The 277,943-nt window shown below is 51.2% G+C and overlaps 9 protein-coding genes, 3 long non-coding RNA genes and 2 other non-coding genes across 30 annotated transcripts in view; 8 read left to right on the top strand and 6 right to left on the bottom strand.

Annotated features, from left to right (window-relative positions):
* Nucleotides 1–26,490, top strand: part of AKAP8L (A-kinase anchoring protein 8 like) — a 27,008-nt gene extending 518 nt beyond the window's left edge. The window contains exons 2-16 of one of the 6 annotated variants that reach the window (XM_042978447.1): nucleotides 5,247–5,321; nucleotides 9,795–9,827; nucleotides 10,126–10,183; nucleotides 10,286–10,366; nucleotides 12,214–12,667; nucleotides 12,763–12,859; nucleotides 12,942–13,012; nucleotides 13,363–13,426; nucleotides 14,356–14,464; nucleotides 15,915–16,056; nucleotides 16,154–16,259; nucleotides 16,491–16,621; nucleotides 23,899–23,910; nucleotides 25,907–26,002; nucleotides 26,088–26,490. In XM_042978447.1, coding sequence (XP_042834381.1) covers nucleotides 5,247–5,321; nucleotides 9,795–9,827; nucleotides 10,126–10,183; nucleotides 10,286–10,366; nucleotides 12,214–12,667; nucleotides 12,763–12,859; nucleotides 12,942–13,012; nucleotides 13,363–13,426; nucleotides 14,356–14,464; nucleotides 15,915–16,056; nucleotides 16,154–16,259; nucleotides 16,491–16,621; nucleotides 23,899–23,910; nucleotides 25,907–26,002; nucleotides 26,088–26,417 — 1,859 coding nt within the window. In that variant the 3' untranslated portion in view covers nucleotides 26,418–26,490. Of the gene's footprint in view, nucleotides 1–5,246; nucleotides 5,322–9,794; nucleotides 9,828–10,125; nucleotides 10,367–12,213; nucleotides 12,668–12,762; nucleotides 12,860–12,941; nucleotides 13,013–13,362; nucleotides 13,427–14,355; nucleotides 14,465–15,914; nucleotides 16,057–16,153; nucleotides 16,260–16,352; nucleotides 16,402–16,490; nucleotides 16,622–23,898; nucleotides 23,911–25,906; nucleotides 26,003–26,087 lie in introns of those variants that run through there. The other 5 variants (XM_042978448.1, XM_042978445.1, XR_006214696.1 and 2 more) reach the window with 5 other exon arrangements.
* Nucleotides 26,491–26,604: 114 nt separating this feature from the next.
* AKAP8 (A-kinase anchoring protein 8) lies at nucleotides 26,605–45,414 on the top strand. The gene is made up of 14 exons (XM_007088321.3): nucleotides 26,605–26,882; nucleotides 29,398–29,436; nucleotides 30,913–30,945; nucleotides 31,449–31,725; nucleotides 32,172–32,664; nucleotides 33,168–33,297; nucleotides 33,549–33,595; nucleotides 34,956–34,989; nucleotides 36,954–37,041; nucleotides 39,427–39,568; nucleotides 39,899–39,992; nucleotides 40,415–40,545; nucleotides 41,664–41,759; nucleotides 43,622–45,414. The coding sequence occupies exons 1-14, from the start codon at nucleotides 26,864–26,866 to the stop codon at nucleotides 44,144–44,146; spliced, it is 2,148 nt and encodes a 715-aa protein (XP_007088383.2). The 5' UTR covers nucleotides 26,605–26,863; the 3' UTR covers nucleotides 44,147–45,414.
* A 6,775-nt stretch (nucleotides 45,415–52,189) lies between these two features.
* Nucleotides 52,190–52,262, bottom strand: TRNAR-CCU. The gene has a single exon. It is a non-coding gene; the product is annotated as a tRNA-Arg (tRNA).
* A 4,171-nt stretch (nucleotides 52,263–56,433) lies between these two features.
* On the top strand, nucleotides 56,434–143,198 carry BRD4 (bromodomain containing 4). 7 transcript variants are annotated; one of them, XM_042978440.1, is made up of 20 exons: nucleotides 57,052–57,143; nucleotides 107,241–107,559; nucleotides 111,209–111,346; nucleotides 112,668–112,803; nucleotides 114,326–114,615; nucleotides 115,315–115,677; nucleotides 116,591–116,719; nucleotides 123,161–123,370; nucleotides 124,209–124,408; nucleotides 124,734–125,029; nucleotides 126,057–126,167; nucleotides 135,637–135,689; nucleotides 135,805–136,174; nucleotides 136,804–137,391; nucleotides 139,969–140,081; nucleotides 140,181–140,343; nucleotides 140,475–140,605; nucleotides 140,730–140,935; nucleotides 141,037–141,274; nucleotides 141,622–143,198. In XM_042978440.1, the coding sequence occupies exons 2-20, from the start codon at nucleotides 107,275–107,277 to the stop codon at nucleotides 141,688–141,690; spliced, it is 4,089 nt and encodes a 1,362-aa protein (XP_042834374.1). In that variant the 5' UTR covers nucleotides 57,052–57,143; nucleotides 107,241–107,274; the 3' UTR covers nucleotides 141,691–143,198. The 7 variants fall into 7 exon arrangements, with proteins under 7 accessions (XP_042834372.1, XP_042834374.1, XP_042834371.1 ...); XM_042978438.1 differs by lacking the exon at nucleotides 57,052–57,143 and adding an exon at nucleotides 56,434–56,664 and having other exon boundaries at nucleotides 139,969–140,343; XM_042978437.1 differs by having other exon boundaries at nucleotides 139,969–140,343.
* Nucleotides 143,199–144,814: 1,616 nt separating this feature from the next.
* LOC122236609 lies at nucleotides 144,815–146,549 on the bottom strand. Its single transcript, XR_006214695.1, has 2 exons — nucleotides 146,473–146,549; nucleotides 144,815–145,274 (listed from the first exon to the last, which is right to left on the bottom strand). It is a non-coding gene; the product is annotated as an uncharacterized LOC122236609 (long non-coding RNA).
* On the top strand, nucleotides 145,597–150,322 carry EPHX3 (epoxide hydrolase 3). Of its 2 annotated transcripts, XM_042978428.1 has the most exons (9): nucleotides 145,597–145,729; nucleotides 146,047–146,128; nucleotides 146,550–146,925; nucleotides 147,161–147,246; nucleotides 147,590–147,747; nucleotides 147,841–147,969; nucleotides 148,793–148,896; nucleotides 148,991–149,127; nucleotides 149,215–150,322. In XM_042978428.1, exons 3-9 carry the CDS (start codon nucleotides 146,683–146,685, stop codon nucleotides 149,438–149,440), a joined length of 1,083 nt encoding a protein of 360 aa, XP_042834362.1. In that variant the 5' UTR covers nucleotides 145,597–145,729; nucleotides 146,047–146,128; nucleotides 146,550–146,682; the 3' UTR covers nucleotides 149,441–150,322. The 2 variants fall into 2 exon arrangements, with proteins under 2 accessions (XP_042834362.1, XP_042834363.1); XM_042978429.1 differs by lacking the exon at nucleotides 146,047–146,128.
* An 88-nt stretch (nucleotides 150,323–150,410) lies between these two features.
* Nucleotides 150,411–153,083, top strand: LOC122236390. Of its 2 annotated transcripts, XR_006214447.1 has the most exons (4): nucleotides 150,411–150,724; nucleotides 152,441–152,507; nucleotides 152,638–152,695; nucleotides 152,844–153,083. It is a non-coding gene; the product is annotated as an uncharacterized LOC122236390 (long non-coding RNA). The 2 variants fall into 2 exon arrangements; XR_006214446.1 differs by having other exon boundaries at nucleotides 152,638–153,083.
* Nucleotides 153,084–159,360: 6,277 nt separating this feature from the next.
* On the top strand, nucleotides 159,361–194,688 carry NOTCH3 (notch receptor 3). Its single transcript, XM_042978427.1, has 33 exons — nucleotides 159,361–159,478; nucleotides 162,034–162,112; nucleotides 165,954–166,096; nucleotides 166,179–166,517; nucleotides 166,611–166,733; nucleotides 166,822–167,055; nucleotides 167,661–167,816; nucleotides 167,907–168,092; nucleotides 168,767–168,880; nucleotides 169,379–169,492; nucleotides 170,102–170,335; nucleotides 170,448–170,558; nucleotides 171,303–171,495; nucleotides 171,572–171,723; nucleotides 171,948–172,061; nucleotides 172,539–172,694; nucleotides 173,872–174,097; nucleotides 174,524–174,725; nucleotides 174,873–175,026; nucleotides 175,458–175,642; nucleotides 176,212–176,344; nucleotides 176,433–176,690; nucleotides 176,771–176,889; nucleotides 177,233–177,798; nucleotides 179,385–179,717; nucleotides 181,729–181,883; nucleotides 181,973–182,195; nucleotides 183,215–183,299; nucleotides 185,697–185,859; nucleotides 187,467–187,771; nucleotides 188,048–188,195; nucleotides 191,424–191,521; nucleotides 192,576–194,688. The coding sequence occupies exons 1-33, from the start codon at nucleotides 159,361–159,363 to the stop codon at nucleotides 193,626–193,628; spliced, it is 6,972 nt and encodes a 2,323-aa protein (XP_042834361.1). The 3' UTR covers nucleotides 193,629–194,688.
* Nucleotides 194,689–219,940: 25,252 nt separating this feature from the next.
* Nucleotides 219,941–220,128, bottom strand: LOC122236840. The gene has a single exon (XR_006215087.1). It is a non-coding gene; the product is annotated as a U2 spliceosomal RNA (small nuclear RNA).
* Nucleotides 220,129–220,796: 668 nt separating this feature from the next.
* ILVBL (ilvB acetolactate synthase like) lies at nucleotides 220,797–230,815 on the top strand. Of its 3 annotated transcripts, none has more exons than XM_042978424.1 (16): nucleotides 220,797–220,922; nucleotides 221,458–221,602; nucleotides 222,743–222,944; nucleotides 223,067–223,194; nucleotides 223,283–223,421; nucleotides 223,515–223,626; nucleotides 226,275–226,374; nucleotides 226,516–226,613; nucleotides 226,731–226,867; nucleotides 228,109–228,243; nucleotides 229,277–229,391; nucleotides 229,487–229,656; nucleotides 229,733–229,803; nucleotides 229,883–229,954; nucleotides 230,118–230,223; nucleotides 230,354–230,815. In XM_042978424.1, exons 1-16 carry the CDS (start codon nucleotides 220,882–220,884, stop codon nucleotides 230,527–230,529), a joined length of 1,947 nt encoding a protein of 648 aa, XP_042834358.1. In that variant the 5' UTR covers nucleotides 220,797–220,881; the 3' UTR covers nucleotides 230,530–230,815. The 3 variants fall into 3 exon arrangements, with proteins under 3 accessions (XP_042834358.1, XP_042834360.1, XP_042834359.1); XM_042978426.1 differs by having other exon boundaries at nucleotides 220,825–220,926; XM_042978425.1 differs by having other exon boundaries at nucleotides 220,836–221,189.
* A 13-nt stretch (nucleotides 230,816–230,828) lies between these two features.
* SYDE1 (synapse defective Rho GTPase homolog 1) lies at nucleotides 230,829–237,771 on the bottom strand. Of its 2 annotated transcripts, XM_042978421.1 has the most exons (9): nucleotides 237,638–237,771; nucleotides 235,660–236,001; nucleotides 234,915–235,559; nucleotides 234,545–234,759; nucleotides 233,820–233,946; nucleotides 233,448–233,608; nucleotides 232,639–232,864; nucleotides 231,865–232,256; nucleotides 230,829–231,245 (listed from the first exon to the last, which is right to left on the bottom strand). In XM_042978421.1, exons 1-9 carry the CDS (start codon nucleotides 237,723–237,725, stop codon nucleotides 231,159–231,161), a joined length of 2,283 nt encoding a protein of 760 aa, XP_042834355.1. In that variant the 5' UTR covers nucleotides 237,726–237,771; the 3' UTR covers nucleotides 230,829–231,158. The 2 variants fall into 2 exon arrangements, with proteins under 2 accessions (XP_042834355.1, XP_042834356.1); XM_042978422.1 differs by lacking the exon at nucleotides 230,829–231,245 and having other exon boundaries at nucleotides 231,853–232,256.
* On the top strand, nucleotides 232,791–238,896 carry LOC122236608. Its single transcript, XR_006214694.1, has 3 exons — nucleotides 232,791–232,877; nucleotides 238,530–238,695; nucleotides 238,788–238,896. It is a non-coding gene; the product is annotated as an uncharacterized LOC122236608 (long non-coding RNA).
* Nucleotides 238,897–246,632: 7,736 nt separating this feature from the next.
* On the bottom strand, nucleotides 246,633–247,568 carry LOC102953431 (olfactory receptor 1I1). The gene is given in 5 exon segments (XM_015540309.2): nucleotides 246,633–246,797; nucleotides 246,799–246,922; nucleotides 246,924–247,332; nucleotides 247,335–247,445; nucleotides 247,448–247,568. Coding segments are annotated over 5 exon segments (930 nt in total).
* Nucleotides 247,569–270,959: 23,391 nt separating this feature from the next.
* CASP14 (caspase 14) lies at nucleotides 270,960–273,626 on the bottom strand. The gene is made up of 6 exons (XM_007088319.2): nucleotides 273,600–273,626; nucleotides 272,425–272,574; nucleotides 272,109–272,334; nucleotides 271,851–271,967; nucleotides 271,563–271,666; nucleotides 270,960–271,064 (listed from the first exon to the last, which is right to left on the bottom strand). The coding sequence occupies exons 1-6, from the start codon at nucleotides 273,624–273,626 to the stop codon at nucleotides 270,960–270,962; spliced, it is 729 nt and encodes a 242-aa protein (XP_007088381.1).
* Between the last annotated feature and the right edge of the window lie 4,317 nt (nucleotides 273,627–277,943).

The following is a 277,943-nucleotide window of genomic DNA, read 5'->3' as shown; positions in this document are numbered from 1 at the left end:
CCCCCGCGCAGTTTCCCTGCAAAACGCCGCAGCCACCCACCCCTCCCAGCCCCTTTGCGTGCTCCGGGCTAGGAAAGGCTCCTGGCCCCAGGCGATCAGTACATTTTTGCAGGGTTCGGGCCGAGCGGGGAGCCTCGGGGCCAAAGGGCTAAGCCTGAACCTTGCGAGGAGTGACCGGCTTCTGTGTCAATTCATTCACCATCTGTCAGATTCATCGTGTCAGGTGCTGAACAGGCGCTGGAATATTGGCAGGAAATCCTCAAGCAGCTAACGGGCAGATCTTAGCAGGAAAACAAATGAATATAGGACGTATTCCCCGGCGGTCAGTACTCCGCGGGGGCTGCTCTGTTGCGGGGGGTCAGGGGGAGGGGGGTGGGCTCGCTGTGAAGAGGCGACGTTTGGGCAGAGACCTGAATGGAGTGAGGGGGAGTTCAGGGTGTCTGGTCAGGGGTGCCGTTGGCATAAAGGCCCAGGAGCAGAAACGGCCTGGCTTGTTAGATGAGCAGCTAGGGAGGCCGGTGGGATTTGAGCAGAGGGGAGGGTGGCTGATGAGATCGAGAGAGAGGGGGCCCTGGGAGATGCTTGGGCGAGTGTAAATTATCCCTGGAGGACTTTGAAAGGCCGCCTGGGTTTGCCTTTGGCAGTAACAGATGAGGCCTCTCAGCTCGGAGCCATAGACGAGGCCCCCCCGTTTAATGGGGGTACCCGGCTGGTGAAAGTGTGGTTGCCAGGTAACCTACCTTCTGCTTAGAATGTTCGGGGGCTGACGATGGAACCGGAGCCTCTGGGGCCGCTCTGTAGGCTGTTTTATGTTGGTTTCCGCAGGGAAGTGGTGCCAGGCCTCCCTCTTCCGGCCCCCAGGCCAGGAGCTTGGTGAGAACCCTAGCTTTTCGAGTAACCATCCCTTTGCCCGGTGGTGGTTCTCAACCAGGGGCGATTCTGCCTTCCCACCCCGCCCCCGGTCCGTTTGGCGGTGTTTGGAGGTGTTCTGGGTTGTCACATCCGGGGGTGGGGTTGCTTCCCTCATCTGGGGGGTAGAGGCCGGGAATGCTGCTGACCATCCTGTGCCGTGCCAGATGGACCCCGCCACGGTGGATTATCAGTAGTGCCGAGGTTGGGCAGCCCTGCCCTAGCCTTTCCGTAGCTTTCCTGGTTCAGGAAGAAAGTCAGTCGGGTCGCGGCTGACAACTCCGGAATTGAGATGCAATCGTTTTCTCCAAGTCTTACCAGGAGGTGGAAGACAGGTCTTTGGTTTTTAGGGGCGAGACTGCTGAGGAAACCAGAAGGTGGATGGTCGGGTGCTGTGGAGTAGCTTAATGAGGGAGCATTTTACGTTTATAGACAAGGAGACCGAGTTAGGCCACTAATGGCCAGGTCTCAAGTTCAACTCCAGATCTGGTAGGCTTTAATTCCTGGCTCACTGAGGGAGTCAGGCTAATGGGGCGATGATTACTTTTTCCTTGGTCTTGATCAACTGAAAACCACAGCAGCTTGATAATGTGAGTCTTTCCCTTTAAAGAAGTAGACCACTAAAGTCAAAAGCTTTTTAAGTCACATTTCAGACAACTCTTTGCCTTTAAGGAGGAATTCTGGAGGACTTGACGCAAATGTTACCATGATTATTACGCATAGAAAATGATTACAGTAGCTTTTTTTTTTTTTTTTTTGATAATCTGTCCAGCTTTTGAATCTAGTCTCTCTCTCTCTTTTTTTTTTTTTTTTAACTTTTTTATGTTTGTTTTTATTTTTGAGAGACCGTGCGCAAGCGGGGGAGGGGCAATGAGAGAGGGAGACACCGAGTCTGTAGCAGGTTCCAGGCTCTGTAATGTCAGCACAGAGCCGGTCGTGGGGCTTGAACTCACTAGCCGTGAGATCATGACTTGAGCTGAAATCGGACGCTTAACGGACTGAGCCTCCCAGGCGCCACTGAATTCAGTCTCTTTGTGTGTACTTGGGAAAGGAGGCCCTGTCTGTGGCACTGAGGGGAAGGATGAGAGCAGTGGAAAAACAGGAGAGAAAAATGCAGAATCAGGCCTTCAGAGGAAGGTCTGAAACACTACTACCAGTCCTTTTATAAGAACATTCATCTCACACAGTGTTTGGTGGTGTTAGGAATGCACAAGTGGTTCAGCTCAATGGTTCTGGCTTGGGATCTCTCATGAGGTTACGTTTTAGGTGTCGTTGGGACTGTACTCATCTGAAAGCTTGCCCGGGGCCAAAGGATCCTCCTCTGAGGTGACTCAGACTCGCACAGCTGGCAGGTTGATGCTAGCTGTTGGTTCCCCACCGAGTGGGCCTGTCCACAAGCCTGCCTGCGTCTCCTCACAACGTGCTGGGCTGTTGTTCCCAGAGTGAATGATCTAAGAGAGCAAGGCAGAGCCTGGGAAGTCATGCTCCGAGGTTTCTGCGGTCTTACTGGTTACGCGGGCTACCTCTATTAGTTTGGGAAGGGACAGCGGAATGTCAGGAGGCAAGAATCCGAAGAGGCCATCTTGGAGGCTGGTTACCGTCAGGCTGGAGGCAACCTAACTTCATTCCAGTTGTCTTCTAGTTCTTAGAATTTTTTAAATGTTTGTTTATTTTGAGAGGGGGAGAGGGAGCGCGCCAGAGTGGGCGCGCATGAGCAGGGGAGTGGCAGAGAAAGAGAGGCGAGAGAGAATCCTAGGCAGGCTCCGCACTGTCAGCACAGGGCCTGGCGCGGGGCTCAAACTCACTCACCAACCAGGAGATCATGACCTGAGCAGAAATCAAGAGTCTGACACTTAACCCAGGGAGCCACCTAGGTGCCCTGACCTCTGGTGTTTATCACTTTTTGTCATGTCTTCAAAGAATCTCCTTCCAAAAAAAGAATAAAACTTGGGGAATAAAAAAAGAAGCTTGGGGAGCCTGGGTGACTCAGCGCAGAGCCTGCGTGGGATTCTCTCTCCCTCTCTCTCTGCCCTTCCCCCGCTTACATTCTCTCTCCCCCTCTCAAAATAAATATAAACTTAAAAAAAAAAAACAACAAAAAAAACCCCTGAGAAGCTTTGTGTATTTTTGAGTAAAAAAGATGTCAGTCTGACCAAGAAGGAGGAGTTATGATACATAATTATAAATCCATGCCTGAGCCTTAGGTTTGTAGGGTCAAACCCTTGCTTATTTTATTTTCTCATCTAGAGCTGATCAGGCTGGTAAACCAAGCCAAGGAGAGAAGGTTGGAACGGACAAAAATTTATTCATACTTGGAGCTTAATTTGCTCTAGAGACAGTATCGTGGAACAAAACGTTAACATGGGGAGGACCAAACTAGAGCAGAGGTTGCCATTGACCTCTGCAGGTTTGGTGGATTGTCTTTCCTTTTTCCCAGGGAAGAACTAGGGCGCCTCTCCTTTGAATAGACATAGATCTTTTGCTCTGCAGCTTTCGTACTGCGTTCCAGTTAGTAATCCTGTCAGGGTGTGGTAGGTTCCAGCTGCGGCTGCACTGTGTACAAACCACAGTAGCTGAAGTCTGGAGCCATTTTGCGGGGGGCCATATTGCTGAACAAACAGGTTTCAGAAAGCTAGTTGAGCAAACAACGGAGAAGGTAAACGCAGGCTGCTTATGTGTACACTGTGGGGCTTCCCCCCGGGTGAACCGTACAGAGCACGCTTCCAGTGTTTCTTGTGGACAGTGCTTATGTCGTAGGCGTGTTGGGATGGCCCCTGGAGGGAATCCATTCCAATGTCCCCTCTTTCATTAGGAAAGGTGAAGAGGTTTGGGTGGATACTTGGGACTCTCTCCTTCACCACTGCCCAGTCTCAATTCCCTCCTCTGGGAAGTAAGGCTAAAGTGTGGGTCCACCGATCTTTATTTGAAACCCTTGGAGCTGGGTATATTTTGGAGTTCTAGCTTGAGAGAAGGACATTCCACAGCACTTGGGGTCTGGGGTAGCACCCTGTAACTAAACGCATTATTTCTGTACCAAATTGGGTAAAGAAAAATCGTAATTATCCTCACAGGTCAGTTTTGCCCCACAATGAGTGTTGGCACCACATTTGAGGAGAACACTTGGTTTTCAGACCTTTTTGGACTTGGAATTGCAGGGTAAGGGATGTTGGCCCTGTCCCCTTTGTTGGCTGTGGTGAGGATGAAATAAAATAAAAAGGCTCTTAGCGCCCTGCGGGGGAGACACTTGTTCAGTGTTGGCTGATGTTGGCGGCCATCTTTGTTGCTTTGGTCTTAAAAGATGAGCTAGAGAGACTGTCAACATGTGAATGCCCACCCCGAGGGGAGGCACTTGGTGTATGCTTTTGCTGTAAAAAAGCTGTCAAAGTCATTGGCTTTAATTTGTCAGGAGTTGGCTCTGCTGAGAAAAGGCAAATATTGCCTCTTATGGTATCCTTCATAGTTTCAGTGCTAAGGGTAAATTACTTAAAAATAATATTTTATTATCATTTTTTAAATGTTTGTTTATTTTGAGGCAGAGAGAGAAGAGAGAGAATCCCGAGCAGGCTCTGCACTGATAGTGCAGAGCCTGATGAGGGGCTTAAAACTCACAAACCCTGAGATCATGACCTGAGCCAAAACCCAGGAGTTGACGCTTAACCAACTGACCCACTGGGCGCCCCTAAAAATAATATTTTTAAATGTAATTTTAACAATACTCTCAGGGTTCATCATTTAAGAGTAGTTTCTGGTAGAGGTTTAAGTTTTCTTTAGTTGGTACTAATTCATTTTAAGCTAAGAAATCGTTTGAGAGTTGAGAAAACAGGAATACACATGCCATGTATAATATTTACCCAATATAAACGTGCTCACCCCAAGTAATTGCATTGAGGAGGTAATGTACACGTTTTTTTAATGAGAAAAAATACAAAGCAGTTTTGGTGTCAGATTTGGGGGAAGGGGAGGGGTGTTATTTGCCTTAGTATTGTTCAGAACCAAGTCCCATCCTTGTTTGAATTGGCTCATGTTTCAGTCATTTGATGTAAGTATTTTTCTCATTTAACTGAATGGTTTGGGTACTGATTTATCAAAACGAAGTTTTGGTTTACAGTGTTTAAACTTTTGTTTGTCCAGTTCTTCTGGTGTAGCAAGTTAAATATAGCCCATCTTTTCATTGGCTAATATGTTCTGGAGGTATAATTAAAGTGTTCAGAAGCTAGGATTTTTGGAGGCTTTCCATTGAGGAGAGGGCCTGCCAGCCAGTCTACACCAAAGGGTAATCTTAGGTCATCTCCACATGGCTGGTTTGGGGAAATTAACCACACTGTGCATATATTTAGGCTTTGTCCAAGGATCTGAAACCACTTTGCAGTCGACATACTCAGACACGAGCGCTCAGCCTACCTGTGACTATGGTAAGTGTGGGCCCCTGGGAACCAGAGGGTGCGTGCTCTGGTGTCTTCTCAGTTGCCTTTGACTTTGCCCTGCCTTGCTTTTCCAAATGCAAACTTGTATAAAATGGTGTGGTGGGCTGTTAGAATAGCCGGTGCTTCCCTTGGAGACAATTATGGGAAAGATGGCTGCTGACTGAGCAGGCTAGAGTTCTTGGAGCTGTAAATGATTGGTTCCTTTGACCCCGTAACATTTTCTTAGAAGCACATACGGTCTGTGACAAAAGTCTGGCTTCAGAAAATTCCCTTGAGGGTCTGGGAAGGAGAGTGGCCAAAGTCCAAAGGATGGTCTGAGCTAGAGACCAAACCATCAGTTTAGCTTCAATGTAGTGTGTGGGACCTCTGTACGAGAGAAGCTGCCTGTCTGAATCTAGCAGGGTTTTTAGAGACAGTCAGACCGTCCCAAGCCAGCGGGTTCCTCACATAGGGTTGAGGGACAATGTCCGATTGATTTCTCAGTTGTGATCAGACACGCTAATTCTCTAATTCAGAAATAGCCACTCAACAGAATCCACAGATGTTCTCTGGGTATGCTCTGGCAACCCTGACTGCCAATAAAACCAGTCTTTCTGTGGTCTGTGACTGTTGGTGTCTGTGAGAAGGAGCCCTCTTTGAAATTAATAAGGATAATGCCTTGATTGCTGAGATGGGTAATTTGTTTTACTACTAAGGTCTGGGGAAAGACCAAGCCTACACCCTGACATTACCTCAAGAGTCACTGAATCAGTGGACATAAGTAAGCTCCCTGAAGTATTAGCATCTGGTCCCGGGGGAGAGGGAGACTTAGAGAATGTTTTGAAATTGAGTATGGAGGTATCTGGTATTTCATAAATGAGAAGCGACTTGGTTTGTATGGCTTCCCTATCCTGCCTTGTCTGCCTCACCCCTTTTAATCAAACAACAGTCCAGATTGCACATCTTTTTTGAATTATTTTCCTTCTGGTTTATAAATTCTGGGCACAAGCATTTTAACAGATGTGCCATTTGCAAATCTTTTCTCCCAGCCTGAGGATCATCTCTACTCTTGTCAAGTGAATTTCGAAGAACAAAAGTTCTTCATTTTGATGAAGTCCAATTTATCACGCCTGTGTGTTTTCTCTCTCTCTCTCTCTCTCTCTCTCTCTCTCTCTCTCTCTCTCTTTCTCTAAATAAGTAAACTTAAAAAAATAAAAATAAAAAAGATGGGCATCTGGGTGGCTCAGTCATTTGAGCATCTGACTCTTGGTTTCCACTCAGGTCATGATCTCCTAGTTCGTGGGTTTGAGCCCCGTGTCAGGCTCTGCGCTGACAGTGTGGAGCTTGCTTGGGACTGTCTCCCTCTCTCTCTGCCCCTCCCCTACTCTCTCTCTCTCAAAAATAAACAAACATTAAACAAAATAAATTTTAAAAAGATTTTGTTTTTTAAGTGATCTCTACACCCAGCATGGGACTTGAGCTCACAACCCAGGAATCAAGAGTTGCATGCTCTACAGACTGAGCCAGCCTGATTTCTTTCATTAGAGTTTTGTAGTTCTCAAAACACAGATCCTGCACGTAGTTTGTTATATCTACACCCAAATATTTCCTACTGTCAGTGCCAAGGTAAATGGTACGTTTTAAAGCTTCAGTTTTCAATCAGTCATTGATAATTTGAAGAAATTGGGTTGATTTTTATTTATTGACCTTGTAATAAACCTTGCTAAGCTCACTTATTCTTATAATCTGTATGGATTTTTTTTGAGGTTTATGTAGGCAGTCGTGTGAAAGAATAAAGGCCATTTTATATTTCCTTCTGGCTTAAATTACAAGAGCAATGGAGCAACTTTAAATAACATTTTGAAAAACAGTCACTCGAGACCCCACCATTTTATTTTATTCTATTATTTTTATCATTTATTTATTTATTTTTGAGAAAGAGAGAGAGGGTTGAGGAGGGGCAGAGAGAGGAGACAGAATCAATCCCAAACAGGCTTTGCATAGTCAGCACAGAGCTTGATGCGGAGCTCGAACTCCCCACCGTGAACTCATGACCTCAGCTGAAACCAAGAGTCAGTTACTCAACTGACAGAGCCACCCAGGTGCCCCACCATTTTAATACTTTTGTCAGCATTCCTAATTTAGGTAGTTGAATAATTTATGGGTGGATAGAATTGTCTGTCTTCCTTTATTTGCTTACTGTTAGAAGCATTTCCTCGTACTATGTAAGGCTTAACAGATTCTTTTTTTTTTAATGTTTATTCATTTTTGAGAGAGAGAGAGACAGAGTGGGGGGGGGGGCGGCGGGGGGGAGGGGCAGAGAGAGAGGGAGACACAGAATCCGAAACTGGCTCCAGGCTCTGAGCTGTCAGCACCGAGCCTGATGCGGGGCTCGAACCCACGAGTGGTGAGATCATGACCTGAGCCGAAGTTGGATGCTTAACCGACTGAGCCACCCAGGCACCCCAGTGGATTCTTTTTTGATGCCTATGTGAGCTTTGTCACCGAGAAGGTAGGCTGTAATCTGGATAACTATTTCCTTGAAGTTGAACATTTCCATTGTTTTATGTTTCTGTTCTATAAGTTTTGCTTATGGTGACCATCTGCTTTTATTTTTCTCTTATTAAAAAAATTACGTCCCTAAAATTCCCTATGTCAGCACTGGTCTCATCCCCTCTGGGGGTGGAAGTGAGCTGTGATGTTCTTTTGGAAGGGACAGGTCTTGGGGACTCCCCAGGCCTCATAGTGTAGACAATGGTTTCTCTTTGAAGGCACCTTGTGGGGAAGCCCTTCAGAGAGTCTGAGTTGCCCTGGACATAGCAAGTAGTACCTGGAGAGTGCTTGCTGAGGCCTGTCATTGGGCCATCACCTACTTGTCTACCCACCTGTCCTTGTGTTTACAGAGTTAGTGCCCATTCCTGCTTCCTTTCCTTGTGCTTCCCTGCTCTGTGCTGGCAGATTTTCGGTGGCTAAAGCTCTGGGGGACCATATACAGGCCTCACAAGCAGAGCCCCAGTGGGTCTGCCTGTGCTTCCCAGTCCTTTCTCCTTTTGAATAGCTGGTGTCCACTGTTCCTGGTGCAAACATCCACACGACTGGGCTCTGTTAGCTGCTTCAGCGAAGTGTGTATTATTCCTTGTGTGCTTCTGCCAGCCTCTTTTCTTGCCTGTCAGAACTCTCCGTTGCCACTCCACTCGTCTCTCGCCTGATTTCCTGCTCTGGGCTGTCCCTTTGCTGCTTTCTAGTTAGAAGTGGCTCCTTTAGTGAGCAGTGCTCTCGGCCTGAGCCGTGCCCAGCACTGCCAGCCTGTGCTTTTGCGTTCTCCGATTGATAGTTGAAAAACTGAATGAAGGAGAAGCCTCTGCTTTGGTTTTCCCAACTGAAAGGATTTTTGCTTTGTGAGCTCTGGCACTCGAGGTGCATTAGATTTAATGGTCACCTAGGGTTCTTTGCTGGTTTCTGACACCTACCCATTCTGTTTATGTGCTGGATTGAGGAGGAACCTGAGTGTAGGACCTCGGGTCTACGCCTGGCCTGCGCTTTTCCATCTTTTCAAGTTAATACACTCTTGCTCTCTTGTGGCTGGACTCTTGCCATCCATCATGCTGCCATCTCACTGAGCTTTGGTCCCTGCCTTGGGATGAACATGTCTTGTCTATCTGCAGGGTAGAGACAATAGGGAGTAGGAGGCAAGTCTGGAGTCTCCCCAGAGACATGGGGAAAGTGGTCACCTGTTCTGGTAGACTCCTCTGGGGAGAGGAACCGTGTTTGCTTGACTTGGAATTCCCACTTGGCTTTGCACTTTGTCAGTTCTCACTGGCTTTATGTTCCTGAAGGAATTGACTTTTCTCATGTGCTGTGATAAAATCCAGAGCATATTTGGTTTATAATCCAGATCGTCCTCTCAATAGCTTTTGAAAGGTAGGAGTTGTGCCTTGTCCTTACCTCTGCTAACGTGTTTTAGCATTGCACACACATGCAATTCAAGGATATGGTGGCCTTCCTTGTTAAGGCATATGCTTGGAAGAGTAGGATGGTCAGTTTCTCTGTTCCAGATGGCTTTTTTGGGTGATTTGAGTGATGTGATTTTCAGAGTGGATGTGGGCTCTGTGCCGAACTTCTTGTACAGCACTGTCGGTGAGGCACCGGCATCCAGTCTCCTCTTCTGATTGGTGCTTAGCAGGAAGTTGGGGTAATCTAATTCTGGCTCCTCGGGGAGGAGTGTAAAGAGCCAATTCCTTAGCTGACAGTGTTGGCAAGGAGGGGGCCCTTAAGAGCTGGTCAGAGCCACAGAAGTTTGGGCACCAGGGTTAGGGAGTGACCTGGGTCGTTTATGTAGTGCTCTGAAGCTCAGGGCTTCCCGGGGGAGATTCAGTCTTCTGTAATCAGTCAGATACTGGGAATCATCATCTTTGTGTCTGAAGTAAGCTCTTGTTGTATTGTCATCAATTGTAGATGTAATTACGCTTTTACTGTTTGTAGGATATGGAACTTGGAACTCTGGGACAAACAGAGGCAAGTATTCCCATGATGGCTCTCCTGTCCCTTGGGATTAAACTGGTTGTGTTTCTACCACTGCCCAGCTTGCCCAAAGTGTATCGGGAGGTACCTTCGGGGGGCCCGGGGACTCTGGGGCCAGCTGCTCTTTCACAGGAGGTCCTGTGGTTAGGGCCCACCCAGCCTGAGGTGGCTAGGGTCCCCATTTTGTCTCTGTGACAGATGTCCTTGTCTCTGTGTTTGTCTTGCCGTGTCTGTGTGCGTCTCCTCTCCCTATCCCTGCCATCTCTGTCTGTCTCTGTCTTCCTCATTGCAGGCTACGAGAACTATGGCTATGGCTATGGCTATGGCCAGGATAACACCACCAACTATGGGTATGGTATGGCCACTTCAAACTCTTGGGAAATGCCTAGCTCTGACACAAATACAAACCCTAGTGCTGCGGGTAGCGCCAGTGCCGATTCCGTTTTGTCCAGAATTAACCAGCGCTTAGATATGGTGCCACACTTGGAGACAGACATGATACAAGGAGGCATGTACGGCTCAGGTGGAGAAAGGTGAGTGGGTGTCTGCCCAGGGGTGAGACTCTGCAGGGGCGCCTGCTGCCTACTGGCGTCTCCCTCTTTGAACCGCCTCCTGTGTCTGCTTCCTTTCTTCTTGCTTTGCAGCTGGGGCTCCCAGAGACTGCTTGGGGTCCAGTGCACTTCCCTTCTCTGGCCTGAGCCCCCTCCCTGCCCCTTGCAATTGCCTGGTGGCCAGCCCCTCCCCCAGCTTGTAGGGTGAGGAACAAGCCCTAACAGGGCTGGTTTTGCTATCCTCCAAATGGCTCTTCTCAGGACCAGAGTGTTAAGTGACCCCTCCTTCTGGAGACGGCCATTTGGAGGAGTTCTCCTGAGGCTTTGTATCCTCAGATAGGGCTGGTGGGGGGGATGAGTCCTTGGGGCGGACCACAGCGAGCTGGGCCATCCCCACCTAAGAGACAGAGCAGATGTGGACACTTCCTGTCTGCTCTTCTGAGCCTGACCCACGTGTGCCTCTTGGGCCTCAAAAGCACCTTTGTGAGGCACTGTTGTTGTCCTCATGCTCAAAGCACAAGAGGTCACATCCCTTGCCCAAAGGGACCTAGGAGCAGGTGGTAGAGCTGGGCCTGCCACCTAGACCTGCCTGATTCCACAGCATCAGGTGGTGGGCGTCTGTTACTGTCTAAACTGGTGCCGGCGTAGAAGGCCTTGTGCCCTAGTGAGAGGCTTCAGTGAGGAGGGCATGTGATGGTGTGGGGCAGCCTCGTGGCTCCAGCTGACAGATGGGAGGAGAACAGAGAGTAAGGAGGGGTCCAGCTGGGCACTGGTGGGTTCAGGTGAGGCCCCGGGGCCACTGGGGAGCAGAGGCTGCCAGAGGGACTTTCATGCTCTGGCTCTGTCGCAAGCAAAAAGGGTGGGGGGAGCCCCAGACATGCCCCCTGTCCTCCTGCTTGGCAGCCGCTGTGCTTGCAGCTGAGGGGCTTGGCTGTTTGCTCAGTGGCCAGGTGGACCCCTTCTCTGCAGGTGCCGGCTGCTTGTGCCCCTTCTTTCTGCAGTCTGGGACTGGGGGGCAGGACAGGGGAGGGAGTGACCAGGTGGTGCCGGCTGCTTCTCCCGCAGCTGCTGCTGCTGCTGCTTGGCTGCCCAGCTTTGCATGGAGGGGCCCCCAGGCCTGCTTCACGTGTGGGGCCAGGGCTGGGGGTATGTGGGCTGTTCCCACTGTTAGAATAGCTTTGTGTGGCGCTCTCTTTCTCCCAGGAGGGAGGTTTGGCCTGCCTTCCCAGTTGCTATGGAGGGTTCCATCCCACAAGGTTGATGCGATAGGGCTCTTTTTCTAGGCCCTGGGCAAACTCACAGCATCTTTCCTGGGAAACCCTCTCCACTTTGTCTCCCTTGTCCTTCTGGGTGGTGAGGACCTTTGGAGTGCTGGAAGTTCCCTCAGCCAAGGGAGATGAGACCGGCACAGGGTTTCTCATGGACGTTATCAGCCCTTTTGGACAAGCATTCGTGTGCTGGACTGCCCACATACCACAGGGTGCTGGGCTGCCTGGCTCTGTACCCTGAGGTACAGCCTTGGGCATTGTGGTTACCACATACATACGTACATGCTTCGTAAGGGCTGTGGGGTATCTCTGCCCCTATTTGAGATCCTCTCCACCCTATTGTCCGTTTTTCTTAGGGTCCCCAGGCTGGTGCACGGGCTCCCAAGAAACCTTTTTATTGGCATTTTTAAACACTGTGCCTCTCTGACAGGGTGGGGTGGGTTAGAGTGGGATTTCCCATCTCCAGGACAGGGAGCTACTGGGAAAGGCAGGAACAGTAGGCTACACCCAAGGGAAATGAGACCTGAGGGCCTCCCTGATGCTTTCCACCTGCTTCTGCAGATACGATTCCTATGAGGCCTGTGACTCGAGGGCCATTCTGAGTGAGCGCGACCTATACCGGTCAGGCTACGACTATGGCGAACTTGACCCTGAGATGGAAATGGCCTACGAGGGCCAGTACGATGCCTACCGTGACCAGTTCCGCATGCGTGGCGGCGACACCTTTGGCCCACGGGCTCAGGGCTGGGCCCGGGACTCCAGGAGTGGCCGGCCGATGGCCTCGGGCTATGGGCGCATGTGGGAAGACCCTATGGGGGCCCGGGGCCAGTGCATGCCTGGTGCCTCCCGGCTGCCCTCCCTCTTCTCCCAGAACATCATCCCCGAGTACAGCATGTTCCAGGGCATGCGTGGCGGGGGCACCTTCCCAGGTGGCTCCCGCTTTGGCTTCGGGTTTGGCAATGGCATGAAGCAGATGAGGCGGACCTGGAAGACTTGGACCACAGCCGACTTCCGGGTGAGTGGAGGAGGCCGTCCCTCTGGGCCCCTGACTGGGTGGAGCGAGGGTCCTAGAGCCACCCGCCCTGACGCAGCTCCCTCTCTCTGATCCAGACCAAGAAGAAGAAGAGAAAGCAGTGCGGCAGTCCTGATGAGCCAGACAGCAAAGCCACCCGGACGGACTGCTCGGATAATAGTGATTCAGATAATGGTGAGCTAGGGCACTGGGCTGCTGCCCCTGTCCCCTGCCCCATGGAGCTCCTGGACTGAACTCGTGTTGTTTTGCCTTTCAGATGAGGGCACTGAGGGGGAGGCCGCAGAGGGCACTGAAGGCGCTGAGGCTGTGGAGAAGGGCTCCAGAGCAGTAAGTGGCCGGGCCCTGTGTGCTGTCAGCAGGTGGGGCCTGTGAAGAGCGGGCTGGCTGAGCCCCTGTGCTGCAGAGCAGGGCCTTCCACGGAGGCCACGGGCCATCCTGGTCATGCACGTGTGACCAACACGAGAGAGGTGGAGATCTGATAGAGCATGGGCTGCGAGCAGGCCACACAGCCAGAGCCCAGGTTTCTTTATCAGGAGACGGTGGAATGAGCCCCCTGCGCAAGGGCTGCTGGGAGGATGTGAGGCTCCGTGCTTGGTACATAGCAGGGCCTTGTCATTTAGAGCCTTTGTAAATGACTGTACAAGCTTTAACGTGGGGCGTTTGAAATGGTGTTCTAGGAAGGAGAAGATGAAGAGGGAAAAGAAGAAGGCAAAGAAGAAAGCAAAGAGGATGCAGAAAAGGGTGAGTCTTCTGAGCGGCCCGGGTGCTGGGGCGGCGCTTCCAGGCATTCACAGTTGGAGGGATCCAGCTGAGGGCAGGGCTGTGACAGATGTGCGGCCAGCTGGGGCCCTCCCTCGTGGGGCTGGCATGCGCTGGCGGGGGGCTCCTCTTCCTCTGTTCCCTTCTCACTCTGCCCCACCCCCCCCATTCTTCCCAGACAGAGGCTGTGGGTGGCAGTGGTCCCTGTCTGCCTAGCGCATTGGCTTTACCTTTCGGTGGGGGCAGCAAGCAAGAGAGTTGGGGGGAACCCCAGGCATACGCCCTACCCTCCAGTAGTGCACAGCTCCGAGTCCTCAGTGGCTGGTGTCTGAGCTGGGACCCTCGGTGGAGTTTTTACGGCTCTGGTTTGCGTGTCCTCTCCCTTAGCGCCTCTCCAGCCCCTGTTGGGAGTCCGTGTCCCCCTACCTGAGTGATGAGCGCCAGCAGGTACCTAACAGTAAATCCAGCCTCAGCCCAGTGTTGCCGCGGTGCACCGTGGGGGGTGGGCCGAGCCCTGTGAGCTTTGGGGTCTTTACCTCTGGGGGCTGCACTTAGGCCTCAGCCATGGCCTCCCTGCATCCCGCCACCTGGCCCCTCTGAACTTGTGCCAGCGTCCCCACCGAGATGGCTTCTGTTTGCCTTCCAGCCTCCCTGGGGCCCACTCTGTGGAATGTGGGTGTTCTGGAGAGCGGTGGGGTCAGCCTGTGTCCTCCCCTCTTCAGGACCTAGGCCAGAATGGTTCCCTGCCCAGCCCAGGGTACCCAGCCCTGCTCGTGGCCGGAGTCCTTGTTCGGACAGCTGCTTTCAGGATGGACTATCTGGAGTAGAAGGCGGGTGATCCAGCCAGAGGCCCCAGGGCCTGCCCTGACCTGGTGGAGCCAGGCTAGTGACTGTGCCCTCTGTTTCCACAGGGGCCCTCAGCACCCAGGACGATAGTGGCCAGATCAAGCGCAAGTTGCAGGCAGGCAAGAAGAGCCAGGATAAGCAGAAAAAGCGGCAGCGAGACCGCATGGTGGAAAGGTAACCAGCTGCCCTCCATTCCTTTGCCTCTGCCTCGCTCGGGGGCTGCCGCCTGAAGAGCAGGGCCGTAGCTCTGCCGCCTCGCCGCCCTCTGGCCTCCCTTGGGAGCTGCCACCTGCTCGGCCGTGCATGGACCCTGCTTCCCGCCAGGCCCAGCTCCCAAGGCCTGACTCCATCCCTGCCCCACTGCGGCCGCCTGGCGACCGCTAGCGTCTTTGACCTGAGACCCGACACTGCTCGGCACCGTTGCCCAGAAGCTCCAGCGCTAGGTCACTCGGCGCACGAGCCCCGAGGTGCACTGGGGGCCCGCTGCCCCTGCGGGAGGGGGCCAGCTCATCAGAGACTCAAGGTCCAAGGCGCCTGTGCCACCCCAGCTAGCTGCCAAGAGGCCGTCGCCGCGCCCAGGAGAGATGGCAGCACCTGTGGGCTGTGGCAGCCTTGGGCCTGCCCTCTGCCCTGCCCGCCGGCCCTGTCAGGCCGGGCCTGTCTGCGGCTGAGCCCTTCACGCCCCTTGGTCGGGTCTGTCTGCCCTCAGGGCTCCCGCACTGGCGCTTGCCTCCTCCTCCTCCGCCTCAGACTCTTGCTCTTGCTGGACCTTCCTCAGCCTCGCCGGCGCCCGGCCCCTGGGCTCTCCAGACAAAGCTGACCCCGTGGCCCAGATAAGGACGTCCGGCAGAGGTAGGGACCCGCCCCGAGGCCTCGGTGGCGGCTGGCCTCCTCCGCCCCTTGCCACGGCGGCCTGCTCCAGCTCAGGCCCCAGACCCCGGGCTTCTGCTGTGGACACCAGGCCCAGACAGAGCACCTCGCTCAGGTGACTCCAGGCTGCCCTCTGGCAGGCCAGGCGGGCGCCCTCCTTCCAGCTCAGACTGGTCTCTTCTTGGAAGAGGAAGATGAGGCAGCAGGAGCCCAGGCCTGCTTGCCTCCCATCCCTCCCGACACCACCCCCAAGCATTCTGAGCAGAGGATGGGCTGGGCCTTTCAGTCCCCCAGACCCAGAAGGAAGATGCAGCACCTTTTCGGGCCCTGCCTCGGGACTGCGTACTCCACTCTGCACCTCAGGGCCACCTGGCTCACGCCAGGGCATCCTTCCTTCCGGTCCCCAGCTGGGCCAAGTGCACAAGCTCCTGCCCAGCCTTGGTAGAGAGGCCCACCGGCAGCCTTCCAGCGACTCCTTGCCTGTTGCAGCAGCTGCTGCCTCAGGGTTCAGCCTCCTGTCTGGGAAGGAAGAGCTCCTCCCCTGTCCCCCACGTTGCAGTAACTGCAGCCTGCAGACTTTCTGTCCCTCTCTACTCCCAACCCCACTGGTCCCAGCCTGTCCCCCTGCCGGGACCGAACGACAGAGGCCCGTGAGCAAGGCCTGTTTCAGGGCTCGCAACTGGGTTGGGTGAGGCAGCAGCGCTGTACCGTGGGACCCTCGAGGCCTCAGCCCTTCGTTTCTTTCCTGTGGCAGGATCCAATTTGTGTGTTCTCTCTGCAAATACCGGACCTTCTACGAGGAGGAGATGGCCAGCCATCTCGATAGCAAGTTCCACAAGGAGCACTTTAAATACGTAGGCACCAAGCTCCCCAAGCAGACAGCCGATTTCCTGCAGGTGAGCCTTGGAGCGGCACAGCTGCTCTTAGCTTCTCGGACTCCTTGGAACATAGAGCAGCCACACAATCCTTGGATCTCCTCGGTGTCTTTGGCAGGAATATGTCGCCAACAAGACCAAGAAGACAGAGGAACTCCGGAAAACCGTGGAGGATCTTGATGGTCTGATTCAGCAGATCTACAGAGACCAAGATCTTACCCAAGGTAAGGAGGTTCCATCTCACTCCAACTAGGCAGGGATTCAGCCTGCCCTCCTCTGGTTCTGAGTGGGGTCACGACACCCCTCTGTTCCCCCAGGGAGGGTCAGCGAGAACAGCCTCAGGCCCACGTGGAAATGCAGGGTGAGGTGAGGAGCTGGTCTGGTGTTTTTCCCAAACTGCTGGGTCTGTCTTAGGCACCTGGAACCAGTGGTGACTCTCCTTCTCCGCCCTACAGAAATTGCCATGGAGCATTTTGTGAAGAAGGTAGAGGCAGCTCACTGTGCAGCCTGTGACCTCTTCATCCCCATGCAGTTTGGGATCATCCAGAAGCACCTCAAGACCATGGATCACAACCGGAACCGCAGGGTGAGTGGCCACGGGTGCTCTCCTGCCATCCTGTGGGTTGACTTGGTGAGGCGTCTGGGAAGGTCCTGGGGTTATAACCTCTGGCTGCCCATGAGGAACTGTAGGAAGTGTGGCAGGGCAGGCAGATAGAGACATTTCTGGCCCAGTGCAGTCAGTACAGCTACAGGGAGAGGCGAGGGAAATGGGGAGAAGGTGTGGGAGAAGGTGTCATCAGAGCTGGACTGTAACACTATGGGATATGGGGGCCTCTGTGTGCATAGGGGCCACCAGCCAGAATAGGTTCAGAAACCAAACAAAAAGTGTGCAGTGCAAGTGCTGCTGGAGGAGGGGTCGGGGCTTCAGAGGTTCACGAGGGTTGGGATGACGGTCTGGGCTCACTCCTGTAGGCAGCAGAGTTTTTAGGTCAGGCGCTGTGACGGGGTTAGAGTTGGTGTTGCACCTGGTGTGGAGGGAGACGGTGCGGAGCGGGGAGTGGAGGAACTGCCGTAGTACCGAGACAGAGGGGGGCCTCCGCTTTTCGAGTGAGGAGAAAGGAAATGACCGGGAGTCTGGGATGTCTCAGGTTTCTGGCTTGGGTAACTGGGTGGCCAGAGCTGCTGCTAAGGTGGGGGGGTAGGTATATGGTACAGGGAAAGGAGCGAGTCCGGCAAGAAGGTGAACAAATTCAGTCTCGTTTTCCGGTGTATCCCCAGTGCCTAGCATAGAAGTCAGGGTGGGTGTTTTGTGATTGAGGTGGTGGTGGCTGTTAGAGATCCGGTCTGGATGGAGGGGCCGTGCAGTAGGGAGAGAGCTGAGAAGTCTAGGACCGGGTCTGGGCCAGAGTGAGGCTTGACTGCCATCACCTGGAGGAAGGCGAAGGGGATTTATGGGCAGATGATGACAACCAGGGGAAGTGTAGGAAGTAGCATTTCTCAACTTTTTTCCACGGCCATCAGATTCATCTCTGGTCTTTCTTGGTGCACTAATTCTCAACAGTGGGATGCGGTTAGGTGGTTGAGGAGATCTTGTAGGGGTCTTGCCATGACTGGATTTTGAACTGGGAGCTGATAAGGGGTAGGCAGAGAGCAGATGACAGAGGATGGATCGTGCATAATATTAAAATGTGGAAAATCTAGGTGATATGAGGATAGCTAGTAAAACATAAACTCCAAATTGATCCTAAAAGAAGTTTACAGAACAGAAGAGGGGCACCTGGGTGGCTCAGCTGATCAGGCATTCTACTCTGGATTTCGACTCAGGTTGTGATCTTGTGGTTCGTGAGATTGAACCCCATGTGGGCTCTGCACTGACAGCTTGGAGCCTACCTGGGATATTCTCTCTCTCTCTCTCTCTCTCTCTCTCTCTTCTTCCCTGCTCTCTCCCTCTCTTTCTCAAGTAAATATACTTAAAAAAAGAAAAAACCATAACTACTAATGGAGGGATTTGGAAGGGTGAGGAAAGACAGAGATACTTAGAAAGCACCAGAAATCATTGATATGTGAAGATTTGAGTATAATTTCAATGTCGTATTTTTTAGAGATTCCAACTATGGAAATGAATGGAAACCTTATAATTATTATTTTTGGTAACAGCTTTATTGAGATATAAATTGTATATCATACAATTTACCCATAAAAGCTGTACGATGCAGTAGTTTTTAATATATTACAGTTGTGTAGCCATCACCATAATCAATTATAGAACACTTTCATCACCTCAGAAAGAAACCCTTTAGCTGTCATTCCTCTCCCCCCACTCCCCACCCCTCCTGTCCCATGCTTCATGCTTCCTTAGTCTTAGGCAACCACTAATATACTCTTTGTCTCTGTATACTGTCTCTGGGTATTTCATGTAAATGGGATCACAAAATACATGGTCTTCGGTGATCAGCTTCTTCCACTTAGCATAACGTTTTCAGGGTTCATCCAGGTAGCATGTGTCAGATTTTCATTCCTTTGTATGGCCTAATAATACTCTCTTGCATGCATAGACCACATTTTGGTCTACCCATTCATTAATTTGGGCATTTGGATTGTTTTCACTTTTTGGCTGTTATAAATTATGCTGTTACAAATATTTGAGCATTTGTGTACAAGCTTTTGTGTGGGTATATGTTTTTATTTCTCTTGTGTATGTGTCTAGGAGTGGAATGTCTGGGTCGGAATGTCTGTTTAACTTCTTGAGGAATAGCCAGATGTTTTCCAGAGTGGCTGCACCATTTCTATTCCCTATCAGCAACTGTGTGAGAGTTCCAATTTTTTCATACTCTCCAGCACTGGTTATTCTCTTTCTGATTCTAGCCATCCTAGTGGGTTTGAAATGGTATCCACGGTTTATTTTTCATTTGGATTTCTCTAATGACGATGATGTTGAGCATCTTTTTTTTTTCCCTTAAGTTTATTTATTTATTTTGGAAGAGAGCGCGCATGCACGCGTGTGCAGGAAGAGGGAGCAAGGGAATCCCAAGCAGGCTCCGCGCTGTCAGCGCAGAGCCTGATGTGGGGTTTGATCTCACAAATCTCGGGATTATGCAAAATCCAGAGTCGGATGCTTAACCAACTGAGCCACCCAGGAACCCTCCCCTCCGGTTTGATGATCTTTTGAATGGTTCGTTTAATCCATTCACATTTAATATTATTGTTGAGATTATTAGATTTGCATTTCTTGTTCTGTTCCCCCTGTATTGCTTTTTTGTTGTTTGTTTTGGTTTGGTTTTGGTTTTAATTAATTTTTAATTTCCTTAATGATATTTTTTGTGCTACATTTTTAGGCATTATTTTTTGAGTAGTTTCTCTAGGCCTTATCTTACACATATTAACTTCTCAAAATCTGTCAGGTACAATAACCTAATTTCAGTGGGATTAAGTTACTCACATATAGCTCTCTCTACATGGGAGATTTTTGTGTTATTACCATTATACATAGTATTTTATCTAAATGTGTTGTAGTTCCAATAACATAAAGCCAATGATAAAATAACAGTGTGATTACTGCTTTACATAATATTATGTCTTTTAAAAAGGAAGCTGACAGGGGCGCCTGGGTGGCGCAGTCGGTTAAGCGTCCGACTTCGGCCAGGTCACGATCTCGCGGTCCGTGAGTTCGAGCCCCGCGTCAGGCTCTGGGCTGACGGCTCGGAGCCTGGAGCCTGTTTCTGATTCTGTGTCTCCCTCTCTCTCTGCCCCTCCCCCGTTCATGCTCTGTCTCTCTCTGTCCCAAAAATAAATAAAAAAACGTTGGAAAAAAAAAAAAAAAAGGAAGCTGACAGGAAGAGAGGCATCTGGGTGGCTCAGTTGGGTAAGCATCCAGTTCTTGATCTCAGCTCATCAGGGCTTGATCTCAAGGTCGTGAGTTCGAAGCCCCACATTGGGCTCCATGCTGGGCATGAAGCTGACTATTTTATTTTATTTTATTTTATTTTATTATTTTTTTATCTAAAATGTTTACTTATTTTTGAGGGAGAAAGAGTGCACTCATGAGTGGAGGAGGAGCACAGAAGATCCCAAGCGGGCTCTGTGCTGACAGCAGAGAGCCCGATACACAGCTCGAACTCACGAACCTTGAGATCATAACCTGAGCTTAATTCGACACTCAACTGACTGAGCCACCCAGACACCCCAAGCCTACTTAAAAATAAATAAGTAAATAAAATAAGGAAGCTGACAGGACAGCAATTATATGTTTGTAGCTTTTGTTACATTAGCCTTCTTATTTTTTATTTTTGGTTCTCTTCATTTGTGTTCTTCCTGTGGATTCAAGTTCCCACTTCCTTGTTAGTTCAGTACAACTTTAGTCCCCCCACCTTCTTTGTGCTGTTATTGGCAAAGAGATTTCTCTATGTTACAGGCCAAACAGTACTGTGTGTGTGTGTGTGTGTGTGTGTGTGTGTGTGTGTGTGTGTTTTATACAACTTCTTTTCAGTCAGTTGAGAAGACAGGCAAAGAATTATACATTCATAGTTAGTGTCTTTTATAATTACCTTTATTATTTTTTCACATGGATCTGAATAACTGGGGCCGCTTGCTTTCAGCCTGAAGAGCTTTGGTGCTTCTTACAAGGTCTGCTGGCAGCGGACTCTCTCAGGTACTCGTTTTGGGGAATGTCTCTATTTCACCTTAACCTCTGAAAGGTAGCTCTGTTGGGTGCTGGAATCTTGGTTGACACTTTTTATCTTTGAGCATTTTCAGTGTCATTTCACTGCCCCCTGGCCTCGTTTCTCGTGACAAACCAACTTTTAACCTATTGAGGTTCCCTTTTAAGTGATGATTCATTTTTCTTTTTCTGCTTCAAGCATTTTCCCTTGTCTTTGACTCAGCATTTTTATTACGAGGAGTCTTTTATGGATCTCTTTGTATTTATCCTACTTGGAGTTTGTCGGATCTCTACATTCAAATCTTTCATCAGATTTGGCAAGTTTGCCTACATTTTTCTTCATGTATTTTTTTCTGCCTCTTTCTCCTCTTCTTTTGGTGTTTCCATTATGCATATGTTGGGTCACCTAATGGTGTTCCAAGGTTGTCTGAGACTGTTTTTCTTCATTCTTCTCTGTTTTTCAGATCGTATCTACCAATCTATAGATTCTCTAAGTCTTCTGCTAGTTCAAATCTACTGTTGAGCCCATCTAGTGAATTTTTCATTTCAGTTATTATGCTTTCCAGCTCCCAAGATTTTAGTTTTGTTTTTTTTATAATTTGTCTCTTTACTGATATTCTCTATTTGATGAGACCGTGTGATTATGCTTTTCTCTTCTTCCCACCCCCACCACAGTCTTGCTACTATATTTGCTTATCTGTTTGTTTAGTCAAATTATTTTTTAAGTCTCTGCCAGAGTGAAACCTTTGCTAGGGTGCCTTGAATGAGGAAGCTGTGAGCAAGGGCCTAGCCACCCTGGGATAACAATGGTTTTGACAGGGTTTTTTTTTTTCTTGCCTAGACTACCCTTAGCTGTTACAAACTATACAAATTGTTGACTGATGGCTGTGTTGTTTTCAGCAATGCCTTGAGGCATTAAATTGCTCTTCAATCTGATCCAATTAAATAAATCCACACTCTTCTATAGGAATCATCTTTGAGGTCATGGTTTGAGAGTTCTGAGCCCTGTAGGCTCTTCTTAACTGTCCTACTGGTTCTGGTAACCAGGGAAGCTGATGGTTTAGTTTATATTGTTATCACATCTACTAGTGTCCCTGTTTTTCTGCATATCCTCCTGTCTTGAACTTCTTCACAGTCTTGTGAATAAAGTAAGTTCCTTTGGGAAGAGATTTGGGAGCTCATTGTTTTAAGGCCTACCCCTGGGTAAAACCTGCACCTAGACTCTGGAGCTGGGTGGGGGGATTATGCAGTGTTGCTTTCTCAGTGCCTGCTGTTTTAAGAGAGACTGGGGAGAGAAGGTGACAGCTGTAGCCTCTGGTCTTGGTTTGGTTTGCCTCTCCAAGGCACAGGACCTCTGCTTTATAAACAAGCCAGAGCTAGGGCAGCGTGAAACCTATTCTCAGCATACTGTGCCCTAGGTCAAGCCTCTATTCCATGAATGGGGGGCTGGAGAGAAGAAGGGCACCACCATCTCTCAGATGAGCTTGTCTAGAACTTAGCTTCCACAGCAGGTAGCTCAGAATGAGAATTGATGACTTTCCGTGCCTCCTGAGAAGATGCGGCCTTCCAACTGTGATGAGCTGGGTAGAGTCCGAGGCCTGTGTTCTTGGGCTGCAGCATCTGGAGTGGGTTTTCCCATCACTCTGAACTGGGAAAGGCAAGAAAGCAACAGGTCATGTTTAAACCACCACAACTCACAATCTTTACTGAGTTTTAGTAGCTTTTCCTTAGTGTTTCTTCATTCACTGTATGTCCTTAGGACCATTTCCCTTGACTTGAAAGGATTGTGGTGTTTTATCGTCTTCATCAGTTTCACCAGGGAGCAGGTCCACATAGCTTGTCAGGTTTCCATGCTGAAAGTCCATCCCCCATTGCATTTTTAGGAAGACTTTTTAACCTTAATTCCAAAACTCTGATAAGGATAATGCCAAAATGAAACTGTAGATCAGTTTAGTGTTAAAGAATGAAAGTGCTAATAAGTAGGGGTACCTGGCTGGCTTGGTCAAATAGAGTATGCGACTCTTGATCTTGGGGTTGTGAGTTCAAGCCCCACGTTGGGTGCAGAGAGTACTTAAAGATAAATAGTAAAAATAAATAAAAAAGAATAAAAGTGCTAAGTAGAAATTACTAATTACCAATCCAGTGTATTCAATTCAATTCAAGCATGTAATACACTATATAAGTATAATTCGTTTCTGGAATATAAGGATGGCTTGATAAGAAATTAGCAACTATCAAGGGTGCCTGGGTGGCTCAGTTGGTTAGGTGTCCGACTTCAGCTCAGGTCATGATCTCGCACTCCGTGAGTTCAAGCCCCACGTCGTGCTCTGTGCTGACAGCTCAGAGCCTGGAGCCTGTTTGAATTCTGTGTCCCCCCTCTCTCTCTGCCCCTTCTCCACTCATGCTCTGTCTTACTCTGTCTCTCAAAAATAAATGTTAAAAAAAACCACACACATAAAGAAAAAGAAATGAGCAACTGTCAGTGAGTGTGAAATACTGGAAATGAAAACTTTATATGCAAATAATCTGACTATATTCTTAGCAAGGCTGAATGATTACAGCAAAATGGCCTTAGAATTAATAGAATTTCACAAAGAAGGGGAATTTAAGATAACATACAGAAAGTAATAGCTTTTCTCCATTGTAGTAATACCCAGTTAGAAATGTAAATGGGGAAAAAACTACTCATAGCAATGACAAAATCCACAAAATAACTAGGAATATAGATTTAAGAAGAAAGGTATGGGATCTTAAACTCGATATGAAATAAGACTTCAGTGAATAGAGAAATATACAGTGTTCTTCTTCGGAGATTTAATAGCAGAACAAAACAAAACTACATCTCCCCACATATTAATGTGGACAGTTAATGGGATTCCATTCATACTCTGGGGAGGGAGATGGAATGAAATTGTTTGAAAGTTTTATGTTGTAGAATTAAGTCTAACAGTCAAGAAAATTATACAAAGGGCAGTAGTTGAGTTCAGGGACTTGGTTTTTCAGGTAATAACCTTTTACAAAGCCACTGCAATTAAAAACAAGTGATATTGGCATAGTAATAAAATGGTGGAACCAGATTAGAGAGTCTAATGAAAGATCCCAGTATGTTTTGGAACTTAGTAACTGTTAAAGTCAGTACAGGTTCCTTATCTGAAATCCTGGGGCCAGATGTTTTCAAATCAGGTGTTTTTTTTTTTTGGTTTCAGAACATCTACACGGTAATGATCGCCAACATCCCTAGCAGGATCTGGGAAAGTGACTTGTAGTTGAACCATAAGTAATTCTTCAAGTGACTTACAGAAGTGGGATAAATAAAGACGGTATAAAAATATAATGGAGTTTTAGGGGAAAACTTTTCCTTCTGGGTTTCAGATTTGTGGAGAAGGGATTATAGACCTATATGTCCATTCAACGGAGAGACAATGGTTTATCTCATAAATTTCTGGAGAAGAAAATTGGACCCCTAACCTCATACCATATATTCAATTCCAGAAATAATACACGTGAAAAATAAAAGAGCAAAATTTAGAAGATCGTTTGTTTACCTTGAGGTTACAGAAAGCCTTCCTGAGAGCAAGCCAGGAAACCCAGAGGTTGTGGAGAAGATGACCTCATAGAAACGCTGGGCAGGTGGCCCAGCATGCGTATCAGATCACTCAGATTTTGCTGTTGGGCAGGGCAATGCCCTGAGAGGCAGCACACATTCTTTTCTCTTTCATTGGACCACAAAAGTATCCAACAGTGATAACATCTGATGCTGCTGAGGAGGCCAAAGGATAAGTACATTGTTTTAATAAAGGTGGAGGAAGCTCCACCTACTACAACTTACAACTTACAACTTTTTTTGCAGAGTACTGGGGCACCCGTCACTTTGGGGAACCTGTTTGGTAAAATTAAAAGCACCAACATGGAAGTATTTAAGGTTATTTTGGTGGTGTTTGGTTATTGTAGCAAAAATCTGGAAACAATGTAAATGGGCTTCAGCTGGGAATTGTGTGTACCTGTCTGGTGCCTCCAGGGAGGAGGATAATGTGTTGGCAAGTGAGGAATTGGGGAGGAAGTGGGCTGACCTAGTATCCTAATTGTGCATCTTTAATTTGTTTCATTTTGAGCAACAGACCTTGAAGTCTGTCGGTATTTTCCCCAAGCAGTAGAGAAAATAAGAAGTGAAGGTTGGGAAAGGGAGTAGAAACAGTAAGGGAGATGAGGACGTATAGAGTTGGCTGGGGTGCCACAGTAGGGTTTTTGGAGGTGGGCCCCTCCTTCCCAGGCCAACAAAAATAGCTTTTATCCTTGTCTTTCGGCTTACAGCTTTCTGCATTATCTTTATAATGATGAAAGTCAGAGTTGCCTGTACTCCGACCATTGAGGGAACCGCTTACCATTTCAGACAGAAAGGCTCTGGCATGCTGTGTGCACACTGGCCCATCACACACCTTTCTTCTCACACAGGGGGAGAGATGAGCCCTATTTATGGACTGCACGGTCATCTTTTTGAATGTATGATTTATTTAACATAAGAACATTTAGGTGCTTTCCAGTTTTTCAGTACTGCAGCCACGTGCATGAATGTTTCCAAGTCCTAGTATAGATTCCTGTAAAGAATTACTGAGACATTTTTATTTTTAATACATTTTATTTAAACTGCTTTCCAGAAAGGAAGTAAACAGTTGGCCCTCTCACCATCAGGGGTAGAACTGTCTCTCTTCACTGAACCTTGACATTTGGGGTATAATTCTTCATCTTGGGGATTCTGTGGGTTAAAAGGAGGTATATCCCTTAAATGTGCTGTTTGACATTTGTGTTCCTACTTTTATATTCTCCCTGTTGATCCTAACGAGTCCCTTGCATATGGGCGGTTGGCTTCTTGCTGGGGGTTGCACCTTCAGCATTTAGTAGGTTTCTTAATTTGTTCACTGTCTGTAGTTTTTATGTAAGCACATTAGATTTCTGCTGTACAGCTGTAAAGACTTGTTTTTAACCAATACAGTAAGTATGGTGTAGAAGAATGGAGCATCTGAACAAAGATTAGGTCTGGGTCCGTGCTTGTACCCACGGTACACTTGTCCACCTATAGCACGTGGTTAGAGTCCTCAGCTGTGCTAAGCTAAGGGTAGAGGGGTTTGGGAGGGCTCCGCAGATCTGGAGAGGTGGGGGAGGGGGGCTTTCCGGCGCCAAGAGCAGCCTCTCCAGCCCTGCCTGCCTTGCTTGCAGCTCATGATGGAGCAGTCCAAGAAGTCCTCGCTCATGGTGGCCCGCAGCATCCTCAACAACAAAATCATCAGCAAGAAGCTGGAGCGCTACCTGAAGGTGAGGCGCGCCACCCCGGGGTCCCCCCCCCCCTCCCCCGGACCCCGCGGGTCCTCCCTTCAGTGTCTGTGTCCCTTCCCCACAGGGTGAGAACCCGTTCACGGATAGCCCCGAAGAAGAGAAGGAACAGGAGGAGGCCGAGGGCGGTGCCCTGGACGAGGGGACGCTAGTAGAAGCGGCAGGGGGCGCGGAGGGTGCCGAGGGCGCGCCGGCGCAACCCCCAGTGCCCCCGGAGCCCGCCCCTGGGGCCACGTCCCCACCACCGCCGCCGCCCCCTGAGGAGGAGGAGGAGGAGGAGGAGGAGGAGGAGGCCTTGCCCCTACTGGGCGGCGCGCTTCAGCGCCAGATCCGCGGTATCCCGGGCCTCGACGTGGAGGCCGACGACGACGAGGAGGGTGGTGGGGGCGCACCGTGACCTGGGCCCGCGGCGGGCGGGACCCGCGTGGCCAAGGCTGGAAGCCGAGCCCAATAAAGTTCTTTCTACCCCACTTTTCTTGTTCGTTTGTTGGTGTGCGGCACGGTCGGCGTAGTGGGAAGCGGGCTGCGCCTGCGCGCGGGACCCGGGAAAGGGTGGGGGTGCGACTGCGCACTGGCGGCGGGGAGCTAGAGGGAAGCGCCTGCGCAGAGTAAGACTCCGTGTCCGGACCAAAACTCCCAAGATGCCGTGAAAGCCGATTCCAAGCAACCGGAAGGCCGACTGGGGCGACGGGCGGGTGCGCCGCGAAAGCCAGCCAGTGGTGGTGTGCGGAAGGAGTGACGTATGCGCCTGGTCTTCCAGTAGCGGACGTCGGAAAGTGTGTTGAGCGCATGCGTCCTGTGGCACCCTAGAAAAAGGGGCTGCTGGCGGGCCGAGCTGAAGACATGGAGCAGGGCTACGGAGGTTCGTTTGGGCGGCTCATTTCGAGGTGGGGTGGCCAGGCGCTGCTCCGGCGACGCAGCCGCCGCTGCGTAGAGGGCCGCGGGGACAGGGCCTACGCCCGAGCACGGTTACTCCAGCCCGACCCAGCGGAGAGGAGGCCGGGGCGCGCGCGCGCTGCTCATTGGACCTCGGAGTCGTCGCTCCCAGGGCGCTGCGTGGGGATTGGCCGACGAGGCCTGAGGAGGCGGGCGGGGTTCGGCGGGCCGAAGCTGCGGCGGGCTTCGGGGGGCGCCTTGGGCTGTCCTAGCCGTTTCTACCCCTCAGACCCGGCGGGACTGGCCCGGTCGACCCCGCCGCTCGGAGGTCCGCCTTCCCGCTTCGGAAGACCACAAAATGGCGGCTCCCGGGGGCGGAGCCACGGCACGAGCTTGTGGGGCGCGGGGCCCGCGGTTGGAGGCCGAGGGAGTTCGGCTGCCTATCTCGGGGATGTGAGGCTTGGCCGGGGCCTGCACGCTGTGCACGTGCTCCGTCGCGCCCGTCCCGGAAGCCGTCCGGGCGGCGCTGGTCGGGCCTTGCCCCACCAGTGCGAGGTCTCCGCGGGGGCTAGTGTCGGCGGGCGCCTGCCGCGTACGCGACTCGTGCTGGCCTGGGACAGGACTTCGAGGGTCGGGTGTTGGGTCTCGTGCAGAATTGCAAACCTGATGTGCCCTGGGGTGGTGGCAGATTCTTGGCCTTCCTTCAGGCAGCCCCTCGTTGTGGCCTGGAGGTGTCTGGGGGCTGTGTAAGAGGGGACGTGCCTTTTCCCCACTTGGGCCTCAGGGTCTGCGGCAGGACGGATTTTCTCGAGCGACTAGCTCTCAGTGTCCAGAATCCGAGATTTCTAGGATGCTTTTGCTGTGCGCTGGAAGCCAGGTTTGTCCGTGGGTAACAGTTGATGTTGGAATACGTGGGGTGGGGGGCTTAACCGGGTGCCGTCCCTATGCAAGTATGTATCCGAGGCTGGGGAAGCAAGCAGTCTGGTCTTCGTTACAACAGCTAAAGAAAGGCACTGATCTCGAAAGGTGGCAGTGTTAGGATCCAGCAGCAGGAATTGCAAGAGAGCTGTTGAGGTGCCTGGTGTGCTTGGGTGTCTCCAGTGTTCTGGGGTGGCTCACCCTGGCTTTCCCCGTCTTTTCTGCAGTCTACCTGGGTCTCGCAATTCCTTGCCTGCTTCCCACCAGATCTTTCAGCCAGTAACCCTGCCCTATGCACGTCCTGAGCACGAAGAGGTTTTATGCTCCTGACTTCCTACCTGCCAGAACCCTTCAGGTTCCGGTTGGATGCTGGGGCCTCCTTGAGTCCCTCTGTGGCTTTTCCACCTCGAGTTATTTCTCAGGACTCGCTGAGCCTCGACAGTTGGTTCCTGACCATAGGAGGCACCTACATCTGAGTTCATGTCTCAGTTCTTCCATTCTCCAGCTCCATGATCATGGGCAAGTGCCAGCCTCTTGAGCCTCTGGGACAATAGGGTAAATATTATCTATCTGAAGGGGTGTTATGAGGTTATGTGATTAGTATATGGTATTTAGACTAGTGTTCTGTAGTTGGTCACTTGCCGTTGGGATCGCTACTCTGTTTTTCTACCGCACAGGTGTAGAAAAGGCTGTGTGGCAAGGGAGACCGTAGCCTGCAAAGGGCAAACTTCAGCAACGTGCCTCTGAATCTCCAAGGCTTAGCTCTGTCATCTCTAAATGGCATTCGGGGACACCAACCAACATGTGCCCATTGCCTGTCATGTGTGGGCACACACTAGGCACTTGGCTAGTGGCTTGGGTTGTTCTGGAAAGAGAGACAGGGTATATTCCTGTTTTGTAAAGGTGAGGATCATTGACAGGTGTGGATGGCTGCCTGTGCCCAGCTCCGTTTGAGGCTCCAGGGACACAGAAATGAAGAGGGCCCAGACAGATGCTGTCATGGGAGTCTGCAGGGGCAAGGAGCCACCACAGAGAGACTGCAGCCCGGATGCCTTAGGCCAGGCTGCAGCCCTGGGACATGAAGGCCCAGGGGAGCATGGGAGGGAGGGTCCGTGGTCACAAAGAAGTGAGGCCTGGAGAGGCACAGTCGTCTCCAAATTCTGAACTTTGTGCTCAGTTATGGGGGACTTGGGACTGCTTGGTGGGTGGGCCAAACTGGGAATGCGGACACAACTGTATCCTAGTACTGGGTTAGCTGGCACCTTGTCCTGTGTCATCCCGACTTGTGAATGGAGGCTCAGGCCAAGCTTCCTCCACAGGCTACTGGCAGAGCTGGCCCCGGAGTCTATCCCCCCCACTCTTTTCTGCTTTGACCTCAAGCCTGTGTGTGGAGTGTGGTAATGGCAATCAGCCCACTCAGGACTTTTAGAGGGACAGTGAGTGTTGTGGTTATGCTGCCTTCTTGGGAGGCTGGCACTGAACTGTCCTTGAAGGCGACCACTCTAGGTGCCTCAGAGCGCCTCAGAAGCACCCGTTCTCCGTGTGACAAATAGGATCCTAACTCACAGGTCTTCTCTTCGCAGGCTATGGGGCATGGAGTGCTGGACCCACCAACACCCAAGGTAAGACTTCACGGGGAGGCGTGGATTCCACCCCACACACACCTGAGGCGCTAGCCTGCCAGAGCCCGGGACGGTGACCGTAACCTGGAGAGCGTGACAGGCACACTAGGGCTAGCCCAAGGATCTGGAGGAGACCTTTTCTGTAAAGGACTGCATTGTAAACTTTTGGCTTTGGGGCTATACGGTCTCTGCCATGCAAAAGTCCCAGAGATGTTTATAAACAAACAGACGTGGTTGTGTGCCAGTAATATTTAAAGATACTGAAATTTGCATACCGTATAGTTTTCATACGTGGTGAAAGAGCCTTTATTTTAGGGATTTATTATTCAGAGCAAATAGCTGAGGGTATGATAAGAGATTTTTATGATTAACAGACTTTATTTTTTAGTAGTTTTAGACTTAACGGGGTTGAGCAGATAGTCTCCTTTCACCCCAGCAGTTTTCTTTATTATTAATATTTTGCATTAGTGCAGTATGTTTATTATCAGTAACAAGTCAATGTCAATACATTGTCGTTAATTACAATCCACAGTTTAAATTAATAGTCGCTGTGGTTGCACAGTTCTGTGAGTTTTGACAAATATATAAATGGTGCATTTCATGTCAAAATTCACGTCATGAAATACTCTTTTTTTTTTTCTTTTTTTTTCCCCTTCCCGTCTCCAACCATTTACAAAGCTAACACCCATCCTTAGCTTGCGGGCTGTACAAAAACAGGCAATGGGCTAGATTTGGCCTGGGGCCCTGTTTGCTGGCCCTGCTCTGGAATCTAGATCATAATGCTGGATGCTCAGGATGTTTAAAGGACCAGAATGTCCTCCCTGGTGGCGAGGTTGTCTGCTTTTTGCCAGCATTTGTTCCAGGGGATGGGATGAGGGCTTTCTTTGTTCTCTGACCCTGGAATTTGCCCCCAGCACCACTGAGGGTGGTGGGGTCACTTTTTCTCCCATCACCAAGTTTCCCAGGAGGAGGCTTTTTCCATGTCGCTTGGGTACATAATGTCCCCTTGCTTAGTTGAGTTGGGGACACAATCTTCCACTGATGTACTCACTGTGTTAGCGGTGCCTGAGCTCTGGCAAGTGGTGAGAACTGGCACTTTCAAAGGGTTCTGCCAGAGGATGTAGCCTTGTCCGCCTCTTGGCTGGTGGCCCACACTGGACACTTCCTGGGAAGGCTGCACTTGTCCTTTCTCATTGTCCTGATGGGAGAGATCAGGCTTGCCTACAAGAGAAGTCTGGATCATGCTTAGCTGAGTAGAGCTGTAGGAAATGAGTTTTACAGCTAGTGGGCCCCAGCCATTCCTGGCCTCAATGGCCAACCAGGGGTGCCCCTCCCACAGCACTGCCACAGCTGCCCGCAGCCCTAGACCTGCGGTTGGTGGAGTAAGGTGACAGTTGGGGCTGGGGTGGGGGGGGGGGGTGTCTCAGGCACTTTCATTCTGTAAACAAAGCTCTTGTCTATTTTTGTTTCTCTCAGGTGCATACGGAACCGGTGTGGCCAGCTGGCAAGGTAGGCCCTCTGGGGATCTGTGGGTGCGCAAGAAGGCTTCTGATCGGCCACCCGATCCCAGAGGGGCTGGGATACAGAGACCTAACCCCTCCCCATGCCCCCCTACCCCCCCACGTCCTATTGTGGCTGTGCCCACAGCTCTCCTGAAGGCTTGGCAGGCCCAGGCAGTGTCAGGAACTTGCTGGCAGCTGGGGATCGTGACTGTGTTATGGGAGCAGCAGCCCCAACTGCCATTCACGGGCTCTCAGCCACCTCTGGCTTTGAGTGGGGAGCAAGTGTTCAGATCTGGTGCGGAAAGCCAACCACTCGTGGCTGAGGCTCAGCCTCTGTCCTTCTCTTGCCGCCCCTTGGCGGGTGATATTCACAGCGTGGGGTGATGCCAGCGCCACTTGGTTCCTTGACAGTCTTCCTTCTCTGTGGGCAGCGAGTGCCTCTCTCCAGACGTGGCTGCTGTAGACCTTGGGGCCGCTGAGGTCTGATTTGGCTCTTCCTCCCCATGGCAGGTTATGAAAACTACAATTATTATGGTGCCCAGAACACCAGCGTCACCACAGGAGCGACCTACAGCTATGGCCCAGCCTCGTGGGAGGCCACCAAGGCCAGCGACAGCCTGGGAGCTGGGGGCCCTGCCATGCACATGGCTTCTTATGGTCCAGAGCCGTGCACTGACAATTCCGACTCTCTCATCGCCAAGATCAATCAACGTTTGGACATGATGTCCAAGGAAGGAGGCAGGGGCGGGAGCAGCAGCGGTGGGGAGGGCATGCAGGACCGGGACAGGTGATTATGGACCTGAGCCCTTCCCTGGGGATCCCACACCCCAGCTTTGTGCAGATGGCAGTGGGCACCCCCTCTTCCAGGGAGGGTTTTCCTCAGCTCCTTCCTGAACATGGAGTAGATGAGTTGGGCGTTATCGGGGCAGAGGCATTGTAATAGGACTTTCTGGTTTCCTGAGTGGTGGGGCTTAGGGTATGACTGTTAGCTAAATGACACCAGACTCCTTGTGTCTGCGTCAGGTACCAGTAGACCCTCTTGTTCTCACAGCCAAGGGCTCCATGCACCTCGTTCAACAACGTTCAAGGGGGATCGTTGGTGCGCTTTGCCTTCTGAGCTTTCAGGAGGGCTGCGTGGTGGTGCAGTGTGCTGTTCTGAATGTCGGGAAGCCAGCTTTGCGGGAGACTTGCGCTTGGGCCCAGAGTGAAGTGATGGTTATGCTTCCTTTGCAGCTCCTTCCGCTTCCAGTCGTTTGAGTCCTATGACTCCAGGTCTTGTCTGCCTGAGCACCATCCGTACCGCCCCAGCTACAGCTACGATTATGATTTTGACCTGGGGCCTGACCGAAATGGGGGCTTTAACAGTCAGTACAGTGACTGCCGGGACCCAGCCCGTGAGCGGGGCTCCCTTGATGGCTTCATGCGGGGCCGGGGCCAGGGCCAGGGCCGCTTCCAGGACCGGAGCACCCCCAGCACCTTCATGCGCAGCGACCCTTTCTTGCCGCCTCCGGCAGCCTCCTCCGAGCCCCTGTCCGCTCCCTGGACGGAGATGAACTATGTGGGTGGGCGGGGCCTGGGAGGCCCCTCCCCCAGCAGGCCACCGCCTTCCCTCTTCTCCCAGTCCATGGCCCCAGACTTCAGTGTAATGGGCATGCAGGGGGCCGGCGGCTATGACAACTCTGCGCCCTACGGATGCGGCCGGTCACAGACCCGGATGAGGGATCGGGTAAGCCCTTGGGAAGTTCTCTAATCTGCCGACTTCTCAAACAGCTTTATTGGGGAAAATTTGGGTACTGTAAAAATCACTCATTTTTTAAGTGTACAATTGAGTGTTAGTAAAAACGTACAGAATTGCACAACCTTCACCACCGTCTAATTTTACAGCATTTCCATCAATCCAGAAAGAAGCCAACCTCTGCCATTAGCAGTCACTCCCTGCTCTCTACTCCAGCCTTGACAACTGTTAATCTTTCTGTCTTTGTAGATTTACCTCTCTTAGACCTTTCACGGGAACGTGATCACATAATATGTGGCTTTTTGTGTCCAACATCTTAGCATAAAATTGTGGGGGGGGGGGGGTCAACTACAGTCATCTTTGTTTGTTTTGTGACAAGATCAAAGATCTTTCCTGCCTTTGTTCTCTGATCTTACAACTTCTCCGATCTTCGTTTCTCTGGGGTTTCTTAATGGTCGGGGTAAGCGGTACATCGGATGTGCTTGTGTCTGTAGCCCAGACGGAGAGGGTTTGACCGCTGTGGCCCAGACAGCATGGGCAGGAAACGGAAGCAGTTGCACATCTACGATGAGCCTGACACCAAACTGGCCCGGGCTGACAGCGAAGGAGATTTTTCTGAAAATGGTATGCCCTGGGGGCCAGCAGGCCCGGGTGGGTGTGAGATGTGTCCGTTTTTGTGCTTGGCGCTCCTCCTGCCCGTCCATACAGTGGACGTGTGTTGAACTCCAGGGTGGCGCGTATCACCCGCACTCCCATGGCCCCCACTGTAGTCAGGACAAGTGCTGGCTGCTCTGGGTGGTGAGCTTGGGAGGGTGAAAGGAGGGAGTGGGCTAACTACGGAGGGGCTGATTTTCCCTCTTCTTTGTGTCCGGTAGATGATGGAGCTGTTGACTTCCGGTCAGGAGATGAAGAATTCAGGGGTGTAAGTCCAACTTCACTGGTCAGCCTCCTTTGTTTCTGGTGTGGGATTTCTTCTTTACATTATTACCCTCTCTCTCCCAAAGAGGCAGGAACAGCTTCTGTGGTAGACTTGACTGCTGTGTGAGTGGATTTAAGAGTCTGACTTGCAGCTCAAGATTTGTACTTCTAACAGTACTTCCCTTCCTGGGGCTCAGTTGGTTGAGTGTCCGACTCTTGATTTCTGCTCAGGTCATGATCCCAGGGTCGTGGGATCGAGCCCTGCGTCTGGCTCTACACGCTGACAGCTCAGAACCTGTTTGGGATTCTCTCTCTCCCTCTGCCCCTTTCCCCCGCTTGTGCGCACGCTCTCTCTCACTCTCTCTCTCTCTAAAACAAAAACCAACGATGCTTCTCTTCCTGAAAACACTCCTAGCCCTTCCCCCACAGACACTCTTGTGTCCTCAGTGATGTTCCTAGCTCCGCACATGGTAAGTGCAGTGGGCTGTGTGCGCTGAGGCTTTCAAACTGGCACGGAAGCCTTACTTACTGCCCGCTTTGTGCTGGTGCTCAGCTGCCTCCATGTTTTTCCGCCTTCAAAACCAATCATGAGAGATAGGCATTTAAGGCCAACTCTTAGCCAGGACCATGCACAAGCACCTAGGTAGTCAGCCTTGGCCTACCCGCCCCACTCCCGGCAAATTCTGATCCATGTCTGGGGCAGGGCCTGGAGATCTGAGTATATGAAGGTCTCAACCAAGTCCTTCTGATGCTCACGTGGGTGGGGGGTCGGGGAGGCAGAATACAGTGAATTTTCGGGTTTTTCTGGGCGAATCTTACTTGCTCTGTATCTAGCTTCCCTAGATCTCGAGTCTGGGATCTAGATATTCTGTGTATCTGCTGCTGAATAATTTAACCTTGAGCTTGATGGCTAAGAAATGGGCAGTATTGTGCTTTTCAGTTAGGTGCATTTGTTATTACCTTGATAAATGTAAACAGGTGGCCTGGAAATTTGGTAAAGCTCCTTTTCAGTAAAGAGTGCTGGAACTAGCATCCCACAAATCAGGGTTTCTTGATATAGAGCTGATGGATGGGCTGTTGGCATTCCCATGTGCAGAACTGTGCGAGTGTGTTGGCCAGAGGGAATTCTTCAGCTTTAGAAAGAACTGAAAGAGGGCCACTGACTTTAATAAAACAGCACGTTAGTCGTTACAGAATCTCAGAAGGCAACCAGGAACAGTGATAGGACACACACAGCCTCTGTCCCACTGCCCTGAGACTTGTCCTGACACATTGTGACCAGGTGGTGGCAGGGTGCTAGGTTGGTTGTGGAGAGTTCTGGAAACTCCACCTCACCGTCCAACTTTGTGTGTGCCCTTTTTCAGGAGGACGAGTTCTTTGACTCCGGGAGGCAGAGAGGTAGGCATCGCTCCATGTCCCTCTGAGCTTTGCTGTGACTGCCCGGCTCCCGGCCAGGCTGGACTTCTGAGCAAGCCCAGGGCCTGGATGGAGGGCCTGGCGGCTCAGGGCAGAAGAGGGGCCGTGGCCACCGGGTGGGCCTTGGCCGTGGTGCTCACCCCCAGGCTTTGCTCCAGTGCTTAGAGCAGCACTTGCTGGAAACAGGTCTGTCTGCCTCACTTGATACAGGCTGTCACGAGAGGGGGCAAACCTCATCTCTGAGTATGTGCAGCAGCTTGCAGTGGCAGGGAAGGGAGAGTCTCAGAAACGCAAGAAAGAAAAGAAAAGGTGCTCTCCAGCCTGTCCACTCTGTTCCCTATCGGCCTGTTGCAGGTCCCTGTACTGTTTTTTCCGGGGCTTCTTTCTTTTCACACTTCCCTGCGTTGCCAGCCCAACGTTGTGCTCTCAGCCTCTGTGGTGGGCATGCTGGCGGCAGCAGCACACATGGCTGTGTGGGACTGAGTTCAGACACCTTCCTGGGGTGGGAGCTGGGGGTGGGGGGTGGGGAAGGGGGGGCCTGTCACGTGCACCCAAGCCCGGGTCCTCCAGAGATACTCCCTGCTCAGCAGGTCTCATCAGTGCCATTGTGGGAGACCGAAGAGTCTCAAGTAACCGGCAAGAGCAGAGCAAGGTTCAACCCTTTCGGGGGGGGGGTGTGGAGAAGCAGCCCGAGACACCGTGGCCTTGAGCTTGCCATTTGTTTCTTTTCCTGTTCCCATTGGTCTGTCCATAGCTGGTTTTCCCCAAGAATCACAGGCTGGCTCCTTTGTGGCTCTGCTGCCATAAATCTGCAGGCCCCTGGCTTAGATGCTCCTTGTATGTGTTTAGACTTGGCCAACCCTCTGAGGCCCTCCCACATTGTTTATTGAAGTGATTACTCCTATGGCTTGGGACCACACAGCAGTACACAGCTCATGCAGCAGGGTAAATGCTAAAGCAAAGGTGACATGTTTATTGCGCGCAGGTCCTGCTACCTACCCGGGATGACTTTGCTATTAAACAACAGTAATAGTTTCAGGCAGTGACCTCTTGCCAAAAATCCCACACGCCCTTTTGAGAGGCTTCTGAGCAGCGCACGCCGGTCGCCATCTTCGTGGGACAGTCTCGTGACTGGCATCAGGGGTAGGGGTTACAGTTCAGATGCTTATCCAACCTTTTTTCAGTGTCTGGCCCTGGCCCTGAGCCGTGGTGACCTGGCCTGGCCTCGCTTCACATCGGGACGCTGGGCTGCACAGCGCTCAGAGGAGCCTCTGCGCTGGCCCCAGGGGACGGACGGAGGACCAATTGGTCTCTTCCCACTTTTGTTTCTAGGACTGCTTCCCTCGTAGCCCTGGGAAAGCCCTAGATGGACGGTTTTTGTGAGTGGAAGATAGAGTTCGGGCCAGCAAGGACTGTCAGACCTGCTGAGGCCCTAGGTCAGAGGAGGCTGATGGGACAGTCGTCATGGTCCACCTAGAGGTGGGACGGAGGGCGGTAGAGCGGCTTGCTCTATTTTCTGAGGCCTTCCTGCTGCTGCCTCTTATCTGGGAAGAATCGCTTCTCTCTCTCCTTAAGTGATTTTGGGAGAAGACCGATGGCAGGGCACTGGATCAGAAAAGCAGGACAGGGAAGGACAGAGAGAGCAGGTGGCCGTGGTGTGAGTGGGATGGGCAGGCCGGGTCCCTGGCCCATCCCAGCCTCGTCACACCATGGGGGCATGTGAGCTGACTCCCTGAGAACTCCCAAGGGTTCTCATCAAAGGCCTATCCCTGTTGGGAGCCTTTGACAGACTATTGGTGCCTCAGGGTGTCCTGACCCTGCTGTGTTGGAGGTGGCGGCAGGCACGGGGTGCCTGGTGGTGACCGAGCCGTGGTCCCCATCAAGCCCTGGTGCTCAGCATCTCTGCAGGCTCCTCAGGGCGTCTCGAAGGGACTTCTCTGTTACAGGAGAGAAGGACGATGAGGATGATGAAGTAAAGAAGAGAAAGGAAAAGCAAAGGAGGAGAGACCGCATGCGAGACCGAGCGGCAGACAGGTGAGGAGGCAGGCCCAGGGGGAGGTTGGCAGGAACCCGGGCACTGGTGAGGTTCTCCTGAGCTCATCTGTCTTCAGTGCACAACGCAGGAGCGGTCTGGTTTGATCTGACTGTGGTGTCTGTCAGGAAATCCAAGTGAGGTCGAGAGGAGACAAAACTTGGGAGATGCCGATGGCACTACGTTCTTGCCAGTGAGTCGCTGGCCCGCATGTGTCCAGCAGGGGGCACTGTTGCTCTCCTGCCGACCCGTAGGGGGTTTCCCAGTCCTTGGCTTATTATCTGTCACCCCAGACAGGTGAACTTCAGCAGAGCTGCTAAGAAGGTGCTTTGGGTGTCTTGACCAAATCCGGACCGCCTCTGGAGTACGGCATGGCAATTGTATACGTTTAGGTGCTACTTTACAAATTTAGTCTCTAGGTATAAAAAGAATTGCAAAAGTGCGAAGGGTGTTGGTGTGACCACACCATGTGCCTCTCTGCCTTTTCAGTGATCAGGTGGCTGCTGACTAGAAATGGAAACCACTGGTGGCCTTGTGAGCGCTTGGTTGCTCGGGCCTTGACTGCTCGCGGCTGTTTCTCTACACACAGGCTCTCTGTATGACCTGATGGGGAATCCTTTATGGCTCAGATGGGGTGGTGCTTTTCCTGTGCAGAGAAGTGCAAAACAGATGTTAGCAAAAGAGCTAACTGTAGAGGCAGGAAAGGCAGGAACTGGAAAGTAGGCACTTCCAAGTGTTAAACAGAAATTCATCGAAACATTTGTTTTTATTTTTAGTTTTTTAAGTTTATTTATTTATTTTGGGAGTGAGCAAGCAGGGAAGGGGCAGAGAGAGGGAGAGAGAGAATCCCAGACAGGCTCTGCACCATTAGCACGGAGCCCGATGTGGGGCTCAAACTCATGAACCAGGAGATCGCGACCTGAGCCGAAATCAGGAGTCGGGCAATTAACCAACTGAGCCACCCAGGCGTCCCTGAAATGCTTGTCTGTAAATGAATAAGTAATGAACGGTGGCTAGATCAGGTCTATTTCCATGCTGTATGAGAACGGAGATGACATTTTCTTCAGAAGGAATCTTTAGACTCCACCCTAGTGACAGAGGGTCCTCAAAGAGACTTGGAGAAATAGTCACAAGGAAGCGTGAACCCTGAGAGTTGTACGCATTCGTACACATAGGGCCCCAGAACTTTTTCTGTGCACTCCTCCAATGAGAGTATGTGCAAAAGTAAGTGTCGTATCTTGTCCAGAGAGGAGAAGCCTGCCATCGGGGGCCGGCAGCAGTCTGAGTTGGTAGATGAGGACTCCTGAGTGCCACCAGGTCCATGCCATTACCCCATGTGCGCCAGGGCCTCCTGGGCAGAGCCGAGGGAAGCAGCGCCCCGCTCTGGGGGCATAGGGCTCTGCAAGCTGCGCTCCTCTTGCCCTACAGCATGACTGCATTTGTGAGATTTTGGAAGCAGGCAACAAAGAAATGTGGTTTTAGCTGTAAAATTTGGTATGACAGGTCTTTGCATTGAGTCCCATGGGAAAACTTATCTTGGGTTTTATAGGTCTTAAATTGTGTAAGGTCTTCCAGGAATACCCCCTCACGGAGGTTACCTCAGGGGCGCCTGGGTGGCTCGGTCCATTGGGCATCCGACTTCAGCTCAGGTCATGATCTCGAGGTTCGTGGGTTGGAGCCCCACTTCGGGCTCTGTGCTGACAGCTCAGAGCCTGGAGCCTTCTTTGGATTCTGCGTCTCCCTCTGTCTCCCTGCCCCTCCCCTGCTCATGTCCATTCTCTCGAAAATAAACATTAAAAAGTATACAGCGGTGCCTGGGTGGCTCAGCGGTTGGGCATCTGACTTTGGCTTAGGTCATAATCTCGCAGTTCATGGGTTCAAGCCCCGCGTTGGGTTCTGTGCTGACAGCTCAGAGACTGGAGCCTGCTTCGGATTCTGTGTCTCCCTCTCTCTGCCCCTCCCCCAATCAATGAGCTTGCTTGCGTGCTCTCTGTCTCAAAGATAAACATGTAAAAACAATGTTTTTAAATGAGGTTATCTCATGTTATTCTGGTGGCTGCAGAAAGAAGTTATGGAATTACTATGCCCCCCCAGAGCAGTGGTCTGGAGGCTTTTAGAGAGTCCACAGTTTTGGAAAATCTCCACCTTAGGGTGCTCTCTTAGGGGCCTTTGGGCCCAGCAGACTGGAATGGCGCATGAATCACCTCCCTGAACTACTCGCAAGGTTTTACTCCCATTCTTGAGATGGGGAAACCTGGGTAATGGCTACTCTGATGCCCTGTGTGAAGTCAGAAGTCTTGGTACAGAAATTGCTTTCCCATTTCCATTGCAGTTCTGACTGGAGGTGAACTGATTGCATCATTGCTCTTTTCATCTTCCCTCTCCAGGATTCAGTTCGCCTGTTCTGTGTGCAAGTTTCGTAGCTTTGAAGAAGATGAAATCCAGAAGCATCTACAAAGCAAATTTCACAAAGAGACACTGAGGTTTATAAGTACCAAACTCCCTGACAAGACCGTGCAGTTCCTCCAGGTAAAGCACACTTGGTGTCCATCACAGTGTTTCCTGATGGGCCTGCCGGAGTCAGATCCCTCACGGAGAAGGGACGGGGAAGGGAAGTAGGAGGCCTGGGCTTTCCAGAATAACAGCGTACGAGTCCCAGGTCCGAGGGAGAGCCGAGCGCTCTGGCCACTGTCGTTCCCGCGAGCTGCTCGGAGAGCCATCTCCCCGTCCTGGGGCGGCTGAGACAGGGCTGTCCTCCCCCAGGGGCTTGGCAGCCGCCCTCGGTGAGCCGCCTCTGGTGCGGCCGGGAGACAGGCAGACACAGCGCCCTGCCATTTCATTCGGTGCCATCTTCTCTAGGAGTACATCGTAAACAGGAATAAGAAAATTGAGAAGCGGCGTCAGGAGCTGATGGAGAAGGAAAGCACAAAACCCAAACCAGACCCTTTCAAAGGTGAGTCGTGGTCTTGGGGCGCGCGGCTGGGTGCAAAGCCAGCCCGTTGTAGGGTTGCTGAGCATGTGACCTGAGGACCCTCGGGTGGGACACCTAGCAATGGAAAGAAGCCCTCGAGTGTGTCTAATGAAGGTCGCTTTACTGGTGGCTTTTCGGAGTGATCCTACGCCCCCTGATGTTTCTTCGTCCTTTGTATGAAATGACCAGACGGATGAAAAAAGTTGAGTAAAATTGCCCAGTGCAGATGTGCTTCCGTCTGCACCCTTCTGCTAGAGGGCGGGTGTTGCCTGTCACAGGTTCTGTCCTAACCCGATCCTTGGGGACGAACTCACCAGGACAAAACGTGGGCCCTGTTGGGGAGCAGGAGGACAGCATCACCTGATGCTGTCCCAAATCGCGCCAGACTTGGGTTGTACCCGTAGGGATCGGCCAGGAGCACTTTTTCAAGAAGATCGAGGCGGCTCACTGCCTGGCTTGTGACATGCTGATCCCCGCGCAGCATCAGCTCCTCCAGCGGCACCTGCACTCGGTCGACCACAATCACAACCGCAGGGTGAGTCCCCTCCTCGTGCCGAGCCAGCTGAGCCTTTCCAGGCTGCCACCGGTGGGACGCGGGGCCTTCTGTGTCTTGTGGGGAATGCGAGCGTCTTGAGGAGCTTTTTAACATACTCTGTTGAGTCTGTCATTTCGTCAGTGGGTTGTAAGACACGTCCGAATTTCTGTTAAAATGTGAGAAAATGTGTTACTTAACAACGGACTTCAGTAGAGGAGGTGAAATTCTCCTGGTTGAGAATGTTCCCTGTAAGCCACGCAGGTAAATTTCCCAGTTGTTGACAGACCAGATTTCCTATAAGCTGAGGCTGAGGGCCATTCAGAGCACAGTGGCCTGGGGGACCCAGAGTTAAGAAACGGATTGGGGCTTAACTAGCTGGTGGGGACTGAGGCTATAAACGTGTAGACTCAGGGTGTTGGCAGGTTTTTTATAAAGGGTCATGTGGCAGATACTTCCATGGGGTCTCTTGACATGTCAAGTCTGCTGCTGATGGGCACCAGCAGCCAGAGTACAGAAGTAGCGGGTGTGGCCGCATGTGGCCCCTTAGCTCACTTGCCGAGCCCTGGTTTTTGTCTCTGTCCTTCGTTCACCCGACTATCAAACGGAGATGTCAGTACCTGCCTGTGCATCTCCTAGTTGATTAAAGATCATCCAGGAAACACAACACAAATAAGCAGTGTCGTTTCAATGGGCCAAGATCAAAAATGTCCAGGTGGTGGCAGAATCCCTACTTCTGCCGTTGAATTTACTCATAAAGTCACCTTAACTCAAGAAACTGAAAAGAAAAAACGTGTCCTTTTCCCATGCTGAGTCCGCATAGCATCTGACGTGTAAATATTCTCGTTTCGTGCTTGTTCGTGCACACGGTACCTGGCAGGCCGTGGTTTGTCAGTGGTGATCAGACTTTTCTACACTGCCCCAGTTCCAGTGTCTCTCCAGGGTCTTCTTTCCTTATGGGAGTCTGGCATTTTGGGACTTGCCACTTGCCACAGTGAAGAAAGATACTGGTCTTTTTCTTGTTTAGGGCTGATCCCAGGGCAACTCAGGGTAGCCTGGCTAGTTTTCTTGCTCCTTGCTGCACACCAGGTCTGAAAGTCCACGTTTGGTTCCCTTTGCAGTTGGCTGCTGAACAGTTCAAGAAAACCAGTCTCCATGTGGCTAAGAGTGTTTTGAACAACAGACACATAGTGAAGATGCTGGAAAAATACCTCAAGGTTTGTGCTTAGGGGTCCAGTGTACGGGAGAAGCTTTTGGAATGGAGGATGAACTCTACAAGTGCAGAATTGCACCCAGAGTACAGTATTTAGCATTTCTAAGTCTTTTGAAGAATCAAGGGACGCCGGAAGGTGTCAGGTTTGGCAGTTCCACGGCGGTGGGTTTCCTGCGACCCCCCCCCTGCTTGCGTGGGGTCTGGGACACGGTCCTGCTTGATTTGCGCCTGCAGTGGTGCTGGCTCACCATGGGAAAGCTTGAATATCCATGAAATCCTGAGCAAGTGATTGTGAGATGCTTAAAGAAAAATGCAAGTTAGATGCTAACTATCCAGGAAAGAAGCCAAAAAGAGACTTGCTGGCAGAGACAACCAACAAGAGGGAGGGGGAGGAAAGAGCTGGTGGTGCCACGACTACTGTGCCTTAGTGACCCGAGCAGAGTAATAAAAAGTCCCAGAGAGGGTGCCCCAGAGAGAGGTCCGGCTGGAAGAGCCCCCGGTTCCTCCTTGGGAAGCCCATCTGTTAAATGCTCAGCCCCAGACCTCACTGTTTGGGGCTGGCGGTTAGGCTCCAGCACAGCCTGACTAGAAGGATCTGTTTGCCCACCTCTCATTTATTGAATCTGCCAGTATTGGATGCTTCATGCTACCCGGTAAAAAGGCATCACAGAATCTAATTTTTTTATTGCATTTATTTTTTTAATCAAAGAGCACACACGTGTGCGAAGGTTGGGGAGGGAGAGGGGGACTCTCAAGTAGGCTCCATGCACAACACAGAGCCCGACGCTGGGCTCGATCCCACAACTCTGGGATCATGACCTGAGCCGAAATCAATAGTCAACTGGACGTTCAACTGACTGAGCCACCCAGGCGCCCCAAGGCATCATAGGATCTAAATAAATAACCATGACTGGTCAGTGTTTTGTGTCATGGCTCAAACAGATTTAAAGTTTCTTGAGTCAGGTGTAGACGCAAGCTTCAAACACCATATTTTATGTATTCGTATATTTAAAAGATTTTTTTAAGTCACCTCTGTGCCTACTGTGGGGCTCGAACTCACAACCCTGAGACCAAAAGTCGCACGCTCCACTGACTGAGCCAGCCAGGCATCCCCTAAACACTGTATTTTAAAACCTATTTCCTAATCTGCCGGTGGCGACGTTTACTTTTTCTAAACTAGAGGCAGTTGTAGCATACGCTGAAAGAAGTTTGGCTTCTGAGAGTCTGACTTGGGTTCAATCCTGATTGATGCTTAATAGTCGTGTGGCCTTTGACAAGTTGCTGAGACTCATTTCCTTGTCTGCAAAATGGGGCAACTCTTCTATAACCAGGGCTGTGTGCTTAAACTAAAATTTGAAACTCAGCTTCCTGTTATGAGGGTTTTTTTGCTTTAATTGGGTTAAGAAATCCTAGGTCTTTTTGAACTTCACTATTAATTATATGCTTGGATTAAAAAGTGCAAAACAGGGGCGGGGGAGCAGTTATCGTGTTAAATATTTGTAAATACTCTCCTCTAAATTTTACAAAGCCTTTGAAGAAGGGGGAAAAGTATCTTTCAAAAACCCATTGCAGAGATTGAAATTACTAATATTAAAACCAAGAATACCCCCTTATTCTGCTTATACCATACGCCCTAGCTAACTAAATAAGAAAATTAAAGTTAAAAGGCAAAACAGTTGTGGCGAAGCTTTTCTGGATCCATAGGCCCTGAGCACCTGTAGGATTAACTCCCCTGCTGTAGTTGAAGGCATTTCTGTTGTTGAAGGGGCATCATAAGAACCCGGACTCCTGGCCGCCTGGGCCACCTTCAGCCTCTCATCTGGACAGCTCTGTAGGCCGCATTGACCTTTCCCTCTTCTTGGCCAGGGTGAAGACCCTTTCACCAACGAAGCCGTTGATCCAGAAGTCGAAGGAGATGACAATTTAGGAGGTGAGGATAAGGAAGAGACACCTGAAGAGGTGGCTGCGGAGGTCTTAGCTGAGGTTATTACGGCAGCAGTGAGAGCCGTAGACGGGGCGGGAGCGCCTGCTCCGGAACGCGGTGAAATGCTGGCCGAAGGGGAAGGCCCCGTGGACTCGGCGGAGGCCGCTCGTGGCCCCCACTCTGAACAGCCGGGAGAAGTGGAGACACCGTGTGGCACAGCATCTGAGAAGGGCAGCGCCGAAGCAGAGGCTGGGGGTGAGGCCGCCCAGGCCGGCAACGAGGCTGCTGAGGCAGGAGGCGAAGTGGCAGCAGAGGCGGAGGGCGCCGAGGTAGTCCCTGCCCCTGCCCCTGCCCCTGCCCCTGCCCCTGCCCCTGCCCCTGCTCCTGCCCCGGCTGCTGCGGGAGCCAAAGAGAAGCAGACGGAGCAGACGGATGCAGAGCCCGCAGGTGACGTTCCCACAGACTGAGCCTCCTCCCCGTTTCAGGGGATGTGTTTCAGAAATGCGTTGCTCTCTCTCCTTTTGCATCGCTCTCTCTCACTGTTTGTAAGCAGTGCTAGGTGTGTTACTGGAATATGCTGGAAACTTTGGTGAAGAGAGCCAGCCGTTTCCTTGCAAAAAGTGTACCTCACGGGCTTGTGTCGCAGAGTCATCTGGCTTTCCGCCTTGGTTTAAAGGCTGCAGAAGTTGTACATTCCCCCAAGTGGCTGTGAAATCTCTCTACGCTGCAGTTGGAGTAATAAAAGTTGGGTAATTAGATTTTGATGATATTTTGCTTGTTAAATACAGCAACTGGCTGAATGCCCTTTTTATTATTATTATTATTTTTTTTTTTTCTGAGAGCAGCTTAATACTAGGGTATATCTTGTTTTAGAAAGGGTTTTTTGGTTTTTTTTAAGTTTCAAGAATTTGCTTTGGCTTCAGTTTTTGACCTGCTTCGGGAGCACACCGTGTGTGGTGTGTGATCCTCACAAGATGTAGCAGAATCTTGTTAACTTGATGTTGGTTCTGTCACGTCAGTGACCTCTTCTCAAAGGCCTCATGAATCTGACAGACCGGCACCCTTGGACGCCCTCCCGCTTGCCCCTCAAGAATGAGGACATTTTGCCTAGGGCATTATTTTCCCAATCTTTAGTCTTTGGTGTATCACCTTTATAGTTTTTGTTTTGTTTTTACCTCATTTGTGTTCCACCTTTGTTACTTCAGGGTTGGGTTTTTTTTTTTCTTCCTTTGAAGTGAGTTGCTTCTACTTCAGTATATTTAGAAAGAAAACTTGGTGTCACTCCCATGAGTGGAAAACAAATATAAACTGCCATAGATAGATGCTATCTGTAAGAAACGAATACAGTGAAATACACACATTTCAAATACTACCCCTTTGGAGGTTTAGGGATCTGGGAAAGTTAGCCTGTGTAAAAGGGTAGCAAGCGAGTTATACTTTGATATAATCAAGAGAATTGAAAGACGCTTCCCTTTTGAAATGATACTGCTGGGCCTGTTTCCCTGCAAAGCTTTGAACTGTCTCACTCGGGGAAGCATCGGCGGGGGGGGGGGGCGGGGAATTTACTAGATGGTAAAAGACTTGAGGAGCATCTCTTGTGCACAAGGTGCTAATCCCTGATAAAAGTTAAGATATGGGCCCTGCTCTCAAGGAGCTTTATTGGAGACGAGATGAACATTTATGAAAGGTCAATATAAGAACTAGAAACAAATAAATTGCTCAGTAAGCAAGAAAATGGTGTCTGAATTGTGTCTGTCATCACCACTACACAGATGTGCCTTAGTTTGTGTGTGCCCTTTGAAGTGTCTTCTCTCGAGGCAAAAAGGTTGGTGGCATTGCACATCAGTAGTCCGAAAAAGGATGACAGAACGATGAAACTGTTCTGTTCTGCTTCTCTTGTAAGATGCACTCCACGGCCTGTCATTAAACCTGTCTAAATTTCAGTGTGGTCCTTCCACGCCCACCCAGTCGTGAAGTGACATGAATCGTTTTATTCCTCAATTACACTTAAACCAGGCCCTGGTTCCCCGAGATGGGAGTAACCACTTGGATTGCAGAGAGGGATGCCCTTCTGCCCCAAGAGGACAGGAATACACTGCAGGCTTCCTCCTTTCAGCGACTTCCCACGTGCAGAGGAGAAACTGCAGGGGGAGGTTAAGTAACTTTTAGGGTCACCTACCAAACATGAAGGTACCCAAATTATGCACGGATCTGTGGGACACCACGGGCCATAAACTTGACCGAGAGAACCTTCATTAAAAAGGGTTTGGAGAATTTGGTCAACCCTGCTATTCCCAGACAGAAAGATCTTAGAAACAGCCTGATTTCAACTTCACGTCACCCCTGTTGTGGGCTTGTGTGGTTTCACTGAGTTTTTATGAAATTATTTAATACAGTTGCTAATGGGTAAACAATACAGCGTGAAGAGCGAAGTGCTCATTCAGGAGTACATCGGGGGAGGCTGGCTGGCTGTTGGAAGAGCACGTGGCTCAAACCCTGGGTGCTAAGTTCGAGCCCCACCTTAGGTGTAGAGATTTCTAAAGGGTGCATAGTCACTAGTGTTACTAAGTCCCCTCCAATTAAATTTGGGACCATAAAAAAGCCATTTCTACTGCCTGACAACCTGGCTGAAAGTGGGCCTTGCTCACACAAGTGTGGCCAGTAGTGATTAGACAGGCACAGGAAAGTTCAGGAACTAAAGAACAAACAGAAGAGCCTTATAGCAATTGTTTGGTAGTAGCCTCCTTGGAGCACTTAGTAAACACATGGGCATGGGAAAAACCCATGGTGTGGCTTTACACTTCATAGTGGTGGCTCCTGGATCATTGAGAAAGTATGGGGCCACTTCCTTTACCTTCCACAAGGACACTGAGGCCAATGAGATTGGTTTTCCACAAGCAGACTTAGTCTACATACCTCCTCTCAAAACTATCAGGTGCAGGTATACTTTATATAGATAAATTAGAATTCAGTTTGGGGGACAATATGGTTTGGTAGGGGACAATCCACTCATGGGCGTGGGTGTCAGTTGAATGAGATAAACATTTGGCTCTATTGAAAAAGTGGTTTGAGCTCAACGTTTTTCTTTTTTAGAGGTAAAAGTCACAACAAAATGAGCCATTCACCATTTAAAAATTTTTTTAAGATTTTACTTTTACTTCATTAAAATTTTTAATGTTTATTTTTGAAGGAGAAAGAGCACGAGCAGGGGAGGGGCAGAGAGAGGGAGACACGGAATCTGAAATGGGCTCCAGGCTCAGTTGTCAGCAGAGCCTGATGCGGGGCTTGAACCCACAAACCATGAGATCAAGACCTAAGCCGAAGTGGGATGCCTGACCGACTGAACCACCCAGGCACCCCAAATGATTTTATTTTTATAGAGCACACACATGAATGGGGGAGAGAGAATCCTAAGCAGGCTCCACGCTCTGTGCCGAGCCCCACGTGGAGCTCAATCCCACGACCCTGGGATCGTGACCTAAGTGGAAATCAAGAGTCGGACACTTAACCCACTGAGCCACCCAGGCACCCCTAAGAGATTTTATTTTTTAAAAAAGACTATTTTGAGAGCGTGTGTGCGTGCATGAGCAAGGCAGGGGCAGAGATAATGGGAGAGAGAGAATCCCAAGCAGGCTCCAGCACTGTCACCATAGAGCCCAACAAGAGGCTCAAATTCATGAACCAGATCATGACCTGAACCGAAACCAAGAGTCAGATGCTTAACTGACTGAGCCACCCAGGCACCTCTAAAATATTTTAAAGTAATCTCTACACCCATCGTGAGGATGGAACTTAGATCCATGAAATCAAGAGTTGCATGCTCCACTAAGCCAGCCAGGTGCTCCTCCATTAGCCATTTTAAAGTGGACAATGTACTCCCTCTCTCAAAAAAAAAAAAAAAAAAAAAAAAAAAAGTGCCTGCCCGGGTGGCTCAGTTGTTAAGATGGACGGTGCAGTGGCATCTGGGATACTCGCAATGTTGGGCAGCCATCACCTATAACTGGTTCCAAGACATTCTCCTCACCCTAAAAGGAAACTGTATCCCCATTCTCAATAACCCCATTCCTCCCCCTATCCCTTGACAGCCACCAATATGCTGTCTCTGGATTTATGTGGTCGGGCTATTTCACATAGAGGGAACCATACATCACCTTTTCAGTATGACTTCTTTCACGAAGCACGTTTTTGAGGTTCCTCCATGCTGTAGCTGGTGTCAGTACATCATTCATTTTTATGGCTGAATAATATCCAGTCATCCAATAATGGACATCTAAGTTGTTTCCACATTTTGACTATTGTGAATAGTGCTGCTAGAAACTTTTTCTTTTTTTTTAAAGTAGGCTCCACGCTAGGTGTGGAGCCCAATACGGGGCTTGAACTCATGACCTTGAGATCAAAACCTGGGCTGAGATCAAGCGTCGAATGCTTAGCAGAGTCCTTAGTTGGAATTAGACCTGCAAATTATAGTTGGCCAAGGCTGTGGTCTCATGTGAAGGCTTGACCATGGAAGGTTATCCCTTCAGTGTTGACAGTGTGGTGGTTAGCAGAACTAAGTTCCTTGCAGCTGCTGGACCGAGGGAAGGCTTTGGCTCCTTGCTGGCTATTGGCGACAAGCCACCCTCAGCCTCTTGCCATATGGGCCTCTCCTATACAGCAGCTTGCTTCATCAAAATGTGCAAGCTGAGAAAGCAAAAGAGATGAACCAGATGAAAGCCAGTCTTCTGTAACCTGATCGTGAAAGTGACATCCCATCACTTTTCAGAGAATCTCTTTACTACCAGCAAATCACTAGGTCCAGCCCACACTCAAGGGGAGATTACACAAGGATGTGAACACCAGAAGGTGGGGATTCACTGGGGGCCATCTTTGAAAGTTGCCTATCACAGAATTCTATCTAAATCCAGATATAGATGCTTTTCTTATGCACATATTAAGAACGACCCATGTTCCTTGAGGAGAGGAACAGGAGATGTAGGCTTTCGGTCTTGACATGTACTTACACTGATGACAGCAGGTGGTTCCCACCAAGCTTTAAAGCAGGCCTACTCAGGGAGTCCCTGCTAAAATATGTTCCACCAGGCGTCCTTCCCCAGAATAGCCTGGCTTCAACCCTGGGGAAAATCGGTCAAACAAGAAACCTTCCCTTGCTCAGCCAATGCCAAAGAATTTTTTTTTAGCAGCTGGAACAGCCTCACTTGGTTCAATGTCACTCATTCTGATGCCATGATGATTCCACAGGGCCTTGAACTCATGGGACTGTCAGTGGCTCGTGACTGAAATTCTACCAGCAACGCTTTTAGCTGCCTCTATGCTTTGGCATCACCAGCCTTCTGTGTGGGCCTTAAACTAGAAGGTGTCTTATGATGTTGCTCGTTTCCCGGTCATACATTCAAAAGTTTGTACGTTTCAACTTCATCATCTGCCTTTTCTATTTACTTCTCTTGCTCAGGCATGGTTTCTTTACATATGTATCATCCATTCTTTACTTAAAAAAGTTGAAGTACACATTGTACATTGAACACAAAATGTGCATAAAACACAGGTACAGTTGAATGACTAACTATAAAGTTAATGCACAGTGAAGAGGAACACTTTTCCTTCCGGTAAGATGAAAAAGCTCTAGAGACCTCCTATGCAATAGTGTGCTTGTAGTTAGCAATACCATATGCTTAAAAATGTAATAGGGCGCCTGGCTGGCAGTCAGTAGAGCATGTGACTCTTGATCTTGGAGTCGTGAATTGGGGCCCCACATTGGGCCTAGTTTACTAAAAAAAAAAAAAAAAAAAAAAAAAAAAAAGTAACAGAGTAGATCTTGTGGAGGTGAATCAGCAGGACCAGGCCAGGTCATTGATTTGGAAAATATATTAAAAAAAAAAAAAACAAAAAACAAACAGGGGCGCCTGGGTGGCTCAGTCGGTTAAGCGTCCGACTCCGGCTCAGGTCATGATCTCGCGGTCCATAAGTTCGAGCCCCGCGTCGGGCTCTGTGCTGACGGCTCGGAGCCTGGAGCCCATTTCAGATTCTGTGTCTCCCTCTCTCTCTGACCCTCCCCTGTTCACACTCTGTCTCTCCCTGTCTCAAAAATAAATAAATGTTAAAATAAAAAAACAACAACAACAAAAAAGAGAATATTGCCACACATTAGATATTGGCTGTACCCACCCACTCCCTCAGCCCTTCTGGGTGATCCTTTTGGGCAATCACTGGTGATTACTTGCTTTTCTTTATAGATTTCCCCAAAATCTTTAGTCTATTCTTGTTTTAAAACTCAACATAGTGGGGTGCCTGGGTGGCTCAGTCGTTAGGCGTCTGATTTCGGCTCAGGTCATGATCTCTTGGTTCACAAGTTCAAGACCCTCGTTGGGGCCTGGAGCCTGGAGGCCTGGAGCCAGAGCCTGGAGCCTGCTTTAGATTCTGTTATCTCCCTCTGTCTCTCTCAAAAATAAACATTAAAAAAAAAAAAAAAAAAATCAGCATAGCAACAGAACCATCACATAAGCACAGAGGCCTTGCTTCTTTGATTTCCTGTTATGTTTGCAAGATTTATCCCTGTTGTCGCGTGTGGCTGTGATTTGTTCATTTTCATTACATTACAATCTATGCATCCTGCCATGGGTGAACACCGGGCTTACCTTCAGAGTGGTGTCTTCAGAACAAACCCGTTCTGAACCTTCTTCAGTGTACCAGCAAGTTTCCTAGGGACTGGAATCGACCATGATGTTCAACGCAGAGCCTCAACTTCGCCCGATAAGGCCATACTGTTTTCTAAAATGACTGAACTACAGGATGGGTGGTATATGAGCACTCCCGCTAGGCTTTTCTTTCACCTCTGTATTTCTTCTTCTTGAGCAGTTTTATCCCATATACCACATCTGCATTTTCTTTCCACTTTCAAACTTTTTATCACTTAAAAAAAAAATTTTTTTTTAATGTGTATTTATTTTTGAGAGAGAGACAGACACAATGTGAGCAGGGTTGGAGCAGAAAGAGAGGGAGACAGAGAATCCCAAGCAGGCTCCAGGCTCTGAGCTGTCAGCACAGAGCCTGACGTGGGGCTCGAACTCACCAACCGCAAGATCATAACCTGAGCTGAAGTCAGGTGCTTAACCGACTGAGCCACCCAGGCGCCCATCACTTACCATTTGCTCTTCATACCTGCCAGTATTTTTCCAGATTAAAAGAGTAGGGGCACTGGGACACTGGGGCACAATTTTAATTGCAATTATATGGCTCTTCACACTAGATCTTTCAGCATCTCATTATTTTGAGTGGGACAGTGAATGATGTTTGTCAAACACTTCAAAACTAAGCAAACACGCAGCAAAATACAAATTAATGATGTACAGAAACTAAAGATTACCCTTAGGGCTATCATGCACCTGTCTGTGGCTGAAAGAACTGCAGTGCTCTATTCTGAAGCTTATTTTGTTCCTAATTTAGGAGTTAAACGTTGGCAAGCAAACTGCTGGACACATGTCATTCCATATTTGTCAAAACTCACAGAATATACAACACGAAGAGTGAGCCCTAATGTAAACTATGGACTTTAGTTAATAATCACGTATCCATATTGGCTCATCAACTGTAACAAATGTACCACACTATTCATATTAATAATGGAGGAAGTTGAGAGGGGAAGTAAAGCAGTACATGGGAACTCTGTACTTTCCACTCAATTTTAACGTAAACCTAAAACTGCTAAAAAAAAAAAAAAAAAAGAATTAACAAAAAAAATGCAAGTAGAATACCTTCTATATAAGGGTAAATACATTTCCTAGACTCTCAAGTCTAGAGCAGGGATCAGCAGACTACTGCCTTGGGACAAATCTGGACTGCTGTCTCTTTGTACAGCCTTCCAGCAAAGAGTGGTTTTTATATTTTTAAAAGGCTGAAAAAAAAAAATCCGGGGCGCCTGGCTGGCTCAGTCAGTACAGCATGAGACTCTTGACCTCAGGGTTGTAAGTTTGAGCCCCCGGGTGGGTGTAGAGATTACTTAAAAAAAATAAAATCGTAAAAAAAAAAAAAAAAGAAAAAAATCTAAATAATATTTTGCGATTCCTGAAATCTGCATGAAAATCTAATTTTATTATCCATAACATTTTATTGGGACAAAGCCACACCCATTTGCTTATATATTAACTACAGCTACTTTTTATGCTATAATGGCAGAGTTCCAAAGATTGGCAATGGCCCACAAAGCATAGATATTGACTATTGTCAACTCTGGAGCTAGAGAAAAGATACGGGCAGTCTTCATGGAGTCAGGAGATCTGAGTTCTAAACTGTGTAAATGTGTGATCTTGAGTCATTCACCATCTCTAGGCCCTAACTATAAATTCCAGAATCTAACTTCACAGGCAAGTTCACATTTGAAAATGGGCATGGATTCAGGCCATAACAAATTGAACACCTCCAGTTTTTCCAAAGCTGATTTGGTTTATAAATCTGTCCTTGCCTTTAAGAAAACACTCTATAGCTTATTATTATTTTTTATTTTTAAGCAATCTGTACACCCAACATGGGGCTTGAACCCACAACACTGAGATCAGGAGTCACATGCTCCACCGACTGAGCCAGCCAGGCACCCCTATTCTTTTTTTCTTAAATGTTTATTTATTTCAAGATCGAACGAGCATGAGCAGGGGAGGGGAAGAGAGAGAGGGAGAGAGACAAAATTCCAAGCAGGCCTCCAAGTTATCAGCACAGAGCCCAAAGTGGGGCTTGATCCCACAGTGAGATCATGACCTGAGTGAAAATCTAGAGTCGGACGCTTAACCGACTGAGTTACCCATGTGCCCCAGTGCCCCTACTCTTTTAATCTGGAAAAATACTGGCAGGTATGAAAAGCAAATGGTAAATGCATAGGATCTTCACTATAATACTATTATGATGAAAACTAGAAATGAATTAAATGTTAATAGGAGAATGGCTAAATAAATTATGATCAATCCATACCAGATCAGCCATCAGATAGGTTTATCATCTTGGAGTTATCTCCTAATTAGGTAGATCTCAGAGTATTCATGTGGAATGGCTTCTAAGATGTATTAAATGAGAAAAAGCACATTACAAATTAACAAATACGGAATGATCTCTTTTATTTTATAACAACACAACTATTTCTACATGTTGATACATATTGATGCATAAAAAGGTCTAGATGGTGTATAAAGTTGTGGAATCACTATGTTGTACACCTGAAACTAATATAACATTGTATGTCAACTATGTGGGAAAAAAAATGCCTAACAAACAGAAAAACAAGGGGCAACTGGCTGGCTCAGTTGGTAGAGCATGTGACTCTTGATCTTGAGGTTGTGAGTTCAAGCCCCCTACATTGAGGGGTAGAGCTTACTTTAAAAAAATATATAAAATGTTGTCTCACACATACAAAAAGACCAAAAAAAGCCCCTCTAGAACAGTGCTGTCCAACAGAAATATGTTGCAAGTTACATGTGTAATTGTTTTCTCGTAACCACATTAAAAAAGGTAATAGAGAGGCACCTGGGTGGCTCAGTCAGTTAAGCATCCAACTCCTGGTTTCAGCTCAGGTCATGATCTCATGAGTGGTGAATTCAACTCCAACATCGGGCTCTGTGCTGGCAGCGAGAAGCCTGCTTGGGATTCTCTGTCTCCCCCCTTTCTGCCCCTCCCCTGCTCACTCTCTTTCTGTTTCTCTCAAAAATAAATGAATATTTAAAAAAAGTAAAAAGATGGGGCGCCTGGGTGGCGCAGTCAGTTGGGCATCCAACTTTGGCTCAGGTCATGACCTCGTGGTTCGTGAGTTTGAGCCCCGCGTCGGGCTCTGTGCTGACAGCTCAGAGCCTGGAGCCTGCTTCAGATTCTGTGTCTCCCTCTCTCTGTGTCCCTCCCCCACTCACACTCTGTCTCTCTCTCTCTCTCTCAAAAATAAAGATTAAAAAAAATTTAAAAAAAAAGTAAAAAGAAACTGGTAAAATTAAATTTAATATATTTATCCCAACATATAAAGTATTATTTCAACAGGTAATCAAATATAAAAAATTAAGAAAATATATTTTACAAGTTTTTTTCACATTCTTTAAAAAAAATTTTTTTTTAATGTTTTTGAGATAGAGACAGAGCATGAGCGGGGGAGGGGCAGAGAGTGAGGGAGACCTAGAATCTGAAGCAGGCTCCAGGCTCTGAGCTATCAGCAGAGCCCGATGCTGGGCTCGAACTCACGGGCCATGAGATCATAACCAGAGCCGAAGTCGGACGCTCAACCCACTGAGCCACCCAGGCGCCCCTCACATTAAATCTTTGAAATGCAATGTGTATTTTACACTTACAATGCATCTCAATTTGGGCCAGCTACATTTCAAGCTCTCAATAGCCTTGTGTGGTCCTATCAGACAGCACAGGTCTAATACACCTCGAAGAGATAACAGTGGTTATGCTGGTGAGGGAGGGGAAGAGATAAGAGGGATACTTAATTTTTCCTCTATATTCTTTTGTATTTTTCAGGTAAAATGGTTAAATGTGTTATTTTACTTAAAACGAGTAATACAGGGGCACTGGGGTGGCTCAGTTGGTTAAGCGCCTGACTTCTGCTCAAGTCATGTTCTCATGGTTCCTGGGTTCCAGCCCCGCGTCAGGCTCTGTGCCGACAGCTCAGAGCCCGGAGCCTGCTTCGGATTCTGTGTCTCCCCCTCTCTCTGACCCTCCCCTGTTCTTGCTCGGTCTGTCAAAAATAGATGAACATTAAAAAAAGGTTTTTTTTATGAATATATAAAGCCATGCAGAATTATAGTATGTACTTCACGGCTCATTCCTTAATATTTTTATTAATCTCTTCTGGTTTTTGATATTGCAAACACAGGAATAACAAGAGAAAAAAATAAGAACTTATTCAAAATGTGAACTATTAAAAACAGAATTTGTTATTAACCCAACTTAACTGGATAAGTATTTTCTGAGTTTAAGATCCCTGTGAGGAGTTAGGCTCTGCACTATGGAAGACAAAAAGAATAGGACATTGTTGTTGTTTTTTTAATTTTTTTTTTCAACGTTTTTTATTTTTTTATTTTTGGGACAGAGAGAGACAGAGCATGAACGGGGGAGGGGCAGAGAGAGAGGGAGACACAGAATCGGAAACAGGCTCCAGGCTCCGAGCCATCAGCCCAGAGCCCGACGCGGGGCTCGAACTCACGGACCGCGAGATCGTGACCTGAGCTGAAGTCGGACGCTTAACCGACTGCGCCACCCAGGCGCCCCGACATTGTTGTTTTAAAAGCTTTTGGAATTGCCTTTGTAGTTTGTATATTCTGTCTAAAATGACGTGTGATTGTAGAGTAAAACAAAAAATTTTATGTGACTGGCAGCTCCAAATTACTTCCAAAAACATCATCAGAAACAAAAATAGTGCAAGAAGACAACGATGGGAAGGGCAGCTTAAAATGGATATATTCTAGTCTTCTTTAAAAAAAAAAAAAGTGGTTATTCCATATTCACATAGCCCTGCACACCTTCTTATTCTTTTTCCCTTTCTGATTCTCTTCCACAAATTGTCGAGTGGGCAAAATAAGGAGCCAGAAGTTATTCACAAACTTCGATATTCTGTAATACATAATTAGAAGGAAGCTAACTAATAAATCAGTTGCAGTCACTTCCTTTATTTCTTGCACTTAATTATTCGTTATCTTATGCTTTGCTAAAATAACGGATGCAATTAAGTCCTTACTTTGCCCGGGACCCAACAGTGATTTATGAATGACCTTGAAGAGTGAGCAAACACTACGACGGAGACAAAACTACTTGCTATTCTGTATTAATATGTTCTGAAGGAAGGGGCTGTCGGGGAATTTTTAGACTTTTTTACAGAACAGCATTTGCGATTTCTAAAAGAGGAGAATAAAAACGCTGAAAGAGTGACGCTAAGGGCAAAAGGGAAAGGTTTTGCTTTCCCGTTTGAAAAATTTCACAGGATCATCATTTTATTTATTTTTTAATTAATTAATTTTTTTCAGTAAGCTCTCCGCCCAACGTGGGGCTCGAACTCACGACCCCCCGACCGAGAGTCCCACGCTCCACCGACTGTGCCGGCAAGGCATCCCCAGAATCCTCTTTTAAGCGCAAGCGACCTAACCCTTATCCCCCCACCCCACCCCCTGCCCCGGCCCTGTGGAGTGGACTTGCTCTGCGAGTCTCCAGGCCCGGGTGGGGAGGAGGGAGGCGGCTGGAGGGACAGCGCTCCCGGCCCCTCGGACGCCAGCAGCGGCGGGCGGGGGCACACGCAGCCGCGGCCCCGCGCACCGTCGCCTCCGCCCTCTCCCTCCGACCGGCGCCCGCACCCCCGCCGCGGCTCGCGGACCGAAGGGTCCCAACCTCGCTCAACACACTGCCCCCTTCCCACCCGGGGAAGGGGGCCCTACTCGGCCTCTGCCACGAGTCTCTGGGGTCTTTCCACACCTTCCTCCCTCTCGCCGAGGGTCGCATCAGCAGACCTTTCTTAAATTTTGTTCGTCTCTCTGCCTTCAGATCTTCTCAGACCCAGGCTTCAGCCTGAGGGGTCTCCCCTCGGTCCTCTCCCTCGGTCGGCCGAATCCCTGCACCCTCCCCCCCGAGGGGTTCCCCCCCTACCCCGGGCGCCCCCCCACCTCCACTCACCTCGCGCCCGCCAGCTCTCCCGAGCTCGCTGGCGCCGGGCGCGGTCGCGGGACGCGCACGCCGGGCGGCGGCGGGGGGCCGCGCGCGCAGCGTACGCGGTGACGTCAGTGCGCTGGCGGCGGCGGCGGCGGCGGCGGCGGCGGCAGGGCTGTTTGTTCTGCTCTCCCGCAGCCGAGGAGCCGAAGCGGTGGCTGCGGCGGCAGCGGCTGCCGGCAGTGCCCGCAGGCGAGCGGGGCCTGTGAGCGCGGCGGAGCGGCGGGCGCGGCGGGCGGGCCCCGGCGCCGCGCAGGCAGCCCGAAGAGGAGGGGGCGGCGGCAGCGGGCGGCCGGCGGGGGCGGCGTGCGGCCTAGCGTCTCAGGTGAGGACCGGTGCCCTTCGGGGCGGCGGGCGGCGCGGGGAGGCCGGCGGGGACCCGCGGCGCGGCCCGCGTAACCTGCATTGCGTAATGGGGCCGGTGCGCCAGCACCTACGCCATCGGCGCGGCGCGGGGGCGGGGAGGCCGGGGCGACGCGGGCTCGGGCCTGCGGGCCTCCCGCGTCCGCGCGCCGTGCCGCTTGCGCCCGGCCGGGGCCGCCTGCGCCGTTGGCGTCGGAGTGGCCGGGTCGCTCGCGGGTGCTCGGTCGTTGGCGCCGCCGCCCCCCGGCTTGGGCCGGCCGGCGGGGCGGGGGCGCGGGTGGGGGGCGCGGGCGCCGCGGCGGGGCGGGTGGCCGGGGGCGGGCGGGGGGCGGGCCGAGGCGCCCGGCACTTCCTGCCGCCGCCATTTTGTCAAGTGAGGAGGAGGAGGAGGAGGAGGAGGAGGAAGCGGCCGCCGCGGGCTCCGCGGCGCGCCCGGCCCCGGTAAGTCCGGGCCCGGCGTGGTGGCCACGGGCGCCGTTGTCCCCATCCGCGGTCCCCCGGGGCTGGCTCGGCCGCTGCCCGGGCGCTCACGTGGGCCGGGCTCAGCGCGCGCTCCCCTGTCGCCTGGGTCCTCCTGCCCGAGCTGGGGCAGCGCGCCCCCGCCCCCATTTCCTCGCCTTCCCGGCGGTCCCCGGAGCTCTGCGGAGAATGGGTCTGGTCCCCAGGGGGAGGGAGGAGGCTGCCGCGGCACGCCTGCCGGGAGACACCCCCGGGGGTGGGAGCGGTGCTGTGTGGGGCGAGCCTGACCCCCTTTACCTACCCACTCCCAGCCTGGCAGCCGTGCGCTGGGCGCTTTGTTTTGCTCGGTCGATGCTCGCTGGCGTCCTTGCCACGGCCTCTTCTGTTCGCTGTGTTGTGTGGGGTGGTGGTTTGGGGTGGGGATGTGGGGGAGTTGTGATTCAGCGAAATAAAATGACACAGCCCCCCCCCCCCAAAAAAAAAAAAAGAAAAAGAAAAACGGAAACAGCACAACTTCGCCCGGCTGCCCCCCAAGGCCCGGCCTTGGATGAAAATGGGAAATCCCAGTTTGGTATAGTGGACAGTGTAAATACTTGCATTCAGGCCCGTGGATGAGTCATGTGCTTTTGCTAAGTGGCTGACCTCCCATTTACTCAGGACCACAGCATTGTTTTTTGAAATGTTATTTTTATTTTTCACTCCGTGTTTTCTGCAACCTGGTGAGGTGTATGGTCTTGGTCTTTGGGTTGAATTTGGTGTGTGTGTTTTGGATGCAAGAAGTGACCTCTTGGAGTCTGTGCTTTCTGAGAATTGAAGTGTCTTTGCTTCCCTTTGGGAGGGCTCTACCTGTCCGTGTTTACAAAAACCAAGTCTGTGTGCCTGTAAGCCAGTGGCTCTTTGGTGGTGTAATAATGGTTGGGAGATTTTTATGAATGGGGCTGTCAAGTTCCCTAAGTTGTTAGTCCTTAGAGTTTGTAGTCTGTTAGTGGTAAAGCTATACTCAACAGGATTTATGAATGTTTTCAGTCCCAAGTGGGTTTTGGGTGGTGGTACAGTCTGTTTTATGATCTCGCCAGCAACTTAATAAAGCATTCCTCCTCTCAGTTTAATTTGGGTGGGGATTATCTTTCCTTCAAGGTATTACAGATAACCAAGCTCTTCTCCCCCAAAACTTCAACCTGAGGAAGATAAACCTCTCAGATGGTTCCCATTGACTAAGTCCAGAAGGAAAAGCGTGATCTGAAACAAAATGCATTGCTCCCCTGTTATCCACCATACCTCTTTCCTTGGTAGGAAACGTAGTATCCAAGAGGTCAAGCTGTGGAGAAAAGCTCTTAAGTTCATTTTAGTTGGTTTTAACTGAAAGGAGATGATTGCACCTCTGTGTATCTAGCTAGAATTCAGCACAGCCAATTTGCTGAAGAGGAGGAGCTCTGCCTACAGATGAACGTTCGAACTTGAAAGGGGCTACATATTAAGGACAGGTTGGCTGTTCTGGGGTGCTAGTATGGCTAGCTTCTCTAGCTTGGATGGGGATAAGGAGAAAAGAAAAACTGCCGAAGAATTGCAAGAGAATTGACGGCTGCTTTGTAAAATTTCCACTGAATTATTGAATTGTTCAAAGGAATTTAGACTTTGTTTCCAAAAGTTACTCTTTTGAGCCAGTTGTTGTGATCTTTGTACTAAATTGCACTTTTGTTTTTGAAGGTTGGGGGGGATGCAATATTTTTCTGTTACACAATTCAGGTTATTGAATGACTTGAGATTTACAGACCTAGAAGATTGGAGTCCTTGTTCTTAATTTAAAGTAAAAACCGTTTGGTACATCAATGATTTGTAGACTCTGGGCTGTTAAATCCTTTGACAACCCGCTGTCATGTGTCAATTGTAAAGTGTTTCAATTTCCGATTTTGAATGAACTTACAAAGTAGATGTTTGTCTTTATGTTGCTGGCAAATGTATAAGAAGGAAAGAAAAGCTTGACATTGGAAAGTGCTACTAATATTTCATACATCTTTGTGAGTTTTGCTGTTTCGCAAAGACTGCGCGTTTGCAAGGTGAGAATTGTGGGGATTCTTTGCAGATGCTGACAGTTCGTTTATGATTCATTAGACATGAGTTTGTAAAAATAAAATTTTAAGTTATTTTAATTTTTTACTGGAATGTGAGTTCCATGCGGGCAGGGTTTTGTTTGCTTGGTTTTACCTATTTTAAGTCCCTATTGTATCCTCAGCGCCTAGAAGAGGACCTAAAATAAAATATTCTTAGAGTGAACAAACTGGAAAGATAAGTGAGCAAGAATTTGGCATGTCCAGGGGCTCCTCAGTAGCTCACTCAATTAAGTGTCTGACTTCAGCTCAGGTCATGATCTCACGGTTTGTGGGTTCGAGCCCTCCGTCAGGCTATGTGATGACATCTCAGGGCCTGGAGCCTGCTTGGGATTCTGTGTCTTCCTCTCTCTCTGCCCCTCCCCTGCTTGCACTCTGTCTCTCTCACTCTGTTTTTCTCAAAAATAAACTTTTTTAAAAAAATTAAAAAAAAAGAATTTGGCATGTCCTTAATACCAAATGCAAGTAATTCCTCTTAATATCGTTAGGAGGGGATATAGTTGGTCAGTAGTGATTTGCAAAGAATGTGAATTTTAACTGTGATGTTAAGGTCCAGAAATTGCAGTAAACTTGCTTATGGTCCAAGCCGTGTGGCATGCAGTTGCTTCTGTGCACTGTCTACTGTACATTTCCCACTTAGTTTGAAATGTGGTGAGTGGGTTTGGGCTGTGGTTCAGCATTGGCCTGGGAAAAGTATTTTTAAGAGGGAGATGAAGTGGGTAATAAACATGTATGGGCAGCATTTCTTAATGTGAATCTCATGTTTTTAATAAAAACTTGATTTGCGTGTGTGTTGTTAAACATTGAGTCTTTTTTTGTTGTTTTTGTTTTGTTTTTGTGATATTCGTGTTTCATGTGTATATAATCGCCCAATCAGTTTCAAGTGATTAGTTCCTGAGCTCATACTATATTCACGGGGAGACAAAAAGTGAGTTTTCTTTGGTAGGTTCATTTTTTATTGATATATTCATTCCCCAACATTTTATTGAGTATAAATTGTATATAACTTGAGCATTACACTATTATTGTAAAATCCCACCAATCTCTCTCTTTTTTTTTTTTTTAAGTTTATTTATTTATTTTGAAAGAGAGAGAACATGAACGGAAGAGGGGCAGAGAGAGAGAGAATCCCAGCAGGCTCTGTGCTGTCGGCACAGAGCCCAACGCAGAGCTGGAACTCACAAACTGTGAGATCATGACCTGAGCCGAAATCAAGAGTTGGATGCTTAACCTACTAAGCCACCCAGGTGCCCCTTTAAAGAAAGAACCGCTTTGTTGAGATACAATTCACACACGTTACAGTTCCCTGGTTTAAAGTGCACATTTCAGTAGTTCCTAGTATATTCAGAGGTGTGCACCGATCACCACAACCAATGTTAGAACATTTGCATCCGTCCCAAAAGAAACCCCTATACATTAGCAGTCACTCTCCATCCATCCCTCCCCCCCCCCCCCCCCCCGCAACACATGGCAACCACTAATACATTTTCTGTTTCTATGAATTTGTGTATCCTGGATATTTCAAAAATCATAGCCTTTCATGTCTGACCTCTGAGTATAACATTTTCGTGCTTTGTGCTACAGCACGAATCACTGTTTCATTCCTTTTATTACTGAATGATATTCCATTATGTGAATACATGCCACGTTTTGTTTATCCATTCAGTAGTTGGTGGATATTTGGGTTGTTTCCACTTTGGCTGTTGTGAATGGTGCTGCTGTGAACATTCACGCACAAGATTCTGTGCGGACATGTGTATTTTCTCTGGGGTAGCTACGTAACGAGTGTAATTGCTGGTCATGGTAACTGAGGGTGTGCAATGACTTTTTAACTGCCTTGATTTTCTAGTGCTTTCACAAGGGGTTAAAAGAAAAGCTTAATGGGTTAAGGGTGTACCCATTATAAAAAAATGAGGGAATGGAAGTGCAAGGATGTCTGCGTGTTGCATGTAGTACAGCCTGCCTCGTTTGATCCCAACTTAGTTTTTAAAAATTGTACATTCTTCGAGAACAGTTTAAAATGCTGGTAAGGCACAGAAAACCATTTGGAAGATGAACCCCAAACTTGTGTTGAAAAGGGTAACTGTTAAAACTCTTAAAATTTCTTTTTCAGCCTAAATAGGCTACAATTTCTCAAACTGCATGCGTACATCTAGCTTAAATCATGGGATATATTCTCTTCTAAAGAAATAGATGAAGTCCATTGTCACAGTTAGGGCAAACAGCCATCTGTCCAATTCTTGACTGAACCCTGAAAGGGAATAGCGGTGATTGGTTTATGTCATTTGAAAATGAGATTGTGAGATTTGTTTTTTCTTTAAGCAAAAGTAGTTCATGGTCATTTGAAATAATTTGAAAAATAACAATGTTAACGTTAGATGTCAAAAACTGTCCTTTACCCTCATTTTTATTTCAATTTTTCATGTTAGTAACAAAATTGATTATACTCTTAAGTTTTCAAAAAATATTACGTTGTGAACATTTCCAGAATGCTCTATTTAAATAGTTGCCTAAATTTTATCATATGAATGAATGTACCATAATTCTATTTTTGGACCTTGTTTTCAGGTTTCCTCCTTTTTCATGTCTAGAGAGGGGATCACTGGATCAGAGGGTGTGTATTCTTTCAAACTTGATACAAATCAGTTTTCCAGAAAAGTTCCATGAATCTCCCATTTCTCCAATCACAGCTTGACACAGGGTCTTGTTTGTTTATTTTATTTTTTAAGTTTATTTTTGAAAGAAAGAGCAGGGAAGGGGCAGAGAGAGAGGGAGACAATCCCAAGCAGGCTCCACACTGTCAGCACGGAGCCTGATGTGGGGCTCGAACTCACAGAATTATGAGATCATAACCTGGGCTGAAGTCAAGAGTTGGACGCTTAACCAACTGTGCCACCCAGGTGCCCCAACAGAGTCTTGTTTATAAGGCTGAGTTTTGGTTTTTTGTTTTTTAACGTCCCCCCCCCCCGAAAAAAAAGCAATTGGGCAAAAACAGGGTGTCCTCTTTGGTGTGTTCTGAAGGCATCTGAGAAGCAGATGTGTCTTGACATCTTGCTCTTTGACCTTTCTACTCTCTCCTGTTAGACTTGGACTTTGTTGCCTGAAATCAGGCCTCAGAATTCCTAATCCTGTGATAGGAGCCTAGTGTTATCTGAATACTCTGGGGAAGGGTGACTGGAAAGGGCTTAAGCAGCCTGTTGGCATCCAGTCCTGTCTCATTTTTGCTGGCCCACTCCAAAGACTGATACCACAGGCGTGTCACAGACCCCAGTTTGAATCCTGGCCCTGCTGCCAGGATTTCAACCTGTCTCAGCCTCCTGCAAATTTCACCTGCCCATTTTTCGGTTTAGAGTAAAATGAGGCCGTGCCCTCTCGCAGGTAGCTACTACGCACTTGCTGTCATTGCCCAGGGGGAAGAACAGAAGAGGCAGCCAGGTCTGAGAGTAGAATGCCAGAGGGCCGCGAAGGTGTAGCAGCTGGCACTTCCGGATATTGTGCCGCCAGGTGCCTTCTAGACGTGCCCCCTCTCCCCCCAGCCTTGTTGTGTCTCCCGAATTGAACTATGAGTGGGGATCATTTGGAGAAGGTGATTTCAAGTGAGGGTTAGATTTTTTGTTTTGGTTGGTTTTCTTTGTTTGTTGTTTTTTTTGTTTTTTTTTAAGTGAGGATTTGTTTTTATCTGATACTGAGATTAAAAGTGGTGGTAATGGGATTAGGGGAAGTTCAACTCTGAGGGCGTTCACTCTGTGGTGTTGGCTGCAGCGTTTGGGGAAATGATCCAGCAGGGAAAGGTAATGTGTATTCTTGGGCCTAAAATGTAACTTTTCTATTTCATTAAAAATGGGTTATGTGAGTAAAGGCAATGGCCAGGGAGCCAGAAGTCGCTGGTGGACTAAAGTTTTTCTAGAGCATAAGCACAACATCTATCCCTACCTTCTTTGCCCCCTTTGGCCCTAATTTGAATTATGTTGACATCTGAGCTTGAAAAAAGGATTCTGGTCTCCAGGAAGGTTTGTGTCACAAGTCGGGATCTCCCTGGAAGAGAGGCAGGCAGCTGGATGGACCAGGCAAGTGGAGTTCTGACTGGAAAGTTACGGTTCTGCTACTTTGGGCCTTGTTGACCACAAGAACTAGTTGATGTCAGTCACCCTTCCTGGGGACCATCAGGATCCATTATCACATGGGGTGTTTTTTGTTTGTGTTAAACCCACCTGGAGAATATCTTTCAGAAATCAGCCAAATCTCAGCATTTGACTGCAAATTAAGGGTACTTGGATGAATATGTCATTTCTCTCTCTTTTTAAATTTTATTTCTTTTGAGAAAGAGAACACAAGCAGGGGAGGGGCAGAGAGAGAGAGAGGAGAGAGAGAGAGAGAATCCCAAGCAGGCTCCTCACTGTGAGTGCAGAGCCCCCCATGTGGGGCTCAGTGTCAGGAACTGTGAGATCATGACCTGAGCCGAAACCCAAGTAGATGCTTAATTGACTGAGCCCCCCAGGCGCCCTCCCCCCCATTTTTTCCTTTTGAACTGTGACATAATCACAAAGACTTTTTATAGTTCATTCTAGGTATAGGCTGTTCTGTGATCTTTTTCTTGGAGAAGTATTGGCCTGTTTTGCCTAATACAGGAAGTTGCAGGTCTTTGGGCTATGGAGAGCAGACTTGGTTGGAGCTGTGTCACTGGAGAGGAATAACTGTGGAGTGGAGTCCACTGTCAGAGTTCAGTCCCAGCCCTGACCCCCCCTTCTGGTCTTGACCTCAGGCAAGTTACCTAATGGTTCTAGACCTCAGTTTCCTTATTGGTAAAGTGGGGTCTGTATACCTGAGCATTGGCAGGTAGACAGAAGTGGGGGGGGGGGTGGTTAACATCTGTATTGTATTTAGATTGAGTGGGGTCTGAAGGGAGTGCTTGCTTTGCTCTGCCTGAAAGGCTTTGAGAAAAGCTGTCCAGGCTCTACTTTGCATGTGGTCACCTTCCTTGTCTTGGTGTCCACTTAAGGCTGAAACTCCTTGTTTGTTCCTTGTTGCTGTCAGGTCAAGAGGCACTGGCACACTGTGGAAGCAGTACCAGGGGAGAGGTGTTGGGCTTGGTATTATGCAATTTCCAGAAACAGGAATTAGTAATTCCCACGTCCTCATGTGTGACTAATGTCCCCACTTGTCCTACCCCAGGCAATAACACATAACACACCTGTGGGCAAATTGGCCTTTGAGACTGTTTTGTGTTCAAAGGGTGGGGGTGAGATAAATTTGGGGATTTTACATCTGAAACATTTTCATTGTTTTTTGAGGAAACATATTTGGTGGGAGCAGATTGTTACTGTGAGGGGTGAAACCGGAGAACTGAAGAACTGCAAGGAGGGTGGAACCTGCCAGTGGTGGGGGGGTGGGGGGGGACGCAGGTGCGCGCACGTGCATGCACAAGAACTGGGTGCAGGGGCACACTGTACTCACATTGGACTAGTCATGTATCCTCTCAAGACTCAATTTTTCATATGTAAAATGGGATAACAGGTTTGGGCTCCAGAGAACTTTGACCAGAATCTAGATTTTAAGAGAAAGTCACTCGTTTTATATCTGTCTTTTTCAAACTGTGGGTAATGATGTGAACTGAAAAGGTTGCAATCATTGTTTAAGGGGGGAAAAAAAAGAAATGTTGGAAAGTGTCTCACACATTCAAGAGGATTTTATAAAACCTTTTCTTTGATTTTATGTATTGTGATGGACATGATAAAATGTGTATGTTACTGTGGGTCGTGTCAGAACAGTGTGAAATAATATTTTAGATAATATCCAATTGTAACTGTCGGTACCTTGATGGTATTTTTTTTTTAACCTTTTTGCAGTTTGTTTCTTCATCACTTGTCCAAGGGTGACCCCTGTATATGCTTTCCAGTAGCAGGTGAATTGCATTGATCTTTAGTTTCTTTTCTTCCTTGTACCACTGTTTGCTAAACGCTCTGTAGGGGGTGGAGCGGCTCTGAGAGTTGAGGAAGCATGTAGTGCTGAAGGTTGTCAGCAGACTGCAATAGGCAAAACAAGAAGTATATAGTGTTTTGTGTGTGTTGTTAAAATTCAGCTGAGTAAATTTTAAAGATCTTAGTTGGCTTTATTCAGTGATTCATTAATCGGGCGACACCTCATCCAGTAAATAGAAAGGCGCTCCAAAGAGCTGTATAAAATGGAAGGTTTTTATAAGTAGAAGGGGGTGGGATGAAGTTAGAAATGCAAAGAAACAGGCTGTTTTAGGCAGGGTCACCTTCCTTTAGGGGCTGGGGTCTGTTGGGCAGATGAGCTCACTAGTGCTGGGCAGGTCATTCCAGATTGACTGGTTAAAAATTCCACCTCTCGGAGAAGTTGAAACCATGATTAGGTATTAAGTCTCAGTTTGGTGACTGTGGGGCTTAGCACAAGTGACTCCATTTAGAGCCTTTTGTCTCTTTAAGTGTAAGGCAAGCTACCTGTCCTTTATTCTCTGATACGTCCTCCCGATTTTTAAATTAAGAGGCTTCTCTCTCTGTCTGTTTTTTAAGGAAATAGTTGTATTGGTTAGGTCTTTCTGGTATAAGTAACAAACATAAAATTACTTAAAAGGAAAGTCTGTTGGGTGATGTGAACATAAGTCTGGAGTGGGTAGGGCTCAGGCACGGTCGAATCTAGGGGCTCAAACAGGGATATCAGAGCTTGTTACCTATTTCTAGTATAGTGACCTCAAGGTCAAGATTGAATCTTCTCTTGTAATGCTGTCTGATGGCAGAAGACTCTGCCTTGGATCATTTCCCGTCATTGACCATGTGCAGAATGGGAATGCCAGGCAACCTTGCCTCACACGCAGCACCTGTAGCCCATCTCTGCCCTCCATTTGCTCACCCCAAACGGTAGCTCCAGCAGCATCTTGCTCATCATTATGAGATATGCTGGATGGAATACTTTGGTTGAGCAAGACGTCTGTCTTTTACACTAGAAGTAGTGTGCTCCCTAACTGCAAACAAGAAATTTTGGATGGCTGAGAGGGAAGTTAATTTCCATACGAAGTCCTAAACTGGAATCCAAGAGTGAGTTATCAGGAAAAGGGTAAAGTGAAGATGGTATTAGGGATTACGTATTCTAAATCCTTTGGTAGAGGGTAAAATGAAAGCTAGGATTTATCTTGCCAGGTCCTGGGTGCAGAGGGGCTGCTGTGGGGCTGAGAGAGGAGTCAAGCCAAGTCTCAAAGTCTCTTTCGGGTGGGTGAGATGATGTGGGTTCCCAGTGGTGACTGGAGCCAGTTTGGCAGAAAAATAGCCCTCAGGAAGCACAGGGGTGAGCTGGGCTTATACCCTCGAGGAAGCACAGGGCAAGACTTGGAAAAGAGACCCGGTAGATAAATTTCAGTAAGTGCTTCCATGAATGAAATTGTAATGGAGAACATTTCAGTAGACTGGGTTCATCTTTCATCCATGCCTGTGAAAGCTACAGTTGTAATTTTGCCATTTGCTAAGCTGTTTCTGTACTTAAGTTCGTTCTTGTAAAGTCTGCTGCTTGACATTCCTCTGGTATTACAAAAAGCCTGCTCAGATTTCCATAATCAAAAACAAGTGTTAAGCACTGTTAGGGTCATCGTTTTCCTGCAGTTCTTACTGTTGGATTTGTGCAGTCCTTTAAGGAGCTCAGAATAATTGAGGATCCAGTGGCCAAGGATGAGACCAGCCCTGCCTCTCACTAGCACTTCAATTCTTAGCTTGAGGGAAGGTCAGAGGTCATCTTGAGACTGTGCCAGATGCTGTGGGTCCTTTCTCCAGGAAAAATGCACATGCATGAACATTGAACCGTTGAGGGAGACAGTTTTCAGAACCCTGAAGTCCATCCGAGGAGTATGTACTAAAGTGAATTTCCTGGATTTTACTTTGAGAATGAAAAATTTATTATTACGTTAATTGAAAGACTCTTGGTAGTTTTGAAGACTTTTGTTTTCGCACTAGCTTGCTTTCGCAGACATTTATAAATTTATGACTTGGAAACAACGTGGAACGCCCATTTTGGTTTGTTCTTGAAAAATCTTCCAGAGGGTTTTATAGAGCTGTCAACCTGGAGTGTCAACAGTGTTGCAAATTTCCTCGATACCCCTGTGCATCCCTCTTTTCCAGCTTGTTTTCTTTCCTAGGGATGAGGAATGTCAGAATGGGCCTATCTGTGTCTGCAGAAGAAGGGAGGTTTTTGTTCACTGAAGCTGCCGCTGTTTGTAAAACTGTCTCCAGGATTTGGTGTTGGCCTGGAGCCTTTGCTGCAGAAGGTAGCCCAGTGGGCCACTAGCCAGCCTGTCATTTGGTGGTGTTGGGTGTGGGTATACTTGGAATTATGGCTGTGGGTCCCTATTGTGGTTTAGTGCCTCCTTTCTGCTGTGGGACATGTGTTCATGCGTACACCAGAACTACATGCTGAGGGATGGCAAGGGGTCATTCTTCACCATAATATGTTCATGCTTAGGAATATGAACATGCTACTCCAGGTGGTGTGCGTGATGCCACTCTGCTGTCTCCCCAAATTCCTGCGTGGTAGAAGGAATAGGAAATACAGTACCTCATAAACTTGAATAATTCATACTTTCGTAATTGGGGCAGGGTTGTCAGAGGTTGCAAAAGAACTATTACTTCTAAGAATAGTGCATATTAACACCTCCTTTGCTCCTTAATCTCTAAAGTTTGAAGATTAATCTTGTTATGTGTTGATGGATATTTAAGCATTTACTGTTGGTGTTGGCTTTAATTAATCCCATTGCTCTTCTCACTTGTATTACAGTCTTATTGTACAGGCATGATTTTTGTTACTTGAGCAGTTTCCCCTTTCTATTCTGTAATTAAGAGAAACAAGATAGGGTACATGGAAGTTTTGTAAAAGATGGTGCCATCCACGTGTAGGTTGTTTTAATTTACAAGCTTCACTGAAAATTATTTGGCTCTCAAGTGCTTTCAGTTATTAAAAACCTGCTAAGTAATAAAGTCGTGTATGTGTGTTCATTTGTTTTCCTTTTGACACTAGGAAACAATTGAGCTGACAGATTAGCTGTCTGGAAATAACACCACCTTTGTGTTCATCTATTTCAGAATCATAACACACATCTTTGTAATCCCAGGAATGCAGTTTTGAGTTACTAGTGTTGGAGCCCTCTTGAGTTGCAGCACATACAGCCTGTAGTTTAGTTTGCCCGTCCTCAGGGTCCTCTCCCAGGACATCTCTGGGCCTCTTTGCTGTGGGAACCCTGTGTGAACATCCTTCCCTTGTACGTGTGAAAACTGAATGCCCACCCTGGCCTATGGCTCTTTCCGCTTGCCTTCCCGACCCCCACATTCCCTTTGTTCACCTTGAGGCAGTGCTTTTCTTTTATCCATGACTCTTTGTGAAAAGGTTCCCTGTGACGGATAGAACTATCTTTTCTGAATGTATGTGGGTTTTTTGTTTTTTTCTTTTACCGGCTTGCCTGTTCTGAAATGGTGAAGTCAAACACGAGTCCCCTGGCTGTCTTTGTCAGCCTCAGTATATGGAGCTGCAATGTGGGTCTCTTTCCCACTATTTCCCCAGACTGGGAGCTTGAGCATACACGTTTATGAGCACTCTGTTTTGGTGGGTATTTGAGTGGATACTATGGCCTAGGAGCTAGATTTCTAAGAAAAGCTCTATGTTTTCCTTAAGTCTTAAGAAAACAACTTTACTAATGGGGTACTGGTATCATCTTGGTTTTGTAAAAGGTAGCTGGTGCCCAGAGAGCTCAGTCACTTGAGCAGGAGTGCAAGGGCATGGAGCTGGTAAGTGGTACGCCTGGCTCTAGAGCCCACGTGTGCACACGTGCGTGCGCGCTCTCTCTCTCTCTCTCTCTCTCTCTCTCTCTCTCTTTTTGTTTTTAAGATTTAACTAATCTCTACACCCATCGTGAGGGTCGAATTTACAGCCCTGAGATCAAGAATTGCATGCTCCACCATCTGAGCCAGCCAGGCACTCCCACATGCTCCTGACTTCGTTCTACAAGCTGTGGAAGGAGGGAATCGGCCACGTTCAGATGGATGGAGTGGTAACTGACGTGCACAAGATAGATCATGGGAGTGCTCGTGAGAGGTACAGGCCAGCCACTCTGAGAAGAGAGTCCTTCCAGCTGTGAGCATAGGAAAGGAGCTGGCATTTAGGCTGGTCCATCTGTGAGACAGCTGAGGCCTGGACAGAGATTTGGACTGTTCTGCAAGCAAGCACCTGCCCCTCGGAAGCACTCACGGAGGAGGGTCATTACTCTGGCTGCAGACCTCTTTTTCATCTGGGTATCTGGTCATTAAATGCAGTGCCACCCTCCAGAGGAGTCTCATGAAGACATTCACATGAGTGGAATTAAACTTCACCTGCCTTGATTTGGTTTCACCTCCAGTTTTTCCTTGTTACTCTAGTGAAAGTCTGTGAATTCAGACAAAGGAGTTGGGGGAGTCAGTAAGCTGGAGTAAACTTCGTCTTTAGCCCATGTGCCCTGGGCTTGCTATATCAGGGTGTGAACTGGATGATCTCCTAGGATTATGGTGAGTCTCTATCTCAAGGTGCTGCTTATTGTAGGGTGCGATTGCGTTCCAGCTCATGGGTGTTTATTTCCCACTTAGGGACTGTTGTTTAAAGGGAATTTCCTGCCTGAAGCAAACAGGCCCAATTCTGCCAGGGTGTGTGTGGGACTTACTAGATAATGGGGCACTGTGCTGTATCTTGTGTGTGCAGTGAGAATTCAGTGATGAATAAAAGTGTTTCCCATGTCTGTATGCTGAGTACAATTAAATCATAACTGGGGGCAGAGTGAGGCAAGTGTTTCAGGGGGTCCTAATATGTCCAGTGGTGGGCAGTGGCCCAGTGCTAGAAAGGTGGTAATTCATTTAATAAGAGTGCCCTGAAGAAACATCATTTTACTTTTAAAACCTTTCTTTGACTTTATAAGATCACAAATGATTTCGTTGAGTAAGAGTTTGGCTCTGAGTACTGTGAGAAAAATCTAGTAAGAGAAAATGGTAGAAGTGGTTAAACAGACTTCATGCAAAACTGAAAACTAGACCAGTAAGTAAGCTAGTTGGAATATGATCAGAAGGTAATAGATCTATTGGAGCAAAATTCTCCTGCTGCTTTAAAACCCCACTGTATATATATAGGCTAAAACCCAAACCCCGATCCTGTGGTACTCTGGGCCCTACCTAGCTTCTATGACAGACTGCTGTCCCATGTCTTTGTTTTTTTTTTCTAGGACCCCCCCCCCATCTTTCAGGGTCCAGTTTTGATCTTATTTTACAGTGACCTACCCCCCCCCCCCCCCCGCCATGCACAGTGTGGGGCGTGAAGTACCCTGAGATCAATTCGCATGCTCTACTGACTGAGCCTGGCAGGTGCCCCATGACCTTACCCAAGTTTTAAAGCAGTGCTGTCCTGTGGAACTTCCTGCAATAATGGCAAATCTTTAGTTTTTGAGTTACCCAGCATGGTAGGCACTACCCCACATGATGAATATGCCTGCTTTGACAGGTTTTAGAGAGGATAGGCTCATTTTAGTCTCTTGGTGCTTGTGGTTGACACTGCCTTGTAGCAAGGCAGGTGGATATGTAGTGCTGGAATGCAGGGGCACGTCTAGGCTCGAAGTGGGGCTTTAGGCATTGCCAGGAGGGTGGATGAGGTCTCCTGGAGCTCTGTGGAGAGAGAACGGGGTGGGGGTGGGGGGCGGCTGGGCCCGCATTTAGAGTGAGAGGGCAGTCAGGAACAGAATCCTGATTTGTGGGGACGGACAAGCACCCTGCTCCCCTCCTACAGGAGGCTGGAAGCAGAGTCCCAGCAAAGTCCCAGGCTAGAGGAAGCTAATAAGCCTGCATAGCCTAAGAACTCAGGTGGAGAATTAGCCTTCTTCATCAGATCAGGGAAAGGGGTTTTCCTTTGAAAACTGTCCGCCATGGAGTGAACTCCAGTTACCTACGTAAGTATGGTATTCTTAATCTCTGCCCTTCTGTTTTTATAGCCTAGAAAATTCCCCACCCCTCCTTGGAATTTGCTTTATCTGGTATCTTTCATTTCATTCATTCCATACATCCCCATTTTGTGAGCAGAGCTTTTGGGGGAAGGGCTGGTGCATTTGGCCCATTATCTTTGGGTGTGGAGAATATGACCAAAGGCTCAAGCAGGGACTGAGGGCCAAGTTGTGCTTCTAGAAAGTGCCAGCGGTGGGTCTACCTGGAGTGAGTCAACTGAACGAGGTGGATGAAGCCTGCCCACAGAGTTTGTGCTAGTGCGCTGCAGACCAGACCTGAAGGCCCATTGGGTTTCATTCTGTGATTACATTATGAAATGTGCAAAGCTAATATTAAATCATGGCATTTGCTTTTATTGATACTATGATTAATAGTGTTAATTGAGCGCTTAGTTTCTCTTGCATCCCATTTGACGCTTACACCAGCCCTGTGAGGGTCTTCTCTCCAGAGTTGAAGAATCTGTGGTGAAGCCATCTGCTTTTTTTCCCCCTGTTCAAAAACATAAAACTTTGCCATCTTAATATTTTTAAGTATACAGTAATGTTAAGTCTGTGCATGTTGTGTAGCAGATCTCTAGAACTTTTCCATCTTGCAAAGTTGAAACTATGTCCATTTAACAACTCTCACTTTTCCCGCCCCTCCCTCCAGCCCCTTGGCAACCGCATACTACTTTCTGTTTCTAAGAGTTTGACTGTTTTAGATAGCTCACATTAAGTGGAATCATGCAGTGTTTGTCTGTCACAAGCCTATTTCACTTAGCACATGTCCTCCAGGTTCATCCATGTTGTCACATGTGAGAGGATTTACTTTTTTAAGGCAGAAAATACCCGACTGTACATAACCATATTTTCTCTCTCCATTTATCTGTTGATGGACATTTGGATTGCTTCCCCTTCTTGGCTATTGTGAATAGTGCTGCCATGAAATGAACATGGATGTGCAGGTAGCCACTTGTCTACTTTTTGAACACAATTTAGAACTTAAATAGGGAAGTCTGCTACGAAATTCCCTTGTCCTGTTTGCATGCTGCAACTGATTTGGGATTGGAGGGTTTTTATTAGGCAGATGTGAAAAGTGGGCACAAGGGTACAGGAAGGAGATGATTCAGCCGGTGGTCCCTTGTCCTGCTAGGTGTCTTTCAAGGCAGCCTAGAAGAAAGTAGGGGCTGGTTACAAATGGATTGGACCCTACCCCTTTCTGGCTTTCCAGGATCTTATCCTGTCAGCCACAGTCTTGGCTTCTCAACCCAACCCACTCACATTTCCATGACAGGTAGCTTGACTTGTGTTCTCATTTCAGCCAGTGTAATCCTGAAAAGGCTCACAGAATTCCTGTAACCTAACATTTCTCTGTGAATTGCCTCAAAATGTGACCAAGGCAGCTTAATTTTTGAACTCCTGTAAATGGGGTGGCCCTTAATAACACACGATCAGATGTAGCAGAGGTGAGAGGTGTCTCCAGCATCAGTTTTGGCAGTGTCTGCCTTTGCCTGCACTCAGTGTCCTGTGACTTATGCCTGGACATCTTGGATTGCTTCATACTCCCTCCTGCCCAGTGCAAGAAGCACCAAATGCTGTCCTTGGAGGCAAGCACAGAGCTCAAGGATAAATAGACTAGACAGCTTGCTCCCTCAAAAGGAAGCAGCTTAGATTTTGACTTTTCCTTTTTCAGAAAATCTGGTCATATCCTTGTAAATGGGACCACCCATTCACGGACATCTCAATTTCTACTTTTTGGTTCTTTTTTATTATAATTTTTTTAAATGTTTGTTTATTTTTGAGACAGAGGGAGACAGAACGCGAGTGGGGGAGGGGCATAGAGAGAGGGAGACACCGAATCTGAAACAGGCTCCAGGCTCTGAGCTGTTAGCACAGAGCCCGATGCGGGGCTCGAACCCATGAACCGTGAGATCATGACCTGAGCCGAAGTCGGATGCTTAACGGACTGAGCCACCCAGGTGCCCCTCTACTTTTTGGTTCTTAACGAATCATGAACTACTATGAACTTCCACATGCAAGTTTTTGTGTAGACATGTTTTTCTTTCCTTTGTTTATATAGCTAGGGGCAAAACTTCCTCCTTACATGGTAACTATGTTTAACCTTTCCAGAAACTGCTGGACTGCTTTCGAAAGTTGCTACCCCATTTTACATTCCTGTCAGCAGTGCATAAAGGTTCCAGTTTCCCCACATCCTTGCCAGCACTTGTTATCTTTCTGATTGTAACACAAATTCCTTTTAAGCCTAGCAGAATTTAAGTAGTTTTAGTTTTGACTTCTTACTCTCTCCCTTTTGAGCAGCAGTTGCAAGATACGGGGTTGTGTTCTCAGTGTTCTTGGAGAATACGTCTGCCCAAATGAGTCTTGTCATGTGATGTGCCAGTTACGAGACACTGGGTGCAGATCTGGATGCACAGTATTGTCAAGAGGTTGGGTTTTAAGTCGTTATCGTGAGTCCTGTTTCTTTGAACTTTTGTTCTAGTGATGCATTAATTGATCTTTTTAGGTAGTACAGTGTTGAGGTCTTTGGGTGAGGGTTCCAATCCACTTTCTTCCTTCTGGTTTTTTACTCACAGGGATGCATGTGTACCTGAGGCTATAGATTTATTTCAGAACCCATCTTACTCTCTATGCTTGTTGCTGAAACAGCTTCTGGTCCAGGACAGAGGATGAGAACTAGATTCATCAAGGATCTTATGCTGACTGTGCCTCCCAAGATTTGAAACCAGCCATAACTTTGAAGTCACTCTTTTTTACTGCTAAAACTGCCATTGGCATTCTCTTGTCCTGGGACTAGAATGAGCTAGTCACTCAGTGTTTTCCTGTTGAGCTGACCTTCTTTTTACCTCTGGTGTGTTCTACACTGGCCATTAGAGCATGCTGAAAATGGAATGAACCACCTGAGGAGGTAAACAGATGAACTGTGACTAGTGGTATTGAAGCCGAACATGGACACTCACTGGCATTTGGAAGAATGGGCAGTGATCTGGGATGGGCTCCTTAACCTCTGAGGCTGTTTCCTATCAGTAAAACGGGATAACAAAAGCACCCCACCTACCTGAAGGTTGTGAAGATCCTGTCTTGGATCAAGTAGCTCTGAGTGTTAGTAACAAACTCCGGCTGTCGGGCACAGCAGAGGGGAGCTCCTCTGATTTCACGGAAGATGCCGTGGATTCGGTCATACGGGGTTAAAGGTGAAGTGGTTTGCAGTTCACATTTGAGTGATTCTAATTTCTGTCTTCCAGCTTGAGGATACTTGGGATGACCAGCTCAGTCGTCTATGCTTCCTTCCCTACCTCATTTTCTTGCCATCCTGAAGTTTACTTGTCTCAGTTGCATATAACTCGCAACGATATGTTGCTTGGTCTTACTGTTTTTCATCTTTATTACCAGCGCAGCACATTATTTGCAGACTTTTGCCACTTCCTCACTTAAGTTCATCCATGTCATGGTAGCTATAGCTCATTCATTTTCACCAAAGTGTGAATGTATCACAATTGATTCATTCTCATGTTGGTGGACATTTGGGTCCTTAGATTGATTATTTATTTTAAGGTTTTATTTTTTAAGCATTCTGTACACCCATCGTGGAGCTCGAACTCACAACCCTGAGATCAGGAGTTGCATGCTCCACCGACTGAGCCAGCCAGGTGCCCCCTTTAGATTTATTTTTATTGGAGAGGTAGGGAGGGTGGAATAGGTATCACAACATTATTGCTGTGAGCATTCTGCTTGTATATGTGCATCGGAGGCATGTGTACAGGTGTGTCAGTAGGTGTTTGGGAGTGGAATTACTGGGTAATTGGGGATGTCTTAATACCAAATTATTTTCAGAAACAGTCCCATCAGTTTACCTGCCCACATCCCAGAATGTTGGACCACATTTTCACAAATGTTGGCATTAATGTGCTTGTATTTTACCAATCTTGGCGGACATAAAGTGTCATTGTAGCTTCAGTTGTCAGGGAAGTGGAGATGAATGAGGCTGAGCATCTTCTTGGGTTTATTCATTGTCCTTGTTGAAATGCCTGTTTCTGGCTTCTGCTCATTTTCCTTTAATTTATCTTTTTTAATTGATTTGCAGAAGTTGTTTATAGAGCATGCGTACCAGATCTTTGTGGATAATACATTTTGCAAATATTTTTCCCTAGTGTGATGTCTCCCCACCTCCAGAGTGTCTTTTGATCAACAGGAGATGTTAATATTCATGTAGGTGAATTTATGAATCTTTGTTTTACAGTTGGTGGGAAGAGCATTACCTGAAGTCAGGTAATCTATTTTTTTAACATTCTGTGGATTTTTTTCTCTTTTCTTTTTCTTTTTTTATTTAAATTCAAGTTAACATGCAGTGTAGTCTTGGCTTCAGGAGTAGAACCCAGTGATTCATCTCTTACGTATGACACTCAGTGCTCATTCCAAAAAATGTCCTCCTTAATGCTCATCACCCATTTAACCCATCCCCCATCCACCTCCTCTCCAGCAACCTTCAGTTTGTTCTCTGTATCTGAGTCGCTTATGGTTTGCCTCCCTCTCTGTTTTCATCTTATTTTTCCTTCCCTTCCCTGTGTTCATCTGTTGTGTTTCTTAAACTCCACATGTGAGTGAAATCATAAGATTGCTGTCTTTCTCTATTTCACTTAGCATAATACCCTCTAGTTCCATCCACCTTGGAACTGGCAAGGTTTCATTCCTTTTTGTTGCTGAGTAGTACTCCGTTATACATGTATATACCATATATATATATATATATATATATATATATATATATACACACACACACACACACTATATAGTGTGTATGTGTGTGTGTATATGTATATATATATGTGTGTGTGTGTGTGTGTATATATACATATGTATATATATATATAATTATGGAAAGAGCCCAAATGTCCAGCAACTGATGAATGGATAAAGAAGATGTGGGGTGTGTATGTGTATGGGGGTTATATACACACCTCATGTCTTCTGTATCCATTCATCAGTCAATAAACATTTGGGCTCTTTCCATAATTGGGCTATTGTTGATAGTGCTGCTATAAACACTGGGGTGCATGTGCCCCTTCGAATCCGCATTTTTGTATCCTTTGGATAAATACCGAGTAGTGCAATTGCTGGGTCACAGGGTAGTTCTATTTTTGAACTTTTTTGAAGAACCGCCATACTGTTGCTTGCATTCCCGCCAACAGTACAAAAGGGTTTCCCCTTTCTCCACATCCTCGCCAACATCTGTTGTTGTTTTCTAAAAGTTGTGAGGTTTTGCCTTTCAAATATATGCCCTTTGGGGCGCCTGGGTGGCTCAGTCGGTTGAGCGTCCGACTTCGGCTCAGGTCACGATCTCGCGGTCCGTGAGTTCGAGCCCCGGGTCAGGCTCTGGGCTGATGGCTCAGAGCCCAGAGCCTGCTTCCGATTCTGTGTCTCCTTCTCTCTCTGCCCCTCCCCCGTTCATGCTCTGTCTCTCTCTGTCTCAAAAATAAATAAATGTTAAAAAAAAAAAATTCAAATATATGCCCTTAGTTCATCAGGAAATGATTTTGGGGTACGGGGTGAAGAGTCGTGCAGGCTTCGTGACCTCAGTTGAATGACTGATGGGTAGCGTCAGCATCCCTGGCTGTGAAACTGAGATCTTAGTCCTTACCTGTGCAAGGTTCTCATGGAGTGCGGAATACAGCAGCCTAGCCTGAGCCTCAGTGAGCATTCAGTAATTGCTCCTTGGTCTGAGTCCAGTTGCTTTCCCTAAGCATGTGGACACTCAGGGAAAGTTGGCGCTTAACTGGGAGAGTTGTTGCTTATACATTGCCTGCCAACCACTACAGGCATCGTGGCCAGGCTGGGTTTGGCTGCTCAACGAATCCTCTGGCAAAGGCACTGGTTAGCTTGGAAAATGTTCAGCTGCATGCAAAGCTTGCCTGATTCAGGCAGGTGCTCAGTCAGTACCAGAGCTAATTGGTGTGCCATCCGATGCATTCTAGAAGTGACTCTTTCCTAGGTCCCTAGTGCAGTAATGAGCCTGGGTCGAAGATACTTTCCTAACCAGGAGCTTCAGGCCTTGAATGGAGCTTGTTTCCTGACGCTGACATTGAGTACGTGTCAGACGTGGATATATCTTCGTATGCTCTGGGAGGTCCGGTTTCAGAATGAGGGCTTTGGGAGACCCAAGGGCATTGATGCCAACCCTTGCTCATGGAGTTGGTTATGGTAGATGGTGTCCTGTCTGTGAGCCTTTTCCAGTTAGGCTCTCCCAGTGTTCTTCACTGGCATTTTGACCAGGGGCTTTGTCATACACCTTTTACAGAGGGGACCACTGAGCTGGGAGTGTATTAATAAGTCATCAATAATAAGCCACGAAATGTTTCTTGATTCCTCTCAACCCTGTAGTGTCCACATTACTGGAAATAATCTCAGCATTAAACAGCTGGGGTGTGGTTTGTGAGCTTTGGCGTTTCTTCCTGATGGGTAGCAGTGGCTGTCCCATCACTGTTAAAGGTGACAGGAGGGTCTACACACATCCCATCAATACTAGAACACAGAATGTAGGGAGAATATTGTTTGTGGGTAGCCCTGTGAGCTTGTACACACAAAAATAGGTGTTATGATGCAGGGTGACCTTTTCCCTACTTGTGGCTTTGTTGTATTTTATTGGAATGACAGTGAAATGTTTTAATCAGAAGACCTCATTCCACACGCAGAGTTGTCCTGATGCTTGTTGCCTCTGACCTGGAAGGTGTTCTGCTGTTGGCCAGGAGGGAATCGTTTGCTTCTCTGGCACTTGGCTGTCTAGGAGCCTTCCCCACCCCAGCGCAAATATCTTCACTAGCTTGGAGACTCAATCAAAACTTTAAAATTGGGCCAAGGCCCTCTAGGAAGCATTTAGTTTGAAAAATTGTTCTACACAGTAGCTTTGCTGTATCACGATAAGTTACTTTTCCCAGAAGATTAATAAACTGTACTTTAATCACTCTGGAAAAGCTGAGTATCAGTGTTCCCCCTGCTCTGAGTTAGTAGTAATCTTCTTCCTCAGTTGATATGAGTGCAGGAAGTGCTCTGGTCGTAGAGCCCACAAGGATTTTTTATGACTCCTTGAAGATTGTTAGTCTTGCTGCTTTGCTGTGTTAAGTGCAAAACCGCAAGTCACAGAACCCATTGTTTACCTTCATCTAGAGTTTTCCTTTCAGAAAAGCACTTTTTAACACTTACTGTTCACCAGTATTCCAGTAGTTCCCATCATGTAGGAGCTCCCAGTCTACGCAGGTGGATTTCTGTTCCAGAAAATAGAATATTTGGTTTCCCTCCCCTAATTACTGTGACTGAACAACATTGAGCGCTTGCTAATCCTTGGCACAGCCCCGAGGGTAGGCCCTGTGAACCAATGTTTCACAGATGAGGAGTCAGGAGCCTAACGATGATGTCTGCCTCCCAGCTCAGCTCTAGAGCATGGGGTTCAGACCAAGCTGTTTGGGTTTTTGTTCTGCACTTGCAGGTCTGTGTCTGCCCTCGCAAAGCAGCACGTCTGAAGTGGGTGGGGCCCTGTCATGGTTTATTTGTTCATTTTCTTAAGTTTGTATGCTATAAAACTCACTCTGACAAATGCACTACCACAATCAGAAACAGAGTATTTCCAGCAGCCCCCCAAATTCTCTTTGTAGTCAGCTCCTCCTCCCACTCCCAGCTCCATACATGGGGTTTTATTTTTTTTTAACATATAAAAATTTTTTTAAGTTTATTTATTTTGAGACAGAGAGAGAGAGAGCACGGGGGAGGGGCAGAAAGAGGGGGAGAGCGAATCCCAAGCAGGCTCCACACAGGCAGAGCCTGATGTCGGGCTCAAACTCAACAAACTGCGAAATCATGACCTGAGCTGAAATCAAGAGTCAGACACTTAACCAGCTGAGCCACCCAGGTGCCCCTGATTTTTATTTTTATTTTTTTATGTTTATTTTTGAGAGAGAGTGTGCACACATGAGTGGGGGAGAGGCAGAGAGAGAGGGAGACACAGAATTCCAAGCAGGCTCCAGGCTCTGAGCTGTCAGCACAGAGCCCGACGCGGGGCTCGAACTTGTGACCCATGAGATCATGGCCTGAGCCCAAGTCGGATGCTTAACTGACTGAGTCACCCAGGTGCCCCCACACATGGGTTTCTAAAACAAGCTCCTCAAGCAGTTCTCTTTGCAGAGATGAGAGCTACCACTTTACCAGCTGTTTGCAGAGCAGCAATTAAGTCATTTTTTGCTTATGCTCTTTGGTAGGATGAGGTGGGGAAGTGGGTGGCCATTTTCTCGTAAGGACAGATAGCACCAGAATGTTGGGCCCTGCTCCTGAGGGGTGCCTGTGTCAGCCTGTTGCTGCAGCCTTACTCGGGGTAGGGGGGGCATTGGTGGCATGCCACAGAATGCATTCATGTGGGGCCACCAGAGGAGCTCTGGAAACGTGTCCCTCTTCCGTTGCTTCTCTACATCTGTCCACATTGGGAATTCTTACTGAGGTTACGGCATCTATTTCAGGGAGTCCTCAAAATAAACTGCTTTTTAAGCTGGGATTGGCCAAACCTGGATGTCCCAGGCCCTACCCCCAGGTCCCATCACCATCCTGCCAAGCTCCCACTTCTACCAAGGGTCTCTTGAGTTGATTACTCTGCTGACTGAACACATATATCACTGCAAAAGAATTGTGTGACTTTGTGAAAGTTGCAGAACTCTCTAAAGAGGAGAGCCTTTTCAGAATGCGGGCCGGGGAGGGACACTCTGCCCATTTATGCATAATGCTCACCTTCTAATAAAATGCTGGGACCTTCTGCAAGACAGGCACATGGGTTGCAAGTAAGCAGTGTCAGGCTAGAGCCTTGGGTATTCATGTAGGCAGCTGTGGTAGCTGAGCTTGTTTGCTCCTCAGATATCTGTGTCTGCTAGTGTTTGTTATGCCCTGTGACCAAGGAACAGCTCTGTGCCAGCAGAAGAGGGCTGCTGTTGCAGTGCTCAGGGCACGACCCATAAAGGTGACATCAAGGGGCGCCTGGGTGGCTCAGTCGGTTAAGCGTCCGACTTCGGCTCAGGTCATGATCTCACGGTTCATGAGTTCGAGCCCCGCGTCGGGCTCTGTGCTGACAGCTCGGAGCCTGGAGCCTGCTTTGGATTCTGTGTCTCCCTCTCTCTCTCTGACCCTCCCCCATTCACGCTGTCTGTCTGTCTCTGTCTCAAAAGTAAATAAACGTTAAAAAAAAAAAAGGTGACATCAAGACATGCCACCAGTTACCCAAGTGCTGGAACCCTAGGACTTCAGCCTGAACTGCTTAGGGATCTCTTAGCAGCATGAGACCTATTTTCTTTGTTAAGGCCTCTGGTGGGGTTGGATTGTATATTCAACTAGGGATGAATGATTTGGCGTACTTTCTGTTAAGCCGATTTTCTGGTTGTAGGAAGCAGATTGTTGCAATTTTGGTTTAGTTCACAAGTGTTAGGGAAGCTGTATAGAAGTGCATTTTCATCCCTTTTTCTGGGGGTGAGGAGTGGGGAGAGAAGTGATGTGACCGCAGGCTTTTACATGAAGAATGCCAGAAAAGCATTCTGTAGTTCTTTTCTTGACAGCCATTTGAGTTAACCACAGTCTTATTATAGACTTAGCTAAGGTTCAGGCAAAAACGAACCAAATATTCCAGCAGTGCTTACAGTGAGTATTTGTTTGCGGACTTCTGCCGATGCCCCATGTTTGTGTGTTTTGCAGAGCCCACCGAGAAACCAGTGCTTAATAATGGAATCTGAATTGGGTCGTGAATGTATGGGCCTGCCTGACGTACCTGTGCCGTTGCCTGCGTAGAGCAGGCGTAGAGGAGCCTTTACCACAGTTGTTGGCTGCTGGGTAACCAAGTGTCTGGCCACCTGTCCTGTTGTGGTTCACAGTGGTTATCCCAGCTGGCGACACTGGTTGTAACAGAGCTTCCTGTTATGCTTCGCCTTCATCTTAAAGATGAGATTGCAGAAATGACTGATTAGGATTGGGGACGCGGGGACATGCAGACAGCACCCCTTTCCTCCCTGCCGCTGGTCCCTTGGGAGTCTAAGGTGTTTGAGCCAGGCCTTTGTATTCTGCTGTTACCATTTTCCGTCTTCGCTTTCCAACTGAAACTGTTGCTTTCTGCCTCTTACATCATCCCCTGTGATGAGGGTAAGCCTCAGATAGAGGAAATGAGAACACTCCTAGTTGGAGCCCATATCTGTATTCCCTTTGTCAGCAGGTGGAGCATTTCCTGCTAAACCTGAGCCACGTGCAAAGGCAGAGATCAAAAAGCAGATGAAATGTCAACATGCTCTGAAAGAGATCTACTGACTGTACAAATAGAAAGTTTCTGATATTTGTCCTGTAGACAAAACAAAGGAAGGTGTGGGAGTGTGTCAGGTTTTGATGAATAAAAAACTTAAAGCCCCCCGTAAGGCTATTTACAAACTTCGTGAAGGCATAGTTGAGGGGCTCTAAATGCTTCTGTGTTTTGTTTGAACATGACGATGCGGGAGTAATATATTCCCCCTGATGTATGCTTAGCAGCAGAAAAGGGAAGTGCCCTCCATAGATTTAGAACTGCCTGAGGAGCAACTTGAGAAGTCCTCATGGCTTGTGCAGCCTGGTTACAGGAGGGCGGCAGGTTTTCCTGCTCTGACATTAGAAAGTGCCATAGCTGGTTGCCATTCTGTGGTCTTTTGTCAAGGTTATGAGAACGTAACCAAGGGCTGTTACTGTTTTAAATCTTGCCATTACCTATTTGTGTGTGGGAGGGGAAAGAGCTAGTTTTTATTATTATCATCATCATCATTATCATTATCATTATCATTATTATTATTATTATTTTATCATTTTCTAGAAGCTGTGCCAACTGCTTATTTCTTTAGTCCTTGCAAAAACAGAAGGTAGATATTTAAAAAATCCTAAAAGAAGGGCCTTGGGCTGACGTACCACCCCAGTGTCCTATGGTCTTGCTGGATCTAAAGTATGTGTTTCATGGGGTGAAGGGGGAGTGTCCCCACCATCAAAGACCACACTCCCCATGAGAGGCAAAAGGGGTTATGTGCTTAGAGAATCCGAGAGAAATGAATTGTTGTTTAGATTAGAGAAGACTCTGTCAATACACCTTCTTTGTTAAGTGGATTTTCAGAGAATTTGAGAATAAGTTAGTCTTGCTTTAGTCCCTTGGATTTTCATATCTTAAGTTTAAAGCTTGAGGTTGGGCAGAGGGCTGCTTCAGGAGCCAGAGCTCAGTGCAGTTGAGAGGTCAGGAGACTGTATCTGAGTGCCCCCTCCTATGCTGAGCCCCTGGACTCCCTATTCACTTCAGCAGCCATGATATACTCTGCATTACTGCTGTCTGAAGACACACTGGCACATCTACAGGCTTCCTGCCCTCTTTCTGGGGTAAAGGGGTCTCTGTCCTAGGCTTTGAGCTTGGTGTTCCTGGCATTTGTTATTGGTTTCTGGTTTTTGTTTTTTAATGTTTATTTTTGAGAGAGAGAGAGAGAGAGAGAGAGAGCGCATGCACGCGAGCTGGGGAGGAGCAGAGAGAGGGAGACCCAGAATCCGAAGCAGCCTCCAGGCTCTGAGCTGTCAGCATAGAGCCCGACGAGGGGCTCGATCCCACGAACTGTGAGATCATGACCTGAGCCGAAGTTGGACGCTTAATCAACTGAGCCACCCAGGTGCCCCAGTTTCTGGTTTTCTTTAAACATTTATTGGGATCTTTCAACGTGACAGGTGCTGATTTGATGCTATTCATAGCAATATGAACTTTGAAGGAGAGGAGCAGACATAATCCTAGTTTGTTGGATGCCGTGGTTGCTTGTAATTTCAAATTCTAATTTTTCATTGCTGGTGTATAGGAAAGTTACCTTTTGTGTATTAACCTTGTATCCTGCATCCTTGCTGTAATTGCTTTATAGTTCCAGGGAGTTTTGAGTCTTTGGGATTTTCTACATAGGCAGTCCTGTCTTGTGCAAATAAAATTGGTTTTATTTCTTCCTTTCTAGTCTGTATCCCTTTCAGTTGCTTTTCGTTTTTCTTTTTCTCTTTTTAGAAGGAGAGGGAGAGAGAACGAGTGGGGGAGGGGGGAAGAGAGACTACCTTAAGCAGACACCACACTCAGCATGGAGCCCAACACGGGGTTTGATGCCACGACCCTGGGATCATGACCTGAGCCTAAGTAAAGAGTTGGGCACTTAACCTACTGAGCTACCGAGGTGCCCCTTCATTTCCTTTTCTTAATGCATTAGGACTTCTAGGACAAAGTTGGAAAGGAGTGGTAAGAAAGGACACTCTTGCCTTGGTCCAGATCTTAGGGGAAAAGCATCGAGTTTTCTCAGCATTCAGTAGATTCTGTGATTGTGATGAGACCAAATCTGGCCACGGGAATCCTTGAGAAGACCACTTAAGGCAGACTTGGGTTGGGAAGGGGTAGAGACTCAGGGAAGGCTTCTTGAAGGATAAGGGTTTGCCAGGATGGGGTGCTGTGAAGGGCAGGGTATTCCAGACAGGGAGGGCCTACTATATCTCAAAGTAAGTAATCAAGAGTGTCAGAATGGTACACATGCTAAGCAACAACAGTGAGGATATCTGTGTGAGAGAAGGGGAACCTGATGAGAATCCTTGAGTGCCCTGGTGCCCTGAGGTGCTGGGGACACGTTTTGCATAGATACCAGACCATAGCATCTGCGTGCTGCAAGAGGAGTTCAGATATGGCATAGCTTCCTTTAGCAAGCTGGTTGTCTGGGGTGGGCGGGCTCTACCAAGGTTCCGCTCCAACTGTATCACCTGTTCCTTGGGCCAGTGTCCCCCTTCATGGTCCCTGTAATCAGTCAGTGGCTGACGTGGAGAGTCAACACAGCACAAGTAGTGTTATGGTGTGGAGTGTTGAGGCAGCTAGGGAAATAATCATAGCTAAAGAACAGTTTTTTCTCTTCCCTTTTTTGAAGGCAGACGTGTTCATTCTTTGTTCTCGGAATGGCCTTCTGGGGTCTAGGATAACCTACCCCACACCATTCATTATCCTTGACTGCCATGTCGTTTTACCACACAGGGCCCCAAACTCCGGGCCTCGCCCCCACACTGGCTCTCTATATCCTAGGAATTTTGGATGTCAGCCAGGCCCTAGAGCCCCAGGCTCCGAGGAGATCAGCGATTCTGTTCATTTTGGATTAGCCCTGGCACCCAGCCATCATTTACAACATTCTTCCCTGGGAACCCAGCAGAGAAAAGTCCCAGGAACTGGCCTGATGTACCTTTGCATCATGAGCTTGCCCTGGGTTGCTGGTTGCCCATGGTATGTTGAGAAGACTTTCCTACAAGCACAGTGGGAAAGGGGAAATTTCCACACCCAGAATATAACCTCTTGGTCGTATTCAGTGCTGGCGACAGAATCCTATCCCACCATTCCTCTTTCCATCCCTTGGCTTCTTGACTGAAGAGGAAATGAACGGACCCCAGAAATCTCTACATGAGGGTGTGTTGCATCTGAGCTAGTGGAGATCACAGTGGGGTGCCTGGTGCCTGTCCTCTAAATGGGTACATAGAGGTCAGGGTGTCTCCTCCACTGTGAACTGCATATCCAGACCATTATCAGTTACAGCTGCAGAAATGCAAGCGAAGGAGAACATTCCTCTTTGGTGTTTTCATTTATGTTTTACTCAACACAGAAATGTTTAGCTTTAGATTATGAGAAAATTGCTGTGAATTACATTTGTGAAAACTCACAGACTCCTGGTATGTCCTGGCGTGGTGCCCCATTTCTTGATTGTTCTGGATTGTGCAGTGGTTCACAATCTTGGCTTGGATTTTAGAATCACCTGGGGAGCTTTTGCAAATCCTAATACTTGGCCCCCACCCAGCATCCTTTTCGTTGGAATCTCTGGGAAGGGGCCCAGGAATCGATATTTCTTACGGTTTCCTGAAAGCTGCCAACTGTACACTTCTGTAAACTGCTGTTTGAACCTCATTTCACCCGGGGCAGGTGTTGAATGTAGAGCATACAGAAGCTTCACGGCGTCATGAGGAAAGACATACATTGGGCAAGTTGTAGGCTTTTTTGGGAATGCTTGGCTAAAGGTTTTTATTTACTTCCTTTGCTATCTTCATTGCCGAGCACCACCACCTTAGTCTGAGGAATGGTGGTCTGGTTTATTAAATTAAGATCCAGTTGACTGTTTTGGCTACATTTGAGCCCTGCTGAAATCAGGGAACTGGGGCGTTGACTTAAGTCCTGAAGCTATTTCTGCTAGTCATTTGAGATGGAAGACCTTCCCGAAATGAATTACCAGAATCTTTGCCCTCGGGTAAACAGGCGTGTGCCTTTAGCAATGTTCTTAATAGCACTATTGACAAAACCCAAAAGGTAGAAGCAACCCAAATGTCGGCTGACAGACGAATTGATAAAGTATGACACAGCCATATAATGGGATATTACTCACTTGAGAAAGGAAGGAAATTCTGGTACAGCCTACAACATGGATGAACCTTGAAGACATCATGCTGAGTGAAGTAAATCAGATACAACAGGGCAAGTGCTGTATGATCCTCCTTGCATGAGATCATGACCTTATGAAATAGTCAAATTCCTAGGGACAGAAAATGGAATAGTGGGAGCCAGGGATGGGGGAGGAAGTGGGCTGGGAGTTACTGTTTAGTGGGCAGAGGTTTGGTTTAGGAAGGTGGAGAAGTTCTGAAGGATGTTGGTGATGGCTGCACAGTGGTGAGAATGTACTTATTAATGCCACTGAATTTTACACTTAAAAATGGTTAAAATGGTAAACTTTATGTTGTGTATATTTTACAACAGTAAAAACATTTTTTCTGATGAGTGTGTCCTGCCTCTTCTGGGTAGACAGCTGGGGCCCCCCTCGCTGAATTTTGGTCGCGTTCACCGCAGAATAATGGGTGGTACCTGCACAGGTTGCCTGAGGCTGTTGTCCTCTGCTGTGGCAGTTAAATTGTTGGCTGTTTTTTCTTCTGGTAAAACGGCACAGTTGTCTCCTTGCTTGCTATCAAATTGCCAGCTGTTGCTTCCTCCTCCTGTGCCTTCAACTGCTCCACTCCCCTTTCAGTGGGCTGCTTCTAATCTGCTGTTCTGGGAACAGAGATAAGCCTGCCTTCCTGGTGGTGCGGGGCTTTGTGGTGGCCCTACCCAGTGCCACCCTCCCAGGACTTCCAAGGCCAGGAACCCCTCATCAGCCGCTCTGGTGGAACTAAACTGTTGAGTTTCAGGTTTATTTTGTGGCTTCAGTTTTTACATTGGTAGCCAAGGTTTAGCTAACTTGTTTTGAGTTAAAGAGGAGTTTGTTACTCATTGATTTTTCTGTCTGGATGTCACCATTTTGAATGGTGCTTCCATTGGCCCCCTTGAGCTGTTGGCTTCAACTGCAGGTGCCTGTTGTGAGGACGCCTGGGTGCGTGCTCGGTGTGGCAGTCTGACAGGAGCCAGCCTCTCCCTGGGCACTGGCTTCCAAGACGAGGTGCCCGTCCTTCTGCCTGCCTGGTGCTGAGCAGAGAGCTCCTCTCCTTCCTGTGCCGGAATCTGCTTGGGCCTGAAATTGTGAAACCCAGGACTTAGGATGCTTTCAGTTTGGGAAACATCTGTAGATGTTTTGTTCTGTGCTCACAGTGCCTTATTAAGGCAGACCACTTTCTTCACAGTCCATCGTGTAATCCAAGTAATGCTGGGGGCTCTGGGGCCAGGGTTTCCAGCAGCAAAGAGGAATCCTTGGGGTGTAGATGAGTCCCCAGAGTCCGAGTTGAAGGGTGGGGGTCATGACGGCATCTCCCCAGAGGACTGTGACCTGAAGCTCTTTTGCCTTTGGCACATGAGAGCTGTGGCGCTCCTGAGAATTCCGGGACAGAGAGACCACTGGGCAGGGCCGTGGAGTCTAGCGGCTTCTTGTCATAACTGGAGGACTCTCTTTGGCCTGCTTTCCTAAAGTAAAGGTGGAGCATGTTTGTGGAATGAAAAATCCGGCTTTGATCAGTTGAATAGCCGTCCTTCAGCTTACAACTGTGGCATTTATTTGTTTCGGGAATCATATAGTGACTGCCCACAAAACAGCTGGTGTACTGAGGAGTTTGCATCTTCCTGGCTGCAGCCTGCCTGAGGGGTACAGTCGGAGGACCGCTGAACTGACACTTGACTCTGGAACAGAAGGTGGCTGTCTATACTGGTTATAATCAGTGTCTGCGCTGAAAGTAAAGTTGTGGTGCAGAGCGGGCTTATAATGAGCTGTGTTGTCTTGTATGTAAATCATTGAAGGTGAATATATTCAGCCCTTTTTTATTGTCTTTAAAGGTGACTGTGTAAAGATGCTGTCTGAGTGGAAGCTGCAGTTTGAAGTAAGCCACAAGCCCCTGTGTACAGAGCAGATACATGTATCTGGGAAACAGGCTTTAGAGTAATTTACACATGAAAGATGTTTCCGTGGAGAAAGCTTGTTTTCTGCGTGGACTGTTATCCCATTTAGTGCATAATACAGAGGAAATGAGAAGAAGAGATCAGGAACCACAGAGCCTCACTTGTGAGAGTCCCAAGGGATTCCTTTAAAAAACTTACAAATTTTTAAAAAGCCCCAATCTCATGTGCACCCTTGCTCTTTTTTTTTTTTTTTTCCTCTCTCTCCGTAGAACACTACATAATTTTCGTTGTCATTTTCATTCTTGCTTGTCCCCACACCCCCACCTATGGGCTGAAATGGGAACCCATGAGGACAGGTGTCTTTGTGCCGAATCCCAAGAGCCTGCAGTGTTGTAAGGTTGTTGATGGCTGGATCCGAAATCCAAAGTTTTTACCCAAACCAACAAATGGTGGAGTATGCCCACTCATTCCCAGGGTCCTGCTTCTTGGCCAGCCTGGACCAGGAGTTGGTTTTCAGCCTGTTCTTCACCTCAGCACCATTTCCTCATAGACCCGTGCCAAACATACATATTAGATCTATTAGCACATATCAGCGAAACAGGGCGACAAAAGTCAGAAGCAGAGCAGGCCAAATAGATACTGTTTGGTGAGGGGAGGAAGGACATTCAGATCACAGGAGTAAAGCTAACAGAAGGAAGGAACTCTTACCAGAACCCCTTGATTTGGGGTTTTGCAGGATCCAAAGCACCATCCTGCCTACCACTCTCCGTCTAGGTCCTGCTGTGGGACCATTACTTCTGTGATGCAGTAAGACTTTTTTTTTTTTTTTTTTCCGTTTATAAAGAACACTTTTTAAAACCTCTCATACCTTGGATTGAAATCAAATCTGTAGTGGCCTGTGTCTCTTGTCTACTCACTAGAGGTGGTGAACTTAACCCATGAGGAAACTTGTCTGTTGAGGGGACACGGGAGCTTACTTTTTCATAAATATGGTTCAGTATGAAAATGGAACAAATCAGAAACATGGCAACTATAGACTTGGTGACAGAAGGAGGTGTGGGTGCTGGGAACTTGATCACCTGTGGGGTGCGCTCAGGGCAGGAGCAGAGTTAACGGTGGGTCCCAGCCGTGAGGATAGCCTGGCTGGGTCAGTTGTGTTTGCCTCAAGGATCTTCCATAGGACTGATGTTCTGTATGTTGGTGTTGTGTGAATGAGTGAGCTTCCTTTTTCTCCTGGGCCTGGAGCACATCTGTTTGGGTGGTGGTCTAAGGATACTTGATGTGCTTGCATCCATTTATTATGAAAGGGATTTGAGTTTGAACTGGATTTGATGGGGATTTTTCTTCAGCACCCATGGTGCATTTCTTCACCCGAAAGTATAATGCATTTTGATGCCATTTCTATGGCAACTGGTGAACTCCAAGGGAACAAATTCTATTTTTGTGCTCTAACATGGTAACAGGATTAGTGAAGGCACATCGAAAATTCCATTATAAGGCAGTGCTGCATTTTGAAGAGAATTGAAATGGTCCAGTACTAAATTTTTAACATGGACTCCATTTGAATACACTTCTAATAATCTGCATGGCGTTCAACCTAGTCTCTGTTTTAAATGTCATTAGGTTTTGTGGGGTTGGGAGGGGATTGATGGGGGCTTATTTTTAATCCCAAATGGGTCCTCAGTAAAGTCTTAAAGGAGCTCCATTCTCTGGATTTCAAAAGCCACCTTGTTCATGCACCTCTGTTATTAGAGATATTATTAGAGATTATTAGAGATTCTTACCTTCCAAGTGTGTGACACCCTCCCCACACCTGAGCCTGCAGGTCAGGTATTTTTTACTTTTCTGTCCTGCCTTTGAACCAGACCTCTCCGAGAGACCAAAAACAAACAAACGAATGAACTCCTCGGCCGTGGCAGCCCACTTAGGACTCCTCCCCTGACCTGAGCCCCTTGCTGAGGTGGTGGTGTTCGGCCGGGCGGTAGTACCCCTTGCCTTGTCTGTGAGGGCAAGGAGCTGGCTGGAGGTGGTCGGGGTGGTGGGGGCGGGGTGTCGGGCCAGTGCCCCAACAAGCACCCTTTGCTCCCATCGCTCGTGAGCCACACCGTCCTCAGCTTTGGAGCTCCCCTGATAGCGGTTTGGGTTTGGGGAAACGCTACCCAGTTTTTTTCTGATTTTAACTCAGAAGCCTAAGCTTTCCACTAGGGTAGTTTGGAGACGTCTGGGTGAAGCATCTCAAGCCTCCCTTGCTCCAGGCACTTGTATCTGAACCTGGAAGCATGGGGGGCTGGGTGGGAATGTGGGGGAGCTGAACAAGGGCAGCCAGAGGTAGAAGAAAGACATAAAGAAGTTCCAGGGTCGTTCTGCACTTTGGTTTCCTCCAGTTGTTATGGACGGAGAGACTGTAGCTTCTGTTGTTGAGCTCCTCGTGTTCAGGCCTTGTCTCGAGTTTAGGCCGTGCCACCTTGACACAGTAGGGACCTGGGCAGTTGTTTTCGTCAGTGGAGAGCTGAGGACTCGTGCCCGTTCCTCTGACCTTTCTCTCCCCTCAGCAGATGGTACTGTTGCGTGTTCTCCTTCACCAATGAAAGAGCTCATTCATGCCATTCACTGAGGGTGGACTCAGAGCTCTGCCTTCCTCCATCTGCTGGGGACAGGGCCCACCACCCAGCTCGGAGGCCGCCCTCAGGCGTTGACTTCCTCACGTTGGCCTGGTGCCGTGCACTGTCCTGGGTAGCACCAGCTGCTCGGCGGCCAAATCGGAACAAGGGAAATGCAGAGTCTCTGTGCTTGTGGGAGGTGCTCAGGGTTTGTCAGTAGTCCTGGCTGAATTCTGCGTTTGTCTCACGAAACAAGTACGGAACAGCTACAGTTTATGGCTGGCCCCTGCATTCCAGTCCCTCCTAGTTATGACGAACCTGGGGGCCCAGCAGAACCTTTTTGCCCAGGCTCTGAAACCTTTACGTGTTATTTTCACATCTCACCTCGCCCTTTTAGTTGTGTTTACTTTGGTCTAACACTCTCCTTCAGTATCGAGTGCACTTTTTTCCTAGGATGGTTTCTGCTTCCTCCCCTTTCGTATTACTATTCAACACTCGTAGGACAAACTTCGATTTTCCTCGGTCCTCTGATTAAGTTGCCAACAGCCTGATTGAAAATGCCGGGAGCAGCCGTGGTGCCTGGGACCACATGGCCTACACCTTGTCTCTCTCTAACTTGCCTTGCAGTGTCTGCATCCAAGAGGATGCAGAGTCCCACGTTTCTTTCTACTTCCCCAGCAGGGACTTTGGTTGACATTCTTCTGGGTACTCTCCTCTCTGGACACAGAATTTCCTGAGTGGTCTCACTCAGCCCTGTTACTCAGCTGCTACTCTGCTCAGTCTGCTCCTATCCGCTGGTAATCAGCTTTTTACCAGGGACAGAGTTTGTCTTGCGATGGTTCACCAGTTGAGGTTAATCCTGGGCTCCCCTTTGACCTCAACAATTGGGATTCAGCCTCTAAAATTATCTGAGTCTGACCCCCATCTTCTGCCTTTTTTGTTGTTGTTCTTGTTTTGCTCCTGCAATAGCCTCAGTGCTGAACTTGATTTCCACCCACCCACCCCCAATAATGTTCGTAAATTGTGGGAGCCTCAGTAAGGTGGCTCACCTCAGTAAGGTGACTCTAACTATTCCAGGGACTAGCATTTCCCCATGGGAGAATTTGCAAATTGAGCGTAGCTCAGACTCTGGCCAGCAGCCACGCCAATGATGTTGTTTTCATTGTACTTATTTTTACACTGGCTTTGTCTTCATAGCAGCTGATGCTGGTTGTTAAGTTAATGGCTTTTTTCTTCTTTTTCTTTTAGTTACATATAATTATCAGTGCACAGGTTTTTGTTTTTTTCTAATCCTTTGAAAGTAAGTTGCAGATGTGATTTTACCTCATGTACTTTGGCAAACATCCCTTTAAGAATAAGGGCATTTTGTTGAAAGCAGGGACTGTAACAGATACTTGTACGTCCGTGTTCATAGCAGCATTGGTCAAAATGGCCAAAAGGGAGAAGCAACCCAGGTGTACGTGGATGGATGAACAGATAAACAAATGTCATCTGTCCATACAATGAAATATTTATTCAGCCTTAAAAAGGAAGGAAATTCTCATACAGGTTACAACATGGATGAGCCTTGAGGACATTTTACAGAGTGAACGAAGCCAGTTAAAAAAAGGACAAATACAGGGAATGCCTGGGTGGTTCAGTTGGTTTTAAGCGTGAGACTTCGCCTCACGTCACGATCTCACAGTTCATGAGTTCGAGCCCCATGTCGGGCTCCGTGCTGATAGCTTAGAGCCTGGAGCTTGCTTCAGATTCTGTCTCTCCCCCTCTCTCTGCCCTTCCCCTGCTCACGCTCTGTCTATCTCTCAAAAATAAATAAACATTAAAAATTAAAAAAAAAAGACAAATACTGAATGATTCCACTTACGTGAGGTACTTTTGAGTAGTCAGATTCGTTGCAGCCCATGTTAAGATTTCTTCTGTTGTCTCCCATAAGGTCTGTCTCATTCAAACAGGTTCACACACATCACATGGGATATGTTAATGTTTTCTTTTAAGTAAATACATTTAAGTTTGTAAAAAGCAAGTTGATTTAAAGCATACGTGGATTTTGGGGTGGTGAAGGTGGTAGGTGTGAACTGACTAGGGTCAAACCAACCCTGAATGTGTACTGGATCTGGGTCCCTGTGGCCCTGGAGTCAAGTCCCTAAAATGTGTGCCCTGGCTTCCTTTCTAGACGAGGAATCTTCTGGATGTTTATGATAAGATCAGTGCTAACGTCTCAGGCCTCTTGAGCATCAAAATGTGGCTTGTGTGACTGGGGAACTGAATTTTAAAATTTTACTGATGCTTAATTTAGTTATTGGAGAAGTTTTAGTATGTTTGGAACACCTTGGGTATGTGACTCTACTTTTCATCCATAAGTTTTATAGAATCTAAATGCAGATACAATGTTTTATGAAATACTTCATGAAAATTTAGTTCCTGCATTGAGATGTACTGTAAGCATGGAGTGCTCACTCGAATCTCACACAGTTAGTATGAGAAGAAATTAAAATGTCCCAGCTTTTTATAGTGCTTATAAGTTGAGATGGTACTTTGGTTATATTGGGTTCAGTGGAATAGAACTATTGAGTATTCAGTGAAATATGCTGTTAACTTCACCTTTTTACATTACTGCGACTAGTAGAAAATATCAAATTGTTGGAGGTGGCCATGTTATATTTGTATGAGGCACAGGTGGATACGGTATAAATACAAAATATCACTTTCTTTGTGTAGCAGCTCCTGGCCTTCCTCCTTCAGGTCTTCCTATTATTTCCCTCTCTGGGCTACTGAGGTTTTTAGGCCATGTTGGTTTTTGGTGAATTTTCACTGGAGTTGCGTTTGCTTGTTCTTTCCCTCTGTCCTAACGAGGCCTAAGGCCTGGGAGTATCTGAGCTGTAGGCACACCTCTGCTCCTCCACTAACTGGAAGAGGCTCTCTGCCCCATCTGTCACCTGCGCGAGGTTTGCTGAGGGGCAGGAGGAACATGAGTTCTGATCTGTGTTTCTGCATACATGGGAGAAGGCCCGCCCCTGTTCCTCTTGGGTCTAGCTCTTGGCCCCAGGTCCTCAGCAGAGGTGTGGGAATCTTCGGTGGGAGGGCATTGGGACCCCAAAGAGTATAGAGGGGACACTAGCTCAGATGAGCTCTGCTCCCTCCCAGGCAACACATGCCTGGCATGGAGAGCTGGGAAAGGCCTGGACCTCAAGCCGCCCGATATTTAGGTCTCCAGCTTTCCCTGGGCACAGTTTGAAAACCACTTACTAAACCCGGTGCGGGGCCGTTTTCACTGAGGACCATGCATGTGTGTGCACATTTCTGTTTATTCCGTCATCGTGTGTGCCAGGCCCTGGTGTGAAGCTTCCTATGTGATGAATGTTAGTTCCTCTTCCTTCAGTATTTCTCACAGTTTTCACACAAAGGCCGCGAGGAGTTGTGGGGAGTGCTGCAGGTTCACTGAGTGAGCCATAGTCTGTTCAGTGGGCAGGTGTTTTGGCTTTTGACGATTTGAAAGCTCCACACTAGCAAGCAGCTCTTACTCCTAGGTGGACACTAACTAGGGACGAGCTGACTGTGTCTGCCAGGGAGTAAACTTGGGCCATGCCATAGAATCTGAGTCTGAGATGCTGGCTTGGCTCCAGCCAAGGCTCTCCTGGGACAGTGACCACTGCCTGCCAGCAAGGCCCATGCTGCCCAGGGGAGAGCAGGCTGGAGACGGGAGGAGGGGGATGGCAGGTGGTCTTGCAAGGAGATCAGATGTGCTTTGTGTCATTTGTCCTTTTCTCTCTGGTATCTGCGTTCCCCGCCTTGTCAGCGTCGGGAGTTGGGGCACTTGACTTGGTGGCTCATTTACTGCAGTGGACGTTGGGTGGAACTAATGGCAACAAGAACATTAGTTCTCACAGAACAACAGATCTCTCCAGTTCTTAACTTCCTTTGCTCTTCTCTCCTGAAGTGGTTTGAGTTTTGTCCTTGCTCTGTAACTTTGCTCTCTGGAAATTACTGAGATCTAGAGGAGGTTGTTTTATTGACATCCAAGCATCCATCTCAAAATGACAGGGTCAGATTGTCAGGGCAAAAGTAGACACTGAATATTTGCTGAGGGCTGAGGCCTCCCAGCAGACAAAGGAGTGGTAAGCTTACCCCTTACCTGAGAGAAGAGGTGCCTGACAGGAAGTCAAGGCCGTGTGGAAGGTGAGCCCCTTGGCCCGTTTCCCTCTCAGAGGACCAGCCTATTGCTGTATACTCTTGGAATAGACATCCAGTTTTGACATTGTCCACTCTCATGACTGGTTGTCTTTAGGCCTTGGGTCAGTCTTTCAGTTCCTGCTTTGGAAACTGAGCACTTGGGGTCTTTCCAGTTGTGACATTAACTTTGTCACTTTCTGTGTTCCCTTTCCTTTGGGAAAAGTGATGTTGTCCCCCACTCCCACCCGTATTATCTGGGTTCTGTACCTGATGGAACTGAGGCATGGCGAGAAGAAAGGTCATCTTTGCTAGAATCACTTCCTGAGATTACCTGCTGACAGATGTAACCTTTTTCACAGGTTTTTCTTGTAAAATTCAACTTCGGAGTGAGGGTCAGAGGGTAAGATCGTTGAGGAAGAGGTCACCCCATACGCATTAGCTCTTCATCAAGGTAACCAGGCTTCTGCGTCTCTAAACCCAGAGTCGATGTGTGCCTTGTCCTTCATGCATGCTGCTATTCCTGGCACCTTGGAACGTCCTCCTGTTTCCATGTGTCCTCTCGGCCGTTGAAGGCCTGGTTTGACCTTTCCTCTCAGTGAGGCCTCTCCGTGGTCATGTGGTCCCTGGAAACTCTTTTTGTGGCCCTGTTTCCTGATCCCCTTTTGTCCCCAGTGAACATAGGTGGGCCCCAGGGATGCCTTGAGTCTTGTTCTCAGCCACCATTCTACTGTTTTGAAGAGCTCAGAGGCATGATGTGTTCTTGTTGGGGATATCACCCCTCCCTGTTACCCCTGCTTCCCAGGGTATCAAATTGTAGAAGGGTTGATTGAAGTGTTGCCTTTCCCACTCATGGGTCTGTTCACACGTTGTTTCCATTTACACATAACAGGCCAGTGTGCTGAGCTGGCACGTTGTGGAACATTCCAGCCACAGGCATGAACCACCTTCCCCTGTGTGGTGCTAGCCACTGGCTGTGCAGGCTGTTCGTCACCTGCCCTTCACTCACCTCCTTCTTGGCCTCCCGAACTCCCAGACAGCTTGCCTTCGATCACTTGCTTGGAGGTCAGCGCTGACATGTTTCCCTGGTGTTTGACGCGCTGCAAACACCGTAGTTAGCTGTCTTTTATAATTTCAAGTTTTGTTCATGAGGATCATGAACTTGATTTTTATCCTTTCCTTGGAAATGAGAGGGTTCCAGAGGACAGTGTGATATCACCCTCAGAAGCTTTCTGGTCTACAGCCGGGCAGCCCAAGACTGACTGTCGGCCTAGTTGGAACTAATCCTGGTTTCTCACTCTTAGACTTTCCCCTCATTACAGTAGTTTTCACTGTCAAGAGGTGAATGTTCTCTCTCACCCTTGGTGCCCTGCGGATTCTTCTGTTTTCCAGTGTCTTTGTCCTTCCAAAAACACTTCCAAAAACACTGTCTTTGTCTTTTGTCCTTCCAAAAAACCCTCATCTGAGTGGAAGAAGTGCCCAGCCTCACTGTCTACTTCAGCTTTGCCTTCTGCATGGCCGTGCACTCTGTGGCCATCTTGGAGTTCACTTCTCAAAGCAGGATTTTTTCTACGTGAATGAACAGTCCTTTCGCGTTCTATATTACAGTGTAGGTTCGCCTCAGTGCCGCATACACTGCACCAGCTCTTTTAGAAAAGCAAATAGCTGAAAATAAAAGGTATAAAAATGAAGACCGTTAAAAGAGTCGGAGTGATAGCTTTAAAAGAGGCAACCGGGGGGGCGCCTGGGTGGCTCAGTCGGTTGAGCGTCCGACTTCGGCTCAGGTCACGATCTCGCGGTCCGTGAGTTCGAGCCCCGCGTCGGGCTCTGTGCTGACGGCTCGGAGCCTGGAGCCTGCTTCCGGTTCTGTGTCTCCCTCTCTCTCTGCCCCTCCCCCGTTCATGCTCTGTCTCTCTCTGTCTCAAAAATAAATAAAACGTTAAAAAAAAAAATTTAAAAGAGGCAACCGGAAGAAATTGTCACTTAACCTTTCCTATGAAGGGCACAACCCTAGACCCAGGTCAGTGGGAATCCAGTGTTTGTATTAATGACATTGCACTTCTGTCATAATCTTTCAGCTTGTAATTTGGAGTCTTGGCCCAGGTCAAGGCTGCTTTGAGTAGCAGTGGAGGCCTGCTCGCCAGGCAGAGAGACGGAACACAGCAAGAGAGGTCAGTCAGTGGGGGTTTGTGAAAGGTGTCTGATTGCAGAGAAGCTGCGCTGTTTTTACGTACGTACTGGTAGGTTGGTTGGGTTTTAGAGTCCTCCACACACCCACCACCCCTGGCCCACTTCATTGTATAGTTCCGTGTACCCGCTCATTTGCACACCATTACCTAATTTAACCTGTAATTTTGTATTCTCTTATTCTTTTTTTGTTTTACTTTTTTTAAGTTTATTTCTTTTGAGAGAGACTGTGCATGTGAGCGGGGGAGGGCCAGAGAGAGAATCCCAACACTGGGCTCAGTCTCACGAAGGGATCACGACTTGAGCCAAAATTGAGAGTCGGAGGCCTTAAAGACTGAGCCATCCAGGCACCCCTTGTATTCTGCTTTTCTAACGTAACATTTTGTCGCAAACGTTTCCCTCGCCCTGACACAAAGTCTAGAAATCTTTGGAACGGGACTTGCAAACTCGGGCTCACGGGCCAGTCTGAGTGTTATTGGCATATAGCCACGTTCGTTTGTCTAAGGCTTGTGGGTGGGCTGCTTTCCCAGTGCAGCAGAGGCAGGATGGAGTATTGCTATAGACTGTATGTCTTGTACAGCTGGCTGTATTTCTTCCCTGGCCCTTTATAGGAAAAATCAGCCTGCCCCTGCTGGAATATGTTTTAGCCTCACAGTTTTGATCTTGTCCACATCAAAGTTTTGCTTTTACTGCATACCCATCACAGGAACGTTTTAAATTAACAAATCTGTCCACCCAGATCTAACCATCAAGCACAGTGATGTAAACCATATGTAACAACGGAACCTTTTACTGCACCTGAGCTGGTCAACCCTCCAGCTTCTAGCAGCTTTTACAGAGAAAAGATGGCGCAGAAATCTCAGTGCCCCTAATTTAATGGGCCTGCTGATTGGTTTCTAAAGCAAAAGGACAGGAATTCTGAATTGGCAGTGTTGTGATCTGCTGGGCCTTCCTCGCGGTCCCCCTGACCACCACGTCCATGTGGGCCTGGTGCCCCCCTACTGGGGAACAGAGAGCTTGAGTGTGTCTCTGCTCCCTTAGCAGGTAGGTGGCTCATCTCTGCCTTGGGTCACCTGGCTCAAGGCAGGCAGCAGGGCTGAGTCTGAGGTAATGGCCCTGGTTTGGCATGTCTGAGGGGAGGCAGTCAGGGCTTGTACAAGCTGCATGAAGGAGGATTAAGGTTTTTGAGAGCTGCCTCAGCGCACAGCCACTGGCCAAGCTCCAGACGGCGCGGTCTGGCTGATGACACGAGCGATGTTCTCACCAGCTGCCTGAGCCGGTCAGATGGAAAAGTAATCCTGTCTGTGCTTCCCCACTGACACAGATGCACAATGAAATGGGCTGTGGCCGTGAATGGAAATAGCTTCTGCTCTGGGACCAGAAGGAAATGGACCTTCTGATATTAGTGTTCCATAACCAGTGTAACCAACATTTCAAGGAAGATGTCCCTAGGACAGGATAAGTATTTGCTGCAAATTGACCGGTACTGAGAAATGACCAGATCCTCCAACCCCTTCTTTTTATTGCTGGGTAGGATCTTGCACTTCCCCCAAATAATTCTTTATAGGAGGTTCTTGCAGTGGTGGGGAGGTGACTTCCTCTGAAGGATGTGCTCCACTGTGAACTTGTAATTGCATGAGGGGTAGGGGTCAGCTGGCATTGGCTGACATTTTGCTTGGCATGAAACAAGTTCAGAGCACAGCTCCTTGTAGCCCTGTGTGGGAACCATAAGTAACAGCTTGGACTCCGTTCCCCTTCACTCTCTCCCCATGGCATCAACAGGGAAGTATGCTTCAGATTTCACCTAGTATGTGAGACGAGTCACACTGCAGACAGACAGACAGATGGCCAGGTGCTATGAGAGCTGTCTGGGCTCCGATTTGTTTCTGGGGGTGAAATTTGGAAACACCACTTCTGGAAATCCGACTGGAGACCTAGCTCAAGGGTCACATGGCATTCAGCTGCTTCTGCAGAGAAAGCAGGCTTGCTGATTAATACATGCCAGGATGTGGAAGGCCGAGGTGGGGGGGGGGGGGAGGGGGCCTTGGGCAAACCAGCCCTGTCGGGCCCAGCAGTGCTGGTCAACTAGGCCTCTGCCCCTGTATTCGGTGAGCAGAGACAACTGTGGAGCAGAGTACTTGAAATACATACAGCCCTGGGTGACCTCCCGCTGACCAGGCTACCACCCACTCTCTTGTGTTGCCACGGGCATGAAGATGATGATGTTGCCCTTGACCTTGTAGTGTTGCTGTGAGGATTAAGCAGGTATAGCTCAAGTGCTCAGAGAGCACTGGCCCAGGAAGTAGCAGGTATGTGCTGGCAAGCTTGTCTCGGCCCTAGCGCAGGCGTATGTGGTGATGGCTTGCATAAAGCTCTGCTGAGTGTGGCGACGGTATTTCACAGGAGAATTCGTAAAGGTTTCCAGGTAGCCTGCACTGTTCCTGTTTTCCCTGGTGTTTTGCTGCCTCGGTGTTGTGTCACTTAAGGATGAGAGTGAGTAAATGAACATGACAAAGTGGAGGTGGGCCCCTTGGCTTTGTGGGCCCTCTGGCAGTCCAGGACTTCAGATGGGCCTACAAGTTCAAAATTCAGTTGGCCACAACCCACCAAGTTTACCCAACCTCTTGGGATGGACAGAACTAGGGCCAGATATCCAGAAATCAGCCGATTTCTGGGCAGCTATATATGGCCTTTTCTTTTCTCTCCTCAGAGTCCCAGAACCAAGCCTGTCCATGTCTGTCTTGCCTCCTGGTCTCCAGGAAATAAAACTTTCTGTTGAAATTTGAAAAATATCACATGTGTGTTGTCTGCTAAATTCTGTCCTTAAGTTTTTCTGAGATCATTTCTAAAAAAAATTTTTTTTACATTGATTTATTTTTGAGAGAGACAGAGCACAAGCGGGGAAGAAGGGGCAGAGAGAGAGGGAGACACAGAATCTGAAGCAAGCTCCAGGCTCTGAGCTGTCAGCACGGAGCCTGACGTGGGGCTCAAACTCACACACCGTGTGAGATCATGACATGAGCCGAAGTCAGACACTTAACCGAGGGAGCCACCCAGGTGCCCCTCTCAGATCATTTAGATGAGTTGGGATGTTAGCAGACAGTATCCCTGAAAGCAGGAGTGCTTCATCAGGGGTCTCTAAACTTAGGAAGAGAATCCTCTTAGGAAGAGAATCATGGTTCCTCCTTAATGGAATGTGTGTGCCTATTAGGCGCTGCTTAACTAACTCCTCAGGCCTTAGAGCCAGATGGGATGCCTGCCACCTGCATTTCTGGTTCCACATTGGGTCTTATGTGGTATCTGCTTTTTGTTACAGCATTCGCTGAACACCAAGCTTTGCAAGATGGGACATTGTCCAAAGGGATATAGTGCAGTCTGGCCTTGAAATTGAAATTGTGCAGTCTGGCCTTGAAATTGCCTTATACTGATCGTTCCCACAGTGCCCCTCTAAGGTACCATGACACTCTTGGTACTCAGTTTGGGGACCAGGGCACTAACTGTCTAATCTCTCTTCATCTTTTCCTTACTCCTTTAAATTGGGACTTTGTTGTAAGGTATCTGTTGGGGATAGATTCAGGACTAGGACACTCATTTGAATCATGCAGCCTTCTTTGGGTTGGAAACAGTAGGTGAAATTTTCTTCCTCTCTCTTGTCCTTCAACTAACTCAACAAAGTGAATGGTGGCTCCTGCCTCTTGGCCACAGGTCAGTATGAAAACAGAATAGCATTTTAGGATCTTTTCGACTTAAAACTTTGCCTGAATTGGTTGAAGACGATGTCTACTGTATCACGGGAATCCTACATCCTTATATATGCGGGTAGATTTAGGAGTTTCTGAGTTTTCAGCTTGTCTCTCCCCATAAGCCCTGCTGCTGAGCCATTGACTCACCCTGTCCACGTGCATCCGCTCTTGGGTTCTCTCTCTTTTGCATCTGTGAACTCCACAGGTGCAGGTATAGTTGAAAATGAACCATGAGGCAAGAATGGACTTCTATTGTATCTGCGTTCTGAATGACCCTGGAGTCTCTCCCCCAGGCCCCCTCCAAGCATGCCCCCCCCCCCTTCTCCTGCCACTATATTCTCTGCCCTGAGTCAAGAACCTGTGAGGGACAAAAGCCGGTGTGGTCACCTGGCCCCTGTGCTGTGCCATCCCTCCCTTCCCACTTCAAATGGTCCTCAGATGCACTGGTATCTCCCCTGCCTCCAGACCCATGCCTGTGTCCCTGCATCGGTCCCTCCTTCTCCTGTCACAAGCCTTGACCCTCTCTGTCCTTCTCTGTCCCTCTCTGCCTCACCCACCACAGGAGTGTGCACACCCTCCCTGTCCTTGGCCAGAGCAGCCTGGCCCTTCTCCTTTACAGTACTTGCCCAAGTATTGCTTAATCACTGGAAGAATGTCACGTTGACCACAGAGTCCTGGGCCTGGCACATGGCACACACGGGATGCGTTGGCTGAGCCAGTGAATCTGGCAGTCACCACATTTTTCTGTGTGCGAGCACGAGCTGCTTTCCTTTCCAAAGCTTTGAGATCTAGAATCCCCAGGGTGACGTTAGTGTAGGGTGCCTTCCGTACCCGAGAGCACTCGCTGTGTACTGGGAGGACAAGAATGAAGTAAGGTGGCTCTGGCCCCGGGCTCCCAGGTGTGTGTGCACTGGCCAGACTGTTCAGGGAAGCACCAGGTACAGCAAATGAAAGGCCTGAAGGTGACAGGGAAGGGGGCCCACCGTGGCCACTGTGTTTAGTGTTGATGCTAGGGTCTGGGGCAGTGCGGGGTGGGGTGGTGGTGACCACTGTGGGAAGAATGTACCTAAGGCAGGAACCTAGTCAGATCTGTTGTGTCAGAGAAGTCACCCTGGCTCTCACATAGAGCCGCTTGCTAGTGCCTGTCTTTCTTGACCCACAACAGGCGAGAGAGTCTTGTTGGTTTCCTTTGTGTTCTTTGCCACGGTGCGAATGAGTGGCTTCTGGAAGTTTCGTGAGGATTTTAGTTTCCCGCAGTCCTGGGAGGGCTGAGCTGCAGGTTTTCAGGCCATGGCCTCTTAAGCTGTGAGTGTGGAGCAGGACATGCTGGTCATCTCGTGGCGATCCCTCACGTAGATGGATGTCACCTGTCACTGGTTGTGTTGATTGAGAGGCACCTGAAAGAAACTTTGAGGTGCTTGTGTCTCTGAGGTCCATCGGATCTGTTAAACTGCACATGTCTTCGCATTTGAACTGACAGCCTGTAGCAGTTTCTTTCCTGATTGACCTCAGTCTTCACAAGTGTATGGGTCTTGTGCTTAGTTTTTCATGTTACTTAAGATGCGCCAGCTTGTCCCGATCATTTGCATGATCCTTTCTGGATCTCCTTTCTGGAGTTGCATGTTCATCTGCTAAATGGGGGCTTCCTTGATTCCAAGTCCAGCTGAAACTTCCCAGGAGTCATGTTAGAGTCTGGGTCACCCTGGCTGCTTAGGTCTGATCTTTCTACTTCCTGGGTAAGTTACTTTTCTGTGCCTCCATTTCTTCATCTTTAAAATGGGGATAAGACCAGAAGCAATCTCAGAGTTGTTTTGAGGATTTAAATGTTACTATGTGTCAAATGTGAGAGGGCCGACTAGGGAAGGGTGTTTGGCTTTTGTGGTGGAAATAGTGGTTTAAAAGCGTAGAGATGAGGCAAAGTTGGAGGATCAGGCTATCTGTAGAGAAAGCTCCGTTCATTTTGTGAACAAAAAAAATGCAGCTTTCTTGACTCAACAGCCCATCAGGGCTCGCTTGAAGGTGAAGAAGAGTGGTTATGTCCAGAGCCTTCCATCCCTTAGCTTCCCTGAGAGTCCATCTGGAGAGAAAAAAAGGTACAGCCCAGCCCACAGGTTCCAGAAGTCAGTTGCCTTGACTTCATCTTGCCCTGTGGACACTGTTTAGAGATTTCCAGAATGTCATTGCTTAATGGAAAACATATGGGACTGCATCCTCCTGGTGGGGCGTGCTTGGCCCCCTGGCATTTTGTGTGCTTGTGGCTGACTGGGCTCCACTGCCCTGGGGCCAGAACATCTCCAGGATGGGGCCACCCCTGCCCCTTGCGGTGGCAGCTTACCTGCCATGTGCTTGGCTGTGAAATTCTCAGGCTGTTTTCTTGGAGAAACTGAATCGTGGAAGCAGAACTGCAAATCATTCTTTATCCTCACTTAGTGCCACCCTCCTTTCCAGCTTTCCAGGCTCACTTCAGCGTATCCCAGTCTCCCTTTATGATGGTGCCACATTTACACTTGTTTCCTTTTATTCCTTTGGACCAGCATTCTGTCCTGCTGCGTGGAACCTTCTCCCAGCTGACTCCAAGGAGTTCTTTTTAAGAACTTTTAAGAATCCTACTGACCTATTTCCTTCTCTGTGATGTTGCCCTTCTGTTGAGACTTGTATCCAGACACTCAGCATGTCCTGTATCTCTGTGTGCCTGGTCCATGGCCACCATACGAACGGATCCTGGCCAGCTGGCACACTGTCCATGTCATTCTTCCCTCTGTCTCCCCCTCCTGCCTCACTAGCCCCACCCCAGTTTCTGTAGTTGCCCAATAAACGATTACCCACATCCACTTACCTGTGGAGGATTTTCCAGGGAGTGCTCCAAAGCTTCTGCAGTCCTGTACATGGCTCTCTGCCCTCCGCCCCACTTCCCACAGTTCCTGCAAACTCTCCTGACCCACTGGCTTCTCCCACCTGGAACCCGCAGTTGGTCTTGGCTGGCTCCCCTCCAGAGACATGGTGTTGGGTTTTGTTTTTGTTTTTAAACAGTTTACTGTTGTGTTTGTAGTGCCTTTATTTTGAAAGTAAACTAAATAAAAAACCACACATGGATATCAGTAAAATTCAATACAATGAGAACAGAACAACAGCATTGTTAAATTCTACACAGATGGTCATATTCTCTGCTGACACCTCTCTCCACAGCCTTTCACACTGGCACCAATCAGGGACTTTCCTTGTGAATACTGGAATGTGTAAAATGAAAATAGAGGATGCATACCAGGTGATTAAACGCCATCCACCTAAACTTGTCCTTTGAACCCTCCTACAGCCGCACCTGAGCCCTGGCATATCACTCTGCAGGTGGCTGTAGACCTTGCTTCTCTGAGGTTGAGGTCCCCTCTTTACTGATTAAACCTCAGTTGGAGAAACCCTTTTCTGTCTTCCTTGCTGCCCACCTCAGGAATGAAGGCACACTTTTTTGAAGGCTCCACGCATGACTGAATGCAGCTTCTGGGGTGCTTCCTCCCTTCCCATGTCCTACTCAGTGGTGTGTGATTCAGCCTGGCCCCTTGATCTCTCTTCCTTCCCTCTGTTCTCTCCTCTGAGCAATCTCCTGCTGATGGTTCCACACCTTACCCCACCCTTTGGGTGCTTCCCCTCCTTCCTGCTCTTATTGGGATGCATTTTACTCAAGTCATTGGGCTCCTTTCTTACCTCCCAGCTGGGCTTTCCTCATGCATACCTCCTGTGCTTACCTCCCACCAGTAATGCCTCCGTGCCTACTGCCCTGCCTTGATTTGTGCCCCAGGCACTTCCTTCCAGGACCACGTGGCCATTAGTTCTGGACAGACTTGTACCACAAGTAACCCTGATGGGAGAGGGGATGTGTCTTGTGTCTCCAGAGCCTGGAACAGGCCTACCCGGTCACAGCTGCCTTTGGAAAGTATTGTAGTCCAGGATATTCTCACTGTTCCCACCTTCAGATGAAGTTGATGTAGGGAAATGCCCCTCCATGGGCCTGAACTCCTGGAACACTGCTCTTGTCTTGGGAGATGCTCTCCAGGCTGCTGCCCACTTCCCCACCTGCAGGCCCCCTCAAGCTCTGATGCCAGATGCCTGTCTGGTTTCAGCCCTGCGTGCTCCTTCCCCATCTTTGGCACCATTTTGTGGGGGCGGGTACCCGGAAATCGCTTCACACCTTCAAAGCCCCCCTATTCCCATTCCTGTAAGTGTTCCCAGCCTGTTGTTCTGGGAGAGCACACCCATCTTAGAGTCTGCCCTAGGAGCTGCCCCCACCTCTACCCCCTTCTCAGATCTCCAGAGGACCCTGACAAGGGCACAGATTATAAATACTCACCTGGTGTCTTGGACACAGTTGGGCCTCATTAAATACTTAAGTTCAGCATTCGATGCAAGACCACATCTAGACCTAAGTTGGGACTGCTGCAACATACCCACCCTCTGGTGTGTTGGATGGTAGCACTAGTATTTCTCTCCACAGTGTTGTCCTCTCTAATGAACTAAATGACTAATGAATTACTTGGTTTGAGGTTTGTTTGGTTCTTTGTTTCTTGTTTTTAAGTGGCTATCCCATCTGGGAAAGGGGGAAAGGCACTTGGCAGATTTCTTACCTGTTCGGTGAAAAAGGATAAAGAACAGTCTTAACCTTTTTTTTTAAATAAGTCTGGTCAATTTTACTTATTTATTTAAAGGTTTTTCTTTTTTTTTTTTTTTTTTTAAACATTCAATTTTGAGAGAGCATGAGGGGGGGAGGGGCAGAGAGCGAGAGAGACACACAATCCCCGAAGCAGGCTCCAGGCTCTGAGCTGACCGCACAGAGCCCGACATGGGGCTCAAACTCACGGACCGCGAGATCATGACCTGAGCCGAAGTCGGACACTTAACCGACGGAGACACCCAGGTGTCCCAGTCTTAACCTCTTAAAGCAAGCCTGGATTCAGTTCCAGACTGAATCTGTAAGATTCAGCCTCTTGCACGTGTTGGCTTTGGGCTCCTCCCACTTGGGTCCCCTCCCTGCAGCCGCCTCTCCCATGTGTGCACTAGCCAGGTGACACCTAGACCTGCAGTCAGCCAGAGCACCCTGGAAGGAATGCCGTCTCCTTGACCAGGTCCGTTTTGTCAGCTCATGGGCTTCCCCTGCAAATAGGACCCATGTGTGGGGCTGGCCGTGGGGGCAGAGGGTGGGGAGGTGGACGCCTCAGACCAGGAGGGCCAGCTCTCCACAGCCCCCTGTGACCGACTTGCTTTTACGTAGCAAGCTTTCCCCTGGTGCTTTTAAAACTTGATAATTTGCCAGAACTGCATCTACCAAAACCTTTGTGGGGCTCTTGGTTTAAATCACACTTGGATTGAATTATAAAGTAATTCTTCAGCAGCCAGAGTGCCTAGTTTGTGCTAAGTGTGTTCCAGAAAGAAAGCCATGACAGAGCCAGTGAACTTGCTCTGTCTTTTTTGGTCCCCTCTGCCTACCAGTCGTGTGATTGTAAAATCTGCCCTTTTTTCCTAAGCCTTTGCCTGACTCCCTCAGCCGGAGAGGTTTTCTTACCCCGCACTGAACTCCTAGGGTTATTACTGGCGATATTCATTAGCTGCAGGCAGCTCCTAGATTACAAAGTCTTTCTTATTCTGGGCACTGGGCTTAAAGCTGATACTTCCTTTTTCTTGCCAGTAGAAAAGTGCACACCGAAAGAATGCCAAACAGTCAGTACACATTTGAGCAGATGTTTCTTCTCATTAACAGAGTGTGGGAACTCTCGGCACTGCAAGTAAGGGGTGAATTACTGTGTTTCTGGAGGGCATTTTGGCAGTAAAAACATGTACCCCATATCTGTGGTTTTGTTAGAATAACTGGACAGGTACACAAAGTTGCCATCGTGAGGATGCTCGTGGCGGGATTTGCATTCTTGGCATGGTCCGAAGCAGGGGTCGTTCAGGTGAGGAGAGTGCCTCGGAAGGGGTGCTCATACAGGCATTGAACTGGGGGTCTCACACCCCCTGTGCAGTTCGCGAGAGGTAACCTTCTGTATCTCTGTGAATAAGCTTTGAAAACCTGGTTAATAAAGTGATAACTTTTAGGTTATCAACACTTACTTTGTGGGATTTCTTTAATCAGCAAACATGCATTATTTTAGTCACCAAGGACGTGTTCTCAGTGAGTGTGAGCATTTGCCCTGAGCACTCGGCAGTGGACTCCGTGGGCCACACTCTTCTGGCCCTGATCGCCAAACAGAATTACTGACTTGGCTCGATGTTTCATGAGCCACAAGTACAAAGAATTTTAATGTAAAGGACATATTTGGGGGCTTGCAAATCATCTTGCCTCCCACACAGGCAGTGTCCCTTAAAAACTCTCAGATGGGGGTTGCCTGGGTGGCTCTGTGTGTCAAGCGTCCGACTCTGGTTCATGTCATGATCTCCTGGTTCATGGGATCGAGCCCCACGTCGGGCTGTGCACCTATACTGCCAGAGCCTGCTTGGGGATGCGGTTTCTGTCCCCCCACCCCAACTAAATGAGTAAAAACTTTTTTTGTTGTTTTTTTAATAACCGTTACATGATGTGAGAACCTGGTTTGTTGCTTATTCTGCCTCTTTCTGCATGGGATCAGTAGTCCTCACAGCCCTTGCAGGCTCCTGGTCAGCTCTTCTCTCTGAGCCCCGTCTCTCCTGACGCTCGCCATTGGTGCTTGCTCTCTCTTCCGTTCTGTAGGATGCGTCGTCTGCTCTCTGCCGAGGAGAGCAGACACAGGGGGCCTTTTATTTTAGCGCGAGAAGCGGCTCTCTGGTCAGCCTGACCAGTTTCCACCAGAGGAGCTCGGCCCTTGGAAGCCACACTCGTGGCACAGTGAGTGGTGCCCATCTGCTGCCTGGTTTCTGATTATGGCTTTTTTTCTCCTTGTAGAGTGCCCAGTGAAGAATGTGATGGGATCAGTAGCATGTCTGCGGAGAGCGGCCCTGGGACGAGATTGAGAAATCTGCCAGTGATGGGGGATGGACTAGAAACCACCCAAATGTCTACAACGCAGGCCCAGGCCCAACCCCAGCAAGCCAACACAGCCAGCACCAACCCCCCGCCCCCGGAGACCTCCAACCCCAACAAGCCCAAGAGGCAGACGAATCAATTGCAATATCTGCTCAAAGTGGTGCTCAAGACACTATGGAAACACCAGTTTGCGTGGCCTTTCCAGCAGCCTGTGGACGCCGTCAAGCTAAACCTCCCTGTGAGTAACTTGGGCAGGGCCCGGGGCTGCTGTCCTCCAGGTCCCTTCCCGTGTTGCTCCTGGGGACAGTGGGGGACGGGAGGAGGACACAGAACTGCCTTTGGGGCCCCGCTCTGAACTGCCAGCACTCATGAGGCCCTTGAGTGAATGGTTTTGGTAGTCCTGACAAAGAGTCATCAGTTCTTAGATTTCGGCTCCGGGAGAAACTGTAGAGAAGTTGAAATGGGGGTGAAGAGGAGTGCTTGCAGCTTTCCTTCTCATCCTTTAGGGGAGCTGACGTAGGAGCAGTTGGTGGTCCAGGCCCCTTACTTCTCAGGCATGGTTGGGAGGCTGTGGAAGGGGGACTGGTTTGCTGCAGTACCTTTTCTGTACTGACATGGCTGTCATCGTCGCGATCACCCAGAGCGCAGGGCGGGAAGAGGCAGTGGAGTATCTCCCAGGCAACCAGTACTTGGAGGGGCCTGGTTGGAGGGAGGAGGTAACCGGTGCAGCTTTGCCCTCGGCTGCCTCCACGCACACCCGCCACCTGCTCAGTTGCAGCCGCGGTGCACTTGCTTTGGTTCTTCTGTACCCCTCTTCTGCTCTTTCCCTAGAGAGAGTTTTCCTTTTGCCCACATCCCTAGCAAATGGTTCTGGAACCTCAGTTTGTATCTCTAACTGAACCTCAGGGAAGAAACGGGATAGATAATTTTTGTCTTTTCTTCTAGCATTGAGGACTAAGTGTCTCTAAGTTAAGCCCTGCTGTTTGCTACGTCTCACACATCCCCTGGATGAGGAGTTACATGATTATTGCCATAGACGCAGGCGTGGGTCTCTGGGGGTTTGAACTGCACAAGTGTAGGAACCTCAGCCTTTGCCGGGCATCCAGTTTCAAAAAGGATGGGTACACTGCTAGTGTGACCCTCCTGTTGTGAAAGCAGCTGTATCTGTGACATTCGTCCGATTACCTCTCTCTGTTGAGTATGTGTCATGTGCACTCAGGAAGAGCAAGTCAGGAGGAGGCACTGCGGGTCTAGATCATGAACTGGCTCAAGAAAAGGGGCGGAAGCAAAAGAGGATCCTTGCCAGATCTGGCCTTAGGGGCTACTCTTGCTGGTGACCGTGACAAGGAGTAGGGGCAGACGACCTGTCACTGGAGGGAGGTTCTTGGGAGAGCTTGCTACAGCATAATCTCTGGTTGGGTTAGTGGGCTGGGCTGGGCCGTGTGGGATCCACAGGTGAGGGTGACCTTCCCAGAGCAAAGACAAAGACTGGGAGGAGGTGGGTCTGGGGTGGGGGGTGAAATCCAGGGGGTACTGCAACTTTTATAGCACCAGAGGGAGGTGGTGGGAGACCTGTAGAAGAGAGCCAGGAGAATCACCAGCAGAGAGCAGTCCCCCAGGTTTCCACATCAGAGGCTGCAGGGAGGTCAAAGAGATGAGGATTCCGACCTGACCCTCCTGTTGGCCTTTAGGAAGGCATTGGTGACCTTAGGAAGATGTGACGCAGAAGTAGAAACCAGATTCCCGACGGTGTGAATGAGAAGGTGAGGATGTGAAGCCATCATTTCGAGAAATTTGGCATTGAAGGGAAACCGCGGCAGGGCCAGAATGGAGGAGGGGTTGGTTTGTTACAGGAAAATTCAGAGGGCTGAGAGGGCGAAGACCGAGGAGAAGGGGGGGGGGGGGCGCTGGGGTACCCAAAATCCCGAGAAGGCAGCATCCCCAGCTAGCAGGACAGGCATGGGGCAGGGGGGTCTGTAAGGCCCAGTGGTTTGGGAGTTTGAGGTCATTCACTGTGCAGTGGAGGCCAGGCTCCCTGGAGGTCACAGTGTGAATCCCTGTCTCCGTGACTGTTAACATCACCCTCAGCAGTTCTGACATAGGAAGAAGAGGCCGGTGCAAGGTGGCACTGATCTGGTGTCTTCAGGGAGGTGGGAGCGCCAGGAACTGACCCAGAGGAGTAGGGCAGGGCTAGTCAGTCAGAAGCAGCATTCTGCTTAAAGCCTGGTGTTCCAGGGACCTCTCCCCCTCCTCGAGAAAATGCTACTACAGCCACAAAAAAAAAAGTTCTTTCTTTTTCTGTTTTCTGACACCTTCCAGGAATCTTTATCTGCATTTTGGCCTCTGATCTCTGCTGGACTTTTCACTAGCATGCCTGCCCCTTCTGTTCACTAAACATGTACAGTTGTATTGTCATGCCCCTAAACCCACTGCCCCCTTGTCGGCATGCTCATGCGCTTGCTCTCTGTCTCTCTCCCTCTACGTGACAGGCCATGGCCAGTTCAAGCAGCTGACACCATTATTGGCCATAGACTAAAAAATATATTTCCATTGGGGCCTTGGTTCTCTTGGGAAAGGTGGCCAGAGCCATAGTAGAATATAGAAAGTCTGGTACAGTCTGTCCTTGTGGCCTCCTGGGCAGGGTACCCGGGCATGCGTGTGTAGCCCTTGTCAGCTCAGGGCTATGATCTCTGCCACTCATTATGTGTAAGCTGGTTGCTTTTGTTCCTTTCTCGTGGGTGTCAGAACAGCCTAAAGCCTCACACCCTGTGCTTACCTTTCCAGTACTGTCCACCATTTCCAGGCAAGACCGTGGCACTTGGTGAGGGATAGGCCTGCCTCTCTGTCATCAGGACTTGGTTCTGATACCACACCCAGGCCTGATTAAGGGAGCCTCTGAGATTGCAGTCTACGTTGGAGCTGGCCAGCTGCATGCGGGTCTCCCTGCCTGGCTCTCTCTGGTCCTTCTACAGGGAAGCCTGGTGTGCTGCCTGTTCTGTCCCCAGATACCTCCTGTGGTTATTTTTAAATGTTAACATTCAGTTTTTAGGATAGGTTTAGATTTAGAGAAAGCGGACAGTAGTAGCGTCTGATTTGAAGGGCTTTAGGATATCTACACCTGCCGTCTGGCTCCTTCCGTTTGGCACTTGTAGAGTAGGCTGTGAAGTTTTGAGGAGTGGGGTCTGCTGGATTTTTTTTTTTTTTTTTTAACTGAGGATTGTACGGGTTGTCTGGATTCCTCATTAACCTGGTTGGTTATTCAGCTGTATCCAGGTACTGCTGACACATCCTTTAGAAAGACCAGTAATCGAAATGGAAGTGTGGTGAACTTGAGTGAAGGTGGAGGCTTCTGCTCCATGGTTCTTCAGTGTGATCAGAAGCAGGGATTCCAGTTGTTACAGGTGTGCCTCGATGCTGGTTCCATAGGATTTTGCATTTTATGGACCAGTAAAATGTCAAAATAGTAGGGAGAAAGTACAACCTGCTGTAGGTTGTTTTACTAGATAAGGACCGCTTTTCAAAGAGCTATATGTTTTCCCTGTTATTTACTAGAAATTAAAGGATTTTTTTGTGTGTGTGATCTGGCCTGAGATCACAAAAAAAAGGAAAAAAAGCCTAGATCTCAGTAAAGACAACCTGTTCCCAGACCTGGGCACGTGACAGACTTGGACCTTTTCCCTCCACATTTGCACCCGACATGTAAGAATTCTTCCCTAATTCTCACTTTGTCTTGGATTCCCGTTGAGATGGCTTGCTGAGACCATGGAAGGGCTTCAGTCTGTGCCGTGGCTCTCATCTGTGTTCCTGGAGTGAGATCCACAGGCCTGCCTATGAATGCTGCATGGCCGGGAAGGTGACACTGGCCTTTTGCTCTTTTTGCTCTCCAGGATTACTATAAGATCATTAAAACGCCTATGGATATGGGAACAATAAAGAAGCGCTTGGAAAACAACTATTACTGGAATGCTCAGGAATGTATCCAGGACTTCAACACTATGTTTACAAATTGTTACATCTACAACAAGGTGAGATGTGGTGGCAGGTGTCCAGCTGCCCTGAGGGGAGGGGAGGAGAGGAGAAGGAGGCGGGCATATCTGGAGCCTGTGGGCAGGGGTGCTTGGTAGCCGGTGGGATTTAGAGTCTGATGGGAGGAGATCATTTGGAGGCAGAAATAATGGGACCCATGGCTTTGCCTGTGACTGGGTGTTTCTTTTTTGGGGAGGAGGGTGCTGACCTTGCTTTACTTCCAAGCCATCCTTGTTAGCTTGAAGCATGTGCTTCTCGTGCCCTTGGGATTTTGGTTCTTGGGCATGTGTAGTAGAGAAGGTGTGAGAAGGACAGTGACAACTCATTAAAAAGTCCATTTGGGTGATGTCAATTGTCAGGAAGGAGCCTACTAATGTAGTTGTGCAAAGGTGTGTTCAAACAGAAACCTCAATGTGAGAGAGGGTGTGATGGGGGCCGCCGCATCTGAAACGTGGACATGACCATTGACAACTTGTGGCCGTAGAATTGAATGTCCCCTGATCTCACTTGTAGACCTGAAGGTCACTTCTTAACCCCGTTAGCCAAACCTTTCGGCTCGGCTGTGCCATGAAGCCAGATCATTTGTTTACAGTTCAGACCACAGATGTGATTAAAACCAACCCTTTCATATAGAACGGCTCTGGAGGGAGACACTATACAGAACTCAGCTTTTGACCTCTGCTGGTGTAGTGGGTAAAATTGCCCAGAAGAGATGGGTAGGTGAGTTTCTTGAAGTTTACTGTGTTTTTTTAAAAGTCTCAGCTCTCATCATTAGGTTTCAGTGAAATGTCCACAGATGAGCTTCTCAGTTTAGAGCTGAGTGGGAACAGCATGTCGTAGATGAGGCAACAGAGTGGGGACCCATAATGTAGTTCGAGATAGGCATGACCCGAGCCCCAGTGAGCTGCCTTGAGGGAACACTGGGGAGCATTGTCAGAGCCCTGCTAATGTATCTGTGGCAAGAAATCCTGTGTAATTCAAGTATTTGTAGCGGAGTGGAATTGTGTCAGAGAAGGGATTCTGTCAGTGATTGGCAGGGCTTGTTAGATACTTAAGGCACTAGGATGGTTTCTCAGGCCAGAGCTTAAAAGACTAGAGAGGGAGGTGCAGGTGGACGGGTGCTGATTCAGGCACGTGAACCTCTGTGATATCTGGTGGCATAACTGTTGTGGCCCTTTAGGATTCAGATCGGGAAGGACCCTGACTATGATACTTCATGCTTTGGGGCAGGGGGTGGGTGGCACAGGGTGGGCAGCTCTTGCTCTATCTAGAGAGGTGGTGAGGGCTTTCTGACCCTCACCCCCGTGTCTCCTTTTCCAGCCTGGAGATGACATAGTCTTAATGGCAGAAGCTCTGGAGAAGCTCTTCTTGCAGAAAATCAATGAACTGCCCACTGAAGAAACTGAGATCATGATAGTCCAGGCAAAAGGAAGAGGACGTGGGAGGAAAGAAGCAGGTAGGGTACCTCTAGTGCCCCAGCACCATTTGCTTCACATTGAAATAACAAGGACATTGGCTTTCCTTCTCCCCAATCTTGTCTCCTTCTCCAGGTTCAGTGAGGGACTAACTGGGAGTGGTAGTAGGGTCAGGCTTAGTGGTGAAAGTGCCCCTTTCAGAGGGTCGCATGAGTGTGTGACCTTCCACAAAGTAGAAGTAATTGGACCCTGCTTTTTTTTTTCTTTTCTTTTTTTTCTTTTTTTCTTTTATTATTTTTTTTTCTTTTTTTTTTTTTTTTTCTTATGGACCTTGGTTAAAAAGTGACTTTTTCAAAGCATTTTTGTTATTTGAGTTATTTACTCCATTTTAGAGAAAAGGAATTCACCTGACCAGTGGCGGTTTTAACTAACAATCGTATCCTTGAACCTTGAAGTTGGTTGTTTGAATTATCTTAAGATGCTTATGTCAGAGCCAGGCCTGCTTTTTGATGCTTCTGAAGTCAAAGTGAAGCTCTCCCTTCCTTGTCTATCTCAGCGGCCACCCTGCTTCCTGCCCCCGTCTCTCAGCCTGACACAAGATTCCAAAGGCCAGCTGCTGGGGAGGGAGGAGAAACAGTGAAATGTTTCCGTCTAGGAAAAGCTCTAACAGCTGCCTTCTGCATCTTGCCATCCTTAGCTCTGTGCTGAGGTGGCCCATGCTGTGGGGTGTTTTCTTCTCTAAAGAGAGGGCTTTCGACTGACTTCCTGCCCTGCTCAGGAGTGGTGGCTTCACGGGAGCAAAGGGGGCTGGCCTAATCCCCTGCTGCGATGAGGGGTAGCCAAGGACAGGTGGTCCTGAGGGTCATCCCGTAGACGTGGGTCCTGCCAAGGGGTGGCCATTATCCTTACCGTCCGGGAGGCCTGCCCTTATTCTCTGGGACCAGGAGTTTGGTCTGCACATGGGACAGATGCAGGGTGTTGTGTCTGGGCTCACCCGCGCAGCTGCAGGGAGGCAGTCTGAGCCGGTCACAAAGGGCAGCAGCCGTCCAGCCTCCTCCTGTGGCTCAGGGAGGTGGAAGCTTGCCAGTTTCCAGAAACCTTGGCCAGGGCTGCTGATGCCGGCCCCCTGCCAGAATTGCTTACTCAGAAGGCAGCGCTTCTGGGAATGAGGACAGCTCTGTCCGAAAGTGCCAAGGAACATTTTTCCGCTCCCCATCTACAGGCCTGGTGCTAACTCTCAGCGTGTGTTTCCTGCTCCTTTGGCCCCGGCCTCCATGCCCATGAAGGCGTCTTTGTGCCCGATTTGGGACTTGAAGCCAGGACGCTTCAGGAGGTGTGGCATGCAGTGTGCCGCTGCTCTCAGAGATCCCTGGGGCAGGTGGACCAATTTGGCCAAGGTCTGGGGTGTACGGGTTGTTCTGTCTCTTAGGCGAATAGTTACGGTGACGTTATGTGCTCTGCCCGCACAGATGTGTGCTCACCACATGTGACAGTGTCTCCATGAGGTCAGCCAGCGTGTATCAGGTTCGGCATCTAACCACCTGTCCCTTTTATGATTGGTAGGGACGGCAAAACCTGGCGTCTCTACGGTACCAAACACAACTCAAGCATCGACTCCTCCGCAGACCCAGACCCCTCAGCAGAACCCTCCGCCTGTGCAGGCTACACCTCACCCCTTCCCTGCGGTCACCCCAGACCTCATCGTTCAGACCCCCGTCATGACAGTGGTGCCTCCCCAGCCACTGCAGACACCCCCGCCGGTGCCCCCTCAGCCACCACCCCCACCTGCGCCAAACCCCCAGCCTGTGCAGAGCCACCCACCCATCATCGCGGCCACCCCACAGCCTGTGAAGGTGAGCGTTCTCTGTGTGTGCGTGTGGCCCAACCTGGCCACTGGTGGGCTCCTACCACCTCAGCACCCCCTCTTTTTTGTCTTCCCTTCCATAGCAGCAAGGCTTATAGGAGACGAGTCACTGTCACTGCCGGCGCTTCATGCAGAGCTTGTCCTGGCTCCTGGGGCACTTTGTGGGTGTTTTGGGGGCACTGTGCAGTGTTTAAGTCACGGCCTAGAAGCTGTTGCTCTGCTGGCCCACAGGTCCCATAGTTGAGCCCACCCCCCAGGGCTTGCCAACCCCCCCAGCCCCTTCCCTAGTTCTAATTTAGACTGTGCGTGTTTGCAGATGGCACCCTTATAGTCTCTGAGACGTGCCTGCCCTGGGGGGGCCAATGTGTCCAGGCTTGGCTCTGAGCGGCTTCCCTGGCATTAAGTGGGAAGCTGCTTCAGGAGGTTTCTGTGGCCTCCAGTGAGCAGATTGTGCCCTTACGTGTGTGCTTTCTCCTGCCACTGGCAGGTCCTGTCCCAGCTGCAGAGAGAGTGATGGGACAGGTCTTTTCTTGCCTCAGTCCTTCACCCATGGAGTTAACCTTTGAGCCCCATTCCCCGTGAATGTTGGAACCCCAGAAAGGACCCAGCTGCAGGAGTGAGCGGAGGGAGGGACAGCTGTGCCGGCCGTCACCTTTGACTGTGCTTGTCACCCCTGTGCTCTCGGCAGACAAAGAAGGGAGTTAAGAGGAAAGCGGACACCACCACCCCCACCACCATTGACCCCATTCATGAACCACCATCACTACCGCCGGAGCCTAAGACTGCCAAGCTGGGCCCACGGCGGGAGAGCAGCCGGCCTGTGAAGCCCCCCAAGAAGGACGTGCCCGACTCTCAGCAGCACCCAGTGTCGGATAAGAGCAGCAAGGTCTCAGAGCAGCTCAAGTGCTGCAGTGGCATCCTCAAGGAGATGTTTGCCAAGAAGCACGCAGCCTACGCCTGGCCGTTCTACAAGCCTGTGGACGTAGAGGCATTGGGCCTGCACGACTACTGTGACATCATCAAGCACCCCATGGACATGAGCACAATCAAGGTGAGCAGATGCCCCCCCCCCCCCCCCCCCCCCCCCCGAGCTGGGGGCAGGGCTCCTCGGGACAGAGAAGGTCAGAACCTCCTAGGCTGGTCCAAGAGGAGGGTCCAGGCCCTGGGTGCTTCTGAACTGTGCCCTAGCAGCTGTGTCTTCTCACCAGCTCAAAGCAGCCCAGCGCCCCCTGCTGGGAATTGTAGGGGATGGCCTCCAGGACCACGTGCTTGGGAATTTTCTTCCCAGACAGCAACAATGCTGTGCCCTCTGGTCTGGGGACAAGCCCTCTGTGGCCTTGGGCCCTGGTGCCCACGGGCACTTTGCACACAGTTAATGTTCCAGGAGGGGTTGAGAGTTGATGACTTTGCCAGGCGCGCTGGCATAGAGTGGGTCTTGATGTCTCCTCTCAGGAGGAGACACACAAGTGCTGGCATCTTCATTGTCGTATTTTGAGGCCATTTTGGTTATGTTTATTTATTTTAAGCCATTTTGCATTTCTCTCTGTCTGGGAGTAGAGTAAGCCTGCCCCAACATGGGACAGACAGAAGAGGGGACAGTACTTATGTTCCTTTTGACCCGTGTCTTATCCCATATCACCAAGACAGGTGAATGTCAGGTCAGAACTGGTCCCAGCCCTTCTCTTACAGTCTGGCTGAACCCCTGTCTCCATTTATTCTATGTCCACTTGGTCCTTAGTCACAGTGACCAGGATGGGTGGGTTTGGCGTGCTAGCAGGGCATTTCCCAGCCCTGAGACTTGCTTTTGAGTGTCTTTTTGTCCACCTGACAGAGACCTAAGGTGATGACCTCTTCTCTGCTCCGCTGCAAAACTGACTTGCTCCTACAGGCAGCCCTCCTGGCTGTCACGTCCCCATTGGAGCAGGGGTGGGCATAACTAAGGAGGCCCTGTCTTGTCTTTGCAGTCTAAACTGGAGGCCCGCGAGTACCGTGACGCTCAGGAATTTGGTGCTGATGTCCGATTGATGTTCTCCAACTGCTATAAATACAACCCTCCTGACCACGAGGTGGTGGCCATGGCCCGCAAGCTCCAGGTGAGGCCCTGGGGAAGCTCCAGGTACAACATCCTGCAGTAGAGCAGGCTGGGGTCCTGGGTGGGCCAGGCCTGTATGGCCCTCCATAGATTTTATTTCTGTCATTTGCTTTGGTATAATGCCATGTTGCTTTGAAGATGAACTTGAGTCAGGATAGCATGTGCGTCAATATAAAATTGAGGTTATTTTATTGTAAAGCAGGGCAGTTGGTTTTGGTCTTGGGCATTTGGGGTTTTGTTTTGGTGTATCCCACTGAAAACCTCCTGCCCCATACCTGCATTCGGTTGCCCTTGGCCAGAAGAGTGTATGTGCTGTATGTGGCCCAATCTGTTCTCCAAAACAGACCTGTCTCCGGTTGGTGGCAGACACTCTTGTTAGGCAGACACTTGGACACAGTTGTGAGCTGAACTAACTGCTCAGCTGTGGACGTTTCTTCACTAGAGCCTTGAAATCTTTTGCCTTCTAGGTGTTGCGTGAGGCCACAACTTCCTAATGGGTGCCATTGGGGTTTGTGGCCCCTTCAAGTTGGTCTGGGTGTGCACCCTGTAAAGTGCACATGTGAGTGGAAGGAAGGGGGGCAGGTTACAGCATAATGTGTGAACTGACTTCACTTTGCTTTATTTAAAAAAGGAAAAACGTACCCAGATTTGAGCAGTGGCTATCTTTGGGTGGAAAGATCAGGGGTTAAAAATTATGGAGAATTGGGGCACGTGGCTGGCTCAGTCAGTAGAGCATGTGACTCTTGATCTCAGGGTTGTGAGTTGGAGCCCCACATTGGGCGTAGAGATTACTTTAAAAAAAATCTTCAAAAAAAATTCTGGAGAATAAAGTCTATATTTAGTACTTTTATAATCTGCTTTTTAAAAAGTTCTTAAGCTTACACACATAAAAATATCTAATCCCTTATCCCCAAAGTCCTGGGTTGCTTCTGCTCTCAGTGTCAGAGCAGGCCCTGGGGTGGATCACCTGCTGTTACAACGGGCAGGCGCTCTGGTCAAGCCCAGGACCGGTTTGCACATCTCATGCCCCACTCCCACCTGGTGGCGAGGCGGGAGGCTTCCTCACACCTATCTTTCCCACCCGTCTGTGGAGTGCTTACAGGGCACAAGTGCAGACTCGCAAATGCCTTTGGCAACCTGTGGGTCCGTTCAGCTCAGAGGCTGCCTGAGACCCATCGCTTGCCCGTCTCCTGGTTCCGTTAGCTCCACACGTTGTCCCAGACTTACCATCGTAGTGGCTCTTACCTCCTCACACTGGAGCCAAGGCTCCATCTCTCCCGTTCCTTCCCTTGGCCTCCGTCTGGGTCAGGGGCTGCTTTTGGTTCAAAGGATGTGTCCTGGAACTCTTGGGATAGAATAAAAACTTATTACTAGTGTGAACCTGGCTGCTATTATTGAAATGCACACTCAGCCTTGAACGTTATTTTAGTTTCTATTGCTTGTTATTTGGTTTTATTTTCCCTGAGATTTGGGGTGGGGGTGCTTTCTGCTTTCTTCACAAAGCTGCTTTTCCGTTGTTTACTTCTGCATTTCCCATCCTTAAAGAGAGTTCAGGCTTTATACTTTTATGGCAATTCTCATACATGGCCACCAGGTGGCAGTGTTGCCCTCAGATCTTTGTCTAGACTTCGTCTTTCCACTGTCCTGTGAGGACTGGGGGAGGGAGATAGCTTTTTCCCAGATCGATACTCCTACCCTTTATTTGCCCTCATGCAAACAGCTAAACCAAAACAAGTTCTGTGCCAGCACCAAGATTGCTATTCTGACCTACTTTACTTTAAAAAGAATAGAAGGAGGGTGGCTGAGCCTGGGTAGCTTAGTCGGTTAAGCATCTAACTCTTGATGTCAGCTCAGGTCATGATCTCACAATTTATGAGTTGGAGCCCCACGTCGGGCTCTGCACTGACAGCACAGAGCCTGCTTGGGATTTTCTCTCTTTCTCCCTCTCTCCCTCTCTCCCTGCCCCTCCCCTGCGCATGCACTTTCTCTTTCTTTAAATAAATAAACTTAAATAAATAAATAAATAAATAAATCAGAAAGAGAAAGAATTCTCCAGTATATTCTAGCTTTCCCTAATTTCTGTGCCTGTTTTATGTCTTGGTTTTGTCTTTTTTTTTTTTTTTTTTTTAATGTTAATTTTGAGAGAAAGAGCATGAGTGGCAGAGGGGCAGAGAGGGGGCGGGGTCAGGATCCAAAGCAGGCTCTGTGCTGACAGCAGAGAGCCCGATGCGGGTCTCGAACCCACAAACTGTGAGGTCATGACCTGAACTGAAGTTGGACACTTAACTGACTGAGCCACCCAGGTTCCCCTGGTTTTATGTTTTTCATTTTTATCCTTCTGGCAGTGGCATGAACATGACCCAAACATGGGGTTTAGCCATAGTGACACCACTGGGCTATTTTCTTCACTGCAGCCTCTTTCTAAACATTTTTGTTCCAGATACCAGGCTGGACTAGATGAGGTCCTTGACCTGAAGGAGGGTCCATTTCAGGCAGGGGCAGTGCCTAGGGTGGGCCATTTAGCACGGGGCGGTCTCTGCCCTAGCCCGCTTGGCCCACTTCAGGGTGGGTTGCTGTGTTACAGGAAGTGATGTTCCTTCTCCATTGCCACGAGGCAGGTGGAGAGGTATCTGCTTCAGATGCAGAATCGATGTGAAGGGCTTCTTGTCTGGAAGTTGGTTGCTCTGTGGCATTTCAGTCTTTTTCCTCTTCCTCGTAAGCTTTCCTGGATCAGCATGGTTGGATGACTAGATTGTCCAGAGGGAAGGAGAAGCAGCAAATCCCCAACCTTTGTTTGCCTCTTGAACAGGTATTAGACTTGCCTCCTCTTAATTAGACTGTTCCCAAGAACTGGGATTTACCTGGAAAATCACATGGAAAAGAATCCATTTTGTTTTCCTCTTCCAGTCTCTAAATTCTAGGCCTTTAGAAAGCACACATCCTACCACCTGGCAGCCATGGTCACAAAGACGGCCAGGAGTGTCTGGGCTCAGGGTTTCCTCAGTCCACAGGTGGCTTGGGCTGAGGCCTGCGAGCCCATCTGGTAGGCCCAGAGCTGCTGGCGGTACTGCCATTTAGACTGCCTGCTCTGTTGTGAAGCGAGGAGTCATTTAGGGAGTTTGGCGCCCTTGTAGATTACCAGAGTTTTAGTGCAAGAAAAAGCGCAAATTCAAGGTGATGGGCAGTTATTTTTATAGCGAAGTAAAATGAAAATTGCATTGGGGTATCCTGCATTAGATTCCAGAGGCAGGAAGCTTTTTGGGTGTATGTAAATGTGTGTTTCTGAGTGTGTGCACTCACAGCTGCATCTCTAGCACCCGGCACTTAGTGGCCTACCACTGCCTGCATTCTGCTCCCCACCACAGCCCCCCTCCTCTGAGCCTCGCTGTGCCCAGATACGGCCAAGCCCCACAGCCGTATCCGGGCTTGGCCGTGCTTCACCGTTTGGCACTCAGGCAGCTGTTTCACTAGAGGGGTGGAGGGTGTGCTTCCCCCTCGAATCTGACGCAGCCTAGAGTAGGTGACCCAGTGAACATTCTAGCAAGAGGAGACGCCTGCTCTGAAACCAGCGTGCTTTGCCGATTGATGCTGAGAATTGCAGTGTGGGTGGAGGTTATGGCATGCTGGGCAGAGGAGCTGGGTCCACCTCTAGACACTGCCAGCCCTAGTGTGGAAGGCCCGAGCCCCTGCTCCCCTAGAGAGTGCTGGTTGTTGGTATTCACTGCTCATCGCCTCAGTGTCCTCCCTCACAAGACCTTCGACCTAGGTGCGTCTCTTTCGGTTTTGGCGTCCTCTAGCCTGGCCCCACACCCTCTCCCCCATTTTCCACCTGGCCAGCAGGATGAGCACCTGGATTCGTGAGTCACACCTTTCTGTCCTTCGAGACATCCTTGCTAGGTCTCTGCAGCTTTTGGTATCATGTCCCCCTCCCCCACACACACGCCCCGCCCTCATCCTTAGGTTTCAGATTTCCCAGGGACTCTTCACTAGGTCTTTGGTGTTCCCAAAGAACAACTATTAACACTTAATAGTACTTTATAACTATGTTCACTCCTTGAGGGCAGGGAGCACATCGTTTCTCTTTACCATACGGGTGCAAGTCTGTCTCAGCCACGCGGGAAGGTTTTTCTGCGGTAGCTCTAGGTTCACTGGCACTCAAGCCCAAGTGCATTTCGCAGAGTGCCCCCTACTGGAACCGGGGCAGATGGGAGGATGACAGGTCTTGTAGCTGCTCGCGACAGGGAAGCCAGCAGCCCCAGCTTGTAGGCCCCACAGTGACTGCCCAGCCAGCCAGCCAGCCTGCCTGGCCTCCTGGCTTGTGCTCTTTGCTCTTTGGTCTTGGAGCCTTGGGAGAGCAGGGCCAGGGAGTACCCTAGGCGAGGCCTCAGGGTGAGTCCTGGCTTCCATTTCCACCACAGCCACAGCCTGTTGGGGAGAAGCAGGGATGTCCTAGTGGCAAGGGTAGAGCTGTTCTGGCAGCTGGCAGGAGATGCTGGGCACATACATAAGTGGCATGAGGAAGCTCCCACCTGGTAAAGCTCACCTCCCGGCAGCACCAGGTACTCGGCCATGGCTGCCACCCTCCTCCCTCTGTGGGGTCCTGACACCTCAGGCACACTTCTCTAACCTGCCCCCTCCTCCTTGGCAGCAGGCCTGGCTTTTTCTGGACGCTTCTGTGGGTCTGTTGGGGCCCCGGGGCACTGGGCAATAAGGGTCTTGCTTGCTGCCGCACTGGGGGCCTCTGCCCCGGTGTGAGCCCCCGTCTCCTTTAGCCAGGGTGGTGACAGTCTCTTGCTCATGCCTCCTGGGTGTCTTTTCCACTGCCACCCGACCTGCTCCAGAATGTATTTCTGTATAAATTAGAAATTAGAAATTTCTGTATAAATGACTATAATTTATAGTAGCAAAACCACTTATACAGCAGAATCCAGGTTGTCACTTTGCTGGGAGCAGGAACTGCCTTGGAGGAGCCTGACTGGGTGGTCTGGAGGGGAGGGGACAACACTGCAGTTGGGGAGGACACCTGCCCTGCTGCCCAGGGGTCGTCCCCTTTCCCAGCTGCCTTGGGGACAGAAAACCTGAAGCTGTGCTTCCAGAGATATCAGGAGAGGCTTCTAGGGCCAGCTGTGTCAAGTGTACCCTGGTTTGTTTGACACAGCAGCCTCGGAGCTTGACCCCACGGCCCTCCCAGGCCTCGTGGGCCATGCTGCTCCGAAGCATCAGTTCACACTTGGGAAGGCCCATTCTTCTGCGTGAGATGCTACGTTGACATTTTCTAGGCTTAAAGCAGGTCCTGCAGTCCTTCTGGGAAGCTAACTTTGTTCTTTTCACTGCTGTTCTTTGTCCTGAGTCATCTCTGGGCTTACGATCATGGAGCCCTTGGGGTAGGAAGGGACCTGCCGGCTGGCTGGTGAGGCAGGGCTGTTGGGCCTAGGTGCCCAGACAGAGCTGCTGCCCCCAAGCTCTGTGACCCCACGTGGAGTTCCATCGGATTCCTGGGACTTACAGTTGGAAGGTCTCGGAATCCTGGGGTGGTGGGATCCTGTGCTTAACAGCCCTGCGCATGTGGGGTTGGGTCTCTGGCACCTCACAAGATTTACTCCCTCCTGTAGCCTGTCTCCAGCGCCCCCACATCCACTTCTGTTATACCTTTCCCACCTTGCTGGCCATGCCCTGGAGACCCCTCAGCCAGTGGCATGGCTCTGCCCAGGTGCCCCAGAGGTGGTCTGAGGAGGGAGTGGGGGCGGACACGTGCCTGCTGCAGCAGAGGCTCAGCTGCCTTGCCGGCCTTGGTCTGTGCACGAGGCACACTTACTCCAGGGCCGGGCCTTTGCATGTGCTGTTTGTTTCCTCTGCCTGGAATGCTCTCTCAAACTGAAGACCCCACCTGCTCCCTGAGGGAGTGTGAACCGGAGGCAGGCAGAGGTTCCTGTTCTGTTCATCATTGTATCTTAGTGCCCGGCCCTGGCATGCAGGAGGCACCCTCGGGATGTGCTGAGCTAATGAGAACCTCAAGGCACTGTTTGCGGGTCTTGCCCTCGGCCTGCTATCTATCTAGGATCTCCACACAGACGTCCTCAGTGGGCCAGCTGCCTCCTGTGACGTGGGTCACATGTACTTACCTGGCCTGTGTCTCCTGGAGAATGGGTGCCAAGCCATGTCAGAAGGACATTTCAAAGTGAAATTTGTGAGAAGTGTTGGAAGAGCTGACGAGGGTCCTCACCCAGCCCCTTGTCTTAGTGGTGGGGTGTGGGGGATCACCATCAGCCTAGCCCTCTTTGGCCCTCCTGCTTACTTCCTGTTGAGTCAAGCCCGGCAGCCAAGGAGGCTTGGTGATGCTGAGCCACATCCCAGGCAGCCCCCCACCACCCATGCCTGGGCCCCCGGCAGCCCTCACAGGCACGGCTTCCCCCCCCCCCCCCCCCCCCCCCCCCCCAACCAGGATGTGTTCGAGATGCGCTTTGCCAAGATGCCAGACGAGCCTGAGGAGCCTGTGGTGGCCGTGTCCTCCCCAGCGGTGCCACCCCCGACCAAAGTGGCAGCCCCGCCCTCGTCCAGCGACAGCAGCAGCGATAGCTCCTCCGACAGTGACAGCTCCACCGATGACTCTGAAGAGGAACGAGCCCAGCGGCTGGCCGAGCTCCAGGAGCAGGTGAGGATGTGGGCAGCCCCGTTCCCAGTCACCTGGAATGCATGGGCTGGGCAGTCTCCCCAGGGTTCTCCATGACCTGGCAGGTCCCAGCTTGGAGTTCCAGCGGGATGAGGGGTTTAAGGGTGCTGACCTCCCGTGCAGTGGGAAATCAGTGTGCAACTTCTGGCTCCCCAGAACACCTACTAACAGCCTACTGTTGACCAGAAGCTTTACCTGTAACGTAAAAAGTCGATTAATTCCTATTTTATGGGTTGCACATATTATGTAGTGTATTCTTACGGCAAAGTAAGGAAACATCAAGAAAATCATAAGAACTGGAAAATATATTCATAGTACCGTATCGATCGGGAAAAAAATCCACATATAAGAGGACTTGCACAGTTCAAACCCACATTGTTCAAGAGTCAACTGCATATGTGTACACTGTGGGTGTGGAGGTGGGAAGACATGGCTGTTCTGCGGGCAGAGGCGAGGCTTCTAGATGCTTCCAGCATCTGAAAGGAGGAGCCTCAGCCAGGATGTCCGTCTCTCCTGAGGCCCTACAAGCCAGCCATCAGGGCCTTAGTACCCAGCCTCCCAGGGACCCTCCTCCTGGATGGCTGTGGAGCTTGGTATCTGCCAGCTTGGGCAGCTTCTCCAGCCAAGAGGACACTGGCCATCCTCTGAGTCCACGGCCTGGGTGGGTGTGGGCACTTCAAAAATCTGGTGAGGTGGCAGGTCACAAGGCTGAGGGCCAGCCCCCTCCCTGTGCTTCCCTCCTCCTCTGCACCCTGGTGCCCGGGGGTCCACCCAGAGACCAGGATGATGGGCGTGTGTACCTTGCCTGTCTGCTCCACAGCTCAAAGCCGTGCACGAGCAGCTTGCAGCCCTCTCCCAGCCCCAGCAGAACAAACCAAAGAAAAAGGAGAAAGACAAAAAAGAAAAGAAAAAAGAAAAGCACAAAAAGAAAGAAGAAGTGGAGGAGAATAAGAAGAGCAAAGCCAAGGAACTTCCTCCTAAAAAGACCAAGAAAAATAACAGCAGCAACAGCAACGCGAGGTCTGTGCCTCCCTGAGCTGCCCTGGGTGGGGACCCCTGCTGGCCACGGTGGGTAGGGAGGCTGCCTCGCACCCTTTCTCCTGGGGTGGGTCTTGGCACCCAGTGTGTTTGGGAAGGGAAGGAAGATAGGTAGCATGGAGCAGAAGGTGAGGACGGGGCATGGTTTGCGGTCTGTCTCCGTTGGGTGCTCCCAGGAAGGCGTTGCCAGCCTCCCCTGTTTCCCGTGAAGGCCATCTGGGTGGGGGTGTGGAAGCCCTCCCCTAAGCCCCAGATGGAGGAATGGGTGCCTCACGTTGACAATGGTGTCTGCATCATCCCTTCGTAGCAAGAAGGAGCCTGCGCCCATGAAGAACAAGCCCCCTCCTGCGTACGAGTCGGAGGAAGAGGACAAGTGCAAGCCCATGTCGTATGAGGAGAAGCGGCAGCTCAGCCTAGACATCAACAAGCTCCCTGGTGAGAAACTGGGCCGCGTGGTGCACATCATCCAGTCGCGGGAGCCCTCCCTCAAGAACTCCAACCCCGATGAGATTGAGATCGACTTTGAGACTCTGAAGCCGTCCACCCTTCGAGAACTGGAGCGCTACGTAACCTCCTGTTTGCGGAAGAAAAGGAAACCTCAAGGTGCCCTTGGGCCCCTGGGGCAGGGTGTGCTCTGAGTCCTGGCCAGCCCTGGCCGACAGGGAGGAGGCTGGGCGAGTGGGCATTCTCCATTAACTTTGCCTTCCAGACATGGCCGTCTCCCTCTGTAGGCTGTTTTTCCAGTTACAAAAGCTGTGTCCTCGACACAGAAACCTCTGGAGGGCTGTGACATCACACTTGACCCTGGGCTGGTGGTGCCATTCTCCACCTCCTGGTCGGTACCCATCTAAGGCCTGCCTGCACCTCAGTGTCTTCAGCCTTGCTCTGAGCAGCAGCTTCTGTTGCCCTTACCACTGGGTCTTCCCCAAAAGCCAGCCACCCCCGCCCTGCTGCCACCTCTTTGGAACAGAGGGTGAGGGCCAGGTGCAGGGGCCAGGAGGAAAGATGTTAGGTCCACACTGCCTGCTTTGCTTCTCTGCTTCGACACGGGCCCCTCCACAACAGTCTGCCAGGCAGCACTTGCCTGTTCAAAATGTCTCATCTTAACTCACGGCTTTTGTCTGGAGACCAGTAGGACTTAATATCCACATCAGAGTGTTGTACGCAGCCTTTGTCCCAGTCCACGTTGACTCCTGGGGCGCTCGGGCCCCTCCCTAGGGTGCTGCACAGTGACACTGTGCCCTCAGTCTACGCACCGAGGTGCTGGGAGACTCCCAGGGCTCTTTCACGTCTTGCTTTGTCCCTGCCGTCATGTCTTGGGGTCCCCTGCACCCACTGTCTGAAAAGTAGCTGAGGGAGCCTGAGCTCAGCGGTCCCTCATGTCAGGGAATTACTTCCTGCCTTGTCCCTTAACTGTCTGGTGAACCCAGCATAGGGTATTGAGAGATTGGAGGGGCTTTGAAATTCTAGTATTAAGCCAAGCTTTTGGCTGGCACGCGGTAGGACTGGTCAGGGCCTCGTAGAAGCAGCCCACTGGCCCTTCTTGCGGGCGGTTGGGCTATTCCTGTGGCCAGCAGTAGCCCCCTAGGTCGGGGCCCTGCCTGACTGTGTCCCTGTTGCTTTATTACAGCCGAGAAAGTTGATGTGATTGCTGGCTCCTCTAAGATGAAGGGCTTCTCGTCCTCGGAGTCGGAGAGCACCAGCGAGTCCAGCTCTTCTGACAGTGAAGACTCCGAAACAGGTTAGATGTCTTACTGAGCTTCTTGTCGAGTTCTTCCCTGTGTTTGGCTCAGTCACGTGTCCAGACTACCCGAGACCAGAGATGGCTGTCATAATAAGAACGGTAACCCTCTCGCTAGGACACTGGGTAGCCCTGTACCCTCACGGTGTTGACACTGCACGATTGTGGGGAGCTCGGGGGGCCTGGTGAGGACCTTGGGTGTTGGGGCCCAGCTGGTGGCATCAGTGTTCGTGTGACCCCGCCCAGCCCTACAGTCTCTTCCTGTCACGGTCGCGTGCAGCACGGCTGTTCAGGTGATGTGCTCCAGCAGCACGTGTGTAGCGGCCTGCTCTCGACTCTGCTGTCACCAGGCTCGGGGCTCTGCCATTCGCCCCAGAGTGCTCACAGCTGCATTGGCTGCTCCTAACGCAGTGTGCACACACGTGGGCCTGCACGTGGGCCCCATGGTGGTGTCCTGACTGACCCTACCGCCCACCTGAGCAGCAGCTTCAGTGTGGGAAGTGGAAGTGAGAAAGGGCAGGTGGAGACGCTGAGAGCTGCAGGCTGGTAGGAGAGAAGCTTTTCCTGCAGAGGGGCGCTTTCCTGATTATTCGCGGGGAGCATGGGGAGAGGGGCAGATGCTCCCTCACACTGGCCCGGAGGAGAGGCTAGAAAGGAAGCCTGGCAACTAGCCTGCTCTGTGAGCTGGAGCTGGTGGGGGTGGCCGTGCGAGTCTGGGGAGGCGGGCTGGCCCCTGGGCAGGTCTAGTGCCATCAGCCAAGCAGCCTCTCCAGGCAGGCTGTGGTATGTGCATCCTCAGTGGGAAGTGTATTTCTGGGTGTTTTCTTTCATAGACCTGTTTCGTCTCTGGCATGTTATTCTGACTTAAAACTAATAGTAAGCCCCACGTAGTCAGTTTATGAAGATAATGTGATCTGATCGGGCCAAGGAAGTTTGAGGCCCCTTACACTTAGAGTAGCTTTGTGACCCCTCTCCCGAGGCGTGTGCACACCCGGGTCCTCTTGTCAGCTCAGCCTGCCTTTTTCTGGGGAAGCTGAGGACAGGAGGGCTTCTGGGCCTTCTCACTCTCTCTCCGCTTTGACAGGAAAGGGTACCAGGCTTCCCAGGTAGGTGGGAGGCTTGCCTTGAGGTGGGCGAAGGGCTTCTCCAAGACTCCAGATTCTGTCTCCAGTGGGCCCAATGAGAGTCATTAAGTCATTAAGCTACGTTCCGTATTTCCTGAGCTCCGCTGTATGCAGAGACTGCTGTGGGCAGTTTGCTGCCCTTCTGTCTCCATCCTTTGTCCTTTTCTTCTAACCAGCCCCCCCCCCCCCCCGTTGCTTTTTTATCTGTCAACCAGCAGGGGGCGCCACACCCCCATACCCACCCAGGAAGGGCTGGCAGGAAGCCAGCGCCAACTGCCCTCAGCAGGATGGATGACCATATTCTTGGGCCCAATTAGCATTCCTGGTGGCCCCTGACTTCTCACCTTCTTCTGTGCCAGCCATGCCGCAGGTTTGCCTTTGCTCTGGGGTTTTGCACCTCCTGCAGTTTCTAGCACGCTGCTCCTGCTAGGGGTGTCACAACCTTTTCTCCTAGGTATATGAGTGACCAAAAGAAAACCCCAAAGCTTGGAATTGGCAGGGGACCCGATTGTTAAAACGGCGCAGTTTGGCCAAGGGCAAACTGCTTTGGCCCCGACGTAGATCGTGGTACCCAACCGGCAAGCCCTCATTGCGGATCTGTGACCGTGGCCTTTGTCCCTGATCCCCAAGCTCTTCTTTGGTGTGTGTTTGCCTTAGGTGGGAAATCCTCCTGGGCTCCTGAATGCCTTGCACACTCCTACCATCTGATGTGGGGCAGCTGTGACGGAATCTCCAACAGCTCTCTACTGCTGAGAATACTTTTTCCCTTTTTGTGCCCCCCCTTTTAAAGAGATGGAAAGATTGTGCAACAAGTAATCTGAGAGCCCTGGGAACAGCTGTCCTGGCGGGAAGGAGGGTGAGATTTACAGTCTCTGAGCCGACGGCCTGCAGGCTCCCAGGCTCCAGCAATCCGGCCCGGTGGCTTGCCCTGCTGCTTCCGGCCCATCCCTCTTTCCAGGCACCCTCCCCACCTTGAGTTTTGGGAGGCTCCCATTTGTCTTCAAGGTTCTGGCTTTTCCTTTGCCATCTGTGTGCACCGGAGAGCTCTGTTATGGGTCAGCTGGATGCTTCTCTCAAGAGAACCACCGTGTGGGTTTGTGCCCTAGGGCTCAGACACTCGGCCCGAAAATGGGAGGGAGCTTGCGCCCCTGCATCATTGAACGCAGCCACCCGCCACCCCATCCCGCATAGGAAACTGCACTTGCTTTCAGGGCAGCTGCTTAAGCTAGGTCCCTGGAGGTAGGCAGCCCCAATTTCTGTGGCCAGTTAGTGGTTCTGCCTTGGGAAGATAGGACAGGGTGGGGGGTATTGAAGGTATTTCTTTTGGTCTTTTGGGGTTTGTTTTTGCCCTCCTTGTTCTTGTGTTTCCATTTGGACTGGAGCCGAAATTCCTGAAAGGGCCTATTTTTGTCACTTGTACTAAGGGTCGTTTCTGCTGACAGGGCCCTGAGACATGAATCACCAAAAGAAACCAAACAGAGGCACTAAATTGGAGCTTGGTGGGGGGGTTGGGGGGGTTGGTGCATAGATCCCTTCTCTGGCCGCTCTCCATAGATAAGGATGCTGTGGACTACTTAAGGCATGGGGCTGGTCCTTGGGGCCAAGCAGCAGTTCAGGGAGGTGGTGCACCCACAGATGGAGTTGGGGGGGCAGGGGTTGGGCTTTCCTAGCTCGGTCCCAGGCCACCATGTGTTCCTCCCCACCGCCCAGAAGCACGCTGTTGGCCAGTCCCACCACATCCTCTGAACCCAGCTATTACTTGGATTATGGTCTTCCATTGAGCTTCAGTTCTGGATAAAGTTCGAATCTGCTTCAGGGTTCAGTATTGGGACAGGGCAGGGGATGCAAATGCCACTTTCCCACTTGCTCCTAAGGCATCTGTAGACCTCGGCTGGGCAGGCCAGAGGTGAGTGCCTGGTTCCCCCTTTTCCGCAGCCATCCCAGATGGGCTTTGGGCAGAGCTGTGTGGCCTGTCGGTCACCAGTGCTGGGATCATGTCTGCCTGGCTCACGGGGCCAGAGGGAATGTCCTAGGACTCTTTGTCTAGCTTTCCACCCCATTGTGACGCTGATGACAGCCTCCTTCCACGTGCCATCCACGGGTCTTTCTGGGTAGGGTGGGTACACAGCTCCTGTCCCTCTTAGGACTGCACCCTTGTACCGCAGCTACCTGGCTGGGACGGGTTCAGGGAGGTGTGGGGTAGTTCTCTTGGATTTGTGCCTGGTCTTCTAGTTGCAGTGGGAGCTCACTCCAGCTATTTTAGTCTCCTTGTTTCCTTTTCCCAGGATTTGAGCTTGTGGGTGTTTCTTAATAGCTCCGGGGAAAAAAGGAATGCTTGATGTTTTGGAAAGATTTGAGCCGGAAAGTGCAGACAGAGGCCACAAGGCGTTCTTCCCAGACAACCAGCCTCAGCTTCCGACCCCTGGGGTCTTTGAGGGACTGGGTCCCAGGCCCATCTTGGGGCCTGCTGCTGCCTGCTCCAAGGGTGTGATACTTGCTCTTGGGAAGAGGGAGAGGCCCCTGGTAGGGGCGTAGGGAGGTAGGAAGGGACCTGGAGGGCAGGACTGTAGCTGGTCTGCCTGTGCTGTCAGGTGACCCCTCTCATACACTCACATGCAGGGGTCGCAGCTGGAGGGACTCTGGGGCTTCGTGGGCGAGGGTGAGCCTTGTGGAATGTGCCCTGAATGACAGTCTGGCCAGTGGGTGGGTTTTTCCCACGCGCACGCACACACACACTTGAAGACCACGGGACTGCAGTGCTGGTTGCATCCGTGACTCTGGCAGAGGCATCTCCTCTGCTGTGTGGGTGGGAACATGCCCCACGCCCTTCTCCCGTCAAGGGGAAACACTCGAGACCGCTTTCCTCCTCGGCATCTTTTTTTTTTCACCCCACCTTGACGGTGTATAGAATTATTTGGTCTTTTTGTAATTTGTTTTTTGTTGATGTTTCTTGGTGTTTGTAGGAATGCAGAAAGGAGGGTGTTTGCTGGAGGTCCTGCACTGCACAGCCCCTCTCTTGGGGGTTTTCTTACCTGTGCCCCAGCCCTGAGGAAGGGCCGGCATCACCTCCCTGAGAAAGACAGTGTGCAGTAAAGCAGATACAGAGGGGAGACAAGCTCAGGGGCGGGCGGGGGGCGGGGGGGGGGGAGGGGGGGCGGTGCCTGCTGGACGTGTGGGCACACCTGGCTGGTCTTCAGGAGTGATGGCAAGGACGACAGGCCAGGGCATCTCTCACATTCAAAGACCAGTAAAGGAAATGCTGGTCCATGCTCAGGGTGCACGTGAACTTGTTCCTGGAAGCAGTTACTCTGTGTGGAAGCACGAGCAGGCTCTGGGTGGTTTTGGAGACGTCCACACGTGCCGGATCTGTGGCCCTTGTAAAGGGAAGGTGGGTCTGTCCCCGCCCGCGGCTGGCCAGGCAGGGGGCAGGGCTCCCAGGCTCCGGCGCCGTTCTCTCGTGCCCTGTCCGTGGGCAGGGCACAGGAGGCTGGCTCGGTCTGTGGTTCTTCTGTTCTTGTGACTTGAACGGTACATTCCACACCATTTCTCTCACACTGGTTTCTCTCTCCCTCTATGTAGGTCCTGCCTAATCATTGGACACGGACTCTTAATAAAACGGTCTTCAGTTCCAGATTCCTTCCCAGCAAGCTATAGCTTAAGTCCATTTTCTTCTGTGAAAGGGACAGGACTCCATCAAGTTATGGAATTCCTCAGAGCCCTGGGCCTGTCCCCTGGGGTGGATTTAGTCCTGTCCAGCAGCACACGCCTAATCCCGCCTCCGGGAAGGCTGCCTGCTTGGCTGGCCACCCGGGCCTCCTGTGTAAAGACTGCTTGGCTGTCCTGCCCAGCCTCCCTGGTCGTCTGGGGTCTTCTGGGTGGGTGGCATCTCCCAGAGGGTGATGACAATCTGCTCCGTGTGCAAGGCCCCGTCACGAGTATGTTTTCTCTCTTCATCCCTCCCTCTTTTTCTGGATCCTAACTGCTTTCCTCCTGGATCTTAAAATGATGTTAGCCCAGGGAAGATCTCATTCAGCCTAAACAAGAACACTCTGATTAATCTAGAGCTTTCCCCAGTGAGGAACAGGGGCTTTAGGGGCAAGCCTGGCTGGGCTCAAAAGCTCACGAGGTTGTCCCTCAGCATGCCCTCTTTCTGGTGGCTTGTGAGGCTCCAGCCAGAGGCTGTCACCAGCCACAGACTACTCCCGGCCCCTGGAGTCTTCCTTCTGTTTCCATTGTTCCCATTGTTGCCTGTTGGGCATTTTCCCAACTTTTTTGGCCTCTTTGCCCGAAGTCACAGAGGGGAAAGTACCTCTTGGGCTGCCTCCCTGTCCCTCCCAAGTAATTAGAAGCAGGCTACAGGGGGAAGGGGTGCTTTTAGGAAGGCCACTGGTGAGGGGCACTTGAGGAAGAGTGGCCATGCAGCCAGGTGACCTGTCCCAAGTGGGGTGGGACGCTGGGCTGGTGGGTGAGAAAAGGCTCTCAAACCCAGAACACTGGACCAGTCCGTAGTGAGGCCATCAGAGCCCTCGGGGTTTGCTCTGTGCACATCTCTGAAGGGGTGTCGCCAGTGCAAGCACCCTCTCAGTCTTCAGTCCCCTAGAATAATGACAGCCTCTGGGGGTGGGGCAGGCCAGGGTGGCCACATCATCCAAGCCCTGTGAGAGGCACTGAATAGGATTTTTTGCTCTAAAAATAAATATCAGCCCTTTTTTGGTCATGAATCCAGCATTTCAGCAGAAAACTGCCTGATGAAAAGTCCCTTAAGGAACAGCATCTGTGTTTCAGGGAGTTTTGTTTTGTTTTTGTTTTTCTTTGTTGTTGTTTTTTTTGGGGGGGGGTTGGTTTTTTGGGGTTTTTTGTTTTTGTTTTTGTTTTTTTTTCCCCCCTCTTCCTTTTTAAAGTGTAGTTTGTGTGTACTTCTTCAAGGCTTATAACAGTCTCCTGGCACCTCGGAGCCTGCCTTCTAGAGCTGGAAGCAAGTTTGAGGAGGTGTAGTTCACCATCAGCAGCTGGTGGATGCTGGCCACCTCCTGTGCAGAAACCCTGGGACACTTCCTCGGGGCCTTGGGTTCTAGATCCAGCCTCTCCAGGGCCCTGCAGTGATGCTTGCGAGTTCCTAGGCTGCTCTCTGATCCTCTGGCCAGTCTTCTTCCAGTCAAACTCATTTGCCAAACAGACTATTTTGAGTTGCCCTTTGGCCTGTGCCTGATGTGTTCCCAGTGCAGCTCGGCCTGGCTGGAGCCAGGGGGCTTCATGCCCAGAGATTCCCACAGGACAGTTGGGAAGCTGCTGGCATTGTCTTTCTGGGAAGATTCTGCCGTCTTGGAACAAATGGCAGCCTGGATTCCCACAGTGTCGGCCTGTGTTGCCGCTCCACCCCTTCCCACACTCGTGCATACCAGCTATAGCCACAGGCCAGCTCGCCTGCAGGGTCTCTGCTCCCTTGCTGTCCAGGGATCCTGGCCTCCTTGCCCATCGGGCTTTTATCTATCAGGGAACTCGATCTTTAGACTCGAGCCGTCACCTGTGCCCAGTGCCCCAGGAATAGGGCAGAGAGAGCAGTGCCCACTCACTCCTCATTGGCAGCCTCCTGTGTGTGAGCAGGGGCACGTGCCAGCTGGGCCTTGACACACCAGCCAGCCTGCGGGGCCGGAGGAGTTGCTGTAGGAGGGGCGGGTGGCCTGGGCCTCTGCTAGCGCCAGGGCTCCCCAGTCCATTGCATTGAGGGGCTCTGTGCCTCTGCCCTGCCCTTACCCTCAATCCTGTCTCCTTCCCTTGAGTGGGGGCGGAGGGGGGGGGGGGGCGGGGGAGGAATCAGTGTTTTAATCAGATTTTACAAAAACGTTTTAATTCTTTGTACAATTACCATCCTATGTAAAGATGAAATTTGTGTTGAGTTCAAGATTTTCATGGAATAAAGATCACACAGTACTCGAGGCCATCTTCATGTAACCCTTTCTAGAGAGTTTTGTGTGGGTGTCTCGGGGCTGGTGTGTCGTGAAGCTGTGCACTTCCTGTCTTGTCTTCCTACCAGTAACTCCAGCAGGAGGCTCGGGCCACATGAGCTGTACGCAGCTGTCCCAAACAGGCTCCAGCACCCTTTGGTCCCCACCGCCGGCCCCTTTTGTGACCTCTGGTCCTGGAGGTCTGCTGCGTACCTCCCACCGGTTCTCCCGCTCTAGGCCCGTCCCCCTCCCCACCGGCACTTCCCCACAGAGACCTGGGACACTTGCCAAGGCAGCCAAGACCCACTCTCTGGAACCCCTGGGACCCCACAGCATTTTGTCCCCATGAGTGCTCACGTGGGCCTCTCTGCTCACGGCCTGCGAGGGGATAGTGAGGGCACACAGAGCTACCACCGTCCCTCCTTTATGGTAGGAAAAAAAAAAAAGGGGGATTCCCCTGAGGCCATGAGATGACAGGCCACCCCAGCCCTCTCTCTGCAACACCGTGTCTTCTCCTGGTCAGACTTTCCCCACTGAGCCTGAGCCCTTTCTTACCCTAGGTTCCAGTCCCCCAGCCTCCCAAAGGCCTGCCCATGTGTGAGTGGCTGCTCCAGCCTCCCTCGAGTTTCAGTGTCTGTTCCTGGGATCTGCTGCGAGAGGTGCCCGTCCTGGAGGGACGCCCCCGCCCCCAGCCCCTTCCTGCTCCCTTCGGCTCAGAGGCCTCTGCACACCGTGCTCTGCCCAGTGCATGGAGGGCCCCTTTGGTCCTGGGCCTCCCACCTTTCTAGTTCAGTGTCCCTCCTTCACCCTGCAGCTGCCAGCGCCATGGCCCTAATCCCGCAAGTCACCCAAACTGTCCCCTTTGTATGTCCCACCCACAAGAGTGTTCCTCTCACCCGGTTTCCTGCCGTGACCCAAAGAGCCCTGAACCCTCTCCTGGCATCTCCAGTGTCCGGGTTTGAGGCTGGGCTTCTGGTTCCCGTGTTCCAGGTGTCCCCGGTTGCGGCCATTTGTATGAGGACGTGTGTCCATAGCTGCTGAGGTCTTTGTCACTGTCTTGTCTCTTGCATGGAATGGTGAGCTCTTGCAGGGCATGAGGTCCCTTCTCCTCCGTTTTGGTAGCGCGCTGTGCCCTGTGGCTGTGCACCTCACAGAAGCTTAGCACGGCCCTCCGTGAAGCAGCTACCAGCAGAGGTGGCACGCCTTGGGCAAAGCATGTGTCCTCCGACACCAGCAAGAGCCGGCACCCTGGCAAGGAGCTCAGGGGAAGCCAGGCAAAGCCAAGAGGTGTCTCTTGGTGACAGGAACTTGAAAGGCACCGTGGGTCCCGTCTCCTACCTCGTTGTTGACTTCATCATTTCCTAGGCCAAGAGTGCCGACTGGGCCTCCTCTCCCTCTCTGGGGTTCGCACACCAGCGATTCTTGGCAGGGGACAAACAGGTGGCAGAAGATCCTTAGCATATATCTGTGGGTTGGGTGTGTGTGTTGGCAGTTGCCCATTCCTTGCAGGGACAGGCCCACCCTGAACAAGGCCATACGATGGCAGCAACAAGCCGCTGGCCCCTGAGGAACCAGGGCACACACTGCCTTCTCCCTGCAGCACGTTGGCTGTGTCCCATCACGGGGACTTGTCTGAGGCTGGTCTTTCACGAGGAAGGGGATGCTGGTTGGTGGCCACCTTTGCTGGCCACGGTAGTGAGCACCTTCTCCGTTTCCTCCGGGTCATTCCTGAGACGCTGGCCTGCCTTCCCTCCCTCTCTCCATCAGTCCCTCCCCTAAAGTGCTCACTCTGCAGCCAGGCCTTGGCCCATGCTGACATCACCACTCTCACCACAGTTGTGCAGCTCTGCTTCCCCTGGGAGGATGGGAAGGAGTCAGCTTAGAGGGCAGTACAGTTGGAGGCAGCCATGTCGTTACTTTGCAGCTGCGTGACACAGGGCAGGTCCCTTAATTTCTCTGAGCCTCACTTGGCTGATCCATCAAATGGATGTGATCATTTTGAGTGGCACTATTGTTCCCAAGGCAGAGCGGGCTGGGGTACAGACACTTCGGTCACCATAGTGGCATCTGACCCAGCAAGTGGGGGAGACACTGGGCGAGGAGGTCTCTGTAGCTCATCTCCCAGCGTACCCGGGCATCATCCTTTAGTGGAACTCGTGGGCAGGGAGGCTTTTCAGACGTGGTCCCTGCTAGGAGAAGTGGCAGGCAAATGGGTAGGTGACGCCCCATACGTCTCTCTCTCCCATGACCGACTCCCGTCCCTGACGGAACCCAGCTACCCTCCCTGTCACCGTCACCAGCCCTTCTGAACTTACCCTGTGTTTTCTCCTGGCTCTGCCTCCAAGGCCGGCTCACAGTCCTCTCCCCCAGCACCTCACCACCTTCTCTTTCCCTCTGCAGAGATGGCTCCGAAGTCAAAAAAGAAGGGGCACCCCGGGAGGGAGCAGAAGAAGGTACGTGGTCTCAGGGGTGTCCTCCAGCAGGTGAGCAGCTGGCCACCTGCCCTCATGGGCCCCGAGGGTACACAGGCGTGTCCCGCCTGCCTGATGTCAGCCTGTCTGTCCGCAGCACCATCACCACCACCATCAGCAGATGCAGCAGACCCCGGCCCCCGTGCCCCAGCAGCCCCCGCCGCCTCCCCAGCAGCCCCCGCCGCCTCCACCTCCGCAGCAGCAGCAGCAGCCCCCACCCCCGCCGCCCCCACCTTCCATGCCGCCACAGGCAGCCACCACGATGAAGTCCTCGCCTCCGCCCTTCATCGCCGCCCAGGTGCCCGTCCTGGAGCCCCAGCTCCCAGGCAGCGTCTTCGACCCCATCGGCCACTTCACCCAGCCCATCCTGCACCTGCCGCAGCCCGAGCTGCCCCCTCACCTGCCCCAGCCGCCCGAGCACAGCACTCCACCTCATCTCAACCAGCACTCGGTGGTCTCTCCTCCAGGTGAGCTGCAGCCACGCCTGCCGAGGTGCAGGGAGGCCCCCTTCCCGTCCTGCTCTTTCACTGACTAGGCACTCTGGGTGACCTGTGGAACCCCCTCGGCTGTAGTTGTGTTGCTTCCAAAGGGAGGCCAGTTGATTTCCCAAGCCGTTAAGGAAATGACGGGAGACTGAGACGCACGCCATGGGACAGGCCCCGCGTAGAGTTAGTTCTTTGATACGGAAGACACTGATTTGTTCCTTCCGTGGGGTGGGTGTCGCGCGAGGTAGAAAAAAGATACGCTGCCGCACGCTGCCTCCAACCTGGGGATGGAGGTGCTGGGGGATGCATGCACACTTGGGCCAGAGACAAAGTAGCGGGGTGGGGGGGGGGCGGTTGGGGAAGGCCTGCTCTGAGACCCACAGGGCAAGGAGGGAGGTCGGGGGGCAGGGCACAGGGCAGAGTGGCACTGGCGAGGGGCCCGATCCCATAGACTTCTCTGGAAACTGTTCTTATTCCTGAATTTGTGGGAGGCCAGGGAGGGTGGGGCAGCCAGTGGAGGGAGACCCGTAGGAGGTCAGGATGGAGTGGGAAGGCTGGGCCGTGGGGGTGCAGAAGCCGTGAGCCTCACTGCCGCGCCCTTGTCTTTCCAGCTTTGCACAACGCGCTGCCCCAGCAGCCGTCGCGGCCCAGCAACCGAGCCGCCGCCCTGCCCCCCAAGCCCGCCCGGCCCCCGGCCGTGTCACCTGCCCTGGCTCAGCCACCCCTTCTCCCACAGCCCCCCATGGCTCAGCCCCCCCAAGTGCTATTGCAGGAGGACGAAGAGCCACCCGCCCCACCCCTCACCTCCATGCAGATGCAGCTCTACCTGCAGCAGCTGCAGAAGGTGCAGCCCCCCACACCGCTACTCCCTTCCGTGAAGGTGCAGTCCCAGCCCCCGCCCCCCCTGCCGCCCCCACCCCACCCCGCCGTGCAGCAGCAGCTGCAGCAGCAGCCACCACCACCGCCTCCCCAGCCGCAGCCACCGCCCCAGCAGCAGCACCAGCCCCCCCCGCGGCCCGTGCACATGCAGCCCATGCAGTTCCCCACCCACATCCAGCAGCCCCCACCACCCCCGGGCCAGCAGCCCGCACACCCACCCCCTGGCCAGCAGCCGCCACCGCCACAGCCCGCCAAGCCTCAACAGGTCATCCAGCACCACCCTTCACCCCGGCACCACAAGTCAGACCCCTATTCAACTGGTAAGTCGGCCCTTGCCCCCTCCCCCGCCCCGCCCCGCCCCGGGCTCTGGGAAAACTGGTGTTGGGCCCAGAATCTTGTCTTTAAGAAGCCCAGTGGGTCAGCTCAAGCTCCAGGCTGAGGTGGGCCCAGAGTTGAGCCTTGAAGGCTCTGGGTTGGTTGGAGAGGTGGCCGAGAGGGGGCGTTGGGGCTTTATGTGGCATTGTTATCTGGGGTCTGTCTTGACTTGCCACCTGAGATGACTGAGAATGGGGTCCCCGCTGGCCCTTGTCTGGGAAGTCGCAGTCACGAGCATTACAGTACGTTGTGATCCTGTTAGGTGGGGAAGCCAGGAGCCCAGGGAGGCATCTTATCCATTTCTGAGAGTCAGGACAGGCTTCCTGGAGGAGGTATCAAAGAATGAGCCAGAGCTAATTTAAACAGGGTAGGAAGTGAGGTCCAGACAGAGTTAGGGGGCAGGCCAGGGTAGCTGGGGCTGTTTGGGAACCTGTAGAACTAGGTGCCCTGCTCTCAGCGTTGTAAAGCTCACCTGGTACATGAGGACCATGTGGGAGAAAATTGGGTTTAAGCTGAGAGGTGGCTTGGGGCACACCCAGGAGCCATCTTCCATTTCCTGCTCCCTTTCTCCAGCCTGGTTCAGGCTGCCCTTTCCCACAGCAGTGGTCAGGCTGCACCCTCTCGCCTTTCCTGGCCCCTGTTTTTTAAGTGTCTGTGACCATACCGTGCCGGGCAGCTTCAGCGAGGGGGATTGTTCCAGTCATTGCCTCCTGGTGTGCTGACGCGTGAGGATCAAGGTTGAAGTTCTTGGACTTGGCAGGGAGGACCACGTAGCCTGGCTGGGGAGTGCAGGTGCCGCCTGCAAATTGAACAACAAGGCTGTTGATCTCGGGCCGTGACTGCTCCTAAACCTAGCAAAAGCTGCCAGGTGCCAAGTGGATCATCGCATGCCCTGAGCCAAGAACAGCTGTCTGTCCTCCCTGGGAAAGGCTGCTGCTGGTCCCAGCAGCTGTGCTGCTCGCCTGTTTTCACCCTTGAGGAAGGCCAGGCTTCCCTGTGGGGGGCAGTGGGGGAAAGGGGTAAGCCTCCTCTGGCCACCTACGCCATGAGTCCCCAGGCCCACCTCCCCTGCTCTCCTGCGGCCTGGGATGGGTCACAGGGAGCAGTGTGGGTTGGAACGCAGCCGGGGACTTCGGGCCAAAGGCCAAGTGGTTGGAGTCTCAAGGGGGTTTCACAGGCATCTGTGGGCATGTGGCCAGCTTATAGGCACTACCCCCGAGCCATTGGACCTCCCCTCTAACGACTGGTAGATTAAACAGGTGCTGCTGAGGGAGCCACCCGGACAAGAGACTGTTGCAGTCCTGTCCTATGCCTGCAGATCCCTAGGCCTGGACTGGGGCCACCGACACCAAGTCTGGCAAAACCTGCCACGCGGGGCCAGGGGCCAAGGGGTCAGGGGCAGGCTGATCCTTGGCACCATGTTGTCTCTGAGCAGCCGTTCTACCTCTCTTGAGGTTAGGAGCAAGTTCTGGCTCTAGAGGGATGGGGGCAAGGAAGGTCCACCATACTTGGGGCATTGTGGTCTGTGCCAGGCCCAGGAGACTGGTGGAAGGCCAAGGGTGTCTGTATCTGTGCTGGCAGATGGCGGCTGGAATCCAGCCTGGAGAAGGTCAGTGGAAGGGCCTGCGTGCGGAACTTGGGTTAGGTTGTTCAGTGTGAGGCACAAGGCAGGACCGGGAGCACGGAAGGGCACTGCAGAGAGGTGGCTTTGTGTTAATGGGCAAGTATGGCTTGTCCCATGCTGGGGCCAGCCAAGACATGTCAAGGATCCAAGCAGGAGGGTGTTTCCATGCTGGAATAGGTAGAGAGTTGAAGGCGGGACTTGGTGACTGTGACCTAAGGCTGTTTTCTCACCAGTGAAACTGGGGAGTCAGGCTTAAGTGCTTTGATGGGGCTTTCAAGACTCCTGCCCTGTGCCAGGTGCTTGAACCTCATGGCTGCCTGGATCTCCACTGACCCTCCCCTATGCTCCCACCCCACCGTTGGTTTGAGGAAGGTGGGTGGCTGGGTGGGCTGGCTCAATTCCCATAAGAGCCACAAGGTGAGGACTGTTCTCCCGGCTCTGCTGTGGTGGGCCAGTTCCAGGAGTCCCCCTTGTGTGGGGCTTGCAGGCTAAGTTGTGTGGGGAGGGAGGGTCCTGGGCATCTGGCCCTAGGCCCAAAACATTTGTCCATGCAGGCAGGTTAAGCCATGCGTGGACAGCTGGGAGCCCAGGATGTCTATTCTGTGAGGTTATTGAGGTCCCTTATATTTAACCCAGCCTGTGCCATAGAGGCATCTGGAAAGCTTTTAAAAAGCACTCGGGCCCAGACCTTACCTGCAACCAAATACATCAGAATCCACTTTTCAAAGATTCTTGGTGATTCTGACACCAGGACTGAGCTCGTGGCTCCACAAAGCGCTGCTATACGCACAGCAAACTAGGGGCCTGACCTGCTCAGGGCTCAGCCACTGTGGGTCTCGGCCGGGCCCAGGCCAGTGGCTTCCATACAAGTTGATGTGCTCCTTGTCACCTCTCCTAGGTCACCTTCGCGAAGCCCCCTCCCCGCTTATGATACATTCCCCCCAGATGCCACCGTTCCAGAGCCTGACCCACCAGTCGCCACCCCAGCAAAATGTCCAGCCTAAGAAGCAGGTAAAGGGCAGGGCTGGGCCACAGCCCCCAGGGCCAGGTGTGGGCCGGTGCCAGAGGCACCCACCTGCCTCACCGGCCGCCGTGCCTGTGCCGTCCCAGGAGCTGCGCGCGGCCTCTGTGGTCCAGCCCCAGCCCCTGGTGGTGGTTAAGGAGGAGAAGATCCACTCACCCATCATCCGCAGCGAGCCTTTCAGCCCCTCGCTGCGGCCAGAGCCCCCTAAGCACCCGGAGAGCATCAAGGCGCCCGTTCACCTGCCCCAACGTGAGTGCCCTCTCTGCCCCCGGCCTGCACTGGACGAGAGCTTTCTGTGGGCTTATTGACTGTGCCCTGCTGGGCTTGGGGGCAGGGGGGAATGGGCCCCAGCCGAGGCCCACAAGCAGTTTGTGTTCCAGGGCCTGAGATGAAGCCTGTGGACGTCGGGAGACCTGTGATCCGGCCCCCTGAGCAGAATGCACCCCCACCAGGGGCCCCCGACAAGGACAAACAGAAACAGGAGCCGAAGACACCAGTTGCACCCAAAAAGGTAGGAGCAGTGAGTCCACGAGTGTCCCTCGCTCCAGGGAGGCACCTTGGTGGGTGTGCCCGCAGGCTCTGGGCCTCTTGGCAGGGCCCCTCACCCCCCACCCTGTGGTCTCTCTGCCTGGCAGGACTTAAAAATCAAGAACATGGGCTCCTGGGCTAGCCTGGTGCAGAAGCATCCCACCACCCCGTCCTCCACAGCCAAGTCCTCGAGTGACAGCTTCGAGCAGTTCCGCCGCGCTGCCAGGGAGAAGGAGGAGCGTGAGAAGGCCCTGAAGGCGCAGGCCGAGCACGCGGAGAAGGAGAAGGAGCGGCTTCGGCAGGAGCGCATGAGGTGGGCTGGGGCTGCAGGCAGCCTGGGGTTTTCTGGGGCTTGCTCTGCCCTCCTTCCCGCCCTGCCCCTGCTCACTGGCGGCTCTGGCCTGCTCTCCTCAGGAGCCGGGAGGATGAGGATGCGCTGGAGCAGGCCCGGCGAGCCCACGAGGAGGCTCGCCGGCGCCAGGAGCAGCAGCAGCAGCAACGGCAGGAGCAGCAGCAGCAGCAGCAGCAGCAGGCGGCCGCCGTGGCCGCGGCCGCCGCCCCCCAGGCCCAGAGCTCCCAGCCCCAGTCCATGCTGGATCAGCAGAGGGAGTTGGCCCGAAAGCGGGAGCAGGAGCGAAGGCGCCGGGAAGCGGTGAGTGGGGGGGGGACCTCTGGGCAGGGGCTGCGAAAGGGGGCCGCGAACCCCGGGGTGAAGGCAGTCTCTCTCCGAGGGGTGGGGTGAGCACCCCGTGCGGGAGGGGGGGTCGTGGGGCGGGACGGGGGCGGTGCTCAGGACAGGGCTGCTGCTTCTCTGCACTGTGCTGGCCTCAGGGTCTCAGAGGGGGCTCAGAGCCAGTGCCGAGGTGCCTGGATGTGGGCCCTGAGGGCATGGCCAGTGCTGGAAGGGGCTGAGGGGTGGGCGGGGAGTTCGGAAGCCATAGCGGGGGGGGGGGGGGGGGCACCTCTTCTCACTCCCTCCTTCCCACCTCTCCCCTCCAGATGGCAGCTACCATTGACATGAATTTCCAGAGTGATCTATTGTCAATATTTGAAGAAAATCTTTTCTGAGAGCACCGAGGTGACTTCTGACTCTGATTTTCTGGCAAAACGTTGACTCTCCATAGTGTTAGGGGCGGCAGTGGAGGCGGTAGCAGCGGCGAGGGGGTGTCTCCGGGCCTGGCCCTCCTGCATGCTGTGCCCGGGGCAGGCCTGACGGGCAGCTGAGGATCGCAGAGCCTGTCTGCCTTACAGCCAGCTGGACAGCCCGCCACCCACCACCCCCTCACGGGACGTCAGCTCAGAGCACGCCTCGCCACGAGCAAGTGCCGGCCAGACCCAAGCCGCGCGTCCCCGCGTGCAGGGCACAGGCCCTGCTCTCCGCCAAATGTCTACACAGTATACACAGGACATTGTTGCTGCCGCCACCACCGTGACTGGTTTCTGTCCCCGAGAAAGTGACGTTCGTGACGTCCTGCCCACCAGGAGTCCTTCCCCCCACACCCCAGCCACCACCGCCCGCTCCCAGGAGGCCAGGGCAGGCCCGAGCGAGCTGGAGGCGGGCGAGGGCGCCGGCCCACCCCTTGCTGGCACTGACTTTGCCTTGAACAGACCCCACCCCTCCCCTCCCCCCACAAGCCTTTAATCGAGAGCCGCTCTCTGTAAGTGTTCGCTTGTGCAAAAGGGAATAGTGCCGTGGAGGTGTGTGTGTGTCCATGGCAATTCGGAGCGAGGTGACTGTCACACGCGCGTGTGTGGGCCGGCCTCGCCCGGTGAGTGAGGCCACCAACCAAAGTCAGTTCCTTCCCAACTGTGTTTCTGGGTTTTTTTGTTTTTTTTTGTTTTTTTTTTTTTTCCTATATATATATTTTTTGTTGGATTCTATTTTATTTTTAACTCTCTCTTCTCCTCCAGACACAATGGCACTGCTTATCTCCGAAATGGTGTGATCGTCTCCTCATTGAGCGGCGGCTGCCACCGCGCTGTGGGTAGTGTGTGACCGTGGCTGTACTGTGTAGTGAACATAGTTGGCATATCTTTGTTTGAAGTTTGTTGGTGACTCCACCAAACTGGTGTAAAAAAAAAACTCAAAAAAACCCACAAAAAACAAAACAAAACACAAAACACACAAAAAAAAACTGCCTATATTTTACTCAGTTTCAAACTTTATTAGTCTATTTTTAATTATAAAGCCATGTTTTCTTTTCCCTCCCCACTCCTTTGTTTTTTAATGTCAAATCTGTTTTGAGTTGTTTTTTACCAGGAAAGGAAGGGCCAGGGGATGAGGCGGGCACGGGGGGCTGGGGGCCACAGACCACTGAGGCAGAGGCTCCCCACCCAGCCTGACCAGCTGGCTGCCACTTCCCCTACTTTTTTTTTTTTTTTTTTTTTTTTTTTTTTTAATTTTATAATTGGAGCCCTTGGTGAGGTTACGTGTGCCATGAGAACCCACTCTACACCACGTCGCTGGTGCCTCAGTGTTGGCCAAACTCTGGAGTCACTGACTGGTTTGACTTTCATACGGTGAATATGCATTTGGTCTGTACTGATCATGGAATAAACACATCTCTCTTTTTTAATGCTGGTGTCTTCCTGACATTTCTTTGTGAACCACCTGTTGCCTAGGTTAGGCCCAGGGCCGCTCCCCCCCCCCCCCCCCCCCCCCCCCCCCCGCCCCAAATCCCAAACCACCTTTGTACAAGAACTACCACCAGGGCCACCTAGGCCGTCTCCTGTGACCACGTTGAAGCTGTGACACGGAGCCCAGGCACCCATTCTTTCTATGGACCCTGGTCTCCTAGCGGGGTGACATGCTCCAGCAGAACCTGGCCAGACTCCAGACAGTATTTTCCCCCCTTCGCCCTCCTCCATCCTGGTCCCCCACTCACCAGAGGACTTGGGCCACTTCTGCCACCTTGCCTGCCTCTACCTTAACTGCTCCTTTCATTTAAGCTCAGGGTTAACCAGATGTTCTTAGATAAGTGTCCATCCCCCACAATGGGATCCTCCCCCGCCCCATGCATGTAGACACGCACGCACACATGCCTGCCCGAGAGATCCTGCTGTATGGCTACCCTGCCCCCCTTGCCTGTGTGCCACAAGGCGAGGGGGGCACTCAAGAGTGGCTAGGATGTAGGATGAAAGTGTATCATTTATGTGTGCAGAGACGTAAACTGAAACATTTCTAGCACTGTTTCTTAACCCCTATCTCCCTTTTCTGTTTCAACCGGAAAAGCCCTTGTATCATCTTGTGTTTGGGATCTGCCGAAACCTCTTGGCAAGAGTGTAGTTCAGGCGACCGGCCAGAGGCCCCCACTTGCCTCCCTACCCTTGCCCCACCCCCCAGCAGGCACTTCCTCGATGTGCCACTGTGCTGCCGGTTCAAGTGGGACTTCATTGGTTCTTTGGGGTTTCTTCCATCTCATCCCACCCCCTCGCTTCTGTTCCGTGTTTTGTTCAGTAACTTCCCCAGGCCAGGTCCGACTGTTTAGCTGGAGAAATGGTTTTGTCTGCACCTTCCTTCTAAAGATTTAATTCTGCCATGGCCCTCTCCACACCTCCCTGATGGGTGTTCCTCTAACTGGGTTGTAATTAGAACTTGGATCTACTATTTAATTTCTCTGGCCATTTCCCATTCCCTCCCACAGTACTAGAAATCTTAGTCCTATACAAGAGTAAGAGGTGTGTACAAGCCCCCCACTGTACTGTATGCACGGATCGCTTGGCCAATAATTATGTCAGTGAATCTGAGACTTGTATTAAACACTTTAGACATTTGTAGAAGGGAATTCGTAGACTTTTCACTTATATACTAAAGTTTTTTTTTTTTTTTTTTTGTGCAGTTCTCATTGCAAAAATAAACATTTGTACTGAATATAAAATTAACCATCCTGTGACTACTGCTGTGTTTTTGTCTGAGGGCAAAGCTGGGGTAGGGGGATGGAGGGAGTCAGTTTTGTGTAGCAGAGGAAGAAGGGCGAGCCCCAGACTCCCACCAGCCATGCAGCCAGATTAGAGGACTCAAGGAGGCACAACCGGGATCACCCAGTGGCTGTGGAGGATTGATTTGATGGAAAGTGTAAAAGAAACCGAAGCTGTGATCCAGGCTAATCGTGCAAGAAAAGAAAGGTACTTGGTACAGGGAGAATAAACCTTTGTACAATACCAGCCATGTAATCATAGCCGTCCAACCGAGTCTGAAATACATTGTTTACTGAGGCCGAACCACATAAACCACCATGCCCCTTTAAGTAGGAACCCACAGACTTAATTATGGGCCCAGGATGGTGTCCTGTTCAGCCTTAACAACACAAAGGTAGAGGTTAGCAGTGGGAGGTGACAAAAATAATGAGAAGGGTGTTTAAAGTTAAAGAGGAAACCAAAAGGAAAACTAAAAATGGGTAGGGTCCGTCCAGGGGTGGTGAGGCTTGAGTCCATCCTTAATGAACTTCCTAAATTGGTCCTCAAGAAATGGCCACACAAGCCTGTCGAGCGAGATACCTGGGTAACCACCAGAAGAAAGCTAACAGCGTTCCAATGGCCGCCTCCGGGCGGGAGAGGTGGAGCCCGAGATTGTTGCTTTTTTCATAAATCCCGTTCAGCAAGTTGTATGGCTTTAGGCAAATGACTTAATCTCCGAATTTCAGGTTCGTGGTCTGTAATACAGAGATGTGATAATAGTACCTACACTTAATAGGGTTGTTACGTGGGTTAAACGGTGAGTGACCGTGAAATGTTTAGGATCTTGGGGGAAGGTTGCAAAACAGGAGGAAGAACCTGCCCTGTCGGCCTTCTGGACCGATCCTGACCCACTTCCTCTTTCTGACAGCCCCAGGGACTCAACCGGCCCGGTCCTCCGGCTCGCGGGCGGGGTCAGCCCTCTAGAAGTTAAGAGTCTCCGCGTCTCCATTGGTCGCCACCGGCGAATCCCCACCCCCCAGCCCGGCCTCAACACCTGCCGATTGGCTCCCGGGCGAGACCTGTCACCCGCACGTCAATGACCACCGCCCTCCAATCACAGCCGTGCAGGGGCGGGGCCGGCGGGCGCTGGACTAACTGGAGGACTTCCCGGGGTCGAGGCCACTGGACCCGCCGTTGGAACCAGGCCTGGGTGAGGGTGCTGTTAGGTCTCTCCCAGCCAGGCCAAGGACAGGGCCGCGCACTCCAGGGAGGGGAGCTCCGAAGGGCGGCGGCAGGGGCTCTCAAGTCCTCCCCGGGTTGCGGCGACCGCCCGCGCCTTCTAATCCCAGCCAAGGCACTACCTGTCCCCTCCTTCCGCTTCCGGGCCCGCCCGCCCCGCCATATTAGGTCCCGGCCCCGCCCCCCGTCTCTTCAGCCCGGACCCGGGCCGACCCCCAGCTTATTGGCCCAGCCCTCGCACCCAAAGTATCCGGGCCCAGCCTCCGGCCTTCTCACGCCCAACTTTAGGCCCCGCCTCATCTGGACTCCACCCTCGCCCCGCCCGCCCTCTAAGCCACGCCTCCATCTCCTATGCAGCTCCTAGGCCAAGGTGGGTCCACGGTTCCGGCGCGTAGGCCGCACCTACCCTGCATTGCTCCGCCCCTTCGCTCTAGGCTCCGCCCATTTCACTAAAGTCACCTCCTTATCCCCTGTTTGTCCAGACATCAATCTCCCTCTAGACTTAATATTCCCACCCACCCGCGGCGGGAGTCCTACTAGGCCCCGCCCCCTCATGAAGCCCACCCCCCCCCACCCCCCGCCTGCCTAGGCCCCGCCCTCAATTCTCTTCCCCTCTCCTCAAAGCCCCTCCCCAGCCTCGGAAGCCTGGTCCTCGCAGGCTCCATCCCCGCACCCTATCCTTGTTCCCTGTCTCCGTCGCGCCCAGGTGTTTACCTGGCACTTAGGTGACTCCTGTGCGGTGGCTGTTTCGATATAAGCCTCCCTCCTCTTTTCTCGGCGCGTTCCTTAAGCCCCGGAGGCACGGAGGGTCCCCAGACCAAAGGCGGTGGGCTTCCCAGCCCGGATCCCGCCTCGCTGCTGCTGCTCTCGCCCCCCGCCCACACCCCCGAAGGCAGCGCCGAAGTCGTCCCGGGTCGCGGCGACATGCCGGAGCTGGTGGTGACAGCGCTGCTGGCGCCGTCGCGCGTCACTCTGAAGCTCCTGCGCGCCTTCATGTGGAGCCTCGTGTTCTGCGCGGCGCTGCTGACCGCCGCCGTCTATGGCTGCATCGCGCTCATGCACGTGCTGTGCCGGCCCCGGCGCGGCTGCTGCGGGCGCCCCCGGCGCACCCCACCCGCCTGCTTGAGCGACCCCACGCTGGGCGAACACTGCTTCCTGACCCTCAAGGTGAGCGCGCGTGCGCGGGCGGCTGTGCGGGGGGCCGTCGGGGCTTCGGGGGGTCGAGAACCCCGGGAGGTCGGGCCCCGTCGGGGCCGAGCCCCGCTGAGCGGAGAGCAAATGGTGGAATCCAAACGGGGGTCGGCGCGTGGCCGGAAGGGCGGGCAGTGTGTGTGTGTGGGGGGGGGGGTGTCAAGCCTAGTGCGGAGGGCCTCCCCGGGTCTCTGACTGTGTCCTCCCCCAGAGCTCGGGCCTGCGCCTCCACTATGTCTCCGCTGGACGTGGCAACGGACCCCTCATGCTGTTTCTGCACGGCTTCCCGGAGAACTGGTAGGTATGAAGCCCAGGGGCTTGGGGCGCCCAAGGCCGCAGGTGGAGCTGGAGGTGCCGCGGGGCTGGCTGGGTAGACCGGGGGCCCAAGGCATAGAAGGGGGTGCTCGAGGACAGGCGTCTCCAGGAACGTCCCTGCAGAGATGGGACAAAGAGGTATCAGTGTCGACGCTGCCCTGGACCCAGAGTGCAGCCGACCTTGCCTTCGGCGCGGCGTTCCCCCATCTTCCTTTCTGGGAAGTCCAGGGCAGGGAAGTGGGGTTGCCGAAAGCCCCTGCCGGGCGTAGGGTGGAGGTGCAGCCTGGGGACCCTGACTCAACCTCCCTCTCCACCCGCCTGACAGGTTCTCCTGGCGCTACCAGCTTTGGGAGTTCCAGAGCCGCTTCCACGTGGTGGCTGTGGACCTACGGGGTTACGGCTCCTCAGATGCACCTCGGGATGTTGACTGTTACACCATCGACCTGCTGATGGCGGACATCCAGGATGTCATCCTGGGCCTGGGTGCGGATACCCCCATCCCAGGCCTGGCCTCCCTCACCCCTGCCTCGCCTCTCCCTGGCTTCTCACCTCCCACTGGTTCCTCTCACCCCCCAGGTTATTCCAAGTGCATCCTGGTGGCCCACGACTGGGGTGCGGTCCTCGCCTGGAATTTCTCCATCTACTACCCGTCCCTGGTGGAGCGGATGGTAGTTGTCAGTGCGGCCCCCATGTCTGTGTACCAAGGTGTGTTGGGGAGCCCGGGACGCTGGAATATGCCCGTGTGGAGGGGCTTGTCTCTGTGTCTGCACTTCCTTGTCCACCAGTCAACACCGGCCCCCCCCCCCCGGGGGGCTGGGGACACCCATGATGCTCCCAATCTACAATCAGTGAGCGTGCACTCAGGAGTAACTCACGGTTTCTGAGCACTTACAGGTAACAATTGCTCTGACAAGGAGCTTTGCATATACATAACCAACACAAGCCTCTGTGCATACGAAAGTGTCGTTATCTCCACGATCCAGTTGGGGAAACCGAGGCAAGAGAGGCTTAATGTCTTTCTTCTGGCAAGGAAGGCATAGATGAGTAAGCAGATACCCGTCTCATCACCTGATTCTAATTCCCAGTATAATAGTCCTAGTGCTGTGGTCTCTCTCCCACTCTCTCTCTCTCCCTCCGTGTTGTTTCTTGTCTGTCTCTGTCTCTAGACTGTCAGCTCTCAGGCGGGCAAGGGAGTTTTGTTTGTGCCATTTACTGCTGTGTCGCCAGGGTTTTAAACAGGTCCTGGCATACGGTAGGTGCTCAATAAGTATTGAAATGCATCCAGACCTGGGCAGTGGCTGCAGACAGAGGTGTCCCCATTCTGTGGATACAGTGACCACTTGGCAGGGAGGGACACCGGCACCCGGGCCAGGAGGAATGTCGGGTCACCCCCACGAGGTCCGGCATGCGATGACATTCCTGAGTGTTGGTGCATCTGTGTGCCTGACCTGGGTGCGTGTAGGAGTGCGAGGGGGTGGGGCCACCCCAGGCCCAGGCCTCACATCTGCCTTTCCCCTGCCGCCCACAGACTACTCTATGCACCACATCAGCCAGTTCTTCCGTTCCAACTACATGTTCCTGTTCCAGCTTCCCTGGCTGCCTGAGAAGTTACTGTCCATGTCTGACTTCCAGGTGCAGTGGGGCAAAGGCCTGGGGGTACGTGGAGGGTGGGGGGCTGGGACTGGGCAGGCTGGGCACTGAAACCGTAGGTCTGCTGTGTACCCAGATCCTGAAGACCACCCTCACACACCGCAAGAGAGGCATCCCACACTTAACCCCCAACGAGCTCGAGGCCTTCCTTTATGACTTCTCCCAGCCCGGTGGCCTCACTGGGCCCCTCAACTATTACCGAAACCTCTTCAGGTGAGACCAGACCCGGGGCGGAAGCTCAGGAGAGTTCTGGGGGGCAAGGGGGAGGGGCGGTCATTCTGCCACCTGTCTTGGCCCTAGGAACCTTCCCCTGGAGCCCCAGGAACTGGCCACGCCCACGCTGCTGCTGTGGGGAGAGAAGGACACGTACTTGGAGCAGGGGCTGGTAGGAGCCATCAGCAGTCGCTTTGTGCCCGGCCGGCTGGAGGCCCACATCCTGCCGGGCGTGGGGCACTGGATCCCACAGAGCAACCCCGAGGAAATGCACCAGTACATGTGGGCCTTCTTGCAAGACCTGCTAGGCTAGCAGCCCTCGCTCCCTGGCCTGTGTGCACCTGGGAGTCCACACCACGTGCACACCACGACGGACTCCGGGATCACGCACAGGCGTGGAACTCCTAGACCACACACGAGTGTGTCTGTGGATGCCCGCAGGCGCACCAGGCTGTTTGCTCACACACCGGTGTGAGTGTCTGTGCACGTGAACGAGCACTTCAGCCCTGGGGAACCGGGTACTTCTCTCCTCTGCGGAGCTGGATACCCAGCGTCCTACCTCTCCCCTCCCTGGGGCCTTCCCCTTCCTGCCAACGTCAGCCCCCAGAGCTGCACAAACCACAGATTCTGACCTTCCCGTCCCTGGCTTTCATCTCCAATCTGAGTCTTCAGCTAAAAGCTGTTCTGTCCAGTAGGGTAACTGGCAGCCGTATCTGGCTGCTTCGATTTAAATGGAAATTAATTAAAATATGATCGATTAAAAATCCAGTCCCTCGGTCACTCTAGCCATGCTTCAAGGGCTCCACTGACACATCAGCATAAAGCATTCTATTGGACAGTGCTGATGAGGGTACTCCTAGAATAGGGGTGTCTGTACCTGGCTCCTGACCAGCTCTCCAAGGAAAGACCCTCATGTACAAGCAGGTGTGTGTCTAGATTCCTGTCTAGGCAGGCCCTGGGCAGCTCCCACCATCTCCCTCCCGGTTGTGACTCCAGACCCTGTAAGGTCAAGATCTCTAGGTGCGGCCTGGGCAAGATCCCTGGGATCCCTGTCTCAGATTCGTGGAAAAACAGCTCTAGGCTATGCTAGGGTGGATGTTTGAGATTCTGGACAGGGCACAGGAAGGGACCGGCTCCCTGAATGACCATCTGAAGTCTGAGGCCTGCCTCTCCAGCGCCTGGAATCTTCTCCAAGTTAACCACAGATTCCGCTGGTTCTTTGGGGCGGGGGGAGGGGGGGGGCAGTCTCTGGCTCCAGCCTCCAGATGAGGGTGGGACAAATAGAGGGTGAATCATCCAGCCTCAGGCTGGCCATGGCCCTTCTGTCTCCCCAGCCTTTGCCTGGCCTTTGGGGACCATGTCATGACGAATGCTGATGAATCTCTCTGGGGACCTGCAACCTCAGAAAAACATTCTCTTATCCCTGGGATGGGTCTGGCTGGCTAAAACTCGCCTGTTGGTCATCCCCCTCTGTACTGTCTTGTCTCTAACATAACATCCTTTTCATTCATCCTGTGTGTCAGGCACTGATCTAGGCGCTGGGGAGTGAACAACACAGCCTTACTCTGGAGTTAACAGAACGGGCATAGAGAGCTAGGTGAGTGTCTGGCGACTCAGGAAAGGCTTCCCTAGCTGGGGGACACACTTCAGGGAGTGGGAAGCCGTAAGCAGGAAGGTTGGAGGTGGAAATAAGCCTAGGCTACTGGAGTAACAACGTGGGGATTAGTGGCAGCGAGAGAGGAGAAGAGGCCACAGCCAGACCGCCAGGGGCTGTGAGGAGTTTGGATTCGGTTCTCAAGGGGAGTCAGGGAAGAGTTTTCAGCAGGGAGGAACATGGCTTGCATTTTGAAAAGCTCCCTGTTGTGGCCGGACAGTCCCACGCAGGAGTGCGAGCGGCGAGACAGCTGGGGGGCCATGCGCTGCCTCAGCACGGGCGGCCCGTGGGGCCCGACGGGGGCCGGGATCCCCAGCGCCCGACCCACCTCGGGCCCCCCCCCCCACTTCCAGGGTGGGAACAGTGCCCCTTGGGGTCGAGGAGATGGGCCGGAGGGGAAGGGGACCCCGCGACCTCGGAGCCTGGGGTGGAGGTCTGGGCCGAGGAGGCCTGCGGGCAGGATGAGGGTGGTGTGTCCAGGGGGCGGTGGGTCTGGCGACGGTTGCCAGGGTGATGGGGAAAGGGCTGATGGTTGACCGGAACGGGTAGCGGTTGTCTGGGTGATTGGAGGGGCCCAGGCGAAGGCTGACGGGAGGCCTCGGACAGTTGCTGGGGCGACAGGTCCGCTGACGGTTGCCAGGGTAACAAGAAGGCGCCGTCTTCCGCCTCCTCGGCTGCAGGCGGGAGGGAGTCAGAGTCTGGGGGTGGGGGGGAATTCATCGCGGTGATTGGGCAGAGTCCTGGCTAGCGAGCCAATAGAGACTCGTGACTCGGCCGAAGCCAGCCTCAGCCAATCGGGGCGCGCCTTTCTCCCAGAGGCGGGGCTGGGCGCTCGCATCTTTTCCAGGCCGGAGAAGGGACCCGGAGGGTTTGGAGGGAGGCGGCCCGGCTGAGACCCCTCCCAGGCTCGGCGACTCCCTTCCCCTGCTCCGAGCTCCCGGCTCCAGACCGCCTTCCATCATTCATTCATCAGTCAGTCGGTCGCTCAGCCATTCATTCATTCATTCATTCACTCGTTCATCTGTCCTGCCACAGGCTCAAAGACTTTGGCGGTACACCAGAGGAGGGGCAGGGGAGGCGGAGCCGGGCTCGAGTGGAATAAGCAACGCGGGGGGGCGGGGGGGGAGGACACTTGGGGAGTGGGAGGGAAGGCTCCCTGGAGGAAGCAGCCTTGGAGCTAACCCCTGCAAGGATGCGCTCCAACCCACGGAAGCCTCCACGCACAGCTGATTTAGTGTTTCTTGAGACTGGGAGGGAAGTTTGGGATGAGGGAAGACGTGGAAGCAGAGGACACAGGACTTGGATGTCCCGAGCACCCTTAAGCAGGAGTGAGGAGGGAAGGATGGGGACCCCAAGCTGTGAGCCTAGAGGAGATAAGTGGCACATTCAAATGGGGTAAGTTGAGGCAGGTTTGCCACAGGGACCACACAGAGTGAGCAGGGTTTGGAGAAACCAAAGGGGCAAAGCAACCATGGAGAGCCATTACCATCTCCTGGTCCCCCTGACCAGACAAGGGGAAAGAAGGATGTTAGAACCCAAGCACAGATTCATGCAGACAGGGCCTTTGGTCAAGGGGTGCTACTAGCTGAGCTGACCCCACAGGCAGGGATGCAGGAGGATTAATACCCCATTCTCTCCTTTGGCTTCATCTTCTGCCAGTGCCTCCTATTGGCCAGACCCACCTGGAAGCCAGAGGACAAGGCCGTCCATTGATGCACCAGTAGAGGTCAGCCTCTGGGGGCACGGAGTGGAGTGGAGGAGGGGAAGAATGAAGGGAAGGGGCACGGGGGAAAAGGGGGTGAGGGGGAGAAGGTCAGGAGCTTGGGGGTGGGGCAACATGAAAGCACTCACTGCAGATTCCTGTGAACTTCACTTTGTCGTGGAAGAGGGCTCAAGCTCTAGCCAAAGGAAGAGGTAATGAAAAGCCCTGGGGAGGCATTTCCCTTCTCTGAAACAGGAGGACAGGGAGGGAGGACAAGTGCCACACTTACAGGGAGAAAGACAAGTTTCAAGGGCCAGGGAGCCAAGGACAGGCAGGGGCCATCAGGGCATCATGGTTCAGACCTGAGCAGGAGGAGATGGGGTCTGGAGGAAGGTTGTGCACACGGACGACTCCAGCGGTCTGAGCCCAGGGCCTGGGAGGCCAAGATGCCCAGCGATGTCCCACCCAGTGGAGGGTCCTACGACAGGGACACCGCCACCTCCAGAGCTGCAGGGCCGGCAGCTGCTCAATAGAAGTGAGTTCCGTTCTCTTCACTCTTTTCCATACTCAGTTCTCACCCCCCCATCTCCTCCTCCAAGAACCGCCCCCCCCCCCCAGCCCCCAGCCCGCATCCCTTCCTCTGGCGGAGACCTGATCTAATGGGGGCAGTCTCAGAGCTGCCAATGGGCACATTCAAGTCCCACCTCCTGGCTCCTGCTCTGCACTGAAATGTGCTTGGTAGATTCATTCGATCGACTGATAGTTGTTTCACCTACTGTGGGCTAGGCTCTAGGCTGGACACTTGGGGATTCAGCAGTGAGCAAGACGGACACCCACAGAGCTCAGAATCTGAGGGGGACCCAGGAGGGATCATGTGGTAGGCGGGGTGGGAGGGGAGGCCATGGGAGCCCAGAGGAGCTAGTGTGAGGCCCCAGGGACCACTCCCTGGGAGAAAGGAAGGCAGAGCTTCCACAGGGATCTCCTACAACCTCCGATCAGCTTCTCCCTGCTAAAACGCTCCAGCGGCGGCCACCGTGCTTGCAATGAAATCCCAGACCCTTGAGACTTGGCCCCCATCGTCTTCCTCGACCTCCCAGCTCTCGGTCACTGTGTGCCCAGCACTCTGTCCCCCTCACCCTTCCTCCTCTGGGCCTTTGCACTCGCCTTCCCTCTACCTGGAACACCCTTCCTCCGGCTGTTTGCTCCTGTGTGGCTTCTTCTCCTTCTTCAGGTCTCAGCTGTAACGTCCCCTAACTCGGTGAGGCCTGTCCTGCCTGCCCCTGTCACTGAAATCTCTCCTCCCCCCTTGCCACAGTCCATGGTTCTTATTTGTTTGCCTTCTGGTTTCTTTTCTTCTATTTATTAACTTAAAAAAAAATTTTTTTTAAGTTTATTTATTTTGAAAGAGTGAGGGAGAGAGCGTGAGCAGGGGAGGGGCAGAGAGAGAGGGAGAGAGAGAATCCAAAGCAGGCTCCGTGCTGTCAGCATGGAGCCCGATGCAAGGCTTGATCCCACGAACTGAGAGATCGTGACCTGAGCTGAAATCAAGAGCCTGTCTGTCTTTGACAGCTGTGCCTGTGGTTGGTTGTCAGTAAAATGTTTGTTGAATGACTGAATGTTTGTTGAATGAGTGAATGAAGGCGAGGAGAGCTGGAGGGGCAGAGTGAACGGAGCCTGCAGGGTATGAGAAAAGAGCTCCCAATGGTGAACGCAGCCCGTGCCAAGTAAGCTGAGGAGGGTGTCACTCTGGGCAGTGGGGAGCCATAGAGGGTTGGAGCATGAGAAGGCCCTAGGGAGGCAGTGGCCAAAAGAGCTGGTTGGGTCTGCGGCCGACAGCCCCTGGAGTTCTGCCTTCCCACTCTTGCCCAGGGCCCACACCCAGCAGCCCTCACCCCTGCTGGCTCCCGTGGCCCGCTGTCTGGGCCTGAGGGCCCGGCCCCAGCTTTGGTGCAGAGGGCGGGACTGTGGTCCCTGGAGGAGAAGCTGAGGGCATGTTCTCAGGTTCCCGGTCATCGGCCCGGGCCCGGCAGCTGTGTCTTGGCCTGGGCCCAGGTCCTGTGTCCCTGGGGACTGAGCTCATTGAGGAGAAACGCAGTCCTGGGCCAAGGCGGCCATCAGGGGCAGGGGAGAGGGCTCGGGCTCACCCCCTATCTCCACCACATTGGGAACTGTGTGGAATCCCACTGCGAGGCTGTGGGAATGGTCGTTCCAGACTCTCCTGTCCCCCAAGGGTCCTGACACCTTGGGCTGGGCCTGCCACTGTGGCTGGAGGGCAGCAGGATCCTGGAGCCAGGACTCCGCATTCTACTTGCTGAGTCCTGGGGACTTGACATGGGATTGACACCCAGTAGGGGCTCTGTAAATGTGTCTTTCTGTCTTTTGTCTCCACTGCCCCTCATGCTGGCCTCAGCCTGTGTTTTCACTACTTTTGCTCCCTTTCCTTCTCTGTTTGCTATGGACCAGATGCCACTGGATCAGCAGAGTCACAGACTCTAGGCTTTCTGCCTAGCAAAAGGGGGGGGGGTGTCCAAGTTCCTTGGTTGCTCCTTCTGATGGGGAGCTCAGCACCTATTAGGACATCCATTCCAGCAAAAAAGTCCTTTCTCAGATGGGTCAGGGGAGCAGCTAGCCCACCTCGTGAAGCCCCTACCTTTGCCCCTGGACCCTCAAACCCTTTTCTGGGCCCCCAGACTTCTAGAATGTACTTAAGAGGGTGGTCTGGGCCCCCAGTGGCAGCCCTTCTGGGCTGGCCATCCTAACTCCTTCAGCTAATTCCTGAGTCACCAAACCCGTCCATGTCACCCTCTCTGTGCCCAGACCATGCTGTGTGACGCCTGGTTCCTGGGAAGCTCCCAGTCTAGGTGGGGATATAGAGCAGGGCATAGATACCCAACCCCTTGTGTGTGAGGCTGATACAGAGAGCAGGAGGGTGCTGGGATAACCCAGGGGGCTCTGTCTGGGGGGCAGAGAGGGCTTCCCGGAGCTGAAACCCTGAAGAATAAAAGGAGTTCACCAGGCACAGGGATGGGGGGTTGGAAGGCACACCAGAAAGAGAGACCAGCATGGGCAAAGGGGTAGCATTGTGGGAAATAGCAGAGCATTCCCTATAACTGGAAGAAAATACATTTAAAAATTTTTTCTTAATGTTTATTTATTTTTGAAAGAGAGAGAGAGCTTATGTGTGGGAGGGACAGAGAGAGAGGGAGACAGAGGATCTTAAGGGGGCTCTGTGCTGACAGCAGAGAGCCCGACACGAGGCTTGAACCCACAAATTGTGAGATCATGAGAGAGATCTCACGTGAGAGAGAGAGAGAGAGAGACGGAGCATGAGCATGAGCAAGGGAGGAACAGAGAGAGGGAGACAGAATCTGAAGCAGGCTACAGGCTCCGAGCTGTCAGCACAGAGCCCGACGTGGGGCTTGAACTCAGGAACAGTGAGATCATGACCTGAGCCGAAGTTGGACACTTAACCGACTGAGCCAGCCAGGCGCCTCAAGAAAATACATTTTTGAAGAGAACACTCCCTGTGAGTTCCTGCTTGGGGAGGAAGCAAAAGGGTCCTTGTAACCAGCTGGGTGTCCCAGCAGAGGGAAGAACCTGGGCAAAGGCCATGAGAGCGCAAGGCCTGCTGGGTGAGGAGGGACACTGAATCAGTGTGATGATGAGAAGGGAGGGGCTGCAGAGGGTAAGGCCAGTCTGAGGGTTTTGAAAGCAGGGCCCAGGGGCTTGGATTTCCTCCTGGGGTGATGGGCACAGGGACAGACTTGAGCTGCACCTGCCCTAGGGTCTATTGACTCAGTACACTCACTATGAGTCAGGCCGCGCTCTTTCTTGTGCAACTTTTGTCCTTTTCTCTGCCCGATCCCCACCCCCACCCCTCGTACTCCTTGTGGCCTGGAGTCACTCAGGCCTGGGTTCTCATATCACCTCTGGCCCCCAGGCTGCGGCCATTCACTTGTCACCCTCGGCCCTTCATGCTTCTTCTTTCTCACTAATAGCACTTCTCTGTCTCCTTCCCTCTTCCTCTTCCAGCATTTAAAAATTATTCAAGGTATTAACGGATGAATGGATAAGCAAAATAGGGTATAGCCATTCAATGGAGTCTTAGCCATAAGCAAGTGATGTACTGGTACATACTCCATGGTGGCAGATGAACCTCAAAAAACGTTATGCTGAGTGGGCGCCCAGGTGGCTCAGTCGGTTAAGCGTCCGGCTTCGGGTCAGTTCATGATCTCGCGGTTTGTGAGTTCGAGCCCCATGTCGGGCTCTGTGCTGACAGCTCAGAGCCTGGAGCCTGTTTCGGATTCTGTGTCTCCCTCTCTCGCTGTCCTTCCCCTGCTCATGCTCATGCTCTGTCTGTCTCTCTCAAATATAAAATTTAAAAAAATAAAAAAACCCCACACATTATGCTGAGTGAGAAAAAACCAGACACAAAGGGCCCCACACTGTCTGATTCCATGTATATAAAATGTTTAGGCAAATCCATAGAGGGAGAGGGAGAAAGCCATTTGGTGGCTTCCAGGAGCTGGAGGAGGGGGCTGGGGAGTGGCTGCTCTAGGGGATGGGGTGATAGAAATGTCTTGGATGGGGCACCTGGGTGGTTCAGTTAGTTGAGCGTCCGACTTCGGCTCAGGTCATGATCTCCTGGTTCGTGGGTTCAAGCCCCGAGTCCAGCTCTGTGCTGACAGCTCGGAGCCTGGAGCCTTCTTCAGATTCTGTGTTTCTCTTTCTCTGCCCCTCCCCAGCTCACACTCTCTCTCTCAAAAATAAATAAACATTAAAAAAATTTGTCATGGCAATTGGTTAATTTTATGTGAATTTTGTCTCAAGTTTTTCAGAAATCCTCAGAGGAAATCATAAATACGTGCCCAACCCAGCGGGTGAACATTTGATGGGCACCAGGATAGTCACATCGTCTCAAAGTATCTCCCCACGTGATACTGATATTTATTTATTATGGGAGGAGGGGACGGAAGAGAACAGTCCCTTGATAGTAGGGAAAGTCGGCCAACTTCACACAAGTGATCGAAGTGTAACACCCCCAGTGTTGGGGACTAATGTCAAGTACCTCCTAATCCGAGGCACTGGGGAGGACCAGCACCATCTCTGTGGTTCTGGACAAAGACATACTCCCTGGTTGGGAGGACTGAGCAGGCCAGCCCGCTGGAGGACATTCTGAGAAATGAGTGGCCTCGCTTCTCCCAAAATGTTAATATCACAAGAGACAGGGAAACGCTGAGGAACCGATCCAGATCAAGCAAATGTGGCAAAGCGTGGAAAGGGTTGGCGAATCCCGACAAAGGGCATGTGGAAATTATGCTATTCTGCATTTGACATTATTTTATTTTATTTTATTTTAATTTTTTATTTTTTTTGCATTTGACATGATTTTAAAATAAAAAGGTTAAAAGTTGCCTGAAGCTTTCTGGGCTGCTCTGGTGAAAATCTCCCACCGTGGCTTCTAGATGTTCAGCCCCTGTAGGTGACCCCTAGGCTCCACGGATTCAGCGCCTTATCCCCAACCCATCCCTCCTCCCTGCAGCCAAATTACCATGGGGGACAGCCTGGCCTCTTTCTCCTCCTCCTCATGGTGCCCCGTGTGACCCCTGGTCTGTCCACTCCTCCTCCTTTCTTTGCTTCCTCCTGTGGGCGCAAACCTGTGTCTCTGCTGCCATTTCCCTCTCTAGTTCAGCCTTCCAGGCTGAGCTCCACTGGACCCTCCTTTGGGGAGCCCTCTCTCGGGGAGGAAGGTATACCCCCCAGCCCCTGGAACAAAGCCAGACATAAAGCCAGAGATTTATACCCACCTGTTGAATAAATGAATGAACAAATCAGTAACTACCCTCAAGCAGGGCCCTCACCAACCCCTCTGCGTGCCCCTCCCACACTCTGTCCCTCCCTCTGGCCCAGCTCTGAACCCCCAGAGCTGCTGGTTTCTGTGTCGGGCTTTTTCTTCCGCGGAATGAGGGCTCCTCCAGGGCTGGGCTTGGGGCCTTTCGGGGTCCCCATTATCCCCGCATGGACAGAGTGGGCTGCAGGGAGGCTTTGCAGCATGACTGATTTGGGAAAAGACAGTTGATCAAATTGAGCAAGGCTGAGCAGCAGAGAAGCTGTGAGGGGGAATGGGTGGGGCTGGGGGCTGGGGTGGACCTTTGGGGTTCACACAGGGTAGTAAGGAGGAAGAGGGGTGCTTTCCAGGAGAGCTGAGAGTAAGAAGATGTGTGTGTGTGTGTGTGTGTGTGTGTGTGTGTGTGTGTGTGTGTGAGCGCGTGCGCACACATGCATGGGTCTCCTTCCTAATGTGTGTCTGAGGTCTGAGGCTGCAAATGCTGTCCCAGGCTCAAGGCCTGGCTGGGCCTGAGCTTTGGGTTTGTGTTTTATATCTTAAGTCCCCGTGAAGCTCTGTGCATACGTCTGCAATGGAGCAGGGTGGTTGTGTGCGCGTGAGATTCTTAGGACGTGCCTGGCCTCAGTTTTGGAGGATCTGTGGATCTGTGTTTGTGCCCTGGCTCTGTGTGCGTCCCTGGGCTCTGAGTGTGTGTTGGGAGCGTGGGTGTTCACGAAGCTGGTGTGTCTGTCAGTGTGGGTTCAGCCCACGCCTCACCGCATGGCTGGCCTGAATTTCCAAGGATCTGCGGGTCCCTGGCTGTGTGGGTGGAGGGTGGGCAGGGACCCCGGGAGGCCGGGCTGGGGTGGGGGTGGGGGGGCGGGGGAGCGCAGGGCCGGCCCCGGGGCGGGGCGAGCCGCCCAGGGCTGGGGGCGGGGCGGCCCGGCAGCCTCACTTTGGCGAAGTTGGCGGCGCGGAGGCTGGCCCGGGACGCGCCCGGAGCCCAGGGAAGAAGGGAGGAGGGAGGAGGGAGGGTCGCGGCCGGCCGCCATGGGGCCGGGGACCCGGGGCCGCCGCCGCCGCCGTCGCCCGATGTCGGCGCCGCCACCGCTGCCGCCCGTGCGGGCGCTGCCCCTGTTGCTACTGCTCGCGGGGCCCGGGGCTGCAGGTGAGGGGCTGGGACCTGGTGGTCGGGACTGGGTGGGTGGGTTGGGGGAGGGTAAGAGCGGAGTTTAAGGACCCCGGAGTCTGGGGCTGGAGGGCTGGCCTCGGAGCCAAGGACCAGAGCAGGGGCTGTGAGCACAGGAGTCCGGGGGCTACGTGCCAATCCCGGGGGTGCAGGGACTCAATGGGGGGAGGGGGCAGGGCCCCAGAGGTCCGCAGAATACGGATCCGGGAGCGATCAGAGTGTGGGGGGGGGGTGAAGGGACCCAGGAATCAGGGGCTGGGAACTTGAGGTGCAGGGATCAGGGACGCGAGATCGGGGGGATCAAGGGTATGGAGCACGCTCCCAATGCACGCCCGTCCGGAGTCCTGGGAAGGTCACGAACTGGAGCCTCAGGACCCCCAGGCTGGGGACCCCTCGCACAAAAGCCCCCCTACACACCCAGGGTCGGCCAGGCGGGGCGGGCGACGGGGAGGGGGGCGCGAAGTTCTCGGAGCTCTGAACTCGGGGAAAACTTCTCAGGCCGGAGCGCGGCAAGACCCGGAGCCGGAGTCGGAGCTGGAGCCACAGCGGCGCCCGCGCCCCTTTCCCCGCCCGCGGCCCCGCTCCCTCCCCCGGCCGCCGGGACCTGGCGGCCCCGGGACCCCGCCCCCGCGAGGGGAGGGAAAAGGAGGGCGGGGGGCGCGAGCCCACGTGCTCCGCTCCAGCGGCCCAGTCCCCGCAGCCCGAGCCCCTCCCCAGCCGGCCCGGGCCCCCTGCCCCTCCCCCTCCCCGCTCTCCCTTCCCCCGCTCGGGACAATGGCCGCGCCGTCTAGACACCCCCTCCCCCCCGGCCGGCCTCGCGCTTTCTTTGCCAGACAAAGCGGGACGGGCGGCGGGGCCTGGGCGGGGGCTGCGGGGGCTCACACCCCCCAAGGGAGGCCTGGCCGGCGGAAGAGGGACGCGGGCCGAGCGGCCGGGGTCCGGGGTCCCGGGGAGCCGCGGCGGGGCTCAGCGCCGGGAGGGAAGGGCCTCCACCGCCCAGCCGGGTGCCCAACCGGGCAGGATCGGGCAGGAGCTGCCGCCCCCGCGGGGCCAGCGCGCACACACATGGCCTGTCACACACTCGCAGGCACACACACAGCCCTGGGTCACACATACAGAGATGTAGACGTGCGCACACACACGACATCCGCAGACGTGGATACGCAGCTCACACACTGACATACGAACTCCTGCAATCACCCGTGTTCGTAGGTACCGTGGATCACCAGCCCCGGGCCTTGCACACGTCGCCTGCACACATTGAGCACATGTAGACACGATCCAAGATATGCCCACACCCAGTTTATACATGCAGACAGACAGTCACATCCAGCCCATACACAGACCCACCTGAGGATCCACAGGTCACACACAGGCGCACAGCTGTATACCCAGATAACTGGTTCACATGCAGGGACCCACAACACATCCAGCCTGCACATACATGCACAGGCATCTGGACACCCATGGACTTGAAGCACACACACATGTGGCTCCTCATGTGGCCCCTTGGGTGAGTTCACAAACACCCACCGGCCCCTGTCTGGGTGATAGTGTCCTGTCTCTGCTTGTCCCCTGAGGAAGGGGACACAGGCCATGTTGTCCTATTCTCCAGCTCACCTTGTTCTGTCTCTCCCTCTGTCTTTGTCATCTCTGTCTCCTCTCTGAGGCAGCCTGCTTCTAGTTTCCTTTTTTGTGTCTGTCTTTCTCTGTCTCCCTCCATCTCTCCTCTCTTTCCATCTATCTGTGACTCGTTCATGTGCACGCGCGCGCGCGCACACACACACACACACACACACACACACACACACACACACACACAGAGGCCCCACACCTGCCGTCACACACAACTCTCCACTAGCTGACACCCAGCCACACCCCAGACCAGTCTGGCGGGACAGTTAGACTGCCACACCTCAGAGGGACATAGCCCTCAGGGATGGGGACGCTGGACAGGGCAGCACATGTCTAGTGCCAGCCGCCCCTCCCTTCAAACCACACCCTGTCCCTGTAACACCCAGTGTTGGCTGTGCAAGGGGTACCTGCCTTGGCCCCTCTCACCAGAGCCCTGTTCAGGTCTGCCCAGCTGGAGTAGATGTCCAACATCGGGGAAAGTAAGAACCATGGCCCCAGGTCTCCTTACCCTGCCCTCTCCATTACCCTGGGATCTGGGCACACAGCCCCAGACCTCCCTTTAACACTCAGCACCCTCACTTCCTGCCTTTGCACCCCCCATTCTGGCAGCTTCCTGAGTCCCCACATCTGGCACGAGTCAGCACCTCCTCCTGCCCGCCCCTGCCTTGTGGTTCCCAGGGCTTGAGCGGGCAGGGACAGCTGCAGCCCCAACAGCTGGGGCTGGGGCGGGGGGCCGTGGGAACTGTGGGTGGGGGGGCTCCATGCCCCACAGAGACACCCCCAGCCCGTGGCAGCTGTTGCCTGGGGGAGGGAAAGATGGGCTGTGTCACTCTGAGCTGGGGTTTCTTGGGTGCCTGGCTGACCCCCCACTTTCCTTCGCCTCCCTCCCCCCACCACAGCCCCCCCTTGCCTGGACGGAAGCCCGTGTATGAATGGAGGTCGCTGCACCCAGCTGCCCTCCCGGGAGGCTGCCTGCCTGTGAGTGCCTGGCTCCGAGCCATCAGTGGGTCCTGTGTGGGGAGGTAGTCTGTCTTCTCCTCTGGCCTCTGTGTCCACCATGGGTGTCTCTACCATTTCCTACTTGTGTATGGCTTGGGTAACCTCTTGTTTCCCCACTGGAATCGAGCAGGGTTAAGAACTGAGTAAGGTTAAGAGCAAGGGCTCTGCAGGCCGCTTGGCCTGGGTTCAAATCCCACATCATGTTGCTCACTGCCTGGGACTCAAACCCTTTAAACTTCAGCGTCCTTGTCTGGAAAACAGGCACACTAACACCTGCTTCACAGAGTTGTTGGCCGCCTGAGGTCACACGTAAAGCCTCTGATGGAGGTAGTTATTATTCAATTAACAGATCTTCAGGGACCAATCCCAGTGGCTTGGCAGTACAGGGTACCCCAACTGGATCCTCCCATATATCAACATTTAGTGGTGGGGGCACAGTGGTGGGGGTCATGGGGGCACCATGACCTTGGGTTAGTCACCTCTCTCTGAATCTCACTGCATCTGTGAAATAGGGGTGCTGCTTCATGGCTTGTGACCATGAAGGATTTCAAGAATTCGGTTGTTGGATCATACAAGGCAAGGCAGAGGGCTGGGAGGAGCAGAGCAGGGGCTGGGAAAGAACTGAGCAGAGGGAGACAGAGCTCAGTTTGAATTCTGGGCTCCGGGAGGGGCACCTGGGTGGCTCAGTCTGTTAAGCCTCTGACTTTGGCTTAGGTCAGGACCTCCAGGTTCATGAGTTCAAGCCCTCATTGGGCTTGGTGCTGACAGCTCAGAGTCTGGAGCCTGCCTGCTTGGCATTCTGTGTCTTCCCGCCTCCCTCTCTCTCTCTCTCTCTCTCTCTCTCTCTGCTCCTCCCCCACTTGCTTTCTCTCTTTCGTTCTCTCTCGAAAATAAATAAACATCAAAAAATTGAATTATGGACCCGGGGGTACCCTGAGCAGGTGCTTTGAGCTCTCTGAACCTCAGCTTTTGCATCTGGAAAATGGGGCAGTACTTCCTTCTTTATGAGGTTGATTTTGATGTGATGAACTCAGCATAGTGCTCAGCCTACAGTAAATGCTCCATAAATAATAATAATGATGGTAGGGGCTCAGGAAATAGGTGCCATAGAGGGCAACGTCTCAAGGTTATGGGGGAAATGCTTGATTCCTTTTATAATATCATCATTAGTAATAGCCCGTCACCTAGTAGCCATTATTGATTCATTAACGGATTCATTTATTCAAGACCATGTGTGCCAGGCCCAAGCTGGGTGGTTCTGGGGTGACTTTAGATCCAGGAGAGCCCCTTTGAAGTTACACACGTACTTTGACTGGAGCCCCACTTGGGCTCACCCAGGTGGGGGCTCAGCCTGGCTGAGCGGGCTCCTCGGGTTGGGAGTCTGCCATGGTGGGACGTGAGGGAAAAAGTGACCTTATCTGGAGCCACACACCTGGGAGGCGGAGCCGCGGAGCTGAGCGCCTGCGCCGTGGAGCTCCGCACCTGGAATACTGCCGACAGGTGAATGCTGCCGCAGCTGCCCTGCCCCTCAACAGGTGAATCACCGGCTCGCGCGGCCGCCCGGAGCCCGGACTACCCGGGATGGAGCGGGCTCTCCCCGGAGGTGGACCGTGGGAACCACTCCCCACGGCCCCCCAGTCTCTTTCAAGATTCTAAATACTCGTATCTTTTCAGGGACGCCCCCATCTGTCACCCCTCCACGGATCCCCCAAACCTCTTCCTCGAAGTAGCCTCTCAAGCCCTGGTGTCTGTTTCCTAGCCCTCGCCGCACCCCCTTCCCTTCCCCTCCCGCCGACCCCCAACCAAGTCTCCTCTCCCCCCCCCCCCCCCCCCCCCGCCTTGGTTTCCCCCAAAGCCCAGTCAGTGGGGCGGGGCGCGGGCGGAGGCTGGAACCGGCCCGACCGGTCGGCAGGGGAGCGGGGCGCAGAGCGTGGGAACCCGCCCGGGGCGTCGGGAGGGGGCCCGCGCGGCCGCGCCCTGCTTGGCGGTGGGACCCGCAATCCCGGGAGCCCGGCGCGGCGCGCCCCCTCTCGGCGTGCAGTCGTGACCGACGTCCTTGCCCTGAGGGTCTTTGGGGAGGGGTCTGGGAGCCGGGCCCTCCCGTCTTGACACCATCGGCACCCCTGCCCTGCCCTGGCCTGTTTCACTGGGGGCCAGGGTGGGGGGAATCTTGTGGGTGACGCTAGGGACTGAGTCAGCTGCCTGAGGCTAGCCCCAAGCGACTGGGACAAGCCAGAGGGAGGGACTGCGCGAGGGGTGGGCAGCGTCGGGGGCGGGGTCTGGGCCTTCTCACCATTCCAACCTTCCCCTCCCCACCCCCCCATCCCGTCCCCCTGCCCCTCCTATCCCCGCTTCTCCCCTCCCCCCTCCCCCGCCGGTGTCTCTCTGGAGGTTTCCGGTCTCAAGACCAACTGTTTTATTTCCCTCCTACTCAAGGTTGCCTTGGTCGGTTTGGGGAAGGGGCTGCAGGCTGAAGGACTCTATCCCAGTAAGAGGGCGCCAGAACTGGTGTCTACCTCCCCCTCCCAATGGCAGGAAGGGTCGAATGTGCCTCCAGGAAAGGCCAGGAGGATGTGGGAGAGTTAGGGTCTGTCCACACAGAGCTGTGGCTGTGAACTGCGTTGTGGCTTAGGGTCTGAATGTTCGCTAGGCCAGTATGTCCAACTGTGTATGTTTCTGCGTGTGTGTGTGTGTGTGTGTGTGTGCGTGTGCGCCTGAGAGGTTGTCTTCTGGAGTCTGAGACCTTGTGTTTCTCTCCGCCTGGAAGGCTCTTCCTCACACAGTACCTTCTGCAGTCTGAAAATATCCTTCTTGCCTTCCCTCTTCACTCATCTCCCTTATCCTGTGTCTTAGTTTCCTGGCTGCCATAACAAACCACCAAAAAGCTGGGTGGTTTGAAACAACAGGAATTTATTCTCACAGTTTTGGAGGCCAGAAGTCTGAAATCGAGGTGTTGGCAGCCAGTGTGTCCCCAGTGGCTTTGCAGGAGAGTCCTTGCTGGCCGCCTCCACCTTCTAGTGGTTTCAGGTGCTCCTTGGCTAGTGGGTGCAACACTCATATCTGCTTCTGTCTTCAAATGGCCTTTAACGCTTCCTCCCCGATCTCCCTCTGCCAATGGATTTAAGGCCCATTTAGAAAATCCGGGATGATCTCATCTTGATGTCTGTCACTTAGTTACATCCGCAAAGACTCTTTTTTCCAAATAAGGTCAGAGTCACATGTTGTGGGACATGGGCATTTCTTTTCTGGGGCCTCGCTTAAAGCCCACTAAACTCTTGGTGGCCCTCCCCACCCCATGCCGGCATGTTATATAATTCATTATTTGTGTGTCTTCTCTTTGCCCAACTTGGCTGTGAGGATAAGGGGTGGGGGGGCGACTTTTCTTGTGTTTGCGACTGCATTCCTTTTGCTAAGAACATAGTAGGTACTCAGTGAATATTTGTTGCATGGATGGATGAGGGTGCCTGTTCGTTGGGCTGTGTGCTTGCGTGTGTGTGTGTTTTTTTAACGTTTATTTATTTTTGAGAGGGAGAGAGAGCGCGTGCGCGCTCACGTGAGCGCACGAGCAGGGGAGGGGCAGAGAGGGGAAGAGAGAGAATCCCAAGTAGGCTCTGCGGTCAGCACAGCTGGATGCAGGGCTCTATCTCACTAAGCGTGAGATCATGACCTGAGCCGAAATCCACAGTCGATGCTTAACCGGCTGAGCGGTCCAGGCGCCCCTGCTTGGTGTTTCTGCCAGTCCTGTGTGTATCTGTGTCTGGGCTTCTCCTGCCCCATACCACCCTAGTACTGCCCGGTACTAAGCTATCTCTGCCCACAGGTGCCCTCCAGGATGGGTGGGCGAGCGGTGCCAGCTGGAGGACCCCTGCCATTCGGGCCCCTGTGCTGGCCGTGGTGTCTGCCAGAGCTCGGTGGTGGCAGGCGCTGCCCGGTTCTCCTGCCGCTGCCCCCGTGGCTTCCGGGGTAAGGGACGGTCTGGGGGAGGGGAGCCCAAGGCAGGCGAGGATGGGCATGGCCCAAGCTCACCCTCTCCTGGTCCCTCTAGGTCCCGACTGCTCCCTGCCGGACCCCTGCCTCAGCAGCCCCTGTGCCCATGGTGCCCGCTGCTCCGTGGGGCCCGATGGCCGCTACCTCTGCTCCTGCCCGCCTGGCTACCAGGGCCGCAGCTGCCGAAGCGATGTGGATGAGTGCCGGGTGGGAGGGCCATGCCGCCACGGTGGCACCTGCCTCAACACGCCTGGTTCCTTCCGCTGCCAGTGCCCAGCTGGCTACACGGGGCCACTGTGTGAGAACGCTGCAGTGCCCTGCGCCCCCTCGCCGTGCCGAAACGGGGGCACGTGTAGACAGAGTGGCGACCTCACCTACGACTGTGCCTGCCTTCCTGGTGAGGGAGCCGCTCCCTGGGGAGGGCAGCAGGAGTGGACAGACAGCAGGCCAGCCTGGCACTGACCATCTTTGCCTTCTCTTCCTCTGCTAGGGTTCGAGGGCCAGAACTGTGAAGTGAATGTGGATGACTGTCCAGGGCACCGCTGTCTAAATGGGGGCACATGTGTGGATGGCGTCAACACCTACAACTGCCAGTGCCCTCCTGAGTGGACAGGTGAGCCCCAGGGCCGAGAATAGCCAGGTGGCAGACCTTGGGTGTGCCTGCAGCCCGGTGGCTGGACTGGCGTGTCTGTGTGCCACAGGCCAATTCTGCACGGAGGACGTGGATGAATGCCAGCTGCAGCCCAATGCTTGCCACAACGGGGGCACCTGTTTCAACACACTGGGTGGCCACAGCTGTGTGTGTGTCAACGGCTGGACAGGCGAGAGCTGCAGTCAGAATATCGATGACTGTGCCACGGCCGTGTGCTTCCATGGGGCCACCTGCCATGACCGCGTGGCCTCGTTCTACTGTGCCTGTCCCATGGGCAAGACTGGTGAGTGGCTGTTTTCCTTGCAGGCAGCAGGGAGCCAGTGATGGTTCCACGGTGGGGGAAAGGATGGAGTCTGACTTGAGCGTTAGGATGATTAGGTTGGAGGCCAGCTATGGGGTGCAGGGTGAGCCTGGAAGAGGCCGGCCCACAGTCCGGGGCAGTAGCCATGGGAATGGAGAGCTATCCCGTGACCGAGGAGAGGGGACCTTTGCAAGTGGCAAAGGGTCAGGGAAGGTGCTTGGGAGGGGGACTTGGGTGTGGAGGGCAAGGCATGTCAGGGAGAGGCTACTGCAGAAGCCAAGGCTTGAGGGTATAGAATCAGAAAAGGAGTCAACAAATTTTAAAACAATATGTGGGTGTTTCCAACTCATTTGCAAACGGTTCAGGAAAAAGATACATAGAGCTTACGGTAGTTGAAGCTAGGTGGTGGGTGTATGAATTAGCTCTTCAGTACATTGGGAAGTTTGCGTTATAAATGATCGGGAAAAATAGCCTACTGGATACCCTGCAGGTTAATAGAAACAAAGCACAAACCAATATGTGGGGGATGTGGGACCTTTGGGCAGAGCTGGAGGGTCCGCCCTTGAACTCTGCCTGTTCCTTTCCAGGGCTTCTGTGTCATCTGGATGACGCCTGTGTCAGCAACCCCTGTCACGAGGATGCTATCTGTGACACGAACCCGGTGAACGGACGGGCCATCTGCACCTGTCCACCAGGCTTCACCGGCGGGGCATGTGACCAGGATGTGGATGAGTGCTCCATTGGTGAGGGGGGCGCGGTCTGAGAGTTGGGAGGGAGGGCAGAGGCAGGTCCTTAGCCACCCCCACTCACACTGGCGGTGCCTGCTCTTGTAGGCGCCAACCCGTGTGAGCACCTGGGCCGGTGTGTGAACACACAGGGCTCATTCCTGTGCCAGTGTGGCCGTGGGTACACAGGCCCGCGCTGCGAGACCGACGTCAACGAGTGCCTATCGGGGCCCTGCCGCAACCAGGCCACGTGCCTCGACCGCATAGGCCAGTTCACCTGCATCTGCATGGCAGGTGTGTGTGGGGGGTGTGGTGGGGGCGGAGCCTGAGGCTGGGGGTGAGCGAGGGAAGCCTGCAGACAGCAAGGAGCACCCCCCCACACACACAGTGACACTGGGTCTGCAATGGGACCCTGAGAGACTGAAGCCTGAAAGGAGGCGGAGGCTGGGCCAGAGCAGAATCTTTGTGCAAGGCTAGGGGTGTGGTCACATGGAGTCCTTAGAACCTCAGATGGGCTGGGAGTGGAGTCTGTGCCATAGGATCCACTGGAGGGTGGGGATGAAATGAGGGCGGGACCAGGGGGTGAGATGAGGGCGGGACCAGGGGCTGGTGTGGGTCCAGGTGGAGCCTGCAGACAATCTTGGTGGGATTGAGGCCGGGCCCAAGGCTATGGTGGGCCCTGGGCTGGTGGCTGAGGACCCCTCATAGTCTAAGGACTGCAAAGGGAAGAGGGCGGTCTGAAGGCAACGCCCTTGTGGGGTCTCATCATCCTTGGATCGGTTGGAGCCTCAGCTGGGTGAAGGTCCACCATGAGGCCAAAAGCTGAATCTAGGGTTGGGCTGGGGGTCAAGGCCAAGCAAGGCTCAGGGGAACTGTCTAGAGTGGGAGAGGGAATACCTTCCCACTTGCTCTCCCTTTAGGCCAGAGGCTAACCCCCACCGCCCTAATCCCCCTCCTTCACTCCCTAGGCTTTACAGGCACCTATTGTGAGGTGGACGTGGATGAGTGTCAGAGCAGCCCGTGTGTTAATGGCGGGGTCTGCAAGGACAGAGTCAATGGCTTCAGCTGCACCTGCCCCTCGGGTGAGGACCCTGGCCAGGGAGCCTGAAAAAGACAGGTCCCTGCAGAGGCAAAGGCTGTAGGTTGGGAGCCTGTAAGACCATGTTAGTGGGCAGCTATCGTAACAGAAACCACATGCTATGAACACCACTGAAGTCAATTTATTGTTTTATTTTTACAAAAGTTTTATACCTTTTAGAAAATGTTTATTTATTTTTGAAAGAGAGAAAGTGTGAGTAGGGGAGGGGCAGAGAGAGAGAGAGAGAGGGAGATACAGAATCCAAAGCAGGCTCCAGGCTCTGAGCTGCCAGCGCAGAGCCCAACGCGGGGCTGGAACTCACGAACCACGAGATCAGGACGTGAGCTGAAGTTCAACACTTAACCGACTGAGTCACCCAGGCGCCCCTGAAATTAATTTAAAACGAAGTGAACAGTCATCCCACCCAAACAAGGCAGGGTTGGCAACGGGTGACTTCTCTGACCCGGTCTGGGCCTCTGCCCGTCCCATTCCCTACCCTAAGGCTTCAGCGGGGCCATGTGTCAGCTGGATGTGGATGAGTGCGCCAGCACACCTTGCCGGAATGGAGCCAAATGTGTGGACCAGCCCGATGGCTACGAATGTCGCTGCGCAGAGGGTGAGAGAGGGCCGTTGATAGGCCAGCAAGAGTCTGGGGGCGGGGCAAGGGAGAGACAGAAAGCAAATAACAGCCTTGGGGAAAACTTGGGGGCGGGGCTGCAGCAAGGCAGGACCTCAGTAGAGCCAAGGACAGAGCCAGGGAGTGGAGCCAATGATGGACCTTAGCAGCGGTAAGGCTAGGGTTGGGGCCAATGGGTCTGGCAGATACTTGGTGCTAGAAGGTAGAGGGGGCGTGTCGCTCCCAAACTCCTCTATCCCCAGGCACTTCCCATGTGTCCCCATTTCCAGTCCAGAGCGGAGAGTGAGGCGGAACAGGGCTGGTAGTGTAAGGACTGGAGGCAGGGTACAGCGAGGGATGGGATTTATCGGTGGAAGTGTCTTGGCCAGGGGCGTGTCCTGGAGCCTGTCGCTGGAGGGAGTTAGGGGCGGAGCCTGAATTGAGCCCACCTCCTGCTGGTTAGCTGGGCAGGGCGTGATGTAGAGGTGGGCCAGGATTGGGGCGGAGCCACGGCTGCGGGCAGGACCTTGGCAAGTGGGTGGAGCCTGATCCTCTGGTTCCCCCCCCCCCTCACCGCCCCCCCCCCCCCCCCCCCCCCCCCCCGCTCAGGTTTCGAAGGCACTCTGTGTGAGCGCAACGTGGATGACTGTTCCCCGGACCCGTGCCACCACGGGCGCTGTGTGGATGGCATCGCCAGCTTCTCCTGCGCCTGTGCCCCGGGATACACAGGCACACGCTGTGAAAGCCAGGTGGACGAGTGCCGCAGCCAGCCCTGCCGCCACGGAGGCAAATGTCTAGACTTGGTGGACAAGTATCTCTGCCGCTGCCCTCCCGGCACCACAGGTGGGGCTGGAGGCGGGGCTGGGGCAGAAACCGTATATCTGGAGGGGCACAGGGAACGGTGCCCCTGGTGGGGCTCAGTGGTGGCCAACCCTGCCATGTTCCCCTTCCCCAGGAGTGAACTGCGAGGTGAACATTGATGATTGTGCCAGCAACCCCTGCACCTTTGGAGTCTGCCGGGATGGCATCAACCGCTATGACTGTGTCTGCCAGCCTGGCTTCACAGGTGGGCAAGTGGCTGCCATGGGAAGGGGGTCTTTTTTTAATATACAATTTTTAAAACTGTTTTACTTATTTTTGAGAGAGAGGGGGAGAGAGAGAGAGAGAGAGAGAGAGAGAGAGAGAGAGGCAGAACATGAGTGGGGGAGGGGCAGAGAGAGAGGGAGACACGGAATCCGAAGCAGGCTCTCCAGGCTCTGAGCTGTCAGCACAGAACCCTATGTGGGGCTTGAACCCACCAACCTAGAGATCATGACCTGAGCTGAAGTCGGACACTTAACCGACTGAGCCACCCAGAAAGGGGGTCTTTTGGGGGCAAAGGTGAAATCACCCTATTTTTTGCTGAGTTTGCCCCTCTCTTTGCATATGCTTGTCCAATGAGATTGTCCACACTTAGTCCTGAGGTTATGCTCTCTCATTGGCCTGAGGGTGTCCCCGTATCAGCTCAAGGTTATCCTGGAACTTAGACGAGGGTGTCCGGACTCAGGGATGGGCATGTTTCTTCATGGGGCCAAAGTAATCCTTGGTGAAAATGAAGGTGACTTCATTTAAGTTTGGGGATGAGTATGATCTGGGGCAAGGCAGCTCTAGGTTGAGGAGGTGGTTGCCCTAGTTTGTACAAGAGCTCGTGCACTGTGAAAATGAGATTGTCTTTGCTCAAGGATGTGGCCATGCTAAATGGGGCAAGGTTGTCTTCCCTGTTGGCACCATCGTCCTTGTCCTGGGATGAAGTTGCCTTCGTGCTCTCCAGGGCCCCTTTGCAACGTGGAGATCAATGAGTGTGCGTCCAGCCCGTGCGGTGACGGAGGCTCCTGTGTGGATGGGGAAAATGGCTTCCGCTGCCTCTGCCCACCTGGCTCCCTGCCCCCGCTCTGCCTTCCCACGAGCCATCCCTGTGCCCAAGAACCCTGCAGTCACGGTGTCTGCCACGATGCACCCGGAGGGTGAGGCCTCTCCCCATCCCCTGGTCCCCTGCCGCCTCCCTGCCCGCAGGCATTCCCTGACTGCCTTTCCTTCCAGGTTCCGCTGCATGTGTGAGCCTGGCTGGAGTGGCCCCCGATGCAGCCAGAGCCTTGCTCGAGATGCCTGTGAATCCCAGCCCTGCCGGTCTGGTGGCACCTGCACCAGTGATGGAATCGGCTTCCACTGTACCTGTCCCCCTGGTGTCCAGGGTGTGTGTCCCCCATGTTCCCACCCCAGGCTCTCCCTCCCCCCTTCTTCCTTCTCATTTCCTTCCTGCTGCACTCTCCCTCCTTTACGTTTGCCTTTTTTTTTTTTTCTTTTCCTCTCCCCCCACCCCCAGGACCTTTGGAGGTGGGTATCAAGGTGGGGACCCTGGGGGGAGATGGGGACAAGGAATCTCTCACGAGTATCTCACTCTGCCTGCCCTCCACAGGCCGTCAGTGTGAGCTGCCATCGCCCTGTACTCCGAACCCCTGTGAGCATGGGGGTCACTGTGAGTCTGCCCCTGGCCAGCTGCCTGTCTGCTCCTGCCCTCCTGGCTGGCAAGGTACACCACCTGCTTCCTCCTCCTCCTCCTCCTCTCCTTCACCTCCTCTGCACCCTGCTGCATACTGAGTGGTGCTGGGGACCCAGAGGGAAACTTACAGAAAAAACAGAAGACAGAAAAGACTCTGTCTCGGAAGGGACCGAGCAGAACACAGACAATTGCAGCCCATGTGATCAGTTTTGGAGGAAAGGAAGGGATCTGGGGATGGGGAAGCTAGGACTCAGGTGGAGGGTTTGGGTGCAGCTCCCTGGAAGGGCTGACCTCAGTCAGAATGCATTCATTCACTACCCACTGAAATAAAGGGAAGGGGGAAGGCAGTTTGGGAATAGCACGTACAAAACACACAAAGGCTAAGGGAGCATGGCGTGTTCCTGCCTTCACCCATCTCAGCCTTCAGGTTCCTCCCGAAGGCCAGGTACTCGCAGACCCTACCCTGTACCCTCTAACCCTAGATACTACCTTATTCCCCGTCCCCAGGCCCACGATGCCAGCAGGATGTGGATGAATGTGCTGGCCCCTCACCCTGTGGCTCCCACGGTACCTGCACCAACCTGGCAGGGAGTTTCAGCTGTACCTGCCACGAGGGGTACAGTGGCCCTTCCTGTGATCAGGACATCGATGACTGTGACCCCAGTGAGTTCAGGGGAGTTCCCGGGGTGGGTGCTGCTCTAGAGAACATGTTCTTTAAGCCCACACGGTGTGCCCAGCACTGTGCTTCCATTTTCTTTCTCTTTTTTATATTAAAAAAATATTTTTTTAAATTTACATTTATTTATTTTTGAGAAGCAGAGTGAGACAAAGCGTGAGCGGGGGAGGGGCAGAGAGAGAAGGAGACACAGAAGCAGGCTCCAGGCTCTGAACAAGTGGTCAGCACAGAGCCTGATGCGGGGCTCAAACCCACGAACTGTGAGATCGTGACCTGAGCTGAAGTCGGACTCTCAACCGACTGAGCCACCCAGGCGCCCCTGTGCTTCCATTTTCTCTTCACTGTACTCTTTCCCCATTTTATGGAAACTGAGGCCCCAGAGAGGTCAAGTGATTTGCCCAAGGTCACGAAGCAAGTAGAGGCATGAGCTGGGATTGGAGCACAGGTCTGTCTGAAGCCCGTAGACTGCCTCTGGCTGTGAACAAGTTAACATTATGCGTTAAGTAGGACATAATAGGCCCCCAGGGAGTCCTCCAGGAGCATTGTCTGACAGACCGACAGTGCAAGTCACATCTATACTTAGAATTTTTCTAGCAGCCACATTAAAAAAGCAACAACAAAAAAATTAAGTTTAATAATATATTTTAATTAAATTAATATATAAAAATGTTATTTATTTCGACATGTAATCAATATAAAATTACTGAGATATGTTTACATTCATCCTTTTTTTTTAATATTAAGTCTTCAAAATCAGAAATCCAGTGTGTGTTTTATGGCACATCCCAGTTTGGACTAGGTGCATGTTAAGGGCTAAATAGCCACATGTGGCCAATGGCCACTATACTGGCCAGCACTGGTCTGGAGGAGGCCTTCTGTGCTGTGCCCAGGAATTAAATAGACCTAACTAGCAGCGTGTGCTTGGCGGCTCAAAGGGACCTTTTGGTTCCCCCATCCCCTTCCTCCTTGCACATAGGTGAGGTTTCCAGATGAGGGAGAGGATGAAACCACAGAGGGGACAGAATTTGATCCCTCTGACCAAATGTGCCGCTCCCTGTTAAGCCTGGTTTCCTCCTGGTTCCCCTCTGTGAAAGGCATGGCTGGGTCAGCTTGGGCTGATGGGGGGTCAGGTGTATGACCAGGCCTTCTCCCTTCGGACCTTAGACCCCTGCCTGAATGGTGGCTCCTGCCAGGATGGCGTGGGCTCCTTTTCATGCTCCTGCCTCCCTGGCTTTGCTGGTCCCCGCTGTGCCCGCGACGTGGATGAGTGTCTGAGCAGCCCCTGTGGCCCGGGCACCTGTACCGACCACGTGGCCTCCTTTACCTGCACGTGCCCACCTGGATATGGAGGCTTCCGCTGTGAGCAGGACCTACCCGACTGCAGCCCCAGGTGTGTGGGGCCTCTGCTGGGGGCTCAGGGACACCGGCATCGGATGGGGTGTGCAACGCGAGAGGGAATGGGGACAAGAAGGGGGTTCTCGGCTTGGCAGCCACTTCACAACTCTGGTCCGTGATGGAGCAGTGTTCGGGAAGGGTCAGGGTGTCTGTTTGGAGGTCACCTTAGGGGACGCGGGTCCCCGACAGGGCCAGGCCACGGCGGGGCGGGGCCTCCATGTGGCTCCCACCTTAGCTCTCAAGGACTTGGTGAGTTGGGGCTAAGGGACAGGATCGGGGCAGGACCTCTGCTGGGGCTGCAGCTTCTGCTGGGGGTGGGCCTAGGGGCTCAGGGAGTGTGCCCTGACCCAGGAGGGGCCGAGAAGGCGGGGCCTGCGTGGGGGTGGAGCCTGACCCAGCCTGCGCTTCCCTCCCCCTCCAGCTCCTGCTTCCACGGCGGGACCTGCGTGGACGGTGTGAACTCGTTCAGCTGCCAGTGCCGCCCGGGCTACACCGGCGCACACTGCCAACACGAGGCCGACCCCTGCGTCTCTCGGCCCTGCCTGCACGGGGGCGTCTGCACGGCCGCCCACCCTGGCTTCCGCTGCACCTGTCCGGAGGGCTTCACTGGCGCTCAGTGCCAGGTGGGCGTGGCCACCGGGGACCCGGGGGAGGAATCTGGAGGGGCTGTTCTGGGGTAGGGGTCTGCCGGGACCCTGGAGAAGCTGGGGTTGCGGCTTCCAGGGGGGGTCGTGGCTGAGAGGCTGAGACTCTGAGAACTTCCCCTCCAGACGCTGGTAGACTGGTGCAGCCACGCGCCCTGTCAGAACGGGGGTCGCTGTGCCCGGAGCGGGGCCTCCTTCTACTGCCTTTGCCCTCCGGGTTGGAGCGGCCGCGTCTGTGACATCCGGAGTGTGCCCTGCAGGGAGGCCGCAGCCCAGATCGGTGAGGGGGAGCACAGAGGCGGGGTGTGGGGCTCGGGAGGGTGTGTGTGCACATACTTCTTGCTAATGTGAGCCGAACACGGGTATGACAGGGCGTGTGGGCGGCATGGGGTGCGTGGCTGAGCGTTTGTGGATGCGCGACCGTGTGCCAGCTGGCCAGGGCCGGGATGGTGTAGATGCCTCTGTCACCACGAGGTAGCTGGGATGACGTCCGAGATGCTGTGTGTGACTGAGCCGGTGTGGGCAGTTGGGGTGTGGGTGCGTGTTTGTGTGTCGGTGACTGAGACGGTGGCGGTCTGGGCAGATGTGTGACGACCCGATGGAATGTGTGTGAGACCCCGGTGACCGAGGTCAGCAGGGGTGTTTGGTGATGCCGTGAGTGATGCAGGCGGGGAGGGGCACGCGTGTGCCTGACACCTCTCCTCTGTGCAGGGGTGCGGCTGGAAGAGCTGTGTCAGACTGGTGGGCAGTGCGTGGACAAGGACAATTCCCACTATTGCGTGTGTCCAGAAGGCCGCACGGGCAGCCACTGTGAGCAGGAGGTGGACCCCTGCTTGGCCCAGCCCTGCCAGCATGGGGGCACCTGCCGCGGCTACATGGGGGGTTATGTGTGCGAGGTAAGGGGCCCCCAGAGTCGAGGAGAGGGGAGCTAGTCGTGCTGGGTGTGTCTGCACACACTTGTGTGTGTCTGTGACCTGGTGTGGGTGTGGCTCTCTCTAGGCAGGTCTGGCTTTTTGCTTTTCTGTCTCTGGGTGTCATCTCGTGGGGCTATTTCTCCGTTGATCTGAGGGACTTTCTGCCCACGGGCTGTCTTTGTCTTCGATTGTGTCCTGGATGTGCCCCGTATCCCTCTGTGTGCCCTGTGTTTTTGGGTGTGAATGCACGTGCTGGTGTCTCTGGGCCTATGTGTCTGGGTGTATGTGGGTGTTTCTCCTGGGTGTCTGTCCTGTGCATTTGTGTGGGTGTGTCCCTCTCATTGGGTGTGCCTGTAGCCCTCCGTGTGTGGGTGTCCTCTGTGTCTGAATGTGTTCCCTTGTACTGTGTGCCTGTTTTCTGTTTTCTGCACACCAGACATGCCTCTGTGTGTTGGACTGTATGTCCTTTTGCACTGCAATCTCCGTGTCTTCCTGGGGATTATCTGTGTCCCCCTGGGCTCAGTGCTGGTCCCCGTCTCACATCGCTGCAGTGTCCAGCTGGCTACACCGGGGACAACTGTGAGGGTGATGTGGACGAGTGCGCCTCCCAGCCCTGCCAGAACGGGGGCTTCTGCATTGACCTCGTGGCCCGCTATCTCTGCTCCTGCCCCCCGGGAACGCTGGGTACGCCGGGGCCGGGGTTCGGGGACAGGATGGGAGGCTGGCTCTCCATCCCTTCCCGACGGCTCCCTCATCTTTCCCTCCTCCCAAGGTGTGCTCTGTGAGATTAATGAGGACGACTGTGGCCCAGGCCCACCCCTGGACCAGGGCCCCCGGTGCCTGCACAATGGTACCTGTGTGGACCTCGTGGGTGGCTTTCGCTGCACCTGCCCCCCCGGGTACACTGGCCTGCGCTGCGAGGCGGACATCAATGAGTGTCACCCGGGTGCCTGCCACGATGCACACACCCGGGATTGTCTGCAGGACCCAGGTGGGGGCTTCCGCTGCCTTTGTCGTGCGGGCTTCACAGGTAAGCGTGGGAGAGGTGGCTGCCCTGGGATCCGGCCCCTGTTCCTACACTGGCTGACCCACCAGCTCCCGCTTGTCCAGGTCCCCGCTGTCAGACTGTCCTGTCTCCCTGTGAGTCCCAGCCATGCCAGCACGGAGGCCAGTGCCGTCCCAGCCCAGGACCTGGGGGTATGCTGACATTTACCTGCCGCTGCGTTCCGGTAGGTCCCATCAGTGCCCCTGGGAGAGGAGTGGGAGCGTGGCCACGTTGCAGGACGTGGCTTTAGGGGAGAAGAAATGGAAGGGAAGGGGGTTCCTGAGAAATACTGAAAATACCTGGAGACTGTGTGTGCGTGTTTTGGGGGATGGCGCCCCAGGCCTCCTGGGGAAGGCGGGGCTTATCTCTGCAAGGTGGGGCCTCCGATGGGCGGGGGAGGGGAGAGGTGTGGAGGGACCTGGGGAGATTGGAGCCTCAACCTTCTCAAGCCCTGACCCCCCATCCTCCTCTCTCTCTCTTCTCCACCCTTCCAAATCCCTCCATCCCCTCCCTTTCCCCTACCCCAGCCGTTCTGGGGCCCGCGTTGCGAGCGGGTGGCGCGCTCCTGCCGGGAGCTGCAGTGCCCGGCGGGCGTCCCGTGCCAGCAGACGGTCCGTGGGCCGCGCTGCGCCTGCCCCCCGGGACTGTCGGGGCCCGCCTGCCGGGGCTCGCGGGGGTCGCCGCCGGGGGCCGCCAACGCCAGCTGCCTGGCCTCCCCCTGCCTCCACGGAGGCTCCTGCGGCCCCGCGCCCCTCGCACCTTTCTTCCGCTGCGCGTGCGCGCCAGGCTGGGACGGACCGCGCTGCGAAGTGCCCGCGGCGGCGCCCGAGGCCCCCGAGGAGCCGCCGTGCCCGAGCGCCGCCTGCGAGGCCAAGAGCGGGGACAAGCGCTGCGACCGCGAGTGCAACAGCCCGGGCTGCGGCTGGGACGGCGGCGACTGCTCGCTGAGCGTGGGCGACCCCTGGCGGCAGTGCGCGGCGCTGCAGTGCTGGCGCCTCTTCAACAACAGCCGCTGCGACCCCGCCTGCAGCTCGCCCGCCTGCCTCTATGACAACTTCGACTGCCGCGCGGGCGGCCGGGAGCGCGCCTGCAAGTGAGCCCCTCCCGTCTGCCACCCGTTCGATCGATCGCCTCAGTCCGTGTCTTCTCTGTCCCTGAGCCACACCTGCCCATCCACGGGTCCCGCTTCTCTGACTGTCCATTCATTTCCCCACCGTCAGTCCGTGTTTAGACTGAGGGACTGTTCATACGTTTGCCCCCTCTGTTTCTTGGTGTATTCTGTCTGCCCAGCCGAGTGCTGTTTGTCTGTGCATCTCATCTACCCAGCCACGTGCCACTGTGGTCTGTCCCTCCGTCCACACGTGCCATGACCTGTTTGTCCATCCGTGTGTCTGTGCGCCCTTTCTTTCTGCCTTTGCACTCCATCTGTCTCTCCCTGCGTCCTTGTTGTCCATCTTTGGACTTCGTTCTGTCCGTCCACGAATTCCTTTCATCCCTCCGTACACCCAAGTGTCTGTCTACGTCTCTTCTGGTCCATCCGTGGACCGCACCTGTCCACCCATCTGTCTATTCTTATGCCAGTCTGTGTGCCTCATCTGTCCATGCCCCTACTGTCTGTCCCAGCCCATCCTCTGCCCCTCTCTGTCTATTCATGAACTCTATGTTTCTGTCTCATTTCATCTGTCCATCCCTGTGCTCTGCCTCTTTTTTGTAAGTTTATTTATTTTGAGAGAGAGAGAGAGAGCACTCGTGAGTGGGGGAGGGGCAGAGAGAGAGAAAGAGGGAGAGAGGGAGAGAGAGAGAGAGAGAGAGAGAGAGAGAGAAAATCGCAAGCAGGCTCTGCACTGTCGGTGCAGAGCCCGATGTGGGGCTTGAACTCAGGAACCGGATCATAACCTGAGCTGCAATCAAGAGTCAGACCCTTAACCGGCTGAGCCACCCAGGTGCCCCCAACTCTACTTCTTTTGTCCCTCTGTTTGCCTAGAACCCTTCTCTCACTTTTATCTCCCTGTCCTCATTGTCCCCCACTCCCCTCCTCACTCACCCTGGCCTCTGCCATTTCTCAGGTACCCCAGGCTTGGTCCTACCTCAGGGTCTTTGCACTGACCGGCTGTTCTCTCCGCCGGGAATACTCTTCCCTGAGGAAGCCACATGGCTCCTCCCTCATCTCCTTGAAGCTTTTGCTCAACCAGTCGCCCTTTCTCAGGGAGCTCCTCCCTGGCCACCCCGACACATCCCCCGCTTCATTTTTCTCCTTAGCGTTTAGTTCCAAAAAGGGCCGTGTGTGTGTGTGTGTGTGTGTGTTTACATTTAGCTTTCACTCGTGTACAGTTGGAAGACTGTGTTTTCTGCTCTTTCCATCTCATTTAATGTCTGTCTCTGCCCGCTGGAATGCCTGCTCTCCAGGGGCAAGGATTTGTGTCCGAGCCACATCCTGGGTGCCTACAGCCGTATCCAGCACCCCGCAGGCCTCTGTCAATATTTATTTATCAATAGTTGTGAAGGAATGGCTGGATTTGCAGAAAGCCTGGCACGTGCCGGATACATTCTAGTTCTCCCTCTCTCTCGGCCTCCTCTCGCTGTCCGACCCCCACTCCCGCCCCACCCCGTGTGTCCGGAGTCCGGGCTCCCTCGGGTGTGTGGTTGGATGACCCCTGACCCCCTCCTCCCCTCCCCCAGCCCCGTGTACGAGAAGTACTGTGCGGACCACTTTGCGGACGGCCGCTGCGACCAGGGCTGCAACACGGAGGAGTGCGGCTGGGACGGGCTGGACTGCGCGGGCGAGGTGCCCGCCCTGCTGGCCCGCGGCGTGCTGGTGCTCACCGTGCTGCTCCCGCCCGAGGAGCTGCTGCGCTCCAGCGCCGACTTCCTGCAGCGGCTGAGCGGCATCCTGCGCACGTCGCTGCGCTTCCGCCTGGACGAACACGGTCAGGCCATGGTCTTCCCGTACCACCGGCCCGGCCCTGGCGCCGAATCCCGGAACCGGCGGGAGCTGGCCCCGGAGGTGATCGGGTGAGTGGCCCCCACGCTTGAGGGAGCCCGCCGCAGGTGCAGACCTAGGGGCGAAGGAGCAGTGTTGATCAGGTCTCGTGTGTTTCACTTCCCTTAACGTGCGTGTTTCACTTCCCTTAACGTGTTCGAGAGTCGTCTTGGGAGAGCGTCCAGCGCGTCTCAACTTCAGCCTGTTGACATTTGGGGCTGGATCATCCCTTCTGTCCTTCCTTCCTTCCTTCTTTCCTTTTTTTTTTTTTTTTTTAACGTTTATTCATTTTTGAGAGACAGAGCTCGAGTGGGGAAGGGGCAGAGAGAGAGTGGGAGACGAAAGCTGAAGCAGGTTCCAGGCTCTGAGCTGTCAGCACAGAGCCCAACGCAGGGCTTGAACCCTGAACCCTGAGGTCTTGACCTGAGCCGAAGTCGGATGCTTAACCAACTGAGCCACCCACGGGCTCCGGGGCTGTGTCATGCTTTGCTGTGGGGGGTAGTCTGGTGCACTGTAGGATGCTTAGCAGCAGCATGCTTGGTCTCCACCCACTACATGCGGGTAGCATCCCCTCCTGCCACAAGATGCGACAACCCAAAACACCTCCGGCTACTGGCAAGGGTCCTTGGGGAGCAGAGTGGTTAAGGGCGTGCGTGCTTTTAGTTTTTTAGAAATGGAAATCAGAGAACTTTCCTGATGGTGGCCTGGTAGAGCGGTCAGAAGGGAGGTGTGGCCCCTGAGCTGGGATGGGGCCCTGACAGAGGAGGGCTGGATTCTAGAGATGGAGGGCAGGGGCTCTGACCGGGTAGGGCTGGAATAGGGACATGATGTGCTAGTCCCTGGGTGCATTGATGGGGTTACTGGAGGGGTCTCATCAAGAAAAAGGACACAGGGTGATAAACAGGGATCACTTTCAGGCTTGCAGAATCTGAGGAGTCGGGGGGTGTCGTGGAGGCCCCCCAGGAGACAGCCAGAGGCTGAAGACATGGACAAGAAAGACAAAAGGGTGTTGAAGCCCTGGGAGGGACTCAGAGGAGTGGGGACAGAAGAATGATCTGGGAACAGTGAGATAAAGATTGGTTGAGGGAAATCAGCTCAGGAAGAAGGGGAGTTGGGGCACCTGGGTGGCTCAGTCAGTTGAGCTTCCAACTTTGGCTCGGGTCATGATCTCACAGCTCTGAGTTCGAGCCCTGAGTCCCTGTGCTGACAGCTCAGAGCCTGGATCCTGCTTCAGATTCTGTGTCTCTCCCTTTCTCTGCCCCTCTCTCACTTGCGCTTTCTCTCTCTCTCTCTCTCTCTCTCTCTCTCTCAAAAAAAAAAACAAAACAAAAAAACAAAAAACATTAGAGAAAATACATGGAAAATGTTTAAAAAAACAAAGGAGAAGGAGCAGCCAGGGGGATAGGAGGAGAACCAGGCCATGTGGCACTAAGGATCTCACGGCAAGATGGAGTTTGGAGGGCTGGGTTCCTGGAAGCAGAGCCTGAGGCAGGGATTCAGATATATGTGCCATTCGGAAGGGGCACTCTCAGGAGAGAGGGAAAGAGAGAAGCAGGATGTGGCAGGGAGCAAATGAGGCAGAAGGAGTCTCAGTCTGGCCTCAGGGAGCTCTAGAGCATGACCGGCACTTCAGAGTCCTTGTGACAGGAGGGCACCTTTGTACCCCCCAAATCAGCCAGTCACCGGCTGAGGGCTGCCCTAAGGGGTGTCCCCTCCCACGTGAAGAGGTCCCCACTTTGCTGAGGGTCATCTGTTAGAAGCCAGCGCTCACAGTAGTTGGGGGACGGACACACCGGCCTGGCAAAGGAGACTGGCACCCACTGGAGATCTTGATGTGAAAACAGTGCCCGGTGCCCACTGGATTCGTGGCTGGGGGGACACTGGTGGCCACAGCAAGACTGGTTTGGGGTGGGGGCGTGGTGAGGGGGGCCTTGCCAACGTGGTGCGTGGAGACCGCTCTTCTGAGTCCAGGGCATGGGGCTCCGTGCCTGGCCGGCAGCAGGTTGAGCTCCCCTCCCCCGTCCTTCCCTTGGGTCCCCGAAGCTCTGTGGTGATGCTGGAGATTGACAACCGGCTGTGCCTGCAGTCACCGGAGAACGACCACTGCTTCCCCGACGCCCAGAGTGCGGCCGACTACCTGGGAGCCTTGTCGGCGGTGGAACGCCTTGACTTCCCGTACCCGCTGCGGGCCGTGCGAGGTGAGGCCTGGCCTGGTGGCAGGGTGGGGGGGTGGGGGGGGGTGGGGCGGCCGGCCCGGGGCTGAAGCCCTCTGCTTCCCATCCCGCAGGGGAGCCGCTGGAGCTGCCGGAGCCGAGCATGCCGCTGCTTCCGCTGCTGGCCGCCAGCGCCGTCTTCCTGCTGGCCATCCTCGTGCTGGGCGTCATGGTGGCCCGGCGCAAGCGTGAGCACAGCACCCTCTGGTTCCCCGAGGGCTTCGCGCTCCACAAGGACGTGGCTGCCGGCCACAAGGGCCGCCGGGAGCCCGTGGGCCAAGACGCGCTGGGCATGAAGTAAGGACCCCGCCCACTCCCGGTGGCTGACTGGGGGCGGGGCTTGGGAGCCCTTGAGCCCACTTTGACCCGACTGATCTCTCGTCCCCACCAGACCCTAGCTTCAGACTCCAGCCCAGACCCCAGTACGCGTCCCTTGACCACTGACCGACTCCATGATCCCGGGGAGGGGGGGCACCCCTGACTTGTGACCCCCCTGACCCCCATGTCCTGTATCTCCGCTCCCCTGACTCGAATCCTGCTCTGACCGCCCCCTGACCCTGCCTTGATCCTGGCCTTTCCAATTTCACCAAGATATTCAAGATTTGTTCCCACGTGACTGCTGGCCTCATGATCCTTATCTGCACCCCGACCCCTCACGGAGCCCTGACCCTATCATCTATGACCCCCCCCCCCCCCCCCGCCAAATACCACCTCTGGCTCTAACCCACCCTGACCTTTGACCCCACCTCTGACCCTCTTTCCACCCCCAACTCAGTGTTCATTCTCCATGATCCTCAATCCTGGCCTTGGCCCTGGGCCTCGCCTCCAACTCCCTTATCTGTCCCTCAAGACCCCCCAACCCTGCCCTGCCCTAACCCCAGAATGTACCCCTCTCCTGCGACCCCATGACTTCCTGACTCTTCAGTACAACCTACTTAATCCTGGCTGCATCCTTACCTGTGGGGAGGATAACTACATCCTCATGACTCCTGATGTCATCCTGTGTATTCTCTGCTATATGCCTGTGACCCTCACCTATCCCACAGCCCACTGTTCTGACCCCTGACCCCGTTCTTGGCCCTTCCCCGATTCCACCTTAAGACCCTGGCTGCCACCAATCATAACCCCTGACTATCCCCCCCCAGTGACCTTAACTTCGTCCTGCAGCCTCTCTTTGGACTCTGTATCTTGGACCCCAGAACCCAACCCCTGCTGGCCTCTGGGGGCTTGTCTCTGACCCCACCCCAAATCCTCCTTCCAGGTTGCATGTCTCAATTGTCTCTTCTCCCCTTCCCCCCTTCCCATTGTGCCCACAGGAACATGGCCAAGAGCGAGAGTCTGATGGGGCAGGTGGCCACAGACTGGATGGACACTGAGTGCCCAGAAGCGAAGCGACTGAAGGTGGTGTCCTTTCTCTGACCCGTGACCTCGGAGTTCTGGGTGGAGGGCCCCTGATGGTCAGTGGGAGAGTCGTGGGAAGTCTCCGTTTTCCCTGGCTCTGGGGAACAGTCATGGTGGCCGCCCCATCCTGCCCCTCTCTAACCAGGGCCCTGCTCCCAGGTCCGTGTGGGGTCTTCTGGAGCGGAGCCCCTGACCTAGACAGCAACTCTGCTTTCTCACTGTGGGGTCCCACTTTGTCCAGGGTGCCCAGCCTGAAAGTGCTCCGAGCTGGTTTTAAACACCCTTTCCTGTACTGGGGCCACACCCGTGGGCTCTGTCTTGGTCAGCTTACACAGCCGTTACAAAATACCACAGACTGGGGGTCTTAAATGACAGATACTTCTTTTCTCACAGTTCTGCAAGCTGGAAGTCAGGGAACAAGGTGCTGGCAGGGTTGGGTCGTGGTGAGGGCTCTCTTCCAGGCTTGTAGACAGCCGCCTTCTCTGTGTCCTCACGTGGTGCTCTTCTGTGTGCATGGAGGGAGAGAGCTCTGGGGTTTCTTCTTCTTCTTACAAGGATCTCAGTCCTGTTGGTTTAGGGCCCCACCCTTATGACCTTGTTTAGCCTTGATTATCTCCTTAAAGGTCTTCTGTCCAAATACTCTTGTTTGTTGGAGGTGAGGGCTTCAACATATGATTTTGGGGGGACAACAGTTCAGTCTGTAACACGTTCCTGCCAACATTCCCTTATACTTGCTAGATGTCTTGAACACATGCAAGCATCCTATTTTGTCTTTCGGAGGACCCTGTGAAGCAGCTGTTGATATAGATCTCAATTCTCAGCCGCCTCTCCCTGGCTAGATTTTAATGTTTGTGAAATGGAGACATCTGTTACAATTGACAGCTGGAAGAAATCTGTTCACCTCAGGCTTTTCTTTTTCTTTCTTATCCCAAAGTGCGTATTAAGTAGATAGCAGAATAGGGTTTATTTATTTATTTATTTATTTTTGAGAGAGAGAGACACAGTGCAAGTGTGGGGAGAGGCAGAGGGAGACACAGAATCTAAAGCAGGCAGGCTCCAGTCTCTGAGCTGTCAGCACAGAGCCCGATGCAGAACTCGAACTCACAAGCCATGAGATCATGACCTGAGCCAAAGTCGGATGCTTAACCGACTGAGCCACCCAAGTGTCCCATGCAATAAGTTTTGATGGCATTTTGGCATTGCAGAATGACAGCATTATCCTGATTTTGCTAATGAGAAGCTCAGAGCTCTAACGTGATCTGTCAGGTGATGGACAGCTAATCAGAAAGGATCAGGGAGGCTGGGACAGCTGTCCATCACCTGGCTCTCCCCTTTCGTGAAATTCAACTCTCCGCCTGGGTCCTTAAGCTCAGGTCTGGCTTTATCAGGCTGTGTTTGGTGCCTGAGGGCTCCTAAATGTCCTGGCAGGCTAGTTAAGAATATTCTGTCCTGAAGGGCACCTGGGTGGCTCAGCCGGTTAAGGGTCCAGTCATGATTTCATCCAGGTCATGATCTTGAGGTCCTGAGATCGAGCCCCACATTGGGCTCAGTCCAGAGTGTGGAAACTGCTTGGATTCTCCCTCCCCCACTTATGCTCTCTCCCTCTCTCTCTCTCTCTTTCAAAATAAATATACTGAAGAAGAAAAAAAAATTAAAAAATACCAAAAAAAAAAAAAAGAACATTCTGTCCTATTTCCATAACATCACTATGCCTCTTGGACCCTGAGTCTGAAATTTATCAAGCTCCTGCTAGGGGCCCAGGTGCTATGCTTGTGAAGGTAAACTGATACATTTGTGTCTATTTTGTCCTGATACCTCATGTTCATGTTCACAGTAGTGGGTAGGAGTCCCACGTGGTATCCAGCGCGCTCTTTGCTTCTCTCTTTCTCTCCCACCCATTCAGCCTTTTCTCAGAGTAAAATTGATCCTTGAAGGGCCAGCCCCCCACCCCCGCATTTCTTTTACTAGTGATTTGTAGTTTCCAGAATGCAAATTTTGCATTTCTTCTGTTAAATTTAATTCTAAATGCTTTACTCTTCCTGATGCTGTTGTCGTGGGATTGTTCTCTCAATTTCGTTTTCAGCGTGTTCGCGTCTAGGGTATAGACAGGTGTCTACTGACAGGGGCTGTGCTCCGTGTCTTTTCCTTGATCACCCACCTTGGATTCCCAGCCCTCCCCACTTCCTACCCAGATTAAAATCCCACGTCTTCCTTTTATGGGTTCTCTGAGCTCCGGTATGTCAATTTCCTGTTTCCATATGTAGAAAAGAAGCAGGATATTCGTGGTTTCTTGGGGCCGTGTGTGCATCTCCACGAGAGAAAGCTGTGAGGATGCCCAGACTGTCCCTCTAACTATCTCTCGACTCTTTGTGAGAGCCTGGGTCCTTGTGCCTCCAGGTAGAGGACCCCGGAGTGGGGGCCGAGGATGCTGTGGATTGTCGCCAGTGGACTCAACACCACCTGGTTGCAGCTGACATCCGTGTGGCACCAGCCATGGCCTTGACGCCCCCACAGGGCGATGTGGATGCTGATGGCGTGGATGTCAACGTGCGTGGCCCAGGTCAGTGGTGATGCCTTCCCCCTCCAAGGATCCCCTTACCAGTCCTACCTGGGAAAAGTTGCATCTGGGTCTGTGTCCTGGGGAGAGTTGGGTCTGTCTGGGGGTGTGTGTTAATCACGACTCTTGGTTGTAAGTCATAATAGCCCAACTCAAACTAGTTTAAGTAAAACGAAAGATTTACTGGCTCTTGTAACCGAAAGCATCATGGATATTTGGGTCCAGGACTCCAGCCCGAGGAGGCTTTCTCCGGGGGGCACGATAGCCACAGGCCTGACCAACCTTGTAAAACCTTTATTACCAGGGCGCCTGGGTAGCTCAGTCAATTAAGCATCTGACTCTTGGTTTCAGCTCAGGTCCTGATCTCACAGTTCGTGGGTTCAAGGCCCACACCAGACTCTGTGGTGACAGCATGGAGCCTGCTTGGGAATCTCTCTCTCTTTCCTCTCTCCTCTCTTTCTGCCTTTTCTGACCACTCACCCACGCTCAGTCTCTCTCAAAATAAATAAATAAACATTAAAAAGAAAAAAATAAAACCTTCATTACCAGTTACCCTAGCAAAAGTCCCAGGATGAGTTCTGATTGGATGGACTAGAGTCACCTGCCCATCCCTCAACTAATCAGTGTGACTGGGGGGCTGGAATATGCAGATTGACTGCAGGTCTGGGCCTAATGCCTCTCCTTGAGCCAAGGATTGGGTTTAGCTCTACTCGGGGCTTGAGGATGGAAAATGGGGTGCTTATGGCTCCCTAAGGGAAACGAGCAAATGCTCATGCAGAGCGTAGCAGATCACATTATTTGGATTCTCTCGGATCTGTCTTTCCTGCATTTCAGGGTATTCCTCCCCCAGCTCGTTTTGCTTTCATTCCAAATGACCTGCACTGATGGCTCTTTTCTGAAATTCCTCAGGCCACCAGGGCCTGAAGTGCCTGGGATTTTATGTCTCTGGGGTGGTTCTTTTTTTTTTTTTTTTTTTAAGTTTATTTATTTATTTTTGAGAGACAGAGAAAGAGAGAGACAGAGAATCCCAAGCAGGCTCCGCGCTCTGTCAGCGCAGAGCCTGATGCGGGGATCAAACTCATGAACCGTGAGATCATGACCTGAGCCAAAATCAAGAGTTGGGCGCTTAACCAACTGACCCACCTGGTGCCCCCTGGGGTGGTTCTTCACTAGCGGGTGGGGGAGCGTGAAAGACACAGCTCCTTTGCCTCAAGCGGGATTACACCTCTGCGGTACCTGAGCCCCCCTTCAGGATCGGGCTGAAATAAGCCCCTGGGAATTTGCCTGACGTTGAACGCTTGCTTCTTCCTCCCTCCCTTGTCCTGTATCTGCCTTGGGAGCCCTTCTGTGACAAGTCACCTGCCCGTGCATCCTTATCCTGCCCTGGCTTCTCGGGTACCTGGCACAGATGCCATGCGTGTCTGTGTGTGCGTGCATGCACACGCATGTGCATGTGTACACACGTGCACACGGGGGTGCAGATGGGAGGACTCGTCGCTCCCTCTTGTGACCCTTGTGTCCCGCTTCCTGCTAATGCAATGCCCTCAGTCGCATTCGCTGGCAAGGCCCCCTGTGCCCACCTCCCCGTGACACATTCCCGGCCTTTGCAGACGGCTTCACCCCACTGATGCTGGCCTCTTTCTGTGGCGGGGCTCTGGAGCCAATGCCCACCGAGGAGGATGAGGCAGAAGACGCGTCAGCGAGCATCATCTCAGACCTGATCTGCCAGGGAGCCCAGCTTGGGGCACGGACTGACCGCACGGGCGAGACAGCCCTGCACCTCGCTGCCCGCTATGCCCGGGCCGATGCGGCCAAGCGGCTGCTGGATGCCGGGGCAGACACCAATGCCCAGGACCATTCAGGCCGCACTCCTTTGCACACTGCTGTCACCGCTGATGCCCAAGGCGTCTTCCAGGTGAGGTGGACCTGCCCCTTTGGACTTCGGAGCTGGCAACCGACATGAGGCATCAGCCAGGCCTGGGTTTGAGCCCCGGTCCTACGAGACGGAGCTTACTTTTCTCCTTTGTTAAATGGGGGGTCTGTGGGAGTATGGGGCCTGGCGGGTACCTGCTTCCTGGACTTCATGGAGTCTATAGGGGACGTGGGGGTTGGGGAGCTCAGGGGACTTGGAGATGTACCTGGTCCTTCTGTTCCTGCCGTGACCCTCCCTTCTGCATACCTTCCCTTCTAGATTCTCATCCGGAACCGCTCCACAGACCTGGATGCCCGCATGGCGGATGGTTCAACGGCGCTAATCCTCGCAGCCCGTCTGGCGGTGGAGGGCATGGTGGAAGAACTCATTGCCAGCCATGCTGATGTCAATGCTGTGGATGAGCTTGGTACGCTGTGGGGAGTAGCCGTGGGTGGAGGCTGAGAGGGGGCACCTGGGCCCTGACTGTAGGTGTTAACTCACACCCACACTGAGACCCAATCACTGAAACTCACGCACGTGCAACAGAGTGTTTTGTTTTTTGGTTTTTTTTTTTTAATGTTTATTTTTTGTTTATTTTTGAGAGAGAGACAGAGTGTGAGTGGGGGGAGGGGCAGAGAGAGGGAGACAGAACCCGAAGCAGGCTCTGGGCTCCAAGCTGTCCGCACAGAACCCGATGCGGGGCTGGAACTCACGAACCGTGAGATCACGACGTGAGCCGAAGTCGGACGCTTAACCGACTGAGCCACCTAGGCGTCCCACGTGTAACAGAGTTTTGATGTGGACTTACACTCACATGTTTTGTGTGTGTGTGTGTGTGTGTGTGTGTGTGTGTGTGGCATTTGCTAGCCCATATGACACCTCCGTGACTTAGAAAAAGGTGGCCTTCCCGAAGACACTTCATTTCTGTTTGCTTTAGCAGAAGAACTTACTGTGCTGCCCTCTGCTGGACAGCTGGTATAGTACATTTGCAAATTGGCCAAATCCATCCATACGTGATGGCAAATACCTCTGTGGAGGTGGCTTGCTTGCACAGATCCCGACCTTTCTGGAGCAGGTGTTCTCAACCTCTGCACCATTTACACTTGGGGTTGGATGATTCTTTGTGCTGGGGGCTGTCCTTGCAATGTAGGATATTAAACAGCGTCCCTGGCCTTGACCCACTAGATGCCAGCAGCACCCCACTCCCCAGTTGCGACAACCAAAAATGTCTCCAGACATTGGCAAATGCCCCTGGGTGGGGGGATCACCTCTGTTTGAGAACTGTGGCTCTGGAGAACCACCGTCCAGTAGGACTTTCTGTGTTGATGGAAATCATTCTTGGTCTGTGATGAGCAATGTGGTGGCCCCTGGCCACATGTAGTGGCTTTTGAGCACTTGAAATGTGGCTAGGGCAAATGAAGAGCTAAATGTTTTGTTTCATTTAATTTTTTAACCTTTGTTTTGCCTGCTTTCTTTAACAAGCTTTATTTATTTATTTTTAAAAATGTTTTTATTTATTTTGAGACAGAGAGAGACAGAGTGCAAGCAGGGGAGGGGAAGAGAGAGGGGGAGACACAGAATCCGAAGCAGGCTCCAGGCTCCGAGCTGTCAGCACAGAGCCTTCCACGGGGCTCGAACTCACGGAGTGTGAGATCATGACCTGAGCCGAAGTCGGACGCTTAACCGACTGAGCCACCCAGGCGCCCCTAAAAAGCTTTATTTAGATGTAATTCACATACAATACAATTCAGCCATTTAAAGCATGAAATCCAGTGGCTTTTAGTATAATCACATAGTTGTGCAACTATCATCATAGTAAATTTCATTTTATTTATTTATTTTTAATGTTCATTTATTTTTGAGACAGAGAGAGACACAGCATGAGCAGGGAAGGGGCAGAGAGAGAGGGAGACACAGAATCTGAAACAGGCTCCAGGCTCTGAGCTGTCAGCACAGAGCCCGACGCGGGGCTCGAACTCACAAACTGTGAGATCATGACCTGAGCCGAAGTCGGACGCTTAACCGACTGAGCCACCCAGGCGCCCCTCATCCTAGTAAATTTTAGAACATTTTCACTACCTGGAAGAGAAGCCCTCACCATTAGCTGACACCCTCCAATCTTCTTACCTTCCCAGCCGTAGACAACCACTTAAACACATACTTTCTGTATGGATTTTCCTACTCTGAATGTTTCCTAACATTCATTGGCTGCTGCTCCTATGAACATTCATGTACCGGTTTTTGTGTAGACATGTGTTTTCATTTCTCTTGGGTACACAACTAGGAGCGAAATCTGAGTCATATGGTAACTCTATGTTGAATCTTGTGAGGAGCGGCCAGACTTTTCCACAGTGCCTGCCCTGTGTCACATTCCTGCTGGCCATGCATGAGGGTTCCAGTTTCTTCACGTGCTCGCAGATAGTTGTTATTAACAGTCTTTTGTTACAGCCTTTCTAGTGGGTGTGAATTGGTATCTCGTTGTGGTCTTGGTTTTTATTTCCCTGGTGGCTAATGATGTTGAGCATATTTCCATGTGCTTATTGGTCATGTGTATATCTGCTTTGGAAAAATGTCTATTTTGATGCTTTGCCCGTTTTTTAAAAAGTTAACTTATTATTTGAAAGAGAGAGAGAGAGAGCATGTGCACGAGTGGGGGAGGGGCAGAGAAAGAGAGAGAGAGAGAGAGAGAGAGAGAGAGAATCCCAAACAGGCTTCATTCTCAGCATCGAGGTTACCCCAGGGCTTGATTCCACAATGGTGAGATTTTGACCTGAGCCAAAATCAAGAGTCAGACGCCCAAATGACTAAGCCACCTGGGCGTCCCTGCCTGTTTTTAAATTGGGTTTTTGTTTTTTTATTATTGAGTTAGAAGTCTTCTTTATATATTTTTGGTATAAGTCTCTTATCAGATACATGATTTATAAAGATTTGTCCCATTTTGTAGGTTTTCTTTTCGCTTTCTTGATGGTGTCCTTAGAAGCACAGACATTTTAATTTTGATGAGAGCCAATTTATCTATTTCTGTTGTTACTGTTTTGTTTTGGTTTGTTTTTTTTTGGTGTCCTAGCTAAGAATCCTTTGCCTAAATCAAGGTCATGAAGTTTTACTCCTCTGTTTTCCTCTAAATGTTTTATAGTTTGAGCCCTTACATGTAGATATTTGATTCATTTGAGTTGACTTTTGTATTTGGTGTGAGGTAGGGATCCAGCCCCGTTCTTTTGCACGTGGAGATCCAGTTGTCCCAGCACCATTTGTTGAGAAGGCTAGCCTTTCCCTATTGAATGGTCTTGGCAGCTGTGTTGTTTAATTTTAATCAGTGTACATCTAAAGAGCAGTGTGTGCTTGGTGGCTACTGCATTGGACAGGCACAGCGCTAGCTACAACCGAGTGAGGTCCACATAGTACCCCTGCCTGTGTATGGAGAGTCACGCACTGTAGGTGTGCACATACACGCACAGTGTCTCTCTTGGACAGAGAGCGTCCTCCCACAGGTCTGCACATATAGGGACCCAAACACATGATCAGGTACTCATGGGAGGTCCCCCCACCCACCTGCCTGCCAGGCCATATTCTAGACACTTTCTGCCCCCCCGGCCGTGGGACCCTAGCAAATGAGCTTAGTCCTAACCCTAACTTCTCCCCCCACCCCCTACAGGGAAATCAGCCTTACACTGGGCAGCAGCCGTCAACAATGTGGAGGCCACGTTGGCCCTGCTCAAAAATGGAGCCAACAAGGACATGCAGGATAGCAAGGTGAGCCCCAGCCCTTGACCCACCAGGCAGTCAGCCCTAAATATGGCAAAGAGCAGGGTGGGGTGGGTTAGTGGGGGCATTCATCTTGCCTGCAGCCAAGTTAGGATTTGGACCTAACAGCCTCTAACAGTGGATTAGAGGAGGAAGCGTGTGGCAGTTGCTGTGTGACCTTGGGCAAATCGCTGAACATCTCTGAACCTCAGTGTCCTCATCTGTGAAGTGGGGAGGCAACAGTACCCACCTCGTTGTTGTCTCCTGAGGATTCACTGAAATAACGCATTTGCAAAATGCTTAGTAGATCCTCAATAAAAGGTAACTGTTAACGATCATTGTTTTAAAAGCCTTGCAGGGTGAAATTACTCTCCTCATTTTATAAATGGGAAGAGTGAGGCTCAGAGGGGCACAGGGATGGATTCTGTCCTTATCTGACATTTGGATATTTTATCCATTACAGATTTTTTGGCCAACAAGCGTAATTTAAGAAAGGGTTGCATTAAAATATCATTTAGTTTGATGATTGGCTTTAAAAAAAAATTTTTTTTTTTAACATTCATTTATTATTGAAAGACAGAGTCAGAGCGTGAGCAGGGGAGGGGCAGAGGGAGAGGGAGACACAGAATCCGAAGCAGGCTTCAGGCTCTGAGCTGTCGGCACAGAGCCCGACGTGGTGCTTGAACTCAACAAACCGCGAGATCATGACCTGAGCTGAAGTCAGACGCTCAACCGACTGAGCCACCCTGGCGCCCCCGATGATTGGTTTTTGACGCCCCCTTAAGTTTTGTGCCTAAGGGGAGTGCCTCACTTTCCTCACCCTAGTCCTGGCCCTGGGGCATGACGCTTAGTAGGCACTGGACGGATGCGCTTTAAAGGAAAGAACTTGCCTAGTTTCCCCTCAGCAGAGCCGGGATCCCATCCAAGCTCTGCTGGGCTGGAGAGTGTGGCTTCTTAGCTGGTTTCCACCAGAGGCTAGAAGGCCGCCAGACCTTGGCCAGGAGTTAATCCGGGTTCTTGGGATGCTGATCTGTCGTGGGTTCTGTGCCTCACTCCCGCTCAGGAGGAAACTCCACTCTTTCTGGCCGCCCGGGAGGGCAGCTATGAGGCTGCCAAGCTGCTGCTGGACCACTTCGCCAACCGCGAGATCACAGACCACCTGGACAGGCTGCCGCGGGACGTGGCCCAGGAGCGGCTGCACCAGGACATCGTGCGCCTGCTGGACCAGCCCAGTGGGCCCCGGAGCCCTCCCGGCCCGCACGGCCTGGGGCCCCTCCTCTGCCCACCGGGGGCCTTCCTCCCGGGCCTCAAGGTGGCACAGTCTGGGGGCAAGAAGAGCCGGAGGCCACCCGGGAAGGCGGGGCTGGGGCCGCAGGGCGCCCGGGGGCGGGGCAAGAAGCTGACGCTGGCCTGCCCCGGTCCCCTGGCCGAGAGCTCGGTCACGCTGTCGCCCGTGGACTCGCTGGACTCCCCGCGGCCCTTCGGTGGGCCCCCCGCGTCCCCTGGCGGCTTCTCCCTCGAGGGGCCCTACGCGGCTGCCACCGCCACGGCTGTGTCCCTGGCGCAGCTCGGTGGCGCGAGCCGGGCCGGTCTAGGGCGCCAGCCCCCCGGGGGCTGCGTGCTCAGCTTGGGTCTGCTGAACCCCGTGGCCGTTCCCCTCGACTGGGCCCGGCTGCCGCCACCTGCCCCGCCGGGCCCCTCGTTCCTGCTGCCGCTGGCGCCGGGACCCCAGCTGCTGAACCCCGGGACCCCCGTGTCGCCCCAGGAGCGGCCCCCACCGTACCTGGCGGCCCCGGGACACGGCGAGGAGTACCCGGCAGCCGGCGCCCACGGCAGCCCCCCCAAGGCCCGCTTCCTGAGGGTCCCCAGCGAGCACCCTTACCTGACCCCCTCCCCCGAGTCCCCCGAGCACTGGGCCAGCCCCTCGCCTCCCTCCCTCTCGGACTGGTCAGACTCCACGCCCAGCCCAGCCACTGCCACCGGGCCCGCGGCCACAGCCGCTGGGGCGCTGCCTGCCCAGCCGCTCCCCCTTTCCGTTCCAGGCCCGCTAGCTCAGGCCCAGACCCAGCTGGGGCCCCAGCCCGAAGTCACCCCCAAGAGGCAGGTGTTGGCCTGAGAGCTCTCCAGTTCCTGGGTCTTGGGGGGCTGAACAGACATCCTGTCCTGATTCTCTCTCTCCCCCCCGCTTCCTTTGTAGACCATTCCCTTCTCTTTTCTCTCCACCAGCTTCCTCGCACCGGTCCGACTCCCCCTCGAAGTGTGGCTGAGATAGGTCCGCAGCCTCGGCTTTCAGTCCTGCTTTATTTATAGGGGGTGCGGGCTGACTCCCCCCCACCCCTGGGTCTTGAGATGAGCCTGGGGCCTCCTCCTGCACCCCCCCATCCCCATGCTTCCGTCCCTCCTCCCTCTCCTGCCTCCTCTGGTCTCTCTCCTTACACTCTGACACGAGTGAATTATTATTATTTTTTTTTACATTTTGTATAGAAACAAATTCATTTAAACAAACTTATTATTATTATTATTTTTTACAAAATATATATATGGAGACGCTCCCTGCCCCTGCAAACCCCCCAGTGCCCCCGTGGGGCTGAGTCTGTGGGCCCATTCGGCCAAGCTGGATCCTGTGTACCGAGTACACGGGCATGACCGGGATCCTGTGTACCGAGTACACAACCCTGGTGTGTACCAAGTAGGCACCCTTGGGCGCACCCTCCGGGGCGGGGGGCGGGTGAGACTTGGGAGCCTGTTTCCTCCCCCATGTCCCTCACTTCACTGCATTCCAGATGGAACTTGTTCTATAGCTTTGCTGGGGGGAGGGCTCTTCTGGCCCAGAGAGCCCGCCCCAGGTCCCCCCAAGCCTAGAGCCGGGGCCATCTCTCTTGGGGAGCTGGGTGGGGGTGGCTGGTGAGAACGTGAGGACCAGGGGAGATGTGTGCATGTCATTTTGCCTCCCTCTAAATACGGGACTGCAGGAAGGGAATGAGCTGCCTGGTGGCACCCCTCCCCTGGTACTCCCCCACCCCCACCCCCCCGCCCAGCCCCGGGGGCAAAATAGAAGTATTTTTAGGCTATTTTTGTAATGTGGCTTCTGGTCACTATCCCTGTGTAGCTAAATTCCCTTGCATTGTACAGCCCCCAGTCCCCTCACCACCTAATAAAGGAATAGTTAACACTCAGTGTCCTTGGTCTGTGTCTCGAGAAGGTGGGGGGTGGGGGGTAGTGGTGGGCCTTCTATACCTCTGGGGCCGACTTGAGTTCCCATCATGGGTTGAACCCATGCAGCTTGCCAGCTCACTCCTGCTTCCTCTCTCGGCAGATGATTCTGCTGATTAGTTCAGAGGTGGTCACCTGACTTCAGGTGAGCCAATCAGATTCCCTTTCCCCAGAAGTTCCTTAATGCAGATGCTGAGAAAGAGGTCAGTTGGGGCTTCTAAGGCCATGGGCAGATGGAGAACTATGGGTGGCTAGTTTTATTGGCGGGGGGTGGGGGGAGTGCTTGGGTGGCTCCAGAGACTTGGAGGCAGTATCTGAGTTCCAGTTGGAGCGTCCATTCTAGTTAATTGAGCGTGCATTCCGTTGGCACCAACAGGTATTTAATAATTGCCTCCTAAGTGCCCGATGCTGCTTCTGCATGAATCTCACCTCTACCTTGTGCTCCCTTGGGTTCTGGAGACAATGCTGCACGTGTGTAATAAGTACTCCTTTGCACGTACCAGCGTAGATGGATTTCTCTGTCTTGCAACCAGTTGTGCCCCCAAACAAGGTTGTGTTTGCACTGGGACCCTCCGGGAAAGGAGGATGGGAGAATGTTCACTGATTCCTCCTGTCATTTTGTCATCGGCAGGTCCCTTCCCTTGCCTCCACGCTGACCTCGGTTCCTGAGTTTTGCCAAGAAAGAATTCAGAGCTAAACTCTCAAGTAAGTGAGAGTTGAATGGCAGTTAAAGAGACCTACAGATGGCAACTACACCAGGGGTCAGGGGTGTCTTGTTTTTTATACTTGCATGGGTTATAGGTCATAGCTAGGGGAGTCTCTAATTGCCTCCAATCATCTAAGGGACTCCTCCTGCCGGTTGGGAGGAGGGCATTGGGGGCCCTGTATGGTCCTTGTGGAACCCTCATGGCAGCCTTCCCGCAGCAGGGGTGTCAAAACCGCGATGTAAATGTATAGTTATGAAGCTATGGAGGGCAGCAGTTATAGGGAAGAACCCCTCCCCCCCCCAGTCCCTCCCCTTGACTCTGTCTGCCGTTTGGAATTTGATTTCCTCTCTTTTTATCAGTCAGAAAGGATCTCTTCCCTGCTCATATCTAGCTAACTGCCTACTCTACCAATTTGGAGTGTTCTTGGTTGCCAGTGACACAAAAAAACCTACTCAATAGGCTTAAACAGAAAGAGAATTTATTAGCTCATATAACTAAGAAGGACCAGCTTCGGGAAGATTGGATCTAGCAACTCAAATGAGGTAGGCGAACAAGTTCTGAGTTTCTCTTTATCTCTACAGCTTTTTCTCTGGGTATCAGTTTCACCCTCGGGCTCCACATAGTACCCTTACTATGTAGCATCGCCCTCCTTCTGTGTTAGCAAAGTAGGTGCAAAGATCACAGACCATATTACACTTTCCAGAGAATTGAGAAGCTTCTAGTTTCGAGGTGGATTTTGTAGTGACCTCAACCGGGTCAGGCATCCATCTTCTAACTTAGGGTTTCTCCAACATCGGCAGTATTGGCATTTGGGACCCGATCGTTCTTTGCTCTGGGGGCCGCCCTGGGCATTGTCAAATGTTTAACAGCAGCTCGGGCCTCCACCCACTAGATGCCAGCAGCAGCCTCTCCTCCATTGTGACAACCGGAAATGCTTCCAGACATGCCAGTTGTTCCCTGGGAGTGGGGGGGGATTGCCTTTGAGCACCACTGCATGAACGAGTCACTAGGGCAATGGGGCATGGAATGTGCAGATTCCTTAAAGCAGTCACTCTCTGCTCTGGAACTGGACGTGGCGTATGTTTAGGGACGATCAGGTTTGCAGATGCAGGCATTCTGTGGAAGCAACCAAGTGTTCACGCCACCTCTCTTCCTTGGGCTAAATCTTTGGAGATGGAACAATCTCTTTCATTGTTGTCTCAAGTTTATTTTATGCACGTTCCTCTAGCCTCTGCATGCTTGCTGGGCGCTTACTGTATGCCAAAGCCTGGACTAGTTGTTGGGGGTAGAATGATGACTTATATGGCCCGCTCTCTGCTCTTCTGGAATTTTGAGCTAGTTAGAGGATGTATAGTGGGTGTCCACTATGTCCCTGTGGATCTTGACAGAGGTTGACAGAGTCTGGGAACCCCTAAAACTCTCTATCTGTGGCTTTCTTTTGTATGGGGCAGGAATAGCCCTCAAGAACGAGGGGTGGTCGGGAGCTAATGGATAAACACTCTCGCCTCCTTTCTATTCTGTGGGAGAAATTCAGAGGTGTGTTTGCGCAGCCTCAGAGGATGCCCTTTGGGATTGATCCCCATTGCCCATGGCAGCAACTAACTCTTCCTCACTGAGACTCTCTGGGGTGTTCCTTTTTGAAATGTCCCGACTGGATGTTTCTGGCATAATTTTTCTTTTTTTTTCTAAATTTTTTTTTTCAACGTTTTTTATTTTTATTTTTGGGACAGAGAGAGACACAGCATGAACGGGGGAGGGGCAGAGAGAGAGGGAGACACAGAATCGGAAACAGGCTCCAGGCTCCGAGCCATCAGCCCAGAGCCCGACGCGGGGCTCGAACTCACGGACCGTGAGATCGTGACTTGGCCGAAGTCGGACGCTTAACCGACTGCGCCACCCAGGCGCCCCATCTGGCATAATTTTTCAAATAAATCCTTTGCACTTGAATCCTTGGCCCAAGAGAAGTCCATCTTAGCTGTGTACATGAGTTGACTCTTGGAGCGGAGAAACCAAAATGTCTGTTGGGGTGGAAGCCATTTGGGGGATCCTTTTTTCTGAGTGCTACTCGAGGGAGGAAAAAGTCATTCTCCCAACCCCCACTGCCTACTTTATCATGCAACCCTGACTTTGTGTAAACAGGGCATTGGAGACGCTTGTCTCACAAAGGGGAGCTACTTTCATATCTGGTGGACCCAACTTTTTGTAAGTACATGGGAGTCTTCTCTAGGGGTGTCAGGTGGGAGAACAGGAAGTCTGCAGCAGTGGTTAAGGAAAATGAGCTAGTGGGGTTCGAAGATCCATGTGCATGTGACTTTACTGGTACCCACAAGATTCGGAGACACTTGGATTCATTGTCCTAGTTGACTTCTTGACTGAAAGGACAATGATAGAATAGCTCTGTGTCTCTCTTTGCCCCTCTGTGCTACCCTCACCCTTCTCTCCATTCTGTTCTGTGCTTGGGAGGATGACTCAGGTAGATGGAACCATCGGGCTCCTTTAACCTCTGGCTTCCACTTGGATTTGGCCAACGGGGTGGAAGATTAGGGAATAGAATGTATTTATTTCCTTGGTTCCACACCTGCAGGATAGCTGTGGTGCTCTCCATCTAGCTGCCCTCTGTGAGTTTGGGTAATTATTCCCTCTCCTTCCCCTTGGCCCTTCTGGCCTAAGGGTGGTAAAGTCTCTCTACCATTGCAAGCCCAAGGTACAGCAGCATGCCTTTCCTACATCCTGCTCACTCTATTATCATTTATCTATCATCTATCTATCATCTATCTATCTATCTGTCATCTATCTATTATCTATCTATCTATCTATCTATCTGTCATCTATCAATAATCTGCCATCTATCTATCATTATCATCTATCATCTATATCATGTCTCTATATCTATCATCTATCTACCTACCTACCTATCATCTATCTATCATCTATCTACCTACCTATCATCTATCTATCTATCTATCATCTATTATCTATTTATCTATCTATCTATCATCTATCTATCTACCTATCGTCTATTTTCTATCATCTATCTATCTATCATCTATCTATCTATCTATCTATCTATCTTGAGAGAGAGAGAGAGCAGGGGAGGGGCAGAGAGAGAATCCCAAGCTGTCTGTGCTGACAGCACAGAGCCCAATGTGGGGCTTGATCTCATGAACCGTGAGATGACCTGAGCCGAAGTTGGATACTTAACTGACTGAACCAACCAGGCGCCCCTATCTATCTATGTAGCTATCATCTATCTATCATGTGTCCATTCATTCATTTTTGTTCAGCTTTATGAGGCATAACATATAATAAGGCTAATCGATTTTAAGTGTAAAGCGTGACGAGTTTGGACAAGTGCATACAGTCATAAAACTGCTGCTGTAATCATGTTTCCTCACACTCCTGTGTGCTAATCCCCTCCCACAACTCTGGCCCTAGCAGTCACGGACCTGCTGTCACTACAGTTTTGCCTTTCTGGAGTTTCCTACAAATGGGGTCATGCAGCGCGTTGCGTTTTGAATCTGGCTTTCAAAACTCAACATGCTGCTTTTGAGATTCATCCATATCATTAGATGTGTCGATCATTATGTGTATTCCTTTTTATTGCTGACAACAGTATGCATGACGCGTGTGACCGATATATGACAATTTTTCAGCTTAGGGACATTTCGGTAATTTTCGGTTTTAGGTGTTATGAATACACTTGCCGTGAACGTTCATTATATGGATGTGTGTGCATTTCTCTGCGGTATTTTTCTCAGGAGTGAGATGGCTAGGTTTCACGGTGTTTGTCAACTTTTTAAGACCCTGTCAAGCTGTTTTCACAAGCGGCTGTACGTGTTGTGTTCCCACCGGCAAAGCATGACCTATGCAGATGTCCACGTCTTTGTTAACGCTTGGAATTGTCACCCTCTTTGGTGTCAGCTATTCCGGTGATACGGTGGTATTTCATTGTGCTTTTCATGGCGTGTAATGTGAAAATGAGTGCATTTCTTCATGTGCTCATTGAAGATTCATCATGTTTTTAAAATGTGTTCAATGTTTATTCATTTATTTGAATTTTATTTTAAAATTTTTTTTAATTTTTTTCTTAATTAAAACAATTTTTTTTTAAATATGAAATGCATTGTCAAGTTGGTTTCCATACAACACCCAGTGCTCATCCCAACAGGTGCCCTCCTCCATGCCCGTCACCCACTTTCCCCTCCCTCCCACCCCCAATGTTTATTTATTTTTGAGAGCGACAGAGAGCGAGTGGGGGAGGGGCAGAGAGAGAGGGAGACAGAATCCGAAGCAGGTTCCAGGCTCCGAGCTGTCAGCACAGAGCCCGATGTGGGGCTTGAACTCATGAACTGTGAGATCATGACCCAAGCCGAAGTCAGATGCTTAACCAACAGAGCCACCCAGGCGCCCCAAGATTCATCATCTTCAGTGAAGTGTGTGTTCAAGTCTTTTCCCACTTAAATTTTTTTTATTTTTATTTTTAAAAATAACATACTGTAGGGACACCTGGGTGGCTCAGTTGGTTGAGTATCCAACTTCGGCTTAGGTCATGATTTCATGGTTGACGAGTTTGAGCCCCGCGTCGGTCTCTTTGTCGTCTGCACCGAGCCTGCTTCTGAGACTCTCTGTCCCTCTCTCTCTCTCTCTCTGCGCCTCCCCAGCTTGCGTGCTTTCTCCCTCAAAAATAAATAGACATTAAAAAAATTAATAAAACAGGGACACCTGGGTGGCTCAGTTGGTTAAGCGACCAACTTCAGCTCGGGTCATGATCTCACAGTTCGTGGGTGTGAGCCCCGCGTCGGGCTCTGGACTGACAGCTCAGACCCTGGAACCTGCTTGGGATTCTGTGTCTCCCTCTCTGTCTGCCCCTCCTCCATTCATGCTCTGTCTCTCGCTGTCTCAGAGGTGAATAAATGTTAAAAAATGTTTTTTAAGAAAACAACAAAATATGGAAACAGCCTAAATGTCAGTCAATAGATGAATGGATAAAGATGTGTGTGTATGTATATATACATTGTATATATAATATACATTATTTATAATGTATATGTATCCACATACACACACACACAATGGGATGCTCTTCAGCCACAAGAAAGAAAGCCCCCTGTGACAACTTGGATGAACCATTATGCCAAGTGACCTACTCAGACAGAGGAAGACAGATACTGAACGATATCACTCATATGTGGACTCCAAAGAGACACAGAGAATAGAGTAGGGGCCACCAGGGGTAGGAGGGTGGGGGAAATGGGGAGATGTTGGCCAGAGGGTGCATACTTCCAGTGATAAGATTAACAGGTTCTGGGGAGCTAATGCACAGCATGGTGATTATAGCTAACAATATACTGTATCATATACTTGAACAGACACTACAAGAGTAGTCAGCATGGTCTCACCACAAAAAAAAAAAAAAGAAACGGTGGGGCGCCTGGGTGGCCCCGTCAGGTAAGCGGCGACTTTGGCCCAGGTCATGATCTTGTGGTTCGTGGTTCCAGCCCGGCATCGGGCTCTCCACTCAGTGCAGAGCCTGCTTCGGACCCCCTGTCTCCCTCTCTCTGCCCCTCCCCTGCTACCGGCCTGTGCTCCCTCTCCCTCCCTCAAAAATAAATGAACATAAAAAAGTGGTAATTACATGATGGGATGGAGGTGTTGGCTAACACTTTGGTGGTAATCATTTTGCGATATATAAGTGTATCAAATCAGCAAGTTGTACACCGTAAACATACACAACGTTATATGTCAGATCTCAGTAAATCTGGGGGAAAATGAAAAAGACAAATTTCTCAGCTAGGGAGACAGAAGAGGGTCTAGGACTGAACTCAGGGTGTTCTAATTTTAGGAGCTGTGTGGGAGAGGAAGAGTCTGAGAAAGGGTGGCTCACAGAGGTAGAGAAAAAGCAGACGCCATGGAAAGCAAGAGAGGCGGCGTCAGATCACAAGGGTCTTGAATGTGAACACGGGGAATTTGAAACTTCACTCTGGGGGCAAGGGGGAGCCAGGGAGGTCTCTGAGTAGAGAGGGGCCACGGCCAGAGCCTTCTGTCCTGGTGTCCAGTACAAAGGATGGACGGGAGGGAGGTGGTGCTGTAGGCTTCTGCGGGGTGAGAAGGATGCCGTGGGCGGGGGGGGGGGGGGGCTGGGGGGGGCAGGGAAGGAGAAAGAATAGAGGACATTTGACAACTTCTCAATTCTGGGGAGAGCAGGGAGAGGGGTCGAGAGGGCTGGGGTCACTCTGAGTTCAGCCTGGGCAACATTTGTAGAACATCAAGGTATCCACTCCCCCCGGCTTGCCCTGGGGGCAGGGCACGTGTGTGCGCGTGCGCGTGCGGCTTCCTCAGGGCAGCAGCCTTGCCCACGGGGGGCGCTGATGGGCTCCGGGGAGCGCTGCTCGAGGGACAAGTGCATGTGTGATCTCCACCCATACAAATCAATCATAACTAGTTCTTCCCCCACTTTTTGCCATCAGAGCCTGGGGTGGGGGGGGGGCTGGGGAAGCAGGCCCTGGGGTCTCTAGTTGCCAGGAGGGAGAAAATCTGCAGGGAGTCACCAGCTTGAGCCCTGGGGGCGGGGGCGCTTGTTAGTGGCTGGGGAGCCCCTGGGACAGGAGCTCCAGAGACCCCTCCTGCAAACAGAACCCGGGTCCTCAGCCCCTCCCTTCTTAGGCTGTGAGCAGGGAGCGATGATGATGCGGGCACCCTGCATGGGACGCTCCCTCGGCCATGGTGAGTGTGGGTTCAGAGCCTTTGCAAAGCTGGAGAAGCCGCTGTGGCCCATCCCTGGCCCTGGGGGTGAAGCCTGAAAATGATGCGGGGCGGGTGGTGGTGGTGGGGGCGGGGGAGAGAAATGCCAGAGCGACTGTGAACCTGAAAACAGCCAACGGTGATGGATGGGGTTGGCATTCGCCCCACAGGCGTCCAGTTCTGTTTTTTGTGGATGACAGAACGTAGAGCGGAGGAGAATAAGACATCTGCCCCGGGGGGGGGGGGAGGGAGGGACGTTTGGGGGAGCCTCCAGGAGAACCCTGCAAACCCACAGACGCTCACCTGCACACAGCACCTGGTCCGCGCAGGGGTGCCCGCAGACCGTGGGAGCTGGACGTGCTCAGGTGCACTCTGAGCACCTACACGCGTCCCTCACACGTGCACACACGTGTGCCCTGGAGTTTCAGGGGCACAAACGCACACGCACTCATATGGCAGTGGGGGCTGGGAGGTGGCGGGGAAGGGGCTCCTGTGCCGGAGGGTTCCCGGAGAGCAGGGAGCGGAAAGGGTACGACTCTAGAACCTTCCTGTGACGTGGCCCTGGGCGGAGCCACAGACCGCTGGCTCCTGCTCACTCTGTCCCCGAGAAGCAGCTGGCCCGGGGATCTCCCCGTGGCTGCAATGTTCACAGGTCCCCGGGGTGCAGACAGGGCACTCTCTTGTCCTGTAACCTGACATGGTTTGATTAAGCGCTCTCGCCTGTCACAGCTGGACAGTGGCATTTGGACACGTTGAGGCAAAAAGTCAGGGCTCCTCAGTGGCAGCAGGGTTAAGTTTCGGCCACATTCCAGGTTTCCCTCTTTCTTCTTCCCTCTCTCCGGGGCGGGGGCTGGGGGCTGGGGCAGAAGGAGAGGGGCCCTCTGCCTGTCTGAGTTGTCCATGCTCAGCGCGTGTGTCCCCAGCATTTCCGGAGATGACAGAGTCCCCTCAGACCCCCTGGCTGGACCCGTGTCACCCTGCCCTTCTGATGGCGCTCTGTCGGCTCCCATAGTCTGCTCTTTCGTTCACACCCGCGGCCAACCCGTCAGGAAATCCAGTGGGCTCCACGTGTCCAGAAGTGGCCTCCACGTGGCTACTCTCACCACCTCCTTGGCCTTTGCCCTGGTCCGGCCCCCATCATCCCTCACCTGGACCGGCTCGGCTACCTCCTCCTTGGTCCCCAATGTTCACCTGTGTCCCCTACACCCTGTTCTCCCTCAGTGGCTGAGTCAGGTCACGTCCCCCCACCTGCACCTAATCCTCCATCGGTCCCACAGCCATGGGCATAAAAGCTCAAGTCCTCCCTGTGACCCAACAGACATGCCCCTGTCCCCACTGTGGCCTCACCTCCTTTTTCCCTCTTGCTCCCTCTCTCTCTCTCTTCTCTCTCTCTCTGTTCCTCCTGGATCTTCCTGTTCCAGGCACAGTCCAGCCCCAGGGCCTTTGCACAGGCAGTTGCCTTTACCTGGTTTACCCTCCTCTATCTTCTGGGCTGATTTTTAAAATTCTTTCAAGTGAGTGGTGCTTGGGTGGCTCAGTCGGTTGAGGGTCCAACTTCAGCTCAGGTCATAGTCTCGGATCTCGCGGTTCGTGGGTTGGAGCCCCGCGTCGGGCTCTGTGCTGACAGCTTGGAGCCTGGAACCTGTTTCAGATTCTGTGTGCCCTCCCCCTCTCTGCCCCTCCCCTGCTCGTGCTCTGTCTCTTTCTCTCTCCCTCAAAAGTAAATAAACATTAAAAAAAAATTTAAATTTCTTTCAAGTGACAATGTGGGACCTTTGCCACCATGGTGAAGCCACCCTGGCCCATCCCCAGCCCTAGAGGCAAGATCTGAAAATAAAGGGGAACATTCCATTCTGGAGGGACTGGGTGTTCCAGAAGCCCTTTTCTTTCTTTCTTTCTTTCTTTCTTTCTTTCTTTCTTTCTTTCTTTCTTCTTTCTTTGTTTCCTTTCTTTCTCTTTCTTTGTTTCCTTTCTTTCTTCTTTCTTTCTTTCTTTCTTTCTTTCTTTCTTTCTTTCTTTCTTTTTAAATTTCAATCATGCTGCCACGAACATGTTTGTACATGTGAGTCGGACCATTTCTTCACCAGGAGAGCGTACAGGTGGAATTGTAGAGCCCAGGTAGGACTTGTGGGGTCTACAGATGGGCTGTGTCCCTCCAAGCGGCCAGGTGGAGGTGGGGTGGGGACCGGGCACTGCTGACGCTGGCTGCCACACACCGTTCGCTGTCCTCTCCAATCTTTGCCGATCTGACGTTTTAAAGGAAATCCTGTCTCTCTCAAAGTTGGGGTCAAATCCACATAACGTAAAATGAGCCATTTAAAAGTGTACAACTCAGTGACACTTAGCATAGTCACAGAGCTGTGCAGCCATCACCGCTGTCTCTTTCCAGGGCATTTTTATCACCCAGAGAGGAGATCCTGTCCCCTCAAGTGGTTCCTGCGTGTCCCCTCCTCCCCGTGCCCTTGGCAGCCACTTCCCTGCTGCCAGTCTATGTGGAGTCAGCGATGTTGGACATTTCATGTCAATGGGCTCAGAAAATATGTGGCTTTCGTGTCTGTCTTCTATCACTCAGCATGATGGTATTTTTTTTTTAAATTTTTTGAAAATGTTTACTTGTATTTGAGAGAGAGACACACACACAGAGAAAGTGAGAGAGAGAGAGAGAGAGAGAGAGCCAGGGAGGGGTAGAGAGAAAGGGAGACACAGAATCTGAAACAGGCTCCAGGCTCTGAGCCGTCAGCACAGAGCCCCATGCGGGGCTCGAACTCACAAACCGTGAGATCATGACCTGAGCCGAAGTCGGACGCTTGACCATCTGAGCCACCCAGATGTCCCATGTTTTTATTTTAAGTGGGCTCCATGCCCAACATGGGCCTTGAACTCGTGGCCCTGAGATCAAGAGTCGCATGCTGCATTGACTGAGCCAGCCAGGCGTCCCCCTCTTGGTAGAGACTCTTAAGCAGTGACCATTTTACTCTCTTTTTTTAAGAGCTAGGCTGTTACAGAATCGTGCTATGAGTGATATCACACTGTATTTGTCTTTCTCTATCTGACTCATCTCAGCATAACGTCCTCAAGGTCCATGCGTGTTGTCCCAATGGCAGGATTGCCTTCTTTCCATGGCTAATACTCCATTGTGTGTATATACCACTTCTCCTCCCCCTCCTCCCCCCTCCTGCCCCTTCTCCCCTCCTCTTCCCCCTCCCCCTCAGCCTTCTCCTCTTCTTTTTCTTCTTCCTCCTCCCATCTCCCCCCTCCTTCCTCCTCCCCCTCCCCTCTCCCTTCTTCTTCTTCTCCTTCTCTCTCTCCCCCTCCTCCTCCTCCTCCTCCTTCTTTTTCTTCTTCTAGGGTAATCTCTACACCAAACGTGGGGCTGGAACTCACCGCCTGCCCCCAAGATCAAGAGTCTCATGACCTACCCACTGAGCCTGCCGGGCACCCCTATACGACATCTTTACGCATTCATCCATTGGCTGACAGTTGGGTTGTCTCCATGTGTGTGGTTTTCTTGTCTACTGAAGCGACATTTGCTAGCTGGGTGATATTTCGTAATATCTGAGCCTCTTTCCTTTTGTGTGAAACAGGGATAATTTCCTACCCCTCAGCCCTGGATGCATGGCAGGTCCTTACCATATCGTCCCATTCTATTTTCTCTTGTCCTCTCCTCTCAGGCTCCCGAGAAGCAGGAGGAAAATGCCACCTGGCTGTGTTATGCCCAGAATTCGTGATCCCCAAAGACCGCCAGGGAGCCGAGTCCGATGTAAACGCAAAAGAGCCTTTATTCGAGCTAGCTCGAGCTCAATCCCCTACCTGCACCGACACAGCGGTGAGATACCGGGGAGAGAGTGAGTTTCAAAAGCACAAAGGTTTTATTGGGGCCTAGGGGCAGTTGGTGAGGTAATGGCTGTGGCCTCAGCCGCTTGGCTGGGGAAGGGTTGGAGTCCTGTTAGGCAGGTGAGCTAGAGGTTACTCAAGAGCAGGAGGCGTGGTCAAGGTGAAGGACACAGAACAAGATGGAGTCGGCCGGCGTAGGCCCGCCCTTTCAGCTGGTGACCCAGTTTGTGCTGGTGGGTTTGTCCCACCTCCCCGACCTGAGAACTACCCTCTTTGCGCTGTTCTTTGCCACATACCTGGTGACCCCCCGGGGGGCAACGTCACCACCATCACCATCATACCCGCGGATCGGGCCCTTCACACTCCCATGTGCCGCTTCCTGGCAGTGCTGTCCCCGTCTCCTGCTACGCGCTCATCACCATCCCCGACATGCTGGCTCATCAGCTCCTGGAGAGCCAGGCCATCTCCATCCCTGGCTGTTGGGCCCAGATGTGCTTCTTCCTGGGCCTGGGATGCAGCCACTGCTCCCTCCTCCCCCTGATGGGTTATGACCGCTAGGTAGCCATCTGCCAACTGCTGCGGCCCTCGGTGACCATGAGACCCACGGTTTGCCTCTGCCCGGGAGGCCTGGTTTTCTGCTCCGGGTCCTCCGTGGCTTTGAGACCAGCATGATCTTCTCGTCCTTCTGCCGCAGCGGCCGCGTGGAGCACTTCTGTGACATCGCCCCGGTCCTGAAGCTCAGCTGCTCCGACAGCGGCGGCAGGGGACCGGCCATCTTCCTGAGCATCCTCGTGGTGCTGGTCTCCTTCCTCCTCATCCTGCTGTCCTACGCCTTCATCGCCGCCGCCGTCGCGAGCCTCCCCTCGGCAGCCGGCCGGCGCAAGGCCTTCTCCACCCTCACCTCACCGTGGTCATTGTGCATTTTGGCCGCGCCTCTGTCATCTACCCGCGGCCCGAGTCCGGAGGGAAGCCCGACCAGGACCGCCTGGTGGCTGTGCTTTACACGGTGGTGACGCCGCTGCTGAACCCCGTGGTGGACACCCTGCGCAACAAGGAGGTGCGGGTGGCTCTGCGGAGGAGCCTGGCGCGCAGCCGCGGGGTTTTTAAGCAGACAGCCCATCCACATCGCCCTCTGTAGCTTTTTCATGGACGTGTACCCCTCCTGACGCGCAGTGTCCCCACCTGGAAGCCGGGGGCCCTCCCGCAACCTTGAATGAAATCGCCTATCCAGTGAGGCAGTTGACAGAGGCTGAGACCCACCGTGGAGTCCAGGGAAAGGCCGCCTGGTCCTTCCTTTTGTTCTGGACTTGGCGGGCCTGCAGCGCCGTCTGCAGTGCAGCAAGGTCACCAGCAGGTGGCGTCGCGAATCCTGCCCAGCGAGTGTTGGCTGCGAGGCGGGCTGGGCAGGGGCTCAGGCATCGCTTCCTTTGGTCTCTCTCGCTCAGAGCCTTCTTCCATCTTTTAGGGGCGAGGGCTGCTTCCTCCTCGCCCTGCTGGGTTAGGACCGCTGTGTGGCCATCTGCCACCTCCTGCGGTCCTCGGTGATCGCGGGACCCACGCGGGGGCCCCGGTTTTCTGCTCCTGGTTCTGGGCCTTGAACCAGCCCCAGGCTGCCTGCCCTTGGTTGTTTTTCCTGTCAGGATCGAAGCCTGAAATGCAGTTGTGTCCACGATTGTCTAGCTCTCTTCCCATTGGACCTGTTCTGTCCGTGTTGTATGATGGGAGGGAAAGTAGGGAGAATTAAAAAAAAAAAAAATTATGGTAGTAAAATGGAAGTAACCAAAATTTTGTCATTTTAACCATTAATTTTTTTTCTTACTGAGTTTTCTGCTTTCTTTGTATGTTTTGGATGACAGTCCTTTATCAGAGAAGATTTCTTAAAATGTTTCTTTTAGGGGTGGCTCGGCCGATTCAGCATCCACCTGTTGGTTTTGGTTCAGGTCATGATCATGGTTGGTGAATTCAAGTCCCACATCGGGTTCTAGGCTGGCAGTGTGGGGACTGCTTGGGATTCTCTCTCTCTCTCTCTCTGCCCTCCCCCCCGACTTGTGCTGTCTCTGTCTCTCTCAAAATACGTAAATAAACGTTAACATGTTGTTTAAAAAAGTTCTTACTTAAATTCCAGTTAGTATACAATGCAATATTAGTTTCAGGTGTACAATATAGTGATTGGACACTTCCATACATCGCCCAGTGCTCATCGTGACAGGTGCGTTCCCTAATCCCATCACCTGTTTCACCCACACCCCCCACCTCCCCTGTGGTAACCGTCAGTGTGCTCTCTGCGGTTAAGAGTCTGTTTCTCGATTTGTCTCTCTCTCTCTCATTTTTCTCCTTTTGCTTCTTTGTTTTCTTTCTTAAATTCCACATATGAGTGAGATCACAGGATATGTGTCTTCCTCTGACTGACTCATTTCGCTTAGCATAATACCCTCCAGTTCCTTCCACATGGTTGCAAATGGCAAGATTTCATTCCTTTTGATGGCTGAGTAATATTCCAGTGTATATGTATACATCACTTCTTTATCCATTCATCTATTGATGGGCACTTGGGCGACTTCCATAGTATCAGATAAGTCTTTTGTATAAACAGTTGTTTGAAGAATTGGGATACCTCCCACCACACCCACTGCCACTACCAAGGGGCATAGGACTGAGGGTCAGGATTTGGAAAGTTAAAGGGACTAAAGATGGCCCAGTTTCTTTCCAAATCTAGTTTTTACCTATGAGAGTCTCCTTGCTGATTTGTGTCTCCCATGGCCACTCCTGAAGCTCTTCTCAGCTCACTTCCTGCTAGTAGAATTTTGGGGGACCCTCGGGGATTGTTCTAGAAACCAATAAGTTGCCATAATACATGAACACCGTGTTGGGAATCATGGATTGTAGATTTCCTTTAGTGTTACTGGGCTGCCTTAGTCCCCCTTTTTGGGAAAATGGAATTTGATGTGTGTGTTTGTGGCAGGATAGGACTTTCATCCTCTCTCTTTGCTGAGGGAAAAACTGCAAAAGTCCAAGAAAGAATGAGTCTAGACAAAATGATGAGTTAAAAGTTAGGCGATCGCATCTATTAGGATGGTTAGGACAACCCCCCCCCCCGCCATCCCCCCGAAAATGGCAAGCGTTGGCCAGGATGTGGAGAGATTGGAATCCTTATGCCCTGTTGGTGCAAACGTGAGACGGTGCAGCCACCGTGGAAAACAGTGTGGCGGTTCCTCAGAAAATTGAAAGTAGGATTTTCTAGTGATTCTACTTCTGGGTACATATCAAAGCAGGGTTTCAGAGACACATGTGTACACCCACGTTCATTGCGGCGTTTTCCACAATGGCCGAAAGTTGGAAGCAAGTGTCCACCGATAGATACGTGGATAAGCAACGTGTGGTGTCTCCATAGAATATTATCATCATTCAGCCTTAAAAGGGAAGGACGTTCTCACACAGGCTGCAACAAGGACGGAGCTTGAGGACACGCGGACATGATGCTAAATGAAACCAGCCGGCCACACAAGGACAGAGGGACGGCGGGGATGGTCGCACAACCACGCGAACGTACTTCGCACCACTGAACCGGACCCGCAAACGTGTAGGTGGGTTCCATGTGAAGATGGCCAATTTTGTGTTATGTGTATTTTACCACGGCTGAAACTGACGAACGAAGCGCAAAGTTCCGCAGTCAGCATCAGCGAGAGGAGGGTTTGTTTGCCTCGCAAATATCCTGATACTGAACCATCTGAAGGCACCTCCCTAGACAGGCAGAACCAGAAAGACTGGTACCACTGTATTCAGCACAGTATGATACCCACGCACCCCTCCTTCTCATACACGCAGCACCCCTGTCCGGGGATGCAGCCAGCCCCACACGACTCATCTGTTCACTGCACAGTGTCTGAAATAGGAGGGGTCTTTCAAGCCCTGTAGTGGCTTCTCGCGATCCGGCGACCCAGGAACTTAAGAAAAACCCAATTTAGATGTGGGATAAATGTTGCAACCGCGGTGAACAACGATGACGAAGACAATGACGACGACAAAGGCTTCAGCAGAAGCACGGGAGACACACAGACGTCTCTGAAATTAGCAACTTAGCATTCTTGTTAGGCGGGGCTTGTGAGACTCCTCGGCTTTTGCCAGTTCTCGGTCCCTTGTCTTTCCTGGTCCTGGGCTCCGCCCTGTGTGAGGCTCCTCACTGACCTCTGGCCCTCAACACCACTTCTCGAGCTTTCTCATTTCATTCCCTGCGGCTATGGTTTGGGGGACCTTAGGGTACAACCTTGGGGCATTGTTTTATAAGCCAATCAGTCAACAGTCTTTTATTTTACAGTTTCTCTAAAATATTTAGCTGGCGCCCCAGCTTCGTGTGTCCAGGCAGCTCCAAGTACAAGCAAGTACAGCCAAAGATTTCCCTGGACACAGTTTTTCCCACCCATTTCTTTTATTGTGGTGAAATACACTGGACATAAAATTGACGGCCTTAACCTTTTTTTTTTTTTTTTTTTTTTTAATGTTTATTTTTGAGAGAGAGAGAGAGCGTGAGCAGGGGAGGAGCAGAGGGAAAGGGAGACACAGAATCTGAAGCAGGCTCCAGGCTCTGAGCTGTTAGCACGGAGCCCGATTTGGGACTCGAACTCATGAATGGGGAGATCATGACTTGAGCCGAAATCAAGAGTTGGACGATTAACTGACTGAGCCAGCCAGGCGTCCCCATCTGATAGCGTTCTTAAACCCAAATGCTGCCCTCTTGCCTTGGGCCTTGGCATTTTCTTCAGGCTGTTGAGCAAGGGCCATCATCTTGCTGGAACTGTCTCCTCAGAGCCACCTGGTATCACTGCTTCCCGGGGAGGCCCCAAATTACCAGACTCAGTCAATTTAAATCATAACCTGCATGGAGAGAGACTGCCTTAATGTTATTAGAGTCCCTTCCATCCTGGCTTACCCCAGCACATCTCTGTTTCCATTAACAGTGGCAGGAAGTAGGAAACACACACAAATAGTCTGGCTATTTGCCAGGCTGTCATGCAAGATGTCACAGTTTTCCCAGATGGTTTGCTCTAACATAACACAGGTCACCAATGTCCCACCGTGCGTCTGTGTCCTCATGATCTGTTACCTGATGGCTAAGGTAATGCCTCAGAGTTTGGGTTTTCATTACGGCAGAACCCCATTTCTGGCATTAACATTTACGTTAGTTATTGTTCAGTATGAACTGCTGTAACAGAGAGACCCCAGAAACGCAGCAACTGAAACCCGACAGAAGTTACATCTTGCTCATGTAGCCGTCTAGAGGTGGCAGTCGGTTTGGGGCTGGTAAAGTGACTCTGTTTTCCTTATAAGCCGTGTCTTCGGTCCCTGGGTCCAAAGTAACGTCTTTACCTCCGACCATTGTGTCTACATCCCAGGCTACAGGAAGGGGTGTTAGGCTCTAAGGAGCACATGCCCTTTCCTTTTAAGGGCACAGTGTGGATGTAGTCATCATCACATCTCTTCACGTTCTCTTGGCCGGAACTATGACCCACACTGCAGCATCTGGAATACAGGGTTTTTAGGTGGATTGCCATGTGCTGGGCCACATCCTGGGAGTTCTTTTCTTTTTTTTAATTTTTCCCCCAATGTTTATTTATTTTTGAGAGGAAGAGACAGAGTGTGAGCAGGGGAGGGGCAGAGAGAGAGGGAGACACAGAATCCGAAGCAGGATCCAGGCTCTGAGCCATCAGCACAGGGCCCGAAGCAGGGCTCGAACTCACAAACCGCGAGATCATGACCTGAACTGAAGTTGGATGCTTAACCAACTGAGCCACACAGGCACCCTGAACTTTTTTTTTTTTTTTTTTTTTTTAAGTAAGCTCTACACCTAACATAGGGCTTGAATTTATGACCCCTAGATCAAGAGTCACATGCTCTACCGACTGAGCCAGCCAGGCGCCCTTTAGGGGTTCGATTTAAAAAAATTTTTTTTTTCACGTTTATTTATTTTTGAGAGACAGAGAGAGATGGAGTGTGAGCAGGGGAGGGGCAGAGGGAGAGGGAGAGGGAGACACAGAATCTGAAGCAGGCTCCAGGCTCTGAGCTGTCAGCACAGAGCCCGACGCAGGTCTTGAACCCATGAACCTCGAGATCATGACCTGAGCCGAAGTCGGACGCTTAACTGACTGAGCCACCCAGGCACCCCAGGAGTTTGATTTTTAAAGGAGGAAACTGAGAATGAATTCTGGTAGACAAGTAGCAACACATTAATTGTATCCTCCCATGAAGCAAGATTATTATTTCCATTATACTGATGAGTAACACGAAGGGTCCAAGAGTTTAAAAAGATTGGCCCCATATCCCATGGCTACTGAAGAGCCACCCGGGATTCAGTCCCAAGTGGTATGTGCCCTTAGCAGCTTTGACCACTGGGAGGACCCTGGGAAACCGAGAGATTACAAATAATCTGAAAGAAATGTGGGATGTGGGGCGCCTGGGTGGCTCAGTCAGTTAAGCGTCCGACTTCAGCTCAGGTCATGATCTCACGGTTCATGGGTTGGAGCCCCGCATCGGGCTCTGTGCTGACAGCTCAGAGCCTGGAGCCTGATTCGGGTTCTGGGTCTCCTTCTCTCCCTGCCCTTCCCCTGCTCGCACTCTGTGTGTGTCTCTCTCTCTCAAAAATAAATAAACATGAAAACAAAAGTGCTCCTTCGGTGAACAAACACGAGTGATAAGAAAGCAAAACTGTGTTACTGCTGATGTGGAGGAAGTTTGAGGTCTGGACGGAAGGTCAAACCACCACGACGTTCCCTTAAGCCGAAGCCTCGTCCGGAGCAAGGCCCTAACCCTGTAATTCTACAAAGGCCGAGAGAGGTGAGGAAGCTCTCACGTTGGAGGCTAGCAGACACACGTCGGGTCGCGAGGTTCCAGGAAAGACGCCACCGCCCCTGACGCGGCAGCGCAAGGCGAAGCAGCAGGTGCAGACGCAGAAGCTGCAGCGAGTGATCCAGAAGATCTAGCCGAGATCATTCACGAGGGTGGTCGCAGTCTACACAGCAGGTTGTCCGTGGAGACCAGTCTTCTGATTGGAAGAGGATGCCATCCAGGACTTTCAGAGCTAGAGAGGAGAAGTCAATGGCTGCCCTCGAAGCTTCAGAGGACAGGATGGCTCTCTCGTTAGGGGCTAAGGCAGCTGAAGTCAATGCTTATTTGCCATTGCAAAAGTCCTAGGGCCCTTAAGAAGTAGGCTAAATTGACTGTCTATGCTCTATACGTGGAACAATAAAGCCCAGATGATAGCTTATCTGTTTACAGCATGGTTTATTAAATATTTTAAATCTACTGTTGAGATCTACTGCTAGAGAGAGAGAGAGAGAGAGAAAGCAAGAAAGGAAGAAAGCAAGCAAGCAAGCAAGAAATTCTTTTCAAAATAAGACTGCACGTTGACAATGTGCATGGTCACCCAAGAGCACTGATGGAGATGTAAAGTAAGTTTAATGTTGTTTTCAGGCCTGTAAACACAGTATCCATTCTGAAGTCCATGGATTAAGGAGTAATTTTGACTTTTAAGCTTATTCTTTAAGAAATACATTTTGGGGCACCTGGGTGGCTCAGTCAGTTGAGTGTCCAACTCCTGACTTTGGCTCAGGTCATGATCCCAGGGTCGTGGGATCGAGCCCCACATCGGACTCCATGCTAGGCATGGAGCCTGCTTAAGATTCTCTCTCTCTCTCTCTCTCTCTCTCTCTCTGCCCCTCTCCCCAACTCATACTCTATCTCTCTCTAAAACAGAAAAAAATAAATACGTTTTGATTTTTTTATGTGTATTTATTTTTGAGAGAGAGAGAGAGAGAGAATGGGAGAGGGGCAGAGAGAGGGAGACACAGAATCCGAAGCAGGTTCCAGGCTCTGAGCTGTCAGCACAGAGCCTGACGTGGGGCTTGAACCCATGAACTGGGAGATCATGACCTGAGCTGAAGTCAGACACTTTATATATATATATATTAGAGAGAGGAGAAAGAGAGGGAGGGAGAGAGAATCTCAAGCAGGCTTCACGCCTGGTTGTGCAGGGCCGGCGTGGGGCTCAGTCTCATGACTGAGGTCATGATCTGGGCCGAAATCAAGAGTTGGACGCTTAACTGATTGAGCCACTCAGGTGCCCAGGAATAAAGTCTTTTTCAACTAAGGTATGTGCATTTGTTATTTGAGACATGACGCTATTGCGCACGTAACAGACTACACTATAGTGTAAGCACAACTTTGATACGCCCTGGGAAACAAGAACATTCATTTGACTTGCTTTATCGTGGTGGTCTGGAACTAAATCTGTGATACCTTGGAGGTATGCCTCTTTTTGTGGTTTCTGTGGACTTTATTTTTTCCAGCCTTGAGGACTGACTGGCTTTCATTTCTCTGCTTGGGTGGATGGAAATGTGGGTCTGCCCCTCATTTTTAGGCATTTAGAGGGGGCTTGGAGCCGGGTATGACTTGTACCTCCTGGGAATGGCTGGAGGCCCCAGGGGGTGCCGTTGGCTCAAGCAGGTGGAAGCAAGGAAGGGCTTACAGCAATTTGGAAGGATCTCTGGGTACCTTGAGCTCCTTCTCAAAGGCGGTATGAGCATTTTATTTATTTATTTATTTATTTAAGAAATTTATTGGCAAATTGGTTTCCATACAACACCCAGTGGTCATCCCAGCAGATGCCCTCCTCAATGCCCATCACCCACCCTCCCCTCCCTCCGACCTTCCCATCAACCCTCAGTTTATTCTCAGTTTTTTAGAGTCTCTTATGATTTGGTTCCCTCCCTCTCTAACTTTTTTTTTTTCTCTTCCCCTCCCCCCACGGTCTTCTGTTAAGTTTCTCAGGATCCACGTAAGAGTGAAAACATATGGTATCTGTCTTTCTGTATCTGTCAAATAAGTGAAATGACTTATTTCACTTAGCGTAACACTTTCCAGTTCCACCCACGTTGCTACAAAAGGCCATATTTCATTCTTTCTCACTGCCAAGTAGGATTCCATTGTGTGTATAAACCACGATTTCTTTAACCATTCGTCAGTTGATGGACATTTAGGCTCTTTCCATCATTTGGCTCTTGTTGAGAGTGCTGCTATAAACATTGGGGTACAAGTGCCCCTATGCATCAGTACTCCTGTATCTCTTGGGTAAATTCCTAGCAGTGCTATTGCTGGGTCAGAGGGTAGATCTATTTTTAATTTTTTGAGGAACCTCCACACTGTTTTCCAGAGTGGCTGCACCAGTTTGCATTCCCACCAACAGTGCAAGAGGGTTCTCGTTTCTCCACATCCTCGCCAGCATCTATAGTCTCCTGATTTGTTCATTTTATGTATGAGCATTTAGAAACACTGGCCACTGAACCAGGATCTGGAGATCTGGACCCGTTTACCTGCGAACCACTCTTGGAGACATGGGAGGGTCCCTTCCCTTCTCCTTCTCTTGGAGGTCATTACATGCAGCAATTGACATTGATGATCTCTCTTTGCCATTTTCAGACCCTATGTTGTCTCTGGAACTCATAAATGAGGCTTGATGAGAATATGAAGGTCTGGCAAGGTCACTGCTTCCCCAAATGTGAAGCGTCTAACAGTAATATTTCCTGCATGTGGTGTTCAAGAAAACTTTGCGCTGCACAGGTAGAAACCTATTCCTTTTCCTAATTCTCTTTCAAGGCTACCGATTACTTCAAGAAATTGGTAAATTTCTTGATGCTAGTGGATCTTTGGTTAATTTTTTAAAAATTTGAGGGTGGTTGACACACAATATTATGTTAGTGTTCAGTCTAGTGATTCCACGTCTCCATACCTTATGCTGCCCTCACGTCAGGGTAGCTGCTATCATCACATGACACTGTTACAATATCATTGACTGTGTTCCCTACGCTGTACCTTTTATTCTCGTGGTTTACACATTCCATAACTGGAAGCCTGTGTCCCCCACTCCCCTCCACCCATTTTGTCCATCCTCCTATCCCCCTTCCCTCTAGCAACTCTCGGTTTATTTTTATGGTGGATTCTGCTTTTTGTCTATTTCTTCTCCTTCTTTTTTGTAGATTTCACATATAAGTGAAATCAGATGGTATTTGTTTTTCTTAGTCTTATTTCTGCTAGTGTATCTTAAAAAAATTTTTTTTTTAATTTTAGAGAGAGAGCGAGCACGCACAAACCAGAGAGAGGGGCAGAGGAGAGAGAGAGAGAGAGAGGGAGGGAGAGAGAGAGAATCCCAAGCAGACTCCGGATGTGGGGCTGGATCCCATGACCCTGGAATCACGACCTGAGCTGAAATCAAGAGTCAGACACTTTGGGAAGGCAAGCTGGTGCGGCCACTCTGGAAAACAGTATGGTGGTTCCTCAAAAAACTAAAAATAGAACTATCCTACGACCCAGCAATTGCACTACTAGGCATTTATCCATGGGATACAGGTGTGCTGTTTCAAAGGGGCACATGCACCCCAATGTTTATAGCAGTGCTACTGACAATAACTAAAGTATGGAAAGAGCCCAAATGTCCATGGATGGGTGAATGGATAAAGAAGATGTGGTATTTATATACAAGAGAGTATTACTCTGCAATCAAAAGAATGAAATCTTGCCATTAGCAACTACGTGGATGGAACTGGGGGGTATTATGCTAAGTGAAATTAGTCAGATAAAGACAAATATCATATGACTTCACTCATATGAGGACTTTAAGACACAGAACAGATGAACACAATGGAAGGGAAGCAAAAATAATATAAAAACAGGGAGAGGGATGAAACATGAGAGACTCATAAATATGGAGAACAAACAGAGGGTTACTGGAGGGGTTGTGGGATGGGGGATGGGCTAAATGGGTAAGAGGCATTAAAGAATCTACTCCTGAAATCATTGTTGTACTACATGCTAACTAATTCGGATGTAAATTAAAAAAATTAAAAAAATTAAAACAAATTTAAAAAATTAAAAAAAAAAGTCAGACACTTACCCGACTGAGCCTCCTAGGTGACCCTGCTAATGTATCTTAAAAAAACTGTTTACATTGTGTGTGTATACCTCTCTCTATACACGCATGTGCATGCAATTATATGTGTAACTTAAAAGTATGATATATTAAAATAGATTTTTTTTTTTAGTGCACAAGTCAATGAATTTTAACACATGCCACTGCTGTCGTAATCCAGGTACAGAACATCATCCCACAAAACTCCCTTGTGTGACCCTCTTTATAGTCACATCCTCCCCTAGTCCCCAGAAACCACTCACCTGTCCTCTGGTTTTGTCACTTACAGAATATTGTATCAATGGAATCATATAGTATGTAACGTTTTGAGACTGACTTCCTTCACTCAGCATAATTTTGTATGCGTGTTTAGCTTGTGGATAGACAATACTCTCCCCCAGCCTGTTTGTTTTTGAGGTAAAATTGACATATACCATTGTACTTTAAGGTCCACGACTAATGATTTGATATGCCTATATATTGCAAAATGACGACCACAGTAAGTTAATATCCATCACCTCACAGAATTACAACTTTTTTCCTTGTGATGAGAACTTTTATTTATTTATTTATGTATTTATTTATTAAAAATTTTAATGTTTATTCTTGAGAAAGAGAGAGAGATAGAGACAGAGTATGAGCAGGGGAGGGTCAGAGAGAGAGAGAGAGAGGGAGACACAGAATCTGAGGCAGGCTCCAGACTCTGAGCTGTCAGCACAGAGCCTGAGGCGGGGCTCAGACTCACAGACCCCGAGATCGTGACCTGAGCCGAGGTCGGACGCTTAACCGACTGAGCCACCAGGCGCCCCATGATGAGAACTTTTAAAACCCATTCTCTTAGCAACTTTCAGATCTATGATATAATACTGGTAACTGTGGTCTCCATCCCCAGGACTTATTTATCTTTTAACTAGGTATTTGTACCTTTTGACCACTTTCACCCCCATTCCCTCCTCCCACCCCAACTTCTGGCAACCACACAGCTGTTCTCTGAGCATAATTATTTTGAGATTCATCTAAGTCGTTGTGTGTTTCAGTAGCTTGCCTTCTATTGCTGAGTTGTGTTCCATGGTATGGGTGGATCACAGTTTAACCACTCACCTATTGAAGGCATTAAACTTAAAAATAAAACTGTCAGTTGGGGGCCCTAGGTGCCTCAGTCGACTAAGCGTCTGACTCTTGATTTCGGCTGTTTATGATCTCACATTTCATGAGTTCAAGCCCTATTTCGGGCTCCACGCTGACAGTGTGGAACCTGCTTGGGATTCTCTCCCTTCCCCCCTCTCTCTGCCTCTCCCCTGCTCACTCACTCTTTCTCTCTCAAAATAAATGAATACACTTAAAAAAATAAAATAAAACTGTCGGTTATTTATCAGCAAAAATGGGCTTATTCAGGAAGACCAGAAAATTACAATTCATGATACCTAGGCCACCACAATCTACAGGCAAGTGTGAGGCACATAGGCAAGGAAAGTTCTTTAGAGAGGAAAGGGGAGGGTTGGGAGGAGCTGCTATAAACCAAAAGTCCATTGGAGTAAACTGGGAGTTCAAAGTATAGTGGCTTTTTCATGGCTGTGGGGTCACAGTCTCTCCTTGGTCGGGCTGTTGCTGGGGGAGGAGAAAGACCTTTCTTCCTTCTGCCGGAGTAGTTCAGTGGTATCTGTTCTCAAGACTTGCAAGGTAAGTCCCTCGCTGCTTAGTTTACAGTTGATGGTGAGTGGTAGGGTGTGTGAGCTCCCCTTCTGACCTCCCAGCTCCATTTTAAATGAGGTTTCATTCTCCTGATTTTCACAAGGGACGTTTGGTTTTTTCCTAGCTTTTGGCTATTACCAATAAAGCCCCTCTGAAAAATTGTGTGCAGGTTTGGTGTGACTTAGGCTGTTCAAAATCCTCTCTGGCCTTCCAATTCACTTAGAATTAAATCCAACGTTAAGTGCAAGGGTGTCTGGGTGGTCCCCAAATGCTATACCCTGTGACAAGCATGGGGAAGCCATGTGGTTGAAGCACAGTACCTGTTCTTGAGGTCCTCCCAGTCTGGGGGCAGCACGGCTGGAGTTCACATTGTGCCTCTATCACTTACAAGCTGTGTGACCTTGAGCAAGTTCCTTAACCTCTCTGCGTTTCAGTTTCCTCACCTGTAAATGGAGAGATTAATAACATAAACTACGTTACAGGGCTGTTGTGAGGATTAAACGAGTTAATGCGAAGAGTATGGAACAAGCCCTTACATGTAATAAGTGCTTAACAAAAATGATCACTGTTTCATTATTGGCTTTCGGAATTTAATTGCACTGGAAGGCCTGTCTAGGAAGTTTGTATTTTATCCTGTTAATTGTGTGCAGGGAGAGTGGGGTTGAGCTGGTAGATGAGAGACAGGAGGGAGAGGGAGGGGTTTGGAGACTCTTGGAATACTCCTGAATAGCTTTCATGGGGTGGTGGGGAGGAGTCTGGTTGGAGTGGGTTGAAGAGGGAATAGATGGAGGGCTTATGGAGACAGCAGATGTAGATAACTCACTGGAGGAATTTTGCTAAAAAGAAATGCAAAGGGGGGGGGGGGCGCCTGGTGGCTCAGTGGGTTAAGCGTCCGATTTCAGCTCAGGTCATGATCTCACAGTTTGTGAGTTCAAGCCCCGTGTTGGGCTCTGTGCTGACAGCTCAGAGCCTGGAGCCTGCTTGGGATTCTGTATCTCCCTCTCTCTCTGCTCCTCTCCCACTCCCACTCTGTCTCTCTCTGTCTCAAAAATAAATAAACATTAAAAAAAATTTTTTTTAAAAGTGCAAAGGGACAGTAGTAAGTGGAAAATGTGGGGCAAAGGGGTTTCCTTTTCTTTCTTTTAATGGGTGAAATGAAAAGTAGGAATGATTTCAACATAAGACATAATTAACAACAGGGTGTAATCCTCAGAGGGAAATCCCTGAAGTTGGCAAGGGATGAGGGCCAATGTTAAAATGGTACAATCTTTATCTTCTCCCCCCACAGGCGGGTGCAGTGTTCCTGGAAGTACTGCAGTACCACGTGGATGGGTGAAGTGGGCGGAGTAAGCTCCTATTCCAACTCCCTGCTCCAAAAATCCATTTAATATATTACCCTCGGATAGGGGACGTATCTGATATTAATCTGGCAACAGTTACTACAGTTGATCTTAGCTAAAAGGCCGAGAAACAACTAGATTTGTTTTGGAAGGAAGCAGGGTGCTCAGTACCAGAATTACTTCCCCCTCGCTGGTGGAGAGATCATTCTCTAGAGGCCAGATGGCTGGAGCCAAGGACCACCGGCGTCGAAGCATCTCCTCCCCTGCACTGGGGGCAGAAACTCCTCAAGGTCTGGGAAAGAAGGCGGGGCCTGCAGGGGTGGGGCCAACCGCAGAGGCGAGCCTACGAGCTAGGGGGCGAAGCTCTGCCCTTGCAGGGTTCTGGTGGGATGGGAGGCGGGGCCTGTGCAAGGGCGAGGGGCGGGCTTGTTTGGGATGTGGTTGCAGATGGTGGATCTGGGGAGCGACGTGTGACGTCCCGGTCTGGCCGACCTGAGGGGCATTCGGCACGGCTGGTGTGAAAGCTGGCTGGCTGGAAGGCCCGAACACTACGGACAGAAACGTGGGGGCCAACGGAAGGCCGTGGAAAGCCGGCTCCCCACGGTCGCGGCTTATACAAAATGCCAAGGGGCGTGGTCTCATGTAAAGAAAGGGGGGTTAGGCCCGCAGTGCGAGCCAATGAGAGGCGGGGGAGGGCAGGACTTGTGCTGAGGCGGCCTGTAGGGACGGGGCTTTTATAGGAGGTGCTTGTAACCCAGAACATGGTTACAGCTTTGCGCGTGCGTCTCAGGCCGGACTACGGGGCGCCGCAGACCCAAGTGACAGAAAGGGACAAGGCTGCAGGCTCGGAGCCCGGCCCCCTCAAGCATCGCGTTTGGGTCACGTGACATGAAGGGCACCGAATTCCTCTGGAGTCAGCGCCATTTCCCATAGGTGAAGGCCGAAGTATCCTGGGGGTCAGAGAAGCCTCCTGTTGCGATGTGACCTTGACCCACGGCCTGGGGCGGCTGTCAGGCTCGGGCGCTCGCAGAGGGCAGAGGTCTAGCTTTAAGGGATGGGCGCGCCCGCTAGCTTGGGGGCGTGGCCTCGTCCTTGTAGGTGGTGTAGACTTGGGGTGGGCGGGCTCACCATTGGGACTGAGATTTGGACCCAGGTGTAAAAGAGGCGGGGCTTCCCATCTATTCTTTGAGAAACAGGTAAGTGTGAAGCACTATTTTGAGGCCAAAACTGCCTGTGGTGGCCTATTTTTGGTGCTGGTGGTGACGTAAGGAAGGGGGCTGGCGCCGCGGGAGGCGTGGCCTGGCCCCCAAGAGGCGTGGCCTCGCCCAGAGCCTAACCGCGTAGGTGGCGTGGCGGCGCCGAAACTGGCGAGAAGAGGCGTGGCCCGGGAGCCTTGTGTCCGGGGAACCTTCTTCCGGAAAAGATCGCTGCGCCTAGCTGCTGGCACTGTCCTTTCTCTTTCAGGTGGCGAGTCATGGAGACCCTCACGGCCGCCGCCCCTGCTGGGAGCTTCTTCCCCTCTTTCCTGCTCTTGGCCTGCGGGACGCTAGTGGCCGCATTGCTGGGCTGCGCGCACCGCCTGGGGCTCTTCTATCAGTTGATGCACAAGGTGCGGGGGCATAGGTCAGCGGCGGGCTGGGGGCAGCCAAAGAAGGAAGGAGCTCCTGGCACTCCCAGCTCACTTATTTTACAGGAGAAAGTGAGGCCCGACTAATCTAGGGGGCTCGGTTGGGAAATTCTGTCTACGGCCCTTAACGGGTTCGGCAGTCTGCAGACAGGTCCCTGGGCTTTGCCTCTAGGCAGAGATAAATCGGGCGGTAGCTGCCGGGTACTCAGCGCCCCGCCTACTCCTTCCCCAGAGGCCAAGAGCCCTTTTCACTGAGCGCAGCTCCCTAAACCCGACGTGATCAGAGTGGGCCAAAGGTAGCACCAGAAGGGGTAGCTGTGAGAGATGTCATGTACTTCTCAACGCGTCCCCTAGAGGTGCTTTTGTTTCTGTACTCATTTTCCACAAGAGAAAACTGAGGCTCAGAGAGTTTGTGTGGTAACTTGTCATAGGTGGCCTTTTGGGGAACAGTTGACCCCACGGATCTCACCCTGAGCTGCTTGGGTCCTCCCTCAGGAGTCCACCCCTTCCCCTCCCAAGGTCACTGGCCTTGAGGATTTCTGGAGACTTAAGGCAAAGGCCTCTGGTGTGCGGGGCTGGGAACAAGCGGAGGCTCAGAAGCCTCAGCATATGCTGTGCCAGCAGGCCGCTCCCTTGCCAGGTGCTTAGTGGCTGGCAGCCTGTCAGTGGGGCCTGCCCAGTGAGTGGGAGGAAGCCTAGCGGGCTGGGATCAACAGTTGCCACTAGGTCCTGGAGGGCAGGCAGTTCTGGAGTCTCAGCAGATGGCCCCTGGCCAAACTACTTTGGGTTCTGGGGATCCACTTTCCCTCTCCTCTCACTCATTGGCCTACTGTCCCCGGAGACAGGAAGTGTAACAGAAGGGGGCGCTCAAGAGCCTTGGCTCTATGGGACTTTGAATCTTGCCAGGGCAAGTCTTGGTTCCCTTAGCTGTAAAAGGACGGCCTGCCCTACTCTGGGCCTTGTGTATAGTATGATATGTGCCTCACCAATATCAAAGTTCCTCTGACCCCGGACTCTGTCCTGCCCTGCTTCCTGGGGGAGTGAGAGTGCCCTCTCCCTGTCTGCCTTGGCGCTCTTGCCCTGGTCCTTGGTAATTGTGCTTCTCTCCCTCCGTGGGCCCAGGTGGACAAGGCGAGCATCCAGCATGGCGGGGAGAATGTGGCAGCTGTGCTGAGGGCCCACGGTGTGCGGTTCCTCTTTACCCTGGTCGGCGGGCACATTTCCCCCATACTGGTGGCTTGTGAGAAGTTGGGCATCCGCGTGGTGGACACACGCCACGAAGTCACAGCTGTCTTTGCCGCTGATGCTGTGGCCCGCCTGACCGGTGAGGGCAGAGCAGAGAGGGTGGAGGGCTGGTGAGAGTGGGACGGGAAGTCTTTGCAGGGCAGAGTTTTTTCAGAGGTGGCCGGGAGGGAGGGCAGGGCCATGATGGATTCTGTATTTCAGGGACCGTGGGTGTAGCAGCAGTGACAGCGGGCCCTGGCCTCACCAACACGGTGACTGCAGTGAAGAACGCCCAGATAGCTCAGTCTCCAGTCCTGCTTCTGGGTGGGGCCGCCAGCACTCTGCTGCAGGTGCCCTGCCCTTGGGTGGATGGCGGGGGTCCCGGGGAGCCTCAAAGGGCTCATGTATTGACTCTCTGGCCTCCTCTGTTTCCACCAGAACCGGGGTGCGCTCCAGGCCATTGATCAGATGGCCCTGTTTAGGCCACTGTGCAAGTTTTGTGCTTCTGTGCGGAGAGTGCGGGACATCGTGCCCACCCTGAGGGCTGCGATGGTGGCTGCCCAGTCGGGGACCCCAGGTAGGTTGGGGGTGGGGCTGGGCGGTGGTCAGGCCCTAAGGTCTGGGTCCAGGGAGGCATGGCAGGCTCAGTATCCTCCCTGCCCCTCCACAGGCCCAGTGTTTGTGGAGCTTCCCGTTGATGTGCTGTACCCCTACTTCATTGTCCAGAAGGAGATGGTGCCAGCCAAGCCGCCCAAGGGCCTCGTGGCTCGAATGGTCACCTGGTGAGTTGCCTCACCCCCACCGTGCCCTCTCCAGCCCCCTGCCCTCTTTTGTAACTTCCTGCCAGCCTCTGTCTCTCCTTTGACTCATTCATTGGTTTGCATACCAGCTGAGGGGAACCAGCCATAGGAAGAGCATTGGAGGTAGAGGGACTAGCATATGCAGAGGTTCTGAGGCAGGAGCGAACTTGGTGGGTTGGGAAAGCAAAGTAGCCTCTGTGGCAGCAGCAGGTGAGCAAAGGGGAGAGGGGCAGAGGTTGAGCTCAGAGCGGCCAGCAGGGGCCGTTGGGAGGACCTGGGGTTTTGTTTTTACTTTGAGATCCGTCGAGAAGCATTATATGGTCCAAAGCAGAGGTGTGGCACACCCCGATTCAGGTTTTTATCACGTTCCCTCTGACTGCTGCTGGGGAATGGACTGTGGGCTTGGGTGGAAGCTGGGAAGGCAGGGAGGAGGGGTTGTCGGCCCTGGGATGAGAGGCAGTGGTGGCCTGGCTTTGAGTGGTACCTATGGGATGCAGAATAAGGAATAAGCTTAAAGGTTTTCCTGGAAGAGCTACAAGGTTGAGGGGGGACTTCTTTCAGTGGAGAGGATAGGAAGGGGTTCCATGTGGGGCCACATCCCCAGCAGAGGTATCTGGTTTTGGCCACCCCTGCGATGGGCCTGGCCGGAGCGGCACAGGAAGGAGAGTCGATTCTCCTCTTCCTTCCCCTCTGTCCCTTCCCTTTGCCTGTCCTTGCTCTTCTACCTTCCATGTATTTAGCGAGTGCCACAGTGTTCCAGGTACCAGGACCGGCACGAACAAGACAGGCCCCTGTGCCCTGGGCACTCGAGAAGTCCCTTGAAGACCAGTTCGGGGGGTAGAACTTTATTCACATATCTTTTATGACAACACTGAGTGAAGAGGGTAAGGTGTTACTACACCCATTTCATAGAGTGGGTAACTGGGACCCAAAGGGGGTAAATGACTGGCAGGAAGTCATCCAGCTTGTTAATGGCACACGAGGATTCAGCCTGGAGGAGCCTCCCATGCTTTATCCACAAAGCTATGTGCCATCTACAGGGAATGAAATGAAGGTTCAGAGAGATGGGTCTGAATCCCGAGCCAGTAACTAGCTGTGTTAACCTTGAGCAAGTGATTAAGCCTTCCCCACCCACCCCCCGCCAGTTTAATGGAAATACAGTTGACATAGGGGACTGTGCAGGCTTAAGGTGGACAGCGTCATAATTTGACTGATCCTGTTGTGATTAAACCTTTCTTGACTGCAGCTTGCCTATCTGTAAAATGAAGTGTAGCGTGGTTTTCTCTCTAGACTAAGATTCTGTGAAGAATAAAACAAGATAGCTTCGACAGTGTAAAATGCTGAAGTGACTAATTAGCCATTGTCTTAGATAAGAATAGGGTTGAGTCCAGTGTCCTTTCAGGTGTAAGGCAAGCTGTCTCCCATCCTTTCTCCAACCTGGCTAGGGAACCACAAATACAGAGGGGGATTCAGAGGTCCTGAACAGATAGGAAGTGGCTGGTGACCATGCCAGGTAGGCTGAATTTTGTTTGTTTATTTGTTTGTTAAAGTTTATTTATTTATTTTGAGAGAGAGTGACAGAGCAAGGAAGCACATGCATGCAGGGTTGAGGCAGAGAGGGAGGGAGACAGAGAATCCCAAGCAGGCTCCGCAGTGTCGGCACAGAGCCTGATGCAGGGATTGATCTCATCAACCGTGAGATCATGACCTGAGCCGAAATCAAGAGTCGGACACTTAACTGACTAAGCCACCCAGGCACCCGAGGTAGGCTGAACTTTTAAGCAATTTTGTTCTGTGGCGGTGACAGCAGCCTGTTTGTTCCCTGGTTCTGGCTCCCCCCTCCCCCCCTTCCATTCTCCTCTCCTCTCCTGGGCTGCCCCTACTCAGCCCTTTGGGCTGGCTCTTCCTTTGCCTTTCTTTCTATGTTGGGGTTTACCATGGTTTCTTCCTTGGCCTCTTCTCATTCTCTGTATTCTTGGTTCCTCCTCAAAAGAGAAACAGAAGCTTCTGGTTCCGACTCCTTTTTTGCCGACACCCACATGTCTTGTTCTTGGCTGGATTGGATGTTCCTTGAATGCAGAGCTGGGCAAGATTTATCTCTATGTCTCCAGGGCCCTGGAGGCCCACATGGGAAGTCAGGGCCCTATGACCCAATGAATAAGGAGACAGAAGGAGGTGTCGGAAGCCGGAGAAAGAGGCTTGAGTGCCTTCCCTGATTGAGTGTTTTGCAAAGTGCTTTATATCCTGAATGGATAGATAGTGAACCTTGGGAAAGAGATTCCCTTTTCCATTTTACAGAGGAGGAACCTCAGAAAAGTTAAGTCACTTGCCCAGTCGCACAGCTAGGAAGCGTGGAGCCTTGTGTGTCTCACTCTGCAGCCGTGGCCCTGATCCTGGCACTCCACACTTGTGTCACTTGGTTCTGAGGGTCTGTGTCAGGTTGGGTGGTCGCCAGAAGCTTCTGAGGGGCAACAGGTGGCTGGAGACTCAGCCACTGGGGTTTGTCTGTCTGGGGTGTGGCTCACCCACTTCTGTGCCTGTCTCACTTCCCGGCTCGACCCTGGCCTCCTTCAACTCCCAGAACCCCAGTCATTAATCCTGGTAACTGCCTCTTCCTCTCATCTTTGCAGGTACTTAGAGAATCACCTGGCCAACCTCTTTGCAGGAGCCTGGGAGCCTCGGCCTGAGGGGCCTCTGCCTCTGGACATTCCGCAGGCATCCCCCCAGCAGGTGAATCGCCTCTCTTCCCTGGTTCCCTGAGGAACCCCACCTGGCAGGATGGCCTCTCTCTGAGTCAGTAGTGGGGCCTGGATCTTGGGGGCTGATGGTGACTCACACGGTTGGCTCTTTGAGCCCCATCTCTAATCCCAGGTTCAGCGCTGTGTGGAAATCTTGAGCCGAGCCAAAAGGCCCCTTGTTGTGCTGGGGAGCCAGGCTCTGCTGCCCCCGACACCTGCTGACAGACTTCGGTGAGAGCCCTCAGCCCTGCCCTTGCTGTCATATCCCTGGTCCCCGGTCTCCGGATGCCTTGTGGGGTGGGGACATGCCCTCGGCTACACTCCCCTCTGCTCTGCCTGGACCCCCAGGACTGCCGTGGAGACCCTTGGCATCCCCTGCTTCCTGGGAGGGATGGCACGAGGACTGCTGGGCCGCAACCACCCCCTCCACATCCGGCAGAACCGCAGCGCTGCTCTGAAGAAAGCAGACGTGGTCCTCCTGGCAGGTGGGCCTCGGCCTCCTCTGCCCTCTCCCCTTTCCCTCCCTGCAGGCCCCGCCCCTGCTCCTCTCCCCGCTCCCCCTGTGGCCCTGCCCCTCGTAGTCAGGTACTTAACTGGCACCCTACCCTCATAAGCACTCACCCTCTTACCTTGGGCCCGCCCCTTGCCCCTTGCCCCTTGCCCGGGTTTGGACAGCCGTGTACTTGAAATTCAGCCAGGGAAGTTCTGGCAAGCTCGCAGTCAGGCCGCGTGGCTCAGCCCTGCACGGAGGAAGAGGCACAGACAGTGGGCACCTGTAGTGTTCACATTCAGCGTTGGCACGTGTGTGCTCTGTGCAGGATGGACACAGCATGTGTGCGTGCGGCGTGCGTGTAAAGGGGAGTCCTGGCCACCGCGTCATAGTTGTATCGGTTCGCTGTTGTGTGATGACCATCCCCAAACTCAGTGACTGAAAACGCGCTTATTATGGGGGCGCCGGGGTGGCTCAGTGGGTTTAAGTGTAGGACTTCGGCTCAGGTCGTGATCTCACCATTTGTGAGGTTGAACCCCGCGGCGGGTTTTCTGCTCTCAGAGCCAGGAGCACGCGCTTTGGATCCTCTGTCACCCTGTCTCTCTCTGCCCCTCCCCCGCACTCTCTCTCTTTCAAAAATAAACAAACATTGAAAAAAGGCACTTATTTCTCAAGCTCCACCTATAGGTTAGGCGGTAGTTTTTCTGCTGTTGGTGGGACTCCTTTATGAGTCTGTAGTTGGCAAGGCAAGAAGGCATCTGGGCTGATCCGGGGCGGGCAGGCGCATATCCTTGGGCTTGGCTGACTTTAGGCTGGGCTCACATGGCCTCCGCTGGGCTAATTGACTTCTCTGACTCCTCCTTACATCTTCCTCCAGGTTTCTCATCATCCAGCAGGCCAGCCTGGGCTTGTTCACTTGGTGGAGGATGAGAACAGGCAGGAGGGTTAGAGCAAGGTGTTTTAAGAGAGAAAGAGAGACAGTGGCAGCCACAAGGCTTCTTGAAGCCTGGTCTCAGGAGTGCCTGCCGTCATTCTGCCACAGCCTGTTGACCAAAGCATGTGCCGAGGCCAGCCCAGATTCAAGGGGTGGGGAGATGTGAAGTCATTGCGGCCGGCACTGGCACAGGGAGAAAGGAAGAATGGGGGTCACTTTTGCATCTACTCTGCCATGGTGGGTGAAAGAAGGTAGTGGGAACACTGGCCCTCCAGCCGCTGAGACCCCGCTTCCCACGCCAGGAATCGTGTGCGACTTCCGCCTGTCTTACGGCCGTGTCCTCAGCCGCAGCAGCAAGATCATCATCGTCAACCGTAACCGGAAAGAGATGTTGATGAACTCAGACATGTTCTGGAAGCCCCAGGAAGCCGTGCAGGGTGAGCGCCCTGTACCCCCTCACACACACATGCTCTTCCTGGTCCTTCTCTTGGCTTCTGCTGCAGCTGGCTTGAGCTGGGTGCTTGTGAGCAAGGCCTGAACCCTGCCCTGGCGGGCATCCGGTCAGCTGGAGACATACCTGTGGCTCTCAGACTGATGGGTGCTTCTGGATGAACAGATAGTGGGGTGTGCGTACGAGGGGAGGCCTGGGAATAACATGCATGTGATCCCGCCCCTGGCTGCAAATCCTCCCATGTTGCCTGCTGCCCGGAGGACAGAGACCTACCTCCTTGGCCTCCGAGGCTTCTGTTGTCCTGTCCTACCTTCCCTGTTCAGTCCGCTCCCACAGCCTTTTTGTGCTCTGCTTCTGCCCATCGTCCCAAGGACATTGTGCTGCAGCATAGGCTACACGGAGCTCTCCTGTCAAGCAGAGGAGTGGCACTGTTGCATTCAAGCTCGGGAAGGTCTACTGTAGCAGTTGGTGGGCAGCGAGTTGGAGGGGGCCAGCGAGGTGGAGGCCAGGGGCCCGTTAAACCAGGCCAGGGCAGAAAGGACGAGGCCTGGAGCGGGGATGGACCGGGATGAGAGACTCGGCTTCTCTGAGCCTCTGTGGGATCACTTCGAAGACGGAGATGATGGAAAGTGTATATATCACCGGCCTGTTTATCGGTCACTTCAAAAGCAGCATGCTTGGCTGATGGAGGTGCTTTTCGTGATGTGTTTTAGAGGCAGAATTCACAGCACTGCCTGATCTAGGGTGTGAGGAGGAGGAGGCAGGCGACGAGGCTGCCTGGGTTTCTAACCCACTTAGTGCTCCCTAAACCTTCATTTCTCTGGCCTTGGCTGCCCCGACCTGCTTCTGGCAGACTGTGGGGGGTGTTTTGCCTTTTCTGCTCTAGGAGCATCCCTGGCCTGGCACCTTGCCTCCTGCTATTGCCTCCTGTTGCTATTGGATTCCTGCTGTCCTCGGGCCTTTGGTGCTGGGAGGGCAGGAGGCCACTTCCCTGCAGCTGTTTTCTCTTCCTTCCCTAGGAGACGTGGGCTCCTTTGTGGTGACGCTGGCGGAGGGCCTGAAGGGCCAGACGTGGGCCTCAGACTGGGCAGAGGAGCTTCGGCAAGCTGACCAGCAGAAGGAGCAGACCTTCCGGTGGGGGCCGGGTGCGGTGGACACGGTGGGGGGGGGGGGTGGGTTGCTGGCAGGCTCTCCTGCTGGCCCTGCTGATGTGCACCTCTGTCTGGCAGGGAGAAGGCATTGACGCCTGTAGGCCAGCACCTGAACCCGGTGCGGGTATTGCAGCTTGTGGAGGAGATTCTGCCTGACAACACGATTCTGGTGGTCGACGGTGGAGACTTTGTGGGCACTGCCGCCCACCTGGTGCAACCCCGCGGCCCCCTGCGCTGGCTCGATCCTGGTAAGGAAGGGCCTCTGCCTGGGACGGCTTGTACGGTCCAGGCCCCTTTCTACCCACGTGCTCTTGGTTTCCCTAGGGGCCTTTGGGACTCTGGGGGTTGGTGCAGGATTTGCACTCGGGGCCAAACTGTGCCGGCCAGATGCCGAGGTGAGTCGGGGCGCTGGAGGCAGGAGGCTTGCCGTGTCCTGGGTAGTGAGGTACTCAAGCAGCCTTGTTCCCTGCTCAGGTGTGGTGCCTGTTTGGAGATGGAGCCTTTGGCTATAGCCTCATTGAATTTGACACCTTTGTGAGACACAAGGTGACTGGGCTGCCCGAGGGACGCTGAGGGCTTGGAGTCGTGGGAGCTGTCAGGATGGGCCGGGATAGGGAGGGAGCTGCTTCTGCCTGTCCCTGTCTTTGCCCTCTGGTTGGCCAAGCCTTGAAACTGAAGGCTGTGGGCTGGCCTTGCCCTCTCCCTGCAGATCCCAGTGATTGCCTTGGTGGGGAATGATGCTGGCTGGACCCAGATCTCTCGGGAGCAGGTGCCCTGTCTGGGCAGCAATGTGGCCTGTGGCCTGGCTTACACCGGTGAGGGGCCTGGGCAGGCTGGAGACGGGGGGAGGCTGTTTCAGGCCCGGATGGGCATGCGTTCCTCTCCTGGGCTGACTGCATGGCGGGCTGGGTCCCTGCCACCATCTGACTGGACTTCTCCTTTCAGATTATCACAAGGCAGCCATGGGACTTGGGGCCCAGGGCTTGCTGCTCTCGCGGGAGAAAGATCAGGTGGTCGAGGTGCTTCGTGACGCTCAACAGCAGTGCCGAGATGGACACCCGGTTGTGGTCAACATCCTCATTGGGAGGACAGACTTCCGAGATGGCTCCATTGCTGTGTAGGGCCTTATGGGTCAGTACCCTTGGCTCCCTTCCCACCCCTGGACTGTACCTAGCTGGTTGAGAGCCTCATCCTTGCCTACCTGGACCTGGCCCATCAGGTCCACTGACTCCACAACCCTCCAAGAAGACAGGGTGGGGCTGCAGGGGTCAGAGCTCAGAGAAGCTCCGTGGCAGCACCCGGGAGCTCCTGGGCTTTTTTTCTGTGCGGGGAACAACTGCCCTTTTCTCCCTTCCTCTCTTCCACGCTTAATAAACCACCTCTGGTCCGTGTGGGCCCAAGTACTCATCCCAGAACGTGTGCATATTGATTTATTTGTCCACAAAGATGGGAGTGAGGGAAGGTGGGGGAGACAGGAGGGGACCCTACTCTCCCATTGGAGCTCTGGGGCCCACTGTGGCTCCATTACTGGGGATTTTAGGGTGTCTGGCCACTGCGAACTCTTTCCCTCTCAGAGGTCCCTGAAAGAGCCCCATACGCCTGCTCCAGACGTGTCCACCCATGCACACTAGTCCTCACACACAGACACACACGCACGGAGGCAATAAATATGTTCCGTACCAAAGTGCCCCCAGCCTGACATTTCAGGTGGGGCCCCTCCACAGGGAGGTCTTGTAAGTGCTCAGTTTCTTCAGGGATGTGGAGGAAGAATGGGGGAGGGGAAGGGCCAGGCTCTGCTATCTCCGTTTCCTGGTTTGAGGCAATCACGGGGCTTTCCCTGGAAGAGAGGGTGGGGAAACCAGCTAGTTTTCTAAAAGCCCCCAGCTGCCCCTATCCAGCCAGAGCCCAGATAGGGGCTTCCCCCCACCCTGCCCCAAACAGCACCTCACCATAGTCCTTGGGCCCTCCGCGGAGGGGAGAAGCAGAGTGCAGTGCTTAAAGCTAATACTGAATTGGTTGGCAGCAGCAAGAGGATTGGCGCGGGGCATGGGGGGGGGGGGGAGGGGGCGGGGAGTGTCTCACCACCCCGGGGTGATGCTCACAGTAACTGGTGTTTCCCTGGCTAAGGGGAGGCAAGAGAGGCCAGCCCAGCAAGCGGGAGAAGTGCCTTTGGCAGCAAGGGGAAAAGCCCTTGGTACTCAAAAAAGATGGCCACGACGGCTGGTCCCGAAAATCCCCAGTCCCAGCCTGTGCAACCAATGCCCCAATAGCGAGCACTGGAAACGAGGAATGATTCTCAGCAACGGGCTGGCCGGTCACTAGGCAACGCCCCAGCAGCCGGGACCAGGGCCTGAGTGACCGGCCTGGTCCAGGGGCTGGATGGAGCACGGCCTCAGCAGCCAGTAGCCCGGGGCCCCAGTGACCGGGGTCCCGCCCCGCCCGGCTCAGAGGCACACGTTTATCTGCTTGGAGAGCTCTCTCTCCAGGTCCAGGATGAGGGCGTCGAAGTCTTTGAGGTTCAGGTGCGGGTTGAAGGGCGCCTCGAAGTCATCGTCGAAGTCAGCGGCGCCCGCCGGCTCGCCCGCGTCCTCGTCCTCGTCCTCGCTGCAGCTGCCCGTCACGTGCTCGTAGTCCGGCCCGGACAAAAAGTCCCGCCCACACGGCAGGAAGTCCCGCCCGCAAACGCTCCAGTCACCCGCGTAGCGGTTACTCGGGGGGCTTTCGGGGCCGCCCCGGCCGCGGGGCCGAGTCACCACCTCGGGGCTGGCGAGTGGCAAGTGCAGCGACGGCTGCCGTTTGGGCCGCACGTACGGGGCGACGTCCGGAGGCTCCGGGGGCCTGCGGGGATCTGCGGAGGGAGAGCGGGGCTCGTGACGGCGTCACGCACCACGCGGAAAGCCAGACCTCTGATTGGCTGCGCAGGTAACCAGGCCCCTGATTGGCCCTGACGAAAGAAAAGCCCTGCAACCGCATCGCTAGTTCACTGGCGGAGCTAGAACTGGTTGCTTAGGCAACCGGCCCTCTGAAGGGCGTGTCAAGAGGCAGGGCCTCTGACCGCGTCAAGCTGGGATTGGCTCTAGCTGGACGGGTTGCCGGGGCTACCAGGTACCGGTTTACCCTGGTGAGGGGGCGTGGCATGCCTGAAGCTCGAGACTCTGATTCGTCGCCCGAGAAAGGGCCGCTGCGGAGGCCTGGCCTTGATTGGTGGTGAGGGCCGGAGGCGGGCTCACCTGGCCAGGCCTGCAGCAGGTAGTGCAGCACCTCGATGTGGCGCTTGAAGTCCACAGCGTTGGTGGGGCCCGGGCCAGAGCTGCGGATGCGGGGCCTGGCGGGTGACTGGCGCGCCGGCAGCAGCACGGGACCGAAGCACACGGCCAGGTTCTGCGGGGTCATGCGATTGTGGGCGTGGAAGGAGGAGACGAGGCGCAGGTGGTCCAGGAGAAGCGTCAGCGTGGCCTGAGAGAAGAAGGTTGGGAATCGTGAGGCTGACTGGTCCCCTGTCACACCTGGTGGCGGGGGGGGGGGGGGGGCGGGTAGACGAACGCGGCCCGGAGTGGGGAAACTCAAGATCTCATAGCTGGTTGATGGCCGAGCTAAGGCTTCGATACTACTATTATGATCCCATTTTGCTGGAAGGGAGACTGAGGACAAAGGTAACTTAGTTTTGGAATGGCAGAGCTTGGATTTGAACTCACTCCTCTGTGTGTTAGTCAGGGCTAGCATTAATCCCATTTTACAGATGAGGGTATTGAGGCACAGAGGGTCGGGACTTCTCTAGGATTCCATAGCCAGGAACCTCCCTTGTGGTAGGTTGACAGACCTGTATTCAGAGCCTCCATTTTTGTGATGTCCTGGCTGTGCAACCTTGGGCAACTCACTCAACTGCTCTGGGCCTAGGTTTCCATAGCTATGAAGTGGGGATTCTGATAGCACCTAATAGCCACATGCTCGTGCACATCATGGGCTCAGGTGTGGATGAAACACTCTACTGGTGTCAGCCCACTATGAGTCCTGCCCACTCCCACCAGGCCCAACTCACCCTCTCCACATCCGGCAGGCAGTTGAGGAGCCCACGGGTGCCCTCAGTGCTGGAGGGCGCCCTGCTTGGGGGTCCTCGGGCCATGGCTTCCAGCACCACCTGATAGAGGGGCTGGGTGATGAGCGGGGTGGGCAACTCCCGAAGATAATCCTTGAGGATGCCTGTGGACACAGGGCCCACTCTGGTCAGGGCACCCCTGGCTTCTGAGGCTGGAGGGGTCAGCTGGGGCTGGGAGGGGGAAGAGGAGGGCAGGCACAGGAAGATGAAAACAAAGCCAGAGAGAAAAGGGTGAGGTCCCAGAGGGACCACAGGGACTCCCTTGAGGTGAAGGTTGAATGGGGAGCAGGCGGGGGTAGGCAGGGGCATGCTGACCAGTGATGACATTGATATCGGGATACAGGTCCTCGGAGAGGCAGACGGCTGCACTGTCCCGCTCAAAGGCATCCCGAAGTTCTTTCTTGACAGCTGCCGAGCCACACAGACGGTAGAGCCCCACCACCTGGGGGTGGGCGCAGAGAGATGTCTTCTGGCCAGTGCTACAAACTGATGAGGGCCGGGTGGGCTGAGAGCTGGAGGCCCGGGTCAGGGTGGCAGTGGGCTGAGGGCTTGGGGGCTGGCTGCAGCTTTACCAGCTGCCTTCCTGCCCCTCTGACACCTGTCGTGGTGTCCCCACCATGGCTCCCTGAACAACCTGGCCGCGTAAGCCCTCTGCTTGGCTCATTTGTCCTCAGGTCACTTGTCACCTCCTCTGGGAAGTCTTTCCTGACTACCCCAACCAGAGGTCAGGTCCTGCTTTAAGGATCTGCTCTCTCCCTGCTTCTCCCCTCTTGTCCCAGCCACAGTTTTACACTTGTGAGTTTCGGGGATCGTGTCTTTTCTCCCATCAGGCTCTGAGCTCCAGAAGGTCTGGGACCCTGGGTTCTGGGTTGGGTGCTATGGTCTAGGGGAGCCTTCTGCCCTTGTCTAAGCTGGGATTGGAGCTAGGAGTGTCCCAGGCAGGGTGCACGTGTGGGGAAGGCCTGGCCTCTGTACGCGGGGTGTCCTGGGGGTGTAGGTCTGAGGTCTGGGGGCCAGCTGGGATGGGGCAAGGGGCTCACCCGCAGCCCTCGGCGCTCGATCTGCCCAACGCACTTCTGGATGATGAGGGGCACCTGGCCGGGGGGCTGTTCCCGCTCCACCAGCAGCGGCAGGGGCAGCCCAAAGACGCGAGGCTCAGCTGTGCCTGGTGCTTCCTGCTGCTCTGACAGGGTCAGCTTGGCATACAGCAGCCCCTGGGGCTCCAGGCGCACGGCCAGTTGCTGGGCCTGGCACCCTGAAGACACAAGGAGGCCTGTGGGGTCTGCCCCCACAGGCTCCTGTGCCCTGGCCCCCTACTCCAAGCCACCCCCCCAGGCCCCGGACACTCTGGGGGAAAAGGGGAGCCGAGTCCTGTGCCAACCGCTCTTCCCTTGCGGCCACGTATCCTACCTCGGAAGACCGTGGGTAGCAGCACAGTGCCCTGGGCACAGGGCCGGTGTCGCCGAACACCGGGGTCCCATGCCAGCACCAGGGCCCGCAGCAGCCGGGCAGCCTCGAGCTCCAGGTGGAAGGTGTGGTCCAGCCGCAGGAAGTCGGGCCCCCCCCTCAGCGGCCCCGTTCGGGCCCGGGCCACCCCATCCACCTGCAGTAGGCAGCACAGGTCTCTGGGGGTGGCCCCAGGTGCCGGCCGCAGCCCCCCCAGCCCGTACAAGTGTAGGCTGAGGCGGCCCCAGAGTGCGGCGGGCGGCGCTCGGGCTGGGGGGCCCGCCTCGTAGGGCCGGAAGGCAGTGGGCGATGGGGGCCCCGCTGGGCGCTCCGGAGAGTCCCCGTCACTGAGGTAACCGGCCCGAGGGCCCCGTGTGGCCCCAGCCCCTGCCGCCCGTCCAGGGGCCCCCACACTGCTGTCCAGGTGGTAGCGGCTGATGACGGAGCCCTCGGGGGCGGCCCTCTCACGCTCGCGGCCCGCCCGGGTGCCCCGCAGGCTCAGGCGCCGCCGAAGGTCAGGCAGCTTCTTCATCTTCATGGAGAGGCGCCTGGCTGGGCCGGGGGACTTCGTGCGGGAGGCTTTGGCTGGGGGGCTGGCAGGGGCCGCGCCTGGGGAACAGCATACCTCAGGGGTCAGAAGGCTGGGCTTGGGACCGGGGTGAGGCTTGTGGTCATCTTGGGGGGCCGGAGGTCTGAGGCTTGTGCTCACCTTGTGAGGCTGGGCCCTCTGGCTCCGCTGAGCCTGGCTGTGGCCCCGGGGGCTCAGGTGCCAGGGGTCTGGAGTCTTCCTCAGGGATAGGGTTGTACCAGATCTCACCCGCGGGCTCCCCGCTGCCGGGCGCCCTGGGCCCCAAAGCAGCCTCTTCTGGTGGCTTGGCCCCACCCAGCACCCATCGGCGGCTGCTGGGCTCCAGGCTCTGCAGGTAGGCCCCCCGAGCTGGGCTCCGGGATGCCTCGGGGCTAGGGGGGCCCTCTGCCCCAGCCTGGGACTTTTCGGGGGCGTGGGGCTCTGGCTCTGGAGGACTGGGCTCCGGGCGCTGGGCTGGCCGGCCTGGCAGAGAGCAAGGGGAGTGACACCCAGCTACCGCCTGCTGCCCCCAGTGCAGCCCCAGCGAAGAGCTCTTTCCCCAGCAGGGGCCAGGGCTGGGGTGCACGCGGCTGTGGTATTCACTCCACTTGTTTGTTTGGAATGGGCGGGCACAGGCCAGCAGTCTCACTGGTTGCCAGCTTACAGCCCACCCCCTCTTAGTTCCTGGGGTCCCAGACGGGATTCTGTCCCTCTGCCCTTCAGCCTCAGGGGTCCAGTGGGGTTTCTCCAGACCTTGGCCCTGCATTCTCAGCTCTACCTCCCACCCCCTGGCATGGAGCCCTGCTCCTGTCCCTTCTTACTGGGTGGCTTTGGGCAAATTGCTTTCCATCTCTGAGCCTCAGTGGCCTTCTGTGAAATGGGGGGGGGGTAGTCAATGCCCCCCTCCAGGGAGGCATCAGAGAGCTCGGTGTGGGGAATGCTTCCTAGGCATCCAGGTTACGGTCAAGCACACAGCCCACAGTGAACGCTGGCTTGCTTCCTTAGGAAGACAGGAGCAGGCACGTCGGCTAGTGCTCTGTCCTCCCATTCCTGCAACATCCCCCCCCCCAACCCCCCACCTCTTAAGAGCTTGTCTTCCAAACTCTTTCCCTATCCTGGAGTGGGCCCTGTCTCTCAGCGCAGTCCAGATCCCCATGGTCAATGTCTTGGGGCCTCTCCTCTGTTCTACCGTCCTCCCCTCTCTGACATCCTGGGCTGTTTCCTGTCTGTGTTTGTGCGTGGGCACCCCGGTCCCTTCTCTCTGCTCTAGGAGCCTTGGGAATCTTTGGGAAGGGCTGGCGGTGGGGGGGAGGGGGGGGGAGCTCAGATGTGGAGTCCTCAGGCCTCCCTCCTTTAACACCTTCCTTCCCGGGACTTTCTGTCCCACGCAGCTCCCAATTCCTTAAGGTCCTGTCTTCTGGCTGGTAGACTCCCTCCTCTGGTCAACTCTGATTTCCAGCACCCTGGACTCTGCCTCGGGGGTCTCTATTAGCAGCATAGTCCAAAGAGCTGTTTAACTCACTTCATTGGCTCTGGGCAAATTACCCAACAGCTCCGTGCCTCAGTTTCCCCTCCTGCATAAAGGGGACAGTTTCCTGGGGCTGCCTAAGGTGGGTGCAGCTGCAGTCACTGGTTAATAGGAGGGGGCCGGCGGGTGGCTACTGGGGTTGATGCACCGCCCCTCTCCCTCCTCTGCAGGACTTCGCTACCCACCTCCCATCCTGGAGGGGCGCAGAGTGTCCCCGGCCCGGCCTGACTGGGGCCCGTTTGCCAGCTTCCCAACTCCTCCTCCCCTCCGCCCTCCAGGCGCTCGGTCTCGGCCCCATTTCCTGTCAGGGGCGAGGCCCCCCTCCCGGGCCTCCTAAGGAGCCCGCAGCGCTGGCATCCCCGGCCGGGCGCACATAACGGTCCGCGCCCCCTCTCCCCCTGCCCAGCCCCTTCCTTCCAGGACCCCTGCCCGCTCTTGGTCCCCCACCCCGGGCCGCAGGGGACTCCGCGGGGCTCCCCTAGCCGCCGCAGCCGGCCCTCCTCGGGGCTCCAGGACCCCCCCACCCTCCCGGGCCGGGCGGGGTTCGGCGCCCCCTCCTCCGCCGTCCCCCTCCCCCCCCGCCGCGCTCACCGCGCTCCTTCGCGTCCGACTTTTTCCGGGGAAGTTTCTCCCGGCCCCGCAGGCGGGAGAAGGTTTTCCTGAGGAGCGGCTCGGCCATGCTGGGGCCCGGGCCGGGCCGAGTGCGCGCCCCGGGCTCCGGCCGCGCCGCCCCCCTGCCCTCCCCTCCCCGCCCCGCCCGCCCCCCGCTCCGCGCCAGCAGGAAGCGCATTCCGGGAATGCTTGGCCCAAACTTTTTTTTTTTTTTTTTTTTCCCCTTCCCGCGGCCTGAGCGAGCGATGCTGGGAGATGTAGTCGCCCGGGCCGGGTGGGGAGGGAATGGGGGCTCTAGGCTGCCTTCCTCGCTCCCCCTGGGACTATCATGGCACAGCCCTCGTCTTCCCTCTTACCCACCCTCCTTTGGTGATGGAACACCGCGCGTCATGCTGGGTTTACCTTCAAAACGCATCTTGCCCGTATTTCCTCTCCTATCCAACCCCCCCCCCCCCCATCTACTGCCCCAGCCTGGTGCAAGCCCTGGCCTCTCTCCTTTCCATGACAGCTCCTCTTTTTTGATATCCTGGATGCCCCTCTGGGCGCCTCCCTCCTCCACCTAACTTTCCCACCCCCCATTCCGGTTACTACTGATGTTTAACAAGCCACCCCCCAAACTAGTGGTGTGAAAACCATTTTATGTCACAGGTGCCGTGGGTAAGGGGTTTTGGCAGGCCAGAGCTGACCTTGATTGTTTCCACTCAATCAGTGGTTCAGGGGGAACTCAACACACGCGGCTGGAATCATCTGGAGGCAAGGTCACTCACAGGTCCTGCAGCTCATCACAGCTGAGGGCTGGGACCTCTTCACAGGCTGTGGACTAGGGCTGCTACGTGGGCCTCTCCCTACGGTCTGGCCTTCTTCCCAGCAGGTCAGTAGTCAGGATGACCAGACTTCACGCATGGCCACCCAGGACTCCGAAGGTGAACAGGACAGATGCTGCATTACCTTTCCTGACCCAGCCTTGGGTGTCATGTTGTGTCACTTCTGGAGCCAGATTCATAGACCCCACTCCTCTCAGTGGGCGATGTGTCAAGGTGACCTTGTGAACAGGATGTGGGCTGGGAGATGCTGTGGCCACCTTGGAAAATGTAACCTGCCTCACACCTACATTTCATTCTCTGTGCAGTGCCCAGGGTGGACTTAAAACGCTGAAGTCAGATTCCAGCACGCCCCACCCCTGCTGTACAGTCTTCCCATGACTGCTCATCCCGCCTAGAGTAAAACCCAGATTCCCAGTAAGAGTTCTAGCCTCATTTCCTTTGTTGTCTCCATTGCTCACCATGACCTTCTCTCTGGTCCTCCTTTACATCAAACTGTCCCAATCCGTTTGCACAAGTAGTCCCCTCTGTGTGGGAAGACTTGGTTCCTCCGAATTTGCTGCTTTCTCTTCTTCAGTTCTAAAAGCACCTCCTTGGGAGGCCCTCCTTCAACACCCACCACTGTCCACTCAGTATTACCTCATTGTATTTCATTTCTCTGAACACTGTCACAGCCTGAGCTTAATAGCTCCAATGCTTTGTTCTAGTTCATCTGCTTAATTGTCTAACCTGGGACTCCACCAGAGGCTTGTCTGTTTTGTTCACTGCTGAATGTCCAGGTGGGAGATCAGGTGCCAGGTACCAGAGGTCTGGATAGGAGGGGGTGGTGGCCAAGAGGTTTGCACAAGAGGAGGTCGTGAGTGTTTGCTTATCATGTGCCTCAGAGTGGATGTCTGTGTTTGTCCTACTTGGAGTTTGTTGAGCTTCTTGGATGTGTAGATTCATATCTTTCATCAACTCTGGGAGGTTGTTTTTTTTTTTTTTTTTTTTTTTGGTGCAATTATTTCTTCAACTATTTTTTTTTTTCTATCATTTTCTCTCCTTCTGGGACTCCCATTATGTGTATGTTAGTATGCTTGTTAGTGTCCTACACGTCTCTCAGGTTATGTTCATTTGTCTTGGATGTGTGTGTTTGGGAGGAATCAGGCTGAAGAGCAGTAGGATTCACCCCAGATGTGTTTGAGGTAGCTGCAGACAGTGGGGAGAGAGGTCAGGGTCAAAACAACACCTGTTCACAAGTCCAAGGCAGGGGGTACAGGAAGAGGGCCCCATCAGGGAGGGTACCCCAGAACCTCCAAGAAGCTGGAGGCTGATGTGGGGATGAGATCAGCCCTTAGAATCACCCATCAAATGATCAAAAAACATTCAAGCACTGGGGCGCCTGGGTGGCTCAGTCGGTTAAGCATGTGAATCTTGATTTTGGCTCAGGTCATGATCTCATGGTTCATCAGGTTGAGCCCCTCATCGAGCTCTGCGCTGACAGCATAGAGCCTGTTTGGGATTCTCTCTCCCCCGCCCCCCGCCCCTCCCCTGCTCATGCTGCTCTGTCTCTCAAAATAAATAAATAAATAAACTTAAAGAAACATGTACCACATCAATCTTCATTTTTGGTAAACTCCTTTGTGTTTCTGCACTTTCCCTGTTACATTTATTTGTCTACATGTAGCTCATTTAATTCACAGTTGGCTATGATTCTTTCTTAACAACCAGAAATTCATGGTAAGTGTTAATAAAATGGCTATGTATACTAATTTTCACATTTTGTGAAGTGTGTACAATTATTAATCTGCATTTTGGTAGTTGCTGTTTGGATTTAGGAGCCTGTGTGTGTGTGTGTGTGTATTCTCTTTCCCCCAAATGCTCTTGCTGGCTGCTTGATGGATAGCCCCAGCAGAATGGGGATTTGTTGAAAGAAGAAATGCAGGCAGAGGGGGCTGGTGAGGTTTGCACAGAGCTCTGCACCCCTGTGGCAGACCGTGGGGGGTGGTGGATAAGTACCCCAGCTCCCTCACCCCTCATGTGGGGTGACTGATGTGTATGTTCCACACTGACCCCCATGGGTTCCCCTGGGACTGAGTTCTAGCTGCCCACACTGGAAACTTGAATATCAGCACACTCTTTACTGCCTTCCTTCTCTTCCCTTCCCTTTCTCACTCCTCCACCCCCCTTCCAGCATTTCCTAGATCACTTCCCAAATAAACTTCCTGCACTTGAATCCTTATCTCAGAGTCGGCTTCTTGGGAGCCCTAAATGCAGACATTCTCTCTAGGCCTCCGTTTCCTTATCCATCCAAAAGGAAGAATTACGTGCCCCCTGTTATCCAGGCTGTGGGGGTGGGGACAATGGCGGTGGGGTGTGTGTCTGTGGGCTAAGCTTCCTGTATGCCATCTCCCTAGGGCCCTCTGTTCCGGGACTAGAAGATAGAGAAGGTTATGGGGAACAGGCTCCCAGCTCTCCCCACCCACTTTTGTCATTCTCAGTTGCCCCTGTGCCCGCGGCTCACCTGCAGGAGGCATCTTCCAGGGTGAAGAGGCACTTGCCTGGGTGGGAGTCCATCCTCAGAGGAGCCAGGGAACAGGAGGCTGCTCAGAGACATCCACCAGGGTGGCTTCAAGCAGCTAGAGGGGCAGAGGGTGGCCAAGGCACCACGAGGCAGCTTCCTGAGGTGGAATGTGGCGTCACCTGGCAGGCAGTTAGGGGGGCGGCATATCTTGGCCGGAGCCTCTCAGTGGCCCTCGGCAAAGCCCAGCAGACAAGCTGTAGAGTGGAAGTTAAGGTGCATCAGAGCCCCCAGCTCCCTGTGCAGAGCCCTCCTTCCATCAGCTGTAGGTCTGCGGGGCCCTCCTGCTCTCCAGGCCCCTGCACAGGCCCCAGGACACCTTCCGCTACTGGCCACCAGCTGCCATGCCAAGAGCTGCCATTGCTGTCCAGCTTGCAGGACCTCTGGCTGTTCCACAGGAAGGGGAGGCAGCCTGGAGAGGGGTGACAGACCAGTTAGGTGGGGCAAGTGGCCTGGTGGGCAGAGCCAGGCAGAGACCCCGTGTCATTCCTTACCTTCTCTCTCCTCTCTCCCAGGTCTCTGGGCTCTACTGCGTCGTCCACAGAAACATCTGGCCCTTGACTGGCTCCTGGGAGGTGGCCCCTAAGCCCTTGGAGTATCCTACTTGACAAGAATCCCTTTGTATACCTGGGGGGCCATGCTAACCACGTGGTTTATAGTGGGGACCTTGGGCCACACTGATCCAAGAGGTATCAGTCTGGCCTCTAGAGGGGCAAGAGACTGAGTAACCAAGGTCAGCCACATGGGTGGTCAACCGTGTCTACGTGGCTGTTATAGGCTGAATTGTGTCTACACCAAATTCATATGTTGACTCCCTCCCCCTTCCCCCCCATCCCAGTACCTCAGGACGTGACTGTATCTGGAGATGGGGCCTTTAAACAGTGATTGAAACAAATGAAATCTTTAGGGTGGGCCCTAATCCAAGGTAACTGGTGTCCTCATAAGAAGAGGAAATTTGGACACAGAGATGTGTGTGCACAGAGGGGAGAGCATATGAGGACACAGAAGACGGCCATCTACCAGCCAAGGAGAGAGGCCCCAGAAGGAACCAGCCCTACTGATGCCTTAGAATAATAAATCTTTCTTGTTTAAGTCACCCTGTCTGTGGTGTTTTATTATGGCAGCTGTAGGACGATAATACAGCGGCCTACCTTCAGTGAAAATTCTGGACGAGGAATTGTTTTCAAGGAGCTTCCCTGGTTGACAATATACCTCGTGTGTTGTCAAGCATCATTGCTGGGAGAATTAAGTGCGTCTATACAAACCCACAGGGAGGGGACAACTGGTCCCCTGGTGGCTGGTCTCTTCTGGACCCTCACCGCCATGTGCTTTTTACCTTTGCTGCTTTTCATCTGTATCCTTTCCCTGTAATAAACTGTGAGTGTAACAATTTTGCTGAGTCCTGTGACTCCTCGTGAAGCATTGAACCTGAGGGTGGTCTTGGGGACCACCCACTAGGTTCACAGAGATAGGAGTGACTCCCCCCAAATCTAAATGTACATTTAAAAGTAGGAGCTTCGCTTCCAGGGCCTCAGGCTGTAGTCTTACTGCATCTTTCTTTGTGCCTTCCTGGACGTGCCTTTCTTTTTCACCAGCTGATCCACCGTTTGCCCCTTTTCCCTCCACACTGAGCCCCACATGGGGCTGCAGCGTGACCTTGGGCACTCACCTGAGAGGGCATCCAGCACGGTGGAGGGAGGGGTCAAGTTTTGGGGTCACAGTATGCTGGATTGGAATCCCCCCCTCTGCCCTGATCTAGCTTCTGACGTTGGCACACTTTCCCTCTCTGAGCCTCAGGGTCCGAGTCTCCAAATTGCTTTGCGTCACCCAATAAAGTCCCATGTATAGAGAAAGAAGTGTTACTGTGCTCTCATACTGGCCAGGGCCACTCTGCTTCTTCAGATAAATGGGCACAGCCCCCTTCGAACACCTTGCTGAGATTTTGGAGAATTACTGGATGATTGTTTTCTCACGGTCTTCTGTTATCGCTGAGTTAAATAGTTTCATAGTGAGCTCGCTCTTTCTGGTCTCTACGATGAGGTGCACTGGCTTCTCTCCTTGATTTCACCAGGGCTCCTGGGTGTGTAACAGCCTTTACTGAGGCTGGGGGAGCAGAGGGAGAGTTTACATTGCATACCACAGCAACTTAACCTTGACTATTAGATGTCTCTCTTCCAACCCGGACTACCTCCTAGAGTCTTGTCATTGCACTGCCTCCCTATTCATTCATTTGTTCATCCATTCATTTATTAATTCATTCACTCAGTCGACACATATATTTCGAGTGACCAACGTACTAAGCATGGGGGAATGGAGTTGGGCAAGATAAACAAGAAAACACAGTCTCTCATTTCTCAGCTCACAGTTCAGTCGGTGACATAGATTCTCATGAGAGAATCACACATATGAACACCAAATCACTGATGTGATGGGGACAATGAGGAATAGTGAATGTATTTGGGCACCTGACATAGCTGAGATAAGGAGGGGGTGAAAGACTTCCCTGAGGAAGTGCGGTTTGCCTCAAAACCTCAAAGCTAAGGAGGCATTAGCATATGCAAAGGTCCTGTGGCACCACCTGTCCCTTCCTTGTCTGGTGCTGGGATTCAGCTCATTTCATCTCTTACTCTTTGGTCCCTTTTGGTCTCCCTGCTTCTTGTCACTCCCATCCACATGTGCCAGGGTAAACTAGAGCCTGTGGGCCAAATCTGGCTCTTGAGCTATGAATGATTTTTTAAAAAAATTTCACTTATTTATTTATTTTGAGAGAGAGAGAGAGAGAGAGAGCCCACGTGCAAATGGCGGAGGAGCAGAGAGAGAGGGTAAAAGAATCCCAAGCAGGCTCCACACTGTCAGCGCAGAGCCCAAAGTGGGACTCATGAATCGTGAGATCATAACCTGAGCCGAGATCAAGAGTCGGACACTTAACCAACGGAGCTACCCAGGCGCCCAGCCACCCCGGATTTTTAAGAGTTTAAAATGTTTGGAAACAAATAAAAAGAAAAACATTTTGTGGGCTACTTTTGGTAATTCTGTTGGATAATCAAAACTTTAAAGCTAGTATCCACGAAGGTAGGCGTAGTGGTAACCATAGCATTAATGCGTCCGATAATAGGTAATATTAGAAAGCTCACACTGGATGGCAGATTTTAGACAGGATTTTCTGTTTCACAACTTAGTTATTATTATTTTTCCTGCAACCCTGGAGCCCAGCCAGTTGAAAGAGAAGGTAGAAACCTCCTCCTGATTTCTTCTTTGTGGGCGACAGCTGAAATAATTTGGTAGTTGAGATAATTGGGATCCTACATTGCCAGGTAGTCAAATTAGAAGAGGCAAGTGTGTAGGAGGGTTTCTGGGGGCAGGGGGAAGAAAAGGAGTGAACCGAATGCCAGTCACTAAAACCCAAACAGCCAGATCCATTTTTGCAACGTATTTGGCTTTCTTGAAAATATAGAAGGCACATGCTATATTTTATCACTACGATCTGGGGGAGAGAAGCGCACAGAAGGTGGATGTTGGTTAGGAGTCTTTCTGAATCATTTTGATGTCAATACATTTTTTTTAATGAAACAGTAAAAAAAAAGGCTATATTTCACGACATGTAAAATTATATGAAATTCAAGTTTCAATGTCTGTAAATAAAGTTTCATGGGTTCTCATCCACTCCCATTCCTTGATGTGTTGTCGATGGTGGCTTCCATGATGGAACAGCAGAGGTGAACCACTGTGCCAGAGGCTGTAGGATCTATACAGCTGATAATTACTCTCTGGCCATTTATAGAACGTTTTCTGACCCCCAATCCATGGTATGGTTCACCAGTGGATTTATTCAGAAGCACAAGCCCTCCCTATATCCCTGCTTAATGTTCTGGTCCCCTCTGCCCTGTGGACCAATCCCTGCGGTGAGTGACCACACCTCTGTGGGCTGGGGACACACCTTTCCGTGATTTCTCTGAGCAACCCAGGCTCGGTCCCACCACAGGAACTTTACACATGCCCTCCCTTCCACAGCACGACTGCGCGGGAGGTCGGGGGAACTGGGCCAGTTTACAGCCAGGATAAAGGTTTCTGAAAAACCGAACTTTAAATCCATTTTGTGAAACGGCACTATCGCCACCTGGTGGCCACGTCCTCCAGCGGTAGCTGCAATTCTTTGAAAGCGTTTGGTGGAGTCTTTGGACCTTCCTCTCCAGGGCGGTGTTTATGGAAGGGAAACATGGAAAATGTCCTTGGAAAAATGCCCCAGATATGGTTCTCTTGTATCTCTGAACTGAAGGCCTATTTGGGTCCCAAATCGCTACTTCCCTTCTTTCCACCCCCCACTGATTCCCGTGATCCCCAAACTTTAAGGTTCATATAAGCCCCTTGGGTTGTTGTTAAATTATTATTCAATGGTTTGGGATGGCGTTTGCGTCTTCATTTCTAGCAAACTCCCCATGAAGCTGATGCTTCCGATTCTTGGATCTACTTGGGTATCAATTTCTATGTTTTCTATAGAAAAGGGGTCAGTAAACTCCTTTGGTAGAGGGCCAGATAGTAAACATTTTAGGCTTTGTGCAACATGAAGTGTCCTTCAAGATTATTCAGCTCTGTCCTGTAATTTGAAATCAGTCATAGATGATTAATGGGTGTGGCTGTGTTCCCATAAAACTCCATGAGCACTAAAATTAGAATTTTATATAATTTCAGTCTGTCATAGAGTAGTCTTTTAGTTTTTTCCCAACCACTTAAAAATGTAAAAACAGGGGGTGCCTGGGTGGCTCAGTCGGTTAAACATCTGACTTCAGCTCAGGTCATGATCTCGTGGTTCGTGAGTTCAAGCCCCACATCGGGCTCTGTGCTGACACTGCAGAGCCTGCTTGGGATCCTCTCTTTCTTCCTCTCTCTCTGCTCCTCCTCCTCCTCCTTCTTCTTCTCCTTCTCCTTCCTCCTTCTCCTCCTCCTCTTCTTCTCCTTCCTCTTCTTCTTCTTCTTCTCTCTCTCTCTCTCTAAAATAAACAAATAAATCTAAGAGAAAGAACTCTGTCAAATGGATGGGCCTGGAGGAGAGGTGCACATGGGAGGCCTGTTGATGACAATGATTTCCAAACTCATGGCCACAAGATGTGACCCCAAGGCCCCTGTGAGACCGAGGCTGGTGGCTGCTGAAACGAATGATAAGTGAGCTAATCTCAACAGATGCTTTCAATGTCCTTCTCCGAGTCACTTGGGAAGCATGGTGATGTAACTGGCTAATATGTGTTGTCTTTCTCAATATTAAAATGGTGTGGCCAATCTTTTGTTCAACTAGTGTTACCCATGTAGCAATCCCATAAGCCCGATAGCCCAGAGAGGGCCAATTTAAGACTACTTTTCTGATCTTCACGGGGAAGACAAATCATGGGGAAAACACACATCTCTCTCTTCGGGTTCCCATAACTTTCCATTCAACTTTTGTGACACATTTACCATGTTGTACCATAAAGATTTATTCGCACATCTCTATCCCCCACTCAACTCTGAATGCCTTGAGGGCAGGGATGGGATGTATCTCTGTGTTCTCATCACCCAACAGTGGTTCTGGAACACGGTAAATGCCAACCACCGTTCTGACCTAGCACTGACAGGAGACTGCTTTGCTGATGAACCTCCTCAGGGCTGCCTTCATGTCCTTGTTCCTTAGGCTGTATATAAAGGGGCTCAGCATGGGGATGACCACCCCACACATCAGGGCAGCCGCCTTGTCCTTCTGGGAGGAAGTGGCAGATGTGGGCTGCAAAGTACATGGCCCAGATGGTGCCATAGAACAGTGACACCGTGGTGAGGTGCGAGCCACAAGTGGAGAAGGCTTTCCACTTGCCCTGAGCAGAAGGGATCTTGAAGACTGCCCAGAAAATGCAGGTGGATGCAGGAGAGGGGGCTGATGCCCATGACGATGCCAAAAGCAAAAACCACCAGCTCATTGGTGTGCATGTCAGAGCAGGAGAGCTTCAGCAGGGGCATGAGATCACAGAAGAAGTGGGGGATTTCGGAGCCAGAACAGAAGGTCAGTTGAGCCATGAGGGAGGTGTGCACGAGTGACTGGAGATTGGTGATCAGCCATGGCCCCCCAACCAGCAACCCACAGACACGAGGGCTCATGATGACTGAGTAGTGTAGAGGGTGGACAATTGCCACGAAGCGGTCAATGGCCATCATGGCCAGGAGGAAGCTGTCCATGGTCCTGAACAGGTGGAAGGCATACATCTGAGCAAGGCCTCCCACAAAGGAGATGGCCCGGCTCTGGGTGCGAAGGTTCACCAGCATCTTGGGACAGTGGTGGAAGAGAAGAAAATATCGACAAGGGACAGGTTGGAGAGGAAGAAGTACATGGGCGTGTGGAAGTGGGAGTTTGTGATGATGGCCAAGATGATGAGGAGGTTCCCACAGTGATCAGGTACATGGAAAGGAACAGCCCAAAGAGGAGCATCTGATGCTCTGGCCTTTCTGAGAGTCCCCGAAGAAGAAATTCTGAGACTGCTGTTTCATTTTTTTGGTGTTTTGGTTCCATTGACAGCCTGTGTCTACTGCAGAGGAAACAGGGGAGGAAAAAGGAGAGGAAAACAACATAAAGCTGGAAGTTGGATATGGAGCTCCAGGCCTGGGGGTTGCAGCATTCTGTGAAGATCTGTGGGTTTCTGTTTGTCCCCAGTGAAACCGACCATGCCTGAGATAGTTTGCATCTCAAAAACTTAACTTGGTTGTTTAGAGACAACTCAGAAACTGCCCATAAATACCTTTGTTGTTGTTTTATTTCCCCCCAGTGGAAAAATGCTTTGCAGAAAACACAATGAAGCTGGATCAACCTAAACCAAACCCAGCACAGAAAAAGGGAACCCGATCACTCTCTTTTCTTCCTTCTCTTCCTTTCCCTCTGTCGTTCTCTATTTTCTCTCCTCCCTTCAGTCATCCTTCTTGAACATGATGCAATGTTAGCATCCATTTCAGGTTAATGATTAAGGATATAAGGACAGATAGCACTCTTCTTCTGCTTCCAATGAATGCCACATTTATTAGGGGCATTTATGCTCTGCTGCCATGTCATGACTACAGTAAAACCCCTCTCATCCATTGTGATGAGGACCAGTGCTAAACATCTCGTGGGAACACAAATATGCACAAACATACTTTTCGAATTTTAACTTTGGTCAAGAATGTAAATTTATTCACCGGGCTTTGATGAGGACCACGGTCTTCTCTCTGGGTACGAACGCATCGATGGTGAGCCTGCCTGATCACCTTTCCTGCCTGAGTCATACCCATAGGCTTCTTGCTATGCTCTAGTTTGCTCCACTAATGTGGAACAAGATACTGGGGATCCTTGCGAAACAATCCAAGGACAGAAGCCTTGCAGGTTTTTATGATTTTACACCTCAGTTATGCTGTTATCTTGCTCACATCTCATTAGACAGCAATTGTTTTTTTAGTGATTCCTTTTTTTGAAGTCTTTCTAAAGCATTCAACTTGGATTTAATCAAAAAACATTTTTCTCTCTCCGTCCCTCCTTTCCTTCCCTTCCTTCTCTCTCTCTCTCTCTCTCTCTCTCTATATATATATATATATATATATATACATATATATTTGAGAGAGAGACAGAAAGAGTGAGGGGCAGAGAGAGAGGGACACACAGAATCTGAAGCAGGCTTCAGGCTCTGAGAGCTGTCAGGACAGAGCCTGACGGAGGGCTCGACTCACAGACTGTGAGATCATGACCTGAGCTGAAGTCGGATGGTTAACTGGCTGAGCCACCCAGGTGCCCCTTCTTGCAATTCTTTTATTTCTATAGCATTGAATTAAATGATACAATTGCAGCAGCAACTACAACCAGTACAGTCATATTTGGTTACTTAAAACAATTCAACTCAACTCAACTGATGAGAGCAGAAATGCTTTGGCAGGTTTGTGACTAACCTTCTGGCCATGAGCATTCAGCATACTGGGACAGCACCCAGTCCATTCTCAGGGGGAGATAGAGACCATGGATGAACCCAGAAAGCTGGTTAAGTGGAGATTTTAAAATTTCATGGTAAAAAAGTATACTTGGAGCTTTAAAGCCAATGGTGTTTTGGAAGTACATTTTGACATTAACAGTAGCCTTCCAGGACAAGAAATTTTGTATTTTCTTATGTTCTAGACAGGCTGTCACTAGCAATTGAAACCCTCAGTGAAAGACGCATTGTTATAGTGTCTTAAACAGCTGTTTAAGAAGTTTATTCAAAACAAAACTCCCAGACACAGCCTGGATTGTTCAAAGGTGAGTTGTTTTCATAAAAATGACAAAAATGTGGGGCGCCTGGGTGGCTCAGTTGCTTAAGCGTCTGACTTTGGCTCAGGTCATGATCTCTTTGCTTGTGAGTTCAAGCCCCGCGTCGAGCTCTGTGCTGACAGCTCAGACCCTGGAGCCTGCTTCGGATTCTGTGTCTCCCTCTCTCTCTGCCCCTCCCATGCTCATATTCTCTCTCTCTCTCTCTCTCTCTCTCTCTCTCTCTCTCTCTCACAAATAAATAAATATTTGTGAAGAAATGGGCAGAAGACGTGAATAGACACTTTTCCAAAGAAGACATCCAGATGGCCAACAGACACATGAAAAGATGCTCAGTGTCACTCCTCATCAAGGAAATACCAATCAAAACCACACTGAGATATCACCTCACACCGGTTAGAGTGGCTAAAATTAACTCAGGAAACAACAGATGCTGGCAAGGATGTGGAGAAACAGGAACCCTCTCGCACAGTTGGTGGGAACACAAACTGGTGCAGCTGCTCTGGAAAACAGTGTGGAGGTTCCTCAAAAAATTAAAAATAGATCTACCCTAAGACCCAGCAATAGCACTACTAGGAATTGACCCAAGGGATACAGGGGTGCTGATGCATAGGGGCACTTGTACCCCAGTGTTTATAGCAGCACTTTCAACAATAGCCAAGTGTTGGAAAGAGCCTGAATGTCCATCAACTGACGAATGGATAAAGAAGATGTGGTTTACATATACAATGGAATCCTACTTGGCAATGAGAAAGAGTGAAATCTGGCCATTTGCAGCAACGTGGATGGAACTGGAGGGTATTATGCTAAGTGAAATAAGTCATACAGAGAAAGACAGATACCATATGTTTTCACTCATATGTGGATCTTGAGAAACTTAACGGAAGACCATGGGGGAGGGGAAGGGAACAAATAGTTACAAACAGAGAAGGAGGGAGGCAAACCACAAGAGACTCTTAAATACAGAGAACAAACTGAGGGTTGATGGGGGACGTGGGGGAGAGGGGGAAAATGGGTGACGGGCATTGAGGAGGGCACCTGTTGGGATGAGCACTGGGTGTTGTATGGAAACATGAACCATGAGAATCTAGCCCCAAAACCGAGAACACACTTTACACACTGTATGTTAGCCAATTTGACAATAAATTATATTTAATAAATAAATAAATAAATAAATAAACATTAAAAAATTAAAAAAAAAAGGAGGCACTGGTTCTTTATGTGTGGGTCTCTCAACACCCACCGCAGGGAGACAGTGTTGGTTATACCTGACAATGAGGCACAGGCTGAGAGCGATGGTAGGGGCCTTCTGCTTGTAATGGCTCTACTCCCATCTGGACAGATTTATTCTTATTCTCTCACCAGCCACTGCTTCTCTGAGAGTGTGCTTCGTGATGAGAGGCGTTTCAGAGCTACACTGTGCTAGGGAAAACGATTCAACCACAAGCATCTAAAATTATCGTCTCCTTGCCTTCCAAGGAATATTGGTCTCCAGAAAGATTTAGGGTTAGCTGAAGTGGGATCAGGATGTATACGGGAGAACAGAGTAGGTAGATAGGTGTGTATAAGAAAGGTTACAGGTGACCCGGAGACGTTATGAGAATAAGAGAGAGGTGCAAGTATCTGCTATGAGGAGTAGAACCCTTGGAGGTGGAAGAGGTGTTGGAAGGGGGCTTTCAGGAAGGTTAACAGCGTAATCGCCTCCTTGGCAACCTCAAGAGATCTCTGGCAAAACTACTCTTTTTTTGTGGCACCTGGGTGTCTCAATCAGGGAAGTGTCTCACTGTTGATTTCAGCTCAGGTCGTGGTCTCAACGGTTGGTGAGCTCAAGCCCCACATCAGGCTCTGCACTGGCAGTGTGGAGCCCTCCCCATCTCACGCCCTCTCTCTCTCTTTCTCAAAATAAATAGACTTAAAAATAAGAAACAAATAAAACCCCCCTTATATTACTTTTGAAGATTTTTCAGAGTTGCATTGGAGGCTTTGTAAGGGGATGCTGTGGACTGTGACTATTCCTGAGAGTCCCTTCCTGGCAATATATTTGCAGCTGTCCTTGGTTGTTGGTGTGAAGTCCTTGGTTGCCCTAGAGTAGTGGTTCTCCACTTTGAGCTGTGTCAGTGTTTCGTAGAGGGCTGGAGCATCTTGGGTGGGGCTCGATAATCAGCGCCCCTAGGAAGTTCCCGGGAGCTGCGCTGCTGCTGGCCCCGGGGACCACATCTAGACGACCACCACAGTGGAGAAAGCTGTCCCATTTGTGCACATGTCCCTCAGCTGCAGACCCTAAATGTTTTCTTCGCGTGAGCTGCCACAGAGTGTGTGCCCTCTGTGTCCTCTGTCCGCTCAGAGGGTGCAGAATTGGTCTCAGACACTCCTGTCTCTCTGGGCATCCAAGAAGGAAAGGGATTCTTCTTTCCCAGCCCCAACCAGCTCAATTCCCTTCTCCATCCCTCACTGACTTACCAGGATGGTATCACCAAGGGGATGGTGTTGGCCAACCTCCTTTTACACTGACTTCCAGGGTATCCTGTGGTCAGCGTTAAGCCCTCAAGAAGGGCACAGGAGACCACTGAGGCTGTGATGGCTGGGGCGAGTCTGATGTCTGTGTGTGTGGGGGAATCATGTGTCCACCCAGGCCTGGGGCAGGTGAGCAGGGGGCCAGGGACACTACAGGATACTTACAGTTTGGGGGCCCTTGGGGGACGCTAGCCCCGTGGCTCCTTGTTAAGAAAGAAGATGCTCATTGTTTTGTTTCTATTCTTGCCACTTATGGCCTGTTCTCTGGGGTAGATGCACTTTGGGATGATGGAGAGGGCGAGGAAATGGAGAAATCACCAGGGATTCACTCTCACAGGACACCCCCCTAAAATCCCCTCCTAGCCCAGACTGGGCCTCATGGCAGTTCCTAGGCAGGGTGGTTTGAAGGTCCAAGCCTTCCACGGAGTACTCAGATGTCTGACCCAATGTCTTGATTCCACGAGGAAGGGAATTTATACCGTTGGGTTCACCAAGGAAAGTAATAAATCTCAGATCAGATAAATGAATTTATCAAACACTTCCTGGTCACCTGCCATAGGTCAGGTCCTGTACTTGAAACTGGGACTTCAATCCACAGCCTTGTTAAAAACACCTTCCTATCAGCCACATGAAGGGCTCAATCTTCATTAACTCTACCAAGCCCACTTTGGATGGGATTAGGAAATCTTTGTTGGATTCTTGCCACCAGCAATGTTGGTGAACCTTTGTTTTTTGGTGTTGGGTGTTTCCATCATGACCCCAATTTTTGTCCGCCCCCCACCCCGGGGGGAGCCTCTCTATCTCCTGGGATCTTTTTTTTTTTTTTTTTTTTTAACCTTCTCGTCCATTGGCTTTCTGTTGTCTTTAAAAAATTTAACTTTTAAAGTGTGTGATACCCCGGGGGGGGGGGCAGAGTGGCTCAGTCGGTTAAGCATCTGACTTTGGCTCTGGTCATGATCTCACAGTTCATGAGTTTGAGCCCTGCCTGTGGTGAGGGGCCTGCTTGGGATTCTTGCTCTCTCTTCTCTCTCTGCCCCCGCCCCCCACCGCTTGCACTTTTTCACTCTCAAGATAAATACCCTTAAAAAAATTGTGTGATACTCACTCTTGGTTAGAAAATAGTCCTACAGTGGGGCGCCTGGGTGGCTCAGCCGGTTGAGCAGCCGACTTCAGCTCAGGTCATGATCTCACGGTCTGTGAGTTCGAGCCCCGAGTCAGGCTCTGTGCTGACAGCTCGGAGCCTGGAGCCTGCTTCCGATTCTGTGTCTCCCTCTCTCTGGCCCTCCCCTGTTCATGCTCTGTCTCTCGCTGTCTCAAAAATAAATAAAACGTTAAAAAAAAAAAAAAAGAAAATAGTCCTACAGAGAAATCACGAAATGCTGTCCCCCAAACTGGATCCCCATCCCTCCAGTTCATAACAAGCCCGCCATCAATGAACAGCCCCTATTAATAATTTCTTATGTAACCTGCCAGAGTATCTTCACTCCCACACTCCCACCTTCGCTACACACTCTCCCCTCCTTCTGCATGTAAAAGTTAGCAAACTATAATAGTGTTCTGAATCTTACAGTTCTTGCTTAATTGATTTTGGTGGTATTTTCATATCTGTAATTTTGTTTTACAGCTCTTTATTTCCCATCGAGTAGATTTGTACCACCATCTATGTAATCAATTTTCTCTTGTTGAGTGTTTCCAGTCTTTGCTAAAATGAATACTTTGTACACACATTATTTTACACTTCCAACATGTTATATTAATGGAATCGTGCAGCTTGTATGCTTTTGATAAAGTTCGGCGTTTTACACATGACATAATAGCCTTGAGATTCAACTGAGTTGTTACATGTATCAATATGTCCTTCCTTTTTGTGACTGAGTAGTATCCATGGTATAGACGAACTGTAATGTGTTCATCCACTCATTCACTGAAGGTTATTTCTAGTTTGGGCTGTTATAGACAAAACTGCTATGAACATTCATGTGCAGGTTTTTGTGTGGATATACATTTTCATATTTCCAAGAGTATAAGTGTATGTTTAAGTTTTATAAGAAACTATCTGTGTTCTAATATATAGAAATATTTATATATTTATTAGAAGCTATATAAAAACTGTATACATTTTATCTATCATCTATCAATCATCTATCATCTATTATCTATCTATCTATCTATCTATCTACCTATTATCTATCATCTATCTACCTATCATCTATCTATTATCTATCTATGTATATATGTATCTATCATCTATCTATCTATCTATGTATTATTTATCATCTATCTATCTATTATCTATCTAACATCTATCATCTACCTAACATCTATCTATTATCTATCTATGTATTATCTATCATCTATCTATCATCTATGTATCTATCTATCATCATCTATCATCTATCTATCATCTATCTATCTATCTATCTATCTATAATCTATCTATCTATCATCTATCTATCTATCTATCATCTATCTATCATCATCTATCTATCATCTGTCTATGTATTATCTATCATCTATCAATCATCTATTATCTATCTATCTATCTATCTATCTATCTACCTATTATCTATCTATCATCTATCTACCTATCATCTATCTATTATCTATCTATGTATCTATGTATCTATCATCTATCTATCTATCTATGTATTATTTATCATCTATCTATCTATTATCTATCTAACATCTATCATCTACCTAACATCTATCTATTATCTATCTATGTATTATCTATCATCTATCATCTATGTATCTATCTATCTATTTATCATCATCTATCTATCATCTATCTATCTATCTATCTATCATCATCTATCTATCATCTATCTATCATCTATCTATCTATCTATCTATCTATCATCTATCTATCATCATCTATCATCTATTATCTATCTATCTATCTATCTATCTATCTACCTATTATCTATCTATCATCTATCTACCTATCATCTATCTATTATCTATCTATGTATCTATGTATCTATCATCTATCATCTATCTATCTATCTATGTATTATTTATCATCTATCTATCTATTATCTATCTAACATCTATCATCTACCTAACATCTATCTATTATCTATCTATGTATTATCTATCATCTATCTATCATCTATGTATCTATCTATCTCTCTATCTATCATCTATCTATCATCTATCTATCATCTATCTATCTATCTATCTATCTATCTATCTATAATCTATCTATCTATCATCTATCTATCATCATCTATCTATCATCTATCTATCTATCTATCTATCTATCATCTATCTATCATCATCTATCATCTATCTATCATCTGTCTATGTATTATCTATCATCTATCTATATCTATCTATCTATCTATCTATCTATCATCTATCTATGTATTATGTATCATCTATCTATATCTATCTATCTATCTATCATCTATCATTTATCTATTATCTATCTATCTATCTATCATCTATCTACGTATTATCTATCATCTTTCTATCTATCATCTATGTATTATCTATCATCTATCTATCTCTATCTATCTATCTATCTATCAATCATATATCATCTATCTATATATCTATCTATCTACCTGTCATCTATCTATCATCTATCTAGCACCCCAAAGCCCCTTCATGACTGCTCCACATTCTCACTCATCTCTTCTCCCCAGAGATAACCACTTTTCTGATTTCTTTTTAAAATTAAAAAAAACCCCAATCTTTATTTATTTTTGAGAGAGAGAGAGAGAAAGAGAGAGAGAGATACTGTATGTGAGCAGGGGAGGAGCAGAGAGAGACACACACACAGAATCTGAAGCAGGCTCCAGGCTCTGAGCTGTCAGTTAGCACAGAGCCCAACGCGGGGCTCGAACTCACAAACCGTGAGAGCATGACCTGAGCCAAAGTCGGACGCTCAATCGACTGAGCCCCCCAGGTGCCCCCCACTTTTCTGATTTCTAACACCTTAGATTAGTGTGCCTTGACTTGAACATTATTTTATCACAGTCATATATGCTTTTTCTCCCATGTGGTCTCTTACTTAACATAGTACTTGTGAGAGTCATTCCAGTTTTTGTGCATAACAAGAGTTCACTGCTTTTCACCGCTCTGCAGTATGACTTGGTTATACTGGTTATATACTTGGTTATACTGGTTATTTGAGTGAGCATCATTAACAAAATACTCCAAAGGCCTGGGAATATACGTCACAGGTGCTCAGTAAACAACCCCTGTGAGAAGTTGGCTCAGTCACTGAGCTGGAAGATCGTAGAGTCTGAACTTGAGCTCGGTCTGTTGGGTATCTTTCCTTGCTGCTAGACGCCCTCTCCTATTTATGCCTGCTGGTCTCTGGGAGTGTTGGGGGGCAGAAGAGTGTAGTGGCGAAACTCAGGCAAGTCTTAGCTCTACCTCTTGGCAGGTGTGAGATCCTTGGGAAGTAGTTAAGTACCACCGAGCCTTCGTTTCCTCACCTGAGATAGGAAGGTGGGACTATTATTACCTCGCAGGCAGGCTGTGAGGTTTATAAGGCCCAATGTACATAAAGGGCATAGGGCAGCTATTGCATGCACTTGGCACTCAATAAAAGCGCCGATGGTCATTTCACTGTAGCTCCTTGATGGCTTCTAGAGCTCAGCAGGCTTGTGTGTCTTTCCAGCACCTGACCATTCCCCCAGAGCTCAGGTGACAGTGTTATAGTCTCAGAGTCATAGCCCTTAGTGAGATCTAGCCAAGAAGGAGTAAAGTCTAGCTGGGGGAAAGGGGAAGAGAAAGGCTATTCTGACCAGTCTGACTGATTATGGCTTAATTATCGAGTCAATGAGGAATTGATTCCCTGGAGACAGAGTAGAATGTTTCAGACTGTGCCACTCCTTAGCTTTGGTTGTTGCTGTTGGTCCCCAGGATGCCTGTAGGTAGAAGTCATGGCTGTAAAAAGGAGCATTAAGCAAGTCTGTCCCCTGCCTCTCCTGCAGGTGGCAAGCACACCTCACTGTGCAAAGCTGGCCAATAACCATGTATGTGCCTCTGACTTTGTACCTTTGTACCTCTGGGCTTCTAGAGGCTGTGCCCTTAGTGGGGTGTGTGTGTGGGTGTTGGGCCATTTCAGCATCATGGATACAAACCTTTAAAGATTTGTTGCTGTAACCAGGCATCCCTAAGGTTTTCCATTGATGGCAGTGAGCTGAACAGGGAGAGCTCTGGCTTTGCAAGCAGACCACAGTTAGAATGTCACCCCTATTCCTTACTTGTTGCAAAAATGTAAACAAATGATTTCACCTTTTGAGTCTCAAGTTTCTTTATCTGTGAAAAGATGTTCATAATGATTTCTGTCCATCTCTCAGGACTGTTGCTATGCACCCTCCTACCTCCCAAGTCTTGATCCTTTGTCCTGAATGGGTATTCAGAGCACTCTCAGTGCATCCCACCCAGCACTGCATGCTCTTTCCAGAATTTTGCATCTTTCTTGGTCAGTGCACCAACCTCTCCTTGATTCTTTCTTTCTTTCTTTCTTTCTTTCTTTCGAGAGCAAGCAGGGGAGGGGCAGAGGGAGAGGGAGAGAGGATCTCAAGCAGGCTCCATGCTCAGCACAGAGCCTGACATGGGGCTCAATCCCGTGACCCTGGGATCATGACCTGAGCTGAAATCAGTTGACCGAGTCACCCAGGTGCCCTCTGCTTGGTCATTTATAATGATGGCCTCTTTGGACAGTTTGCTCTACTGTTCCCTATGTCAGCCAAAGTCACATTAGCAAAGATGGACTAAATGTCTCCAGTTTGCTACCCACCACTGCCGTCTCCCAATAGAAACAAGCATCAGAGATCTTGTCTTCATGTCTGCTTTTGGGAGAATCCAAGTTAACAAACCAAGGAATCTAGATCTCCACCATCCTAAGTATACGTACACAAACACATAAGTGCACATTCATATGTACACATAAACATGCCCACACACACACACACACACATACATGTAAGTACACATTCACATACACACTTATTTTGGCAAATGTATCCATCCATCTATTGATGAGGTCAACAGAAATCCATCAAGTCCCCTACTCTTATGATACAGATATCATTTGGCAGATATTTCATGAACTCATGGCCTGAAGAAGAAGACAGGCTTATAAACAAAGAGCAATACAATGAGGTAAGCATTATAATTGAGTGTAAGTGCAGGGAGAAGAGATTGGGTCTGGTTACTGCTGTATTCTCGGCTCCTTGAGGAGTGTCAGGGCTCACCTGATATTTATGGGATGAAAGAAGGAATGAACAGAGTTCTCTAAAGTGTTAGGTAATGGAGGAAGGAACAACTCATACTGTCTGAAAGGGCCAGGGAATGCTTCACAAAGGTGGTGATGTGAGTTCAGGTCTTGAAGGAAAGGGAGTGTTTGTGTGTGTGTATTGTGTGGGCACACACGTACATGCATATATGATCACACACGTGCATGCGAATGTGTATATATGTGTATTGTGTAGGCACATGTGTATGGACATATATGAACACATCCTGTGTAGGCACATGTTGTATGTGTGTGTGTTAGCTTCCCGGAGCTGCCATAACACAGTACCGCGGACCAGATGGCTTACACAGCACGTTTGTTTTCTCACAGTTCTGGAGACTAGAAGTGTGAGGTCACGGTGTCAGCAGGGCTGGTTTCTCCTGAGGCCTGTCGCCTGCACTTGTAGCTGGCCATCTTCTTCCTGTGTCTTCACTTGATTCTCCCTCTGTAACTGTCCTAATCTCTTCTTATTATAAGGACACTTGTCTTATTGGATGATGGCCCATCCATATGACTTCAGTGAACCTTAATTTACTTCTTTGAAAACTTTGTCTCCAAATACGGTAACATTCTGAGGTCCTGGGGGTTAGGAATTTAACATATGAATTTGGGGAGGGCACAATTTAGCCCAAAATACTATGCACATAAATGTATAAAGGTGTATGTGAATGTGTACTTATATGTGTTTGTATATGTGTGTATGTGCATTGAGTGGGCATGTCTATGTGTGCATATGAATGTATGCTTATGTGTTTGGGTGTGTGTGCTTAAGTATGTATATCCTTATGTATGTATGTGTACTCAGGTGCATATGTGTGTGTGTGTGTGTGTGTGTGTTTGTGTATTGTGTGGGCATATGTGTATATATGAGTCTATATGTGTGTATATCAATGTGTGCATCTGTGTGTGTCTCTGTGTGTGAGAGAACATTTCAGGCGGAAGAAAGAGCACATGTAAAAAATCATGCTGTATTTGGAGAATTTTGCATAGTTTGGTTTCCTTCTACTTTTGGCCCATATACGTATTTTTTTGAACTTAGTTGGAACTGCATGGAACGCATCATCTTCCTCTGAGCTAATTCCTACCTAACTTTCTGTGCTCACTTTCCTCTCTACTGTCACATAATTACCACTTCAATGGCTGCTTAATATTCCATGGAGTGCATAAACAATGATTTACTCAACCTTTTTGTTGCTTTTTAAAATTGTAGATAAGGCTGAAATAACCACTTAAACTTTTCTTCTTTTATTTTGAATTATTTCTTTGTTTTATTTTTTATTCATTAAAAAAAAATTCTGTATTTATTTTTGACAGAGAGAGAGAGAGAGGGAGAGCAAGCGGGGGAGGAAGAGAAAGAGAGAGACACAGAATCCGAAGCAGGCTCTAGGCTCTGAGCGGTCAGTACAGAGCCCGACGCGGGGCTGGAACCCACGAACCGCGAGTTCATCACCTGAGATGAAGTCAGCCGCTTAACTGACTGAGTCACTCAGGCGCCCCTTGGATTATTTCTTTCTGATAACTTTCCCAAAGTGGAATTACTGGATGAAAAGTAGAGAACATTTTTATAGCTTTTGACAAAGCTAATGCTTTCTCAAGATTGTAAAAATTTATTCAGCCATTCCGCCACCAGGAGTTTTACTATTAGTTCATAAAACTTTGTGCTAATTTGTTAGAGTTTTAACAGGTCCCTGCGGGGCTGGTGGAGTTTGCATTGCTTTGACCACTGTAATTTATATGGCCTCTTTTGTGGATTGTTGTGGGTGAACTCTGCTTAAATAGCTTCCGAGGAAGTGAGGAGAGAGACCTTGGAATTCAGAGCTGGATGGTTTCAGTGGGGGTAATTTGTAGTGCTGTAAGATTCTTCCCGAGGTTAAGTTAAAATCTCCTTCCTCAACATTTTTGCCTGTGGGTCCTTGCTTTTCCTCCCAAACCTCAGAGTGGCCTCCCCTTTAAAAGCATAATGTTTTCAAGGTTCTTTATTCTTTTTTAAGTTGCCAAATAATATTCCATCGTATGGGTAACAGTTTGCTTTTAAGTAATGAAAGCAAAGAATCACGTTAAAGAAAATTACGAATTTATAGTACAGAGGTGTTTTTGGCATTTGGTAGGGGCGTGATAAATTATTTTAATGCAGTGAATGGGTAAACATATGGAAGATAAAAATGCTCATACCTTTGACTTAACAATCTGCTCCTAGAGAAATGTTTGTACCTGTGCACAAAGTGGCAAATTTATCGCACGTGTGTATTTTTTCACTGAGATGTAATTGACCTATAACATTTTGTAAGTTTACGATATACAATGTGTTGATTTGATGCACTTAGGTATTGCAATACGATTACCACCATAGTATTAGTTAACGCCTTTACCACATCATATAATTATAATTTCTTTTTTTTGTTTTGTCCTGAGAACATTTAAGATCTAGCCCCTTAGCAACTTCCAAGTATATGATGTAGTGTTGTTGACAACAATCACCGTGTTGTGCATTAAGTCTCCAGAACTTATTTATCTCCTAGTTGCGGGTTTGTGCCCTTTGAAACATCTCCCCAGTTCCGCACGCCCAGCCCCCGGTAATCCCCGTTCTACTCTGTTTCTATGAGTTCAGCTTTTGAAGATTCCACATATAAGTGATATCATATGCTATGTGTCTTTCTCCATCTGGCTTATCTCACTTAGCCAAATGCCCTCAATGTCCATCTAGGGTGTCACAAATGGCAAGATTTCCTTTCTCATGCCTGAATAATATTTTATTGCTCATCTTCTATTTATGGCGAGTGATACTGACTTTCTACTTACCATAATAAGTAACTGTTTCCTAAATAACAACTTTACTGGTACATAATTCACGCACCATAAACTCGCCCTTTGAAAGTATAGGATTCAGTGGTCTTTGATACATTCAGAGTTGTGTCGCCTTTCAATTCCAGAACTCGTTCATCATCCCAAAATGAAACTGCATATCCATTAAGCACTAACTCCCTATCCCCCTCCCCAGAACCTGGGAATCTGCTTTCTCTCTCAGTAGGATTTGCCCATTCTGGACATTTTGTGTAAGTGGAATCATACAATGAGTGGCTTTAGCATAACACTTTCAACGTTCATTCATGCTTTTGCCTGTATCAATCCTTTGTTCCTTTTTAATGACAAATGGTATTGTATTGTGTGGAAAACTTTCGCCTTTTAAATAAAAAAAGTAGAATTGCTTTAAAAAATGAAGGGAATAATAAATGCAGGCATCTGTAGATATAGGATGAGGGTAGCAATTCCAAAGCCCAGCATTTGGGCAACTGGAACATAGGAACCCCATTTGAGCTATGCATAGTTGATGTAAATCACACAGGTGTATCTTCTGGGTGTGCAAACATTCTCTAATCCTGTGGTTTGGAGGGGAGGATCATTCATTCATTCAGTCTTCCCACCAACTCTGGCTTCACCCTATTCTCTAGAACAATTAGTGGGAAAATGTTGGGTGCGGTCAGGAAATGCTCAGTATCTGATCCTTAGTTTCTCCCCTCACAGAAAATCTGTCAAAAGAAATAGATGTGTTGCCTTTATTAAAGAGTCATACCCACCCAGGATGGCAGAGTGCAGTTGAATGATAATTTATCTTGATGCAATAGTGTTCTAATCCCAAGCACCAGGAGCAAAAATTTAAATTCTTCTCAAGTTAGGCATAATGTCCAAATTCAACATGATCTTACTTTTAATTTTTAAAATTTATTTTAATTTGTTATTTATTATTTTATTAATCTTTATTATCTTATATTTATTTATTTATTTGTATCATGCCTTTGAAATTACACTATATTCTAATAGCAGTGGATTAAAACTGATGAAATAATTTACATAGATTAGAAATTGTTGGTCTACTTCCCCTACTTTATAATCAGTGATGATTATGTTCTTTAGCAATCAGGTTTAAGTCAGGGAAACAAAAATGACTCCAGTTACAATTTTTGTTTGTCTTCAGTAAACTCTTGGCTTTGGAATGCTTCTAGATTTATCGAAAAGTTAGGAAAATAACACAGGGAATTTATGTTCTATCCCTTTAATGTTAATATCTTACATAACCAGGGTGCATTTGTTAAAACTAACATTGATACACTATTACTGACTTTATTCAGAATTCACCAGTTTACCCACACATGTCTTTTTTCTATTCCGGGATCCAATGTAGGATACCACATTGCAGTTAGTGAACTTATGTGCTTAGTCTTCTCTGATCTATGACAATCCCTCTGTCTTGTCCTTCATGAACTTGACGGTTTTAAAGAGCATTATTGGTCAGGTATTTTGTAAGATGTCACTTAATTTAGGTTTGTTTGATGTTTTCTCATTGTTAGCATGGGATTATGGAGTCTGGGGATGAAAACACTCCATTTAAAAAAGGGGCACCCTTTTGCACTGCTGGTGGGACTGCAAACTGGTACAGCCACTCTGGAAAACAGTATGGAGGTTCCTCAAAAACATTAAAAATAGAACTACCCTGCGATCCAGCCGTTGCACTACTAGGTATTTATCCAAGAGATTAAAAAAATGCTGATTCGAAGGGGCACATGCACCTCACTGTTTATAGGGGTGCTATGGACAATAGCCAAAGTATGGAAAGAACCCAAATGTCCATTGACTGATGAACGGATAAAGAAGATGTGGTGTATACACACAATGGAATAGTACTCAGCGGTCAAAAAGAATGAAATCTTGCCACTTGCAACAAAGTGGATGGAACTAGAATGTATTATGCTAGGTACAATGAGTCAGTCCGAGAAAGACAAATATCATACGATTTCACTCATATGTGGAATTTAAGAAACACAACAGATGAACGCAAGGGAAGGGAAGCAAAAATGGAATAAAAACAGAGAGGGAGACAAACCATAAGAGACTCTTAAATGCAGAGAACAAACTGAGGGTTGCCGGAGGGGAGGTGGGTAGAGGGATGGGCTAAATGGGTGATGGGCATTGAGGACACTTGGTGGGATGAGAATTGGGTGTTATATGGAAATGATGAATCACTAAATTCCAGTCCTGAAACCAGCACTATACTACGTGTTAACTAACTTGGATTTAAATGAAAAAATAATAAATTAAAAATAAGTACAAAAAAATCCACCCCATTTATTTTTCAAAAACAAGACTTAAGATTATTTAGGTTTGATCAGTTTTTCCAATATTGCCCTCTTTCTGTTCCAAGCTCTGATCCAGGGCACCACGTTGTATTTAATTGTCATGTCTCTCCACTTTCCTTTAGTTTGTGATAGTTTCTCAGTCTTTCCTTGTTTTTCAAGATATTTACTGTCTTGAGGAGACTCGTCAGGCAGCCTAGAGGATGTCAACCAATCTGGGCTTGTCTGATATTTTCCCCATAATCAGATTGGAGTTATGGATTTTTGGAAAGAATACCCCAGAGGTGAAGTGCCTCTTTCATTGTATCACTTCAGAGGGTACATGAAATCCACATGAACACCTCCTTCACTTGGTTAAGGTAGTTTTCTTCACTGCAAAGACCTCGAGTTTTTTTTTTAACAGTTTTATTGAGATATAATTCACATACCATACAATTTACCATTTATTTATTATTTTAATTAAAAAAATTTTAAAAATGTTTATTTATTTTTGAGAGACAGATAGAACGTGAGGGGGGAGGGGCAGAGAGAGAGAAAGAGACACAGAATCTGAAGCAGGCTCCAGGCTCTGAGCTGTCAGCATACAGCCTGACGTGGGGCTCAAACCCACAAACTGCGAGATCATGACCTGAGCCAAAGTCGAACGCTCAACCGAGTGAGCCTCCTAGGAGCCCCCTTTTTTTATTAAAATTTTTTAAAATATTTATTCATTTTTTGAGAGAGAGACAGAGCCATGAGTTGGGGAGAGGCAGAGTGAGGGAGACACAGAATCTGAAGCAGGCTTCAGGCTCTGAGCTGTCAGCACAGAGCCTGATGTGGGGCTCGAACTCATGAACCATGAGATCATGACCTGAGCCAAAGTTGGACATTTAACCAATTTGTTGTTTTTAGGTATGTTACTTTATTAACTTTTAAAAATTGTTGTAAAATATATATAACATAAAATTTGCCATTGCAACCATTTTTCAGTGTCCAATTCAGTGGGATGAATTACACTCATGAGGTACAACCAACCACCATTTTCAAAACTTTTGCTTCACCCCAGACAGAAACTCTGTAATTATCAACCAAGAGATCCTCTTTCCCCCTTGCCTCCAGCCCCTGATAACCTCTAATATACTTTCCATCCCTATGAATTTGCCTATTTTGGGAACCACATATAAGTGGAATCATATAACATTAGTTCTTTTGTGTCTGGCTTATTTCACTCAGCATAATGTTTTCAAGGTTCATCCATGTGTGGAAACACTCAGGGTTTTTTAATAGAGAAAACTGAACATAGGAATTGATTATACAGGTAGCAGAGGACAGAAAAGGCAATGCAATACTAAAGTTAAAACAGAGAGAGATCCTGTGGGAATCAGTTGATCAGCCTATCCTGGGAAACAAAGGGGAGAACTAATGTTACCAGATCCTAGAAGCTTAGAGAAGGGAGAGGAGGCTACCCTCTCTCTGTATGATCTGGTACCCATAGCCCTGAGGAGGGGTTGCTAATCAGCTGGTGCTGGTATACCTGAGTGGGCACGATGATGTTGGTTCTGCTTGTGGGGCAAAAAAGTTGGAAACTGGAGTGGTTGGTCTGCCATTGCCGGCCACTAAAACCAGAAGATTCAAGTCACGTATTTCTCCAATGTACCCTTGTATCCCATATGTCAGAACATAACAAGAAACCAGATGGGCGTAAGGAGCTTGCCTTGAGGCCGTGGGTGTAACTGTGTGCAAGGAGGTACAGCAGCAGGGTGATTGGCTTAATTAATTGACCAAAATGAGGGTGACCTCATTTCCTATAATTGATATCTGTAAGAACAACTTCATAAACAGCTGACATGTTTTATCCCCCAAATAATCTAGTCAATCAGAATGAAGACAGATCAGTTTACATTCCAAGTTCCAAAAGCCAGACATCCCATCACTTTTCTTGTGTCTTTTGCTGAACTGGGGGCCTTTGAAATGGTTTAGGTCATTGGTTCCTTGGGCTTCCCTTGTTAGTGGATATGCTTTTTAAAAAGTCTTAAAAGTTCTTCCAGCTTTAGTGAGATATAATTGACATATAGCACTGTGTGTTTAAGGTATACAACATGATGATTTGATATATGTATGTATTGTGAGATGATTAAGAGAATAAACTTTTAATATAGTTCAATGTATTCAGAGATATAGGAAGTGGATTTGTTTTTACCTCATGGATTCTGTGAGTTTCCTCTTTGGCTGCTGGGAACCTCAGAGCGTCTTTCATTATAATGTGCACTTTTAACCTGGATCCTCCACTTTAGGCCTTCAATATTGTCTGGTGTATCAGTCAACATAAATTAGGTATGCTGCAGTAACAAATGACCCCTGAAATTCATTGACTTATAACAACAGAAGTCTAGTCTTGGTGCCATTAAGTAGCAATTTTGCTGTGACTTGTGGATTGAAGGAAAAGTCCACGAAGAACTGTAAACATTGATCTTGTCTGGGGTAATGGACAAGACTTCTCTTAAGAAATGATACTTGAGCTGTGATATGAAGGATAAAGTATTTGGGAAGAATGATCTAGGCAGAGAGACCTGAGGTGAGAGAGAGCCTATTCTGGGAAAAATAGAAGGTCAAGTTTACTGGGGTGGAGATGAGAACATGGGAGCACACATTGGGAAACCGCTGAAAGCTGGATGGCAAGATTTCATTCTTTCTCATCACTGAGTAGTAGTCCATTGTATATATATACCACATGAAAAGATGCTCAACATCACTCCTCATCAGGGAAATGCAGATCAAAACCACAATGAGGTACCACCTCACACCTGTCAGATGGCTAAAATTAACAACTCAGGAAACAACAGATGTTGACGACGATGCAGAGAAAGGGGAACACTTCTGCAATGTTGGTGGGAATGCAAACTGGTGCAACCACTCTGGAAAACACTATGGAAGTTCTTCAAAGGATTAAAAATAGAATTACCCTATGACCCAGCAATTGCACTACTAGGTATTTATCCAAAGGATAAAAAATGCTGATTTGAAGGGGCACATGCACCTCAGTGTTTATAACAGCAATGAAAAATAGCCAAATTATGGAAAGAGCCCAAATGTTTATCGAATGATGAATGGATAAAGAAGATATGGTGTGTATATGTTTATGTACATATACATATAATTGAATACTACTTGACGATGAAAAAGAATGAGATCTTGCCATTTGCAACAACATGGATGGAACTAGAGTGTATTATGCTAAGCAAAATAAGTCAGTCAGGGAAAGACAAGTACCATATGATTTCACTCCTACATGGAATTTGAGAAACACAATGGATGGACATAGGGGAAGGGAAGGGAAAATAAGAGAAGAACAGAGAGGGAGGCAAACTACAAGAGACTCTTAAATACAGAGAATAAACAGGGTTGCTGGAGGAGAGGTGGGTGGGGGTAAAGGGTTAAATGGGTGCATTAGGGAGAGCACTTTTTTTGGGATGAGCACTGGGTGTTATATGTAAGTGATGAATCACTAAGTTCTATTTCTGAAGCCAAGACACATTGTGTTAACTAACTTGAATTTAAATAAAAAATAAAACAAGTTTCATGGCAGGTCCGATTTTCATTTAATTTTATTTTTTTAATTTTTTAAAATGTTTTTATTTATTTTTGAAAGAGAGAGAGAGACGGAGCATGACCGGGGGAGGAGCCGAGAGAGAGGGAGACACAGAATCCGAAGCAGGCTCCAGGCTCTGAGTTGTCAGCACAGAGACCGATGCGGGGCTTGAACTCACGAACCGTGAGATCATGACCTGAGCTGAAGTTGGATGCTTAACCAACTGAGCTACCCAGATGCCCCCCCCCGATTTTCATTTTAAAATGACCATCCCTGCTGCTGTTGGGAGAATGGCTTAGAGAACAGATGGTGGACAGAGGTGGGTTTTTATGTGAAGCTAACACAGCATAAGCCACAGGTACCTCACTTTCATGGGCCCCCTGCAGGGCCTTGGGAGAGACCTGATAACTCACATGGCTGTACTAATTCTGTGTTGGTATTTTTGTAGTTTTCTTAGGGAGAAACTCCTCCTGGACCAATTGTACAGGTCCTGCAAAACTTGGATCTGCCCTTGATACTCAGCAATAAACTTCCAGGATACACTTTCAAATCCTTACTAAGTACTTGGGGGAGATCTTTAATCAGGGGTCTTGAAGAATTAAGCCATTGATTTCAGTGCTGTCGCCTATTGTATCAGGTATGGTTCTTGGTGATGAGTAACTGACTTCAGCAAAATGGGAATTTGTTGGAAAGACATTAGGATGGGGGTTGGCACACTTCTGAAAAGGGCTAGGGAGTTGATATTTTCAGCTTTTCAGGCCATATGTTATGTGTTATAATTACCGAAGCCCGCCATTGCAGGGTAAAAGAAACCATTGACAATGTGTAAATGAACGAGCATCACTGTGTGCCGATAAAACTTTATTCATAAAAACTGGGTGGCTCGTCGGTTGAGTGTCTGCCTTCAGCTCAGGTCATACTCTCATGGTGTGTGAGTTCAAGGCATGCCTGGGGCTCGCTGCTGTTGGCACAGAGCCCACTTCGGATTCTCTGTCCCTGTCTCTCTCTGCCCCTCCCTGGCTCACACTCTCTCTCTCCCAAAATTAAATCAACCTGTAAAAAAATTTGGATTTGCCAAGTGGGGCACAGTTGGTCGATCCTTGTATTTATTTGGAGACTCTGGAATCCTTGGGTGTTTGGACCACATGGGTGGGTGAACAGGACTCAGTAAATGCATTATCCCAGATCTCCTTGGCTCTGTGTATACTCAACCCTGCCTTAGCCACTTGCTCTGCCACTCCCATGGACAAAGCCCTCACAGCTGCCATGACTGTTACTGCACTATTATAGAATGAGGGGCCCTGGGTTTCCAATTTAAGAACTTGGTGACTCTACCTGTTGGGATGAGCACTGGGTGTTGTATGGAAACCAAGTTAACAATAAATTTCATGTATTTTAAAAAAAAGAACTTGGTGACTCTAGGGGTGCCTGAGTGGCTGAGTCAGTTAAGTGTCAGACTCTTGATCTCAGCTTAGGTCTTGAGCTCAGGGTTATGAGTTTAAGCCCCACGTTGGGCTCCATGATGGGTGTGGAGCTTACTTAAAAAAAAAAGAAAGAACTTGGTGACTCTAGATAAGTCCCTCACTAATGAATTGCTTATGTTTCCTGGAGTTCTAAGAGGAGAAATACTTTGAAGCTACACTTGACTTCAGTAGGAAAGGTGTGTTTGATTAGTCATGCCTGCCATGGGCTCCTGGATAAGAGACAGTAATACACTTACTAAATATCTGTGATCCTGTAATTAGCTGATCTCCAGGGTCCCTTATGGTTCTGAAAAGCTACAGTCCTGTGTCTGGATACTTCCTTGGGAACATTCTGGAGATGACATCGTGGTGACAGTCATGTAAAATATATCCACTTGGAATGGAAATGTGGCTGCTGACTTCACAAATTCCCAACGCGTCTGCTTTTATGAAAGAGATAGATGAAACTCCTGATTCTCTGTTCATGATGGACATGCCTGGGAGGCACTGGGCCGTTGGGAAAAAGAAACCAAATCCATAATGCATTTCACATCGGCCTCACATTTCAAGCACAGAGCAGATTCCAGACATACTTTTATAGTTTGACATCTGTTTATTGAACCTCCATTATGTTGATCTAAGACTTCTTCCCGCCCTCAGTCTTGTAATCATCAGTGTCTCATCCTGGGTGAGAGTGGAGAATAAACTATAAAGAATGTTGGGAATGGTTCTTTGGAATATGTATGGGTGGGAGGTAGTGGAAAGGGAGTGAAGGGAGAGAAAGGGCACCCGGTTAGTGAAATGGTGATAGCAAAGCCTCAGAAACAGGAATGAGTAAAGGGACATTTGTGTTGGAGGAGTGAATTCACACTGGGGGAGGTGAGAGAGGAGTTTAGCTGATTGCTGGTACAAAGGGGAATTGTAAGCGTGTGAGAAATCAGGATGTGGGGTTTGGCCTTGATATCTAAATGATGGGGCACCATTGTGTGTTCTTGAGCATTCTAGGCAGGTGAATTGTAGATGGAGGGCAGAGATAGGGTGAGATGGGCAGGCAGAGAGGCAAAGAAGGAAGCTGGTAAAAAGATGCAGACACAGAGGATGGACTTGAGCCTCAAGAGTGACTTGTAAGGGAAGAGAAGACAGATGTGAGAACGGTTTCAAAGTCAAGCTGTGCTGGACACGGTGCCTGGTGGCATATGAAGGGTGCAAGAAGAGGAGAGTGTGAGGTAACTGCAGAATTCTGAACCTGGGGTCTGGAGTGAGGGTTCCAGGGAACACTTGGAGGAGGAACTAGAAGAAAAGACTCATCTCTAACCATGAATTTCCAATAATGGCAGATGTGCCCACAGGTTATTTCAGTAGGGAAGGTCAAGGCTGGAGATGGGGAGACATGAATCATACACTCGGCAGGCAGAGATCTGGTTCAAATTCCAGCCCAGTGTTGGAATCCCATGCAGGTAGCCTTGACCGTTGGGTATTGAGGGCTTGTAGGTCTTCCAAGGAGCTCCTATCTCCAAGTAGAGAAAACTTTTCTTAGAAAGTTCCTCTAATTAGAAAATGTTTTGGGGCACCTGGGTGGCTCAGTCGGTTGAGCATCTGACTTTGGCTCAGGTCATGATCTCATGGTTTGTGAGTTTGAGCCCTGCATCAGGCTCTGTGCTGCAGGTCAGAGCCTGGAGCCTGCTTCAAATTCTGTGTCTTCCTCTCTCTCTGCCCCTCCCCTGTCCCCTCCTCTCAAAATTAAATAAACATTAAAAAAATTAAGAAAAGTGTTTTGATGGTTCAAGACTTAGCAGGCAGTGGCAAGGGGGCTGGGCTGGAAGCCAGACCTTGACCCTCCTACTGACGACCTGTGTGGCATTTGACAAGCCTTTTAACCTCTCTGGGTCTCTATCTTACTGTCTGAAAAGTAAGAAGGTGACTTTAGAGGATTTGACAGAGCTCCAACATTCTCTGATTCAGACTGGTTAAAAGTGAAGCCTTGAGAATGAATACATGGATGGATTTTCTTGGAGAGAAGGCTGAGTCCAGGGCCTTTGGAGGCATTAGTTAGTAGGGAGAGACTCAGAAAGAGTGAAACTGCTCCATTAGCCAAAGAGAGCCCATAAGCTAAAAGGAGAATCATGTCAAGGCACCATTTTGCTAAGGAAGAGGAGTCTTGGAAAGAGAATGATTCTTGCCTTACTGAATTTCCAGGGGTAGGGAGGGAATCTCTGGGAGATGGAAATGGATATAGTTCTTAAGAGGAGGTTATCATTCCAAGTGAGATTCAGGAGCCAGTGGAAGTTTGATTGGGATGGGAGGGGGCAAGTGGACATTGGTTTATCAGTAGAGTATCTTGAGCTTTATCCAGTAACATTTGTCTAGGTGTAATCAATAGGAGAAAGAAAGGGTTTCAGTTGAAGATAGGAGCAGAAACTAGGAGAAGTGAATGTACTCTTAGGTTGCATTAATAGAGATAGAGATTCCAGCCTGAAGAAGGTGATATTATTGCTGTGCCCTTGTACTATGTTTTAGCTGGCTTGCTTTAAGAAGGACAGGGACAGATGGAAGGAGGATCTGTTTGAGGAGTGTGATGAAAGAGGGGGCTGGGTGCTACTTGGCCTTGAGAAGAAAAGATTTTAGGGATGGGGTAAGAGCTGCCTCTAAATATCTGTGGGGCAGAGAGAACACTTGAAAGACAGCCCCTCCTTGCCCTTTGTACTTCTATTGCAGATAGAGCCGTTTCCGAAGGGTGCTTTGGATCTCGGGATTCACTTTCCTTGCTTTTCCTTCCTGAATCAGCTCTGCTTCTGCCATCCGCCGGGTCACCTGAAGCAAGAGACGTGGTCAGCTTGGGGCTGGGTCCCTGGGGGAATTGATGTAGTGGGCTTATGAGGAGAAGGTTAGAGAACAAGGTAGGTGGGTTTCCACGTCCTAAAATGGGAGACCTTTATTGTCTCACCCTATACCATAATCTCTAGGGAATCATTGGTTGGACATTATTGTTATGTTTTTTTTCCCTAATCCACCATGAAGACACATTAGAAGAAAAAAAAAAGTTTTCTCAACCAACGGTTCAACTTACGGGTTTTATTTACAGAAATTTACCTGTATTTCATCTAAATTATCTCACATACCATGGGCTTTGGAATTTTCTGCATTAAGGAAACTTGTTGCTAGGATATTGGTATTCTATTTTCTGTGTTGGGGAATAGGTTGGATTTGGGGCTAGGGGTAGGAGAGGGTGAAAGCACAGTAAGGTTTGGAAGAGGCTCAGCCTCCCTGCTCAGGCTGGGTGAGGGTTCCAGGTACCTTGTCCCAACTCACCTCTGTCAGAAGCTCCAGGATGGGTCCTTTCCTCTCTGTGAACACGTCAACCAGAGTCTGGATGAAGCAGGAGCCCTCTTTGTCATGTCTGTATGCGATGTACCCTAAGGATTCCAGAGAAGAGGGCTCAGAGAGGTCCGATGGGAGATGGAGTGCGTGTGTGTGTGTGTGTGTGTGTGTGTGTGTGGTGCAAGAGGCCCTGGGAAAAGGTGGGTCCTGGAGGAACATCTCAGGAGTGGTGGGTGAGGAACAGTGGGAGACCACCCTGTGCCCACTGGGGACTCATACCCTCCACGGTGGAGTAGATGTGGAGGGTGTCCGTGTACGTTGGGATGGTTTGGGGACTGTCCTTGGCGACCATCACGATATTGTCTCCACTTACTGTTTCACCGGGGTCCCTGTGTTCTGAAACACCAAGAAGAGGAAGAGGCAAAGTCAGAGACAGAGGAGGAAAGGAGATCATAAGACGGACTGGCAACCCAAGGCTTAGCTGGGGCTGTGGATCTGGGGTTGGGCTGGATTCTGTGTTCTTGGCTTTGTCCCCACCTCCTCGACAGGCCTGCACGATGTACACCTTCGGCTTGGCTCTCAGGGCCCGGCAATTCTTGTTGTTCAGAACCTCGAAAAGGTTTTCCAGTTCAACCATCTTCTCATCCTCTCCTTTGAGGCGACCTTCCAGCCCATGTGCCATGAGCACCACAAAAGCACAGCTGATGAAGTCATCCCGGGCGTCCATGGCCTGCTGAAAATTTTCCAGCTCTTCCTGGAATTGCTGGAACAAGAGGAATGGCCAGACTCAGGTGTGGCCCCAGAGCCCACCTTCTGGCCCAGCCCCCTCGCTCACTGGCCTGGGGCACAATACCTGGGCGGTGGGGTTTCTCTTCATGGTGCTCTCAAATCCCAGCTGCTGGAACATGCGTTCCAGGGCGTCCAAGTCTGCCTCCGAACCTTTCCGGGCTTTGGTGACGCACAGTGTCAGGGCTAAGCGGGCGCCTGACATGTCGTATACCTCCTGGGCCAAGAGTTGACAAAGATCATCAAAAGGGTAGGGAGGTCAACGAGAAGCAGAAGATGTGGTCCAAAGAGGCCTGGGGTTTGGGTTGCTGGGTAAAATACAGGATGCCCAGTAACACTCAAATTTCAGATAAAAAAATAAGTTTGTGGGGCGCCTGAGTGGCTCAGTTGTTTAGGTGGCCGACTTTGGCTCGGGTCATGGTCTCATGGTTCATGAGTTCGGGCCTTGTGTTGAGCTCTGTGCTGACAGCTTGGAGCCTGGATGCTGCTTCAGATCCTCTCCCTCTCTCTCTCTGCCCCTCCCCCACTCCTGTTCTGTCTCTGTCTCAAAAATAAATAAACATTAAAAAATCAAGTTTAAAAAAAAATATAAGTATGTCCCAAATAGTGCATAGGATATACTTATATACTATAAGATTATTTGTTGTCAGAGTGAAGTTCAAATTTGAGTGGGTATCCTTTATTTTTATTTGCCAAGTCTAGCACCTTAACCTGGGATCTGGCTCTGTTTTAGCTCTGTGGACTTGGTCAAGTCATTGTTCCTATCTGAGCCTCAATTTCCAAACACAGACAATGAGTGTGCTCATAGGAGATTGTGAAGGTCCCTTCCAGCTGTCACATTGGTGGTTTCGTCTGTCTCTCCGTCCTTCCTAAGAGTGTTCTGAGCATCACTCTCTCATTTGAGGAGGTCTCAAAATTTCTGAAGGTAATACTGAGATCCTACCTTGTCCTGTCTGAAGAAGAAGGATATTGGGGTCAAAATTTCTTTTCTTATCTTCACTATCAACCATAGTGTTAAGAATCTGATGGCTGAGAGAGGTAAAGCAAGGTCCCTCCACCCCAAGTTGGTTTCCATCTCTGTGTTTTCCCCCCCCCTTCATCTGAACGATCACAAAGCATCTTCCAGCTCTGAATCCATATCACGATTTTTCACCCTCTCCGATATCTCTGAAGCATTAACCTCCTTACCTTCCTTCTCTCCAGATGCTCCCACCCCTCTCCCCAAAACTGCACCCAACCCACCTCCTCCAAAGGCTGAGGGTTGCTCATGTTTCCTCTGATCCTGAGTCCGGCTCTCTGCACTCTTGGCTGATCCTGGGGGATTAAGAGAAGATAGTGTGAAGGTCTCCAAGGGAAGCCAGAGGGGCTCAGGGAACAGACTAGTTTGTCTATCTGGATTTTTGTGACTGAATAGAAACCCGGTGGGGGGGAGGGGGGACTTGGTTCATGGCCAGAGCTGGTCAAGAGAGGGGAATAGTGAAGTGTGTCTTCTCTAGTGTGATGACACTCCTGCTAAGCCCACACTGAGATGCCATCCATCCCCCTGGAATTTTCCCTATCCCTCTCTCAAGACCCTCGCCAGCTTGTGACAGACTGGACTTCCCTCTGAAGGCCCTGGACTGATGAGGGGGAAAGTGGCCCCATGTACTCCCCTATGCTGCCCAGGAACTGATAGGCTGGGGATACATCAACAAGGAGACGCTTTGGGATTGGGTTTAAAATGACAATGTCATCAAAGTGGGGGAAGACTGCTTTAAAACTGTCCCAGTGTGTTTCTAATCCAAACAGATCAATCCACCTTCCTCCCTCTGCCTTGAGCCCGAACATCTGTCTGAGTTCTTTGTTCTCATGTCTGAGTTCTGTTTTACTTTCTGGCTGAAGAGAATCTGACTCTTGCCATATTCTTGGTGTTGTCTCACCTCCTTGCCTTTTCTTACACTTCCTCTTCAGCTTGGAATGTGTCTTTACTAGTCAAGACCCTTCTCTGCCAATTTGGATGAATCACATCTGCTATGACTTCCCCCCGCCATGCACTCATCCATCCATCCATCCATCCATCCATCCACTAACCCACCCACATATCTATCTATCCAGCAAATTGTTTCTGGGTGCCTATTATATGCCAGTCACTGGGAATAAACTGTATAATATGGGCATGCTCCCTACCCTCATGTAGCTCTGGTCTATGACAGAGATGAATATTAAACCCCTCTTGCTCTCAGGGCTCCTGGCTGGCTCAGTTGGTGGAGCATGCAACTCTTGATCTTGGAGTTGTGAGTTCGAGCTGCATGTTTGGTATGGAGATTACTTAAAATAAAATCTTAGAAAAAAATCTCTCTTGTTCTCTCTTACACACACCTGCACACACATGTGTGGGGGTATACACACACACACACACACACACACACACACACACACACGAGCCAGTGCTGTGAGGGAAGAGGAACCAAATACTGTGAGAGAAAAAGTGAAAAAAGCATGGACTCTGGAGCCAGATAAACCAGAATTAATCTTGCTCCTGTCCCTTCCCAGTTGTGTGACCCTGAGCATCTTATTCTCCTCTCTGAGACTTGGTTTTCCCATCTGAGAAGGACCTTGGAAAAGCACTAGGTGCCCTACAGCAATGGCCCAACAAGGAAGGTTTTACCATCCCTGTTAACCCAGTGGAAGCCGCCTCTCCCTTCTCCAGACTCCTGTGGCACTGCATGTTTATACTTGTGTGGCAGCAGTGCTTTTGATTCTTGTTCTGGTGGCTGAATAGGCAGCTCAGTTTGTAGGGTCGAAAACCGAATTTCCTTATCTCTGTCTCCATCAGGGTAGGCAGGGCGGGAATGGGCACAGAGGTGGTGCCCAAGGAAATTTGTTGAGTAAACAAATAATAAACAAACAAATAATGAAAGGATGATGGATGGATAGATGGATGGACGGAAGTTTATTCAGTTCTGCCAAAACTGCCAGAGCATCCATTCATGCAGGGAGAGGGAGAGAATAAAAGAAAAAGAGAAGAGAGAAGAGGAGAGAAGAGGAGAGGAGAGGGTAGAGAGAACCAATATCTGCTAAATTACTTACTGACTCTAGAAATGGCTGCTCCTTAAAGACAGGACAAGTCTTGGTGCTCTGCTAACTGCCAACAGGGCTAAGTACCGAGGAGGGGTCAGGTCCACGTGCTGACTTTGGAGAAGGAGCTGACAGTGTTTCTCCCGTGAGGCCTGTGTATAAATTGGGCAGCACAGCCATCTGGCCCTTTATTGCAAGTGAGTTTTCTGTCACTCAAGAAACCTCATGGTGGGAGGGACACACCCTTGGCACAGCCTTGGTGACCAGATGGAACCTAACGCCCTGGCATGAGTCATGACGAAGCTTAACCAACACCCCCCTTGCTAAGGAGGCTGAGGCAGTGAATTAAAATCAGCCAGAGCTTTTACATCAGCCCACCCACAAAGCAACCCCTGGGTCCAGCTCATCAGGCTACCATCAATCCATCACGTCCATCATTATGCTCCCTTCCATCCCATCCACATTCAACTGGGCAGATAATACCAATTTCACTTGTTTCTTGTTTCATCAAGTGTTAACTGCCCCAAGAGATCAGTACTGTTGCTCCCAACAGAAATTGACTCACAGAAGTGAAATGACTGCCCCAGGTCACCCAACCAGAAATTGACACAGTTGGCCTTCAAACCCACGAGGGTCCAGCCCCAGAGGGTCTGGTTCATCTGCATCAGCAGACTCAGCTGCTGTCTTCTCTTCCTCACAACCTTGCTCCTTGATTCTTTTTCAGCCTTTATTTCACTTCATTTTATTTTATGTTATGCTAGCAGAGTTAAAAAGATGTAATTCATGTACCAAGCAATCCATCCATTGAAAGTGTATAATCCATTTTTTTAAAACTATATTCAGTGTTGTGCAACCATCACCACAGCCAATTTGAGAACATTTTCATCACCTCAGAAAGAACCTGTGCCCTTTAGTTATTGCCCCCAGTCTTCCCTCCACTCATACCTCCCAACCCTAGGCAACCACTGATCTATTTTCTGACTCTATAGATCTCCTTGTTCTAGACATTCTGCATGAATGGAATATGTGGTTTTTTGTGCGTTTGGTTTCTTTCATTTAGCATGATGTCTTCAACGTTCATTCATGTTGTAGCCTGTATCAGTATTTCATTCCTTTCTATGACTGAATGATATTCCATTCTATGGCTATACCCCATTGTGTTTATCTATCCATCCATAATGGATATTTGGGTTGTTTCCACCTTTTGGCTGTTATAAATGATGTTGCTATTTGCAGCAACAGGGATGGAGCTGGAGGGTATTATGCTAAGTGAAATAAGTCAGTCAGAGAAAGACAGATACCATATGTTTTCACTTATAGATGGATCTTGAGAAACTTAACAGAAGACCATGGGGGAGGGGAAGGGGGAAAAAAAGTCACAGAGAGGGAGGGAGGCAAATCATAAGAGACTCTTGGATACTGAGAACAAACTGAGGGTTGATGGGGGGTGGGGGAGAGGGGAAAGTGGGTGATGGGCATTGAGGAGGGCACTTGTTGGGATGAGCTCTGGGTGTTGTATGGAAGCAGTTTGTCAATAAATTATATTAAAAAAATAAAAAAAGTGATGTTGCTATAAACACTAGTATGTACACACATCTTTGTGTGGATGTATGTTTTTATTTCTCTTGGGCTTATATCTAGAAGTAGAATATTCAAACCACACTGACACGTACTCCACAAGACCAGAACATTCTTATAAAATGCCGCAACCACTGTGGGAAACAGTATGGTTGTTCCTCAAAAAAGTAAACATAAAATTATCACTTGACCCAGCAATTCCACTACTGGGTATGCACACAAGATAACTGAAACCAGTGTTTCAAAAAGATATGTGTAGACCAGTGTCAGAGCAGCACTATTTGAAATAGCCAAAAGATGAAACAACTCAACTGTCCAGAAATGGATGAATGGATAAGACAAAATATGTGTATCCGTGTGATGTAATATTGCTCAGCCTTAAGAAGGAAGGACATTCTGACACTGGCTACAACACAGGCGAAACTCAAGGGCGTTATCCGAAGACAAAAAAGGACAAATACTGTATAATTCCATTTATATGAAGTCCCAAGGGTAGCCAAATTCACAGAGAGAGAAAGTAGAATGGGGAGCACCAGGGGATGGGGGGTTAATGTTTAATGAGGACAGAGTTTTAGTTCTGCAAGACGGAAAGTTTCTGGAGATGGATGGTTGTGTGAATGTACGTAATGCCATTGAACTGTATACTTAAAATGGTTAAAATGGTAAATTTTATGTTATGTGTATCTTACCACAATAGCAAAGTTAAAAAAAAAGAAACGGAAACCTTCTCATCCCCCCCAATTATTCCTTTTGTTTCAAGATAACCCAGGCACGAAACTGGGCAATTTTTCTCCAGGTCCCCATTTCTGCACTGACTTACATATTTATAGCTGTTTGTGATATATATCTATTGGCTCATTCCACCAAATCATTCTGTTACTTGCTTTGTTCACTGGGTCATCACACAATTTACGTCTGGGTCATCTTTCCATGTCGCTCTGTGTGGAACAA

Source organism: Panthera tigris, chromosome A2 (genome assembly GCF_018350195.1).
Source record: "Panthera tigris isolate Pti1 chromosome A2, P.tigris_Pti1_mat1.1, whole genome shotgun sequence".
Classification (NCBI taxonomy): domain Eukaryota; kingdom Metazoa; phylum Chordata; class Mammalia; order Carnivora; family Felidae; genus Panthera; species Panthera tigris.
Note: the sequence above shows the minus strand (reverse complement) of the source record. Positions and strands in the feature narration are given on the sequence as shown.

Bases quoted from the DNA above. Each gene is read 5' to 3' on its own strand.
- AKAP8 (XM_007088321.3), top strand. The intron at 33,298-33,548 runs GTATGCCCTGGG...TGTGTCCGGTAG, and splicing joins AGGAGATTTTTCTGAAAATG to ATGATGGAGCTGTTGACTTC. The intron at 40,546-41,663 runs GTGAGTCCCCTC...TTCCCTTTGCAG, and splicing joins ACCACAATCACAACCGCAGG to TTGGCTGCTGAACAGTTCAA.
- BRD4 (XM_042978438.1), top strand. From the start codon at position 107,275: ATGTCTGCGGAGAGCGGCCCTGGGACGAGATTGAGAAATCTGCCAGTG. The intron at 114,616-115,314 runs GTGAGCGTTCTC...TGCTCTCGGCAG, and splicing joins CCACCCCACAGCCTGTGAAG to ACAAAGAAGGGAGTTAAGAG. The intron at 116,720-123,160 runs GTGAGGCCCTGG...CCCCCCAACCAG, and splicing joins CCATGGCCCGCAAGCTCCAG to GATGTGTTCGAGATGCGCTT.
- EPHX3 (XM_042978429.1), top strand. From the start codon at position 146,683: ATGCCGGAGCTGGTGGTGACAGCGCTGCTGGCGCCGTCGCGCGTCACT. The intron at 147,970-148,792 runs GTGTGTTGGGGA...TGCCGCCCACAG, and splicing joins CCCCATGTCTGTGTACCAAG to ACTACTCTATGCACCACATC. The intron at 149,128-149,214 runs GTGAGACCAGAC...TCTTGGCCCTAG, and splicing joins TATTACCGAAACCTCTTCAG to GAACCTTCCCCTGGAGCCCC.
- NOTCH3 (XM_042978427.1), top strand. From the start codon at position 159,361: ATGGGGCCGGGGACCCGGGGCCGCCGCCGCCGCCGTCGCCCGATGTCG. The intron at 174,098-174,523 runs GTGTGTGGGGCC...CTCCCCCTCCAG, and splicing joins CTACCCGACTGCAGCCCCAG to CTCCTGCTTCCACGGCGGGA. The intron at 175,027-175,457 runs GTGAGGGGGAGC...TCCTCTGTGCAG, and splicing joins GGAGGCCGCAGCCCAGATCG to GGGTGCGGCTGGAAGAGCTG.
- ILVBL (XM_042978424.1), top strand. From the start codon at position 220,882: ATGAAGGGCACCGAATTCCTCTGGAGTCAGCGCCATTTCCC. The intron at 228,244-229,276 runs GTGAGCGCCCTG...TTCCTTCCCTAG, and splicing joins GCCCCAGGAAGCCGTGCAGG to GAGACGTGGGCTCCTTTGTG. The intron at 229,804-229,882 runs GTGAGTCGGGGC...TTCCCTGCTCAG, and splicing joins TGTGCCGGCCAGATGCCGAG to GTGTGGTGCCTGTTTGGAGA.
- SYDE1 (XM_042978421.1), bottom strand. From the start codon at position 237,725: ATGGCCGAGCCGCTCCTCAGGAAAACCTTCTCCCGCCTGCGGGGCCGG. The intron at 234,760-234,914 runs GTAGGATACGTG...TTGTGTCTTCAG, and splicing joins GCTACCCACGGTCTTCCGAG to GGTGCCAGGCCCAGCAACTG. The intron at 232,257-232,638 runs GTGAGCCCGCCT...CTCCCTCCGCAG, and splicing joins CCTGCTGCAGGCCTGGCCAG to ATCCCCGCAGGCCCCCGGAG.
- CASP14 (XM_007088319.2), bottom strand. From the start codon at position 273,626: ATGAGCAACCCTCAGCCTTTGGAGGAG. The intron at 272,335-272,424 runs GTATTGTGCCCC...CTCTTGTTCCAG, and splicing joins AGAGAAACCCCACCGCCCAG to CAATTCCAGGAAGAGCTGGA. The intron at 271,968-272,108 runs GTGGGGACAAAG...TTGGTGTTTCAG, and splicing joins CGTGCAGGCCTGTCGAGGAG to AACACAGGGACCCCGGTGAA.